Source organism: Cryptomeria japonica, chromosome 8 (assembly GCF_030272615.1).
Source record: "Cryptomeria japonica chromosome 8, Sugi_1.0, whole genome shotgun sequence".
In the NCBI taxonomy this organism is placed as follows: Eukaryota; Viridiplantae; Streptophyta; class Pinopsida; order Cupressales; family Cupressaceae; genus Cryptomeria; species Cryptomeria japonica.
The window spans coordinates 283,941,336-284,229,693 of NC_081412.1; positions in this window are offsets into that span (position 1 = coordinate 283,941,336).

A 288,358-nucleotide genomic window follows, 5' to 3' on the forward strand; every position below is an offset into this window, starting at 1 on the left:
CGGTGGGACTGTTTGAACTGTTTTAGTTCAAAACATTTCCACACAATTCTGATTTTTGGTGTGAAAATTAATATTTTAGCCTTTGGAGGAAAGATCCATACATCTATTGGTTTGAAGAAGATCAAGTGCAGGTATGTTTCAAAGACAATATTTATATTTTAATTTCTAGCTCTTTTAATGAGTAGAAATATCAAATTTTCATGGACAATATCTATACCACCACCATATTATGAGAATAATGTACACGAGGCTCCTTATTATCCATGTCCAAGCAACCAAATTGTTGGTTTCAATCCATATAGCCCTGCTACAACAAGTGACAAACATGCTTATGATCCTACCACCCACCCACACCTGCTCAACCTTCTTGTCAATAAATATATGCTCAAATCCAATCCCAAGAAGGCCATCAAGCTTCCAATCAGCCTTGATATGCCCAAAATCAACCTCAAATCATTGATAGTATGATATTTGAATTAAAGAATATGATATTTGGTTATACTGAGTAACTCAAAAACAATAAATCAAAGTTGCAAGGACATCTACCTTGTTATGACTATGAATATCAACAAGAATATGATTTGCAATAGGAGCAAGTATAGTATCAAGCTCATTTTTAGGATTAGCAATATGAAATGTAAAAAAGACAATTTGGGGAAAATCTTGAACAACAAATCCTACAAAAGAGGTAGAGATGATAAAACTTGCAAAATAGGAGGTTCCAAGGTTGAGATATCAAGTTTAAGACAAGGTGAGTCTCCTAGATCTCCTAAATTTAAAATTACAAGTTTTAGGAGTCTTCCCTCATTTCAAGAACCTATAAAAGAAGAACCTTAGATGTTTGCATTTCAAAGTTTTAGAAGCTCTCTTTAGTACAAGAACCTATTCTTGAACAAGTACATCCTTATAAAATACCCATACAAGAGGCCCAACCAACTCCTTACATTTAAAATCAACCTCTAAAAGTGGATGTTCATCAATATGATTTCCCAAGTTTTAAAACATATCTACCTTTTCATGATTATCAAACTACACAAAATCATACTATCATTCTTGAACAACCTTCATCTCTCAATGCAGCCAACCCATCCATAGAGGAACCCGATTTGATATTTTGATTTCTCAAGACAATTGGGTTGTAGAACAATAAGAGGATGTGTTTGAGGAGACAAAAATAGATCTTTTACCTACTATTATGTTTGTACAAGATGTAGAAAGTAAAAAATCATATTTGTTAACAAAAATGTTTGAGTATGATCAAGCCTAACAACAAATTGTAGAGGTAGAAAAGGTTGATGAAATTCATATTTCAATTGATTTATTTGAAAATGACACAGCCATGGTCCAAAGGGCCCTCAAAGAGAACAATTTGGATCATGCAACAAGAGTAACAAAATGGAAGAAAAAACATGGGATGTAGAAAATGCAATATCAGACATTTACAATATCATAGATTTATTATAAACTAGCAGACAACATGCGGGCAAACATGCAGGCTTACAGAGCTTATTACATAATACACTCCAGAATACAATCCATCTGGACCTCTAAAAGGTGTTCTAATTACAAATCATGAATTATTATCATCATATCCATTCTCTCTCTCCAAAAGGATCAAATACAACAATATATATAGCATCCATAACACATCTAGGTCAGCCACAAAAGATTACATTCTCCAAGACAGGAAAATAAAATGTGTAAAATAGGTCAGACCCAAAAGCATGAAGATATCCTTTGCCAAAGACAAAAATGAAGTGTAGACCACAAAGGAAGGTCAGGAAAGGGCCTAGGAACATCATGTGTAGTGCCAATTAGATCCGCAAGCCAAGGAAATGCTCCATAAGAGAAGAAATCTCCAACTAGCCGATAAGATCAAAACTACTTTGGGAATGAAGAAATAGATAATTTGGAAGTGACAACTTTCTAGTAAAAGATCCAAATGAGCTGCAAATCTAGAATAAAGAATGAGAAAAAGTTTGGAAGCGACAAGTCTGGTCCACAACAAAAAATGAACAACTTTCAGAGAATGTTAAAAGAAACATAGAAGTTGCAACACAAAACAAAACAAAAACAAATATTTTTATTAATGCAATATTTCTCATCAACCGAGGATGCTCCTGCATCAGACACCCCAGGTAGAAAAAGATGTTCCATGAGAGGAATCTCATGATCATTGAAAAGGATTCAAGATATAGACCCCATGCTCAATTATGATCCAAATGTCTTCTTTGTCTGCAAATTTCTTTCTCCTTACCCCTTCTGATAACTCTTCTAGATTATCCAGCTTCTTCTTCTCTTCTCCTCTCTTTCCTTGCTTCATACCTACACACTGTCTCTTACCACCACTCCCCTTCCTTTACAAATCTGATTTAGTTCTTCCAAAGGATTTCATCTTATCTTCCACCATAAATCTAACTTTACTGTTATCCAATACCGCCTTTCTATCAGACCCATCCACTATTAGAATCAAAGATCATTAAGAGGAGGGGGGGGGGGGGGGGTGAATCAATGATCTACCGAAAGATGAAACCAAAAACTTATTTTTTATCCACTGGTTAACAAAGCATAACAAAAAATACAATAAACATGAAACAAAGAATGCACAAATCCACACTGGAATTTTTATGTGGAAACCCAAAAAGGGAAAAACCACAGTGGGGCTTCAACCCACAATATTCATATACTATGCCCAGGAGTACATAAGTATTACATAGATGGGGAATGTACTTGCATTTAGGCTCACTTCCTAGAGCTCACTAGTCAAATAGAGTTGTCTGGAGGGATACAACCCTCAGGGAAGTCTAACTGACTTACAATTTTATTACAGTGAAATGAACTCTTAAACAACATCTGACTATGCAAAAATGAGTTCCAATTAAGCTCATAATCATTGACTATCTCTACTCTGTTGAATACTTTGTGTCTATCTTAGTTAGCTAGCAGTTGGTCTAAAAGAAAAATGCACATGTGAAACTACATTTAGTCGCACCAAAATGGATCACCACCTATCTATCATCATGAAAATCAATCGCCAAATCGATCTTATATATCTGGTCATAACACAAAAGCAATCTCCTTCGTGTTGACTTCAAGAGATGTAATATGTAGGTCAAAGTCATCTTGAATCTTGAACAAAACATAGAACCAGATGATAAGATTATAATCACACACTTCCCAAAGGTCTTCCCTATCACTGAGATCACAAAAACAATCACTAAAAATACCACAATCATCGAAAAACATTCTAGATCAGCATGTTACCAAAATACCCTATTTTACTAATTAACTAGCTACCGGTTCACACCAACTTCTTGTTAGGTCCCAGAGACAACTGAGAGGGGGGGGGGTGAATTAGTTGTCTAATAAATTCAAACCAAAAACAACTTAACCAACTTAATGCTTAATATCAGTAAACTAGTCTAATATACCGATAGACAGTTTTAATAGTTAATTGCAATACCGGTAAGGATTAATGTATGAAACAAAAGGATAAAGTTGTCCACAATACATAACACCAATATTTGTACGTGGAAACCCTATAAGGGGAAAAAACATGGTGGGAAACCTTACCCACAATCAGATGATACTACTGCAGATAGTAAGTGTACATAAATGGGGTTTGCAGATGCAGAAAGGCCAAGCGCCTAAAGCTCACTGCTCAATCACAAATGGGAGTCACAGTAACTACAATTGGATGGTTAAATCCAATAAGAATGTACTGCTCAAAATAGAATCTTCATATACTGGATTCATTACCGATGTAATTCTTATATGCTTTCACAAAAACCTAGCTTCACCTTCAAATGATGTCTGTGTATATAGCTTTGCTTAATCTCGCATATACCTTCTTACAATTCCTTTTCACATTCCGTATCCGATCTTACAAATAAGATCTTACATTTATACCATAAACTAAGACCAAATTTAGTAGGTCGACTCTACAAGATATTACAATAAAAACATTTTACAAACAATACAATATCCGATGCAATAACCGATTCAACGTGTTGGCTTAATGCATTTACAACAATAATTAATCATCTCCATAGCATGCCGTGTTGACCTGGAAAAGAAAAACCTTCCGATGTAACCTAGACCTATTTGTTGGTAACAACAAATATGCCAATAACCAATTCTACAAGACAAGATGCCCAAATGATGTCTTTGACATTACCAAGTGTTTTCCATGCCATTCCAAGTGCCGGTGATCATTATATCTTGCCGGTGTACCATATACCAGTGACTATGCAAAAGTCACTTGCTTGCTAGTGAATGTTTGCTAGATCTCCAAAGTGCTAGAGTTTAAGTAGGTGTTGACATCAATGACAAAACCATACCAAAATACCAACAATCTCCCCCTTTGGCATTGATGGCAACACAAGATGGAAAAACCATCAAAGTGCTAAAATAGAAATGCCAAATACCAAAGTACCAACAATTACCAGAGTATAAGTAAACTCTCCCAAAGTGACAATCTCTCCCCCTGAGAATCATATTTTTCTTACCAATATCTCCCTAAAAGATAATGTGTTTTTCCATAGATATCACTCCCCCTTTGACATCAAATGCCAAAGTTACAACAAAACCAAGTTCATATACAAAATACCAACCAATTCAATATACCAACTACTCCCCTTGAGAAGTAGCTTCCTCATCAAAACCAAAAATAAAAGATTTCTTTGTTAATTCTGATAGTTGATGATAATCATCAACTGTCTAAGTCTCTACTGGTGGGTTATGACTCCAAGCTAATCTCGAAGATATTCAAAAGTCTCCTTTGGCAAAGGTTTAGAGAAAATATCTGCAATCTCCTCTTTAGTACTCACATAAACCAGTTTTATCTCCTTTGCTTCAACATGTTCCCTTAGGAAATTCAGTTTGATAGAAACATGCTTGGTTTTAGAATGTAATACCGGATTCTTAGACATATCAATTGCTGCAGTGTTATCACAATAGATAGTAATAGGTTCCTTGCATTTTACCTTTATGTCTTCCATAATTTGCTTAAGCATAAATACCTGTATACAGTTAGTTGTTGTTGCAACATATTCTGATTCTGTTGTTGATAGAGATGTACAACTTTGTTTCTTACTCAACCAAGAAATCAATCTGTTTCCAAGAAAAAATGCTCTGCCGGTGGTACTTTTTCTATCATCCAAATCTCCTACCCAATTTGCATTTGTATATGCATATAATTCAAAGTTTTCATCTCTAGGATACCATAATCCAAGATCTGAAGTGCCTTGTAAGTACCAGAAAATCCTTTTTATTGATGATTCATGATTTTCTCTAGGATTACTTTGAAATCCTAAAACAATACATACTGCATTCATAATATCAGGTCTAGTTTGTGTTAAATACAGTAAACCTCCTATAATAGATTTGTACCTAGTTGGATTAATAGGTGTAGATTCATCCCTTAGAGATAATTTGTCATTTGTAGTCATAGGTGTGCTTACTGGTTTAGAGTTCTCCATCCCAAATTTCTTTAGTAAATCTTTTAAGTACTTGGATTGACTCAAAAATATACCTTTATCAATCTGTGAAATCTGCAATCCTAAAAAGAATTTTATTTCTCAAATCATAGACATTTCAAATTCTTGCTGCATCTCAATAGAAAAGTCTTTACATAATCCATCTTCTCCTCCAAAGATTATATCATCAACAAAAAATTCTATAACCAAGATGTCATCATTAGTCACTTTATAATATAAATTACTATCTGCATTACCTTTAGAAAAACCAATCTTCAAAAGATACTTATCCAATCTTGCATACCAAGCTCTTGGAGCTTGCTTCAATCCATACAAAGTTTTTCTTAACCTGTAAACCATATCTTTGTTATCTGTCAAACAAAATCCATTAGGTTGTTCAATGTAAACTTCTTCTTCAAGATATCCATTCAAAAATATACATTTAATATCCATTTGATATACTTTGTAGTTCTTATGTGCTGCAAAAGCCAAAAATAATCTAACTGCTTCAGTTCTAGCTATTGGTGCAAAGGTTTCATTGTAATCAATTCCTTCTTTCTGAGAGTATCCCTTATTCACTAGTCTTGCTTTATTTTTGATAACCTTACCATCTTCATTAAGTTTGTTTATGAATACCCATTTGGTTCCAATTACATTTTTATCTTTAGGCCGGGGAACTAATGTCCAAGTGTTGTTTTTCTCAATTTGTTCCAATTCTTCTTCCATAGCTTTAATCCAATATTTATCTTCACATTCCTCATTAACAAATGATGGTTCAATTTGAGAAATAAGACATACCTCTTCATTTTCCAATCTTCCTCTTGTCATAACTCCTTTATACTTGTTTCTAATTATCTGATCTTCAGAATGATTCAGTCTTACAGGTTTCATTTTCTACCATTGCTTTGAACAGTTTGAACTTTCCAAGTGCTTCTGATTTTTCTCTGAGAAAAGTAACCCAACACATTCTAGAATAGTCATCAATGATTAGCATGAAATACCAATCACCTTGTAAGCTTTTAGTTCTAGCTGGACCACACAAGTCAGTATGAATTAAATCAAGAACATTATTGGATTTTTCTAGTATACTTTTGAAAGTAGCTCTAACTTGTTTTCCAAATTGACATTCCTTACATATTGTATTGTGAGGTTTGACAATTTTAGTTAAATCTCTAACCACTTTAATAGTACTAATTTTCACCATGCAATCAAAGTTTACATGACAGAGTCTCTTATGCCATAGCCAACTTTCATCAATGTGTGCAATTAAGCGTGCCTTTTCATTGTTATTCAAGTGAAAGATATTACCTCTAGTTTGATTGCCGGTTGCAGTTTCTAAACCGGTTCTATTCATGATTTTCCATTTTCCATTTTTGAATTGTAACTGAACTCCTTTCTCAACTAATTGACCAACTCTCAAAATATTATGCTTTAAGCCTTCAACATAGTAAACATTGTCAATATTATGCTTACCATTAAGAGATATTGTACCCTTACCTTTGATCAAACAAGCTTTATCATCTCCAAATCTTACTAAGCCTCCATTGTATTCCTAAAAATTTAGGAATTTACTCTTATCACTAGTCATATCATTTGAGCATCCTGAATCAATGATCCACTCATCCTTTACTTCAACTTTAGCTACCAAGGCCTATTCTACCGGTTGAGCAGTAGGTTCCGATTGATCTTCTATTATAGCAACAAAAACCCATCCATTGTATGTCGGATCCTCACTAGAATCATCAGTCACACCTTTATCAGCAATGTGACAAGATTTGTCTTTATTCTTCTTGTAAAGCGGAAAATCGCGGTCGAACCCTAGTTGGTCTCCCCTCTTCTAACTCTGAGGAGAGAGAAGGGAGGTTCGCTAGGATTCGATGGGTTTTCACTTAGGGGGAAGACTTTACATTCAAAAGAGGGGTTGAAACTCATAAGATTCAATCCCACACAATGTAAGATTGGATGCTAAATGAATTTCAAGGGTTTGGAAAGCAAAGCTACCCTCTTTTGTAAAGAATGTTGATTAAGGAAATTAAGCTAAGGATGCATAGAAAGTCATAAAGATTCGCTTATAAACTGAGTTTAGGTTATAGGATGAAGCTGCGGACCTGGAATTAGCAGTAGAATGTCGATACGGCATTGTCCTGCAAATTTGAGAAAAAGTTGTCGGGACGATGGTGCCCGGCGCCATGGTCCTCCGAAAAATCCGTGAAACGAAGGGGGATCTGTTCGTCTCAACACAAGGATTCCAGATCTTCAATCTCAGCCGCGTACCTACAACCTACACACAGAAAAGCGAAGACGATTGGGGGGTTAGGGATTAGGGGTTTGCCTTTAGGTCAAACCCCGGTTTTGGAATTAACCAAGAAATGAGCAAGTGCTGTAAATGTAAATGACTGTAATGTAAAACAAGTACTAATACCTTGTTCTAAGGATGTTTGTATCCTTATGTGCAAAGGTTTAGATGTTGTATGTTGTAGTATGTAGCATGTAATAAGTGATCTCCTCTTCAATGGTTGAATCCTTGACTTGAATGCAACACTTAGCCTTGAATGGAGACTTGGAATGATCAATTGCTTGAATGCTTGAATGCTTGAGTATAGTTTCCACGCTTTTTCCGTCATGTATGTCTTCTATTCTCCTATATCCCAAATGAGAGAGAAAAATATAGTTTATATACTTGTCAATTAGGGCTGATAGACTGATTTTCCCGACCTTAGGCCGACCAGGGAAGTATATTTCCAAATTGCAATAAAAAAGACCCGATATCACTTAGGAAACCGGGCCCAAAATAGGACCCAGGGACCAGGGCGCTGGGCGCTTTGGTCCCACCTCCGGGACAGCGGGGTGCAAGGAGGTTTAGGCCAATGGTGCTTGAAAAATGCAGTTTTCAGTGTCGTGAGCAAGTTTTGGGGTCTCCATTCAGGTTGCGTGTTGCGTCGCCATCGTGAAGACCGAAATGCAGTCAAAATTGCAAGTGTCACAATTTTAGGACGCTACATTTAGCCCCCACTTTAGCGGGAGTATGTATGCACATACTTCCGGTAAAGTACAAGGAAACAACGTTGAAAGACTTTCACCACGTCAAGGAGGCAAGATACAATAAGCCCCCAGTGGACTAAGGATCTTACGACTTCGATTGACAAAGTAAAAGGGAAGATCATGAGGAAGAACCATGACTGTCAGTAGTAAGGTTCCCTCACTATGAGTCATGCAATAGAAATACCAAAAATCTTCAAGACAAAGCTAAGTTTGCCAAGAAATTTTCAAGTATCTTTGAAAGGATAGACAGGGTGTATTCCCCCCTACGTTAAAGCGATCGCACACGCCTCAATGGGGGTGATTGTTTTAACGTAGTGATACACATAAGAAATGAGAAAGGAAAAGGAGCACGTTATCGCAAAGATTTAGCCCCCAAGTGTGAGATAAACCCAAGGATAATAGACACAAAACACAAAGCACGAGGTGACTTCGCTTTCCTCGGGGTCAGTATGCTGTATGATAAGTCATGTATATATATCATATGTATGTATGCATGATTGTTCTTCATTCCCCAATCAAGGAAGGTCACCTAGAAGAAGGGAACACATGTGTCTTTTGAGTCAACATTAGAGAGATCAAGAGATCTCAATGCTTTGCATCATCCTCAAGTAGACAACACTAAGGACGACAAATAGAAGAATGAGAATAACATATAGAAAAAGTAACAAAAGGGAGGGGGAGAGAATCTACCATGCTAATGTAACTAGTCTAGCACGTCATCTACCCCCCGATCTTGCTGATCAATGTTTCGGGAAGGCAAGGAACACGCTAGAGGAGGAACATTCAACACAACAGATGGAGCTATCACAAGATCCAAACAAGGGCTATGTTCATGTTCCAAGCCACATTGTTCTTGTCTAGGAGCTAGGATAAGTGCTTTAGAAAATTCATTAGATAAATGGTTATCAACATCAACAAGTTCATATTCGCTATCAGAAGCAAGAGGAGTAACATTTTCATCATGCATAACATTTTCATCTATATCATCATCAAGATTTATAAAAATAGGATCTTTAACTCGCACAGGATCAAGACCATCATGCATCTTATGTTTAGGAAATTTAGGCTCAATATCCGGCTGAGGAGAAAATGGAATAATGCTTGTTGAAGGTGTTTTTGGAGATTGTAAAGTTTGAGAAGCAGCTGCTTGAGCCCTAAGATGACGCTTTCGTCGGCGTTCCCGTGCGGAACGATTACGTCTAGTCTTAGTAGGAAGTGTAGAAGATAGAGGAGGAGGAATGTTCTCATCCTTATCACTTGGATGTTTAGGTTGTGGTCTCTTAGGCTGGATAATAGGAGAAGAAGAAGGTCTCTTCTCTCTATAGAAGGCAGGAGGAGGAACTGCTCCATATAAAGGAGGAGTTTTTGGTTTAGGAAGAAGACCAAGTCCATCATGACGAGGAGGTATAGGTCTATTTTTAGAAGATTTATTAGGTATAGACATAGTCACATCCATGGGGACGGGTTGGGAATCTTCTTGGGGAAAGACATTAGTTTTATCTTTCAAAGGAAGAACTTCCTTCTCAAGAATGATAGGAATATCAAGTTTAGGTGTTCTAGGTTCACTTAGAGATAGGATCATATCTATTTTCCACTTTTGATAAGATTTAAAAAGATGATCACTTCGCGGAGGAAGAGATTGGAATTGTTTGGGCCAAAAGTAATCAATAGGAACACTAGAGGTTCTTTCGGCTAGTTTAAAGAGACTATGATTGACAGTAACAACTTCACCATTATGGGGAAATTTTAAACACTTATGAATAGGAGAAGCAATAGCTTTCATGGAAGATAGCCAAGGATAGCCAAGCTTCACACGAAATTGTTCGGAAGAAGGAATAATAGCAAAGTTCACATCAAGAGATTTATTATGGACCTCAATAGGCAATGTAATAGAACCAATTGCAGGAGAAGAAAATGCATCAAATAGTTTCACAATCACATCTGTTTTGTCATAGATCACTTGATTCAATTGCAAAGTAAAAAGAAACTCTTCAGTAATAACATTCACCATGCACGAAGGATCAATAAGCACTCCACGACAAGGTGTATTTTTGACTTTTGCAACTACGTTTAAAGGACCATCAGGTGCTCTAATGGTTTCACTAGAATCAAATGTGATAGAAGGTTTTTTAGGGTTTTCTTGCTGCTCTACAAAGTTAATCACATTCGGAGTCATAGACACAAGACCATCAGATGAGAAAGAGGAATCATTAGCCTCAATCGCATTAGAGGTATGAGAGGTATGAGAAGGTAATGGATCAGTAAAAATCTAAAGATTTTGGTTAGGAGGAGCTACAAATGTGTTGCCTTTATCATTCACTCCAGAAACAGAAATAGTATTATTATCAATCAAATCTTGAATTTTACCCTTTAAAGAAAAACATTTTTCAGTATCATGCCCAGGCTGACGATGAAAGTGACAAAAAGATTTGTGATCAAAATAAGGTGAAGTAATCTTTGCAGGATCAATTTGTCTTATAGGAGGAAGAGTAAGCACATTTTGTTCCAATAACTTATTCATAATATCATGCAATGATTCATTCAAAGGAGTATACTTTCTTTCTTTCCTGAAAAATTTAGAAATAGGAGGCACACCTGATGCTGCATTCACATTGTTGTTGATGATGTTTTCATTGAATTTGATGGAATCTCTGTTCGGTCTAAACTTCCCAAATGGTTGTTGACTGCTATCACCCTTATCACTCGGAGCCATAGGATGTGATTGTTCCATTTGACTCACAGTCAGTTGATAATTGTGAAGAGTGGCACACAACTGTTGGAAAGAAGTAAACTCAGAAAACAGAAGTTTGTCTCGAATATCTTTTTGCAAATTAGAAATAAAGATTCTTTGAATATCATTATCAGGCACTGGAAAAGAAATTTGAGCATACAAATGCTTATATCTACCAATGAAATCAGTCACTTTTTCTTTAACACCTTGTTTACAATGCATTAAATCAATCAAAGTAACTTTAGGACTTATATTGTTTTGAAATTGTTGAATGAAAGAATTTGCAAGTTGTTCGAAAGAAGTAATAGAATAAGAAGGCAACGAGCAATACCATTGTAGGGCTTTGTCTCTTAATGTTCTAGTGAATAGTTTTGCAAGCAACCTTTGGTCATAAGCAAAATCAGTACAAATTGTTTGAAAAGTCTTAACATGTGTTAGAGGATCTCCTTTACCATTATAAAGTTCCAAATGCGGGATTTCAACATGTTTAGGAGCGATAGCTCGAACAATGTCAAGAGAAAGTGGGCTCGCAACATCAAATGTGGGCACACTAAACTTAGATTGATTCATAGAGGCAATTTGTTGCTGTAAAGAAGAGACAGTTTGTGCAAGATTGTTAATGGTCGCTTCGGTCGAAGAGTTCATATTGGATGTGTTAGATTGAGATGGAGGTGTTATGTTATTGAAAGAAGGTAGAGAGTAAGGTGGTGGGACCCTATGATAATTAGTTATAGGAGATGATTGGACAGGAGGAACACTACAAGGAGGAATGGAATGATTAAATGAATTGCCCCCTTGCGTCATGTTCATTTGTGGAGATGTAATAGGAACACTCATTGAAGGGACGAATGAAGAAATCGGATTGAATGAAGGAAGAGGGTTAATTGAAGAAGAGGGATTGCCCCCATGACTGGTGATCACAGGGGGAATATCTTGTGTAGAAGTAGCCATGATGTTTGATGTAAAGGTAGGTATACTAGCAATAGGAGTTGTCAAAGGAATAGAATGATTGACTTGTGTAGGAGGTTGTGTATAACCCAAATTTTCAGCACAACTCTTCATAGGCATCACATTCGAATCCACAATGTGTGCAATACCATGCAAAATATCAATTCCATTCTTATCACTTTGAAGCATATGTTTTAGACCCTCAATTAAAGGAAGAGCTTGACTATCAGGGTATTCTTGAGACATCCATTGTCGAAAATCGTCAAATTGGTTATCCAATTTCGAAAGTTGTTCTTCAGAAACCTCATGGAGAGCTTCTTCATCATTAGGAGGATTAGAGGAATTATCCATGTCCTCGTTAAAAAGGCTATTCAAATTAGGTTCCATCTCCTCAGTAGTTAAACCTTGGAAAGACTTAATTCTACGGCTTCGTCTAACGGGAATAATGTAAGTAGGGCTTACTGTTGTAAAACTCATGCACTAGAGAGAGAGAGAAGATTTTGATTTTAGAGGTAGCAATTTTTAGTAAAACCAGCCAATCTTCCAGATTTAAGCTGTTAAATGCAATCACAACAGTCTCCCGAAATTTCGGAAAAAATGTTCGGGACCGTGGCGCTCGGAGTGCAACACGGTCCTTGCAACTTTTTTTGAAATTTGCAGGGATGAAAGGTATGATGATTTTAGAGCTAATCTGAAAAAATTGAGGGATTTTACGATCTGTAGATAGGCCAAATTAAAGTTGCAATCTCAAAATTGAACCCTATCAAGATTGTCGAAAAATGCAAAATTTGAATTTTGAAAAAGAGAGGGAAACTGAAATTTTGAATTTTATGATTTTAGAGGGAATGTCAAAAGCAGTGCAAGTTTTGAAATTTAAAAATTGACTCAATTTCATGCTAAATTCAATTTTGAAAGCAGAAATCAAAGTTGTTGTAATTAGGCACTTAATTTCAAAAGTCACAAAATGCAAGAATTTGAATAAAGCACTGAAATTTTGAATGAATGCAAACACAATTTCAGATTTAGGACAGTAAGAACACAATTTTGACACAAAATTTCAATTTCAACAATTTTTGAATGATTAGGAGCCTTAAACCAAGCAATCACAAGACCAACTTTGACCGTAATTTTGAAAGTGTTATGATTGACAAAATTAGCCAAAATTCTGGATTTTAGTAGGAAAATACAGCAAGATCTCGCTCCCGAAATTTTGAAAAAAATGTCGGGGACGATGGCGCTCGGAGTGCAACACGGTCCTCGCAACTTTTTTCCAAATTTTCAGGGATGAAAGATATTGTGATTTTATTGCAGAATCCAAAGTTACAGCTGATTTGGAGATGTTTTGATCAGTCAAATTGTCAAACAAAGGTTGAATTAAGAGGGTTTCAAAAATTAGGGTTTTGACATTTAACCACTTAATTTTCAAAATTAAAGTACAGATATGAATTGATAATTTATAAAAAAAGCAAGCATTAATAATTAAACATTTCGCAAGTTCAATGTTCAAAAAAAGAAAATTTAGGGTTTTTATGCAATCACCTCTAAAATTTTGCAAAAGATCAAACATGGAAATGTAATCAAGGAATCAATTTTCAGATCTAATCATGAATAATCAGAAAGGATGTTCACGTCGGGTTCACCAAAATGTAAAGCGGAAAATCGCGGTCGAACCCTAGTTGGTCTCCCCTCTTCTAACTCCGAGGAGAGAGAAGGGAGGTTCGCTAGGATTCGATGGGTTTTCACTTAGGGGGAAGACTTTACATTCAAAAGAGGGGTTGAAACTCATAAGATTCAATCCCACACAATGTAAGATTGGATGCTAAATGAATTTCAAGGGTTTGGAAAGCAAAGCTACCCTCTTTTGTAAAGAATGTTGATTAAGGAAATTAAGCTAAGGATGCATAGAAAGTCATAAAGATTCGCTTATAAACTGAGTTTAGGTTATAGGATGAAGCTGCGGACCTCGAATTAGTAGTAGAATGTCGATACGGCGCTGTCTTGCAAATTTGAGAAAGAGTTGTCGAGATGATGGCACCCGGCGCCATGGTCCTCCGAAAAATCCGCGAAACGAAGGGGGATCTGTTCGTCTCGGCACAAGGATTCCAGATCTTCAATCTCAGCCGTGTACCTGCAACCTACACACAGAAAAGTGAAGACGATTGGGGGGTTAGGGATTAGGGGTTTGCCTTTAGGTCAAACCCTAGTTTTGGAATTAACCAAGAAATGAGCAAGTGCTATAAATGTAAATGACTGTAATGTAAAACAAGTACTAATACCTTGTTCTAAGGATGTTTGTATCCTTATGTGCAAAGGTTTAGATGTTGTATGTTGTAGTATGTAGCATTTAATAAGTGATCTCCTCTTAAATGGTTGAATCCTTGACTTGAATGCAACACTTAGCCTTGAATGGAGACTTGGAATGATCAATTGCTTGAATGCTTGAATGCTTGAGTATAGTTTCCACGCTTTTTCCGTCATGTATGTCTTCTATTCTCCTATATCCCAAATGAGAGAGAAAAATGTAGTTTATATACTTGTCAATTAGGGCTGATAGACTGATTTTCTCGACCTTAGGCCGACCAGGGAAGTATATTTCCAAATTGCAATCAAAAAGACCCGATATCACTTAGGAAACCGGGCCCAAAATAGGACCCAGGGACCAGGGCGCTGGGCGCTCTGGTCCCACTTCCGGGACAGCGGGGTGCAAGGAGCTTCAGGCCAATGGTGCTTGAAAAATGCAGTTTTCAGTGTCGTGAGCAAGTTTTGGGGTCTCCATTCAGGTTGCATGTTGCGTCGCCATCGTGAAGACCGAAATGCAGTCGAAATTGCAAGTGTCGCAATTTTAGGATGCTACACTTCTTAAATATGTATCTCTGATATTTAGGGTTAGGCTTGTATGGTCTTCTAGCTTCTTCTCTTAGTCAAGCATGTCTATCATGGAATCTTGAAGCCATATGACCAATCTTATTGCAGTTAAAACATTTAAAGGGTGCTTTACCTTCATACTTACTTCCAACTGGACCTTTAGGCATTTTTCTTGCAAATAGTACTTCAAGTTCTTCAGGTTCTTCATTTTCTTGCCTACTTTCTTCAAGTTCTCTTGCATAAAAGGCTTTCCAATCAGATTTTTCAAATGATGATGCAGATGATGTTGATGCTTTAAAAGCTAAATCTGTCTTTATAGTAGCAACATGACCAAATTCTTCAATTTCAAAAGCTGAAAGTTTTCCAATCAATGTATCCGTAGTTACTAATGTATTAGGCATTGTTCGAAACTCATTTATAGCAGTGACTTTCATTTTATATGCTGGTGGAAATGCCCTTAAAACTTTTGAAACAATTTCATCGTCACTTAATGTACCTCCACAACATTTAATACCCAAAACAATTTCATTTACTCTTTCCATAGAAGCAGAAATCTTTTCATCTTCTTCCATTTTCAGATGTTCATACCTGAACCCAGAAGCTTTCAAGTTTTGCAATCTTAACTGTGGAATCTCCTTCATTCAGTGTTTCCAAATGATCCCAAATAGCTTTAGCAATAGACCTATCTAATAATCCCATGATTTGTTGATCTAATAATGCGCTCAAAAGTGCTTCTATTACTTTGCAATCATTTTCTTCATCTTTAGTCAAGTTAGGTGGATTGAGCTGACTCTGAGTTGGAGCAGTATAGCCATTCTTTGTAACATCCCAAATGTTCTTTCCAATGCAATTTAGATGTGTCTGCATTCTGATCTTCCATATGCCATAGTTGGTTCCATCAAGTTTAGGACTATACTTCCTGAAATAGTTAGTAGACACTAGATCTCCTCAAGTTTTTAAACTTCTGCAAAAAGAGGACTAGGCTCTGATACCAATTGTTCGATCCCGGAGACAATTGAGAGGGGGGGGTGAATCAGTTGTCTAATAAATTCAAACAAAAAACAACTTAACCAACTTAATGCTTAATATTAGTAACCAGTCTAATATACCGGTAGATAGTTTTAACAGTTAATTGCAATACCAGCAAGGATTAATGCATGAAACAAAAGGATAAAGTCATCCACAACAAATAACACCAATATTTGTACGTGGAAAACCTGTAATGGGAAAAACCACGGTGGGAAACCTTACCCACAATCAGATGATACTATTGCAGATAGTAAGTGTACATAAATGGGGTTTGTGTAGGTCCCGGGAACAACTGAGAGGGGGGGGTGAATCAATTGTCTAATAAATTCAAACCAAAATCTTATTAACCAACTTAATGCTTAATACCGGTAAGATAGTTAAATGTGCCGGTAAACAGTGTTAATAGGAAATGTTGTACCGGTAAGAATTAATGCATGAAACATAAGCACAAAGTCAACCACAACACATGACACAAATATTTGTACGTGGAAACCCTATAAGGGGAAAAACCATGATGGGAAACCTTACCCACAATCAGATGATACTACTGCAGATAGTAAGTGTACAAAGAGGGGTCTGCACATGCAGAAAGGCCAATAGCCTAGAGCTCACTACTCAAACACAAATGGGAGTCACACTAACTATAGTTGGATGGTTAAATCCAATGAGAATGTACTGCACAAAATAGCATCTTCATATGCTGGATTCAGTACTGGTGTAATGCTGATATGCTTTTCCAAAAACCTAACTTCACTTTCAAATGATGTCTTCATGTATATCTCTGCTTGATCTCGCATATACCCTTAAATCTTTTTTGCATTCCACACTTGATCTTACAAATAAGATCTTACATTTATACCATACCCTAAGACCAATTTTAGTAGGTCGGCTCTACAAGATATTACAATAAAACATTTTACAAATAATACAATATCTGATGCAATAATCAATTGAACATGTCGGCTTAATGCATTTACAACAATAATAAATCATCTCCATAGCGTGCCATGCTGATCTGGAAAAGATAAACCTGCCGGTGTGACCCTAGATAACCTGGACCTATTTGCCGGTAAAAGCAAATATGCAAATAAGAATATACCAATGATATTACTTCAAGGAAAAGTGTCCACATGATGTCTTCGACATTACCAAGTGTCTTCCATGTCATTGCATGTACCGGTGAACATTATATCTGCCGGTTAACCATATACCGGTGATTGTTGAACAATTTACTGATTGCCGATGAATGTTGTTGGATCTCCAAAGTAGGTGTGTTAGCAGGTGTTGACATCAATGACAAAACCATACCAAAATACCAACAATCTCCCCCTTTGTCATTGATGGCAAGAAAAGATGGAAAAACCATCAATGTGCCAAAATAGAAATGCCAAGTATAAAAACCAATTCTCCCCCTGGGAGTAATATGTGTTTATACAAAGATTTATTTACAATACCAATCTCTCCTAAAAAAGATAATGCATTTTTCCATATATTTTTCCTTAATGTTTTTCCATATATCTTTCCCCCTTTGACATTAAATGAAAAAGTCACAACAAGGTCAAGTTCATACAAAATACCAACCAATTCAATATACCAACTACTCCCCCCGAGAAGTAGCTTCCTCATCAAATACCGGAATAAAAGTTTTGTCCATTTAATTCTGTTGGTTGATGACAATCATCAACTGTCTAAGTCTCTACCAGTGGAGGTAAGACTCTGAGCTGATCTCTGAGATACTCAAAAGTTTCCTTAGGCAAAGGTTTTGTAAAAATATTTGCAAGCTATTCTTTAGTATTCACATAAACCAGTTTTATTTCCTTTTCTTCAACTTTTTCCCTTAGAAAATTCAGTTTGATAGAAACATGTTTTGTTTTAGAATGTAATACTGGATTCTTAGATATATCAATTGCTGCAGTGTTATCACAATATATAGTAATAGGTCCCTTGCATTTTACCTTTATGTCTTTCAACATTTGCTTAAGCCGAAGTACCTGTGTATAGTTTGTTGCTGCTGCAACATATTCTGATTCTGCTGTTGATAAAGATGTACAACTCTGTTTCTTACTTAACCAAGAAACTAATCTCTTTCCAAGAAAGAATGCTCCTCCAGTGGTGCTCTTTCTATCATCCACATCTCCTGCCCGATTTGCATCTGTGTATGCATATAGATCAAAATTTTCATCTTTAGGATACCATAATCCAAGATTTACTGTGCCTTGTAAGTATCGAAAAATCCTTTTTATTGCTAATTCATGATTTTCCTTGGGATTACTCTAAAATCTAGAAACTATATGTACTGCATTCATAATATCAGGTCTGGTTTGTGTCAAGTACAGTAAACCTCCTATCATAGATTTGTATCTAGTTGGATTAACAGGTGTAGATTCATCCCTTTGAGATAATTTGTCATTTGTAGTCATAGGTGTGCTTACCGGTTTAGAGTTCTCCATCCCAAATTTCTTGAGTAGTTCTTTCAAGTACTTAGATTGACTCAAAAATATTCTTTTATCAGTCTATAAAATCTGCAATCCTAAAAAGAATTTTATTTCTCCAATCATAGACATTTCAAATTCATGCTGCATTTTAAGAGAAAATTCTTTGCATAATCCATCTTCTCCTCCAAAGATTATATCATCAACAAATACTTCCATAATCAAAATGTCATCATTAGTTACTTTGTAATATAAATTTCTATCTGCATTTCCTTTAGTAAAACCAATTTTTAAGAGATACTTATCCAATCTTGCATACCAGGCTCTTGGAGCTTGTTTTAGTCCATACAGAGCTTTTCTTAATCTGCAAACCATATCATTGTTATCTATCAAAGAAAATCCATCAGGTTGTTCAATATAAACTTTTTCTTCAAGATCTCCATTCAAAAATGCACATTTAATATCCATTTGATAAACTTTGTAATCCTTGTCAGCTGCAAAGGCTAAGAATGATCTAACTACTTCAATTATAGCTACCGGTGCAAAGGTTTCATTGTAATCAACTCCTTCTTTCTGAGAATATCCCTTACACACTAGTCTTGCTTTATTCCTGACAACCTTACCATCTTCATTGAGTTTGTTTCTAAATACCCATCTGGTTCCAATTACATTTTTTATTTCAGGCTGGGGAACTAATGTCCAAGTATTATTTTTCTCAATTTGTCCTAATTCTTCTTCCATAGCTTTAATCCAAAATTTATCTTCACATGCCTCATTGATAGATAATGGTTCAATTTGAGAAATGAGACATACCTCTTCTTTTGCCAATCTTCCTCTTATCATGACTCCTTTAAATTTGCTTCCAATTATCTGATCTTCAGAATGATTCAGTCTTACATACTGGGGTGTCTTAGTCTGTTGTTGTTCTTCAATTACTATGGTATCCTCTGATGATACCAGAGTAACTGGGTCATCATTCTATACCGGTGGATTTACTGTTGGTTCATTTGTCATTATTTTTGTTACTGGTTCAGAGTCTATATACCTTGAAGTTCCTCTGAATTGTTCATCAATCTTTACATTTGTACTCTCAACAATTTTCTGTAATCTTTTATTAAAACATCTATAATCTTTACTCTCAGATGAATAACCAAGAAATATTCCTTTATCACTTCTAGGATCAAACTTGCCAATATACTCATCTCTTCTAATATAACATTTACTTCCAAAAATTTTGAAATACTTAAGAGTAGGAGTATTACCAAACCATAGTTCATGAGGGGTCTTACCGGTTTCACCTTTGATGTGAACTTTGTTGAATGTATAGACAGCAGTGCTTACTGCCTCTCTCTAGTACACATGTGGTAGATTTGCTTCTAATAACACACTTCTTGCTGCATCCAAAATAGTTATGTTTTTCCTTTCAACAACTCCATTCTTTTGTGGTGTCCAAGGTGCTGATAACTGTCTTTTAATTCCATTCACTTCACAGAATGTATTAAAATCTCTAGATGTTAATTCTCCTCCTTGATCTGATCTTAAACATTTAATTTTCTTACCGGTTTCATTTTCAACCATTGCTTTGAATAGTTTGAACTTCCCAAGTGCTTCTGACTTTTCTCTGAGAAAAGTAACCTAACACATTCTCGAATAATCATCAATAATTAGCATGAAATATCTATCACCTTGTAAGCTTTTAGTTCTAGCCAGACCACATAAATCAGTGTGAATTAAATCAAGAGCATTATTGGATTTTTTTGGAATACTTTTGAAACTAGCTCTAACCTGTTTTCCAAATTGACATTCCTTGCAAATTGTATTCTGAAGTTTCACAATTTTAGGTAGATCTCTAACTGCCTTAGAAGTACTGACTTTTACTATGCAATCAAAATTTATATGACATAGTCTTTTATGCCATAGCCAACTTTCATCTATATGAGCAATTAAGCATGCCTTTTCACTGTTATTCAAATGAAAGATATTACCTCTAGTCTGATTATCGGTTGCAATTTCCAAACCAGTTCTATTCATGATTTTGCATTTTCCATTTTTAAATTGTAACTGAAAACCTTTCTCAACTAATTGACCAACACTTAAAAGATTATGTTTTAATCCTTCAACATAGTAAACATTGTCAGTGTTATGTTTACCATCAAGAGATATTGAACCCTTACCTTTGATTGAACAGGCTTTGTCATCTCCGAATTTTACTAAACCTCCATTGTATTCTTGAAAGTTCAAGAATTTGCCTTTGTCTCCAGTCATGTGATGTGAGCATCCTGAGTCAATAATCCATTCATCCTTTGATTCAACTTTAGCTGCTAGGGCTTGTTCTACTGGTGGAGCAATAGGTACCAGTTGATCTTCTATTATAGCAACAAAGACACATCTGTTGTCTACTGGATCCTCATCAGAATCATCAGTCACACCTTCATCAACAATGTAACAAGATTTATCTTTGTTTTTCTTAAATCTGTATCTCTGATATTCAGGATTAGGTTTGTATGTCCTTCTAGCTTCTTCTCTTAGTCTAGCATGTCTATCAGGGCATCTTGAAGCCATATGACCAATCTTATTGCAATTGAAACATTTAAAGGGTGCTTTACCTTCATACTTACTTCCAATTGGACCTTTTGGCATTTTTCTTGCAAATAGTGCTTCAAGTTCTTCAAGCTCTTCATTCTCCTTCCTGGTTTCTTCAAGTTCTCTTGCATAAAAGGCTCTCCAGTCTGATTTGTCAAAAGATGGAGTAGATGATGTTGATGCTTTGAAGGCCAAATCAATTTTTATAGCAACATGACCAAATTCTTCTATTTCAAAAGTTGAAAGTTTTCCAATCAATGTATCCCTAGTTACTGATGTATTAGGCATTGTTCTCAGCTCATTAATAGCAGTAACCTTCATTTTATATGTCAGTGGCAAACCTCTTAAGATTTTTGAAACAATCTCATCTTCACTCAAGGTTCCTCCACAACATTTGATACCTAAAACAATTTCATTTACTCTTTCCATAAAGGTAGAAATTCTTTCATCTTCTTCCATTTTTAGATGTTCACACCTGACTTGGAAGCTTTCAAGTTTTGCAATTTTGACTATGGGATCCCCCTTCATTCAGTGTTTCCAAATGATCCCAAATAGCTTTTGCAGTAGATCTATCTAATAATCCCATGATTTGTTGATCTGATAATGCGCTGAAAAGTGCTTCTCTTGCTTTGCAATCATTTTCTTCATCTTTACCTAAAGTAATAGGAGCCAGCTGACCAACTACAACAGCAGTATAACCATTCTTAGTAACTTCCCAGATGTCTTTACCAATGCAATTCAGATGTGTCTCCATTCAGATTTTCCATATTCCATAGTTGGTTCCATCAAGATTAGGACTATCCTTTCTGAAATAATTAGTAGACATTGGATCTCCTCAAGTTGTTAAACTTCTGCAAAAAAAGAGGACTAGGCTCTGATACCAATTGTAAGTCCCGGGGACAATTGAGAGGGGGGGGGTGAATCAGCTGTCTAATAAATTCAAACCAAAATCTTATTAACCAACTTAATTCTTAATACCAGTAAGACAGTTAAATGTGCCGGTAAACAATGTTAATAGGAAATGTTGTGCCGGTAAGAACTAATGCATGAAACATAAGCACAAAGTCAACCACAACACATGACACAAATATTTGTACATTGAAACCCTATAAGGGGAAAAACCACAGTGGGAAACCTTACCCACAATTAGATGATACTACTGCAGATAGTAAGTGTACAAAGAGGGGTCTACACATACAGAAAGGCCAACAACCTAGAGCTCACTGCTCAAACACAAATGGGAGTCACACTGACTACAGTTGGATGGTTAAATCCAATGAGAATGTACTGCACAAAATAGCATCTTCATATGCTGGATTCAGTACCGGTGTAATGCTAATATGATTTTCCAAAAAACTAACTTCACTTTCAAATGATGTCTTCGTGTATATCTCTACTTGATCTCGCATATACCCTTCGTTAAATATTTTTCGCATTCCACACTTGATCTTACAAATAAGATCTTACATTTATACCATACCCTAAGACCAATTTTAGTAGGTCATCTCTACAAGATATTACAATAAAACATTTTACAAATAATACAATATCCGATGCAATAACCAATTAACATGTCGGCTTAATGCATTTACAACAATAATAAATCATCTCCATAGCGTGCCATGCTGATCTGGAAAAGATAAACCTGCCGGTGTAACCCTAGATAACTTGGACCTATTTGCCGATAAAAGCAAATATGTAAATAAGAATATACCAATGATATTACTTCAAGGAAAAGTGTAAACATGATGTCTTTGACATTACCAAGTGTCTTCCATGTCATTGCATGTACCGGTGAACATTATATCCTGCCGGTTAACCATATACTGGTGATTGTTGAACAGTTTACTAATTGTCGGTGAATGTTGCTGGATCTCCAAAGTAGGTGTGTTAGCAGGTGTTGACATCAATGACAAAACCATACCAAAATACCAACAATTTGAACATACAGAAAGGCCAAGCACCTAGAGATCACTGCTCAATCACAAATGGGAGTCACACTAACTACAATTGGATGGTTAAATCCAATAAGAATGTACTACTCAAAATAGCATCTTCATATACTAGATTCAGTACCAGTGTAGTTCTGATATGCTGTCACAAAAACCTAGCTTTACCTTCAAATGATATCTATGTGTATAGCTCTGCTTAATCTCGTATATATCTTCTTACAATTCCTTTTCACATTTCATATCCGATCTTACAAATAAGATCTTATATTTATACCATAACCTAAGACCAATTTTAGTAGGTTGGCTCTACAAGATATTACAATAAAAACATTTTACAAACAATACAATATCCGATCCAATAACCAATTCAACGTGTCGGCTTAATGTATTTACAACAATAGTTAAACATCTCCATAGTGTGTCGTGCTGATTTGGAAAAGATAAAATTGCTCGTGTAACCTGGACCTATTTGCCAGTAACAACAAATATGCAAATATGAATATACCAATAACTAGTTCTGCAGGACAAGATGTCCAAATAATGTCTTTGACATTTCCAAGTGTTTTCCATGCCATTCCAAGTGTTGATGATCATTATATCCTATCAGTGTACCATATACCGGTGACTGTGCAAAAGTCACTTGCTTGCCGGTGAATGTTTGTTGGATCTCCAAAGTGCTAGAGTTTTAGTACGTGTTGACATGAATGACAAAACCATACCAAAATACCAACAATATCCCCCTTTGGCATTGATGGCAATAGAAGATGGAAAAACCATCAAAGTGCCAAAATAGAAATGCCAAATACCAAAGTACCAACAATTACCAGAGTATAAGTAAACTCTCCCAAAGTGACAATCTCTCCCCCTGAGAGTAACATATTTTTCATACCAATCTCTCCCAAAAAGATAATGTGTTTTTCCATAGATATCACTCCCCCTTTGACATCAAATGCCAAATTTACAACAAAACCAAGTTCATATACAAAATACCAACCAATTCAATATACCAACTACTGCCCCTGAGAATTAGCTTCCTCATCAAAGCCAGAAATAAAAGATTTCTCTATTAATTCTATTGATTGATGATAATCATCAACTATGTAAGTCTCTACCTGTGGGGGTATGAATCCAAGTTGATCTTGGAGATATTCAAAAGTCTCATTTGGCAAAGGTTTAGTGAAAATATCTACAACCTGCTCTTTAGTATTCACATAAACCAGATTTATCTCCTTTGCTTCAACATGTTCTCTTAGGAAATTCAGTTTGATAGAAACATGTTTGGTTTTAAAATGTAATACCAGATTCTTAGATATATCAATTGTTGCAGTGTTATCACAATAGATAGTAATAGGTTCCTTGCATTTTACCTTTATGTCTTTCAACATTTGCTTAAGCCATAATACCTGTGTATAGTTAGTTGCTGCTGCAACATATTCTGATTCTGCTGTTGATAGAGATGTACAACTTTGTTTCTTACTCAACCAAGAAATCAATCTGTTTCTAAGAATAAATGTTCCGTCGGTGGTACTTTTTCTATCATCCAAATCTCCTACCCAATTTGCATCTGTATATGCATATAATTCAAAATTTGCGTCTCTAGGATACCATAATCCAAGATCTGAAGTGCCTTGTATGTACCGGAAAATCCTTTTTACTATTGATTCATGATTTTCTCTAGGATTACTCTGAAATCTTGAAACAATACATACTGCATTCATAATATCAGGTCTGGTTTGTGTTAAATACAGTAAACCTCCTATCATAGATTTGTACCTAGTCAGATTAACAGGTGTAGATTCATTCCTTGGAGATAATTTGTCATTTGTAGTCATAGGTGTGCTTGCCGGTTTAGATTTCTCCATCCCAAATATCTTTAGTAACTCTTTTAAGTACTTGGATTGACTCAAGAATATACCTTTATCAATCTGTGAAATCTGCAATCCTAAAAAGAATTTTATTTCTCAAATCATAGACATTTGAAATTCTTGCTGTATCTCAATAGAAAAGTCTTTACATAACCCATCTTCTCCTCCAAAGATTATATCATCAACAAAAACTTCTATAACCAAGATGTCATCATTAGTCACTTTATAATATAAATTACTGCCTGCATTACCTTTTGAAAAACTAATCTTCAAAAGATACTTATGCAATCTTTCATACCAAGCTCTTGGAGGTTGCTTCAATCCATATAAAGCTTTTCTTAACCTACAAACCATGTCTTTGTTATGTTGGCATGTGCACACTCCAATGAGACATTTTAGGTGATTGAAGGTTTTGTCATTGATGGCAACCTTACAATCCTATGGCACCGGCAAGGTATTACATTGGCAAGATATTTCACCGGCATCAACAGATCACACACTACACTGGCACAGAGAAAGGAAGCATATTGACACAGAGGCTAACAAAATTTTTGATATATTATATTTTGTTTATTATTGTAAAAACTTTGTAAGCTGACTTGGTAAGTTGTAAAATGACTCTTATGTATAAGAGAGATCATTGTAGACATTTTGTAAGTGAAAAAGAAGAAGATATTAGGCAAACCTATTATGCGAAATATAGGGTAAAGGTTTTATGTAAAGAACATAGCAGAAACTGGTACTGAATCAGGCATTATAGATGCTATTGTAAATAAGTACAAGATATTGGATTTGTATAATCCACATTGTAAGTCAGTGAGACTTCCCATTGAGCAGTGAGCTTTAGGTAGTTGGCCTTCCTGCATGTGTAGGCCCCTCTTGTAAGTAATATTCTCTTATTGGCCAGTAAGTGGATATTGTGGGTCACAAATCCCACTGAGATTTTTCCCACACTAGGTTTCCTTGTTAAATCCTTGTGTCATGGTGTGCTTTCCATGTGGATGCTTTTAATTCTGTTTATTACATTATTTCTTGCATACCGTTATACTGTTATAATATGTTTTACATGTTTTAAGTTAAGAAATTCAATTCACTGGTTAGATACTGATTCACCCCCCCCCCTCTCAGTATCTATGGGAATCCTAACAATTGGTATCAGAGCCCGGTCCTCTAATTTCAAAAGCCTAATAGCTTGAGGAAGATCTTGACATTGGTAAAGATTGAAAATTTGATGAAGCAATTTGAAGTAGCTCTCTCAGACTATGATACAAAGAAATTGAAAAATATCAAACTAGAAGATGATCTAAAAGTAGCTCAGGATATCATTCAAGCACTTCAAGAGAATCTTACTATTGCAAGAAATAAGAGAAGAGAACTTTGTGAAAATATGCAAAATAAGAATGATGAAAAGGAATCGCTTAATAATATGATTAAGCAAGCTGAAACTGGAGAACATGATAACAAAGAATGAGATGCAAGATATGACTATGAGATTTTGTAAAGAATTGAAGATAGGAAGAAGAATGAAGAAGAATTGACCAGAAGACTAAGTGATGCAGCAAATGAGAACACAAGACTTAGCTATGAAAATTATTTATTGAAGACAGATCTGATGCACACTCAGAATGATTCCAATGAACTGATGAGGCAGAAAGAAGTCTTAGAAAGAGAACTAGAAACTGCAAATCAACATAAAGAAAAATTCAAAAAAAGCTCAGAGGAACTTGGTAACTTGCTGAAGAATAAAAAACCTAAAGGTGACACTTCTGGAATTGGCTTTGAAGTTGGTGAAAGCTCCGGTACTGAAAGCACATAGGATCACAACAAACCGATAAGGCAACCTAATGCTTATAAATTCAATGGAAAAATTTTTAACTGTAATAAGTATGGTCATAGAGCAAATGAATGTAGATCTAGAAATTATCAGAATATCAGTACACCCACCAATCAATGTTCAAAATGCAACAAAGTTGGTCACAACTCTGAAAATTGTAGAATGAATGTGAGATGTTATGTTTGTGGAAGATTTGGACATTTATCTAATCAATGATGAACACAAACCAACATAGGTTATGGGAAAGCTATATAGAAGAATAATGTGACTTGTTATGCATGTAACAAGATTGGGCATATTGCAAAATTTTGTAGAAGTAAAGGATCACCGACAGACAACAAAAGTTCTAGCTTGAAAGGTAAAGAAAAGGTTGAAGAGGTTAAGCAAGAATTCTCAAAACAATGGATTAGAAAAGATGATCTAAATGTTGGGAATACTCCTCCACTGGTAGAACCAATCAATGCTTCACTGGCAGGACAGAGTGATGCTTCACTGGCAGGATAGAGTAGTGCTCCACCGGCAAGAAGTTCTTTATCAAATTGAAGAAAGTTTCCTTGAGGGTTTGGCAATCTAATGACACATGTGCTATTATTCCCTCGGTTAGAGATGAGAAGTTGGAAATTAATTCATTACTGATAGACAATGTTAAGTGAATACTTAACATGCATGCATTAAATATGGTAGATGGAAAATAAATACTATAAATTTGTGGTTTTGGCTCCAGTTCATTTCACTATGATTTCAAACATTCGTAGAGCGCGAAATTTGCAGAGCTAAGGAATTCCAAGAAAAGAGGCGAAGCACTTCAAGCAATCAATCCATCCAAGATAGAAAAAGGTATTTATCATCATGGCATCCACCTCTGCACTTGAATATATAGCAAACCCTACTATAGTCGAGGTTATAAAATGCCCTAGGCCCATATTTCAACTAGTTCCTGAAGTAGCAAAGAAAGATGACAATATAGGTGCTTTCTCTAAAATACCAAAAGGAGTTGTTTATGTTGAAGATCCCAGAATTTACATTCACTATAACATAGAGGAATTGGTAGATGAAGAGATCAAAACAATGTATAAATCTGTCATATGTGATAATTCTGAAAATGTGAAACCGGAACATAAAATTATTGAAACCCTAGGATTTACTGAAATCCTCTGCATTCTTGAATTTCCGAAGGATGTGATTAGGATAGTCTTAAGCAGGGTACATGGTGAATTTTTCTAGTTAGAAGCAATTCACAAAATCACCAAGGAAGCTATGAAAGCTGTCACAGGGTTACCATCCACCGGTAAAAGACCAAACAAGACTAAAAAGGTCTCAAATGACCTAGTAACTAAACTAACTAGTGCAACATCTGACAGAAGGTCCTTGAGGGTAAATAATGTAACAGATATAAATGTGAAATTTGTTAGCATGATTTTAGGGTATAAAGCTACTCATGCAAATTGACTCAACTCAGTTTCAAGTTTATGCATTAAGAGTGCTTATGACATGATTAGAGACAATGTGAAAATTGACATATGTGAATGGCTAAAAGATGAGTTAATTGACAACATAGGCAAGATAAAGAAAGATAAGAAAGAAACTTTTAGATTTGGTAATCTACTTGTATGCTTGATGCTACACATAACCAAATAGGTTTCTAGTATAGGCTATAAAGTACTTGGATTTGATATACCGGTAGGAAAATAGTTGACTGAACTACTCAACAACATGGGCGAAGACAAGAAAAAGAATATCCATGAGTACTTTCAAATACTTAAGGCCAAAATGAAGAAGAGAATCAGATTATCACAGAAGATTATTGACAAGTACAAGGATGATATATGTTTTGTAATAAAAAAGGATGAGATCTGGATGAAAGCAATCATCCCAAGAACAATCTGGGTAACAGAGATGGGCTATGAGACAGATGATCATATAATTGAGACTTATGCTAAAGCACTTCTAGAAGCACCAAACAAACCAAAGGAAGAAGTATTTGGTAGTGCTGAGACCATAGAAAAACAAATACAATCTAAGAAGAGAGTGAAAAAGGTTAAGGCAGTTGTGAGAAGAGGTTCTAGATAGGCAAAGGCTATTAAAGAAGATGTATTAAAGCAAACCGGTATCACTGAGGATGAGTTAGGAACTGTTGACTCTAAATTTTGCTTTGGGACGAACAACCTTATGGGAAATTCAGTGTTGGGGGACCGACTCATGCAAAGAAACACTGAATGACCGCCGGGGTTGAGAAGCTGGCTCTTCCTTGAGTTTTGAGGAAAGAGAGAGGAAACAAATACTTTTTAAGAAAATGAGATGCTAAATACTTAGGCGATGCACCATATCATTAATAGGAAATGAACCAACAGAAATCACAGAACATTTGCAATTTCTGTAAGCATTTGAGCCAAAGACATAATTAGAACTACAACCAAATTTGCCTGAAAACATAAGGGACACATTCATCACGCATTCACTAGATAACAAGTATAGAAAAACATAGTTTAATCAATGAAATCTTAGACAAAATATTCCCAAAGTTTTTCAGGATTTTCAACAACCATAGCATAGAAAACATTATCAACAGTAAGCCAAGAAAGACATCACAAAGGCCACAGGCACAATCTGAATCATCTTCTTATAACAAATCCCAAATAGTTTTTTAAGGCTGAAAATGAAAGAAAACCCCTACTTAGCAAATTTGACAATTCTTCTCCTTCTCTAAAAATCTCTCCCTCGACGACAGAGAAAATACCCCCTTAAATATGCTACTACTTCTAAAAATAGCTCTCCTTAAAATCCAAAACTAACACAACCTCCTTGGAATAGAAAAACATGGCGTGTCACAACAAAGGCCGCACCCAGCAAAACAAACCCTGCAACTCAAACTTTTCCTTTAATCCAACTGAATTGATTCTATCAGAAGAGAAAGGACTACGAAAAAGGGGACTGTTGCGAGGAACCGCTTGCAAACTATGTAAATGAGTGGGCCCGAGCATTGCCATTTGTCACCCCCACGCTGCTTCAAAAATGAGACACCAAAGAAGAACCAAGGGAGCAACATTGGGCCACCAAGTGTCATGCACGTTCATCCCTGCTGGCTAAAGAAAAAACAAAGATCACAACCAGGCCCGCCAAGAACTTACATCGGGAAAATAAAAGGTGAACATTTCCTGGTGACTATCAGGGGCGTTTCTACCTACAGAATAAAAGAACCCAAAATTACTGGTTCGAAGACCAAACCTCAACCCATAATGGGGTGAAAAAGATTAAAAAATTGCTTCAGGTGCAACCATTCATCTTCTGAGAGCGTAACTTGCGCTTCCAACTCTTGGAAATATTGCTCCAGGCAAATTACTTCATCCAGAGGTAGAGGTACAAGTTCATCTTGGACCTAGTTGAGGAGAGCAGAGAGCTAGGATAAAGGATGCAAAAGACCTTCCACTTCATTCACTAAAATAGGGCTTCCCAACCGTTGCAGAAAAACTATGTCCTGCTGTAAAATCTCGTTCTGCTGCAATACTTGCTCAATCTGTAGCACAGAACCATCCGCAGGGAAAGGAGAAGGTAAGCTCGGAGAAACAAATTTCTCAACACGCCGCTTAATGTCTGGCACTGAAAAATTGCAAAGGCGCCAGAGTAGCTGGCACTTGCATAATTATCCTATGGCGATTTATGAAGACATCAGTCCTTTTGATCAATTGCCAGCGATCTACAATCACTTTCTCACTAAGCTCCTCTTCTAGAGCGAAATAAAACAACTGAATAAAATTTTGGGCTATTGAGAATTTTGGACTGATGATAAGCATAGAATTATTTATAAGGTATCTAGTCTCAGCACAGAGGGATTGCTCATCACTGAGAAATCTTAACACCAGCTGCAAAGATGAGCAGAACTGCTTTACCTTTTCTCAATGAGAAACATACAGCTCCGTCAGCATGGTGGAGAAGTCTGAGGCAATCAGTTGAGGGGGTGGGATGCTCATCAATCGAGATATCTCATTATCTTTCCCAACTGTTTCCTGTTGGAGCTGCTGGGCTTTGTTTTGCTCAATAACCACCTGATTTTCCAAAGCTAAGATTTTTGCTTCTCCGGTCTTGATGGTCTGTTGCAACTACAATGTATGATTTTGCTCCTGCTGCATAAGAGTTTCCAATTCTGAAACACGCTTACCGAATTGCTCGAGACTTTCTTCTTTTGCTTTTAGTTCAGCTTCAAAGGTCATCCTCTCATCCGTCCGTGATATCTAGACTTCACTCAGTTGATGGGCATAACCTTCTTTGAGAAGGATTTCTTCATGCAATTGCATCTGAACCTGGGCGACATCCCTAGAAATGACATTCAGTCATTGTATCTCAGAATCTTTATCTTGTGCTTCCTTCATGGCTGCATTTCTTGTCACTTCTTGGCCCTTTAGCTGGGAACCAACACTGTTGAGGGCCGACTACAAATTTCCTTTTTCTATGTTTGCTTGAGCTAGTAGGCTTTGTAGGCGATTGATCTCTGATACTCGAGCCTTATCTTCCTTCCTTTACTGGGAAAGAGAATCACAGAGACTAGTGTTTTCTGCTTGGAGCTTTTCTAAATGATGGCTCTTCTTAATAAAGTCCGTGGACACTACTTTAGAAGTTTCTTCTATCATTCCAACCTTGTCAGATGTTGTGGCACTTTGGAGACTAACACCTATTGCTTGTAACTCATAATCATCGGGCCTCATCTGAGATTCTGGCTTATCAACCTTGGGGACTAGATTTTCAAAGTAAAGACAATCTCTTTGCTCATTGAAATGGGTCTGCAGGTGAGGACGAGTGCGACGAGCACCTTCCTTCTCCTTCCTCTTATTTGTCTTATTCAAACTAATGGTTTGATCATAAACAACCTACTGCTAGAAACTATCTGGGTGATCGATAGCTTGACCTGTGAAAACTGCACCAGGAGGGACAGTGAAAGGGAAATGCGAAAAAGGGGCAGTGAAAGAGGATTAGACCGGATGAGTCACCACGAGCGGGGAAAATAATAGGACAAAAGAGGAACTCACTAATGGGAAGGAACTGGAGGATGCTGCAGCCATACTCTGGGGGGAAAACTCTTCAAAATCTAGTCTGCGCGACATAGGGACCACTTCTGATATGGGTGACTGAAAGGTTGTAGGTATGGGGGTTCCAGTCGGGAAAGGAGCGAAAGTTTGTGCAAGCACATCTTGAATTGTGATGTCTGCAAGGGCCAACATAAGAGTAGTAGGGACTGAGGTTTTCATGATAAACATGAGAGTAGCTGCAAGAACATCCAGAGAATGGGAAGAAGGGAAAAAAGGACGTACCTAATCGGCCAAAGGCTGCAGCGACTGAAGATCTGTTGATGCTGCCATTGATGTATTGGGTGCAATCTCTTCTGACCCTCTGATATATGGCTTCTTCTTTGGGGGGCCTTTGAAGGACTGCTTCTCAGATTGCCTTTTACTAGACTGCAAATGAGATCTGCGAGTTGCACTATCTAAAGAAGGAGAGATTTCTGGCTTTGGCACCTGCCCTTCGATACTTATAATCCCAACTTCTTGCTGAGCAGCCATCTTAGGGGATGAGTCCCCTTATGAGGAACTGTCACCTATCTCATTGTCAGATTTATTTACTTTACTCTATTCTTGCTCAAAATGCTCATCTAGGTGTGCGTTTCCAAGGCTAGTTCTAAGCTGATTCACTTCCTGACAATAGACCCAAAAAAATTTATTTTTCTTTTTGGGTCAGGATAAAGCTTTCATGGTTTCTAACGATGCCCAAGGAATTGGCTTCATGGGGTTGACTCTTTGCACTAGAGAATTAAATTTTAACCACAAGGGGTGATCCAAAATAGGAAAATCATCGGGACCCACATATTTGTTTGGGTCATTAACCCGGGGGTTTCTAAGTTCCACCCATGAGTCCCGAGGCTCATGCTTCATAGTGTTTTTCTTTTTGCTCAAACAACCATTAGGGTCGTAACTCCACAAGTCATCAATTACTATGAAACCCAACTGCACCAGCTTTGAAGTCAGGGCTTCTTTAGCCACCTTTCTTCTGACTAGGGTAATTGGGCCAATGGCCTTGTTATCTTTTGTGATGGAAGTATCATGCTTCTCAGCTCCAATCACTTGCTCGACCCTTACCAGTTGCCTTGCCATTTCCAGAGCTAGGGTTATGTCGGTCACGTGAGTAGGTAGTTGGAATGGCTCCTCAGAGAAACCATGCACGTGGATGAAAGAGAAATCTGGGCCCACAAACCAATCACAAGGAGGGCATTCATTCTGCATCCATTTCATTTGGACTTGTGAGAAATGGGTGAGAGGCTCATTGGGAATCACTCCAAAATCCTTGAGTACAAGAGCCAAGAACAAGTCAAAAAACTGATAGGAGTCATAAGAGGCCAGCAGAAAAGGCATCCAACAAGATACCGGCAATACACTTCCCATCTCATCGAAAGTGGACAAACACATGAACTATGTGAAAAAAGCTTCATTCTGATGCAGAAGCAGGTGTACCAATACTGAAGAGAACCTGAAACATTGCAGCTGTTGGAATTCGGATAACTTCTTGACCATGGCCTTGGCGTTAGTCATGGAGAAGTTGAAGTGAAAAGGTTCCATTTGCTTCCTGCATTTGAAAAGAAATCCCATCATGGAAGCTGTGATATTCCGGTCACTATCATGACCCCACAACCAAGCCAGGGTAGATGAAATATCTCTGAGGTCCTCTTGTTTTAGATCGCTATATGACAAAGGGAACTTTGGAGGCCCTGCTGATAAACTCTAGTTGAGTGTATTCTGGCAGAAAGTTAATGTGTCCCTCTTGGTGCTCCATAATTGCTCCATGGATCTCTCCAAGAAAACCTCAGTATTCTCCAAGATTGGGGAGCAGAGCAATTCCCTAATGGCCTCTAGAGATACGATCATCTTCAAGTGCGAGCCGCTGACAAAAAATGAGGTAGGATCAAAAGCCTCTGCATAGGCAGCTATGAATTTAGGACAGTAGGGAACTATGGGGACCAAAGATTGGGGAGCACCACTCTTCCAAAAATGCACCATGATGGAATGAGGGTCATTTCTGTGGTGCAACATCCTCGAATAGGCGGCCTCTCTAAGATTTTTGGGCTGCTTTCAGATCTCAGGTTCGTAGATGTTTTCTAAGGAATCCAGCACAACCGATGGGTTCCGGGTTGCCATTTTCTTTTTAGCCTTTGTCTTAGGATAATCTTTCTTTTGGTGGGATGGCATGAGAAGAGTAAGATAGTTCCTCAAAAATATCGACCCAAAAACCCCTAGGAGAGGCCTTCACGGACGAAGCCTCTGAATCCATCAAGATAGACAATCGACCTTTCTTGGACTGCTATCAGACTAGAGATTGAGAATGGAAACCTACGCGTTGTCTTCTAGCCTAACTCCTTGGCAACAAAATAAATAGATTGATGACCGGGAGAAGCTTTGAGCTTTTAAATGCATGACATGCCTTGTTTTTCATGAAAGCTAAGGCTTGGCTGACATGCGCACCAACTAAAATGCTACTGCGATCAACTTCCATGAATAAGGGGAGGCGTCATTCCCACTTTCCCAAAAACTACTTGATTGTGATGGTGTTCCTTGGGAGAAGTACCTTGGGCCAAATCTTTCTTTAATCGAGGAAATCAGCTAAGAATATTGGCCATGTGAGCTGAAACGGGCTGGCGGAGCTAGCTCATTTAAGGGGGGGGCATACCTGAAAGTATGTATGGCTCTTTGTTTCCATCCATTCCTTTTTTGAAGTGACTGATTAGACACTGATATCTTGGAAATAATCTCATTCGCATGACGTGAATTAATAGAGGTGTGACAGAGACATTAAAATAAGACAAGGGTGAGCTTAAGTTGTCTATTACTTACCTGCCAAGATTTTTGCTATAAATATGTCTTTTCAGACATTTTTATCATAATGCGAGCTATAACGATGGAGTTTCTGAAGAAATGGATACTCTAGTTTGGCTCGTCAGCAGAAGGGCACAAGTCGCTTTCGTAGGGAATATATCAGACTACAGACTATAAGGGATGATGAGAAGGAAAAATCCATTAATAATTGCTACCATCAAATGGATACTTGGGAAAGATTTCATTGGCAATCCAGACCGATACCGGGTGAATACAAATATATGCTCATGCTTCATGGCTTCTCTGCTGGACTGTGGCCAATCTGGGCTACTAACAACACAGCTGACACAAGCCCTCTTTCCTTTAGACTATCTAGGGGGCCTTGAAGATGTAGTTTCGTATCATGTGCCTTTCCTCAGACTCCCTATGGCATTTGACTTAGAGTGCTTCATCTTTCAGAATGAAGAAGTGAGGTGGCATCCACTTATTAATGGTTTGAAAACCATGTCATTGTCCTTCCATAGGTACCGCGCTAAACTACCTGCTGAGTTTCTTCTGCGAGTGCATATGATGGTCCCTATTCCAGAAGGCATGAAATGGTATACTAGTTTTAGGGACTATATCTTCCCAAGAGTTGTATTGCCTGATCAGTCTCCTGACCTGGTGGTCATATTCATGCACAGGGAGCCTAAGAGTTCTTCTGGTTCAGAATGGCTAGGAGAAGAAGGGGACTCCGATACTGAAGAGGAGGATACTAAGAGTAGCCTCTGAGTCTTTGGCAAAGCGAGACTTGTGCTGCAACTGATAGATGTAAACAAGATAAAGGCCAAGGGCCCACACATTTTGTAATAGTACAAGAAAGACTTAATATAATGATTTTGTTTTTTCTTTATCTAGTCTCTCTTTCCTTTTCAGTTGTTGAGCTGAAAATAATTAAAATAAATACACACCACACATATGCACATAATATACACTATTTACATGGAAAAAAGGGAAGGACCCTTAATAATAAGGCTTAAGATGAAAACCATTAACCGAGATGGAGAGGGAGTCTCCATTCATGTCCTCTAACTCAAAGGTGTTGAAACCTTTACATCCTATGATGCGAAAAGGGCCCTTCCATAGACAATCGAACTTGGTGTGTTTACTTGGCTTTGCCGCTCTCTCATTGTACTTTAGAACAAGGTCTTCGAGGGTGAATATAACATCAGAGCTTTTTTTACTATTGAACCATCTTTTTATGACCTTTTGCCTATCCTGGAGAGCTGTGAAGGCAACCTCCCTCACTTCCTCTAACTCCATAATCTCTGCCAGCCTTACAACCATTGGGCCATTTTCGGCAATGTCCATAGATTTTAGCAACTGTAACGAAGGGATTTCTAGTGACAAAGGAAAAAATGCGTCCTTCCCATATACCAGCTTGTATGGGGAGCTCTTGAGAATTTGCTTAGGTGTTATGCGGTCGGCCCATAATGCACTCCTCAGGTGATGGTGCCACTCCCTCTTATATTCTGTGCCTATCCTCTTGATAAGTTGGATCAGGTTTTTGTTAGTAGATTCCACTAGACCATTCCCTTGGGGGTCATAGTTAGAGGAAGTTTTGAGATAAATACCTCTGCTAAGAGAGAACTGCATGATCCGCGAGCTAGTGAATGCACAAGCGTTATCAAATATAACAGTTTTTGGGGGCCATACTGGCAAGTCAGTTCTTCCAAGAAAGATAGCACCTCATTTTTAGATGAATTTCATAGGGGAACGGCTTCAGACCATCTGGTGAAATAGTCTGTGGTGGTCAGGATCCATTTATGTCTGGTTGAGCTTGGAGGATTGATCATTCCAACAAAATTGAGTCCCCATTGAGCAAAAGGTTCTTCAACTGACATAGGCTTGAGCGGCATGGCCGCTTTCTTACCCCTCCCTGTGTAATATTGACATTCTTTGCATCCTCTTACTAGAGCGTGTACATCTTTAAACATGGATGGCCAAAAGTATCTAGTTTGAGTAATTTTGATCACAGTTGTTGGGATGGAGAAATGACCTCCCGAGGGGTCATAGTGAAATTCTTGTAGAATTTTATCAGCTTGGCCTTGATCTACACATCGGAGTAGGACTTCATCAAAATTCCTTTTGAAAAGAATTTCATTTATGAGGTGAAAATAGCTATTTTGGAGTCGGTAGAATCTCCTCTTGGCCGGAGGGAGATTTTCAGGAAAGATCCCTGTCTTCATGAAATTTTTCCTTTTGTCAATCCAATTTCCACTGGGGGTGTCGAGCATAATGGTTATATTTGAAGGTCATTTATAATGTATTTGAATCCATTTGGAATGATTTGTAAGACTTGGAAGCCTAAAAATGTAAGCAAGTCCTGATTATGTCAAATTGGTATCAAAGCTAGAAGAGCTTGAGTGTGTGGGTAGAGCGTCGAAGGAGGCAATCCACACCAGGACCTAGCCCATGAGATTGTTTATTTGATTCTTGTGTTTAAAGTTTCTTGGTTGTAGGTTTGGTGTAGGTTCACTTAACTACAAGTGGGTGGATAGGAAGGTCTACCAGAGGGGGCCATAGGAGATGGTCCAAAGGGCCTGAGAAGGAGGTCCAGTGTGTCGCCAAGAGTCTTGGGGAGAGAGGCAAGAGAGGACTCCCAGGTGAGGGACAGAAGTTGTTGGCTGTTTGTAGCAACTTGGAGGAGTGGAATTAAAATGAGAGATGCACCATTGGAAGCATCTAGTATAAACTCCATTGATAGGAGTCTTGATTGAAGCAGAATGTAGCAGAGGCATCATGTTACTCATTTCCAAGAGACTTGAAAATCTTTCAAGGCCGATAGTATGGTGCAAGAGCACCCATGGCATAAGGAAAATATATGGTAAAATTTATCATTTGAAATATAATTTATATTTGAAGGTCATTTATAATGTATTTTAATCCATTTGGAATGATTTGTAAGACTTGGAAGCCTAAAAATGTAAGCAAGTCTTGATTATGTCCTAGTTGTCCATATAGGCCCTTATAGGTCAAGATGGTCAAATTTGTATAAAAGGCCATGAGAAGGATATCAAGTATGTAAAAGGTATTAAATATATTATTTGGACATGTTTATGAGGTTTTTTACAATTTCAAGAGTCATTAGGAAAAAGTGTCAAAGTTGCAAGAAAATTGCAAAAGTGCAACATTTGCAAAAATGTAAAAGTGCAAAAATTGCACATAAAGTTGTAAAATGGAAGATGAAGGATCATAAAGGTAGTTGGATGGTTTATAACTATCAAAGAGTCTATAAATATGTTTTATTGGTGGAACCAAATCATTATTGGAACAATAGAGAAGAAAGGAGAACATTTTGGATACATTTTGGTGCATTCTACTATTGTTATTTTGGTTGGCTTTCCAGTTTTTGTGTTGGTTCCAGGCCTTGTACAACCATGTATGGCCTGGAAACCTTTGTATATGTATAATTTATAGTTATATATGTTAATTACCTTTCTTTTCCTTTTTGTTTGGAGTTATTATGTTTAGAAATGAAGAAGATATGGAAGTTTTGGTGAAAGTTGTTAATTGCAGATTTGATACTTCCTGAGAACAGTCACATTGCAGCATATGGTATGAACTCATATGATATTATTAAGACCTATAAATAGAATTATTGGAAATATATTTTAATCATCTTTCTTTTCCCTTTTTTTTGAGGCATTTTGGTTTTTATTTGTGGAAGTTATGAAGATTTTGGTGAAAACTGGTTTTAAACTGTCTTAAATGGAGTTGCTAGAAAGGGTTTGTACTTATCTTGTGAATTCACCATTGGAAAAATTAATGACTTGAATATTATGAAATTAGAATCAAAGGGATTTCATTTGAGTATGGTATTGTTTTATTTTGGTTAAGTATTTGTTGTGAAATATGATTCCCTAGCAGGCAGCAAGCATACATTTTCCAGATTTATGACAGTCAAAATTGGTCTCGGTGCAAAGATGATAACTTTTTATTGCACAGTTGGATCATTCTCAATTTTGGATATGGTTTTATAAACCTAGTTTTCTACAGCCTCACTGAAGCAATCTTCCAAATATGCTCAGGTTTTAAATTTATTAATAACTGAGTACGGGTATATCAAACTGTCATTAACCGAGACAACATAATGCATTGTTTTGGTCTTGATTAATGTTCAAAGGGTTGTAAAATGATATGATGGATTTGATATTGTATTGGTTGGTTTATATTAATATTGTTTTGGACTATAGAATAATGATTATGATTAGATTATGCTTCTAATACAAGTGAAGATGTTGTGTTGATATTGAAACTCCATGTTGATTTGGGGTTCTTGAAGGGTTTTTCATGATGCTCCGCATCACATAAACATAACCATCTCTTCTGGGATAGTTTCAAAAACATGGGATTCACCATCCTACACTATATACTCACATAAACCTCTCTCATGGACCAGATTTGTGGGCCTGATGTCAACATTATATTCTAGGATCTTAGTGATCCAATTCGCTCTTTTTTTTGTGATGTCGCCTTCCATAATTTATTCTCTTACTGCGGGGTGAGCTACATACACTGTGGTCTTGTTGTAGGCAATGAAATGCCAGAATTTTTTTAGTCCTTTTACGGCAGCTAAGGCTTGTTTTTCCACAAAGTTATAGTGGAGCTCATAAGCTTTGAGAGTCTTTGAATGGAAGGCGATAGGGTGTTCCCCTCCTTTTTGGGTGTCTTTTTTAGTTAAGATGATGGCAATAATATGCTGATCGGAATAAAAATACATTATGAAATATTTTGACATGTCCAAATTAGATAACACTGGGGCTGAATAGATGGCATGCTTTATTTGTTCGAAGGCATTTTTGGCTTCAATGATCCATTTGAAATGTACATCCTTCTTAATCATGAGGGTGATAGGTCTTATTATTCCAGCGAAGTCAGAAATGAAACGACTGACAAAATTAACTTTTCCCAAAAATGACTACACTCCCTTTTTGTTGACCGGAAGGGGGAACTCTTTGATAGCCTTGACCTGATCAAGATCGATAGAGTTTCTTTCTTTAGAAACTATATGTCCTAGTAGCTTCCCTTGGGGAACCCCGAAAATACACTTTTTTGGGTTCAAGGAGATCCCAAATTCCAGTTATTTTTGCAGGACTAACTCAAGATGATCGAAATGATCCTCCTGGTGTTTAGAAAACATGGTTAGGTCATCTAAATATATTAAGATAATCTTATTTATTAGCTCTTTGAAAGCCAAATCCATGGCCCTTTGGAAAGTGGCCCCAGCATTTGACAAGCTGAAGGGCATCTTTTGATATGCAAATGTCCCTCATTTGGTGGTAAAAGTGGTCTTATGTTGATCCTCTATTTTGACACTTACTTGATTGTATCCTGAGAAACCATCGAGAATAGAAAACATTTTTGATCTAGCTACAATGCTTAATAATTGCTCCATTGACGGTAGGGGATAATGATCCTTGAGTGATGCGCGATTCAGGTCTTGAAAATCCACACAGAGCCGAATATCCCGATTCTTTTTCCTCACTAGGACCAGATTGGATACCCATGTACTGTGTTTTATAGGATAAATAATCCTTGGCTCGATCAGTTTCTTCAACTCCTGAGCCATGAGGGATTCGATCTTAGGATTAATAGGCCTCTATTTTTGTCGTACTGGCTTAGCTTCAATTGTGAGTTCAATGGTGTGCTGAATGACACTGGGATCGTAACCTTTTAGATCATCATAAGACCAAGCCATGACACCTTCATATTCATCACAATATCGAGCCACCTTCACTTTGTCTTCAGCGGAAACACCTTTGCCCACTTTGAGGATTCTTCCGCATCCTACTGACATTTTAGTGTAATCTCCTTTATTCGCTATGAGCTTCCGCTTATCCTTTTTAACATCCTCATGATCAAACAAATTCTCCAAGGTGATCAAACCATTGGGGAGCTTGTTGGATTTTAGCTAGATAATCTGGTCTCCGTAAGCTTCTTTAATCCTAGGTTGTAGGTGATCAACAAATTCTCTCGAGCTTTGAATAAACAGAGCAATCTGCTCATCGCTTTCAAATACCTGCCAATATGTATTATTATCAGGAATAGCCAGACAGACCACCATATTGACTGCTGAATTGCCGGCCAAGAGGTCTACAGCTGGATCAAAATGAGCTGCTATGGTTGCCATGTGATCAGCTTTGGTATTTAGTGTCCAGGGAATGCTAGTGATATTGAAAGCATCAAAACTTTCTATTAAATCCCAGACTCTAGAGCAGTAGGATCTCATACAGACATGCTTGGTGCTGGATATCCCTCGGACTTGATGTACTACTAATTTAGAATCACTAAAAACTTTAAGCTTCTTGATGCCCATTTTTTCCACCATGTTCAGGCCTTGAATTAGCCCTTCATACTCTGCTTCATTATTCGAACATGCGAACTGTAATCGGAAAGACCTTCAGATCAGATCGCCCACCAGAGGTGTGAGACAAATTCTGACCCCGGAGCCCATTTTGTATTTGGTGCTGTCAAAGTCTAGGGTCCATAGTGTCAAAGACATCTCATCTTTGGAGAAAGGATCTTTGGTGAGTTTTGGGATTGGCTGATCTTCTTCAAAAATGCAATAAGTTCCTAGGCCGGTGGCATGGTAATTAGAGAAGGGATCAGAGTTTATGAACTCATTTAGGAAGGCTTCTTGTTCAGGTGGGATTTCTCTGGTCACTTCTTCGTCTTCTAATAGTTCTACCACCTTTTGCTCATCATGGGTTATAGAGGTGTGAGTAGGCCCAAAATTGATCAAAGCTTGGTCAGCTATATGCTCAGCATGAAGAGGTTCTGAAAGGATCTTCATCTTAGCACCGTGTCGGGTACAAATAGTTAGGTGGGACCAATCCAGGGACATATACCCTCCTATTTTAGTGGTGAAGTCTCGGGACAAATAGAGTCCAAAGACGAGAGGGATGTCGATGACCACTACTTCTTGGGATACTTTATACTTGGACATGTAAATAAGGTCAAAGGGAGGCTTTTGAGGAGACCTATCATCTAGACTTTGTTCCCATCAATCTGCATTACCCCTTTACTTAAAGGGTCATACTGAATGTTTAATACTTCAGCAATCTACTTAGGCATGACTGTGGTGCTAGCACCGGAGTCTATCATAGAGTTATGCAAAAGTTTGTTTCCAACTATCAGGGTAAGATAAAAATGATTTGGCTTAGGTTTACCTTCTCTTTGTGCAGTGGAGGGTGAGCCTTCATTTGTCAAAGTGGCAGGGGAGCATGCCTTGTTAACTACTAAGTGACAATCCATTCCATTCGTCTGAGAGGGTGGCGGAGCTACCGTGATTGTATCCTTTTAACCCTATGACAATGCCTCCCTTAGCTAGCTTTTCTACTCTGGTATACTCAGGAGGTCCCAGTGAGAGACATGGGCTAGAGCTTTCTTCAGCTGATCTACTACATCCAACACTGGAGGAGTGGAAGCTCTAGGCTCCTTCAGTTTGTAAGGGATGAATTCCTTCTTGGGATAGGTAGAAACAATGACTAGCGGTTCTGGAGGTTTGTTTATTGGTATTGACCTTATATTACTGGCATCCTCCCCAGTCAAACGCCTTTTAGAGCAGAGATTGTAGTCTAAATGTACCATAGGGGTCCCATTTTTTGAAGTTCTTTCCTCTATAGTTAGTACTGTATCATCATCCTCCATCCATGTAAAAAGTATGTGATCAGGGGTGATTTCCACTTCTTGTTGTTGTTAGTGTAGGTTTTTTTATTTTCCTTATGTTAGGGGGTATTTATTTTTCCTACACATATATTATTAAGCTTGCTTAGGTTATTAGGTGTGGTTAATATGAGGACACGTGGCGGAATACATTAGCTACATGTGTAACTCTCCACCTCACATGGGTAGTTGAGTTACACACCCTCTTTTGGCTTGTTGTGCCACCTCTCATAACCACTATTTTGTCATTTCCTAAGTGGGTTATGGGGTAGTTCGGTTTCTCACCCTCTTTTGGCTTTATGTGCCACCTCTTATAACTCCTTTTTTGTTTTCATGTAAGGAGGTTATGCCACATGTTTTGGCATTTACCAAGTAGGTAAAAACCTCCCACCTTTTATGGGGTAGAAGGTAAAACCTCCCACTTTTTATGGAGGTGGGAGTTAATGCACCTCTTGGTTGTATATGCTATTATTTTTCTATATAATAAGCAATATACTCTCACCTTCACAAGGGAAGTGATAGCTCGGTGAGAGTCTTCTCTAAATTCTCTTCTTTATCTCTATTTTTCTCTCATATCAGATTTATCTTCATTCAGCTATTTTGATCTTCGATCATCCATTGCTTGGAGTTGCATGTGATCTATGACCGACATCAGATCCTGGCTCAATTCTTGCTTCTCACAGAATTTAACAGTTGTAATGACATTCCTTGCATCTGAGCAACAAAAGCCGCATTATCCATGCCCGGGGATTTATATGTGGATTCATCTGGTATTATACTTGAGTTCCTTTGTTCTATGACCTTTTGTTGCAGATTACCCCTTGGGCAATTCCTCGGGGTGTGAGCATTGTTGCATGGAAAACACCAAGAATTGGCATCATCCACCAAATTATTCTGACCCACAGTCAATTCTCTACTGCCGTTCAGGTGGATGGCTTGTAATGGATTAGGGATAGGGACTATTTGGCCATTCAGTGGGGTATTTTTCTCAGCCTGATAATTAGGATGTTGATAGGGGGGTCTGTTTCCTTAGAAATTTTGCTAAAAAGGAGGTTTGGTAGGAGAGACCTAGGCCCTTTTTAGGTTGACAATTTCATTAGAGAAAGATCTTAAGAGATTTTTTATATCATTGACCTCAGTAGCCAGAGAGGCAGAATGGATGGTATTTTGAGGAGTGGGGAACAAATACATAGACTGTGGAGCAGAAGTGCTTAGGGCGGCTTCCTCCATTACTTGGGTAGGCATTTTGGGGAATACTGGCATTGTAGGGTGAGGTGCGAGCTTTCCAGCATCGATAAGGTTATTCTCAGCTTGAACCACTAAGTTAAAAGCTTGCGGAAGAGTGTTACCCCCCAAGGATTGGATCATTACTGATATATCAGAATTGAAAGCTTTCAGATAAAACACGAAGGCCATATCTATCGGGGGGCAAGTGGACAACGGTATCCTTTGCCAGGTTCACTGGAATCTCAGGTTGAAATCAGTTAAGGCCTCCATGGGAGCTCTTTTGATCGTAATGAGTTGGTGCATGAGGGATGATCTATCAGCTTTGTCTGAGAATCTCTGAAAGAAGTGATCTCCCAACTGATTCCAGTCCCCTATAGTACTAGGGCCTAGAGATCTAGACCAGTCCAGAGCTTTTCCTTTGAAATAAGCTACGAGTAACCGCAAAGCCACGTTCTGCTCAATGATGTCGTGTATGGTACAAATGGTAGCTACATCCTGCAAATGTTCTCCAGGGGTTTTGTGACATTCTCCTATGAATTTGGGAACAGCTTTCAGCGTGGTTGCCGGAATAGCTCCCCAAACTACGGGTGGAACTAGAGGGATGAGAAGGCTACCATTGTCCCAGGTCACAAAATTTTGGGGGGGAATTTGGGCCATTGCAGGGTATATGATGGTGGGGGAACCCTGTGGAAGTGAAACGGAGGTGGAATGGACAGTCACCAATGGAGGGAAAAGAAATTGAGAATTTAGGGCCGTTTGACTCCTGGTGATGGGCCTATGACTCATAAATTAGCTGGGATATGTTTTTTTTTTTTGTTTTTAAAAGTTCGGGTCCCACCGGGCGTGCCAGAAAAAGAACTGTTGACTCTAAATTTTTCTTTGGGACGAACAGCCTTATGGGAAATTCAATGTTGGGGGACCGACTCATGCAAAGAAACATTGAGTGACCTCTGGGGTTGAGAAGCCGGCTCTTCCTTGAGTTTTGAGGAAAGGGAGAGGAAACAAATACTTTTTAAGAAAATGAAATGCTAAATACTTAGGCGATGCACCATATCATCAATAGGAAATGAACCAACAGAAATCAAAGAACATTTACAACTTATGTAAGCATCTGAGCCAAAGACATAATCAGAACTACAACCAAATTTGCCTGAAAAACATAAGGGACACATTCATCATGCATTCACTAGATAACAAGTATAGAAAAACATAGTTTAATTAGTGAAATCTTAGATAAAATATTCCCAAAGTTTGTCAGGATTTTCAACAACCATAGCATAGAAAACATTATCAACAGTAAGCCAAGAAAGACATCACAAAGGCCACAGACACAATCTGAATCATCTTTTTATGGCAAATCCCAAATATTTTTTGAAGGCTGAAAATGAAAGAAAACCCCTACTTAGCAATTTTGACAATTCTTCTCCTTCTCTAAAAATATCTCCCTCGACAACAGAGAAAATCCCCCCCAAATATGCCACTGCTTCTAAAAACAGCTCTCTTGAAAATCCAAAACTAGCACAACCTCCCTAGAATAGAAAAACACGACGTGTCATAATAGAGGCCGCACCCAGCAAAACAAACCCTGCAACTCAAACTTTTCCTTTAACGGCCTGGAGGTTACCCAGAACTGAATTGATTCTATCAGAAGAGAAAGGACTGCGGAAAAGGGGACCGCTGCAAGGAACCACTTGCAAACTGCGTAAACGAGTGGGCCCGAGCATTGCCATTTGTCACCCCCATGCTGCTTCAAAAATGAGACACCAAAGAAGAACTGAGGGAGCAATGTCGAGCCAACAAGTGTCATGCACATTCATCCCTGTTGGCTAAAGAAAAAACAAAGATCACAACCAGGCCCGCCAAGAACTTACATCGGGAAAATAAAAGGTGAACAAGAACTCTACAGCCTGAGACTCACCTATCACCGGTAGGCACTTCTTCAGAGAGTGACATGCCTGTAGCTTTCAAAAGAGTTGTAAGGAAAAGAGATCCTTCACCGAAAACCACACCCTCACCTAGGAGAACTAGACAGAAACAACAAGCAGTAAGATGTCCGGTTAAAAAGACTACACCAAAGAAGAAACGAACACCCAAGAAGAAGAAGAGAACAAAACAAAACTTGGCCCCTCTTGACATATTGCTAAATGAAATTATAGAGGAAGGGAAACTCAAAAACATAGGAAAGGTCTATGACACTTTGATAGCAGATGAAAAAAAACAAGTGGAAAATAGTGTTATTTTGCACATGGACATGTATAAGAAATTTTTAATGGAAGTTGTAGATGAAGTACCAAATGAACTGTTCAAAAGACTGGAAGCAAGAAGATAAGTTGTTATAGAGCTTGATAAAAAAATCAAAATTGAAAAGTTACTAGCTATTTATCCAGTAAACTCACCTAAGGAGATAGATTACTTAATTGCTAAAGCCAACCGGTCAGTATTCTCTACTCCACACTGGCATATTGCTTTAATGGTTGGAAGAGTTAATGAGATAACTGAAGAAACAAAAAATGTATGGGACATATTTCTTGTTGAGAAAGAAAATTAGGAAGAATACAGGAACCCCAAACCAATAATGGTATATCAGAAAGAGAGAGACAAAGGAAAAGGAAAGGTTGGTGGACCTTCAAGTATCAAAGTAAAAGACAACTTACCCCCACCTCCTTTGGTTACATCATCGGTAACAACAACTATAGAAGATCAACCGAGAGTTGAAAGTATGGATGTAGATGATGTCAATCCTAATCTTGAAGTCTTATACACAGTAGATGTTGATACACAAAAGATCAACATTATGGTAGATAAAGATACAACTAGTAAGACAGACATGGCTAGTGAGCCACCAGTAATTGAGAAAACTGATAAAAAATAAGAGAAACCGATAGATGATAACACAGTATAACAGATAGAGAAACAAGAAGAGCAAAAGGCTCCGGAATAGGAACAAGTACAGGAACAGAGTCATGAGGAAACAGTACAACCAGTAACAGGAGAAGTACACAAACCATTGCTTAAGGAAATGCAAACACAAACAGACCTACCAGAGGTCACAACAAGCTTGGTTACTTCCTCCACCAGTGGAATTCAGAATGTTGGTTTCTCCTCAGCAGGCCACAAATCAACAAATGTAACTGAAGTACTCTTAGATTCAATCAAAAGAATAACAGATTGTAGTTCACAGGCTTATAAAGCTATAGATGACACAATCCCAATTTTGAAGGTAAGTGCTCCTAACTATAACATAGATAATAAAGATTCTTTAGGACAACTTGATACTTTGTGTAAATACATCACTGAGAACATAGTGACTATTGATAAAATAAAGGAAGAGACATTGAAGGACAAGGTAGAAATTGAAAAGCATAAATTCTTTGAAGATCAGATAAAGAAGTGTACTAGGGAATTTAAAACACTTCTATCGGAACTGTGTAACTTGTTAAAGGAATATAAAACTCTGTACAAAGACACCTACAAGACAAACTTTTTGATAGTATACATAGATAAGAAAATAAGCAAGGTACAGGATGAAATCAATAAACTTTTTGATAATTTTGTTAACTCACCTGATACATTATCACTTTTTAAGCAAAGGATAACAAATTTTGAGGAAGAGTTACTTAAGTTAGAAAGAGAAAAGGACAAAATAGTGGATAAGGCAAAGAATTTGAGATTAAAATTGAGTCCAAGATTGGACTATCTAGCGTCATTGCAGGAGGAAATATCTGAGGCACTGATACAAGGGGATAGAAAACACTGACAGAGCATATGCAGCACCTCATCGGTACAGTTAAAAGAACAGAGATATCAATAAGAGACAATAAGAAGTTTATGGAGAGTATAAACTTGATTTTGGCGGATCTATTTCAAATTGTAACTACCCAGTTACAAGGTTGAGACTACAACTCTATTGACACCTTGACAACCTTTGTCATTGATGCCAAAGGGCAAGTAGTAGTATGAGAAAATAACTAGCAAAATACTTATTTACTCAGGGGGAGTTCTTATATTTTTGGTAACATATTTTTGGAAATATTTTTGGATTAAAGTTTTGGATACACTTTTGAATTTTCTCATGAGTGTTGCCATCAATGCCAAAGGGGGAGATTGTTGGCATATGCACACTCCAATGAGACATTGTAGGTGATTGAAGGTTTTGTCATTGATGGAAACCTTACAATCCTATGGCACTGGAAAGGCATTACACCGGCATCAACAGATCACACTCTACACCAGCATTTAGACCACCGGCACCGACATAGAGAAAGGAAGCATACCGGCACAAAGGCCCACAAGATTTTTGATATATTATCTTTTGTTTTTTATTGTAAAAACTTTGTAAGCCGACTTGGCAAGTTGTAAAATGACTCTTATATATAAGAGAGATCATTGTTGACATTTTGTAAGCAAAAAAGAAGAGATATTAGGCAGACCTATTATGCGAAATATAGGGTAAAGGTTTTATGTAAAGAACAGAGCAGAAACCGGTACTGGATCAGGCATTATAGATGCTATTGTAAAGCAGTACAAGATATTAGATTTGTATAATCCACATTGTAAGTTAGTGAGACTTCCCATTGAACAGTGAGGTCTAGGCAGTTGGCCTTCCTGCATGTGCAGGCCCCTCTTGTAAGTAATATTCTCTTATTGGCGAGTAAGTGGATATTGTGGGTCACAAATCCCACCGAGGTTTTTTCCGCACCGGGTTTCCTCATTAAATCCTTGTGTCATGGTGTGCTTTTCATGTGGATGCTTTTAATTCTATTTATTACATTATTTCTTGCATGCCGGTATACTGTTATAATATGTTTTACATGTTTTAAGTTAAGAAATTCAATTCACCAATTAGATACTGATTCACCCCCCCTTTCAGTATCTGTGGGAATCCTAACATATTATCTGTCAAAGAAAATCCATCAGGTTGTTCAATGTAAACTTCTTCTTCAAGATCTCCATTCAAAAATACACATTTAATAGCCATTTGATATACTTTGTAGTTCTTATGTGCTGCAAAAGCCAAAAATAATCTAACTACCTCAATTCTAGCTACCGGTGAAAAGGTTTCATTGTAATCAATTCCTTCTTTCTGAGAGTATCCCTTACACACTAGTCTTTCTTTATTTCTAAAAACCTTACCATCTTCATTAAGTTTTTTTCTGAAAACCCATTTGGTTCTGTATATGGTGAAAATGGATACAACAATATCGAAAGACTAAATGAATTCAACCACAAAACCCTAGCCTAACAACAACAAAGGTCCACCATAACATATGAAGATTACCTAAGACAATGCAAATCAAATGAAATCACAAATATTATACCATCACATATCCAATAGGGTTTGGAACTCCATTCTTCCTATCTCCATTGATCTTGTTTGATGTATTTGCTCTCAGATTTTATGTGCACAAGAGCTCAACAAAGAACGAAATGTGGTTGCAAGTAGGAGCGCATATGCCAAGTAGTCAATTGATCAAGTAGTTAGAATGATTTATTATGGTTTGATAATGAAGGAAGCATCTCCTTATATAGAAGACACTATATGAAATGGAGGGATAAGATTGAGAGGTGTAAAAGGAGGTCAACTATGATTAGAGGGTAGGTAAAAGAAATAATAAAATGATGAAAGGGCTAGGTAGTGTATGAATTAAGAGATGAATGACATGTGTCATGGGTAGAAAAGGTTAATGAATTAATTAAATAAATAAAGATTTATTTAATTAATAGAAGAAGTGGGATAATTAAATAAATAAGATATTTATTTAATTTAGAAAAAGGAAAATTTAAATAAATAAATGTATTTATTTAAATGAGAAATAAGGCTAGAAGAGGATAAATGAATTAATTAAATAAATAAAGATTTATTTAATTAATAGATGAATTAGGCTAAAGTAATTAAATAAATAAGGATATTTATTTAATTAGATTGGACAATTTTAGGTGTCTACATTTTGCCCCTCTTTGAGACAATGCGGCTTGTCGCGTTGTTTCAAAGAAGATAATATGAACTGATATAGAGTTGCCCCAAGATGGGAATGATATACCCCCTCAAGAGATTGGATGAAAATGTGTGAAAAGACCACAGACAATCTCTCAATAAGAAAGAAAGGCTAGAATGGACTAACCAGATAAAGTGACAAAGTCATGGGATAACGAAGACTGACACAGGAGACTAGGGCTAGGGTAGTCTATAAGATAGACCACGAGGGGAAAACATCCTCATTGTCATCCACACATCCAAGAGATTAGAGTGCAGAGAGAGATAGAGTAGCAGCAGTTAGCAGCGATGGCAATGGCTCACAGATTTGATCATGTTCACCGATTTCAGAGGCCAGCAGAGGCAGGAGAGCTAGTAAGTACCACAAAACCTCCTTGTACTTTGATGCATTTATTATTGTCATTAATGCATGCTAGGTAATGTAATAAATGTGTGTTTATGTCAGGAAAATGCATTTGTGTCCAAAAATGTGAATTTGTGTCTTCTAGGTCAAATCGGCAGTTCTGTGATGAACATATGCTGTCGATTGGATAGGTTGCTGAGAGGATACACTCAAGCAGGTCCTCTAGGGAAAACTAGGATAGCAAATAGGGCTAGGATTGACAATTCTATGATAGAACATACGCTGCCAATTAGGAAACTACTCAAGAGGATTCACTCAAGCATAGGCCCTAGGATAAGATAGATCAAGGCACTTTGTGATGAACAATGAGTACCAAGATATAGTACTTTGTGATGAACAAGGAGTACTAAAATATGAGTAGCACTTTGTGATGAACAGTGAGTGCAAATGTGAGCAGCACTTTGTGATGAATAGGGAGTACCACTAGGATAGAAGCAACACTTTGTGATCAACAGTGAGTGTCACTAGGACTGAGATGATTGATTTGTGTGACTACAGGAGTATTTGCCTATGCTGGAGTCACAGGAGAGATTCCCATCGACTCAGAGGTTGCGACCTGAGTTGACAGCCGAGGACCGAGCTATGATTGAGGCTATGGGATTGAGACATATTCTGTATGTGCCTGGGTTTTGAGTGAACATGGGTTTGCTGACTGCACTGGCGAAGAGGTGGCACTTTGAGACTTGCACTTTTCATTTGCCGATGGGGGAGATGACAGTCACCCTGGAGGATGTATACAGGGTTCTATGGATACCAATTGATGGGGAGCTGATTCCATACGATCAAGATGAAGACAAGGATGCCCTTAGACGAGTGTTCTAGGATCAGAGACTGGAGATGAGGGTGGGACACGTAGCATGGGATACCATGACATGGATAGGATTAGCACTACCTATAGTGTTGGTAGGAGTTATCAGTGGGTTCCTCTGTCCGGATAGGGTGACACGAGGGGTGGCTATAGAGGACATAGGGGCCAGGAGAGATGATCTTGGGGCAGGTCCTTCTAGGGCTCAGACTCCATTGAGGCTAGCTAGCTCTGAGGGAGGGAGTTCATCATAGCCATAGAGGGCTCCCTATGTACCAGTATTGTACCATTTTTGTATGATGATGTAGACACCTGCGGGTGATTGTAGCCATATGATTTTGACATCATTGTATCATGACACTTATGATTATATATATGAGATGATTCATCTTTGTGGCAGCTATATGCATGCATACCTATGTGATGTATGTTTCTATGTGATGCTTATGATATGGATGCAAATATGTATATGATGCAATGCAATATATTTTTTTGTTCTTTTATGTTTTATATGTGTATGTATGATGCAAATGTGAATGTATGTAATGCAGATGAATATGATAATGCAAATATAAATTGTGCTAACAGGTGTTGTGTGCAGGATGTGATGCAATTGTGATATCTATATGTATGTATGAAATGCTTATATGTGGTAATGCAGGTGCAACTACATGAAATGCAAATGTTTTTGGTGTGTCATTATACTCAGTCATGTGATAGCAGGCTACGCGGACTTGAGAAGGATGATGGAAGTCAATCAAGAAAGGGGGATGAAAGATAGAAGATATGAAAGTGAAAGAGCTTCTTGTGCTTTATCATCATTGAGCTTTATTATGGCAAAATAGATTATGACAATCGAGGCATATGTTCGAACCAGAAAGTCATTGTACCCATTTGCATGGAGATAAGACAGTTGCAAACAAGGAATGCCCCAGTTCACACTAGACTCTCAATGTCCTCATATCCATGGACAAGTCATAGCATTACTAAAAGACAATCCATAGACAACAAATACAAATAGGTGACGATACCCCATCCTCGCCTTTCTAGTCAAAGACATCTTGGAGATAGAATCTCTAGTCAGAGACATCCTAGAAAAGCTAAAAGACATGTCACCAAAAGATAAAATCAAAAGAAAACCAAGACTCGACACCAACATCCACTGTAGTCCTCAAATTTAGTGTCTCTTGACACTTGTATAAGTCTTATGTGATTGTGGTCACAATGTTTACTTTCACAGAAAGGATAGAAAGCACTAAACCATATGTTGTCTGAGTCTGTTGAAAGATTTGATTTGTTGAAGCCCATTGTTGCTGCTGTGTCTCATTTGAAACTGATACTTTATTGTGGAGAAGATGAAACTTTATTGTGGATCTGTGATGCAAATGTTGCTTTATTACGGATTGTGCATGGATAGACTGAAGAAAAGTTGGAAGACACTATACTCCTCGAAACATTTGATGTTCTTAGTTCCACACCCATTACTAGACGTAGGATTTTCCTTAGCCACAGATAGGAGTTGATTTATTATGGATGGAAAGGGAGGTGAAAAGGGAGGTTTATTATGAATGGCTACCCAATCTTGGGTAGATCAATAACAAGCCATGATGGGAATGGGTAAGTTTATTATGAACGAATAGGTTGTGAGTGTGTGCAAAGTGAAAAGATGAAAGTGAATCCTGAAGGAGGGAGGAGCAATGTCTCTACGCATGGCGCTGGTGACCCATTTTTCACCATGGTACTTGCCCAGGGTGCCACCAAAGTGGTTTTCACCATTGGACGAAATTATTTCTCTTTACTTTTTTCGATTTTTCAATTTTTTTTATTTTTTTTTGTGTCACAAGGTGCCTGTTTGTCAGGTTTTTATCAAGTAACGATTTTTTTGTTTTATAATTTTTTTTGTATTTTTGAAATTTTTGAATTTTTTTGTATTTTTTGAATTAGGATACTCTAAAGAGCTATGTGTAAAACCTGCGAAGGTGCATGCTATTGATAGGATCCTCTAAAGGTTCACCTTCTGTAGTTGAGAGCTGATATGCCCCAGATCCATATACTGCTGTAATGATGTAAGGACCAAGCCAATTTGGTTCGAACCCCTTCTTCTCTCTGTCTTGCTGATTTTTAGGATTTTCTTTGAGAACTAAGTCACTCACCTCAAATGTATGAGGCTTAACCTTGTGATTGTAACTGCATTGTTCCTTGATTGAATGATGTGTAGCTTGAGTGACTATCTTCCTTGATGAAGGAACTGAGATAGAATTACTAGTGTGTGGACTACATAGGCCCATATGCATGTCACCTAAAGAAGTTTGGGCATCCCTGATAACAAAGTCCCTTGAGGAAGCTCCATAAAAGGTCCACAATGTATCACCAGAAGGGAAAGGATGTGTGGAATACGTAGCTGAGTGATGAAGGCTTATGATTGTGAAAAGAAGTGAAAGTAGGATAGCATGATGGAAACTTAGGATCAACAAGTATGATTTTTGGCTTGAAATTTTAGAACTTTTGCCCCCAGTTATTTTGATATTAGGGGAGATCATCTCTTGTTCTTTTTCTTTCATAGGATTTTTATCCTTGACCTTGATTTTTGCAGAGTCCAATAGATTTTGATTTTGATTTGGACTAAAGGAATTTTCCTTATTTTTTACTTTTAGATTTTTCTTTTCAAAGCTTAATTTTTTATCCCCAATGAGTAAGGGATTTTGTAATTCTTGTTGATCCAAGTCTGGAAGTGGAGTGGAAATGGAATGAGTGGAGGATTTGGTAAGGCTATGTGAGTTCTCAAGAGGGCTGGCGATATGCTCAATAGATTCTTTGTTGAAACCACTCTTAGGACTATTGATATCAAGAGATGCTTACACCACTGGAGGAGATTTGCATTCAGACTCAGTAGCCACAACACTAGGTGGTTCACACCCAATTCCTTGGTATTGCAGATTGTTTATAGATTGTTCCTGTAGATTGGATACCATAGGAGATAATGGGAGTTGATCAACATGAAAGATATACTCACCACATCCCAGGTTTTTAACCTTGAATTTTTCTTTGAGCTCATCTTGTTTGGATGTAGAAGCTTTTAAGGATTCTAGATCAACATATGCTGAAGATGGAACAACTTCTTGATTGACTTGGATTGTTATTTCTCATCTATGGCACAAATTGTTGCAATATATGAATGGATTTGGATCACCTTTTATGGTCACTTCAACTCCATTGTGTGGAAACTTGATACATTGATGATATGTAGAAGGGACTGCGCTCATCTCATGAATCCATGGATGTCCTAGAAATATGTTGTATGTAAGATCTAGGTCTAGGACTTGACAAACCACATCTTTTGTAACTGGTCCAACTCTAAGAGGTAAGGTGACTGTGCCCTTGAATGAATGTTCTTCATCATCATATGTTTTGATAGTAATTTTGTTTGTAGAATTCACAGCTTTGTCAAAATATCCCAATTGTTTAATAGTGCTCAATGTACAAATGTTTAGACCTGTTCCTCCATCTATCAGGACTCGTTTGATTCTATGTTTGTGTATGAAGGCTTCAATGTGTAATGGTGCATTATGTGGCTGACTTACGGAGGCGTCATTGGCTTCTGTGAATGTAAGGGATTGTGGAATGGAAAGGTATCCCACCATGGCTTCAAACTGGTCCACGTTCAGATCAGTAGGAACAACAGTTTCTCTCAAGATTTTGTCAAGAATGGATCTATGTGTGGGGGATATGCGTAGGAGCTCAAGAATGGAGATGAGCGTGGGTGTCTTCCCTAACTTTTATACAAGGTCATACTCAGGCTTGGTTGATGAGGAAGCGGTGTTTTTAGCTGGAGCACCTTGCAAAGTGAATTTACCTTGGTGGGTTGTAACATGACATTCAAAGGTAGGTTCGGAAGAAGATCCAATGCCTTTCAGAATGATCTTGGGTCTCTGGGTAGAATTCTCAAGGGTTTTGTCCTTGATGATAATGGTAGAGACATAATTGTCCATCGAGATGTGATTGATGGTTGAATCATAGTTATAGGATGCTCTTGTATAGTTGGTTTGGTCATCTGTGGCTTTAGCTTTTCCTTTGTCATGTTTTGGGAATGGTTCCTTAAACATCTCATGTTCTTGATTGGATGAGTGCCCTTCAATCTCAATGTCACCCCTATCAATGACATATGTATGATGTTCTTCAGTCGATGACAATTTCCTGTCTTATGACCCTTGCTCTTATGAAATTCACAATATTCATCATCATTCCACCAATTTGGTTTAACCTTTGGTTCATATGGAGGAAAATTTGGAACTGTGATTACTTTGTTTGCCACTAGCTTTTTGAAAACTGACTCAAGTGGATCTCCCAATGGAGTGTACTTCCTTCATGATTTAGAAGTTGTTTGAGTATTCACCTGATTTGATCTAGAAAAAATGAATTTGGGTTGCACTGTATTGGCATCAAGAACACCATCATTGATTGTGTTCTTGTTTTTATTCCAAAATCTTGGCTTGTCTTTTCCTTTAAAGTCATCTTTGTTTTCCTTGAATATCTTAATGACTCCTTGTTCAATTAGGACCTTCTCTGTTGCTAAGCCTTTTTCAATGACGTCCTTGAAGGTGGATAAACAAGCTTTCCTTAAGTCATAACCAATCTCTTTGTTAACATTTTGGGTGAACATTTCTACCATTTGTTTTTGTGGAATTTCACAAGAGCATTTGTTGGCTAGATTCCTCCATCTTTCTAAAAATGATGCAAAAGACTCTCCCTCTTTTTGCTTGGTGTTGCACAAAGTAGTGACTGATATGTCTATCTCTATATTGTAGGAGAAATGTTGAATAAATGCCTCTGCTAAGTCACCCCATGACTTAATTCCAGGTGGAAGTCGGGAGAACCATTCCATAGCTTGATCACCTAGGCTCTGTGGGAATAATCTCATCAAATATGTCTCTTCTGCTGCTATCTCAATGCAAGCTGTGAAAAACTATCTTATGTGTGCCTTAGGATCCCCTTTTCCTCTATACTTATCAAATTTAGGCATCACAAAGTGTGTAGGAAAAGGAGGCATTGGAATTCTCTTGTCAAATGGATAAGGACATATGTCTCTCATTGTGTATGTTGGCTTCGATGTATTTATGTCCTCCATTTTCTTTTGTAAGTCCCTGATTTGTTGCTCCAAATTTCTCTTAGGTGGAGATCGACTTCTTAGACCATACCCCATGCTTGAGGCACCAATTGGAGGAGAAGCATGTTGCATATATGGATGATATTGATCATACACATGTTCATATGGAGGAGGTCTATAGTGATGCTGCATATATGGACCACTTGGTATAGATTCATGTTGAGGAACGAAATATCTATTTTGTCCATGTATACCATACTCTATAGGCATGTCATGTTCTAATGTGTTGCCCCCAAATTTGACATGGGGTTTCCTTGTGTCCAAATTTTGAGCATGCCTTTGAATATCCAATTGCTTTGGTGGTTGATCCTTAGCATTGATATGTGATTGAGCATATTCCTCTGCATAAGACTTCCATAATGGTCTGCGAAGGTTAGTATCATATGCTTGACCATGTGTATGTGGGACCTCTGGTTTTTGAAACAAAGATGATGGTGATTCAGGCACAAGATGTGGTCTTCTATTGCCTCCACTATTAGGCCTCCTTTGATCCATGTTGGAGTGAGGTTATTGCAAAGGTCGATTTTCCATTATTTGAGACATGTCAAAATCATGAGGTATCTTGGCTCCACTTTGTGCCATCATTTGTAAGAAGTATTGTCTATCCCTCCTCATTATTTCCTCAACCAATCGATTGAAACGGGGATCCATAATGGATTCTTCCACATCTACTGAATGTACTGAAAAGTTATCCATATCATCATTGTGTGTATCATTGTTGTTTGTAGTGTCCATGTGCTCAACATTTGGAACGTTTCTATAAGAATCCATGTCATGTAATGTAGTATGATCAGAATTGAAAAAGATATCATTGTCATACTCATAGGAGCTCATGTTTGCAGACTCTTGAGCCTCTTTAGTTTCTCTCCTAGATTTTTGGGAACGGGTTTCAACCATGAACTAGGTATTGACCAAGATGTGTGAGACTAGATGAAAATGGAAAGAGTATGGAAAACCAAGAGTTTGGATGGAATGTAAATGAATCTGAGGTGTACTTGCAATGTCCAAAGTGTAAGACCAAGTATGTATGTAGTAGAGTAGGTGTGACTTCCAAAGAGAGGATAGTTTCTCTTGATGAGGTAAGTTGACCTTGACTCTAAGTAAAACCAAATGAGACCCAAAGGTGATAGACCTTGATGAGGGACCACTTAGCAAAGTGTTGTTGTATGTAGTGTGTTGATAAAGTATGATGAGGACAAGCAAGTGACCTTTTGACTCAAGTTTAGACAAATGTGAATGTAATGTAAGATGTGAAGCAATGATGGACTTTGTGAGACCCAAAGACAGGTTGAATGCTAGATGAAAACCAGGAGAAACAACCTAGGAAGCTCAAGAATTCTGAAACTGATTGCTCTTGTTTGCTGGACTGTAAAATTTTTCCAATTTGTAAAGTTGTTGGTTGTGACCAAATCCGAATGTTTGACTATTTTTCGTGACAAGAGGACATAGTGTTAATGAAGACTCAATGTTTGCAAGTATCTAGACTCAAAATGACTCCAAGAAAAGTGTGTTGTTTGATGTAAAAAATGTTTTGCATACACTTGAAGACACAAAAGACACAATGTTTTTCTATTTGGTCTTGAATGTTTTGAATGTTTAAAATAAGTCAAGCACAATTCTTATGGCTGGCCAAGACAATAGTTGTTGATCCCACATGAGATTTTACCCTCGAGGCTACGCTATTCAGAGTGGATACTTAGATGCTTGACCTCACTGGCTCCACCCTTGACACTCACTTCTTAGGTCAGCCAAGCATCAATCCCCACAAAAACTCCCTGTGGCAAACTTTGTATCTCTACTAAGAACCGTATGTGTGTGGGCTGCTACCAGAGGTGCGACCTCCTGCCTCAACAACTAGAAGGATTTTGGCTTCTAAAACAAAAAGGTTCTAGTAAGGGCATCTGCTCATGTGGCCATACATGCGGCACTTTTAGCTCTGTAAATATAGAAGGCTCCCAGTCGGTAGGAGTTATGCCCTACAACTGATCAAATAAATTTGATCAAACGGGTTTATGGGGAGACATAGTGTCGGTATGAACTAATCAGCACATGTTATCCATAGTTTTCACCATGAATATAGTTGTTTATAGTGGTTCGGAAGAGGTGGGTTTTCCTCACTACCACTTGGGTCATTCTCTTCTCACTAGTAGTCCTAATGATCACATGGGAAGACAGGCCCTCTAAAGATTAAACAAAAAGAGCCTATTGCTCAAGACACAAAAGACAATGATTCAATTTTAGTGCACCAAATGAAGTGTTTGCTAGTCTATGAAAATAAGGCACACAATAAAAATCCAAAAACCCTTGCCAAGGACCTGCAACAAAGATTTATTAGTAGTTTGGATTGTTTGAAATAATCACCCCTTCCTGCAAGCACACAAGTTAGGTAAATTTTAGATCCAAAAGACTTTGTGAAATAGGGGCCTTCAACAATGCATTTTGTTGACCAATTCAAAGATCTGATTCATCATAAAAAAGACCACCTATAAAATTTCAAGAGATTTCTAGAAATGTAAGAAAATCCAAAAAATTTGCTAATTTGCTCCAAAAATTAATTTTTTATGAAAAATCATAAAAAATTCATATAAAATGCAAAATCGATCCAAAAAATCTGAAATTTTATTGGAGAGTCCTGATGGTCTTCCAAAATTGCATAAAAAAATTTCTACAACAAATCCAAGAAGTTTGTGAGATATGAGTAAAATAATGCAAAACCCTAATTTTCAAAGATCTAATTTTTGAGGAATTATTTTGCATCAAATTTAAAATTACAAAGAACATATCCTATGTATAATTCTGAAAGATTTCCAAAAATGTAAGAAAATCTAAAAAATTCGCTATGGCTCTCAAAATTATTTTTTTATGAAAAATCACAACAAATTCATATAAATTGACAAAATGATCCAAAAAATCTGAAATTTTTACTCAATCCTTCTAATACTTTTCCTGACCTGTGCAAAAAATTTGATGCCAAAATTTGGAGCCGTTTGTGAGATCCGATCAAAATAAGGAAAATCCCTAATTTTTAAAGATCCAATTTTTAGGGAAATATTTTGCATCAAAATTAAAATCACAAACAATAGATCCTATGTATAATTCTGAGTGATTTCCAAAAATGTAAGAAAATCCAAAAACTTCTCTCATTTTCTCTCAAAATTAATTTTTTATGAAAATCATAAAAAATTCATAGAAAATGAAAATTTGCTCCAAAAATTCTGAATTTTGTATTGAGAGCTCCTGATACTTTCTTCAACCTGCACAAAAGATTTGGTGCAAAATTTCCTAGCCATTTGTGAGATATGATCGAATCTCTCCAAGATCTTGATTTTGTGTCCAAAACCCTAGCTGCAGAAGATTATTCTCCAAATTGTTTTACAAAACAACAATATAGGGTTAGAAAAATCTGCAAAAAAACACAGATCTAACAAAAATACATGTCCCACGGGGCATGCCAAAATGTATATGGTGAAAATGGATACAACAATATCGAAAGACTAAATGAATTCAACCACAAAACCCTAGCCTAACAACAACAAAGGTCCACCATAACATATGAAGATTACCTAAGACAATGCAAATCAAATGAAATCACAAATATTATACCATCACATGTCCAATAGGGTTTGGATCTCCATTCTTCCTATCTCCATTGATCTTGTTTGATGTATTTGCTCTCAGATTTTATGTGCATGAGAGCTCAACAAAGAACGGAATGTGGTTGCAAGTAGGATCGCATATGCCAAGTAGTCAATTGATCAAGTAGTTAGAATGATTGATTAGGGTTTGATAATGAAGGAAGCATCTCCTTATATAGAAGACACTATATGAAATGGAGGGATAAGATTGAGAGGTGTAAAAGGAGGTCGGCTATGATTAGAGGGTAGGTAAAAGAAATAATAAAATAATGAAAGGGGTAGGTAGTGTATGAATTAAGAGATGAATAACATGTGCCATGGGTAGAAAAGGTTAATGAATTAATTAAATAAATAAAGATTTATTTAATTAATAGAAGAAGTGGGATAATTAAATAAATAAAATATTTATTTAATTTAGAAAAAGGAAAATTTAAATAAATAAATGTATTTATTTAAATGAGAAATAAGGCTAGAAGAGGATAAATGAATTAATTAAATAAATAAAGATTTATTTAATTAATAGATGAATTAGGCTAAAGTAATTAAATAAATAAAGATATTTATTTAATTAGATTGGACAATTTTAGGTGTCTACAGGTTCCAATTACATTTTTATCTTTAGGCTAGGGAACTAATGTCCAAGTGTTGTTTTTCTAAATTTGTTCCAATTCTTCTTCCATAGCTTTGATCCAATATTTATCTTCACATGCCTCATTAACAGATGATGGTTCAATTTGAGAAATAAGACATATCTCTTCATTTTCCAATCTTCCTCTTATCATAACTCATTTATACTTGTTTCCAATTATCTGATCTTTAGAATAATTCAGTCTTACAGGTATCATTTTCTACCATTGTTTTGAATAGTTTGAACTTTCCAAGTGCTTCTGATTTTTCTTTGAGAAAAGTAACCCAACACATTCTAGAATGATCATCAATGATTAGCATGAAATACCTATCACCTTGTAATCTTTTAGTTCTAGCTGGACCACACAAGTCAGTATGAATTAAATCAAGAGCATTATTGGATTTTTCTAGTATACTTTTGAAAGTAGCTCTAACTTGTTTTCCAAATTGATATTCTTTACATACTGTATTGCGAGGTTTGACAATTTTAGGTAAATCTCTAACCACTTTAATAATACTGATTTTCACCGTGCAATCAAAGTTTACATGACAAAGTCTCTTATGCCATAGCCAACTTCTATCAATGTGTGCAATTAAGCATGTCTTTTCACTGTTATTCAAATGAAAGATATTACCTCTAGTTTGATTGCTGGTTGCAATTTCTAAACCAGTTCTATTCACGATTTTGCATTTTCCATTTTTTAATTGTAACTGAAATCCCTTCTCAACTAATTGACCAACACTCAAAAGATTATGCTTTAAGCCTTCAACATAGTAAACATTGTCAGTATTATGCATGCCATCAAGAGATATTGTACCCTTACCTTTGATCAAACAAGCTTTATCATCTCCAAATCTTACTAAGCCTCCACTGTATTCCTAAAAATTTAGGAATTTACTCTTATCACCAGTCATATCATGTGAGCATCCTGAATCAATGATCCACTCATCTGTTACTTCAACTTTAGCTGCCAAGGCCTATTCTACCAATTGAGTAGTAGGTGCCGATTGATCTTCTATTATAGCAACAAAAACCCATCTATTATCTATCGGATCCTCATCAGAATCATCAGTCACACCTTTATCAACAATGTAACAAGATTTGTCTTTATTCTTCTTAAAACTGTATCTCTTATATTTAGGGTTAGGCTTGTATGTTCTTCTAGCTTCTTCTCTTAGTCTAGCATGTCTATCAGGGCATCTTGAAGCCATATGACCAATTTTATTGTAGTTAAAACATTTAAAGGGTGCTTTACCGTCATACTTACTTCCAACTGGACCTTTAGGCATTTTTCTTGTAAATAGTGCTTCAAGTTCTTCATGTTCTTCAAGTTCTTCATTTTCTTTCTTGCTTTCTTCAAGTTCTCTTGCATAAAAGGATTTCCAATCAGATTTTTCAAATGATGATGCAGATGATGTTGATGCTTTAAAAGCTAAATCTATCTTTATAGTAGCAACATGACCAAATTCTTCAATTTCAAAAGCTGAAAGTTTTCCAATCAATGTATTCGTAGTTACTGATGTATTAGGCATTGTTCTTAACTCATTTATAGTAGTGACTTTCATTTTATATGCCAGTGGCAATCCCCTTAAAACTTTTGAAACAATTTCATCTTCACTTAAAGTACCTCCACAACATTTAATACCGAAAACAATTTCATTTACTCTTTCCATAAAAATAGAAATCCTTTCATCTTCTTCCATTTTCAGATGTTCATACCTGACCCAGAAGCTTTCAAGTTTTGCAATCTTAACTATGGAATCTCCTTCATTCAGTGTTTCCAAATGATCCCAAATAGCTTTAGCAGTAGACCTATCTAATAACCCCATGATTTGCTAATCTGATAATGTGCTCAAAAGTGCTTCTCTTGCTTTGCAATCATTTTCTTCATCTTTAGTCAAGTTAGGTGGATTGGGTTGACTCTGAGTTGGAGCAGTATAGCCATTCTTTGTAACATCTAAAATGTCCTTTCCAATGCAATTTAGATGTGTCTCCATTTTGATCTTCCATATTCCATAGTTGGTTCCATCAAGTTTAGCACTATCCTTCCTGAAATAGTTAGTAGACATTGGATCTCCTCAAGTTGATAAACTTCTGCAAAAAGAGGACTAGGCTCTGATACCAATTGCTAGGTCCCGGAGACAACTGAGAGGGGGGGGGGATGAATTATTTGTCTAATAAATTCATACCAAAAACAACTTAACCAACTTAATGCTTAATACTGGTAAACCAGTCTAATATACCGGTAGACAGTTTTAATAGTTAATTGCAATACCGGTAAGGATTAATGTATGAAACAAAAGGATAAAGTCATCCACAACACATAACACCAATATTTGTATGTGGAAACCCTATAAGGGGAAAAACCACGGTGGGAAACCTTACCCACAATCAGATGATACTACTACAGATAGTAAGTGCACATAAATGGGGTCTGCACATGCAGAAAGGGCAAGCGCGTAGAGCTCACTGCTCAATCACAAATGGGAGTCACCCTAACTACAATTGGATGGTTAAATCCAATAAGAATGTACTGCTCAAAATAACAGCTTCATATGCTAGATTCAGTACCGGTGTAGTTCTGATATGCTTTCACAAAAACCTAGCTTCACCTTCAAATGATGTCTGCATGTATAGCTCTGTTTAGTCTCGCATATACCTTCTTACAATTCATTTTCACATTCTATATCCGATCTTACAAATAAGATCTTACATTTATACCATAACCTAAAACCAATTTTTGTAGGTCGCCTCTACAAGATATTACAATAAAAACATTTTACAAACAAAACAGTATCCGATGCAATAACAGATTTAGCGTGTCGGCTTAATGCATTTACAACAATAATTAATCATCTCCATAGTGTGTCGTGCTGACCTGGAAAAGATAAACCTTTCGGTGTAACTTGGACCTATTTGCCGGTAACAACAAATATGCAAATATGAATATACCAATAACCAATTCTTTAAGACAAGATGTCCAAACGATGTCTTTGACATTACCAAGTGTTTTCCATGCCATTCCAAGTGTCAGTGATCATTATATCCTGTCGGTGTACCATATACCAGTGACTGTGCAAAAGTCACTTGCTTGCCGGTGAATGTGTTAGGTTCCGGAGACAACTGAGACGGGGGGTGAATCAGTTGTCTAATAAATTCAAACCCAAAACTAATTAACCAACTTAATGCTTAATACCGATGAACTAATTATGTATGCCAGTAGATAGTGTTAATAGTAAATTGCTATATCGGTAAGGATTAATGTATGAAACATAAACATAAAGTCATCCACAACACATGACACCAATATTTGTATGTGGAAACCCTATAAGGGGAAAAACCACGGTGGGAAACCTTACTGTAGACACCTAAAAATGGTCAATGCTTGCGGAATCGTACTTTAACATTTGCGCATTGCCTTATTTTAGGGTTTTTGCGTCGCATTAACATTTCTCCTATGTCACACACTTGGTCTTTATCATTTGCGAGCATCGAGTCCTTCTTCTGCATTCTTCAATTATCTCACTTTCAAATTTGGTCTTGTCGATAACAATCTTCAGTCATGATTTTGGTCAAACTTATCCTATCGCATCTATGTGTGTATTCATTTGTCATCATTTTGGACATCGTCAATCCTAATTAGGGTTTTGTCCTCTTATCAAAATGTCATCATGCGATCGATAATTGTCATCGATTCTTGTCTTTTGATCAATTTGTCATCAATCTTGTCATCTTGTGATCTATTTTGTCATCGATCCTTTTCTTCTTGTCAATTTTATCATTTTACGATCGATTTGTCATCGATCGTCGTCTTTCTCAATTTGGATCAATTAGTCATTGTCCCTCATCAATTGGCACATTTATCAATCACATCATTTATCAGCATTGGTCTTTTATCAAGTCAGAATCATGATCAAATCGAATTGATATCAATTATCCTTTGTCAAGACCTAATTGTCATCCTTGCATTTCTAATTCATCTTTTAGGGTTTCATGATTTTATTCATTTAACCCTGTTTGTCATTTCTCCCTCTAGGATTAATAAATTATTTATTTATCCTAGGTCTTCGTGTCACAATTAAATGTTTAATTTAATTGGCTAACTAATTATTCCTCTTTTTGTGAATTAATTAATAAATGACAAATTATTAATTGATTTACCTAATTTCTCATTTTTCTAATTTCCTAATTTCTAAATTCATCTAATTTTCTAATTCCTCCTATTTCTCCTAATTGCATGGGAATGACATTTCAATTTGTCATAATTTGTCATAATTGACAATCAATCAATTTTGACATAGAAAGTTGTCATAATTTTGTCATGAATTATCAATCAATCAATTTTGCATAGCAAGTGCAAGTTTGTCATAGTTTGTCATAATTGTCATTTTTTATTTGAAATTGCCATTCGAATCTCTTCATGCTAATTTGATCTTTTCTCCAATTTATCTATAAATTGGATGAATTTCTTCAATCCTGGATCTAATGACTTTGTCGAACTAATCACTTTTTCAAATCACATTATCGATTAATCACTTTTTCGAATCACTTTGTCGAATCAATCACGCTTTGAGTATTCTTGCGCTACTATCTTGTCTACTTGCTTTCATATCATGTGGATGCACTTGTAGGTGAGATCCACAACAAAGCTATTTGAAGGAGAAAGAAGGGCAATGGAGCCACATGAAGGAGACATTCAAATCTGCATTTGGTTTGCTTAATTTTCAAATCTTGAATGTTTTGTTTTCAAGTCTTTATTGAGTGTGTTTAGGATTGATCATTGCATTTGAGCTTTCGTGATTGAGCTAGATTACTAATACTACTTGCTTTGATGATTTCTGATTTCCTAGCTACATTAATTGGTGAACTCGACATGAACTAACCCCCTAATCATGCTTTTGAGTGCTTTTGAGTTGATGTGCAGGTTAAAAACCCAAGAAACAGGGTAATGCAGGGTTTTTTGGGAACTTTTGTGCCTGTGTCAAGCATTCTGCGCCTATGTCAAGGAAAATTTGTGCTTGTGTCAAGCATTCTGTGCCTATGTGAGACATTCTGTGCCTGTGTAGGGCCAAAAACAGAGGTAAAAGGCAGTGTTTTTTTACTTGAAAATTGTTCTATTTTGCATGTTGTTTCTGCTTTTTTTGGTTTTTGGTACTGATTCTCTATGCAACACCTTGGCATACGCATGGAAAAGACAACGAATGAAACTAATAACACATTTTATACAGGTTCGATAGTCAAAGACTAAACATATCAAACTTTTGACTTGGGTTTTGCAGGTTGCCTTGGACTACAACTAAACTTTGTGTTTGTAATTAATATTTAGGCACCTAGTATGATTTCTAAATAGGATGGAATGGATGTATTTTTGCTTTGATTGTTGAGTGTGACATTGGAGTAGGAGAGTATGCTCTCATCATTCTTAGGGTGATCAGAAATCCAGATCTTCGATACCATGCTCATGTTTTTGATTGTGTGTCACCTTTAGAGGGCCTGCCTTCCTGACCATTTGCTTTTGCAAGCAAGTGATAATCATGAGAAGGGAACGACCCAAAGTGAGTATGGCTAGAATACCTTGGCATTCTAACTCACTATAAACAAATACCTGATGAGCAAAAGCTTTGAAGGAAGGGTTACGTGGGAATTGCAGTTACTTGGGAAGTGATGACCCTTGAACTCTTTCTCATATCAACATCTAAGTAGGACCTCATGGTCTAAATCGTGCTTGCGTGACTACATTTGTTTGGTATCTTGGTGGGCTTAATGTCTCAATCACACTTGCATGACACCAAGGAGTAACGCTTAATATAAATCCTTACTAAACACCTTGTATTTAGAGGCCAAAAATCCTTCTAGTTGCTTGAGAAGGACAAGTTCAGATACTTGGAAGAGATAGTAATTTCACCATGGGGAGATTTCCATGGGGACTGATGCTTGGCTGCCCTGAGAAGTGAGTGCCATGGAGGGGAGCCCGTGGGGTCAAGCATCTATGTATTCTCCTTGAATCCCATAATGAGTCTGCCTCTCAAGTACCTAATGTCCTTACCTACCATAAGAAATGTGTGAAGGAGCATGATTGTCTTGATTCTAAGTTGAAATATCTTGTCTTCTTTGCTTGTCAAAAGTTGAATTGTATCTCATTTCAAAAATAAGACAAATTGATTCAAAACAAGGTTAAACACAACAACATTTCATCCAACAAAGTTCAAAACACCTTCAAACATGGTTGTCAAACATTGTTCAAAATCTTGTCTCAACATTCATGTCACTTAGATTTAGGTTCATCCTAGGTTTGCATTTTGCAAATTCATTGTCAATTACCAAGGTTAAGTTTCACCTAGGTCATACTCCATTGCATATCAATAAGGGTCATCCATTTGCATGTGTCATCTTGCATTAGAGCAATACCATTTCATAATTCAACCTTAGGTTTTGCCTTAGGTTGGCATTGTCATACATTTGCATTTGCATCCTTGTCCTCATAACATTAGGTCACATTTGCATACCCTAGGTCTCTTCATTAAGCTTAGGTCATTATCATACCATATTAGGGTCATTTGCATAGTAATTGTCCCTTTGCATATAGTGCCAAAACTAGGTTTTGTCATACTTGAGTAATGCAAATCTTTGATACAACCCTAAGTCATTGTTAAGAAGTCTAGACCTTATCAAACTTTTGTCTTTTTGTCATCATTGTCATTTGGTCAAACCTAGCTTAGTATCCAAGCATATTAGCGGAGACATTGTCATTTTGTCCTTTGAGGTCTAGACATCCTTTCAATTTCCTAAGGGTCTCATTCTTAGAATTGCATTCATGAGTTTGTCAAAATCTTGAAAAACAACCAAAAACATAGGTTTCATTCTTGCCATAGATTGCATTTTCATCTATTTAGTTTGCATTTAGTTGCATATCATACATCATCCTTTAAAAATTCTATTTGCATAGTGACATGTCTATTGAAACAAGGTTCCAAGCACCAATGATGCAACAAAGTTTGACGTATCAACCGACAATACAATCAAATTTTAATCCAAGGCAATCATAATTCTATCCAACCCAACAACAAAGCAATGTTGATCAAACTTTTTATGATGAAACAATTCTCCAAATACACAAACCAGAGTAGAAACTAGCTCAAGAAAATGAGATTTTGGAACAAAGAGTGAAAAACATTGAGCAGAATAGATCACAAATGTCCAAAATGTTTCAAAAATTTCCAGGTCGAAATCCAAAGATTGAGCCAATTGATGTAAGATCTCTTCTTGAACGATCAGACATATCGGCTCTCCTCTCCCAAATAGAGATGATGAAACAATTTCAAGAAAGGAGACAACATCAATTTCAACATTATGTGCCTCCACAACAAGAACAAGAAGGTGTTTACTATCAATCAAATTTTCAACCATCACAACCAATTGTTCAACAGTTCGAACATTTCCAATAGACACAACCAATGGTTCAACCAATTGTTCAACATATACAACCAACACAATCAATGGTCTAATTTCAACAATATGTCCAACCAACTATACAATGTCAACAAATAGTTCAACCAATGGGGGAATATCAACAAGTTCAATCAACATATCAATGTCAACAACCACAACCAAACATTCAAAAACAAAGGTTGCAGAACACACCAAGCCAAGTTTTGAACATGTCAAACCAATTTGATCAACATCTAGTTCAAAATCAAAACATGACATTAAACCAAGACCAAATTCTTGCCAAACAAGTTCAAATTCCAGATACAACCATGTCAAAACCTCGAAAGAAAGGTGGCTTTATTGCAAGGCTCTTAAGGAACCTACCAAGTGAGTTCTTTGAAGAAGATAAAGATAATACACTTATGTCTAGCAATGCCTCATCCCCCCACAAACAAATTGACTCTCCAGTGGCATCTATCCCTACACCTTTAAAAGTTTCACAGGAACCATCCATATTGTCCTCATCAAACAATACACCCAAGGATGAAATTACCCAAGGGCTATCCACAATTGATTGCCATGATAATCAAATTCATGATGCACTTCCTTGTCATGTTTTAGAAATACAAGACCCAATGCCACCATGCACTTTATTGCCATTACCTATTTTAGAGGACTCCATTCAAAGTCCTTCTTCCTCATGTTCAAGCATTGATTCCTTGCCAGAATCCATCACAAATGTTCAAAGTGCATCTCCTTCATGCCAAAACATTGATTCCTTTTCAGAATCCCCCATGCATATCCAAAGTCCAACCTCATGTCAAGAGGATAATTTAGAGCATGAAGAAATGTGTCTTAAAATAGATCAAGATCAAGATCTTGAAACCTTATCATCCCATCCAATTGTTGACTAGGACCCCATGTTCCCAGACACTCATGATGATTCCCCTATTCTTGTCTATCCTATCCAAAGTCCTATAGACACTCCATTTCCTAAGCAAGATCAAGATATCCCAGTCCATCCAATCCCAAACAATCCCCTTCCATTTCATGAAAAAAATGTCCTTTCAAATCCCATTGACATTCCAGATATCCCTTCCATCCTTTTCGATGATCCCATTAAAAGTCTAGAGCAAAGCAACTTTAAAGAGGATTCCAATGATCTTCCTCCTTGTCAAGATCAAATTATGCCTTTAAATCCTCCACGAGATCCTTTTTTTCCTCCATCTCCTTGTCTTAATGCTCCATATACACTCCAAGATCACATTTCTTTTGATGATCCCATTATTTCTCCCATTCCATCTCTTGAAGAGCCTATCGTTGAACCATGTCCACTACACAATCCTAGTCCCCCTCATGATCCTAATTCCCCTCATGATTCTAACATGTCAGTGCAAGATGTTCATGAGCCCTCGACATGCATAATGGGTTCTTCCACTTTGGTGCAATCCAATCCACTTCAAGATCTCATTATTTCTCTCATATCATATCCACCTCATAATGGACTCGCATCTTCTTTCCAAAGAAAAGAGTATCCTACAAGTCAAGATATTCATAAAGGCAAAGGAGTAGACCTTCATAAGAAAGAACCCCTCCATATCAAAGAAGATCTTAAGGCTCATGTCTACACAACTCACTCTCAAGATGTTGGTATCCCTCCATCAAAATCAAAACATACACCTTCCCCATCATACCTTCCATCCATCTTAGGTCCTTATATTCCTTCGTCCTCTATGCAAGGTTAGCAAAGGCACACATCCTTGAGTAAATTTCATCCATCCAAAAGAAGTCCATTTCATTCATTTCCATCCATGCATTCCTTTCCCCCTCCAAGCAATTTGGATGCTAAGTATAAAATTCATAAGTCTAGCAATCCACATGTATTCAAGGATCAACATGTCCAATATAATTGACATGTCAAAACAAAGAACAAATTGATCTATAAAGAAAAAGAAATATCCAAAAGGCCACAAAGGCCTACTAAGCAAAATAAAGCAAAGTCAAAATATATATGGGTTCCTAAATCCCTTGTGCAAGCAATGCACTCCAAGGAACCACAAAAGCATGAAAAATCAAAAACTATGTGGATCCCCAAGCGGCTCCTTGAAGCACAAAAGCCTAAAGAAACATCCAACTTGGCATCCAAAGTTGCTATTCCTCCATCCAACCCTCTCAAATTTGTTCCTCCACCACCTTCTTCATCCGTTTTGGGCCCTTATGTCCCAAAATCCATAGCCTTTCCTTCCTCAAAATCTCAATATCCAAAATACATCTTTCCTCCATCAGTCCATCACCCCTCAAGGTGTGTGCCAATGTCGACCTTGCCAACATTTCTGTCCACTAAAGCACAATTCTTCCAATACCCTATCTTTTATCCAATGCATATTTTCCATCCTTCGATCCCTTTGATCCAATCCTTTGCATAAATCCTTGCCTTAGTTTCATCTTATTTTCCATGTCCTTATCCTACCAACGTCTTTGAGCATACTTTTAAAGGTCATGGTCCATTTTTTTTCAAGGCTACTATCCAAACAAAAAGATGCTTGAGTCCTTCTTCCATCCCCTATCATGTGTCCATCTTCTATTGAAAAAGTCAAAATCCAAAAAAAAGTAAAAAAAAGTGAAAAAAAAAAACGACAAGAAAAAAAAAAGTAAAGCAAAAAAATAATTCGTCCACTGGTGAAAACCTAGAAAACAGGCACCTTGGGCAAGTACCATGATGAAAACCTGGCAAACAGGCGTCATGCATAATTTATGAACTTCTTGTAGACCACACTTGGGGGCAGGTTTTATCCTATCATATCCTTTTGTCCTTCATTGTTCCATTATCCTATCGAACCCATGTCATACTCCTTCATATCCTATTGCCCTTCATTATCCTATCATACCATGTCATACTCCTTCATGTCCTATTACCCTTCCTTGTCCTATCATCCCTCATGTCCATTTCCTCTTTCCACCTTTGATCTTGACAAGGCTGAGGATCATCATGAGCATCATGCATCTTGTTTGCAGCTTTTAGTCCATCATAGCTTTTGGTCTTTATTCATTTGCTTATTATAACCTTTCATCCATATTCCCTATCTTATTGCAACTTTCTGCCACTATCCCTTAGCCAATCCCAACCTTTAGTCCATGTCCCTTATCCATTCTTGGTCTTGCTTATCCTATCCATATCTTATCACTATCCATACACTCTTTTTCATTCCTTGATCTTGATCTGACATAAGGATGCAAAATTTAAACATGGTTTCAAACACCTCTTGACATGTCCCTCATGCCATGTCACTACTTTACATTGTCATATCCAGTCTCTTGTCCCATCACGCAATAGCCCTTGGAAATTGCATCTGTATTGTCTCCATGATAAAAGGCCTTTGTCTTCCCTCTATCCACCATCATTTCAGAAAGCCTATTTATTCACCTGTCATATTCCTTGCCTTGCTAGACACTAGGGGCAAAATCATAAAAAATTGAAAAATGTCCTGAAATAAATCCAAAAAAATTGAAAACTGTCCTAAAATAATTCAAAAAAAATGAAAAATGTCCTAAAATAATTTTAAAAAATTGAAAAATGTCCTGAAAAAATCCCTAAAAATCAAATAATGTCCTGAAAAAATCTCTAAAAATCAAATACTATCCTGAAAAAATCCCTAAAAAGTCAAATAAAGTCCTGAAAAAAATGAACACAAAAAAAATTGTAAAAACTCAAAAAATATTTTACAATAAATAACCCCTCATAGACAGATCACTTAGCATCCCTCCAATGACACACAATCATACACTGTGCTTTAATGAAATCACGCTTAAACAGATGAACTTTTCAATCAAACCAGACATTCAAACTGATCAAAATTGTCATATCACTCAACATCAATATCATTTGTCCTTGTCACTATTATAATGGGTCTTATACAGGGTGTGGTATACTCCAAACCAGACTGTGTCCTGTCTTAGACGGGGTACCACATTCCCTGGAACCAGACAGCATGATCATTCTTGTTTTCCACTTTTGATAATGATGATCAGAATGTTTGTTTGACTTGTTTGAATTTGCGTGTCTTATCTTTTTATTGATTTATTTTTGGCTTTGACCATGTTCCTATGTTTCTCAATGATGTCATTAAGTGATTTAGAGTGGTCGGGATGGCTCATGGTCCTTTATTATTTTTTGTCTTCTATTTGTGGAGTGTTTCATAACATTCTGGGGCAAGTTTGTCTTAGGATTTTTGAACTATTCCTTGTCTGTGAACATGTCTGTCTTACGCAAAGGGATTGCATTATCGCTATGGCCTTCATTGCCATGTTGTGCTGCATCCATTTTTCCATATCAAATAAAGGTTCTCACCTACTTATGTGCATATGTGAAAGCAAGTTTTCCTTCATCTCTAACTGTCCTCTGTCTAATTTCTTCTTACTAACATTTCTTCCGTCAGTCTTGGCAGTCCGTTCGAACCTATCATGTTCTATCATTCTTATCGATCAATTGGCCTCTTTTTTGGATGTTTCTGGCCAATTCCTTGATGGGGCATGCATATGTCATTGTTGTCTGGGGCATTTTCATTATTGTTCTTTGAAACAATGCTTAAAATCACATTGTCTCAAAGAGGGGCAAAATGTAGACACCTAAAAATGGTCAACGCTTGCGGAATCGTACTTTAACATTTGTGCATTGCCTTATTTTAGGGTTTTTGCATCACATTAACATTTCTCCTATGTCATGCACTTGGTCTTTATCATTTGCGAGCATCGAGTCCTTCTTCTGCATTCTTCAGTTGTCTCGCTTTCGAATTTGATCTTGTCGATAACCATCTTTAGTCATGATTTTGGTCAAACTTATCCTATCGCATCTATGTGCGTATTCATTTGTCATCATTTTGGACATCGTCAATCCTAATTAGGGTTTTGTCCTCTTATCAAAATGTCATCATGCGATCGATAATTGTCATCGATTCTTGTCTTTTGATCAATTTGTCATCAATCTTGTCGTCTTGTGATCTATTTTGTCATCGATCCTTGTCTTCTTGTCAATTTTGTCATTTTGCGATCGATTTGTCATCGATCGTCGTCTTTCTCAATTTGGATCAATTAGTCATTGTCCCTCATCAATTGGCACATTTATCAATCACATCATTTATCAGCATTGGTCTTTTATCAAGTCAGAATCATGATCAAATCGAATCGATATCAATTATCCTTTGTCAAGACCTAATTGTCATCCTTGCATTTCTAATTCATCTTTTAGGGTTTCACGATTTTATTCATTTAACCCTGTTTGTCATTTCTCCCTCTAGGATTAATAAATTATTTATTTATCCTAGGTCTTCGTGTCACAATTAAATGTTTAATTTAATTGGCTAACTAATTATTCCTCTTTTTGTGAATTAATTAATAAATGACAAATTATTAATTGATTTACCTAATTTCTCATTTTTCTAATTTCCTGATTTCTAAATTCATCTAATTTTCTAATTCCTCCTATTTCTCCTAATTGCATGGGAATGACATTTCAATTTGTCATAATTTGTCATAATTGACAATCAATCAATTTTGACATAGAAAGTTGTCATAATTTTGTCATGAATTATCAATCAATCAATTTTGCATAGCAAGTGCAAATTTGTCATAATTTGTCATAATTGTCATTTTTTATTTGAAATTGCCATTCGAATCTCTTCATGATAATTTTATCGTTTCTCCAATTTATCTATAAATTGGATGAATTTCTTCAATCCCGAATCTAATGACTTTGTCGAACTAATCACTTTTTGAAATCACATTATCGATTAATCAGTTTTTCGAATCACTTTGTCAAATCAATCACGCTTCGAGTATTCTTGCGCTACTATCTTGTCTACTTGCTTTCATCTCATGTGTATGCACTTGTAGGTGAGATCCACAACAAAGCTATTTGAAGGAGAAAGAAGGACAATGGAGCCACATGAAGGAGACATTCAAATCTGCATTTGGTTTGCTTAATTTTCAAATCTTGAATGTTTTGTTTTCATGTGTTTATTGAGTGTGTTTAGGATTGATCATTGCATTTGAGCTTTCGTGATTGAGATAGATTACTAATACTACTTGCTTTGATGATTTTCGATTTCCTAGCTACACTTACCTACAATCAGATGATACTACTGTAGATAGTAAGTGTACATAAATGGGGTCTGCACATGCAGAAAGGCCAACAGCCTAGAGCTTACTACTCAATCACAAAAATGGGAGTCACACTGACTACAGTTGGATGGTTAAATCCAATAAGAATGTACAGCACAAAATAACATCTTCATATGTTGGATTCAGTACTGGTGTAATGTTGATATGCTTCTATAAAAACCTAACTTCACCTTCAAATGATGTCTTTGTGTATATCCCTGCTTGATCTCGCATATACCTTCACTCAATTCTTTTTCGCATTCCACACTTGATCTTACAAATAAGATCTTACATTTATACCATACCCTAAGACCAATTTTAGTAGGTCGGATCTACAAGATATTACAATAAAAACATTTTACAAACAATATAATATCCGATGTAGTAACCAATTAAAAATGTTGGCTAAATGCATTTACAACAATAGTAAATCATCTCCATTGCCTTCCATGTTGATCTGGAAAAGATAAACCTGCTGGTGTAACCCTAGATAACTTGGACCTATTTGCCGGTAAAAGAAAATATGCAAATATGAATATACCAATGATTAATTCTTCAAAACAAATTATCCACACAATGTCTTCAACATTACCAAGTGTCTTCCATATCATTCCAGGTACCGGTGAACAATATATCCTGCCGGTGAACCATATACCAATAACTGCTGCACAGTTTACTTGCTTGTCGATGAATGTTGCTGGATCTTCAAAGTAGGTGTTGACATCAATAAAAAAACCATACCAAAATACCAACAGAATGTTTGTTGGATCTCCAAAGTGCTAGAGTTTTAGTAGGTGTTGACATCAGTGACAAAACCATACCAAAATACCAACAATCTCCCCCTTTGCCATTGATGGCAACACAAGATGGAAAAACCATCAAAGTGTCAAAACAGAAATGCCAAATACCAAAGTATCAACAATTACCAAAGTATAAGTAAACTCTCCCAAAGTGACAATATCTCCCCTTGAGAGTAACATATTTTTCATACCAATCTCTCCCCAAAAGATAATGTGTTTTTCCATAGATATCACTCCCCCTTTGACATCAAATGCCAAAGTTACAACAAAACCAAGTTCATATAAAAAATACCAACCAATTCAATATACCAACTACTCCCCCTGAGAAGTAGCTTCATCATCAAAGCCGGAAATAAAAGTTTTCTCTATTAATTCTGTTAGTTGATGATAATCATCAACTGTCTAAGTCTCTATCGATGGGGGTATGACTCCAAGCTGGTCTCAGAGATATTAAAAAGTCTCCTTTGGCAAAGGTTTAGTGAAAATATCTGCAATCTACTCTTTAGCATTCACATAAACCAGTTTTATCTCCTTTGCTTCAACATGTTCCCTTAGGAAATTTAGTTTGATAGAAACATGTTTGGTTTTAGAATGTAATACCGGATTCTTAGATATATCAATTGTTGCAGTGTTATCACAATAGATAGTAATAGGTTTCTTGCATTATACCTTTATGTCTTTCAACATTTGCTTAAGCCATAATACCTGTGTATAGTTAGTTGCTGCTACAACATATTTTGATTCTGCTATTGATAGAGATGTACAACTTTGTTTCTTACAAGAAATCAATCTGTTTCCAAGAAAAAATGCTCCGCCGGTGGTACTTTTTCTATCATCCAAATCTCCTGCCCAATTTGCATATGTATATGCATATAATTCAAAGTTTGCATCTCTAGGATACCATAATCCAAGATCTGAAGTGCCTTGTATGTACCAGAACATCCTTTTTACTATTGATTCATGATTTTCTCTAGGATTACTTTGAAATCTTGAAACAATACATACTGCATTCATAATATCAAGTCTGGTTTGTGTTAAATACAGTAAACCTCCTATCATAGATTTGTACCTAGTCAGATTAAAAGGTGTAGATTCATCCCTTGGAGATAATTTGTCATTTGTAGTCATAGGTGTACATGCCGGTTTAGAGTTCTCCATCCCAAATTTCTTTAGTAAATCTTTTAAGTACTTGGATTGACTCAAGAATATACCTTTATCAATCTGTGAAATCTGCAATCCTAAAAAGAATTTTATTTCTCAAATCATAGACATTTCAAATTCTTGCTGCATCTTAATAGAAAAGTCTTTACATAATCTATCTTCTCCTACAAATATTATATCATCAACAAAAACTTCTATAACCAAGATGTCATCATTAGTCACTTTATAATATAAATTATTGTCTGCATTACCTTTAGAAAAACCAATCTTCAAAAGATACTTATCCAATCTTCCATACCAAGCTATTGGAGATTTCTTCAATCCATATAAAGATTTTCTTAACCTGCAAACCATATCTTTGTTATCTGTCAAAGAAAATCCATCAGGTTGTTCAATGTAAACTTCTTCTTCAAGATCTCCATTCAAAAATACACATTTAATATCCATTTGATATACTTTGTAGTTCTTATGTGCTGCAAAAGCCAAAAATAATCTAACTGCCTCAATTCTAGCTACCAGTGCAAAGGTTTCATTGTAATCAATTCCTTCTTTCTGAGAGTATCCCATACTCACTAGTCTTGCTTTATTTCTGATAACCTTACCATTTTCATTATGTTTATTTCTGAATACCCATTTGGTTCCAATTACATTTTTATCTTTAGGTCGGGGAACTAATGTCCAAGTGTTGTTTTTCTCAATTTGTTCCAATTCTTCTTTAATCAAATATTTATCTTCACATGCCTCATTAATAGATGATGGTTCAATTTAATAAATAAGACATACCTCTTCATTTTCCAATCTTCCTCTTGTCATAACTCCTTTATACTTGTTTCGAATTATCTGATCTTCAGAATGATTCAGTCTTACAGGTTTCATTTTCTACCATTGCTTTGAACAGTTTGAACTTTCCAAGTGCTTCTAGTTTTTCTCTGAGAAAAGTAACCCAACACATTCTAGAATAGTCATCAATGATTAGCATGAAATACCTATCACCTTGTAATCTTTTAGTTCCAGCTAGACTACACAAGTCAGTATTTATTAAATCAAGAGCATTATTGAATTTTTCCGGTATACTTTTGAAAGTAGCTCTAACTTGTTTACCAAATTGACATTCCTTACATACTGTATTTGTGAGGTTTGACAATTTTAGGTAAATCTCTAACCGCTTTAATAGTACTGATTTTTACCATGCAATCAAAGTTTACATGATAAAGTCTCTTATGCCATAGCCAGCTTTCATCAATGTGTGCAATTAAGCATGTCTTTTCACTGTTATTCAAATGAAAGATATTACCTCTAGTTTGATTGCCGCTTGCAATTTCTAAACTAGTTCTATTCATGATTTTGCATTTTCCATTTTTAATTGTAACTGAAATCCTTTCTCAACTAATTGACCAACACTCAAAAGATTATGCTTTAAGCCTTCAACATAGTAAACATTGTCAGTATTAGGCTTACCATCAAGAGATATTGTACCCTTACCTTTGATCAAACAAGCTTTATCATCTCCAAATATTACTAAGCCTCCATTGTATTCCTGAAAATTTAGGAATTTACTCTTATCACCAGTCATATCATGTGAGCATCCTGAATCAATGATCCACTCATCCTTTAATTCAACTTTAGCTGCCAAGGCCTGTTCTACCAATTGAGCAGTAGGTGCCAGTTGATCTTCTGTTATAGCAACAAAAACCCATCCATTATCTATCGGATCCTCATCAGAATCATCAGTCACACCTTTATTAGCAATGTAACAAGATTTGTCTTTATTCTTCTTAAATCTGTATCTCTGATATTCAGGGTTAGACTTGTATGTTGTTCTAGCTTCTTCTCTTAGTCTAGCATATCTATCAGGGCATCTTGAAGCCATATGACCAATCTTATTGTAGTTAAAACATTTAAAGGGTGCTTTACCTTCATACTTACTTCCAACTGGACCTTTAGGCATTTTTCTTGCAAATAGTGCTTCAAGTTCTTCAAGTTCTTCATTTTCTTTCCTACTTTCTTCAAGTTCTCTTGCATAAAAGGCTTTCCAATCAGATTTGTCAAATGATGATGCAGATGATGTTGATGCTTTAAAAGCTAAATCTATCTTTATAGTAGCAACAAGACCAAATTATTCAATTTCAAAAGTTGAAAGTTTTCCAATCAATGTATCCCTAGTTACTGATGTATTAGGCATTGTTCTTAACTTATTTATAGCAGTGTTTTTCATTTTATATGCCGGAGGCAATCCCCTTAAAACTTTTGAAACAATTTCATCTTCACTTAAAGTACCTCCACAACATTTAATACCCAAAAAAATTTCATTTACTCTTTCCATAAAAGCATAAATCCTTTCATCTTCTTCCATTTTTAGATGTTCATACCTGACCCAGAAGCTTTCAAGTTTTGCAATCTTAACTATTGAATCTCCTTCATTCAGTGTTTCCAAATGATCCCAAATAGCTTTAGCAGTAGACCTATTTGATAATCCCATGATTTGATGATCTAATAATGTGCTCAAAAGTGCTTCTCTTGCTTTGCAATCATTTTCTTCATCTTTAGTCAAGTTAGGTGGACTGGGTTGACTCTGAGTTGGAGTAGTATAGCTATTCTTTGTAACATCCCAAATGTCCTTTCCAATGCAATTTAGATGTTTCTCCATTCTGATATTCCATATGCCATAGTTGGTTCCATCAAGTTTAGGACTACCCTTCTTGAAATAGTTAGTAGACAATGGATCTCCTCAAGTTTTTAAAATTCTGCAAAAAGAGGACTAGGCTCTGATACTAATTGTTAGGTCTCAGAGAAACAACTTAACCAACTTAATGCTTAATACCGGTAAACCAATCTAATATACCGATAGATAGTTTTAACAGTTAATTGCAACACCGGTAAAGATTAATGCATGAAACAAAAGGATAAAGTCATCCACAACACATAACACCAATATTTGTATGTGGAAACCCTGTAAGGGGAAAAACCACGGTGGGAAACCTTACCCACAATCAGATGATACTACTACAGATAGTAAGTGTACATAAATGGGGTCTGCACATGCAGAAAGGCCAAGTGCCTAGAGCTCACTGCTCAATCACAAATGGGAGTCACACTTACTACAATTGGATGGTTAAATCCAATAAGAATGTACTGCTCAAAATAACATCTTCATATGCTAGATTCAGTACCGGTGTAGTTCTAATATGCTTTTGCAAAAACCTAGCTTCACCTTCAAATGATGTTTGTGTGTATAGCTCTTCTTAATCTCACTTATACCTTCTTACAATTCCTTTTCACATTACATATCCAATCTTACAAATAAGTTCTTACATTTATACCATAACCTAAAACCAATTTTATTAGGTCGGCTCTACAAGATATTACAATAAAAACATTTTACAAACAATACAATATCTGATTTAATAGTTGATTCAATGTGTTGGCTTAATGCATTTACAACAATAATTAATCATCTCCATAGTGTGTCGTGCTGACCTGGAAAAGATAATCCTACCAATGTAACCTAGACCTATTTGCCGATAACAACAAGTATGAAAATATGAATATACCAATAACCAATTCTCCAAGACAAGATGTCCAAACAATGTCTTCGACATTACCAAGTGTTTTCCATTGCATTCCAAGTACTGGTGATCATTATATGTTGTTGGTGTACCTTATACCGGTGACTGTGCAAAAGTCACTTGCTTGCCGGTGAATGTTTGCTGGATCTCCAAAGTGCTAGAGTTTTAGTAGGTGTTGACATCAATGACAAAACCATACCAAAATACCAACACTTCTAGGTAAAATGAATCAAAATTGTTGAATCAAACCACCATGAAGAGTTTGTTGGAAATTTGGAGGAATTGATTATGTGTTGCATTGATGTTTTGTCATTGATGGTAACACTAGATTTTTTGGTTGTTTACCAATTTCTGGTTGGTTCCAGTAGAGTGGTTGGATTATGATATTGATCCGGTATGGTCCAGTATGCTTTGGTTTATGGAATTAATTTGGATATATCATTCATGCTATTCATATGTGTATCATGATTAGTTGGTTTGGGATTTGATTACTCAGATACTATCATTTGTTCTAGTAAGCCTTTTGGTCATCGATAAGGGTTTTACCGACAGATCTTTTTTTAATATCTTTTGATGCACCCGATAAGTGGTGTTGGTGCAACTTCTAGATGGCTTTTGGGATACTGTTGGTTATTTTGTTTATGTTCCTATTGATCGGTGGTGTTGGATTTGGTTTATGGTGACCTATTTTGGGTCTGGTGCTATCAAGGTTATGGATCGGTTTGTGTAATGTGTTGGTGGATGCTCTCGATGGGTTGTCGGTTAGATTTATTGATTGGATTATATTGTTTTGGTCTTTGGCTGACTTGTTTGATCATTGAATTGTGGGTTTATATTATGAATTTATTGTATTATCTTTTAGGTGGCTGACCTAATTGTTTAGGTCTCGGGTAGGTATAAATATTATGTAAGATCTCTTTGTAGATCATGGGATTATGGTTATGGGATGGTTATGCAATTACTTGTGTGAATAATTTTGTAATCATATGCAGGAGTTTTGGTAGATCATAGGTGATCGAATTGGTTTGGCAAGAGAGGTTTAAGACCTCTGGTCTGAGCTTAACTGAAATGTACTCAGGCATAGGAGATGCTATCTTTGCAGTTCACTCTTCTTTCTAGATTGTAGTCAGTGAGGCTCCTTTTGTGATGAGCAGTGCAGTCTAGGCTATTGGTCTTCCTACATGTGCATGCCCCTTATTTTGTAATTACATACTTACTACAGAAGTATTATTTGACTATTTTCCCTTGATTTTTCCATGTACAAATCTTAGTGTCATGTGTTCTGGATGAATGGTAATTGTTCTCTGATTTATGATTATGCTTAATTGCTATATCAGTTATTCTGGTATTTGGTTTATGTATTTTGGTATTGAGTTTATGTGTTCTAGTAATAAGAATTTGAATGCTTAAAGTTCTATAATCTGTTGACAACTGATTCACACCCCCTCTCAGTTGTCCTCTAGTTATCTGAGTTGTCTAATAGAGTTGCTATCAATGACAACCCTAAACAAATAATCAACCACTAGGAGTCACCTGAAATCACTGGATGAGTGTAATTGCCAACAATCTCCCCCTTTGGCATTGATGGAAACACTTGTGAAACATGGATAAGTGTTGAAACCTATACATCAGAGGAAAGAATATAATAATTGTAAGGCTCCCCCTTAGATCAACAATCCAAGAATCTACACTACACCCGACTATACATTCTATACACAATTAGTCTATACATTTTTCATCTCCTCTCTCCCCCTTTGACAACAATGCCAAAGATGGGGTGCTGCCCAAAACTAATATACAAATGAATACTTAAAAAATATTTGAATAGGTTAGCATAGGTAGTCTTAAAAAATCCCAGGTGGGTATCCCGCCCACTCTTTAGGTTATCCAAAATTATAATAAATGCATTGAATAGAGTGACATGAATTTCTAACTCTCTTAAGTTTGATGGTATAGGTTGGGCCATTTCCTCCATACAATTTGCCTTATTGCTTAGCATGGTATCCTTCCGAACAACAATTAGGCTCTAGAGTTCACCCACTTTCCTCAAAACTTTCTCCTTATTAGCTTGAAAATTGTAGATATGATCATTCAAAGTTATAATCTGTCCTTTAGTGCTCTTGGTTAGTGATACATTAGGATCAAAAGATTGTGTGATACTTGCGAGCTTTTCATAGTAGTCATTTATTTGTTTGTCAATATCATAGGTGAATTTAGACAAAATGAGACAAGATTTGTATAGTTTACTAGTGGTGTAGGAGCACCCCTTAAAGATGATAATTCTGACTCAGAGGAGGGAGGATAAGGCATCAAACATGTCTTTAGGATGTTTTGTATATGTTTCAATCATGCATGTGTGTTTGTAATAAAGAACCCCATCTTGTGAGCCAAACTCCTATTTTGGAATTTCTATAAGCCAATTAGGACTTTTGGACAATAGGGGATCAAATGTGTGTAGGACATAGTTATCCTAGTGGTTTTAATGATTCTAGGATGTTTTAGGAGGGGCTAGACTTGATCCAAGGTATTAGGAGGCGATGTCAAAAGCTGTCATGAGCATCTTTTTATGCACTTTTTGCATTTTTGTTTATTTGAACTCCTCCAATGGCTCTAACCTCTTGTTTTTGGTTGAGAGCAGTTGTGGAATGGTTTATACACCTTGTGGATGCAATTCCCAAGGAGAGACAGTATGGAGGAAAGTTTTGGTGACAACAAACTAATAAAATTTTAAGTTTTTCCTATAATTCTAGAGTTTCGGTATGAGGTATGGTACTATACAGATTGGGATCAATCCCAATAATGTGAATTGGTTGTAGAGGAGAATTATCTTTGTTTTGGCTCTGGTTTTAAGTTATAGTTGTGTGATTTTCTCCTGATATCCAAATTTTACTGTAGGTGCCCGAAAAACCAGGGTTTACCTTGGGTTTTTCCTCCTCCATGGCCATAACTTGTAATTTATCAATATAAGACCCATGGGATTTAGTGAAAGGAAAGTATGGTCAATGTATTCTAGGATTCCAAAAGTGTTTTGTAGGAGGAGAAAAGGAGAGGTGTGTTTAAAGCGACCCTAGGTAGACATCTCTATGTGGCTACCTAGACCTTGAACAACAAAGTTACCCTTGTATGCAAATGGTGATGGTTCCAGGTGTGTAACCCTAGAATCCATTATGGTTTATGGCTCCTCACATACCCTTGGGGTTTTAATTTCCCATTTTACTCATCTGGATATGGGTACTTCACAAATGGAGGCCTAATTAGCCCTTTAGGACAGTCAACATCCTACCGGTTTAGACCTTTGTTTATCAGACCCTAACCCTTCCTTTTGGGACTTGTGTAACTTCAAAAAAGGGTACTTGAATCCATAATTTGTTTGCCAGGGTGTTTGGGAAAGTTTGAACTTAAGGTCTCTTTATCCGCTAAAATGGGCTACAAGCAAATAGGCCTAATTGTAAAGGTACTAGGGAGAATAGGGTTGAACCCTCAAAACCAGTGGTGGATCTTGTTCAAGTGAGTCATGTTTGACCCAAAACAAGTGTGATAATGGTCCATAACCCTTGGAGGTCTCAAAGTGTATGTTGGAGCCATTTAACCAAGTTGAGTAGGTATGAGTTTTGAAGATGGTGAGAGGATTGAACTAATGTTGTAGAGCCTTGTCTTGATACGATCCCATTATTGTTTGAGGGGTCAGTGTCATACATTTAGAGGTGTTTGATAGGTTACAAGGAGGGCTCTACATCAAGTGGTATCAGAGCTAGTAACGACTTTGGTAAGGAGATAGAGAATTGAGAGATGTTAGAGGGACAAGAAGAAGAAGTACCTAGAGGACAAATCACCAACATGGAATTAGAAAATATTGTGAGAGAGCAAGCCACTGCTTGCAAGGAAATGCAAAGGGAGATAGAGAGGTTGAGAGGAAGAGTAGATGGGAAGGAAGATGGAGGCACTGGTAGTGGTGAGAAGGGGATGAGGATGAGATCTCTATGCTGGAGGAAGAGGCAATTCCTCCTAACCAGAAGCACTTCCTTAATGCCCTCAAATCCATGGAGAGGAGAACTATGGAGCAGAAGATTGATTTGCCAACTTTGACTGGAAAGATGGAACCAGATGTTGTGGTAGATTAGATAGACTCCCCGTCTAGTTTCTTTGAATGTGAAGACATTCTAGGACACCAGAAGGTGAATATTGCTAAGTCCAAGTTGAAGGGAGCAGCCCTAACTTGGTGGAACATTGTCCAAGAGGAAAGAGTGAAGGAAAACAAGCCCAAGGCTGATTCTTGGAAGAGGATGGTTGCCTTAATCAAAGAGGCCTATGTACCCAAAGACTATAAAATTAAACTCCATAAGAGGAGACAAAATCTCAAGCAGAAGGATATGGATGTGAACTCTTACACTGAGGAGTTCCAAAGGCTATGTATGAAGTCTAAAACAAAAGAGGAAGAAAGTGAGAAAGTTTTTCGGTACCTGAATGGATTAAGGTACAACATTCAAGAAGAATTAAACCTTCTAAGCTCGGATACCATTGGTAGATGCCATCAACTTTCCATCAAGGTGGAAGAGAAGATCAAAAGGATACAAGAGCAGAACAATAAAGGAAGAGGAAGACAATAGAGGGGTGGAAGAAATTTTTTTAGAAGTAAGGGAAATGGTTTTCAAAACCAAGGTGAAACCAGTCAAGATGGCACTAAAGAAGAGAGTAGTTCCAATAATAATGGAGGATACAATCAGATAGGTAGCTTTAGAGGAATAAGACCACCATTTAGAGGGAGATCTTAAGGTAGAGGTCCAATCAGATGTTATAACTATAATCAAGAAGGACACATGGTGAATAGATGCCCTAATAAACCTACTAGTTACATGGGAGAAAGGAGAATTAACTTGATTTTAGAGGTTGACTGCCAAAGTGTGGCAAGTGCAAATACATACCAAAGTGTCAATACCCCTGATAGCTATGGCTACCTTGAAAGAGGTGAAGATTTGATGATCAGAAGAGCAGTAACTACTATGAAGATGTCTGCTAAAGAACCCCCACAGACAAAGTCTCTATTCAAGACCACTTGCAAAGTGGGTGGAAAAGTATGCAAGGTCCTAATAGATTCTGGTTCAACTAAGAACTGTGTGTCTCTAGAGATGGTGGAGAAACTAAATTTGAGGAGATTGCCTCATCCTTTCCCCTACAAGGTCTCATGGCTCACACAAGGACAACAAGTTGTTGTGGAAGAGCAGGCTTGGGTAGAGTCCCAGATTGGAACCTATAGAGATAGGTTGATATTTGACATTGTAAAGATGGATTCTTGCCATCTCCTATTTGGGAGACCATGGTAGTTTGATTTGAAGGCACAACATGATGGTAATAGGAACACATATTCCATCACCAAAGATGGTAAGGTGATTGAGTTGTTACCTTTGATAGAGAATGAGGAGGAGACCAAACAAAAGGAGGCCAAGGTGTTGGTGTTAGGAGGGAAGCAGTTCATGAAGAACATGGAAGGTGAAGGCATGGTTTGTTATGCCGTTATCCCTAGTCCAACAATAACAAAGGTGGAGAGGTCTGAAGACAAGAAAGAGGACAGATTGAGGTTGATTGACCCTCCAGTGCAGTAGCTACTCAACAAATACAAGGGTGTCATCTCTGATGGCATGCCAAGGTCACTACCTCCCATGAGGGACATAAACCATTGTATATACCTTATACCTAGATCTACCTTTCCTAATAAAGAAGAATACAAGCTCACACCGGATCATAATATTGAGATGGAAAAAAAGGTTGAAGAATATTTAGAATCCAGATTGATTGGCAAAAGTTTGAGCCCATGTGCAGTCCCTGTAGTTTTGGCACCCAAAAAGGAAGGCACTTAGAGGCTTTGCAATGACTCAAGAGCTATCAACAAGATTACTATTAGTTATAGGTTTCCAATGCCTAGGATTGAAGATTTATTAGATTGTTTGGGGGTAACTAGGTATTTTACAAAGGTTGACTTAAAGAGTGACTATCATCAGATTAGGATTAGGTTGGAAGATGAGTGGAAGATTGCATTTAAAACAAATGAGGGGTTGTATGAGTGGAAGTTCATGCCCTTTGGCTTATCCAATGCACCTAGTACCTTTATGAGGTTAATGAATGAAGTCTTGAGGGATTTCATAGGGAAATTTGTTATAGTCTATCTAGATGACATTCTAGTTTTCAGTCAAACCAAAGGAGAGCATCTAAAACATGTAGACCTAGTCCTAAGAAGATTTTATGAAATAAATTAATGATCAACTTGGAAAAGTGTTTCTTTATGCAGGAAGAGATCATTTACTTGGGGTTTGTAATCTCATATGGTGAGTTGAAAATGGATCAAGAAAATGTGAGTGCCATATTGTCTTGGCCTACACCTAGAACAATGACTGATGTTTGAAGTTTTCATGGCTTAGCTACCTTCTATAGGAATTTTATAAGAGGCTTTAGCAATATTTGTGCTCCTATGCTTGATACCATAAAGGGAGGACAAAAGTGCAAGTTTAGTTGGATAGAAGAAGTAGATAACTCCTTTGAAACTTTTTGAAGAGAAAAGTTGCAAAGCTACCGGTCCTTGCCCTTCCTAATTTCAACAAGATCTTCCAAGTGGAGTGTGATGCTAGTCACATGGCTATTGGGGAAGTGCTTAGTCAGGAGGGAAGACCTATTGCTTTATTTAGTGAGAAGTTGAATGAGGAAAAGAGAAGATATTCATCATATTACCTAGAGATGTATGCTCTAGTACAATCCTTGAAAAAGTGGAGACACTACTTGCTACCAAAAGAATTCATAGTCTTCACAGACAATTAGGACCTTAGCTTTATAAATAGTCAAGAAAATTTGAATCACCGGTACATGAAGTGGGTAGAGACTCTACAAGATTTCACTTTCATTCTTAAGCACAAGAAAGGGGTCAAGAATAAGGTGGTAGATGCTTTGAGTAGAAGAGTCCTAACTGCAAATCAGATTCAGTTGGAGAGTGTTGGAATAGACTCCTTGAAAGCCATGTATGAGGGTGATGAATACTTTGGAGAGGCCTATAAGGTATGTGCTTCATTTGATGAATGGTTTCATGTTGAGTACTCTGAATTTTTGAGTCAAAATGGATTGTTGTTTAAGGGTGCACAACTATGAATACCTAAATGCTCTATGAGACTGAATATAATTAAGGAGAAACATTGTGGAGCAATGGCAGGCCATTTTGGTCTTGACAAGGCACTAGATTTGGTGAAGGGACACTAGTTTTGGCCCAAACTATAGACAGATGTTAGGAGATTTGTTGAGACATGTGTGATATTCCAAAAGGCAAAGGGAAAGTCCACAAATGCAGGCCTATACCAGCCTTTACCCATCCCTTCAAGACCATGGGAAAACATAAGTATGGATTTTGTTTTAGGATTTCCGAGGACAAGGAAAGGATATGATAGTGTCTTTGTAGTAGTGGATAGGTTTAGTAAAATGGAATATTTATTGCCATGCAAAACCACTTGTGATGCTTCTTATATTGTAGACCTATTCTTCAAAGAGGTTATCTGGATACATGGTTTGCCTTTGACTATAGTCTCTGATAGGGATGTGAAATTTATTGGTCACTTTTGGAGGACCCTTTGGAAGAAGCTTGGTACCAATTTATCCTTCTCCTCAGCCTACCATCCCCAAACGGATGGCCAAACTGAAGTTGTAAATAGGTCACTAGGAAATCTGCTAAGGTGTTTGACTAGACATCATGGAGAGAGATGGGATAGTATATTGTCTCAAGCAAAATTCTCCTATAATGATATAGTGAAAAGGAGTACCGATAAGTCACCTTTCTAGATTGTATATGGCATCCACCCAAGGGGTGTGATGGAGTTGAGAGAGCTACCTCAAGGAGAAGCCATTAGTACAAATGGGGAAACCTTTGCTACGGCCATAAAGGAAATCCATGACCAAGTTAAAACTCATCTTAAACAATCTGCAAAAAGATATAAAGCTCATGCTGACAAAAAGAAGAGAGATGTTTAGTTTTATGTGGGAGACTTGGTGTTGGTTCACTTGAAGAAGGAAAGACTTCCAAAAGGCAGATATACAAAGCTTATGCAAAGAAAGATTGGACCCTACCAAATCTTGAAGAAATGTGGCCCAAATGCCTATAAAATTCAACTCCCACTGATCTTGTTTTGTCACCTATCTTTAATGTATGTGACTTAAATCTTTATAAATGTAGTGTTGATGCAGGAGAAGACACAATTCAGGTTATTGTAGATGATGACATTCCCAAACATGCACCACCAAAGTTGCATAAGGTTCTAGATGCCAAGGTTGCAAAGCGAACAAGGAGAAAATTCTACATGGAGTATATGGTGGCTTGGAAAGGACAACCTAATTCTGAAGCAATCTAGATGACAAAACAATAGATCAAAGACCATGGTGGAGACCTGCAGACTCTCATCTCAAGTGGACTTGAGATTTCTTCTTCTAGGGAGTATGGTGTAGGAGCACCCCTTCAAGATGATAAGTCAGACTCAGAGGAGGGAGGATAAGGTATCAAACATGTCTTTAGGATGTTTTGTATATGTTTCAATCATGCATTGTGTGTTTTTAATAAAGAACCCCATCTTGTGAGCCAAACTCCTATTTTGGCATTTCTATAAGCCAATTAGGACTTTTGGACTATAGGGGATCAAATGTGTGTAGGACATATTTATCCTAGTGGTTTTAATGCTTCTAGGATGTTTTAGGAGGGGTTATACTTGACCCAAGGCATTAGGAGGTGAAAGATGACATTTTGACAACTTTTGCAAAATTTTGGCTTTGGTTTGAAGTTCTAGTTGTGTTATTTTCTCCTGATATTCAAATTTTACTATAGGTGCCCGGAAAACTAGGGTTTACCTTGAGTTTTTCCACCTTTGTGGCCATAACTTGCAATTTATCAATCTAAGACCCATGGGATTTGGTGAAAGGAAAGTATGATCAATTTATTCTAAGATTCCAAAAGTGTTTTGCAAGAGGAGCAAGGGAGAGGTGTGTTTTAAGTGACCCTAGGTAGACATCTGTATGTGGCTACCTAGACCTTGAATAACAAAATTACCCTTGTATGCAAATGGTGATGGTTCTAGGAATGTAACCCTATAATCCATTATGGTTTATGGTTCCCCACATACCCTTGGGGTTTTAATTTCCTGGTTTACTCATCTGGATATGGGTGCTTCATAAATGGAGGCCTAATTAGCCCTTTAGGACAGTTAACATCCTACCGGTTCAGACCTTTGTTTATCAGACCCTGACCCTTCCTTTTGGGGAATTGTGTAACTTCCAAAAAGGGTACTTGAATCCATAATTTGTTTTCCAGGGTGTTTGGGAAAGTTTTAACTTAAGGTCCCTTTACCCGCTAAAAAGGGCTACAAGCAAACAGGCCTAATTGTGAAGGTACTAGGGGGTATAGGGTTGAACTCTCAAAACCATTGGTGGATCTGATTCAAGTGAGTCATTTTTGACCCAAAACAAGTGTGCTAATGGTCCATAACCCTTGGAGGTCTCAAAGTGTATGTTGGAGTCATTTAACCAAGTTGAGTAGGTATGAGTTTTGAAGATGGTGAGAGGATTGAACTAATGTTGTAGAGCCTTGTCTTGATAGGACCCCATTAATGTTTTAGGTGTCAGTGTCATACATTTAGAGGTGTTTGGCAGGTTACAAGGAGGACTCTGCATCAACTAGCTTCTGACAATGTGTCAGAAATGGTTTGCAATCTCTTATTCAATGTCACCCTGTCATCTTCAATCATTTTCAAGAATGTCTGTTTTCTCACTTGCTTAATTCTATCCAAAACTTTCTGTGTTGTTGTTTTCTCAAAATAGTTAAAATTGATATTTACATTGTTAATCAATTGAATCAATTTAACAAAGGGGCTGTTATTTGAATCTAACTGTATATTTGTAGCCACCTTCTGCAAAACATCAATGGAAATCAAAATTAACTTTTTATCTTCAATATAGATTTCACTAGGTCTTGGCTAGCTTGATCTTGGACTACAATAGCAAGCATAATATTATCTATAGGAGATAACTTGCCAAGATCAACTGACCCATCAAGATTGATCTGGGGTGCAATCCTTATTACCAGAGGAGTGGTAATTGCTAGATTGGCTATGCCTTTGCCTCTGTCCACCTTAGCTATCTCAGCTTCTCTTGGTTCAACATCCTTTTGTTAAATCTCAGGGGCTATAGTATTGTCAGTCATCAAAGGATTATCATTGGTCTCAACATCAACTATAGTGTTATTTTGGTCTTATTCTTGATCCTCAGACTGAGTTTCAACCTTCTGACTTCTGGAATCACCTTGCTTGTCTCCCAACTGAGATGATTTAAAGGCATCTTTATACAGAGGGTCATTCTGAATGATCTTCTTCCAAATTTCCTTTGTCTATTTTCTCACCTCCTCAACATTACCAATCATTAACTTATTTATTCTATTTTTACTTCTAAAATCCTTTTTATTGGCTTCTTCGATCAATCTGTTAAATTCATCATGAGTTATACATGTACATCTATTTACAAGTTCTATCTCCTTCATCTCTCTATCCATTTTACTTGCATTCATCCTTCTAGCATCTATAATACTATACAAGTCCTTTGAAATGGACTTCTCTAACTCAATCAATGTCTTACTAAAATTGTGTAAACACAATCTACCGCTTCCTCTACTTTTGTTTGATCACCATCATCAAAATTGTCAAAATTTGCTTGAATATTCTTTAAATTTTCATCCACTAATATATCATCTATCAATTGATCTACTAGAAGTGGAGGAATTATTGTATACTTACCCTATATATTTTGACATTCAAGGTCCTTGTCCAACTAACTTTTGACCTGTCTCCTTCTTTGGGGTCTTTTGAGGGAGAAGGATCTGACTTGGCTGTTTTGTTGGGCTGAGCTCCACCGGATCGAGGCTTTCTTACCATCTTGAAAAGTTCTCCCTTTTTCTTCTCTTCCTACCTCTTCCTTAGATTTCACTTATGAGGCCATCATAGATACAACAAATTAAGTTCTTTTGGGTTTTACTTTGTTTTAGCACACCTTTTTCAGATGGAGTAGGCTTTGCAGGTTGTGCCACCGGAGAAGGAACAAACTTATTTGCCTCCTTCTGAGAATATTTCTCTCTAGCCTTCTTCACCTCCTCCTTGGTGAAGCCCATTTGAGAATCTACTTCTTCTTCCATCTTTGTTAGCTTTCTCTTCTGGATAGGAGTAGTGAACTGTTGGTGCAAACTAAGGTCATTTTCTTTAAATGTTTGAAATCTCCATTCCTTGGCATCCACCGGTTGACTTAGAATATGTTGTGCATAAGCTTCAAGTGTAATAGAGTCAACTTCATACCCCATGGGCATTATCTAGACAATCTAATGCTCCACTTCTTCCATTAGGCATTGATTCTTATCCACTATGAAGCAAACAGTTTGCTCATCTTTCTTAACCACCTCCTTAGGAATCATTTCCTTGTTCTTCATTGAGGCTTAGAAAGATTTGAAGTAACCCCAAAGGGAAGATATCCTCATAGTAGCATCACCAATTTCCCACAATCCTTCCTTGATCTACATGGCCACCAGTCTATCATAGGCCAATTGGACCTTGCCATTTATATTGGGTATCTCTTGCAAGAAGTATAGTGCCAGGAAAATAAGGAGTGTACCATATTTAAAAGTATGTTTTTTTTCCTACTTTATCTTCTTTAGATTGCTCAATAATTCATTTAGAAGTTTTATGCACAGTTCATACCTCTTGTCTTCTTTAAGCATCTGATATGTAGAGTACATGGTGGTACCAGAGATAGAGTTGCACTGGTTAGACTGGTAGACCTTGTATCCGACCACCATAGAAGCAACCTTCACATCATTCTCTAAAATATGATTTATAGTCATGGCTCTGCTGTCAAACTTTGATCTAGTAGTATATATGACAACTTCATTTGAAACCTTTCTTAGGCTGGGTACCTCATCGGTTTCAGCAAACTAGTTACAATGGATTGCTTGCTTGGTAATTTTGTGGGATCTATCAAGCCATATGAATTTGTCATGCACATATCTCAAGATGTAGTGGATCGACTCTTCTTCATCAAACAACAAGAAATGTATGAACTGAGAGAAACCCTTATCATGTAGCTCCTTATATTTGGGTTGAATATTTCCCAAATCGTTGGCCAAATGCTTGTTGTAAAGGTTCAACATATCAGCATTCCTGAGTTCCTCAAGGTCACAATGAATGTAAGCCATCATGTCCTCATTATGCAACACATTGTAGGGCATAGATGAGAATGCACCTACTAGATCATCCTTGACCGATTTGAATGGATATTTCTTGAAGATTGGGCGAGCCCTATCCTTGATCTCAACCACCAAAGGAGTCACAATACCAGAAACTAAAGCCATTTCAAATCCTAGGGTTTGCGAAAAACTAGAAATCTTAATAGATAGATACCTTGCTTCACAACCAGGTGCTAGAATTCACTTAGAAGTTATTGAAATCACTATTAAGGTTTCCAAGTTTATTTCTCTCGCTTGATCACATTGTGATGAATGAAGTCCTAAAATTCACTTTTATCCTTCGAAAACCTAATTTTTCACTGTAATAAATGCAACAACCGATTAATATAATATTCATGAAATTTCATACTGGAGCACAAGATCCTTTAGAAACTTTCAGATATCATCTACAACCTTCCAAAATCAATTGCAGACCACCAAAGAGGGGGTTCTTAGAATCTACAAGAAAAACTCCCCCTAAGGCATAAAGCCCTAGTTACTAGTTGAAGATCCTGCACCAGATTTGGGTGCAAACCCATTTTGAGCTCTAGATTCATTCTTTCTCACCTACATCTTCTCATGCTTCTCCTTTATCTCTTCTACCTTTGCTTTTCCCTTCTCATCTGATTTGGTCTAGTCTATCAAAGAATTGTTCTTGCTTCTGCAATACTTTGTAATGTGATCAGTCTTGTTGCATTCTTGGCAAACAACATTACTCTTCATAGGTCTAAAGTTCATCTGATTTTGTCTTGATATGCATTGTTTTGAAATATTTCCAAACATTCCACAAGCAAAGCATCTTTTTTTCTGAAAGTTATTCATTACTACTCTACACACATTTGATCTGTTTCTAAAATTATTGCATATGAAATACTGAGCGGTAAAGGTAGAAACATTATTCACATTGTTCATCATATTGTTATTAGTCATCATTCCAGTATTCATCCTACTTCTACACCAACTTTCCATATGACCAAATTTATTTCAATTAAAACATCTACCATTAAATTTATGAGCATTCGGTTGTCTTACCAGAGGATTTTTGCTTTTCTTCTGATCAGTTTTAGCATTGCCTTGTTCGAATCTGGAGGATTTGCCTTTCTCAAATCCTAGACCACACATATCCTTTCCATGTCTCTAACTTTCCAGCATCTCATCAATTCTTTCTTAAGTATCTCTTAATTTTTCATTGTATTCATTGGTAGTAGTAAGTTCATCCCTCAAGGAAACAACCCGTCTCTCAAGCTCTTGACCATTATTCCTTGATTGAGTCAACTCAAGCTTCAACTGATCATTCTCATAGGTAATATTGAAGCATTCATCAACTATTTCCTTCAATGATTGTGCTAGATTCTCTTCACTCTTCTTTCAGTCCTCAATTTCCTTAGTGTGTCTCATCACAATGGATTGCATCTCATTCTTCAAAGAAGCATTCTCTTTCTGAAGCTCATTAACCTCATTAGTTTTGTCCTGGTATTCCATGATCTAATCTTCTTTCTCCTTCAACTTGTCTATTAATTCCTTCATCTTTTCTGTATAGATACTTGCTTCATCCTTTAGATCACTAATGAATTCATCAGCAACATTCAGGTTCTTCTTCAAGGTACAAACCTCATGTCTATCTGCATCAATATCCTCAAGTGCCACATTGAGTTATCTCTAAAAACTGGAATCCATTGAATCAATCTCTCAGATCTTCCTTAAGCGGTTAAGCTTCCTTAGAGGAACTAGGCTCTCATACCAATTGTTATAATCAAATATCATTGAGGAGGGGGTGAATCAATGATCTACCAAAAGCTGAAACCACAAACTTATTCTTTATCCATTGATTAATAAATCATAACAGAAAAAAACATAAACATGAAACAAAAAATGCACAAATCCACAACACCAATTTTTTTATGTGGAATCTAGGAAAGGGAAAAACCATGGTGGGGTTGAAAACCACAATATTCATATATTATGGCATTGAGTACATAAATATTACATATATGGGGAATGTACTTGCATTCAAGCCCACTGCTTAAAGTTCACTGCTCAAATAAAGTTTCCCGGAGGGCTACAACCCTCATGGAAGTCTCACTAACTTACAATTTGATTATAATGAGAAAGTACAATGAAATGAACTCTTAAATAACATCTGACTATGCAAAAAGGAGTTCTGGTTAAGCTCGGAATCACTAACTATCTCCGCTCTATTGAATACTCTATTTCTGTCTCAGTTAGCTACCAATTGGTTTGAAAGAAAAATGCACATGTGAAACTATGTTCAATCACATCAAAACATATCACCACCTATCTATGATCACGAAAATCAATCGCCAAATTGGTCTTATATATCCGGTCATAATAAAAAAGCAATCTCCTTCATGTCGACTTCAAGAGATGTAACATGTAGCTCAAAGTCAACTTAAATCTCCAACAAAACATAGAACTAGACCAAAAGATTATAATAACATTATTTCCAAAGGTCTTCCCTATCACTGAGATCACAAAAACAATCATTGAAAACACCACAATCATTGAAAAACATTTTAGAACAAGACGTTATTGAAATACCCTATTTTACTAGTTAACTGGCTACCAATTAACACCAACTTCTGGATAAGATGAATCACAACTGCCAGATCAAAACACCGTGAAGAGTTTCTATCAATGACAACCCTAAACATATAATAAACCACTGGAAGTCACCTGAAATCACTAGATGAGTGTCAGCTATTATCATCCACAAGGTCCTTCTTCAAATCCATGCCATCCTCAACATCCTAATTCTCCACACAACAATCCTTCACGAGACTCAAGTTATTCAATTCCTTCTCCTTCTCCTTCAAAGAAGCCAAAGTAAACTTCTCCCCATCCTTCTCAATAGTGATCAGGTTCCTTCTACAATCATAGATAGCTCCTCTATCAAACTACCAAGGTCTACCTAGCAAAACATGACAATTAGTCATAGACACAACATCACACAAGAATTCATCTTTGTAAGGTCCAATTTTGAAACTCACCCAACACTTCTCTCTCACCTCTTCTACATGATCACCTTTCAACCTATTCACCTTATAAGGATAAGGATGCTCAAGCCTCTTCAATCCAAGCTTCTTTACCATATCCTCAGATACCAAATTATCAGTACTTGCACTATCCATAATAAGCTTACAACACTTACCTCCTGATTTGCATACAATCTAGAAAATATTCTTCCTTTATGTAGGTTTGGTCTTGTCTTTGCTTTACAAGACTCTCCTAAACATAAGGGATTCTCCTTGCTCTGATTCTACCATACTCATATATGTAACTCCAGTTTCCTGGTCCTCACATGCTAAGAAATTCTTTTCCATTCCTTTGTTACCATTTCCTTGAGAACACTCATAAGATCTATGTCCAGTTTCTCCACACTTGAAGCATTTACCCAATAACTCCCTACTTCTACTTCCATTTTCTTTTCTTTGTATCTTCTGATCCACTTATTTACTTCATTTAGATTTTGATTCTTCTTCAATAATCTTCTTATTCATACTGCCACTCATCTACCCTCTACTCATTGTATATCTCTCTCTTCCCCTAGGGTTATTCTACTATCTTCTCTACACTTTATCTTCTACCTTTAGAGCATATTGCTAAGCCTCCTCAATTGTACAAATCTTCAACATGCTCATCTCATCTTGAATGTTAAATCAAAGTTGATTTATGTATCTAGCCACCTTCTTCCTATCCATCTCTTGATGTTTAGATCTGATCATCACTTTGTAGAATTCCTCAGTATACTCTTTCACACTCGTGTCCTTCTACTTCAAGTTCTACAATGTCTTGAACAATTCCAACTCATAGTCTCCTGAAATGAATTTATCCTTCAATATTTCCACCATCTACCTCCATCGGGTGATTTTCATCTCACCATTCTCCACTCTATCTCTCTGCAACTCTTTCCATGATAAAGCAACATGCTCTTTCAACTTTGTTTATCCTAACCGGACCCTCTATGTGTCTTTAATATCTTCAAACTTGAAGTAGACCTCCAACTCTCTGAACCAATCTATCAATTCTTTTGGATTCAATGTACCTAATTTTTTTTTATTAGGGTAAAATAGGTTTTGAAGGGACCCCAAAGCCCTTTAAAAACAAGGAGCTGCCATCGAGAAATAGACTAGATAACCTTGCAACTAACCATAGGTTTTAGAAAGGACCTAACACCTTATGGAATTATGGGCATCTAAATCCCAAAATATAGGCTGCAAAAGACATAAACAGATAAACACAACAACCACAATACATCAAACACTAGCCAAACATCAAGAATAAAACATTACAAACCAGGCTGGCAGAAACAAACAGTCTAAATCAACAAACAATAGACCTCAGAAAACACAGAATGAGGGTTTATTAGGAACCCTCAGCCAAACATAAGGGTTTTCCCAAGCTCCCATAACCTATAATAACATCTCAAGGATACTCAAACCCAAACCTTAACCTAACCAAAAACAACAACTGACCATACTGGACCATTGAAAACTTCTAGCATCTAGTCTATCCCTGGTAAGAACAAAAGACATAGGGTTTTTCCAGGCTTCCTCAACCATGATAGTGGGCTTTACAAGGCTCCCAAAACCTAAGGGTTTTAGAAGGATCCCACAAGATAATTTGGGTTTTGAACTAGCTCCCCAAACCAGCAACATATTGGGTTTTAAAAGGGCTCCCAAAACCCACAAGTTGAAACCATCAGAGAGAAACTAGCTGAAAATCAGCTCCCCATCAACAACGAACTTTTACACCTCCATAGGAAAAGGACCCACCTCCGTAGGGTTTTAAGAGAAACAAAAAACCAACTAAGCCTTCTAAGCATTATTCAACCCCACAAGAACCGATGGTATATGATCTAAACCACATCCCAAAACTAGAAAACTAGGTTTTAAAAAGGCTCCCAAAACCTTCAAACGAAACCAAGGCCCACAAAATCTAGACACCAGACAAACAAACACTACCATATTATCCACATTCATAGGATAAAAGTGGTAAGGAAAAATCAGTCTCGTGATGGTAACAGAACAATAATTGGCCTCTGAAAATAGGGTAACAAGCACCCTAAAAAAATTCCATCAAGCGACGACCAACCATACACTCCTTCCCTCCATAGAAATACCATTCACCTCAATAGAATAGGAAAGGAGGGAAAGAAGAGGGCAATAAAGTCATTCCAAGACCAAAAAAAATTGCATGCTCTCAAAAATAAACATAGAAGAAATTATAGATAGAGAAATGAGAGCTAGAGTAGCATCAGGAACCCACAAAAAAATGATGGAACTAGAGGTGCATAGGGTCCATAGAGAAAACAAGGGGCATACGCCCATTTTAGCCAACAAAGATCGATAAGAAACAAGCCCAAGAAAGCAAAATTCCATAAAATAATAGGGCTAACATAGGGAACAAGGCCTCTAGAAAACCCCTTAGAGCATGAAAGAGCCATACAAACCTTCCTCATAGAAAGAAGAGTCTACCAAAACCAACAAATCAGGAGAAAAATCTTCAAAATCTCTGCAAATCGTATTGCCAAAAACACCTCGATCAAAATGCCATAACTGATGGAAAATCTTGCCATCACAAAGGGGTACCAAGAAATGACATCATCTAGAATGACAACCTCCCCTAAATGTTCCTCTCCCTACAAAACCCTCCTCCATAGAACAATATAGAACAACCCTTCTTGAGAAGAACAACACATAGCATAGAATCAGACCAAATTGAGAGGAACACCGATAACTAAGAATGAAACAAAGAGGAAGAAGCCTTGTACAAGAAGAAAGTGGGTAGATTGAACCCCTCCACCAAAGAAAGCCTACACCAAGCCTGCAACACCATCAATGTCCCCATCTTCTCCATATTCCTCCCCAACATCCTCACCTCCTGTCTAAACCCTAGCAGACATCTTCCCACTCCTGCTTGCCATCCAAAATCCCCCTATATTTTTTCTTGTTATTTGGTTAGTTTTCTAATGTACCTTAAAAGATAGAGACCTCAACTTTATGAATTTTATTTACTTGTGCCACCACTCTAAGAAATCTATGTTCTCCTTTATTTGCTAGTCCTTCAACCTCTTTGACCTCTAGCTCCTCCCTCACCTCTTCATACTTATCCTCTGATTTTGGATTCCTCTACAAACTAGCCAGTGTATTTCAGATCTCAATCCTCATCTCATTTCTAAAATCCTCCATCATCTGCTCTACCCTTCTAGGGTTCATCCTTCTTGGTAGCATCACCTCCTTTGATCTGGTGCAACTCCCTCAACTTAACAATCTGACTACAAAGTTCCAATTTCCTCTCCGTTGGTGATCTATTGAACATACTTACAGCTTGCCTCAATTCAATGCTCTGTTCACCCAAAGGAATGCCTCAAGGTTTGTAACTACCTCTGATACCATCTAACACAACCATGGTCTAAAGAGCCTAGAAAGAGAACAATCCAGATTATGTAGCAAGAGTAACACAACAAAGCAACAACATGCAATGTATAAAATGCAAGATCAGACATCCACAATATCATAGATTCATTATAAACTAGCTGGCAACATGTAGGCAAGCATGTAGGTTTACATGCCTTACTAAATAATACACTCTAGAATACAATCCATCCTAACCTCCAAGAGGTGTTCTATTTACAGATCATGAATTATTATTAAATCCCTTCGACATTTCCCAAAGGATCAAATACAACAATATATATAGCATCTAGAACACATCCAGGTCAGCCACAAAAGATTACATTCTCCAAGACAGGAAAATGAAACGTGTAAAATAGGTCAAAGCCAAAAGAGTGAAGATCTCCTCTGCCAAAGACAAAAATGAAGTGCGAACCACAAAGGAAGGTCGACCAAGGGCCTAGGAACATCATGTGTGGTGCCAAATAGTTTTGTAGGCCAAGAAAATACTTCATAAGAGAAGAAATCTCCAACTAGCCATTAAACTCAAAACTGCTCTGAGAACCAAGAAATAGATAATCCAGAAGCAACAAATTGCCAGAAAAAGATCCAAACAAACTACAAATCTATAATACAGAATGAGAACAACTCTGGAAGCCACAAGTCTGATCTGCAATGAAAAATTAACAACTTCCAAAGAATGTTGAAAGAAACACAAAAGCTCCAGCATAGAATGAAACTAAAACAAATATTTTTTACTAATGCAAGATTTCTCATCGACCAGGGATGCTCTTGCATCAGAAAAAATTCCCTTATTTGTTAATAATGAAGTTGAATGCATGACTGTAATAACATCAATATCTAGTTATGAGCAATAGGAAGATGTTAATCATCTGGATAAAGTGCAGATCCAAGAAGAAACAAATGATGACAATCAGGTTTTGGAAAGTCAAAAAAGATGATTTGCAATAAAATGGTGATAAAAATGAACAAGAGAAAATATGAGAGTTGATTGGTAAAGGTAAATTTTTTTGTATCTCTGATATTCAAAAGAGAAACTATGAAGCTAAGGTACATATCAAGAGGATACCCAATCAAGTATCTCTCCAGGATGGAGGAAAACAATGAAATTCCTTTCATGGTTATGCCCAAGAATGTAGTTTCTTGTGATGGACAATAGATCCCACTTACTCATGCATTTTAAATCAATAGTTTTGTATGATCAAATTCAAAGGGAATGTGAGTTTGGTTATGTTCTTTAGGAAACATTGCGACAACTGGTTGATTATCTTTTGGTACTTCACTTTTTTTTGGTGATTCAGAATCGTGTAAAAATTGCAAGTTACAAAGAAAAGTAAGGCATTTCAACCAATCAGTGAAAGGATTTGCTTGACGCTCTCAAGATTGATTGGTTAGAGTAGTATAGGCTAATATTTCTTTCCTCATGTAATGTCAAAAATTTTATCCCATATGATTCCATGTCATATAAGCATCTTTTCTCCAAGTTGATGAGGATAATTCATCAGTATATTTGTCCTTTTGTCCACATGGATCACTTTGTTAGCCCATAACTTGGCTTCTAGTGACCATGTTGACCAATTGCGCATGGGACTCTAGCACACAACAAAGACAACCATGTCCTGTTCTTGTGTCCCATGAATCTATCAGTACATAGGTGGTTTGTTGAGAATTATGCCTACACTAGAAGAGTTTGTAATGCCTCTATCTATGTCCACCAATGTTAGGATTCATTTGGGAGGATATATCTCCCACATTTCTAGTCTTTCTTGGGGACTTTTGGATCATTCAAAGATATTTTGAGCTCTTGACATCCATTCTCTTAATCATATAAAAATTTTCTAGCATCCTGAATACCACCATTATTGCTGCCTCTTAAAGAACTCACAGTGTCATCTTCACAAGTGTTGGAGGGAGTTTACGTACTCTTCTTGATCTATTTGTATATCCATAATCTATCATTCCAATTTACCTATTATCTTAACTATGCCTCTTTATCTTTATCATTTAATCTTTGATTGTTGCTATTATCTAGGTTTTCTATGGAGGTGAAAACATCAAAATGGAGGTTTGATTAAGGCAGACCTCTAAACACAACCCACAACATTTTATTTATGGCTTCTGTCCAGGTTTATAGTTGTGGGAAGGCAATCATCTTGTGAAAGGCTTCAATGGTGGATTGGTTGTAAGCTTCCTATTAACTAAATTCATGTAAACCATAGTGACAAAAAAAATCCAATCTGAGAGAAAATTAACTATCTAAACCTTTCTATAAACCTCCTAATAGATCCCTAGAACCATAAACCCTAAGTCATTTTTGCCTCTTATCCTTCTTAGGGTCTAAATTTCTATTTTTGTGTTGATTGGCCCAGGTCACTTACATCTACTAGCCAAAGAGGCCTTAGTCCATGGTGGGACCGGTTTCTCCTTTCCCCTTTTACTGGTAGGTAGGCTTCATGGCTTTCACCATTTTGTGGAGTAGGGGACTTATTATTTTGTTCCCCTCATGAAATAGTGAAAAGGCTAAGCATTTCGCTAGTTCACAAGGACCAAACTCATTGGTGGGTCCCTATCGACGAAATAGAAATAGGAGGGCCAAGGGCAGATAATGCTAGGTTTGAAGACTTCATGGTTTCATGATGATAGAATGGAGAAGTGGGGCCCTCCCCACGATGAAATGAAGTGGATGCAATAACCTAAAGGGTTATCACCATTTTGCGGTGGTTAAAGCCAATAAAACATTTCAACCTATGAAATTGAAATAACGACCACAGTGAAGGAAAATGATATCGCTATTTCATAGTGATGGTTTTATAAAGGGATTTCAAAATTGTGAAATGGTGATAGCTTTCACTATTTTGTGAAGAAAATAGGCACTAAATTTTCAACCCCCATGAACCAGTGATAGACAAGTGGACTTGACCTGTTATGTGGCACATTTGTTGCTATGGATTTTCACTTAAAGGGTCCAACCAACAACGATGTTTTGAACTCTATTTGAGCCCTTTGGAGGGCTATATGGTGCATTCTCATATGTCCATCCTCGCATGGCTTGAAGGTTAAAATGACCAGAATTATAGCTTGCAAGAGCTGTTGGGATTTGAATGCTTTGTTAAGAGAGGTTGTTGACTAGGTAGTAGAGATCATCTTTTTTGGATCAGACGACACACCAAATCCAATCAAATCTCAACTCAAGCATTGAATTTTCTACCATTACTCCATACTTGATGTGCAAACTGATTTCAGATGCGATTTAGCAGTATTGAATGCAGAGTGGAGACTTTTGTGCCCTCCAAGTGCATTGAACACAAACAATTCTCCTTTCTATAGGGATATTTTTTTTCTTCCTAGATGTGGAGGATATTTTTAGACTATAATCTATGCTATCAGATCAATCTTTTGATTTGATCCTCCCTATGATATTTTGTAACCTAACCCTAGGTAGGGTAAGGGTTTCTTAACTATTATCTATCTTAGTTATGCCTAAACTATAAATAATTTTGTAACCCTTTTCAGAGATCCTCTCATCTTTTCTCCAACATAAATTCATGTTTGTTTTCTTTCGCATCTGTAAAATTTGTCCCGCCTTGCATTAATAAATTCTATTTGTTTTGCCTTCATTCAATTTTGAATAGTTGTGTAATGTGTTACCTTCTTGTTTAAAATGCATTGTCATTTATTTCTTGAGGATTTAGAAACTGTGTTGATCCCTCTTTGGATGCAACCTATGGACTATTTTCAGCCCCTCTTGCCATCTTACAAGAATTTCAACCTGATAGGGAGACTCTCACAAAGAAGTGCAGTTTGACTCATACACTTGGAATAGGTCTCCTTGTGGGCTTCCTTGTTTTTACTATTCCCTTCTCTCCTTGTTTGAACTAACACCAACATCGAAACTTCTTTGGAGAACTCTCTACTAGTGTGTTTTCTCTAGTTACTCAATCAAGGTTAGGACTCACAGGAATAAGTCCAACCACCAACATGTCTAATTCTTTATCCTTCACTTGCAAGGGACTAGGAGGAGTCTGAGATGGTTTGAAAACTCCTAACAAGTGGTTTTGAAGTTTGTTTCCCTTCATTCCTCTATCACTTTCATAGATTCCTATTTTCAAGGCCTAGTAGCCCTATGAGCCCCTTTAGCCCTCCCTTCATGGTTTTTTCTCTTTTGTGTTAAAAATTTCCAAATGACCCCCTAGAAGCTTTTGTGATCTTGATACCCATTTGGACACTCTTCAGGATTTAGGGGATGAGGTGGTCTAATTTGTCTGTACAAGTACGACTCCCAAAATGGCTCTTTTGAAGGGTTTAAGGCTTAGAAGCTTTCTCCAATGGAGTTTACTAATCTCTACACCCTGTTAGATCTCCACACTCACACCAAAGAACTATATGAAATCCAAATTCAATTCCAATTACTTGACACTATTGGATTAGATCACCCCTACAAGAAAAATTGAATATAGTAGTCATGCTCCTAGCCGGACTATGGCAGACCTCGCCTAGGGCATGATGGTAAAATGATCCCAAGAAAGTTCTAGGACACAAAATGAAATATTTACACTATTTACAGACTCCATTACTTAAATCCCTAAGGGTATAGAGAAACCACAAAGGAAATTCAATTTGGAGTCATTGTTTTGGGCTTTAACCCCTTACTTAGGCCGAGAGTAGTGAAAACAAGAAATATTTCCAATGCACCAACTAAACTTGAACAATGAGTTAATACAAACATTTCTTAAGCACTACAAGAATGAGTTCTATCCCTCCATGAATATACAATATAGAAATCAATGCATTTAGTACGGACTACTATAAGCAATTTGACAAGTTATATGGAAAATAGGAAAATGCTAGAAGTTGCTTATTGAGGAAATTGATCTTTGGATCTTCCAACTCTCTTAAAATGTTTTTAAAAGCCTTATATATGCCTACTGACTCAAAATGAACCACCCATTAGACCTCTAACCACCGATTTGAGTATTTTCCAAAAATTGCTCGCATTGTTGCAAAATATTGTCAAGCAAACATGACAACTTTTGCTCCACAATGCTTTTTTACAACTTTTGCATATCTTCACAGTCTTGACCCTCTAGGATAGTTTCCTAACATCAAACAAACATTTCCAAAATCCTTATGAGTCCTTACAAGGAGTTTTGCACAATTTTTTTATATGATGTCGTTTTAGGCTTTCAAAGACACATAGGCCAAAACTGATTGAAAAAGTTAAAACTAAAGACAATCAAACTACAAACAACCTAAAAACATACTTTTTTGCTTTTCAATAGTCCTTTATTCAATTATTGACCCAATAAGGATCATTTAGTCCAAAATTTTGAAAATTCATCAAGAAATCTAGGCGCTCCTACACCATACTCCCCCACTGAGAAAGAAGTCAAGTGACTCCTTTAGGCAACACAGATAGGTCTATGCCAACCTTTTGAAAGTCTACTTCAGGTACCCCAAGTTTCCTATTTACCACCTTTATTTGGCCATCTGTTTGGGGATGGTATGCTGAGCTAAAATACAAGTTAGTACCTAATCTCTGCTATAAAGTTTTCCAAAAATGACCAATGAATTTGGTATCTCTATCTGACACTATATTGATTGGAAAACCATGAATCCTAATGAATTCCTTGAAAAATAAATGAGTAATTTGGCTAGAAGGATAAGTCACCTTACATCGAATAAAATGGTCCATTTTACTAAATATATCTACTACAACATAGATACTATCAAATCCAGTTTTAGTCTTGGGTAAACCAACAACAAAATCCATACTTACACACTCCCATGACCGGTTTGGGATAGATAATGGCTGATAGAGTCTAGTATTAGAAGAGGTTCCCTTTTCCTTTTGACAAATAACACATTGTTCAACATACTTTCTGATATCCCTTTGCATCTTTGGCCAATAGTAGAATCTTTGAACAAGTTCCAAAGTTTTATTCAACCCAAAATGACCACTTAAGCAACCATTGTGCTTCTCTTGCATCAAGTTCTCTCTCTTGGACCCTCTTGGCACACAAAGTTGTCTTCCTTTAAATAAAAGACCATCTTGCAAAGTAAAATCTACATATTCACTATGAAAATGATTCTTAAACTCTTGGCAAACCTTGTAGATGTTAGCAAAATCTTCATCATCGTGGTATAGTCCTTTGAAATGATCAACCCCAATGCTCTTGAGCTGCACTTCTTGAAATGTTAACAACCTTCTACTTAATACATCAACAACCTTATTATATTGAACTTTCTTATGTTTAATGGTAAAAGTATAAGATTGCAAAAACTCTACCCATTCGATATGCCTATGATTCAACTTTTCTTGGGAGTTGAGGAAACTAAGAGCTTGGTTATCAATATAAACCACAAATTCTGTAGGCAATAAGCAATGCCTCCATTTTATAAGTGATTGAACAAGTACATATAACTCCAAATCATAGGAATAATACCTTTTCTTGGCTTCATTGAGATTTTCACTAAAAAATGCAACTGGTCTAATGTCTTGACTTAGGTCTGCTCCAACCGCAATGTTGCTTGCATCACATTCTATGGTGAAGAGTTTGTCAAAGATTGGGAGAACAAGGATAGGTTGAGTATCCACCTTGGTCTTCAAGAGTTCAAATCCATTTTGTGCCTCTTTTGTGCATTGAATCTTAGTCTTTACACCTCCTTTGATTGTATCAAGCATAGGTGCACATATCTCACTGAACCCTCTGATGAACTTCCTGTAAAACTGTGCTAAACCATGAAAACTCCTCACTTCACTTGTTTTTGATTAAGTAAAAATAGGTTTTAAGGGACCCAAAACTCAATTACATTCAAAAGATATTCAAGAAGGAAACAAAACAAGACAGCTGCAAAAGACCAGCAAAAAAACCAACAGCGGAGAAAAGGACAACAAGAGGCCAGCAAGAAATTGACCCCAAGCCCAACATTACAAGGTAATTAAAAACTCTTCATAGTTTCCTCAGCATTCTGTACCAAGAGAATCATTGCCTTGGCCACTTCCCTCAGGTCATTGTTTTCCTATCCAATCTAACTCTCTTTCATTTTGGTGTCCTTCTCAATAGTGGTCTGCCTAGTTCTACGCCTAGGGTTCTGGTGGGTAGGGCTGGAAGTTGGAGCATCTTCTATAATTACCAAGTTCTTATCCTGATTTTTCTTTTCCAAATGATCCACCAACGCATTCATATTCTGGAAAGAAACTTTAAGGACCTAGAGGCTATGGTTCATAAGGCTTTTCAAAGCCTTCTCATTACAGGCAATCCAGGTGTTGACGTTGTCTTTGTCCTCCACTACCTACTCTTTCATAGTTCTAATAACATCCTCCAAATGTTTCAGGTCCCCTTTAATCAGATTTTTCTCCAACTAGTCCTCCATCTCCATTTCCTCCTCCACTTCACTATTTTCTGTATCCTCATTCTATTTCCCAGAGTCAGACATCTTAATCAACTTATTAATCTTATCTTCCAGCTCCCTTTGCTTACCTTGCATACTGGTGATGTTTTCAACATCCCATTTCTGGAAATTGAAGAATTCAAGAGTGCAGTTGCGGGTGGTGTCCAAGATGGTGTCTGCAGAGTCCTTTCCCTATTCGGTCTCCTCAGTGTTAGGGTTGTCATACTCCTTAGGATTCAGAGCCTCATTCTCGCTTTCTGAACCCTTAGGGTTAGAGTGAGGGTTTTCAAAATTACCCCCTTCCTCCCCTTCACCATAGTTCTTGTCCTTATTTAGCTCCATTTCAGTATCAGTGTCCTTATCCTTTTCCTCATCTTCATCATAATGCACCTCCTTTTCTTCATGCTCTATTTCAATTTTCCTTTTTTTATGGGTAGGGGTGCTAGGCTGATCCCCATTCGAGTCAGAGTCTTTGCAACTCTCAGATATATGAGCATTAATGATCAAAGGATCATCCTTGCTTGCCCTAGCCTTATCCTTAATATGTTCATATATTAGTAGAATGAGCCCCTGGTGGGCTAAAGGGTAAGAATTAGGCTTTTTAGCATGGTCTGCAAGGCTCTTGTTTAGAGAGGATGCTAAATAGAAGGATAGGGATATTTTAGCGCCATGACGGAAATGGTTCAGGATAGTGAAATGATAGTTATAAATTTTTGTAAATTTGCCATCCACAGTCAAATATTCCATTAAAGCCCTAAGAAATTTTTGCCAGAAAGGCTTTACCTGCTAGGGAGTGTAGTAGGAGATATTGTCCTTCTTCACAAGTTTGCCCTTCTCATCCTCTGACTTCAAGAAATTTTTGAAAGCTTCAGCTGCATACTTCTGATCCTTGTAGAATTTAGTCTCCTCCGTCTTGAGCCTCGTGACCTCTGCAATCAAGTTTTCATTGATTTGCCAAATCTCCCCAAACAGGGTGGCTTTGTTGTTGCTCCAACTTTTAGCAAAATCGTAAGACACAGAATTTCTGCTTCCATGAAGCTTTTCCATATAGTCAGTGAAGCCATGTCTATGGAGCCTTCTCCAGACCTTTCTTTCACTCTTCCAATTCTCACATCCTAGAGGCTCGTTCCTGTTTAGGTTACTACCCATTCTGAGCTCCAAGTAAAGATACCCACTACTGCAGTTCTCAATACGCAGATAAAACTCTAAAAACTTGTTATTTTTGGACTTCCCGTGTAAAGACTCTTTCATAGTTTTGAAATTGCTGCTTATGGCTACACAAACCCAGCTATTATTACTATAATCTTTTGCACACATATGATCTTGGATATGATGCCAAAAAACACTCATAATCTGACAATTAATCCACCCCCAAAATCTATCTTTGGAACTCGTTCCCCAGAAATTAATCATGAGATTAACTTGACCGATTGATGCGATCAAAGTATAATTGCTCTTTAACCTCCCGTTTGATGTGAGTTTCTCCAATGTATTTGACATCCTTCTCCAAATTGACCCCTTCATTGGCTAGGATATCCGCAACCTTATTGCCCTCTCTAAAGGTATGAGTTATACTAATGCTAACATAGTTATTTAGAATATCTTTAACATTTTTAATTAAATTGGTAATATTCCAGGAAACAAAACTTGTACCTTTGAGGGCTTGTATGATGGTTGAAGAGTCCCCTTTGAGCCAAATTGTTTTGAATTTGAATTCTTAAGCTAGCTGGAGGCTCTTTAGCATTGCCAGCGCTTCAGCCACATGGTTATTTTGGACCCCAAAAGGAGAAGCAAAAGTAGCAATGTAAATTCCTTGAGCATTTCTAATAACTCCTCCTCCACCAGCCTTTCCAGGGTTCCCTTTAACAACCCCATCAAAATTAACCTTTATCCAGTCATATTCAGGAAACCGCCATACAATGTTATCTCTCTTATTCTTATTTTTTGATCTGTAGACCTTATGCATTAGGTTCCATTTGGTAAGGATGTCTCTTTCCATATCATTCATATTAGTAATAGACCATTACTGATTATTCTTGTGAGGAATGTTGATGTTCTCCTTTATAACCCTACATATTTTTTCAAAGACCATCTGAGTATTACACTTAGCTTCCCTAAATATCCTATTATTCCTTTCTTTCCAAATGCCCCAACAGATCATGGGGAGGGTCAAAGACCAAAGGTTCTTGATGATTTGGCATTTGGTTGGAAAATTCCATTGCCAGATAATATCCTTGATGCTCTTGTTCATGTCCCAATAAACTTTCCATTTTTCCCACATTTTACACGAAATATCCCAGGTAAAGGAGTAGTGAAAAAAGAGATGATCAACTGATTCCCCCTCCTTCTGGCATAGCTCACATCTATTAGGGAATTTGAAACCTCTTCAGATTAAATTTTCAAGAGTAAGGGTGCTATTATGAGAAGCAAGCCAAAAGAAAATGTTGACTTTAGGGATCAGAATGTTGTTCCAAACTTTGCTCCAAATGGGATTGCTAGTTTGAGAAAAAGTGTTTTTATAGGCGAAGGCAACCGTAAATTCACCTTTAGGATCACTTTTCTAGAGGAAAACATCATCATAGCCTTTGTTAGGGGAAAAGGATAGCAACACCTTCTGGAGAGAGGAAAATCCAGAATGGATGTCATCAAGCCTAACCCACTTGTCCTCCTTCCAGTAGTCACATACCATAAGCCAAACCTCCTTTTACACTCAATAATTTGACTGTTGTTTTGATCATAAAGGGCTTCATTCTTCATCTAGGGGTCTTCCCAAAAACTTATTCTGTCACCTTTTCCAAGGACCCATCCAACCCCAGCATTTGCCACTTTTATGGATTTGGTAATGCTATTCCAGATGAAGGATCTAGCAGGGATATCTTTAGAGTTAAGGATCCCTTGGATAGTCTGATTCTGAATGTATTTGTCAAACCAAATTTGATTCCAATCTTTCTTAGTATCATAGGCTCTCCATAATTGTTTAGCAAGAAGAGATTTGTTAAAGGTTTTTAGAGCTTTAATCCCCAACCCTCCTTTGTCCTTTGGTCTACACACTTTATCCTAGGCAACCAAGGGTATTCTCTTTTTTTCTTCCACTCCTGACCATAAAAATCTCTTCTAGATTCTTTCCATAGCTTCAGCAAATTTATCTGGGATACCAAACAGGCTAAGTGCATAAACAGGGAGATTTTGAAGAGTAGCTTGAAGGAGCTACAATTTCCTAGCCTGAGATAACATTGAGTCTTTCCATCCAGCAATTCTTTTATTAATTTTATCAATAAGCATATTCCAAAAGGAATTTGGGGGAGCTAACCCTAAGGGAAGGCCTAGATAGGTGGAAGGGAGCATTTCCACTTTGCACCCAATAATTTTAGCAATTTCCTATTGTCTTGTGACCGGAGTATTGAGGAAGTACATAGCCGATTTGTCCTAGTTGACTTGTTGACCAGTAGCCAAGGCATAGGAGTTAAGAGTTGTTTTGAAGGCATCAGCCTCCTTGACCAAAGAATATCCCATGAGGATAGTGTCATCAACAAACTGTTGATGAGTGCAAAAAACATTAGCGGAGGAAGGTTGAAGACCTTTGATAGTTTTTCTTTGTTTCAACTTATGAATCAATCTGCTCATACTTTCAGCCAATATGGTAAAAAGGTTAGGAGCTATGGGGTCTCCTTGTCTGAGCCCTCTTGAAGTTTTAAAATTTTTTGTAGGAGATCCATTAATCAGGATAGAGAACATAGGAGTAGTGATCAATTCTCTGATTATTTTGATTACCTTATCATCAAAACCAAAAGCCCCCATGATTTTGAAGAGAACATCCCGCTCAACTCTATCATAAGCCTTGGCCAAATCCAACTTTATCAAGAAACTTTCTTTTTTAGCAGCATTGAGGGAATGAATGTTCTCATGAACAAGAATAATTGAGTCCAGGATCTGCCTACTAGGAACAAAACCTTTCTGCTCCTCAGAGATGATGAAGGGAAGCACCACCAAAATTCTAGTGGTCATAACTTTGGATATGATTTTGTAGAAAGAGTTGCATAGGCTAATTGGCCTAAAGTTTCCCATAGAGTCCGCCCCACCAACTTTGGGGATTAAGACTATAAAAGTGGAATTAAGTTCCTTAAGGATTCTTCTAGATCCAAAGAATTCTTTGACCGCATTAATCGTGTCTTCCCCCACAATATGCCAGAAATCTTGGAAGAAAAACATAGGGAAACCATCAAGACCTGGAGCTTTATCCCCTTGAAATGAAAAGACAACTTTTTTGATTTCTCCAGCAGACAGGATAGCAGTAAGGGCCTTATTCTGAATAGGGTTAATGACCTTAGGAATAATATTAACCAAATTGAGTTGATGGGTCTGATCAATGTCCTTGTTACTAGAAAGGAGCTGCTTGAAGAATCTGACAGCTTCATCCCTGATTTCATCCTTATTAAGCAGAGTGTTGTTTTCAACAATCAGTCTTGTGATTCTATTCGCTGCTTTGTGTTTTAGAGAAGTCATGTGGAAAAATTTAGTGTTTTTGTCCCCTGCCTTCAACTATATAGCCCTAGATGTCTGCCTCCAATAGATTTCTTCCCTAGAAATAATGTTGTGGATTTTGACTAGAACATCATCTTCCATGGCCTTGGAATACTTTTTGTATCCTTCTTTCTGGATTGAGTTTTGTATCTGGTCTGGTTCCTCCTTTAATTTTTTCTTTGAATCAAATATATCACCAAAGACCTTCTTGTTCCAAGTCTTAATGTTGGTTTTGATGTTTTTAAGTTTTTTGGCAACTTTATACATGGCAGTTCCATTAACATCAAGATTCCACCAGTTAGCAATAGATTTTTCAAGATTAGGGTGGGAGGTCCACATCTTTTCAAACCGAAAAGGGAATCTCTGATTATTCTTAAAATTCTTAGCAACAAAGGAAATGGGATAATGATCTAACCCAATTCTATTAATAACAGAAAGGGAGCATCTATGAGAAAGAATCCAATCATTAGAAAGAAGGGATCTATCAAGTCTTACCTGGATGAGATCTTCACCATCCCTTCGGTTAGACCAAGTGTAGGAAGCCCCATTGAGATCCATATCGATGAGAGCATTGTCATTAATAAAGTCCATCAGGTCAGATCTGTTGTCTGGTTGAGCTTGACTACCTCTAAATTTTTCAATGTCTTGTAGAGGAGTATTGAAATCTCCCATCACAACCCAGCTGTTCAGAGGGAGGGAATTTCTTTTATGCTGAATTTTATTCCAGAATTTGCTTCTAGCGGATTTGGAGTTAGGGGCATAGATATTAGTGATAACAAATTCCTTACCATCAAAGATGCTTTTAGCTTTTAGGGATAAAATATTGCCATAAACATCAATCATATCTCCAGAGGTTGTACTTTTATTCCAGAATATAGCAACCCCTCCAGAGGCTCCATTCGAGCTACGACCACAAGCCCCTCCATTTTTGAAAAACTTTAATTTCTCCACTTTCTCTTTACTCATTTTGGTTTCCCGAACTAGGATAATATCCAGATTTTGATCTCGAATGAGGTTCCTTAATATATCCTGTTTATTGAGACCATTTAGGCCTCTGATGTTCCAAGATATTACCTTCATTTGGAAGCCTAAGGGTAGGATTCCTTGATAGTTCATTGCCTTCCATCAGCTATATTTTTCTTACTCTCCTAGTCCCTATGCCATTTCATAGTTTTGTGTCCCGGTGGGGATCTTGAAGCCCCAAAATTAGCCTTGGATCTGGTTCTGATTTTTACTCTATTAAGGCCTCCTACCTTCTTGGTTTTAATTTTCTTTCCATTTCCTGTTGTGTTTTCTTCTTATTGTTCTGCTCTAGACTCATCTTGCATGTTTCTCCATAGGTCTTCTCTTTTCTGGGATGAAGTGGTCATATTGACTTCTATATTCTGGAATAAGGCATTTAAGTTTTCTTGCGATGACCCAAACTTGTTACTCCTTCCTAGTTTTATTTCATGTTCTTGAAACTCATCCTCTAAACAGTGTTCATTGTTTTTTGATATAGGTTCATGAAAATCCTCAGGATGAGAATCAGTGATATTCTCAATCTCACCATCTTCAAGTGTCTCTTCACTGATTTCATTCTCCTTCGCCTGTGACTATAGAGCCTCAAAGGTATTGCCTATTTTGATCTCAAACTCCCTGGTTTCATTCTTTTTATTCCCCTTCAAGGGGAGGTTCTTAGGAGGGTCAATGCTATCTACTTCTAGGTGTTCTAGTATATTCACCAAGTTTCCTCTTTTTTCTTCTAACTTGTTGCAGTCTTTGTTATTATTTTTTTCTTTCCATACTGGTTTGTGAATATTTTTTTTCTTTCATCATAGGTTTTTAGGGTGGATGGGGCAAGCCTTAGCCTAGTGACCTGCTTTTTTGCAAGAGAAGCAAACAAATGGGAGAGATTCGAATTCAATGGATTGTTCCCATAACCCAAGTTTGGAGTTTATGTCAATAGTACTTGGGAGGTCCATATTATGTGATATGTTGATGCAGATGTGTGCATACACCAATCTCTTGTGAGTTGCTATCATTGGGTCTATCGCAACAAGCTCCCCAAAGGAGTTAGCGATTCCTGAGAAAACATCCTCTACCCAGTATTCCAACAGTAGCTCAGGCAACCTAACCCACACCAGAGTAGATTCAAAGAAAGAATCATTGAGTTGCATGTTAGGGGACCATTTTCTAACAAAAAGAGAGGATTTGCCAAACATCTAGGGGCCACCACTTAAAGCAACTTCCATATCTTCCCCGCATGAGAAAGAGAAAACAAAAAAGCCTCTAGGCAGGGCAAAGACATCAACCTGTCCTTTTATTCTCCATTTTCTCTTAACAAAGGACCTAACATCCTCAATATTAGGTCGAGGTCCAACAAATTTCCCCACCAAAGAAAAAGACATTAAAGAGATGCTATGATCAATAACTAAATAAGGAATCTCAATCGCAAGTTTACCTGTTCTATTATCTGATATATCCTTCATAAAGGGGAAAGACAATTTACCAGTCGGTTTACCAGATGCTTGTCTTGCAAAGAGACTATTCCAGGGTTTAGGTATTCGCCCCTCCTTGATATTTTCTAAGTCAATCTTCACCACCTCGAGGTTTGAATCTTGAGAATATTTTAAGTTTTCAGGATCGGGAGGAGGGTCCAGTATTCGTGGGTCCCCATACTGCATTCCATCCTCATTATCAGATGCTTGTCCTTGAGCTGCAATGGAATTAGAACTAGAGGATCCAACATCGTTGTTCCCTCCATTTCTCGATTTCAAATTTTCCACTGCAAACGTTGTTCCCTCCATTTCTCCCCGGTTACTTTACTTATTTCCGCACTTCACTTGTTGTTTTAGGTGTAGGCCAATTGATTATTGCTTCCATCTTTGAGGTATCCATCTTCAAATCACCACTTGAGATTACAAACCCAAGATATACCAACTCTTGTTTCATGAACTCACATTTCTCCAAATTGATAGTTAGTTGTTCATCACATTATTTTTTCAATACAATCTATATATGCCTAAGATGTTCTTCTTTAAACTTACTAAAAATCAAGATGTCATCTAGATAAACAACAAAAATTTACCAATGTAATATTTGAGCTCTTTATTCATGAGTCTCATGAATGTGCTAGGGGCATTTGTGAGTCCAAATGGCATAACAAGCCATTCATAAACACCTTTTGTGGTTTTGAATCTTGTCTTCCAATCATCTCCCTCCTTGATTCTAATTTGGTGGTAGCCACTCTTGAGGTATATCATGGTAAAATACTTAGCACCCCATAAACAATCCATCAAATCTTCAATTCTTGGAATAGGAAACCTATACCTGATTGTAATCCGGTTGATGGCTCTTGAGTTAGTACAAAGCCTCCAAGTACCTCCCTTCTTTGGTACCAAAATGGTGGGAACTGCACATGGGCTGATGCTCTTTCTTATCAGACCATTATCCAAAAGTTCTTGGATTTTCTTAGCCACTTCTTTATTCTGCTCCGGTGTCATTTTGTAGGCTGATTTATTAGGCAATGAGGCTCCAGGTATAAAATCAATCTGATGACATGGTTCATTGAGGAGGCAAAGTAGCAGGTGTTCCATCACTTATGATCTCCTTAAACTGATTGAGTATGTGTTTCACTTCATCAATAATACAAACCTTCTTGTCCTTCTTTTCCTCTTTTGGTTTCACAATAATTGCAAACCCCACCCCTTCTCCTTCTTTGAGAGTGTTCATGAACTCCTTCTCACCAACTAATAACACATTTGATCCCTTATATATGCTCTCTTCTTCATCTCCTATAGATTGAATTTTGTAGGTAACTCCATCTTTTTGAAAGGTGTAGGAATTGTTTTCTCCATGCTTTATTGCTTTTCTATCAAATTGTCAAGGCCTACCTAGGAGTAGGTGGCGTGCATCCATTGGAAAGATATCACACAAAATATTGTCTTTGTATCCTCCTATGGTGAACTAAACCCAATTTTTCTCATTCAACAAGACATGTTGCCCCTTGTTGAGACAAGTAACCCTATAAGGATCACTATGTGGCATTATTTGTAGTTTGGGTTTGCTTACAACTTCTTTTGACACTATGTTATCAGTGGATCCTGAATCCACCACCACTATACACACCTTACCCATGATCTTTAACTTTATCCTAAACAAGGATCTTATTTGAATAGGTTCCTCCTTTATTGGTTCTTTGATCAAAACTCTTCTTATCATGAGGTTCTATCCAACCTTGGAATCTAAGCTCACCTCTAGTGTCTTCACATTTGCTGCATCTTATTGAATATAACTCACTCTCCTTTCACCTCCTTGGGATGGATATTTCTTAGGGCATCTATAGGTGAGGTGTCCAAGTCGATGACAATTGTATCACTTCATTGTGGAGAAATAGGACTCTCTTCCTGATCCACTAGACCTTCCTCTATTAGAGTTGCTAGATCCCCTTCCTCTATAGCTGCTCTTGCTATTGGAATCCCCACTTTTCTCTACCAACTTGGATACCCCTTGGGATATTTGGTCTACACCTCTTCCACCATAGCTGCCTCTATGACCTGCCTCTATTACTTTTCTCTTGTTTCTTTTTACTCTTCTCTTCCACCTTGAGTGCCAATTGATAGCACTTGTCGATAGTACTAGGACACAACAAGCTTAACTCTTCTTTGATATTCCACTGCAAACCGTTCAAGTACCTGGAAACCTTGATACTTTCATCTTCTATTGTAATACCCTAAAATTGGTCATCTCAACCATGGGCCCCTAATCTCGACAACATCACCAAGGTCCTAACCAAAGGCAATTAAATCAATCTTGAGCACATTATTAATTCTTTAATTATCAAAAATCACATGGCAAATCAACTACTCAACATTAATTAAATATTTATTTAATTAAATTAAATCATTTCCAAGAATATCATTTTGATCAATTATCCCATTTTAATTTATTAAATATCCTTGCATATTTAATTAATTAATAAATTTGCCATTCAATCATGCAAAAAGGATTAATTTATTACAAAAGATGAATTAATTTATTACAGAGTTGAATTGAAAATAAAACAAAAAAAAGAATTGAATTAATAGAGAAATCAAACTTGAGATATTATTTCTTTTTCTAAATTTAGAACTTGAAATCAGAAAAGCAATTTAATTGAATTATGGAATTATTCTCTAAAATTGGAACTCAAAGCTTTTCAGAAAAAGAAGTTCAGTTGCATTGAAAAGACCTTTTTCTTGAATGAATCAAAAATGTGCATGGAATTATCTATTTTTATCAGATGTGCATGGAATTAATTTATTATTATTTTCCAATGCAACTTGGACTTCTGATTTGAATGCATTTCAATCAAACTATAATTGGAATCTATCTCAAGGTTAACTCAACCTAATTTCTCAATTATTTTCAATTAATCCTAAATTGAGCTTTTTGTGATTCTCTATAAATTTAGTCTTCAACTATCATTCCAATTCACCCCAGAGATTTTTGAGAACACGCTTGGAGATTATTATCACGCTAATTTCACTCTGGAGTCATTGAAATCATTGTGCTTTTTTAGATTACTTGCATCCATTTTACATTCATTATTGCTTACATCCATTATTGCTTGAATTATTCATCCATCTTGCATCCATATAGCTTAATATCATATAGATTAAATCCTTCATCTTGGTGTAGTCTAGTCACTGGTATTGCTTATAAAAATCTGAGAGCAATCTTATACTCGCATCCTTTAGAAGGCAATTAGTCACTTTGCTATAGTTTATTTCTTATTGATTATTGATTACTAACCATGCATATAATGACTTGATTCAAGTGTTGTGCTTGCAGCTACAGGTTCACTTTTTCACACACACATCTCTGGCACCCACTTTGGGGCATGAAGGCTACATTTTTTTCAGCCTCCAAGACTGACTGCTTTATTTTTTTGTTATTTTCCAAGTTTCAAATATTTTGGTTCTTCGTTTGTACATCTCGTATGAAAATTCTTATAGGTTGAAATGACAAATTGCAGGTGTTGTACGAATTACAAACACATTATCGTACGAGTAGACCCTCTGTCAAACAAGAAGATCCTTTGTCGTATGATTAGAAATCATCTGTCAACATCATCAGCAATCTAATCTCGTACTATACTGCATCCTGTCTCATACGAGTCAAGTATCTGTCATACGATTCTGTATTTTCTAGTAAAGGAGGCAAATTTCATATTTTTTCTCTTCTGATTGGTTATTCTGACGACTGATCATGACTATTTATCTGTCTATCTCATATTTTTTCATAGCCTAACTAGTTTTTGCAGAACGCTTGTCGAAGAATATGCTTGTCGCACAAAGACAATATGACTACTAATTTGTTATCTTTGCAGGTTGCCTGAAGGAGAATCAACTAAACATCGTGTATTCTTTAAATTCATTTTTAGGAACCTAACTTGCTATCTGGTTAAAGAACAAATCTATCTTTTGTGCTTTTAGAAGATTCTGAGAGGTAGGAGAGTATGCTCTTGTCTTTTTCTAGACAATCAGAAATCCAGACCCTTGAAGCTTTTTCTTTGTTTGAGATTTGTACATCTTTAGCAAGCCTGCCCTCCCGAGGGGTTGAAAAACTCTTAAAGCCATTACAGCCGGTGTGAGGGGAATGACCTAAGTGGGAATGGCTAGATGCCAAGTACTCCAACCCACTATAAAATAAACGTGATTTGATGAAAATCAAGTCAACGGCAGTGCTCGAGAATAGCTCTCCTTCATACCTTTGAGTATATTAAACCTTGGTTTTCAAGGTTGGGAGACCTCTTAATTGAGTTTATACCTTGACGTGCTGAATGGATCCCTGACTAAATCCAATTTAAAATTAGAAGCTACCTGGTTCATCTTCGAAAGGGGGATAATCTTTGTGCAAGAGAGATAGTAACTCTCCCAAGATACTTGTTATTTCGTGCCCCCATCAGCGTTTGGAGTCGACTAATATGGTGTTGAGAATCCATTGCATGAGACTCAGTGGTCGTATTCTGATTAGCTATTGGGTGTGTACCTGAGTCTACAAGAAAAGGTTTTCTTTCCTCCCCAAATTCCTTAGGGTTTGCATGTTGTGATTGGAGTCACTATACATACTACTTGTTTTCTGTGTTCTCATCCCTGAAACAAAAACTGAAATACCAAAAATCAGTGAAGACCAGAAACAACTCAATGAGTCAAAACTTTGTCCATGTCAGAAACTAGTCCATCCTAAGTTGAAACTCTGTCTATATCAGAAACTAGTCCATCCTAAGTTGAAACTCTGTCTGTGTCAGAAAATAGTCCATCCTAAGTCAAAAATTTGTCCGTGTCAGAAACTAGTTCATCCTCAGTCGAAACTCTGTCCGTGTCAAAAAATAGTTTATTCTAGTAAAAAATCAGTCCATCTCACAATTAGTCATACTCAGCAATCGAAAAAACTCAAAATTTCTAGGCTCTATCCTGTGAACAGTCATACGAGTTTGATAATTCATCATCCTATATCACATCCTATGTCGTATGAGTCTTCTGGTTTGTTGTCCTAGACCCAATTCTATGACGTACAAGTCATTTCATTCTATCATCTGGCTCTGTATCCTATTTCATATGAAATAGAACTATTCTCAGTCTTTTGTCATCCTGCACATGCCCATTTGTCGTACGGTACAAGGTACCAACTCGTATGAAACTGAACTATTATTGTCCTGTAGTTGCTAAATTATCATTTGGTCTAGAAAATCCCATCGTATGAGTCTCTAGTTTTGTTAGAACAGAAAAATCAAACTTGCCTAAAAATAGCTTACAACAAACATAATACTGGTTATCATTTTCCTGAGCATAAACAGGTCAAGATAGTGTACCTCTACCATTTGCGTTGCATGATTTGGTTGATCACCTCTCAGCTAGTTCAATCAACTACCTATCAAATTTTAGTCACTTAGATAACGTCTTATACAGGATAGATCATTCCTGAAACCAGACTGCATCTTACACTACACTTAGAATCAACTTGGATAATGTCTTAGATAGGATAGATCATTCCTAAAATCAGACAAACTCTCAGTTGTTTCTCCCAAACAATACTCTAAACAGAACAACTAGCTCTGAAATTGATCTTGACCTCTGCATCACAAAACAATTCTAGGTCACACTAATCCATAAAAAAATGCCTATTCAAACCAGGAGTTCTTGTAAGAAACAAGCCAAAGGCAAAGAACAAACCTTCACTTATCAAGATAATCCATTCTACGTGAAGGATCCCCTCACTGACATACCATCGTCATTAGGTGGACCAATTTTTGATGAACCAAAATCTCCCACTATACATGAGACAAAATACAATGAGGGAAACAAAAACGACCGTAATATTCCTGAAAATCATAATGATTCCTCATCATCAAGTGAGATTGACGAAGCTGTTGAACCTCCAGAAAAAGAAATCCTTGACTGTCAGAAAGACAAAGACTTTAGAAAAATGATGAAAACTATCATGACCTAAGAAAAGGAAGACTATTTCTTAGAACTAGCAAATCAAGGTGCCAAACTTCCTATTGGATATGATGTTCAGACACTTGTTATTAAAAGGGAAGACTCACCTATAATCATGGTACACAAACAGTTACTAGCCTTGCAGACAGAGCTCACAGAGTTGAAGAGTAAGGACAAGTCCCCAAAACAATATTCTCTGGAAACAATATGTCCCTTCCCATTTGACAAGAATTTACACATGCCTCCATTCCCTTCATGAGTGGAAATCCCAAAATTTGACAAATATGATGGTACCTCAGATCCTCAAGATCATGTTAGGGAATTTAGTGCTACTTGTATGGAATTCATGCACAATCAAACCTACCTCATGCATCTCTTCCCAAAGAGTTTAGTGGGTCAAGCAATGGAATGGTTCTCAAGTCTACCCAAAGGAATAAAAACATTTGAAGAACTAATCCAACTATTTTTACAACAATACTTATACAACATTTGACATCCTATGACTATGATCGATCTTTGTAATACTCAATAGAAAATGGGGGAACCTCTTCTTACTTTTCTCCAACGCCGGAGAAGGATGTTCTCTAGGTACCCATGACCTATTCCAAACTCTAAGAAAATGGATATATTTGTCAATAACTTGGTCCCCAAACTGAAATATAGCTTACAAATGTAAGTACACCCATCATTTAACAAAATGGTAGATAATGCCATAAGAATGGAAGATGTGCTCATAAAGAAGGGAGATATTACACCTTGGAAAGAAACACAAACAAGAGCTAGCTCTAAAGAGAAGAACAAGTATTGGAAATTTGCCAAAGACAACAACAAGAATGTTGTTAATGATGGAGTAGTGGACACTATCAAAACCAACTCAAAATCCACAATATTCAACCTGGCTAGTGGTACACAAGCACTTCAAGCCACTGAGATTGCAGCAAAGAATCCACCAAAGAAAACAAAGGAATGGTTCAAAGACAAGCCTTGGCTTTCCAAACCTAAGCATGATTTTACTCCTCTTGAAGAACCATATGAGTTTTCTTTCAAACCTTTGTTGGTAAACAAATTGATAACACTACCAGATAACTCTAGACCATATGATCTGGATGTCAAACCAAGATGGTGGAGAGAAAATGAATACTATGACTTCCATCGTAATAAGGGTCATAACATAAACAATTGCATGAAGCTAAAACATGAGATTCAGGATCTCATAGACGCTGGTAAAGTTGTTGTTGGGAATCATCCAACCAATGCTGATCATAAAGCATTTAAAGACCCTTTGCCTGCTTATGAACAAGGTGATTCCTCAAAGACCAAAGGAGGTGCCAAGGTAAATTATGGTTATGCTAGCTAGGACAACGTTATCAACATGATTGAACCTTCACACTTAGAATATTGCAATGTGATTATAGTTCAAGATAAACCAAATAAATCACAATATGCAAAAGCTCTAACCAGTTTCCAAAAGAAAGTTACCCTCCAAGGAGCTAGTTCTTCCAAATCGTCTCAAGAAACATCAAGTCCAATAGCCTTGCCAAATAAACAAAAGGAATCAACCTGGGACAAATTTCAAAGATTAACCTCATCATCATCCTCTAGATACAGTGTGGTTGAATAGTTGAAAAGGACAAATGCTCAAATTTCAATTTTTGAATTGCTACAACTCTCATCTTCTCACAAGGAAATCCTAGACAAAGCATTGCTCACTACCACCATTCCAAAAGATTTAGACATTGATCGGTTTAAGTCTATGGTGGGTCATCTGACTTCACCTCACTATTTGACCTTCTCTGAGGAAGATGACAATTCATTAAATCATCCACATAACTAGCAATTGCATATTGAAGCCTTGATCCACAAACACAGAGTTAAACGTGTTTTGATAGATGGAGGCGCGGGGTTGAGTATCTGTACTTATCATCTGCTTACACAACTAGGATTCTCTGAAAATGTCATTGATCTAGGCAAGAAAATAACAATTAAAGCCTATGATGAAGAAGAGAGGACCTCCAAAGGATTGGTATCATTACCAATCAGAGTGGGACCGGTAGAGAGAGATGTCCTTTTCCAGGTTCTCGATATTCCATTGTCATACAATATATTACTAGGCAGGCCATGGATTCATGAAATGAAGACGGTACCTTCAACATATCACCAATGCTTAAAGTTTCCTTATAATGGAGCTGAAGTCAATATTACTACTAATACAAATGCCATCTGTAATGCATTGACAAAAGGTGCAGATACTTTTGTGCCTCATAATAGGGCAGCCTCTCCAAATGAAGATCCAGAAACATTGATGAAAGACTTAGAAAAGAGATTGAAGATTACAAATACCGGCATGGATGGCTACAAGATAGAATAGGTACTATCATTATTTTCTCTCCCTCCATCGCCAAAATAGTTGGGCAAGCCATCAAAGGCTATGAGAACACAAACTTCAGCTCTGAATACTATATATGATGGTCTCTTCATACAGTCTTCTACCTCCTTGGCCAATGAAATAGAAGAGGATGTTGTGCTTAACTGGCTCTTTAAGGAAGATAGTCCAAATGAGGAGGTACGACATTGTGAGATTTCCTCAAACCAATATGGTTGTGGTTACAGAATGATTTAGCGCATGGGGTACTCAGGTACTGGTCCTTTGGCCAAGCAAAAAGAACATATTACTGAACCAATTCAGCTAAGAACCATATCCACACATGATAAGGCTGGACTGGGATACAATCCTAAAAATACATCAGAACAAAAACATGTTTCTAAGTCTAAAGGCTTGAAAAAGATATCACCTTTAACATTACATGAAGCAAAGACTAAACAAACAAAAGGAGAGTGTAAAAAAGAGAAAGAGGAATTAGCGGTCAAGAAAGAATAAATAGTCAGTGCTCAAGCTTTGACGGTATCAGCTACAATAATACAAGAAGTTGAGGTTCCTGAGGATATAAGAGATGATGTTGTGAGAATCAGAGAATTGTTTGCACCATTAAAAGTTCCAGTCACATATACTGGTAGGCAACAGGTAGAGGATTCAAAGACTGATTTAAATGAGTATGAATGGGGTCCTGACCATCTTTCAGACACATCTGCTACAGAAACTTCAGAAGAATCTAGTGGTGTCATTGATGATACTCAAGAGCTGATGCGCATAAAACTAGAGAGGGAAATACAAGAAATTAGACAAAAGAGGCAAGCAAATTATGAACAAGCATTGAAAGAAGGAACAATACCAGAAAGCTTCTCATCTATGTGTCTTTATCCTAAAATAGAACAAATCAGTTATAGCACTACACAAGAAGAGTTAGAAGCTACAAAACAAGATCCAGTTAGCAGTCCAGAAGAAGCTGAATGGAGTAAACAAAAAAAAATCACAGAAACAATGAGATCATGTCAATAGGTGTGTCAGATACAAATGACAAATGAACTACAATATGAAGAAATTTGTAGCATTAAAGATGTTAGTATTAATACCATACATATGCTTACTAAATCACCTAAAAGAGACTTGGAAACTTCATCCGATAACTCTGATGATTCTAGGGACTCTGTTAATAGTGTTGTTCATGATGATACCCACTCATCCTCAAATTTTGAATCATCTGATACAAACAATGAAAAGTTGCCTACTAGTCTTATTGTTGTTAAACCATGACATGATGTCCAGTCCGGCATAGTAAACGATGTTACAAGTATGTCTATTGGATTAGATCGATTAAATATGAATGTGAACTTTAATAATCATGATCTAACTCTTCCTAGTCTCGAGACACTTACACAAGGTATCATTCTGGAACTTGACTTTTTGATCCGCAGTTGTGATAACAATACTGTGAATGCTCTTGAACCTACCCAAAGTTTGTCCTTAATACATCCCGAATTGATTGACTGTACTTTACAGAATCAACCCATGGATATACCTACTTTTGCCAATGACTATATATTATCCTATTATCTCAATGCAGTCGAACCTATGAAATCTTCCACCAATGAATGGAGTGAAAATATGACGGAAGAGGATATCAAGTATCTTAGTCGCAAAAACTAGAAAAATAAAAATAAAAGATTTGATGGCGAAAACCATATTGTGGTGATGTCAGAATCTAAAAAAGAGAAAACAAAGGATGTACCTAAAGGTGAAAACCTCTCTGAGGTGCCTGAAGGTGAGATACTTGGTATACTGCCTAGTTATTTTCAGGAGGAGTCTTCCATATTGATCGAGCCAACTCAGCTAGTGAATATAGGGAATCAAGAGACACCACAAATTATTCACGTAGCTCAATCACTATCAGCAGAGGAATTGAAGGATTTCACTCAGCTATTCTTAGAGAAGAAAATAAATTTTGTATGGACGTACTCTAATATGCCAGGCTTGGATCCTGATCTCATTATGCACCATCTCTCAATCACACTAGGAGTAAGACCAGTTAAACAAAAACTCCATAAGATGCACCCGCATGTCGCACTATTGGTCAAAGTTGAACTAGAGAAACTACTTAAAGCTGGATTTATTAGAGCAATAGATTATGCTGAATAGATTTCCAACATAGTACCTATGTTGAAGGCAAATAAATCTATCAGAGTTTGTACAGATTTTAGAGATCTCAATAAAGCATGTCCAAAAGATGATTTTCCATTGCCAAATATTCATATGATAGTCGACATGACAGTTGGGTATGAGATGTACTCACTAATGGATGGATTCTCTAGCTAAAATCGGATTAAAATTGCTCCTGGAGATCAAGAAAAGACAGCTTTCAACTGTGCATGGGGAACCTTTTGCTAGAACGTTATGCCATTTAGGTTAAAGAACGCAGGAGCGACCTATCAGAGAGCAGTTACAACTATCTTTCATGACATGATGCATAAGAATATGGAAGATTATGTTGATGACACCTTAGTGAAGACTATGAAAAGATCAACGCATATTAAAGAGTTAGGTCCCATACTTGACAAAATGGAAAAGTTCAAGCTCCTATTAAATCCAAAGAAGTGTGCATTCAAAGTGACATCTGGTAAACTACTTGGCTACATCATTTCAAAGAAGGGCATCAACGTTGATCCTAAAAAGGTCCAAGCTATAATGGAAATGGCACCTCCAAAGAACATTAGTCAAATGAGAAGTCTATAGGGATGTCTCCAATCCATTAGAAGATTCATTTCTCAACTAGCAGACAAGGCTCAACCTTTTACAAAAGTATTGAGAAAAGGAATAATATACAACTAGGATCAGCAGTGTGAACAACATCTTCAGCAGATAAAAGAGTACCTGTCTAATCCACCGATATTGATGCCACCTATTCAGGGTGAGCCACTAATCTTATATATATTAGCAACCGATTCATCACTGGGGGCACTTCTAGCACAATAGGATGACAACAAAAAGGAAAGAGCTATTTATTACATCAGTAGGACATTGGTGTCTTATGGAATGAGCTACAGTATAATAGAAAAATCATGCTTGGCATTAGTCTTTGCATCACAAAAACTGAGGCACTATATGTTCACACATTTAGTCAAGTTGGTGGCCAAAATTGATCCACTCAAGTATCTTCTTAATAAAGCAACACTCACCAGACAATTGGTAAAGTGGGTAATGATCCTTACAGAGTTTGACATTGAATACATGGAATGCAAAGTCATAAAAGGACAGGTAATTGCTGATCAACTTGCTGAAGCTCCACTTGAGGATACTCAACCACTACACATTGAGTTCCCAGATGAATCAATAATGCATCTTACTCAACAACCTTGGAAGATGTTCTTTGATGGTTCCTTTACTCAAAATGGTTCAGGTGCTGGCATACTATTCATTACTCGTCAGAAGTAATCAATTCCAAAGTCTTATAAGATTCTATTCCCTTACACAAACAACATTGCAGAATATGAAGCTTTGGTGAATGGAATAAAACTAGCCATTGAATGGAAGGTTGTTGAATTACATATTTATGGAGATTCTCAGCTGGTCATCAATCATATCAATGATACATATCAAACTCGAGATGAGAAATTGATGCCTTACAAGAGGATGGTAGATGATTTCAAGAAGTATTTTGCTTTTGTATCATTCCAACAAATTCCAAGATCAGCGAATAGAGTAGCAGATGCTATGGCTACCTTGGCATCTATACCTGAGCTACAGGAGTCCAATTTTCACTTTGATCTCCCGGTGGAAAAGTTATATTACCCTGCTTATGATTCTCCTGAGATCCAAATAGTCTATTCTATTATTGGACATGACTCATCCCGATAGAACCACATCTATTCCTATCTATGTGATAATATTATCCTTGAAAACCTTACTCATAATGAGAAAAGAAACCTAACTCGAAACACTTCACGGTATGTTATCATAGCTAACGATTTATTTAGATGAGGTTTGGACGATACTTTGCTTAGATGTCTAGAAACTGAAGAATCTAAACATGCATTATCGAAAGTCCATGAAGGTATTTGTGGATCTCATTCAAATGGTTTTACTTTAGCTCGGAAACTATTACGGGCTGGCTACTACTGGCTGGATATGGAAAAAGATGCCATAAAATTTGCTAAGACTTGTGAGAAATGTTAGCTTCATGGGAATCTCATACATGCCCTAGCAAGGGACCTCATACCATTTATAACACACTGGCCTTTTCAACAATGGGCCTTTGATCTCATTGGTCAGATATATCTGGCTTCATCCAATGGACATAAATTCATCATAACTGCCACTGAGTATTTCACCAAGTGGGTAGAGGCAGTTCCGCTCACCAAGGCAACTGGTAAACAAGTCGCCTTATTCATCCTAAACTATATAATTTGCAGGTATGAGATACCTTCATCCATCGTGACTGATAATGGAGGACAATTCAAAAATAAAGATCTAGACGAGCTTTATGAGAAATTCAAAATAAAGCAACACTAGTCATCAGTATATTACCCTCAAGGTAATGGACAAGCTGAGGCGTCTAACAAAAACCTACTGACTATCTTGCACAGAATAGTGAACAAGTCTAGGAAGGATTGGCATCTGCAACTCAATCCTGCACTATGGGCTTACAGAACTAGTATCAGAACACCTACTGGGGCTACACCTTTTTCTTTGGTGTACAGGTCTGAAGTAGTATTACCTATTGAAGTAGAAATACCATCTCTAAGAGTTTTGTTGCAAGGTCTTGTTACTGATGAAGATCGTAGAATATCTAGATTGCAAGAACTCAAATTGCTGGATGAGCGTCAGCAAGTGGTGTCTGATCATCTTAGAGTGTATCAGAAGAAAATGTCCAGAGGGTATAACAAGAAAGTTTGACAAAGATAATTTCAAGTTGGTGACCTAGTTCTGAGAGAAAATCCAAAAAATCAACAGTTTCGTGACAACAAAGGGAAGTTTGAACCCAACTGGCTAGGTCCCTACATTGTTACTGTAGTATTTGGCTCTGGTGCCTATCAACTCTCAAACTCAGAAGGAGAACAACTCTGTGAACCGATTAACACCATCCACTTGAAGTAATTCTTCACTTAGGACTTTCTGCTCTAGCAAACTTGTACAGTTGGAAAAAGTCCTGAAAAAAATCCTAAAAATCGGAAAAAGTCCTGAAGAAATCCATAATAAATAAATAAATAAATAAAAAAAAAAAAAGAAAAAAAAAAAAAATTGCCCTGGTGAAAACCTGGCAAATAGGCACCTTGGTAAAAAAAAATTTGAATCTCTGCCAAGTAGGTGAAAACCTAGCAAACAGGCACCTCTTGTACTTAAGCGCTCCATCTATCAACACAACGTTGGCATTTCCCGCTTTCAAGTATCTTTTACTTTCGCTTGTACATATTTTTAGTCACTTTTGTGACATCCTGGTTCGTTGGAACCCTCATGACTTGAAACTGATCAACATCTTAGTCTTAGGTTACTCGACAAAGCACATTACATATCCTAAGCAGTGTCAACCAAGTCATTATTCCCTTAGTGAAACCTGGTCATCCACTCCAAGTCAGTTACCTATCTCCTGACTGCTATAGAGTTTTTATCACTAAGTTCACAAGCAAAACAACATCACGGAAAACAATTACTAAACAGTTTTGGCTATGAATGAAAATTTTCTTTGTATGTTGTCTTTTATATTGATTTTTGATTATTGTCCCTCTGAGTGAAGTCTATTGTGACTAAGAGGAGCAAGGATTGGGGGGCGTAATATTTTCTTTATTTTTTGCTTGTAGGAATGATCCCGATGATCTGGAAACATATAAATTAGCTGGGTGTCTGTAATAAGAGCCTTCACATTAAGGTGAAATCGCCTCACATACCTCGACTCCGCTTATTTGTATGCTACCGGGAGGTCCATGTCATTTCTTTGTCTGTTTTGAGGGAATTTCTTTATGATGCAATTCGGGTCCTTGCGAAATCTATCCAAGGATATGAACAAAAAAAGGGTCATTGCGGACAAGATAATTAATATTGCACATTGAAAAAGGAAGGAACTCTAACCTGCCTGTTGTGTTCGTTATGCTCAGTGATGAATCTTAAGTATTTTAAATCCAGTGACTAGGTTTAGGTTGCATTTTGCACATCATTTTGCATTTCATTTTGCATTTTTGTGAATCTAGAGTGATTTTGGTGTGATAATAATGATCTCTTCATTTGCTGAATGAGAGTTGAGAGCATCATCATTTCTTACGCTAAGTGGTCTTTTTTTATCATTATTTCTTCAATTGAGTACTTGTGTTTTGAGATGTTTAGCTGCATACATAACATTTCATATATATTCATTCATTCATTTTATTATTAAATCATTTGCATTCATAGAAAAAAAAAAAAAAATTGCACTACTCATTTTCATTCATTTATTTTCATATGAAAAGAAACAAAAACATAGACATTCATTATCATTTGCAATACATACATTCATGCTAAAATAAATACATACATGTAGAATAAAGCATATAGAAACATCTCATAATCGAATTGACACAAGTATAATGAAGTCAAATTGGATCTCGTATATATATATATATATCATCTCAAGTCTAAGAGTACAAAATGATGTCCAATGACATGTACAAACTCCCATCGGAGCAAGAATCGTATCGGCTAAAAAAAATAGGTGTGTCTACAAAAAAATATCCTAGCTACAAAAAGAATCATCTAGCTGGTAGCCTCTCCCTCATCGCCTGGTGGAGGAGGAGGAGCCTAATGCCCGAGATCTTGGCGCGGTGCTCGTGCTCCCTCCGATCTAGCCATATACTGTGAATAGGGTTGTACTTGCTGTGCAATAGGAACTGAGACACTATATGCCGCCACATAATATGCAGCCCTACTACTCTGGAGTAGCACCTCCTATTGAAGAGACTCTATCTCTGCTCTCGACTCAGCTCTCAATGCTATGATCTGGTGATCACACTCTACCCTAACCTTGACTAGCTATCAGTCTCGCTCTGCTAGCTGAGTCTAAGCCACTGTCAATTGTGACTGCAACTCTACAAGGCATGCTCTCATCGATTGACCCGTGTTAGCCCCCTTCTCTCTTGTAGGCTCTCTACCACCATCTCCACCTGTGGCTCCACCCTACTCATCCCGTGACTACTAGACCTGCCTCGGAGTTGTTCGCTCCTCCTCGTTGCCACCCAACCTCACGCCTACTCTCCCAAGGGATCCACCCTCACCCCTCTTCTATCCAACATCATCTTGCACTCCGTTGCTGCTAGCACCAGGATCACCACCAGTTAGTCATGGAGCATTTGATCTCGGGCCCTGTCCCTGCCTATGGCCTTGTCTCTATGCCTGTCCCTGTGCCAATGTGGAGGCATCATCCTCCACATTCTCAATATGAGAAGCATGCTCTCTAGGATCCATAAACTGAGAGAATGGATGCTACTGAAAGTAATCCCTGTACTGGGGCAATACCCCCACATCTACTATATCCTCTAGGTAATCCCACCTCAGTCAGTGTAAACCTGTCAGCTCCTGCATCGCTAAAGCATAGGATAGCCTAGGTGAGCATCCCTATCTCTCCTCATTAGCATTTCAAGCATACATCGTATGCTCTTGAGAGATCCCCTACAGCCGGCCATACTGCCTCATCACTCTTGAAATGATGAATCGCTCCACAATAGTTTGAGATCTCCCAATCAGTGGGCGTGTAACAAAAAGATCTCTCCATATTGCCCACCAGTCATCCCATGACTCCAACCCCCTATATGGTCTCCATATAATAGCTATCAGATCATCCAACTGTTGTTGCCAGAAGTCTGTCTTGCCCAGATGGGGCTACGTAATATATCTAGCATACTTGTAGATAATAGGCTGCCCAGGCTCTTTGCTATCATCGACTATCGACCGACAAATGGGAAGGTGCTCCCAAGCCCACACCTATAAAATGTAAACCCCTGCAGCCATGCTCTGCCCATCTCTGTAGACAATCTCATGCATCTCCCGATACATGTGGGCCAATAAACAAGAGCCCTAGCTAAATCTCTGAGGGGTCTCTATCAACCTCTCCAGCATATGGCCCCATCTGCTCTGAAAACCCTATTGCCCTCTATCTAGCATCAAGAAGCAACCAATGAAACCTGCTAGGATACATGCCAGTGGATACTCCTCACTATACCTGCCCATCAATATATCCCAACTCATAGAACGAGTCAAGATATCAGGATCCTTGAATACGTTCCTAAGAGCCTGTAGTCTAGGTAACAATGCAGTATCATAATCCACCATATCCCCAGCAAAAGGGATTCGAAGGATCCTGTACACATCCTCGGGAGTGATAGTCAACTCCCTAGCTGGCAAATGAAAGGTATTATGCTCTGAATGAAATCTCTCTACCAATTTTTTCAGCATCCTATGGTTCACACGGATATCAGGTAACCTCATCAGGTGAGTAAAGCCACACATATCAATATGAGCCTGCTCGACCTTAGACAAATCATGAACCAAAGCCATAGTGGGAGGATATACACATCTGAAGAGCACAGGAGGTAAGCACACCTACACAAAAACCCAAAAATGATCATCAAAAAACATTCCACATGAGCCTACAAGAGAAGTTAAACATCACACAAATCCAAATAAGTCAAATGCAAAAGCAAAATTTCATGTTTACACTTTAAAAAATGGTCACTATTTTTTGAACAATAAAACACAGTTAAACAGAATCTCGTACGAGTTAGGAATGGCTTTTGTACGAGAAAACAGCCTCAAATGACACTTTATTGGATTTTGCATGATAAAATGGTCTCCTAACTGATCTGTCATACGACACAAGGGTTACTCCTGTACGAAAAATCTAATGGTCTTAAACGATGAAAGATAATTTGCCAACTTCTCGTACGAGACAGGATCCTGTCTCACATGATAAACCGTGACACCCGACCCAAAACTCGTGAAAATCGTACAAAATAAATAAAAAAATTCAAAATTGGAAACATAAAGAGGCTAAAGATCGATCAATTACCACTGGCTCATAGTTTTGGGGTCGATTGTGACGTCTCTGGCACTCAAATCAATGCTGACGAGTAGGGACCACCATTTTTCTTTGCAGAAGGCTTTTTGAATTTTCAAACTTGGAGGGTTAAAATGAATTGAAAATGACACTTTCGTCCTATATGTAGCCTAAAACCTAATTTTTCAACTTGCTCCGATGGTCACAAAAATTGTACCCTTAGCTAATATGCCTACTCTGATTCCATTTTTGGGATCAAAATCAAAATTCGAGATCGTTTTGCTAGTCAATTTCAAAATTTTGACCACTTAGCGCTTTTTTCATCAAATGCTCATTCTTTCTTCAAATTGCGCTTGATTTCAAACACTGAAATCTTAATTCAATTTCATTCTACGCTCAACATTACAATCAACTCTTGCGCTCAATTTCTTATCAATCATCGCCGAAATTTTCAAAAAATCCTCTTGATCAATTTGTGCTCAAATAAGTTATTTTTTGTCACACAATTGCCTATAATCAATCGCTCACTATCTTTCGATTTCACTCCCAAGGGGGCATACTCACGACCTTATGACTTCACATCTCACAAGTCAAGAAATTTTTTCAAATCTTCATCAAAAGTCGAGCAAAATCTTTTCAATTAAAGAAAATCAATCCTTATTGCTAAGGGGCATCTCAACTTCATCGCTTCACATCAAGTTGAGATCTCTCAATCATCTGAATCAATCAATCATTAAGGGGCATATCAGTTTCATCACTTCAAATCAAGCCGATATTTGTCTTTCATCTGAATTAATCTCTTAATGTTAATCAGTTTCATCGCTCCAAATCAAAAAATTCTCCTCACCAAATAGTCTTTCATTGAAGTGTTGTGCTTGTAAGAATCTCAATCTAATTGAAGTCACTAATGATTCTCCTCACCAAATTCCTTAGGGTTTGCATGTTGTGATTGGAGTCACTATACATACTACTAACTGATTTAATCACACTAACCAAAGGCAATTAAATCAATCTTGAGCACATTATTTAAGTCATTATAGCTTTGTTGCTTCAAATAATGACTTAATACCCTAAAATTGGTCATCTCATACATTATATGCATGAGGTTGGGTGGCGAAGAGGAGGAGCAAGTAGCTCCAAGGCAGGTCCGACAGCGGTGGGATGAGCAGGGTGGAGCCACAGGTGGAGATGGTGGTGGAGAGCCTACGAGAGAGAAGGGGGCTAACACGGGTTGGTCGATGAGAGCACGCCTTGCAGAGCTATAGTCACAGTTGATAGTGGTTCAGACTCAGCTGGCGGAGTGAGACCAACAACTAGTCGAGGTTAGGGCAAAGCGTGATCGCCAAATCACAGCATTGAGAGCCGAGTCGAGAGCAGAGATAGAGTCTCTTCGATAGGAGGTGCTACTCCAGAGTAGTAGGGCTGCATATTATGTGGCGGCATATAGTGTCGCAGTTCTTGTTGCACAGCATGTGCAACCCTATTCACAGTATATAGCTAGATCGGAGGGAGCACGAGCACCGCGCCAGGATCTTAGGCATCAGGCTCTTCCTCCTCCACCAGGCGATGAGGGAGAGGGCGCCAGCTAGATGATTCTTTTTGTAGCTAGGATATTTTTTTGTAGACACACCTATTTTTTGTAGCCGATATGATTCTTGCTCTGATGGGAGTTTGCACATGTCATTGGACATCATTTTGTACTCTTAGACTTGAAATGATATATATATATATATATATATATATATATATATATATATATTGAAAGGAAATTCGCAACCAACTTTATGACAATTTCCACATAACCCAAATTCAGATTTTAACCAAATCAACACATAAGATCCACATGCAAAGAATAGACAACATACTCACAAAATGTGACACAAGATATACCCTGGGAAAACCCTCATGAGGGAAAAACCCAGCCTCCAAAAGCATCATCCACCATGTATTATCAGCAATGCGTCCATTACAATACAACTATGGAAAGCCTTCAAGACCCAGCCATAACCAAGCACTCCATGTGATCAAGCATGAATCCACACATCCCATGCCATGCTTCCTCCTTCACAAATGCTAACCTGGCTTCATATCCCAAACAACTACCCTTGTGGTGCTTTTATAGAAACAAGCAACCACAAAACCACTAAGTGGTATTACATCAAAACCATGTGCCCAAAACCATGTGACAATAAAATAATATTTTCCTTACCAACCTTTTAATGTTTTCCTTAACTACCCATGACCCACATTTAATATTGGGTACTTTATCACAATTACATTCCCCAATATAAAATAACAATACCAATGTGTCAATACAACTCATCAAGTGGTTACAAGAATATCCAAAAGGATCTCTACATGTTGCACATCCATCTAGGTGCTCCTAGGTGCAACAATACAATGATATTACAATTTAATTCTTTGTCCACCTCACACAATAATAAAATAATGCAATAATAAACCATTATTATGCAAGGTGTACAACACCATTTCCCAACATTCTCCCACTTGTTGTATACATTGCATAAGGGCCAAGAAGTAATCTGCCACATGAACAAGAGATTGATCTCTCCACGCACATATACCATCATGGAATCCAAGTGCTCCATGTGCTCAACCAAGATACCTGCAACAAGAACAAAGTGACCACCATCTCATACATGAATGCTCCCACCCTCCATCATGCCACTACCACTGGACATGAAAAAGGCCATCCAAAGAGAAAGCCACACAACCTGTCGCAACAAATGATAAGTCCTACACCAACTGATATCTGAACACAAACACTAATCCAAAGGTATCCAATGCAAGAGTAGCTCTTTTACATAGCTGAAACAACACCCATATCAAGTGCTAACACATCAACTATACATGCCTCCTAGGCATACAATAAAGTGAATAACATTTCATCAACATATGCAACCTGTAACATGCAACCACAAATCCCAAGTGCAATACCTGCCACGTATGTACACCAAAGAACTCCCACTGCATAGGTAATGTCAATATCAGAAATGAATCCACTAAAAACACATCATAGAAGTGTAACCATGTAGTATCAAGAACATCCACATCAAAACTGCAAGTACCACTCTCACACCATGTCTCCAACATTCTCCCATGTTCTCCACACCAACAAAAGAAAGAGATAAAGGAACCACCATGTCATCTCCCACATGACATATCATGAATACAAACCAATAAGCATATAGCTCCAAACAACCTCCAACCCATGTAATGTGAATACAAACATCCAGGAAGATAATCGAAACAAAGAGAGAATCACTGCAAACCAAAACTTGTAGTATGTCCTTCTACAAACACCTCTAAATAAGTCAAGTATGATCTCCTCCATAGAACCCCAAATGAGAAGCATAACAACACCCAAAGCACCATTCAATCCCTTGGATCAAACAAACATATATATCATGTAAAAAACATGGATGTAAGCCTCCCATAACCAAGAAGATCAAACTAAATATCCATTCCCAAACCATAGGAATATGCCCAATAAACCATCTCCAAACTAATATCAATGACTGCCACCAGCATAATAAAAACTCAAATGTACAAGGAGATAACCAATGCCATACATCTCTCAAATGAATCCTCCAAAACTAACCATTAATCCATAGCTCAAGATCCATATCTATGAAAGATAGCATAAACATAATGCACCTGAAAGGAACAATGAACTATACCTCTCAAGTAGTAAACTGCCAAGTAGACCAAGAGTGGGGAATGAGAATGCTCACCAAGTCATCATGACTCATACTAGGAACACTATCCTCTCAAGTCCATAAACCAGGTGAATGCTCCTTGGACTTCCTGTTGAAACCATAAACCATTCCAACATATGTCTCTAATCAAAAAAGACTACTAGCATCACCAACATCCTCCAAGTATCCATGAGTACCTATATCCAATCAATCCATGCCAAACTCCAAATGCAACATAGCATTACCATGAAGTAATCAAGCAAATGATCATGTACCCAATACAAAGAGAACTATCAAGATCAATGTCAAAGCTCCAACTGCAGAATCAGGAACATAACATGACAACATGATCTAATCCATCTCAACCAAAGAGATAACATGCTCCATATGAACATATCAAAATAACCATATCATGCCAAAAAACTCTAATCTAGAATCAAGAATGCACCATGACATAATATCAACCATCCAATCAAGAAAGGACAACATGTCAAATGAAAGCATAAAACCACATCTCAACCAAGGACTCCTTGAGCCCTCAAGATGCAAACATCCTCAAATATCATGAAGATCACCATCTCCTACTAGTGAACCAGCAAATGTGAAAGACCCTTCTACAGCAACAGGATCTAAGGCATCCTCCAAACATCTGCACACTAAGAAGATCATCCACCATCCAATGGTGAATACACATCACTGCCTCAAGCTCCCACTAAACTATAGTATCAAGCTCTTCAAAGCATCGTGATAACCATCTCCTAAATGAAGATCATCCAGGTCTACACACATACAACTGAAAAGTCAATAACATCAAGTAAACCATGAACTCCATCTCAAGAAGATACAAAACCACCAACAAACAATCAGGATCAAATCCTACACCACCACATCACCACTGTCAAAAGCTCCCACTAAAAGTGTAATCAAGCTATCCATGACAATATGATTAAACCATCCTCTAACCATGAGAATCAACCAAGAACAACTAACAATCAAAGAACTCAAAGTGCACATCATGAGCTTCCCTAAAAGCCAAATAAACCATGATCCTCAAACAAGAAGATAAACTGCCATATCAATCAGGAATCCAAATCAAAAGATCATCAATTAAAGCACCTGCAAATTCAACCATGTCATGCCAATGTCCCTAAACACAAGGAACAACCATGGCATCATGATCATCTTCATGAAAACAAGCATCTAACTCTTAATGTGTCCAACCTGTCAGCATCACATAGTCAACCATGTAGGTCCCCCATCATGACTGTACCTGGTAACAACATCTCTCCTCCTCAACATGACAACAAATCAACAAACCAATGACTAAAACAAGCCACCAAATCTGAATATGCATAAACAATGAAGGATCTATGGGCATAAACAACCCATATCCAAGTCATAGGTGAAATCCTGTAAGTAAAGACAGCTCACAAAACTGCACAACTTGTAGACCAATCAATGCAACATACATACTCAAACCAAAACTGATATCCATGTCACCATAAGAGTAATCAAGATACAACATCGAGTATACAATGACATCAAATCCAAATCTCCATTATGTAGCATGCCATAAACTCATCATGTCACCATAGTCAAAAGAACCCATAATCAACTCAAGTCAAAATATCAGCATATAAATCATTCCAAATCTGCCCCAAACCTGAGTCAAACTGTAGTGCTCTCCAAGAGCTTTCCATCAACTATTCGAAGTCCAAAATATGACTTCGTATGCTCAAGTTATGACCTCTCAAAGCCATAAAGGTACCTGTCACTTCTTGCTGACATTTCACTGCCCAAACAGCAAAATCAAGAAAAACTAATGATAAAAACATGAAGTTCATTCAACCACCTTTCCAATGACTGTAAGAAGTCCAAAAACTGACATCATATGCCCGAGTTATGCTCAGTTGAAGAAAAACAGCCAATTCAGCTATAAATGCAAGTCTGGACTCCAAAAAATATTCACCAATATGCCATAATAATTTTTCACAAATTTTCTCCCATTATGCCAAAAAATCCAATTAAAAATTCCCCCGGGTCGGCCCTTGGCCAAACCCCTTCGAAAAATAAATACATGGCATAATAAAATTTCATGACATATACAATAAAAATCACATGGCAAATATAGTTTTAAAAACTTTATTAAAATTCGAATAAAAAATCCGAATTTAAAAATATTGGGCGGATTTTTTATTTTTTTTAAATTAAAAATTTGTTGTGGGTGGGCCGGTACCACTGCCGGCACCGACAGTGTACCGTTGTACCGGCAATGTACAGTGGTCGGTACCACTGCCGGCACCGACAGCGGTCCGACAGTGGTACCGTCACTGGTACCACTGCCAGTGCGGCAGACAGTGGGAGGGGGAGTCTGCGGACCCCCCACCACTTAAACAATAAATTTTTTTTTTTCTTTTCCATTCAAAATTTCAAATTGCCTTTTTCATTTTTGATTTTTTTTTTTAATTTTGATTTTTCAAAAAACACAATTCGAAATAAAAATATTTTTGCAGGAAATTTGACGGAATATGCAGGCGGTACGGCCGTACGGCCGTACCGTCTAAAAAATTTTCGAACCTGGGCCAACTTCACCGAAATAGGGCAAATTATATATCAAAATTCGTCTCTCAGCCAACCTGAATCCATCCATGAGGTCCATTTTGTGCCACGGGGTCTTCTATGAAATCTCACCCCCAAAACCCTCATTCGAAGGATTTTTCAATGATGCCCTGGATTGACCAAAAATCTTCCAACCCTGAATCTGCAAACAACCCATCACAACAACAAATCCAAACAACATAGATCTGCAATAACAACCTGCAAAATCATACATCTTGTTTTGTCTTTTCATTCCTTCATGCATTCATGGATTCCACATAGGGTTATAAACACCATTAAAACCATATAGCTCTGATACCACTTGAAAGGAAATTTGCAGCCAACTTTATGACAATTTCCACATAACCCAAATTCAGATTTTAACCAAATCAACACATAAGATCCACATGCAAAGAATAGACAACATACTCACAAAATGTGACACAAGATATACCCTGGGAAAACCCTCATGAGGGAAAAACTCAGCCTCCAAAAGCATCATCCACCATGTATTATCAGCAATGCGTCCATTACAATACAACTATGGAAAGCCTTCAAGACCCAGCCATAACCAAGCACTCCATGTGATCAAGCATGAATCCACACATCCCATGCCATGCTTCCTCCTTCACAAATGCTAACCTGGCTTCATATCCCAAACAACTACCCTTGTGGTGCTTTTATAGAAACAAGCAACCATAAAACCACTAAGTGGTATTACATCAAAACCATGTGCCCAAAACCATGTGACAATAAAATAATATTTTCCTTACCAACCTTTTAATGTTTTCCTTAACTACCCATGACCCACATTTAATATTGGGTACTTTATCACAATTACATTCCCCAATATAAAATAACAATACCAATGTGTCAATACAACTCATCAAGTGGTTACAAGAATATCCAAAAGGATCTCTACATGTTGCACGTCCATCTAGGTGCTCCTAGGTGCAACAATACAATGATATTACAATTTAATTCTTTGTCCACCTCACACAATAATAAAATAATGCAATAATAAACCATTATTATGCAAGGTGTACAACACCATTTCCCAACATATATATACAAGATCCGATTTGACTTCATTATACTTGTGTCAATTTGATTATGAGATGTTTCTATATGCTTTATTCTACATGTATGTATTTCTTTCAGCATGAAGGTATGTATTGCAAATGATAATGAATGTCTATGTTTTTGTTTCTTTTCATATGCAAATAAATGAATGAAAATGAGTAGTGCAATTTTTATTTATTTTTCTATGAATGCAAATGATTTAATAATAAAATGAATGAATGAATCTATATGAAATGTTATGTATGCAGCTAAACATCTCAAAACACAAGTACTCGATCGAAGAAATAATGATAAAAAAAGACCACTTAGCGTAAGAAATGATGACGCTCTCAGCTCTCATTCAGCAAATGAAGAGATCATTATTATTACACCAAAATCACTCTAGATTCACAAAAATGCAGAATGAAATGCAAAATGATGTGCAAAATGCAACCTAAACCTAGTCACTGGATTTAAAATACTTAAGATTCATCACTGAGCATAACGAACACAACAAGTAGGTTAGAGTTCCTTCCTTTTTCAATGTGCAATATTAATTATCTTGTCCGCAATGACCCTTTTTTTGTTCATATCCTTGGATAGATTTCGCAGGGATTCGAATTGCATCATAAAGAAATTCCCTCAAAATAGACAAATAAATGACATGGACCTCCCTGTAGCATAAAAATAAGTGGAGTCGAGGTATGTGAGGCGATTTCACCTTAATGTGAAGGCTCTTATCATAGACACCCATCTAATTTATATGTTTCTAGATCATCGAGATCATTCCTACAAGCAGAAAACAAAGAAAATATTACGCCCCCCAATCCTTGCTCCTCTTAGTCACAATAGACTTCCTCAAGTTACTCAGAGGGACAATAATTGAAAATCAATATAAAAGATAGCATACAAAGAAAATTTTCGTTCATAGCCGAAACTGTTTAGTAATTGTTTTCCGTTATGTTGTTTTGCTTGTGAACTCAGTGATAAAAACTTTGTAGTAGTCAGAAGACAGGTAACTAACTTGGAGTGGATGACTAGGTTTCACTAACGGAATAATGACTTGGTTGACACTGCTTAGGATATGTAATGTTCTCTGTCGAGTAACCTAAGACTAGGATGTTAATCATTTTCAAGTCATGAGGGTTCCAATGAACCAGGATGTCACAAAAGTGACTAAAAATATGTACAAGCGAAAGCAAAAGATACTTGAAAGCGGGAAATGCCAACGTTGCATTGATAGATGGAGCGCTTGAGTACAAGAGGCACCTGTTTGCCAGGTTTTCACCTCCTTGGTAGAGATTCAAATTTTTTTTTTACCAAGGTGCCTGTTTGCTAGGTTTTCACCAGTGCAATTTTTTATTTTTTTTTATTTTTTGGATTTCTTTAGGACTTTTTCTGATTTTTAGGATTTTTTTTAGGACTTTTTCCAACTGTACAAGTTTGCTGGAGTAGAGAGTGCTAAGCGAAGAATTTCTTCAAGTGGATGGTGTTAATCAGTTCACAAAGCTGTTCTCCTTCTGAGTTTGAGAGTTGGTAGGCACCAGAGCCGAATACTGCAGTAACAATGTAGGGACCCAGCCAGTTGGGTTCAAACTTCCCTTTGTTGTCGCAAAACTGTTGATTTTTTGGATTTTCTCTCAGAACTAGGTCACCAACTTGAAATTCTCTTTGTCGAACTTTCTTGTTATACCCTCTGGACATTCTCTTCTGATGCACTCTGAGATGATCAAATGCCACTTGTCAATGCTCATCCAGCAATTCGAGTTCTTGCAATCTAGATATTATACGATCTTCATTAGTAGCAAGACCTTGCAATGAAACTCTTAGAGATGGTATTTCTACTTCAATAGGTAATACTGCTTCAGACCCATACACCAAAGAAAAAGGTGTAGCCCCAGTAGGTGTTCTGATACTGGTTCTGTAAGCCCATAGTGCAGGATTGAGCTACAGATGCCAATCCTTCCCAGACTTGTTCATTGTTCTGTGCAAGATAGTCAGTAGGTTTTTGTTAGACGCCTCAGCTTGTCCATTACCTTGAGGGTAATATACTGATGACCAGTGTTACTTTATTTTGAATTTCTCACAAAGCTCGTCCAGATCTTTATTTTTGAATTTTCCTCCATTATCAGTCATGATGGATGAAGGTATCCCATACATGCAAATTATATAGTTTAGGATGAATGGTGAGGGGAACTGCCTCTACCCACTTGGTGAAATACTCAGTGGGAGTTATGATGAATTTATGTCCGTTGGATGAAGCTAGATATATCTGACCAATGAGATCAAAGGCCCATTGTTGAAAAGGCCAGTGTTTTATAAATTTTATGAGGTCCCTTGCCGGGGCATGTATGAGATTCCCATGAAGCTGACATTTCTCACAAGTCTTAGCAAATTTTATGGCATCTTTTTCCATATTTGGCCAGTAGTAGCCAGCCCATAATAGTTTTTGAGCTAAAGTAAAACCATTTGAATGAAATTCACAAATACCTTCATGGACTTCCGATAATGCATGTTTAGATTCTTCAGTTTCTAGACATCTAAGCAAAGTACCATCCAAACCTCGTCTAAATAAATCATTAGCTATGATAACATACTGCGAAGCATTTCAAGTTAGGTTTCTTTTCTCGTTACGAGTAAGGTTTTTAGGGATAATTTGATCACATAGATAGGAATAGATGTGGCTATATCGGGATGAGTCATGTCCAATAATAGAATAGACTATTTGGGTCTCAGGAGAATCATAAGCAGGGTAATATAACTCTTCCACCAGGAAATCAAAGCAAAAATTGGACTCCTGCAGCTCAGGTATGGATTGCAAGGTAGCCATAGCATTTGCTACTCTATTCGTTGATCTAGGAATTTGTTGGAATGATACAAAAGAAAAATTCTTCTTGAAATCATCTACCATCCTCTTATAAGGCATCAATTTCTCATCTTGAGTCTGATATGTATCGTTGATTTGATTGATGACCAGCTGAGAATCTCCATAAATATGTAATTCAACAACCTTCCATTCAATGGCTAGTTTTATTCCATTCACCAAAGCTTCATATTCTGCAATGTTGTTTGTGCAAGGGAATAGAATCTTATAAGACTTTGGAATTGAGTACTTTTGAGGAGTAATGAATAGTATGCCAACACCTAAACCATTTTGAGTAAAGGAACCATCAAAGAACATCTTCTAGGGTTGTTGAGTAAGATGCATTATTGATTCATCTGGGAAATCAATGTGTAGTGGTTGAGTATCCTCAAATGGAGCTTCAGCAAGTTGATCAGCAATTACCTATCCTTTTATGGCTTTGCATTCCACATATTCAATGTCAAACTCTGTAAGGATCATTACCCACTTTACCAATCATCCGATGAGTGTTTCTTTATTAAGAAGATAATTGAGTGGATCAATTTTGGCCACCAACTTGACTGAATGTGCGAGCATATAGTGCCTCAGTTTCTGTGATGCAAAGACTAATGCCAAGCATGTTTTTTCTATTATACTATAGCTCATTTCATAAGACACCAATGTCTAGCTGATGTAATAAATAGCTCTTTCCTTTTTGTTGTCATCCTATTGCGCCAGAAGTGCCCCCAGTGATGAATCAGTTGCTAATATATATAAGATTAGTGGCTCACCTTAAATAGGTGGCATCAATATCAGTGGATTAGACAGGTACTCTTTTATCTGCTAAAGATGTTATTCACATTGTTGATCCTAGTTGTATATTATTCCTTTTCTCAATACTTTTGTAAAAGGTTGAGCCTTGTCTGCTAGTTGAGAAATGAATCCTCTAATGGATTGGAGACGTCCCTGTAGACTTCTCATTTGACTGATATTCTTTGGAGGTGGCATTTCCATTATAGCTTGGACCTTTTCAGGATCAACCTCAATGCCCTTCTTTGAAATGATGTAGCCAAGTAATTTACCGAATGTCACTCTGAATACACACTTATTTGGATTTAATCAGAGCTTGAACTTTTCCATTCTGTCAAGTATGGGACCTAACTCTTGAATATGCGTTGATCTTTTCATAGTCTTCACTAAGGTGTCATCAACATAATCTTCCATATTCTTATGCATCATGTCATGAAAGATAGTTGTAACTGCTCTCTGATAGGTCGCTCTTGCGTTCTTTAACCCAAATGGCATAACGTTCCAGCAAAAGTTCCCCATGCACAGGTGAAAGTTGTCTTTTCTTGATCTCGAGGAGCATATTTAATCTAATTGTAGCCAGAGAATCCATCCATTAGTGAGTACATCTCATACCCATCTGTCATCTCGACTATCATATCAATATTTTGCAATGGAATGTCATCTTTTGGACATGCTTTATTGAGATCTCTAAAATTTGTACAAACTTTGATAGATTTATCTGCCTTCAACACAAGTACTATGTTGGAAATCCATTTATCATAATCTATTACTCTAATAAATCCAGCTTTAAGTAGTTTCTCTAGTTTAGCTTTGACCAATAGTGCAACATGCGGGTGCATCTTACAGAGTTTTTGTTTAACTGGTTTTACTCCTGGTGTGATTGAGAGATGGTGCATAATGAGATCAGGATCCAAGCTTGGCATATCAGAGTACATCCATGCAAAATTTACTTTCTTCTCTAAGAATAGCTAAGTGAAATCCTTCAATTCCTCTGCCGATAGTGATTGCGCTACGTGAATAATTTGTGGTGTCTCTTGATTCCCTATATTCATTGGCTGAGTTGGCTCGATCAATGTGGAAGACCGCTCCTCAAAATGACTGGGTAGTATAATAAGTATCTCACCTTTAGGCACCTCAGAGAGGTTTTCACCTTTAGGTACGTCCTTTGTTTTCTCTTTTTTAGATTCTGACATCGCCACAATATGGTTTTCGCCATCAGATCTTTTATTTTTATTTTTCTTGTTTTTGTGACTAAGATACTTGATATCCTCTTCAGTCATATTTTCACTCCATTCACTGGTGAAAGAGTTCATAGGTTCGACTGCATTGAGATAATAGGATAATGTATAGTCATTGGCAAAAGTAGGTATATCCATGGGTTGATTCTATAAATTACAGTCAATCAATTCGGGATGTATTAAGGACAAATTTTGGGTAGGTTCAAGAGCGTTCACGGTATTGTTATCACAACTGCGGATCAAAAAGTGATGTTCTAGAATGATACCTTGCATAAGTGTCTCGAGACCAGGAAGAGTTAGATCATGATTATTGAAGTTCACGTTAATATTTAATCAATCTAATCCAATAGACATACTTGTAACGTCGTTTACTATGCCGGACTGGACGTCATGTCATGATTTAACAGCAATAAGACTAGTAGGCAACTTTTCATTGTTTGTATCAGATGATTCAGAATTTGTGGATGAGTGGGTATCATCATGAACAGGACTGTTATCAGAGTCCCCAGAATCATCAGAGTTATCATATGAAGTTTCCAAGTCTCTTTCAGGTGATTTAGTAAGCATATGTATGATATCAATACTAACATCTTTAATGGTACAAATTCCTTCATATTGTAGTTCATTTGTCATTTGTATCTGACACACCTGTTGACATGATCTCATTGTTTCTATGATTTTTTTTCATCTACTCCATTCAGCTTCTTCTGGACTGATAACTAGTTCTTGTTTTGCAGCTTCTAACTCTCCCCGTGTAGTGCTATAACTGATTTGTTCTATTTTAGGATAAGGACACATCGATGAGAAGATTTCTGGTATTGTTCCTTCTTTCAATGCTTGTTCATAATTTTCTTGCCTCTTTTGTCTAATTTCTTGTATTTCCCTTTCTAGTTTTATGCGCATCAACTCTTGAGTATCATCAATGACACCACTAGATTCTTCTGAAGTTTCTGTAGTGGATGTGTCTAAAAGATGGTCAGGACCCCATTCATACTTGTTTGAATCAGTCTTTGAATCCTCTACCTATTGCCTGACAGTATATGTGACTGGAACTTTTAATGGTGCAAACAATTCTCTGATTCTCACAACTTCATCTCTTATATCCTCAAGAACCTCAATTTCTTGTATTATTGTAGGTGATACCGTCAAAGCTTGAGCACTGAGTATTTCTTCTTTCTTGATCGTTGATTCCTCTTTCTCTTTTCTACACTCTCCTTCTGTTTGTTTAGTGTTTGCTTCATGTAATGTTAAAGGCGGTATCTTTTTCAATCCTTGAGACTTAGAAACATGTTTTTGTTCTAATGTCTTTTTAGGATTGTATCCCAGTCAAGCCTTATCATGTGTGGATTTAGTTCGTAGCTGAATTGGTTCAGTAATACCTTCTTTTTGTTTGCCCAAAGGACTAGTACCTAAGTACCCCATGTGCTGAATCATTTTGTAACCATGACCATATTGGTTTGAGGAAATCTCACAATGTCATACCTCCTCATTTGGACTATCTTCCTTAAAGAGCCAGTTAAGCACAACATCCTCTTCTATTTCATTGACCAAGGAGGTAGAAGACTGTATGAAGAGACCATCATATATAGTATTTAGAGTTGAAGTTTGTGTTTTCATAGCCTCTGATGGCTTGCCCAACTATTTTGGTGATGGAGGGAGAGAAACTAATGATAGTACTGGTTCTATCTTGTAGCCATCCATGTCGGTATCTGTATTCTTCAATCTCTTTTCTAAGTCTTTCATCAATGTTTCTGGATCTTCATTTGGAGAGGCTGTGCTATTATGAGGCACAAAAGTATCTACAACTTTTGTCAATGCATTATAGATGGTATTTGTATCAGCATTAATATTGACTTCAGCTCCATTATAAGGAAACTTTAAGCATTGGTGATATGTTGAAGGTACCGCCTTCATTTCATGAATCCATGGCCTGCCCAGTAATATATTATATGACAATGGAATATCGAGAACCCAGAAAAGGAAATCTCTCTCTACCGATCCCACTCTGATTGGTAATGATACCAAACCTTTGGAGGTCCTCTCTTCTTCATCATAGGCTTTAATTGTTATTTTCTTGCCTATATCAATGACATTTTCAGAGAATCCTAGTTGTGTAAGAAGATGATAAGTACAGATATTCAACCCTGTGCCTCCATCTATCAAAACATGTTTAACTCTGTGTTTGTGGATCATGGCTTCAATATGCAATGGTTGGTTATGTGGATGATTTAATGAATTGTTATCTTCCTCAGAGAAGGTCAAATAGTGAGGTGAAGTTATATGACCCACCATAGAATGAAACTGATCAATGTCTAAATCTTTTGAAATGGTGGTAGTGAGAAAAGCTTTGTCTAGGATTTCCTTGTGAGCAGATGAAAGCTGTAGCAATTCAAAAATTGAAATTTGAGCATTTGTCCTTTTCAACTGTTCAACCACACTGTATCCAAAGGATGATCATGAGGTTAATCTTTTAAATTTGTCCAAGGTTGATTCCTTTTGTTTGTTTGGCAAGGTTGTTGGACTTGATGTTTCTTGAGCTGGTTTGGAAGAACTAGCTCCTTGGAGGGTAACTTTCTTTTGGGATCTAGTCAGAACTTTTTCATATCATGATTCATTTGGTTTATCTTGAACTATAATCACATTGCAATATTCTGAGTGTGAAGGTTCAATCATGTTGATAACGTTGTCCTGGCTAGCATAAGCATAATTTACTTTGGCACCTCCTTTGGTCTTTGAGGAATCACCTTGTTCATAAGCAGGCAAAGGGTCTTTAAATTCTTTATGATCAGCATTGGTTGGATGATTCCCAACAACAACTTTACCAACGTCTATGAGATCCTGAATCTCATGTTTTAGCTTCATGCAATTGTTTATGTTATGACCCTTATTCTGATGGAAGTCACAGTATTCATTTTCTCTCCACCATCTTGGTTTGACATCCGGATCATATGGTCTAGAGTTATCTGGTAGTGTTATCAAGTTGTTTGCCAATAGAGTTTTGAAAGCAGACTCATATGATTCTTCAAGAGGAGTAATATCACGCTTAGGTTTGGAAAGCCAAGTCTTGTCTTTGAACCATTCCTTTGTTTTCTTTGGCGGATTCTCTGCTGCAATCTCAGTGGCTTTAAGTGCTTGTGTACCACTAGCGAGGTTGAATATTGTGGATTTTGAGTTGGTTTTGACAGTTTCCACTACTCCATCATTAACAACATTCTTGTTGTTGTCTTTGGCAAAGTTTCAATACTTGTTCTTCTCTTTAAAGCTAGATCATGTTTGTGTTTCTTTCCAAGGTGTAATATCTCCCTTCTTTATGAGCACATCTTCCATTCGAATGGTATTATCTACCATTTTGTTAAATGATGTGTGTACTTGCATTTGTATGCTATATTTCAGTTTGGGGACCAAGTTATTGACAAATATATCCATTTTCTCAAAGTCTGGAATAGGTCGTGGGTACCTAGAGAACATCCTTTTCTAGCATTGGAGAAAAGTAAGAAGAGGTTCCCCCATTTTCTATTGAATATTACAAAGATCGATCATAGTCATAGGATGCCAAATGTTGTATGAGTATTGTTGTAAAAATAGTTGGATTAGTTCCTCGAATGTTTTTATTACTTTGGGTAGACTTGAGAAACATTCCATTGCTTGACCCCCTAAACTCCTTGGGAAGAGATGCATGAGGTAGGTTTGATCGTGCATGAATTCCATACAAGCAGCACTAAATTCCCTAACATGGTCTTGAGGATCTGAGGTACCGTCATATTTGTCAAATTTTGGGATTTCCACTCGTGAAGGGAATGGAGGCATGTGTAAATTCTTGTCAAATGGGAAGGGACATATTGTTTCCAGAGAATATTGTTTCGGGGACTTGTCCTTATTCTTCGGCTCTGTGAGCTTTGTCCACAAGGCTAGTAACTATTTGTGTACCATGATTATAGGTGAGTCTTCCCTTTCAGTAACAAGTATCTGAACATCATATCCAATAGGAAGTTTGGCATCTTGATTTACTAGTTCTAAGAAATAGTCTTCCTTTTCTCAGGTCATGATAGTTTTCATCATTTTTCTAAAGTCTTTGTCTTTCTAATAGTCAAGGTTTTCTTTTTCTGGAGGTTCAATAGCTTCATCAATCTCACTTGATGATGAGGAATCATTATGATTTTCTGGAATATTACAGTCATTTTTGTTTCCATCATTGTATTCTATCTCATGTATAGTGGGAGATTTTGGTTCATGAAAAATTGGTCCGCCTGATGACGACAGTATGTCAGTGACGGGATCCTTCACGTAGAATGGATTATCTTGATAAGTTAAGGTTTGTTCTTTGCCTTTGGCTTGTTTCTTATGAGAACTCCTAGTTTGAATAGGCATTTTTTTATGGATTAGTGTGACCTAGAGTTGTTTTGTGATGCAGAGGTCAAGATCAATTTCAGAGCTAGTTGTTCTATTTAGAGTATTGTTTGGGAGAAACAACTGAGAGTTTGTCTGATTTCAGGAATGATCTATCCTGTCTAAGATGTTATCCAAGTTGATTCTAAGTATAGTGTAAGATGCAGTATGGTTTCAGGAATGATCTATCCTATATAAGATGTTATCTAAGTGACTAAAATTTGATAGGTAGTTGATTGAACTAGCTGAGAGGTGATCGACCAAACCGTGCAATGCAAATGGCAGAGGTACATTGTCTTGATCTTTTTATGCTCAAGAAAATGATAATCAATATTATGTTTGTTGTAAGTTGTTTTTAAGCAAGTTTGATTATTCTATTCTGACAAAACCAGAGACTCCTACGATAGAATTTTCTAGACCGGACGACAATTTAGCAACTATAGGACGACAATAGTTCTATTTCGTATGAGTTGCTGCCTCGTACCGTATGACAAATGGGCATGTGCATGATGAAAAAAGACTGAGAATAGTTCTGTTTCGTATGAAACAGGATACAGAGCCAGATGACAGAATGAAATGACTCATACAACAGAGAATTGGGTCTAGGACGACAAACCAGAAGACTCGTACAATACATGATGTGATATAGGACAATGAATTATCAGACTCATACAACTGTTCATAGGACAGAGCCTAGAAATTTTGAGTTTTTTCAATTGCTGAGTATGACCAATTCTGAGATGGACTGATTTTTTACTAGAATAAACTATTTTCTGACATGGACAGAGTTTCGACTGAGGATGAACTAGTTTCTGACACAGACAAAGTTTCAACTTAGGATGAACTAGTTTCTGACATGGACAGAGTTTCGACTTAGGATGGACTAGTTTCTGACATGGATAGAGTTTCAACTTAGGATGGACTAGTTTCTGGCATGGATAGAGTTTTGAATCACTGAGTTGTTTCTGGTCTTCACTAATTTTTGGTATTTTAGTTTTTGTTTCAGGGATGAAAACACAGAAAACAAGTAGTATGTATAGTGACTCCAATCACAGCATGCAAACCCTAAGGAATTTGGTGAGGAAAGAAAACCTTTGCTTGTAGACTCAGGTACACACCCAATAGCTAATCAGAATATGGTCACTGAGTCTCATGCAATGGATTCTCAATGCCGTATTAGCCAACTCCAAACGCTAATGGGGGCACGAAATGACAAGTATCTTGGGAGAGTTATTATCTCTCTTGCACAAAGATTATCCCCCTTTCAAAGATGAACCAGGTAGCTTATAATTTTAAATTGGATTTAGTCAGGGATCCGTTCGGCACGTCGAGGTATAAACTCAACTAAGAGGTCTCCCAGCCTTGAAAACCAAGATTTAATATACCCAAAGGTACGAAGGAGAGCTATTCCCGAGCACTGCCGTTGACTTGATTTTCATCAAATCACATTTATTTTATAGTGGGTTGGAGTACTTGGCGTCTAGTCGTTCCCACTTAGGTCATTGCCCTCACACCGGCCATAACAGCTTTAAGATTTTTTCAACCCCTCAGGAGGGTAGGCCTACTAAATATGTACAAATCTCGAACAAAGAAAAAGCTTTAAGGGTCTGGATTTCTGATTGTCTAGAAAAAGACAAGAGCATACTCTCCTACCTCTCAGAATCTTCTAAAAGCACAAAAGATAGATTTGTTCTTTAACCAGATAGCAAGTTAGGTTCCTAAAAATGAATTTAAAGAATACACGATGTTTAGTCGATTCTCCTTCAGGCAACCTACAAAGACAACGAATCAGTAGTCATATTGTCTTTGTGCAACAAGCATATTCTTCGACAAGCGTTCTGCAAAAACTAGTTAGGCTGTGAAAAACTCTGAGATAGATAGATAAACAGTCAGGGTTAGTCGTCAGAATAACCAATCAGAAGTGAAAAAAATATGAAATTTGCCTCCTTTACCAGAAAATACAGAATCGTATGATAGATACTTGACTCATATGAGACAGGATGCAGTATAGTACAAGACTAGATTGCTGATGATATTGGCTCATACAATAGATGATTTCTGATCGTACGACGGAGGATCTGCTCATACGACAAAGGGTCTAATCATATGATAATGTGTTTGTAATTTGTGTGACACCTGCAGTTTGTCATTTTAGCCTATAAGAATTGTCGTACGAGATGTACAGATGAAGAACCGAAAAATCTGAAACCTAGAAAATAACAAAAAAATTAAGCAGTCTGTCTTGGAGGCCAAAAAAAATGTAGCCTTCGGGCCCCACGGTGGGCGCTAGAGATGTGTGTGTGAAAAAGTGAACTTGTAGCTACAAGCACAACACTTGAATTAAGTCATTATATGCATGGTTAATAATCAATAATCAATAAGAAATAAACCATAACAAAGGGACTATTGCCTTCTAAAAGATGCGAGTATAAGATTGCTCTCAGATTTTTATAAGCAATACCAATGACTAGACTACACCAAGACGAAGGATTTAATCTACATGATATTAAGCTATATGGATGCAAGATGGATGAATAATTCAAGCAATAATAACCAATTCAAGCAACAATGGATGTAAGCAATAATGAATGTAAAATGGATGCAAGTAATCTAAAAAAGCACAATGATTTCAATGACTCCAGAGCGAAATTAGCATGATAATAATCTCCAAGCGTGTTCTCAAAAATCTCTGGGATGAATTGGAATGAGAGTTGAAGACTAAATTTATAGAGAATCACAAAAAGCTCAATTTAGGATTAATTGAAAATAATTGATAAATCAGGTTGAGTTAACCTTGAGATAGATTCCAATTATAGTTTGATTGAAATGCATTCAAATCAGAAGTCCAAGTTGCATTGGAAAATAATAATAAATTAATTCCATGCACATCTGATAAAAATAGATAATTCCATGCACATATTTGATTCATTCAAGAAAAAGGTCTTTTCAATGCAACTGAACTTCTTTTTCTGAAAAGCGTTGAGTTCTAATTTTAGAGAATAATTGCATAATTCAATTAAATTGCTTTTCTGATTTCAAGTTCTAAATTTAGAAAAAGAAATAATATCTCAAGTTTGATTTCTCTCTTAATTCAATTCTTTTTTTGGTTTTATTTTCAATTCAACTCTTTGTAATAAATTAATTCATCTTTTGTAATAAATTAATCCTTTTCGCATGATTGAATGGCAAATTTATTAATTAATTAAATATGCAAGGATATTTAATAAATTAAAATGGGATAATTGATCAAAATGATATTCTTGGAAATGATTTAATTTAATTAAATAAATATTTAATTAATGTTGAGTAGTTGATTTGCCATGTGATTTTTTATAATTAAAGAATTAATAATGTGCTCAAGATTGATTTAATTGTCTTTGGTTAGGACCTTGGTGATGTTGTTAGATGACCAGTTATTATCCAAGGTCGATTCCTTTTGTTTGTTTGGCAAGGCTATTGGATTTGATTTTTCTTGAGCTGGTTTGGAAGAACTAGCTCCTTGGAGGGTAACTTTCTTTTGGGATCTGGTTAGAGCTTTTGCATATCGTGATTCATTTGGTTTATCTTGAACTATAATCACATTGCAATATTTTGAGTGTGAAGGTTCAGTCATGTTGATAACGTTGTCCTAGCTGGCATAAGCATAATTTACCTTGGCACCTCCTTTGGTCTTTGAGGAATCACCTTGTTCATAAGCAGGCAAAGGGTCTTTAAATGCTTTATGATCAGCATTGGTTGGATTATTCCCAACAACAACTTTACCAGCATCTATGAGATCCTGAATCTCATGTTTTAGATTCATGCAATGGTTTATAAGCTAAATGAAAGACAAAGTGACTTCAATCTAATTAAGTCATTTGGGTCTGCTATGCAATTTTTTACACGCTTGGCAATTAATTGTTTATTAGCTTAATATCTTATAAGCTAATACAGAGTTGAGAATCCATTGCATGAGACTTAGCGGCCATATTTTGATCAGCTATTGGGTGTGCACCTGAGTCTACAAGCAAAGGTTTTCTTTCCTCACCAAATTCCTTAGGTTTGAATTTCAATTAATCAGACCTGAATGACTTAATTAGGTCGGTATCACTTTAACCCAAATCTAAATCTCAATTAATTAGACCTCATTTAGCTTTGTCGCTTTGAATCAAGCTAAACACCTTGCTTTTTTATCTAGTTCGTGATGAATCAAGTTCAGAACTAGCATCTCCAAGCGTGTTCTCAAAAATCTCTTGAAGTGATTCTGATGAGCCACATACCCAACACATCTTCCAAAGCTAGTTCCAAATGAAACATGTAGATAAATAATAAAACTCATCAATTAGTCTAAGATCTCCAACAAATCAACTTTTGATGAAGATTTGTCTTTTATCTGAATTAATCTCTTAATGTTAATCAGTTTCATCACTCCAAATCAAGCTGATTATTTGTTTAAACTCAATCAAAAGTTTAAAGAGTTTCTTTGATCATACTAAATCTAAGTAGGTATTCAGTATTCATTTCTTGATCAAGCTGAACGATTCATTCTTCGCTCATCATGTCTTGATCAATCAAGTTCAAGATCGGTTCTAATCATCACTCACTACATCTAAGATTAATCAAGTTCTAGATCAGTAAGATCTGCTTCTTGATCAATCAAGTTCAAGTTTGGTATCTTTGTTTTCTATCGTTCCTCAGTTCAATCAAGTTTGGGATCGATATCACTTTAATCAGACCTCATTTAGCTTTGTCGCTTCGAATCAAGCTAAACACCTTGCTTTTTTATCTAGTTCATGATCAATCAAGTTCAAAACTGACATCTCCTAGACATCACACATCCTTTGAATCAAAGCGCTGCTCGCACATTAATTCAAAGAGGGGAAAATGTAATACCCTAAAATTGGTCATCTAAACCATGGGCCCCTAATCTCGACAACATCACCAAGGTCCTAACCAAAGGCAATTAAATCAATCTTGAGCACATTATTAATTCTTTAATTATCAAAAATCACATGGCAAATCAACTACTCAACATTAATTAAATATTTATTTAATTAAATTAAATCATTTCCAAGAATATCATTTTGATCAATTATCCCATTTTAATTTATTAAATATCCTTGCATATTTAATTAATTAATAAATTTGTCATTCAATCATGCGAAAAGGATTAATTTATTACAAAAGATGAATTAATTTATTACAAAGAGTTGAATTGAAAATAAAACAAAAAAAAGAATTGAATTAAGAGAGAAATCAAACTTGAGATATTATTTCTTTTTCTAAATTTAGAACTTGAAATCAGAAAAGCAATTTAATTGAATTATGGAATTATTCTCTAAAATTAGAACTCAACGCTTTTCAGAAAAAGAAGTTCAGTTGCATTGAAAAGACCTTTTTCTTGAATGAATCAAATATGTGCATGGAATTATCTATTTTTATTAGATGTGCATGGAATTAATTTATTATTATTTTCCAATGCAACTTGGACTTCTGATTTGAATGCATTTCAATCAAACTATAATTGGAATCTATCTCAAGGTTAACTCAACCTGATTTATCAATTATTTTCAATTAATCCTAAATTGAGCGTTTTGTGATTCTCTATAAATTCAGTCTTCAACTCTTATTCCAATTCACCCCAGAGATTTTTGAGAACACGCTTGGAAATTATTATCATGCTAATTTCGCTCTAGAGTCATTGAAATCATTGTGCTTTTTTAGATTACTTGCATCCATTTTACATTCATTATTGCTTACATCCATTGTTGCTTGAATTTGTTATTATTGCTTGAATTATTCATCCATCTTGCATCCATATAGCTTAATATCATATAGATTAAATCCTTCATCTTGGTGTAGTCTAGTCACTTGTATTGCTTATAAAAATATGAGAGCAATCTTATACTTGCATCTTTTAGAAGGAAATTAGTCCCTTTGCTATGGTTTATTTCTTATTGATTATTGATTACTAACCATGCATATAATTACTTAATTCAAGTGTTGTGCTTGCAGCTACAGGTTCACATTTTCACACACACATCTACCACCTTGGATCTCAAACAAAACTTCTAAAATTATTTAGTGCAGCTACTCACATCTAGTTCTTTGTCTCAAATTTTGTCTCCTCTTATGTAGTTGGATCTCATAGTATTCATGGATATATGCTTCTCTCACTTTTTCTAACATTCCTTTCCATGTGGTAATTGGGTTCTTACCCTCCTTTTGTCTCTCCTCTTGGATGAACTTCCACCAAGTCAAGGATGCTCCTCTCAATCTAGATTTGTCTACCTTCACCTTTTGGGCTTCACTAACTCCATCACATTCAAAGTGAATTTCTAACCCTTCAATCCACTCCATAACCACTTCTGGTTCCATTTTTCAGCTATTAAGTGGCACTCCTTCTAGAGACTTACCCCCTAAGGATTTGATGGCTCTGAGGAAAGATTATTCTGGCAAAATAGGATCTGGTTTAGGTATACCATCCTCTTCTACCACTTCTTTACCCTTTTCTTCATTGACTTTGATAGTCACCTTCTCGGTTATGTCTTCTACTTCACCTAGTTATTTCTCTAATCGTTCCAACTTTTCCTCAAGGATCCTATTCTCTTCCTCTTGATCTTCTACCCTTTTGGCTAATCTTGCATTGGTCACCATTCTGAAACTATTTTCTCCCACTGACTCAGTCTCTGACATAAACTAGTTCCTTCCCAAGTCTTAACTTGCTCTGATACCACTTTGATAGGGAGACTCTCACAAAGAAGTGCAATTTAAATCATACACTTGGAATAGGTCTCATTGTGGGATTCCTTGTTTGTCATTTTCCCTTCTCTCCTTGTTTGAACTGACACCAACCCCCAAACTTCTTTGGAGAACTCTCTACCAGTGTGTTTGCTCTGGTTACTCAATCAAGGTTAGGACTCATAGGAGTAAGTCCAACCACCAACATGTCTAATTATTTATCCTTCACTTGTAGGGGAGTAGGAGTCTGAGATGGTTTGACAACTCCTACCATGTGTTTTTGAATTTTTTTTCCCTTCATTCCTCTATTGCTTTCATAGATTCCTATTTTAAAGGCCTAGTAGCCCTATGAGCCCCTTTTAGCCCTCCCTTCACGATTTTTTCTCTTTTGTGTTAAAAAATTGCAAATGACCACTTAGAAGATTTTGTGATCTGGATACACATTTGGAAACTCTTCAGGATTTAGGGGATGAGGTGGTTTTATTTGTCCGTACAAGTACGACTCGCAAAATGGCTCTTTTGAAGGGTTTTAGGCTTAGAAGCTTTCTCCAATGGGGTTTACTGATCTTCACACCCTATCAGATCTCCACACTCACACTAAAGCACTATATGACATCCAAATTCAATGCCAATTACTTGGAACTATTGGATTAGATCACCCCTACAAGAAAAATTGACAATAATAGTCATGCTCCTAGCCGGACTATGGCAGAGGTCACCCAGATTATGATGGTAAAATGATCCCAAGCAACTTACAAGAAACAAAATGACATATTTACACTATTTAAAAACTCCATTACTTGAATCCCTAAGGGAATAGAGAAACCACAAAGTAAATTCAAGTTGGAGTCATTCTTTTGGGCTTTAACCCCTTACTTAGGCCGAGAGGAGTGAAAATAAGAAAGATTTCCAATGCACAAACTAAACCTGCACAATGAGTGAATACAAATATTTATTAATAAATACAAGAATGAGTACTAGCCCTCCATGAAAGTACAATACAGAAATCAATGCATTTAGTATGGACTGCTATAAGCAATTTGACAAGTTTTATGGAAAACAGGAAAATGCTAGAAATTGCTTATCCAGGAATTTGATCTTTGGATCTTTAAACTCTCTTAAAATGTTTTGGAAAGACTTATATATGCCTACTCACTCAAAACCAACCACCCATCAGATCTCTAACGATCGATTTGAGCATTTTCCAAAAATTGCTCACATTGTTGCAAAATGTTGTCAAGCAAACATGACAACTTTTGCTCCACAATGCATTTTTGCAACTTTTGCATATCTTCACACTCTTGACCACCTAGGATAGTTTCCTAACATCAAACAAACATTTCCAAAATCTTTATGAGGCCTTACAAGGCTTTTTGTACAATTTTTCTATATGATGCCGTTTTAGGCTTTCAAAGGCAAATAGGCCAAAATTGACTGAAAAAGTTAAAACTAAAGACAATCAAACTACAAACAACCTCAAAACATACTTTTGGACTTTTCAATAGTCCTTTATTCAATCATTGACCCAATAAGGATCATTCACTCAAAAATTTTAAAAATTCATCAATAATTCTAGGTGCTCCTGCACCACAACCTTCACTCATCCTTAGGAAACTAATTAGGATAGGATTTTGTGCATGCCTTGAGTGGTTTTATTGGTGTTTTGTGTAGTTATAGGCATGGAAGATCACATTTTCTTTCTAGGTGCAAACCTTTTCCCTTTCAAGCATTCCTTCTCCCCTTTTTTCCCCTCAAATCAATAGATTAGGATTTATACATGTTGGGTTAGTCCAACACTTGCATTAGATTGGAAAGGAATCCAACCTTCTTTGGAGATTCAACCTCAACAATGAAAGGTCCCACACTTGGAGGTTGCTTCAATGTGTCATAGGGTTGATGAGCTTGAGATTTCATCAAGGGTGCATACTTTTGTAACAATAATTTTTGGCATGCCCGATGAGACACATATTTCAACACATATGCTCGAGATTCAATGTTTCTCTTAGAAATCCACCCTTTAGAGGAAATCAATTAAATCACTTGGTGACTCTGAGGAACAAATTCAGACTCTTGGTGATGAATAGTTGTAGCTTTTATGCCAAGAAGACAAACCAGATCATCTTCAAGAGGTAATTTCTAATTTATCCAATTTCCATATTTAAATTATAGGAGAAGAGAGGGTAGGAATTCCTTGTCACCTATTAGGAGAATTTAAGCAAAATAATCCAAACCCCTAAGATCTCATTCTACCCCTCCTATTACAAGGTTATTACAGCCTAAAGGACCCACCATACATATTAATAGGCCACTATTTTTTATGGCAATCCCTAGAGCACATACATTTGTTACTTTTAATGGTGGTAGTCCTTTGGTATTAGCCCAAAAGAATGATATCATAGTAGCAACCCTATAAGATATACCATTCTTTACTAGAGAAACCTCTGTCACCTCGGAAAAACACATCCAAGATGTTGCAAGCATATGTGTTGTGTTTGATGTGACAAAGAAAAATGTTGCAATGAGGTTCCTTGCTTTATCATTTAATGGCAAAGCCCTATAATAGTATAGGATTTTAGCCTCTGTCTCTATTCATAACTAGGATGAATTAGAAGAAAAGTTTTGCAAACAGTTTGAAGATAAGAGTGACCATTTGTCATTGGTTGAACAACTAACAAACATCAAGAGAGTACCCCATGAGTTCATGGGAGAATTTAATTATAGATCCCAAAACATGTAGGATAGAATCCCAACATTGGTTAAGCCCTCTTCAAACCATGCTTTCTTGTATTTTCTTAGTTGTTGCAATCATTCAGTCAATGGGAGGAGAAAATTGCTTAATACAACATGGGAAGTTATCTCCTAGACCTCCAATGCCCTTGTTCCTAGAGGCTCCTACACAACCTACTATTGAACCTATACCGACAATCTCAACAAGTCAAGTTCTCACATTTGCACCAATTCCTCAATCTTTAGAGATTCACGAACTTAGATCCAAAATCAAGACCATGATGTAGGGGTTTAGTAATGAATTGGTTATAATAAAAAGACAACAGTCTTAGGCCAGCAAGCCTTATCAACCACAAAATCATAACTATTAGTAGAGGTCAAACTTTGAAGGACAAAACCAATGGAGTAATGCTAGGCCCTTGAATAGTTTAAATCCATTAACTACAAGTACTTCAAGGCTATTGGTTCTAATGCAAAACAATCTTACCCATGATAAAGAATGGTGTAATCAGTTCAATCAGCCTCATAATTAGGTTGCTTGTCAAAATGGTGAGTTTTCGCAGGCATTAGTAGCTCAAAATTAATCAATGACTTCAGGGAAACAACATTTTAATGACCATCCAAATAAATCACAGACAAATTCTTCTTTCATGAATTGGTAAGAGGCTAACTTTTGTAGCATTAATTAGATTAATAGTGACTATGTCCACCAATACTAGATCTAAGAAAAGGGCCATAGATTCTAATATAACTAACACAACAACCCAGGCTTCCCAAGATTCCATGCAATATCCAACTCTAATGACATTTGATAGGCTGGATGCTCCAAATAAAGATCCAAAAATTGACTCAAAAGGTCAAAAAAGGGGAGAAACCTAAGGCTCCTACAATTTCAAAAGAAGATATTGCTACTACAAAGGTTTCCAATAAGGTTGTGGTTCCATTTAGCATAGTGGAGGAAATGAAAAAGGCTATCCATAAAGTCTTTATGTGGGTTACTCTTTCTATTCCATCTCAGAGAGACTTACTCCAAGAAGCCTTGAAGGATATTAATGTTGCAAAGGTGACTACAATAGGTTGTAGCTATTCAACTCCTACAAGTTTAGTACAACCTTTAGAGGTAGATAATTAAAAAAAAATTAGTAAGCCTCCTCCCTTCTATCTTTCTCTAATTATAGGGAATAATCTTGTTCATAATTATATGATAGATAGTGGGGCTAGTAGTTCAATTATACCTAAGGGAGTAGTTGACTGCCTAGGCATCAAGTATGAGCCTATATCAAGAGGGATTGTGTAAGTTGATGGCACCTCAGTTTAGCCTGTGGGGGTTATTAAGGACCTAAATTTAACCTTGCATGCTTGCTTGGGTTGCAGTGTATTGCAAGATATCTCAGTCATTTACCTCTCAGCCTACTTTTCTATTTGCTTATCTAGGGAGTTCACTATTAAGATAGGTGGCTACATATCCTCTTATTGGTCTCGTATATTATTCAAAACAAGATATATTACAAAGGTGACCATCAAAGCAAAGCCTATTGCCAAAGGTCACATTGAGCTCTATACCCCAAGCCCTACCAATATGAATCACATCCTCCATGAGGAGAAAGAAGATGTTCCAATCAGAGAGCCTATGACTTAATTGGAAGAAGTTCTTGGTTGCCTACGTGATGGGTGAGCAAATGTATTTCAGTTTGATCTCATTGACGAGGTCAATGGTACTGGCCTTAGTACATATTGCATTCATGAGAAAAATGCCCCTATTCCCAATCTTTCAAAGGAAAGCAATTACATGTAGGGATTATGGTATATGTTCTCTGATGGATTAAGGAACAAGAATGGTGCAGGGGCTAGTGTATTACTTATTTATCCTAAAGGGGAGAAATATCGTTGGTATTATGTGAACCGGTATGAGGACATGATGACATTGTATATTGTCTTTGATGTCAATATGCTAAAGAGGAGAGAACCAGTATATGTGAGAACCGGTTTAACACTGTGAACTGACATTTGTGCCAAAGTGAAGCGGTGTGTTTGTTTAAGGTGAACCGACATGTGGTTATGGGAACCGACACATGGAATCTTTGTATGACTACTGTTGGTATTCTCAACTTCAGGGTTTCCGATTGAAGTGCTTCAAGCCTGTGTGGCTCAACCAGTGACTTTGTGTGATGAGTTAGCATTGTAAAAAAGATCAAATCATGTTGCCATGTCAACCTTGTGCACGTGAAGGATCCTGCATGAAGGAGATTGATCCTATCTACCTTGGGAATGTGCAAAGTCTGTAAATGGTGATAACATGTGTGATGGGTTATCAGCCACCATGAAATCGGTTGAAAATGAATGATGAAGAACGTCTTGAGATTGGTTCAAGACTATTGCATTTAATGCAATATGCTCAACGATCAGGATTGAACCATTTGAATTGCTTAACCTAACAGGTTTAGGGTTTAGGGTTTATGCTACTGACCTATCTGTTTCCTATAAGGTCGATGTTGTGTTTCTTTCTGAGGTTGTTGGCAAAAGTTGCGTGTGTGTATCTAAGTGAAGGGATACATGATTCTTGTCAGACCAGAAGAGGGAAGTAATACCTACAGAGTGTAAGGGTAGAAGGTGAAGAGGAGCTAAAGCAGATCTGCATTGGCATTGAGTGTTGTTACTAGATCATTGTAATACCTGTTGATCTCTAACCACTTCAATAGTTGGGAAATCCCTTAACAGGGTAGCTTTAACCAGTTTGCTGTAAATTCTTTAACAGGGTGACTCAAAACCATTGAGTTCTTGAAATCCTCTAACAAGGTAACCTTTAACAGGGTTTAACCCTTAACCGAGTATTCTAGCCATCCCTTAACCAGGTGATCCCTAACAGGATCGGTTCCTAACAGAACCTATTGTATCAGTCTTTAACCGGACAAGGCTCCTAACAGAGCGGACTTCTAAAGAGTTCAAAAATAGCTTGTGGGTATTCATCCCCACCGTGGTTTTTCCCAGTTGGGTTTCCACATGAAAAATCTGTGTGTCATGTGTGATGTTATTCATGTGATGGTTTGAGTAATTTGTGTCTAAAGGTAAATCATGTTGATCTAGTTGTTTATATATCTTTTGATGATAGATTACCTGTTCATGCACTAGGGTGAAATGGAAATGAAATATTAAATTGTATGAGAAGATAAGTGTCAACCAGTTTATGCTTGTCTCAGTCATTCTGGGCTTTGTCGATTGTACTATGTTTAAGACCGGAGTTACTATTTGTCTGCCTATGCACAGTGTCTACTAACAAACTAGTTTTAGGCTTGTGTTTTTGTCTGTACTGATTCACCCCCCCCTCTTAGTACCGGTTTGGTACTATCCATTCATCATTGATTTATCAATTGGTATCAGAGAATCCTCCAGGTCCTCTATGTTATAAGCTTAACCGCTTGAGGTAAAGATCCCAGTCTAATGATGAAGAATGAAGTTCCAAAGTTCAACAGAGAAAATTTCAGTATATGGAAAGACAGAATGAAGATATACATTAGAAGCATGGGTGCTCAACACTGGAGCTATGTTGAGAATGCCTATGTTGCCCCTACCGGTACTCTCACTGATGACCAAAAGAGAGAGATGCAGGAGAATGGGCAAGTCATGGAAGCCCTAATTAGTAGTTTATCTGACATTAAGTTTATTGATGTCTAAGATAAGGTAAATCCCAAAGAGGTATGGGATACTCTTTAAAATATCTATGGCGGTGATGAGCATGTAAAACAAGCTAAGGAAGAAATCCTTAGAGGGAAGTTTGAAGACATACGGATGGTTGAAGGTGAGACCATTCAACAGTATGGAATAAGAATCAAAACTGTTGTCAGAGATATCAAGAGTGTAGGTGGTAAAATGGAAGATTCCACTGTGGTAAGCAAAGTCCTGAGATCCTTATTACCAGTCTATGCAATAAGGGTTGCTGCTATTCAGGAGTTGAGATCAATAGACAAGTCTAAGGTATCCCTAGACTCCATCATTGCAGACTTGACAACCTATGAGCTAAATAGTTCTGATGGCAGTGCTCAAAACACTGAATCAGCTTTTAAAGCTTCTCTTGTACCATCCAAAAAAGGAAAAGAAGCTAGCACTAGTGGTGAACTAGGACAGAGTAGAGAAATGGATGATGAGGAGATTCTGATGGCATTTGAAGCTCTTCTTGCCAGGAAACTTCCTAAAGGAACCGGTAAATATAGAGGTAAGCTCCCTTTGAAATGCTTTTCTTGTAACCAAATAGGACATATTGATGTAAACTGTCCTAATGGTGACAACAAGGACAAACCAGAAAGGTTCAAAAAATTCAAAGGAGGAAACCGAAGAAACTATTTTGTGGCAGTTGATGAAGGTGTCATAGATGAGGAATCAGAAGATGAAGAAAATGAAGATATTGTGTTTGTTGTTGTCAAGGAAGATTTGTCAGACAAGAAGGCTCTTGTCTCCCACTTTGATAATTCCAATGAGTGGATCATTGACAGTGGTTGTTCTCACCATATGACTAGTGACCAGAGAAAAATTCTATCCTTGGAAGAGTATGATGGTGGTGTGGTTCGCTTTGGTAATGATGCACCATGTATGGTCAAAGGTAGAGGGTCCATCTCTCTAAATGGAAAGAGTAGTGCTAACAATGTGTATTGGGTTGATGGTCTAAGACACAACCTTCTGAGTGTTGCCTAGCTGAATGACAGTGGTCTCACTCTAGAATTCAAGAATGGAGTGTGCAAAACCAAAGGAAAGAATGGTGAATTGGTGGCCACTAGTATGCAGACCAAAGGTAACCTATTTCAGCTGAATGCAAATATAAGTACATGTCTTATGGCTAAATTTGATGATAGCTGGATATGGCATAGGAGACTCTGCCATGTAAACTTTGATAACATTGTGAAGGCCAGTAAGATCAAGGTAGTTAGAGGGTTGCTGGTGCTGAGCAAACCAAAAAATACCTTGTGCAGAGAGTGTCAACTGGGGAAAATGTCTTCCTCAACCTTTAAGGGTAAACCTTTCACTTCTAACAATTTGCTTGATCTTGTGCATACTGATTTGTGTGGTCCTATTAAAACTAGGAGTGTGCAGAGTGATCGGTACTTCATGATTCTCACTGATGACTGCTCAAGAATGATGTGGGTCACATTCTTGAAAGATGAGTCTGAAGCTTTTGTAAAGTTCAAAGCTTTTAGAGCATTAGTGGAGAAGGAAAGTGGTAAAAGGATCAAGTGCCTGAGAACTAATCAAGGAGGGGAATTCACTTCCGGTGAATTCAACAAGTATTATGAAGAACGTGGCATCAAGAGGCAACTGTCTACCCCCTGGACTCCATAGCAGAATGGCCTAGCAAAGAGGAATAACTGGATTGTGGTTGAAGCAGCTAGAACTATGTTGATTCAAGGAAAGGTAGCTCACACCTTTTGGAGAGAAGCGGTGAGCACTACAGTCTACACAATGAACCAGGTACTCATCAAGAAAGGTAAGGATAAAACTCCTTATGAGTATTGGACCAGTAAGACACCTGTGGTTAGCGACTTTAGAGTGTTTGGTAGCAAATGTTACATCAAGAGGAGTGAACACCAGTGAAAATTTGATGCGAAATGTGATGAGGGAATATTCCTAGGGTATTCCACCAAGAGAAAAGATCTCAAGTGTTTCAATAACAAGACTCAAAGAATTATGGAAAGCATAAATGTAAGAGTTGATGAAACCTCTGAGAAAACTGAGGAGACTGGCAGTGAGCAAGCAGTAATTGAACCAGTTACAACCTTCTGGGAACCGGTTGCTAGTCAACCAAGTACCAGTAACAATGTTTCTACACTGGTAAATGTAAATGCTGATACTGGTGGAAATGAGGATGAAGAAGAAAAGCAAGAGGAATCTATTAAGACCATTCCTCGGTATGTCAAGCTGAATCATGATCCTAAATAGATCATAGGAGATAAGGATGCAAGAATTCTTACAAGAAGAAAGGTCAGAGAAAACTCATGTATGATCTTTGAATTTGAGCCTAAATCATTCAAAGAGGCACATAAAGACCGGAGCATAAAAATGTCATTGACACCAAATGGGTTTTCATAAATAAGTTGAATGAGGATGGCACAGTGATTAGAAACAAAGCCAGACTGGTGTGCAAGGGATATACCCAAGAAGAAGGAGAAGACTATGGAGAAACCTTTGCTCCTATAGCCAGATTGGAAGGAGTGCATATGCTTCTTGCATATGCAGCTTTTAAAGGATTCAAAGTATATCAAATGGATGTAAAATCTACATTCCTAAATGGTGTACTTGAAGAGGAAGTGTATATAGAGCAACCAGATGGGTTTTCCCTATCTGAAGATAGTGACATGGTATGTAGGCTACATAAAGCCTTATATGGTCTAAAGCAGGCACCTAGAGCATGGTATGAATGCCTGCACTCCCATCTTGTGAAGATTGGATTTGAGAGAACAAGCAAAGATAGCAATATCTACTTGAAGTCTGAAGGAGATTAGATCCTGATCTCTGAGGTATTTGTTGATGACATTATCTTTGGTGGAGATGACAAGATGATTCATGAGTTTACAGATGAGATGAAGAAAGAGTTTGAGATGTCACTCATAGGGGAGATTAAGTTCTTCATTGGATTGCAGATTCAAAAGATGAAAGATGGAATCTTTATCACTCAGTCCAAGTATGTCAAAGAGGTGTTGAAGATCTTTGGCATGGAAGATAGAAAACCAGTTGATACACCGATGGTGACCGGTTGTAAACTATCCAAAGAGGATGACTCGGCATTGGTTGATGAGAAGGAATATCGATCAATGATTGGTAAGTTGCACTATGTAGTGCATAGCAGATCAGATATTGCACATGCAGTTGGCATTACTGCAAGGTTCTAGAAAAGTCCAAGAGAATCCCACTTGGTTGCAGTCAAGTGGATTTTTAAGTATGTGAAGGAAACTATTGATTATGGATTGTGGTATCCATATAGAAAGGATTTCAACTTGAAAGTATTCACAGATGTTGATTGGGCAAGTAATGTGGATGACTGGAAGAGCACAAATGGTGGTGCATTCTTTCTTGATGGTAGACTGGTCTCATGGATGAGTAAGAAGCAGAGTTGTATCTGTTGGCATATGCACAATCCAATGAGACATTGTAGGTGATTGAAGGTTTTGTCATTGATGGCAACCTTACTGTTGGGAGTATTTAAAAGCTGAGTCAAGTTTATAGGCCTATTTCAAAATTTTGCTCTGCATGTCAGAAAAGCACCTAAATAAGTCAGTTTGAATGCCTAGTTAGCAAGGGGGTAAAGTGAAGCCAGTTGATTTTCAGAGGGTAAGGCTCGGGATTCATGTCCCACACCTTTCATTTGGCCTATTTAGTGATGTGCAACTTTCAGAATTCAATTTGGATAAGTTTATGAGGTACCCATTTTGAGGGGTGAGCTGGAAGTGCATTTTAGGCACAAAATGCAGATTTTATGGAGTAGCCTTCTTTGAGCGATTACATCTTTTTCCCTGTTGATCGTCATGGATAAATTCAAAATGGATTCAATTGTATGCATAAAAGTGAGTTACCCTGCAAAATTTCAAGTCTTGACGAATCCGTTTGCTCCGTTTTCATAGCCAAATCCATTTGTAGTTTGTGAGATTTGCACAAGTGTAAAAATGTCCCGGTGAATGTCATGTCAGAATGTTTGTTCCGGGCTAATGTTGGTATAAATGGTGAGCTACATTTCAAATTTAAAGCTTTTATCAATCCGTTTGATCGGTTTTCAAAAGGACTCATTTTGCCATCAAATTCAGTTATCCACACTTCCAGTGTTAGATCAGTTAATGTAGCCGTTTTGGTGAGCGCGCCATTTGCATCCTGTCAGTCTGGTGATCAAACTGAGAATTCAAAGATTTAATATGTACTTTGAGGTACCTATGTTCCGAATTTGAGAGCCTACGGAGGTCGTCTGATATTTTTGAGAAAGGCATCATGTGTTGCCAGAACATTGACTTCATCAGGTCCGCAGTGTCGACAAAGCCAGTTGGCCGTTTTCGGAAATTAATATCTCTTCACTCAGGACTCATATTGAGAAACCGTTTGGTAGATGTCATCCTTGTATATCAAAGTACACGCCTGTCAGATGGCGAGTTCCAGAAAGGTGTTTTGACAGGTTTGAAAATTACGTCTTCGCGATTAAATGCGAAAATTGTGGCGTAATTGCCTGAAGGATGTAAAATGCAATTTTATGATCCGAAAACGATGTCGATCGTTTCCAGAGGTGTGTTTGAGGTTCCTAAGGTATTCCAGAGGTCAGTTGTTTAAAAGCGAAATTTTTTTTAGTCGGACCCACTTTGGGGCCCGACTTGGCTCATCCCTGTGCCTTATTATTTTATTGGCGACTTGGCTTTATGAGAATTTCTAGAGTAATGTTGATGTCCATTGTTGGAGTCGAATACTTATGTGTTTCCCACCAGAGGATAATGTAAAATCAATGCCATATTTTCCTTCCCTGCTGGAACTTGGTAGTTGGGAGATGAGTTTTATGAAATATGCAAACCAAATGAAAACCCCAACATCTTCCCTCTTTGCTGAATGTGTATTGTTTGGATGGCAAAAAAAAAAAAGAGTCTATGGCTAGTGTCTTTCATTATTCTCCATCTATAATGGCCTTTACAACTCCATTGCCAAATGGTTATGACCGATTGCAGCCAAATACAAGGAGTGGTGAGAAAAGAGAAGTTTGAAAAGCCTTTGGCATGAAATGAAAACAACCAAGTGCATTGAAACTCCCTTTGATGGCAGCTACAACAGCAATAAACTTTCAGACAAATGCATTTGGCAAGTGTAAAATTAAATCTCCTTTTGCAGCGTTGAAGATGGAGTTTGGAGGGCTCAGAAACTTCAAACAAAATGAAATTGGCAGTTCATGTGGTGTTGAACAAACAAGTTTAAAAGGAAACCATTCAAACAAATGCCAATAAAGTCCTCCCTATGTGATCATTAGAAGGCAATGTGCTTTTTTTTTAAAGAAAAGTTCAAATGCAGATTTGCCAGCAGCTGGAGTCTTTTAAAACAAATGCAATGTGCAGCAAACAAGTTTCCAAAACTCTAGATTGACATGGAATTGGCAAATGGAAATGCCAATGAAACCTCTAGCATCCTCCCTTGCAGTGTGGCATGGTTGGAAAGACCATCGAACCTCATGCAAATGTCCAAAAACGCCATTAAAGTCTCAAAAATCTTCAAAATACACAGTCCCAGGCTTAATGTTTTAATCCCACATTGGCTGGGAAGTGGTATTTTTTGGTATTTATAACCAAAAACGCACAGTAGTAATATGTCAAAGCCATAAAGGCTTTTGACACAAGGTGCCTATGGGTGCCCAAGGTGGGCCCATTCGGGAGCACGCTTCCTGAGGCGACGGAGGAGGTGAGTTGACGAAGACCAAGTGGACCCCATGCAGGCACGCTTCTCGAGGCAAACAGACAAAATTTTGCAGACGAAGGCCGGGTTAACGAGCGAGCAAGTTCGAGAGAGATCAACGGTGCGCGCTATTTCGCGAAGGGAAGATGCACGTCGTTTAAACCCCGCAAAATAGCGAAAGTGAACGAGAGCCATCCACGTGTCATGATAGGTGGCAGTCCAACAGGCAGGTCCTAGTGAGGTGGCACACAGTTGGCGCACGGGTGGCAATCCAGTGGCGATGACGTGGCAGCCAAGTGGCAGTGACGAAGCAGATGACGTGGCGGTGATGAGGTGTCATCCCAGGTGGCGTCCGGTCAACCCCATCGACCAATCAGAGGCCACCACGTGGCAAAGTGTCAGAGCACAAATGGAGGCAAAAATCAAAATTAAAATGGATAAATGATATAGTTTAAACTATGGAGAAATTCGAAAAATTTAAATGATGGGTCCATGTTGAGGATTAATTCGCCCAGGGCTCAATTGTTTGCCAAAGTATAAAGTGTTATATGTTTTCGGAAAGCTCTCGGAGTGAGGAATCCGATTATGAGGTTAATTTTGACAAATGTGGGATATTTTAGAAGTAGTTTCCATGGGAACAAAATTCAGTTAGAGAGGAGACACTTGGCAATTCAGTTGCAGATTTGATTTTCTTCTCTCCTTCTTTTTATTCCGAATTCTTCTCAGTGCTAGGGGTTCCAGAAATTTGGAGAATGACTCCATTTTTTCATGGCTTCCAATTCTGAGTATTCTTCCAAATTGTACAGAGAAGGGTTATCCTTTCAGTAATGGAGTTCGATTCTTTGCTATAGGTGTTCTTAGCTGCAGGTTCTTGTGTATGTAAGACATGCACAAATTCACACAGAAGCTGTCTCTGGATTTGTATTTTCATTATATTTAGATCAGATCCTCAAGGAGGATGAGATTTGTTATCTCAAGGAGGTAATTGTGATTGTTTGCAGGGATTCTTCAAGGAAGAATTTAAATTCTCTAATAAATCATGAATAATGGAATATAGTGTCTGGATTTGATATTTTCTGTGAGTGAGCTGAGTAATGCATTTATGCAAGGTATTAAATGCATGAATATTTAATCATGAAGATGGATTTGCAGTATAAGGTTTCATTTATAGTTTGATGTGTGACTCTGTTGCCCTTGGATAAGGCACTGACCTTACAAGTTTGGGGATGTCTTTCAAAACAACATTTTAAAAGATAAATCTATTTTCCCTTCATGTTTAGGGGTGTTTGTGTTCCATTCTTTCCAAGCTCTGTTTCATCCTATTGTTTGTATAGATCTAGCCAATGTGTAATGTTTCCTAATATGTTGAGCTTGTGAAATGATCTATCTGCTTAATGTTGATGCAGTTATGTGTCTATAATTGTTGTATTTAGTGCATCAAAAGGGTGTCCCCCCCTAGGTCTAGTAGAACCTGAAGTGCAGGAGGATCAATTAGGGTCCTATGTTATGTTGTCCAAGCCCTGATGTGTTTTGTAGACTGAAATTGGCCATTTCATAGAAAGATTTGCAGGTGCTCTTGGGTTATCACTTTTGGTGAACAACAAAAATGGCGACTCTGCTGGGGATGTAACGGTATTTTATAATTGCATTATTCAGTAAGGTTGAGAAAAGTTCTAGTAACCTTGTTGATTGCAGTTAAACCCATGAGTCTAGCTAAAATTCATTTGGGGAAGAGTCTTAGAAGTGTACAAATCTGAAAGTCATTTTCAGATTTGGAAGTGTTTACCCTGAAAATTTTTGTTGCTAAGAAATTCAAAAATATTGTGTGACTCTGCTGTGTGGTGAGACCTAGAAATCTGAAAGTGTTTAGAGTGAAGATCAGTGGTTAAGTTTTATTCCTCTTCAGGGAGGTGGCGACTCTGTAAGAACAAACCTGAGATTTGGAGGAGTTCTTCAAATTTCCAGTCAGAAGTGCAGTGAAGAGCAGCAACAAATTTACTCCAGGTATTCCTCAAAGTATTAATGAGACAATTCATGTTCCTTATAAGGTGAATCAGTCACCATAGAAAGGAAAAGAAATTTGCAGTATGCATACTTCATGTTTTTGAAACAAAATTCAGTTATATGATCAAAGAAGTATGTAGTTCTGAAATTAGTGACTACAAGGTTTTTGAAAAGATTTTTTTAAAAAAATAGTAAGGTGCATGGTCATGATAATGGTTCAGTGATTGTTATAAAACCTGATGGATCCTGATGTAGTTCCTAGATCCGTGATTCCTTTGTCAAATTTGAAAGAGATCAATATAGAAATTGAAAAATGTCTTCAAATGATCCAAGAGAGATTTATCTGGTTGTTAAAAGGGAAAGTAGGGCTAAGAAGTAAAGGAGAATCATCATATGTCTTCTATGAAAGATTTTTAGCTGCATTGAATGAGCTTTCAACTGATAATAGACCCCCTAAGTCTATTTTAATTGAGATATTCTTAGAGCTTTATGAGCCTAACTCAGTTAATTGGTTTACTGCCTTCAGAGAAGAATGTGTTGCATCTATTAAAAAATGGATAGATATGATTGAAAGTAACCAATCTGAAAATATACACAAGATTAAAAATAATGAAGGAGATGAGCCCCTGAGTGGATGTACCTCCTATGATGTTGAATGTGATTATTCTCATCATGAAAGTTCAGATGTGTATTCAGAGCGAGAAGAAATTTGTGAGAACAATGATTGTTCAACTAATTATGAACCCACTGAGGTTTCAGATGCTAATGATGTAGATCACCTTGTTGTTGATTTCAATCCACAAGATGTTTGCAACCCCAGTTATGAAACTATGTTGCAACATGTAGCAACACATTATGAGCAGCGTGATAAAGGATATGATGCAGATGCAAGTTGTTGTGATGATGAAACAAATGTGCCTAGAGATGTGAGCACTACAGATCCAATACCCTTATCAGATTGGGACAATGTTTACAACTCAGAGGATGAAGCCAAGGAAAATGAAAATGAAGGAGGTTCACTATGCAGTGAGCAAATTTCAGAACTCTTAGCTGCTGATTTTCAAAGATGTGGATTCAAAAATGTGCCCAATCTTTCATACCCACTTAGTATATGTTTTGATTCTGATGATGTTTTTGAGGGTGTAAAAAATGATACATATGATGTTGATTCTTTTCGTATGTTTGATAGACAAAATGATAATGCATATATGGTTGATAAGTATGATAATGAAGGTTCATATTTTAATATGAATTCTGGCTTTGATATGCATTATGAGGATCTACCTTTTAGAAGACATGACAGATCTGGGGTGTTTTTCTCAGATTTGCAAGGAGGAAGTGAACCATTGGCAAGTAAAAATCATGTACTTTCATGTGTGCAAAATGCTGATAGTTTTTGTGATCAGCAAGTGGAAGTGCAGTCATGTTATGAGGAATTTTTCCTCTCTAGTTTGCAAGCCATCATTGTGGAAGAGTGTTTATCATTTGAGAAAACTAGCAATAGAGATGTGCCTGATGTTTTCAACTTTCAGAATAAGTTAGGCCACTTTTCATTTCAGCTGGGAAAGAGTGGTAAAGAGTATGGCACTCTTATGTCACCTGGTGATCAGCACGTTCAACATTCGTTTGGTTTCCAAAGATTGATTGATTATGAACATGCTGTTGATTATGTTTTATGTGATCAGCTATTAGAAATGGAAGTGTTTTTGGTCAGGCAGATTGGAATGATGATCTCAATTTACCTCCAGTTTGTGGAAATGAAAATCATGTGTTTGACAGAGGTAGGAAGTGATTTCAGTTTTGATGGCCCGGGGCCATTTATAAGTTGTATATTTTGTACAGTTGCTTTGCTTTAGTTGTGTGGTTTTCAATAAAGTGCCCTACTGTTTGGGTAGAATAAGGAAGCCCTGAGATGAGAAGAGAAGAATTGAGAGAAGAATGACCCGTCTTTTGGGTGGTCTGCTTAACCCAAGATATCTGGATTCTTGTGTTGATCTTGCCATCAACCATCCCCAGTCAGAGCCACTCTTGGGAGTATTTAAAAGTTGAGTCAAGTTTATAGGCCTATTTCAAAATTTTGCTCTGCATGTCAGAAAAGCACCTAAATAAGTCAGTTTGAATGCCTAGTTAGCAAGGGGGTAAAGTGAAGCCAGTTGATTTTCAGAGGGTAAGGCTCAGGATTCATGTCCCACACCTTTCATTTGGCCTATTGAGTGATGTGAAACTTTCAGAATTCAATTTGGATAAGTTTATGAGGTACCCATTTTGAGGGGTGAGCTGGAAGTGCATTTTAGGCACAAAATGCAGATTTTATGGAGTAGCCTTCTTTGAGTGATTACATCTTTTGCCCTATTGATCATCATGGAGAAATTCAAAATGGATTCAATTGCATGCATAAAAGTGAGTTACCCTGCAAAATTTCAAGTCTTGACAAATCCGTTTGCTCCATTTTCATAGCCAAATCCATTTGTAGTTTGTGAGGTTTGCACAAGTGTAAAAATGTCCCGGTGAATGTCATGTCAGAATGTTTGTTCCGCGCTAATGTTGGTATAAATGGTGAGCTACATTTCAAATTTCAAGCTTTTATCAATCCGTTTGATCGGTTTTCAAAAGGACTCATTTTGCCATCAAATTCAGTTATCCGCACTTCGTGTTAGATCAGTTAATGTAGCCGTTTTGGTGAGCGCGCCATTTGTATCCTGTCAGTCTGGTGATCAAAATGAGAATTCAAAGTTTTAATATGTACTTTAAGGTACCTATGTTCCAAATTTGAGAGCCTACGGAGGTCGTCTGATATTTTTGAGAAAGGCATCATGTGTTGCCAGAACATTGACTTCATCAGGTCTGCAGTGTCGACAAAGCCAGTTGGCCATTTTTGGAAATTAATATCTCTTCACTCGGGACTCATCTTGAGAAACCGTTTGGTAGATGTCATCCTTGTATATCAAAGTACACGCCTGTTAGATGGCGAGCTCCAGAAAGGTGTTTTGACAGGTTTGAAAATTACGTCTTCGCGATTAAATGCGAAAATTGTGGCGTAATTGCCTGAAGGATGTAAAATGCAATTTTATGATCCGAAAACGATGTCGATCGTTTCCAGAGGTGTGTTTGAGGTTCCTAAGGTATTCTAGAGGTCAGTTGTTTAAAAGCGAAATTTTTTTTAGTCGGACCCACTTTGGGGCCCGACCTGGCTCATGCCTGTGCCTTATTATTTTATTGGCGACTTGGCTTTATGAGAATTTCTAGAGTAATGTTGATGTCCATTGTTGGAGTCGAATACTTATGTGTTTCCCACCAGAGGATAATGTAAAATCAATGCCATATTTTCCTTCCCTGCTGGAACTTGGTGGTTGGGAGATGAGTTTTATGAAATATGCAAACCAAATGAAAACCCCAGCATCTTCCCTCTTTGCTGAATGTGTATTGTTTGGATGGCAAAAAAAAAAAGAGTCTATGGCTGGTGTCTTTCATTATTCTCCATCTATAATGGCCTTTACAACTCCATTGCCAAATGGTTATGACCGATTGCAGCCAAATACAAGGAGTGGTGAGAAAAGAGAAGTTTGAAAAGCCTTTGGCATGAAATGAAAACAACCAAGTGCATTGAAACTCCCTTTGATGGCAGCTACAACAGCAATAAACTTTCAGACAAATGCATTTGGTAGGTGTAAAATTAAATCTCCTTTTGCAGCGTTGAAGATGGAGTTTGGAGGGCTCGGAAACTTCAAACAAAATGAAATTGGCAGTTCATGTGGTGTTGAACAAACAAGTTTAAAAGGAAACCATTCAAACAAATGCCAATAAAGTCCTCCCTATGTGATCATTAGAAGGCAATGTGCTTTTTTTTTAAAGCAAAGTTCAAATGCAGATTTGCCAACAACTGGAGTCTTTTAAAACAAATGCAATGTGCAGCAAACAAGTTTCCAAAACTCCAGATTGACATGGAATTGGCAAATGGAAATGCCAATGAAACCTCTAGCATCCTCCCTTGCAGCGTGGCGTGGTTGGAAAGACCATCAAACCTCATGCAAATGTCCAAAAACACCATTAAAGTCTCAGAAATCTTCAAAATACACAGTCCCAGGCTTAATGTTTTAATCCCACATTCGCTGGGAAGTGGTATTTTCTGGTATTTATAACCAAAAACGCACAGTAGTAATATGTCAAAGCCATAAAGGCTTTTGACACAAGGTGCCTATGGGTGCCCAAGGTGGGCCCATGCGCGAGTACGCTTCCCGAGGCGACGGAGGAGGTGAGTCGACAAAGACCAAGTGGACCCCACGCAGGCATGCTTCTCGAGGCAAACAGGCAAAATTTTGCAGACAAAGGTCGAGTTAACGAGCGAGCAAGTTCGAGAGAGATCAACAGTGCGCGCTATTTTGCGAAGGGAAGATGCACGTCGTTTAAACCCCGCAAAATAGTCAAAGTGAACGAGAGCCGTCCACGTGTCGTGATAGGTGGCAGTCCAACAGGCGGGTCCCGGTGAGGTGGCACACAGTTGGTGCACGGGTGGCAGTCCAGTGGCGATGACGTGGCGGCCAAGTGGCAGTGAGGAAGCAGATGACGTGGCGGTGATGAGGTGTCATCCTAGGTGGCATCCGGTCAACCCCATTGACCAATCAGAGGCCGCCACGTGGCAAAGTGTTAGAGCACAAATGGAGGCAAAAATCAAAATTAAAATGGATAAATGATATAGTTTAAATTATGGAGAAATTCGAAAAATTTAAATGATGGGTCCATGTTGAGGATTAATTCGCCTAGGGCTCAATTTTTTGCCAAAGTATAAAGTGTTATATGTTTTCGAAAAGCTCTCGGAGTGAGGAATCCGATTATGAGGTTAATTTTGACAAATGTGGGATATTTTAGAAGAAGTTTCCATGGGAACAAAATTCAGTTAGAGAGGAGACACTTGGCAATTCAGTTGCAAATTTGATTTTCTTCTCTCCTTCTTTTTATTCCGATTTCTTCTCAGTGGTAGGGGTTCCAGAAATTTGGAGAATGGCTCCATTTTTTCATGGCTTCCAATTCTGAGTATTCTTCCAAATTGTACAGAGAAGGGTTATCCTTTCAGTAATGGAGTTCGATTCTTTGCTATAGGTGTTCTTAGCTGCAGGTTCTTGTGTATGTAAGACATGCACAAATTCACACAGAAGTTGTCTCTAGATTTGTATTTTCATTATATTCAGATCAGATCCTCAAGGAGGATGAGATTTGTTATCTCAAGGAGGTAATTGTGATTGTTTGCAGGGATTCTTCAAGGAAGAATTTAAATTCTGTAATAAATCATGAATAATGGAATATAGTGTTTGGATTTGATATTTTCTGTGAGTGAGCTGAGTAATGCATTTATGCAAGGTATTAAATGCATGAATATTTAATCATGAAGATGGATTTGTAGTATAAGGTTTCATTCATAGTTTGATGTGTGACTCTATTGCCCTTGGATAAGGCACTGATCTTACAAGTTTGAGGATGTCTTTCAGAACAAAATTTTAAAAGATAAATCTATTTTCCCTTCATGTTTAGGGGTGTTTGTGTTCCATTCTTTCCAAGCTCTGTTTCATCCTATTGTTTGTATAGATCTAGCCAATCTGTAATGTTTCCTAATATGTTGAGCTTGTGAAATGATCTATCTGCTTAATGTTGATGCAGTTATGTGTCTGTAATTGTTGTATTTAGTGCATCAAAAGGGTGTCCCCCCCTAGGTCTAGTAGAACCTGAAGTGCAGGAGGATCAATTAGGGTCCTATGTTATGTTGTCCAAGCCCTGATGTGTTTTGTAGACTGAAATTGGCCATTTCATAGAAAGATTTGCAGGTGCTCTTGGGTTATCACTTTTGGTGAACAACACTTACAATCCAATCGCACCGGAAAGGCATTACACCAGCACTAGCAAGATCAGACTCTACACCGACACTCAGACCACTGACACTGACAGAGAAAGGAAGCATACCAGCACAGAGGCCAACAAGATTTTTGTTATATTATATTTTGTTTATTATTGTAAAATCTTTGTAAGCTGACTTGGCATCATTGTAAAACGACTCTTATATAAGAGAGATCATTATAGAACATTTGTAAGTAAGTAAGAAGAATATATTTAGGCAAAATAAGGTAGACCTATTATGTGAATTATAGGTTAAGGGTTTATGTAAGAAACAGAGCAGAAACCGCTACTGGATCTGGCATTATAGATGCTATTTTGAAGCAGTACAAGATACTGGATTTGTATAATCCTTCATTGTAAGTCAGTGAGACTTCCCATTGAGGAGTGAGCTCTAGGCAGTTGGCCTTCCTGCATGTGTAGGCCCCTCTTGTAGCAGTAATATTCTCTTATTGGCCAGTAAGTGAATATTGTGGATCACAAATCCCACTGAGGTTTTTCCCACACCGGGTTTCCTTGTTAAATCCTTATGTTATGGTGTGTTTTTCATGTGGTTGCTTTTAATTTTGTTTATTGCATTATTTCTTGCATACCGCTACACTATTATAATATGTTCTACATGTTTTAAGTTAAGAAATTCAATTCACCGGTTAGATACTGATTCACGCCCCCCTCTCAATATCTGTGTGAATCCTAACAATTGGTATCAGAGCTTGGTCCTCTATTTTCGAAAACCTAACAACTTGAGGAAGATCTTGACACCGGTAGAGATGGAAAATATGATGAAGCAACTAGAAGCAGCTCTTTTAGACTATGATGCAAAAAAACTGAAAAATATCAAACTAGAAGATGATCTAAAGGCAGCCCGGGATATCATTCAGGCACTTCAAGAAAATCTTACTATTTCAAGAAACAAGAGAAGAGAACTTTGTGAAAAGATGCAAAATGAGAATGATGAAGAAGAAACTCTTAATGATATGATAAACAAGCTGAAACAAGAGAACATGACAACAAAGAATGAGATGCAGGATATGACTATGAGATTTTGTAAAGAAATTGAAGATAGAAAGAAGAATGAAGAAGATTTGACCAGAAGACTAAGTGATGCTGCAAATGAAAACACAAGACTCAGTTATGAAAATGATTTGTTGAAGACAAATCTGATGCACACTCAGAATGACTCAAATGAACTGATGAGGCAGAAAGAAGTCTTAGAAAGACAACTAGATACTGCAAATCAACATAAAGAGAAATTCAAGAAAAGCTTAGAGGAACTTGGTAACTTGTTGAAGAATCAAAAACCTAAAGGTGACACTTCTGGAATTGGCTTTGAAGTTGGTGAAAGCTCGGGTATTGCAAATACACAGGATCATAACAAACCGGTAAGACAACCTAATGCTTATAAATTCAATGAAAAATGCTTTAACTATAATAAGTATGGTCATAGAGCAAATGAATGTAGATCTAGAAATTATTAGAATATCAACACACCCACCGATCAATGTTCAAAATCCAACAAAATTGGTCACAACTCTGAAAATTACAGAATGAATGTGAGATGTTATGTTTGTGGAAGATTTGGACACCTATCTAATCAATGTAGAACACATACTAGCATAGGTTATGGGAAAGCTATTCAGAAGAATAATGTGACTTGTTATGCATGTAACAAGATTGGGCATATTGCTAAATTCTGTAGAAGTAAAGGATCACTGGCAAACAAAAAAGTTCTAGTTTGAAAGGTAAAGAAAAAGTTGAAGAGGTTAAGCAAGAATTCTCAAAACAATGGATTATAAAGTCCGACCAAAATATTGTTGGGAATACTCCTCCACTGGTAGAACCAATCAACACTTCACTAGTAGGACAGAGTGATGCTTCACTAGCAGAATAGAGTAATACTCCACTGGCAGGAAGCTCTTCATCAAATTGAAGAAAATTTTCTTGAGGGTTTGGCAATCAATGTGACATATGCTATAATTCCCTCGGTTAATGGTGAGAAGTTGGAAATTACTTCTATACCGACAGACAATGTTAAGTGACTACTTAACAAGCATACATTAAATGTGGTAGATGGCAAACAAACATTATAAATTTGTGGTTTTGGTTCCATTTCACTTCATCGAGATTTCAAACATTCGAAGAGCACGAAATTTGCAGAGCTAAGGGATTTTGAGCAAAGAGGCAAAGCACTTCAGGAATCAATCCATCCAAAGGAAGAAAAAGGTATTTATCATGGCATCCTCCTCTACACCTGAATTCATAGAAAACCCTATAGTAGTCGAGGTTATAAAATGCCCTAGTCTCATATTTTAGCTAGTTCCCGAGGTAGGTAAGAAAGATGACAATGTAGGTGCTTTTTCCCAAATTCCAAAAGGAGTTGTTTTCATAGAAGATCCCCGAATATACATTCATTGCGACATAGAGGAATTAGGAGAAGAAGAAATTAAAAGCATGTATAAGACTGTTATATGTGACAATTCCAGTAATGTAAAACCTGAATATAAAATTATTGAAACCCTAGGATTCACTGAAATCCTCTGCATTCCTAAATTTCCCAAGGAGGTCATTAGGATAGTTTTAAGTAGGGTACATGGTTCATTCTTTTGGCTTGATTCAGTTCACAAAATTATAAAGGAAGATGTGAAAGTAGTAACAGGGTTACCTTCCACCAGTAATAGACCAGACAAGACTAAGAAGGTCTCCAATGACCTAGTAATGAACTTAACTGGTGCAACATCAGACAGAAGGTCTCTGAGGGTTAATGATGTGACCGATATAAATGTGAGATTTGTTAGCATGATTTTAGGGTACAAAGCAACTCATGCAAATAGACTTACCTTAATTTCCAGTTTATGCATTAAGAGTGCTTATGACATGGTTAAAGACAATGTAAAAATTGATGTATGTGAATCGTTAAAAGATGAGTTGATTGATAACTTAGGAAAAATCAAGAAGGATAAGGAAGGAAATTTTAGATTTGCAAATCTACTTGTATGCTTGATGCTACACATAACCAAACAGGTTCCCAGTATAGGCAGTAAGAACCTTGGATTTGAAATATTGGTAGGAAAATAGTTAACAAACCTATTCAATAACATGGGTGAAAACAAAGAAAAGAATATTCATGACTATTTTCAAGCACTAAAGGTTAGGCTGAACAAAAGAATCATATTATCATAGAAGATTGTCAACAAATACAAGGATGATATATGTTTTGTAATAAAAAAGGATGGGATATGGATGGAAGCAATCATCCCAAGAACAATTTGGGTAACAAAGATGGGTTATGAGACTGATGATCATATAATTGAGACTTATGCTAAAGCACTTCTGGAAGCACCAAATGAACCAAAGGAAGAAGTATTTGGTAGTGTTGAGACCATAGAAAAACAAATTCAATCTAAGAAGAGAGTGAAAAAGGTTGAAGCAGTTGTGAGAAGAGGTTCTAGACAGGCTAAGGCTATTAAAGAAGATGTACTAAAACAAACCTATATCACTAAGGATGAGTTAGGAACTCTATAGCCTGAGACTCACCTATCACTAGTAGCTACTTCTTCAGAGAGTGACATGCCTGCAACTTTCAAAAGAGTTGTAAGGAAAAGGGATCCTTCACCGGCATCCACACCCTCGCCTAGAAGGACTAGACAAAAACAACAGGCAGTGAGGTCTCCAGTTAGAAAGACAAAACCAAAGAAAAAGTTGACACCAAAGAAGAAGAAGACTAAACAAAACATGGCCCCTCTTGACAAATTTCTATATGAAATCATAGAGGAAGGGAAACTCAAGAACATAGGAAAAGTCTATGATACACTGTCAGCAGATGAAAAAGAACAAATTGAAAACAGTGTCATTTTACACATGGACATCTATAAGAAGTTCTTAATGGAAGTGATAGATGATCTACCAAATGACTTGTTCAAAAGACTGGAAGCAAGAAGACAAGTTGTTGTAGAGCTTGATAAGAAAATCAAAATTGAAAAGTTACTTGTTGTTTACCCAGTAAACTCACCTAAGGAGATAGATAACTTAATTGCAGAAGCCAATTGGTCAGTATTCTCTACTACACATGGGCATATTGCATTAATGGTTGGAAGAGTGAATGAAGTAATAGAGCAAATAGAAAATGCATGGGACATATTCCTTGTTGGGAAAGAAAAACAAGAAGAGTATAGGAACCCCAAACCATTAAAGGTATACCAGAAGGAGAAGGACAAAGGAAAAGGAAAGGTTGGTGGACCTCCAAGCATCAAAGTAAAAGATAACTTACTCCCACCACCTCAAATTACATCACCGGTAACAACTACTGAAGATCAACTGGCAGATGAGAGTATGGACATAGAGGATACAAATCCTAACCCTGAGGTACTATACATAGTTGATGTTGATACACAAAAGGTCAACATTGTGATAGACAAAGATACAACCGGCAAGACAGATATGGCTAGTGAGCCACCGACAAGTGACAACATTGACAATACTAAAAGAAAAGTTGAAGTTGATAATACAGAGCAAGAGGTAGAGACTCAAACTGAGACTAAAACAAAGCAACAAATAGAGAGACAAGTAGAGCAACAGGCTCTGGAACAGGAACAAGTTCACATGGAAATAGTGGCACCAGCAATAGGAGAAGATCAAAAACAATCGCTTAAAGAAATGGAAACACAGACTGACCTACCAGTGGTCACTGCAAGCTTGGTTACTTCCTCCACCGGTAGAATTCAGAATGTTGGTTCCTCCTCAATAGGTTACAAATCAACAAATGTAACTGAAGTACTTTTGGACTCCATCAAAAGGATAACAGATTGTAGTTCATAGGCTTATAAAGCTATAGATGACACAATTCCAATTTTGAAGACAATAGCTCCTAACTGTAACATAGACAATAAGGATTCTTTAAGCCAACTTAACACTTTGTGTAAAGACATCACTGAGAACACAATGATTGTTGAGAAAATAAAGGAAGAAGAATTGAAGGATAAGTTAGAAATTGAAAAGCAAAAATTCTTTGAATATCAGATAAAGAAGTGTACTACAAAATTTGACACACTTCTACCAGAACTATGTAACTTATTGAAGGAATTTAAAACTCTATACAAAGATACTTGCAAGACAAACTTTTTGACAGTAGACATAGATAAGAAAATGAGCAAGGTACAAGAAGAAATCAATAAACTTGTTGACAATTTTGTTAACTCACCTAATACATTATCAGTTTTTGAACAAAGGATAACAAGTTTTGAGGAAGAATTACTTAAGTTAGAAAGAGAAAAGGAGAGAATAGTAAATAAGGCAAAGAACTTGAGACTAAGATTGAGTCCAAGATTGGACTATCTAGCATCATTACGGAAGGAAATATCTGAGGCACTAGTACAGGGACAGAGAACACCGACAGAGCATATGCAACACCTCACCGGTATAGTTCAAAGAACAGAGACAACAATAAAGGATAGCAAGAAGTTTATAGAAAGTATAAACTTGATTTTGGCAGATCTTTTTCAAATTGTAACCACCCAGTTACAAGGTTGAGTGAGACTACAACTCTACTAACATCTTGACAACCTTTGTCATTGATGCCAAAGGGGGAGTAGTAGTATGAGAAAATAACTGGCAAAAGACTTATCTGCTCAGGGGGAGTTCTTATATTTTTGGTAAAATATTTTTGAAAACATTTTTGGATTACAAGTTTTCGATACACTTTTGAATTTTCTCATGAGTGTTGCCATCAATGCCAAAGGGGGAGATTGTTGGCATATGCACACTCCAATGAGACATTGTAGGTCATTGAAGGTTTTGTCATTGATGGCAACCTTACAATCCTATGGCACCGAGAAGGCATTACACTGGCACTAGAAAGATCAGACTCTACACCGGCACTCAAACCACCGGCACCGGTAGAGAAAGGAAGCATACCGACACAAAAGGCCGACATGATTTTCGTTATATTAGATTTTGTTTATTATTGTAAAATCTTTGTAAGCCGACTTGGCATCATTGTAAAATGACTCTTATATAAGAGAGATCATTATAGAACATTTGTAAGTAAGTAAGAAGAATATATTTAGGCGAAATAAAGTAGACCTATTATGCAGAATATAGGTCAAGGGTTTATGTAAGAAGTAGAGCAGAAACTGGTACTGGATCTGGCATTATAGATGCTAGTTTGAAGCAATACAAGATACTGGATTTGTATAATCCTTCATTGTAAGTCAGTGAGACTTCCCATTGAGCAGTGAGCTCTAGGAAGTTGGCCTTCCTACATGTATAGGCCCCTCTTGTAGCAGTAATATTCTCTTATTGGCTAGTAAGTGAATATTGTGGGTCACAAATCCCACTGATGTTTTTCCCACACCGGGTTTCCTCATTAAATCCTTGTGTTATGGTGTGTTTTTCATGTGGTTGCTTTTAATTCTGTTTATTGCATTATTTCTTGCATACCGGTACACTATTATAATATGTTCTACATGTTTTAAGTTAAGAAATTCAATTCACTGGTTAGATACTGATTCAACCCCCCTCTTAGTATCTGTGGGAATCCTAACAATCTCTCTCAGTCTATAGCGGAAGCAGAGTATGTTGCAGCTTTCATGAACTGTACTTAGACAATTTGGATGAAGCATGTATTAAATGGCTTCAAAGTTCTTGTATCTAAACTGGTAAGTATATTTTGTGACAATACTAGTGAAATTAACATCTCCAAGAATCTGTTTTTACATTCTAGAACCAAGCACTTTGAGCTTAAGTATCATTTCTTGAGGGAAAGGTTCAAAACAAAGAGATTGCACTGGAACATGTTTCCAGTAAGGAGCAGTTAGTAGACATATTCACCAAGCCTCTCCCAAAGGCTACATTTATGTACTTAAGAGGTGAATTAGGGGTGTTGCCCCTTCAGGAGGTGAACTAAAGGTATATGCTCCACATCGGTCAGGTATTGCATACTCAAATTTTTTTTGGATTGATGTGTTGAAGGATGCTACTCCTCAGGGGGAGCAACATAATGGAACAGGGAAGCTTGTGCCTCCACTTTGTAATTGTTTTCAAAGGGGGAGAAGAAGAGAAGCGGAGAAGATATCTACAAAAATTGGGGGAGAAGATGTGAAGCAGAGAGATATCTTTGTATATTGCCATCAATGCCAAAGGGGGAGATTGTTGGCATTATGTGAACTGGTATGATGACATGATGATATTGTATATTGTCATTGATGTCAATATGTTGAAGAGGAGAGAACTGGTATATGTGAGAACTGGTTTAACACTATGAACCGACATTTGTGCCAAAGTGAAGCAGTGTGTTTGTTTAAGGTGAACTGACATGTGGTTATGGGAATCGGCACATGGAATCTTAGTATGACTACCGATTGGTAGTCTCAACTTTAGGGTTTTTGGTTGAAGTGCTTCAAGCCTATGTGGCTCAAACGGTGACTTTGTGTGATGAGTTAGCATTGTAATGAAGAACAGATCGTGTTCCCATGTCAACCTTGTGCGCGTGAAGGATCTTTCATGAAGGAGATTGTTCCTATCTACCTCAAGAATGTGCGAAGTCTATAAACAATGATAACTCATGATGGGTTATCAGCCACCATGAAATCAGTGGAAAATGAATGATGGAGAACATCTTGAGATTGATTCAAGACTATTGCATTTGATGCAATGTGCTCAACAGTCAAGATTGAACCATTTGAATTGCTTAACCTGACAGGTTTAGGGTTTAGGGTTTATGCTACCGACCCATCTATTTCCTATAAGGTCAATGTTGTGTTTCTTTCTGAGGTTGTTGGCAAAAGTTGCATGTGTGTATCCAAGTGAAGGGATACATTATTCTTGCCAGAGCAGAAGAGAGAAGTAATACCTATAGAGTGTAAGTGCAGAAGGTGAAGAGGAGCTAAAGCAGATCTGCATTGGCATTGAGTGATATTACCAGATCATTGTAATACCTATTGATCTCTAACCACTTCAACAATTGTGAAATCCCTTAACAGGGTAGCTTTAACTGGCTTGTTGTAAATCTTTTAATAGGGTGACTCAAAACCATTGAGTTCTTGAAATCCTCTAACAAGGTAACCTTTAACAGGGTTTAACCCTTAACCAGGTGATCCCTAACAGGATTGGTTCCTAGCAGAACCTATTGTATCATTCTTTAACCGGACAAGGCTCCTAACAGAGCAAACTTCTAAAGAGTTCAAAAACAGCTTGTGGGTATTCATCCCCACTGTGGTTTTTCCCAGTTGGGTTTCCACGTGAAAAATCTATGTGTCATGTGTGATGTTATTCATGTGATTGTTTGAGTAATTTGTGTCTGAAGGTAAATCATGTTGATCTAACTATTTATATATCTTTTGATGATAGATTACCTATTCATGCACTAGGGTGAAATGGAAATGAAATATTAGATTGTATGAGAAGATAAGTGTCAATCGGTTTATGCTTGTCTCAGTCATTTTGGGCTTTTCTGGTTGTACTGTGTTTAAGACCAGAGTTACTGTCTATCTGCCTATGCATAATGTCTGCTGACAAACTAGTTTTAGGCTTGTGTTTTTGTCTATACTGATTCACCCCCCCTCTCAGTACCAGTTTGGTACTATCTATTCATCATTGAGTTATCAAATATTACTTTTCTTTTAGACTTCATTTTAGTTGCACTAACAATGTAGCTAAGTATAAAGCTTTGATTTTGTGTCTCTAAATGACAAAAGGAAGAGGGACTAAGTCCTTAAAGGTGCATGATGACAGTGAGCTAGTTGTGAATCAGATTAGAGCTCAGAGTATCACAAAGAACAACCTTCTCAAATCCTACAAACATAGAGCAAGGGACATAATGGAAGTATTTCAGGCCTACAATATTTCTAGTGTCCCTAGAAATCAAAATAAACATGCTGACAAATTACCAGTAGTAGGTTCTCAACATGACATTCCATCTCATGTTACAATAGAGAAATAACATCAAATTAGACTTGTGGTAAGACGTGCAGTTCCTGATAACCAAGTGAATTGGTAGGTATTTGATTCTAATCACCAAATTGATATTTTTTATAAAATAAGGTAGAATTATCCCACAAGAACCAAGGCCTGCTGCAAGACCAATATGGAGATAAAATTATGCAACTCAATTAAAAAAAGCTACCCAAGGGATTGATCACCTTGGAAGAGATCTTCAATACTGATCACAAGGAAGGGAGACTGGAAATCAATATCCATGGCAAAAGGAAAAGCTCTTAATCTGGGAAAGGTATGTTCCCCAATAGATAAAGGTATTTTTGTCAACCTTTGTCAAGAATACAATGATTTTTTTTCTTATCTCAACATACCATAGAGCTTGATCCTAATTCTAAGACCATCAGGAAAAATAAAAGACCTATTAACCCCAAGGTTGAACCTTTGATGATGAAAGAGCTATCCAAGCTTATAGAATCTAGCATTATCTTTCCAATTAAACATTCTTCTTGGGTAGCCAATATTATTTCAGTTAGGAAGAAGAATGAGGAAATTAGATTGTGTGTATACTTTAGGGACCTCAATAGATCCTCCGTCAAATATCATTTCCCATATCCTTCCATGGAACAAATTTTAGCCAAATTTAGTGGCTCTAAAATTTTCTCATTCTTGGATGGATACTCAAGCTATAACCAAAAGCTAGTCCTAGAATTAGACCAATTTAAACTACATTCACTTCTAAATAGGGCACTTATGCCTATTGTAAGATGCCTTTTGGACTAATGCATGTAGGTGACACTTTTCAAAGAACCATTGATATGACCTTTAAAGGAGTATTAGTAGAATTTGTACTTGTATATCTTGATGATATTACTGTATACTCCAAACACGCAGCAAACCATTTTGCTCATCTTGAGCAAGTATTCAGAAAATGCAGAGAGTATGGTGTGTCCTTAAACCCCAATAAGTGTGTATTTTCTACTGATCAGAGAAAGCTTCTAAGACATATCATATCCAAGGGGTTTAGCCATTGATCCAGAGAGGGTTGAAGCTATTATGTCCCTTCCACTCCCAAGCCATAAGAAATGCTTACAAAGCTTTCCTGGAAGAATTAACTTTGTAAGAAGGTTCATCCCCAACTTGGCTGGCATGGTTAAACATCTTACTGCCATGCTAAAGAAGGACATGATATTCAAATGGACTTAGGAGGGTAAGGAAGGCTTTGATTAGATCAAACAATCTATTGATTAGGCTCCTGCCCTAGTCAATCCTAACTATAAGAAAGACTCCATCCTCTAAACTTTGGTAGGAGAAGAAAGTATATTTGCTACTATAACACAACCAAATGATGATGGGCTCGAGCAGCCCATAGATTTTATAGTGAAGGCTTGAAAGACTATGAACTCAACTATAATTATGTTGAGAAATAGGTCATCATAGTTGTTAGAGCACTGGAAAAATACAACATATGCTCTTTAATGACCGAATTCAGTTCTAGTTCCTAATGCCAACGTTAAATATCTTCTCCTAAATAAGGACATAAGTGAGAAGAGAGATGGGTGTATTAACAAGATCATGGAATATGACCTTAACATCAGGATCACCAAGATAGTAAGAGGTAGAGGACTACATGAGCAGTTTATTTCAACATTTGGGAAAAGACCTAGAGGTCTCGCTCTTGCTTCAAGAATAAGAACAACTTGATAGTCAAGGAGATACACAAACTAGTTGGTTTGAGGATATGATTGCCTTCCTAAGGGATGGTAGTTATCCTCTTTACTTTGATAGAACCAAGAGAAGGAATCTCTGACTTCAATCCATCCCCTATGCTTTAGTGAATGACATTTTATTCAAAAGGGACCTAAATAGTGTTTTGTTGAGGTGTATCACAGGTAATCAGACTAGCAGGCTATTAGAGGAATTTCATAATGGCCCCTCAAGTAGCCATTTGCTTGCAAGAACTAAAGCCATGAAGATTATTAGGTCATGCTATTATTGACCATATTTATTTAATGATTCCCACAAGTGGGTCAAACAATGCAAAGAACGTGCACTCTTTGTAGGAAAGAAAAGGTCAACCACTCTTCCTCTTCATCCCATTTCAGCTGATCAACCTTTTGCACAATGGGGCCTTGATTTTATTGGCCCAATCAACCCTGTATCATGTTCAAGACATAAGTCAATTTTGGCTGCCACTGACTATTTTAGTAGGTGGATAGAGGCAGTTTCTCTAAAGGATGCAATCGAAAGTTCAGTGGTTCAATTCCTAGATGGGATTGTAACTAGATTTGGAGCCCCTTCCACAATAAAATTAAATAATGCTAAATATTTTATTGGAGATTAGATTAGTTTATGGGTCATTCAACATGATGTGCATTTAAAGACATCATCAAACTATTACCCTCAAGGAAATGTCCTAGCTGAGTCTTCCAACAAAAATCTCATCAGGATCATCAAGCATACTCTTGATGATAATCAGAGGTCTTGGAACCTAAAATTGGGAACAACCCTATGGGCTGATGGAATTAATCCAAAAGGAGCATTAGGTAACTCACCCTTCATGTTGATATATGGAAGGGAAGCAAGGCTTCCCTAATCTCTTGAGTTATCTTCTCTTGATTTAGCACAGTAGTTGGGGCTCCTAGAAAATGATGCCATGTCAATTAGATATATAGAGCTCATAGAGCTAGAAGAAGTCAAAGTAAGGGCCATGCAAACCCTAAGTGTCCATTAGGGATAAGTGAAGAGAGATTTTGACAAGAAGGCTACTTTTAAAACTTTCAAGGTTGGTGACCTTGTCCTGAAGTGGGATGCCGATAGAAAAAAACCACAAAGACACTCCAATTTTGATGTAATATGGAGTAGTCATTATGTGATTATAGGATACAAGGAGGTAAATTATTTCAATTTGTCAAAACTAAATGTTGAAGACCTCCCTATTGGAGTAAATGGTATCCACCTTAAGGCTAGTGCTTAAGGTGATTTTCTAGTTTTTTGTAGATATTTTCCAATTTTCTCAAGAAGTGCACATGCATAGGTTGTTCTTTCCAGAAAGGAAATTTTTTGGTGTGTTCCAAGTTGTAGGGGCAAAATTTTTACTATTTTTCCACATATTGACTATATTCCCAATGAATCTACTTAAGGCCTCTAGTCTTATTTGCCAAGGAGGCTTGTCACCCCTCTAAGTCGCCAAAAATGTTGACTAAATTCATGTCAACCTTAGTCACAAAAAATTCCTATCTGAGAGAAAATTAACTAGCTAAACCCTAGTATAAACCTCCTAATAGAGCCCAAAAACCCTAAACCCTAAGGAATTTTTGCCTTCCATCCTTCTAAGGCTCTAAATTTCTAGCTTTCTATTGACCAACCTAGGTGATGAAATCACTTGCATCTACTGGCCAAAGGGGCCTTAGTTCATGGCGAGACCGATTTCCCCTTTCTCATTTTATCGACAAACAAGATTTATGGATTTTGCCATTTCATGGAGTTGGGGAATTATTATTTTGTTCCCCCCATGAAATGGCGAAAAGGCTAAGCATTTAGCTATTTTGCGAGGACCAAACTCACTAGTGGTCCACCCTTGACGAAATAGCAATAGGAAGGCCAAGGGAAGATAATGATAGGTTTAAAGAATTCACGGTTTTGAAAAGACAAAATAGAAAGGTGTTATCCATGAAATTTAATTTTTTCCACCATGTCACATGTCTTTTCATGCCTTGAGGTTTTTATTTAGGATCTCCCTTCATTAGCTTTAATAATTTGAGTCCTAGGTTGCGACTTTTATGCATTCTCAAAACTTAGTCGCTAGTCCCTTGCTTTGTTTTAACCTTGTCGTGAGGTTCTAAGGTTTTGAAAGTTCCCAACCACTTGACATGGTTGCAGAAACTCACAAAAGGTGGATATCTCTCTGTGAGGGCTCATAGGAGGTCGGGTTTCTAGTTGATTTCAGAAACAATTTAAAAGTTGTGAATCCATTTGATTCCCATGTTGGCCATTTGGTGGAATTGATTATGTGTTGCATTGATGTTTTGTCATTGATGCCAACACTAGTTATTTGGATGCTTTACTGACCCCCTTCTAGTCCTGGTAGGTGAAGTGGTTTCTGGTTAACTTGAATCTAGTATGATCTGGTAGGCTCTGGTATAGTCTGGTGATGGAATTGGTTTCTGGTTTCGGCGAGGGTTTCACTAGTAGAGCTTTTGATGGAGATCTTTGATGAATTGCATAAGTGGTGTTGGTACAACTTCTAATGGAGTTTCATGATGTTGTTGGTGATCATGTTCGATACTTGGCATTTGGAGATCATAGTTGAAGCGTGTGGACCTATACTTGGTCTTGGTTGATCTAGGTTATGTATTGACGTTAATGTAATGTGTGGATAGGACCTATTGATGTATTTCTAGAATGTCTTATGTTTTGATATTATTTTTTTGGTCTAAGAACAACATGGTTTGTAATTATGTATTCTTTTTATTATCTCGTGGCTGACCTGACTATTTATGGTTGAAGGTTTGTATATAAATGTAAGATCTTATTGTAGATCATCATGGTTAAGGTAAGAGGTCATGGTAAAGGAATGTAATATGTGAATAATGTAATATCATTCAGGTAGAGGAGTTGGTCGATCATTACAGATCGAATTGGGTTTATGCAAGAGGATTTAGTCCTTTGGTATTGAGCTTAACCAGAATTATAGTCTGGCATAGGAGATGCTATCTTTTGCAGTTCAACACTTCTCTAGATTGTAGCCTAGATTTATATGTAGTCAGTGAGGCCCCTTTTGTGATGAGTAGTGCACTCTAGGTTGTTGGCCTTCCTACAAGTGTAGGCCCCATCATTGTAATTCACATACTTACTGCAGAAGTATTATCTGACTGTGGGTAGGCTTCTAGCCGTGGTTTTTCTCTTTACCAGGTTTTCCATGTACAAACATTGGTTTTGTGTGGATGGCTTTTATTCTATGATTTTATTTATTCTTAATTGATTAAATTCTATTTCGATATTATTGTTTTGGGTTATGGTATTAAAGTTTAAATTACGAATGCTTCTAGTAATCTATGACAACTGATTCACCCCCCCTCCCCTTTCAATTGTCTTCTGGTTATCTGAACTATCTAATAATTGGTATCAAAGCTTTTGTCCTCTCTGCAAAAATCTTAACTACTTGAGGAAGATCCTATGGTGACTAATAGTCCAAGTTCATCCAATTCTTCTGGAGCTATCTTTCGAAGGGATATTCTGAAGCTTGATGGAAAAAATTATACAATATGAAAGATTCAGATGGAGACTCATCTAAGATGTCTTGGCAAGTAGATTTGGAAGATCACACAAAATGGTGTCACACCCTATAATCCAAGATCTATAAATCCTCCTCTGGTTAACCTAGACAAGAAGCTTGAGAATGATTGTAGAGAAAGAGAAGCCCTCTTGTGTGTACTTTTTTATCAAAAAACAATGGGATTAACCAACAAATCATCTAGAAAGGCTATATGGTATAAGTTGGAGACTCTTAATGAAGGTGACCCTACAATGAAGATTGCTAAACTTGATGTTTACTAGGTGAGATTTGAAAACCCAAAGATGGAAGAATATGAAAGGATTACAACATTCATGGAAAGGGTAAATGAGATTGTTATGGGAATTCATTGTTGTGGTGGAACTCTAAGTGAAGATGAAATTGTTTCTAAAGTCCCGAGAGCCCTACCACTGACTTACAAAATGAAGGCTACTACTATTAATGAATTAAGAACAATTTCTAATACATCTGTCAATAGAGATACCTTGGTTGGGAAGCTATCTACTTTTGAGCTTAAGGAATTTGGACCTTTTGGAGCTGTGAAGACTAAACTGACTTTTCATGCATCTACATCTACAAGTGGTAAGAAAGACACATCTATAATCGATAAGGAAGACTAGAAAACTTTATATGCAAAAGAATTAGAAGATATGAAGAGAGAAGATGATGAGTTTGAGCAACTTGAAGCACTATTTGCTAGAGAGTACTGAAATGACCGACAGGAAGTAAGTATGAAAGAAAAGAACATTTTAAATGTGTTGCATGTAATAAGATTGCTCATTTTGCATCTAGATGTCCTGAAAGGAATTCAAGATTTGAAGAAAGAGTTAAAAGATCATTTAAGCCTAGCCCTAGATACCAGAACAAATATAAATATAAGAAAAACAAAGACAAATCATGTTACTTAGCAGATGAGGAAGGGATTACCGATTCAAATGATGAACCAACAAAAGACTCTGCTAGTGGATCCATCAATGGAAAGGAATGGGTGTTCTTGGCTATCAAGGAAGATGATCCGACACTGGAAGAGAACGTACCTAAGGAGAAGGCACTTGCTGCTAAAATTGAAGACAGGGATGAATGGGTAATTGACAATGGTTGTTCACATCATATGACTGGAGATAAAGGGAAGTTTCTGTCTTTGCAAGAATTTGATGGTGGACAAGTTAGATTTGGAGATGACAAGGCATGTATGATCAAAGGAAAAGGAACTATATCACTAGATGGTAAGAACAATATCAAAAACATTTATTATGTTGAAGGTTTGAAGCATAATCTTTTGAGTGTAATACAATTGGTAGATAAGGGATTTCAACTACAATTCAAGGATGGAAAATGAAAAATCATTAACAGATATGGGTTGGAGATTGCAACCGGTACACAGACAAAAGGTAATATATTTCATTTTAACTCCAGTGAGAAGATATGTTTGATTATACAGATTAATGAGAGTTGGCTATGGCATAAAAAGATGTGTCATGTGAATTTTGATTGCATTGTGAAGATTAGTTCAACTAAAGCACTTAGAGATATAGCTAAGATTATAAAGCCCTATAATCCGGTATGTAAAGAATGTCGAATGGGTAAATAGGTCAGAGCCTCTTTTAAGAGTATACAAGATAAATCAAATGATGTTCTTGATCTTATTCACATTGATTTTTGTGGCCCTACTAGAGTTAAAAGTTTTCATGGTGATAGATATTTCATGCTAATCATCGATGATTATTCTAGAATGATGTGGGTTACTTTTTTGAGAGAAAAATTTGAACCATTTGAAAAGTTTAAAATCTTTAAGGCTAAAGTAAAAATTGAGACATGATTGAAGATTAAATATTTGAGATCAAATCATGGTGGAGAATTCACATCCGGTGAGTTTAATAACTTTTGTGACAAGCATGGTATAAGAAGACAATTTTCTGCTCCTCAGACACCTCAACAGAATGGAGTTGTGGAAAGGAAGAACATAACTATCTTGTATGATGCTAGAAAAATGATGATGGAAGATAATCTATCTCATATCTATTGGAGAGAAGTAGTGAGTCTTGTGGTTTATACATTCAACAAAGTACATATCAAAGGAGAAACCAGTAAGACACCTTATGAATTATGGTTTGGCAATAAACACCTACAGTTAAGTATTTCAAAATTTTTGGTAGTAAATGTTATGTCGGGAGAGATGATACTATTGAAAAATTTGATCCTAGATGTGATGAAGGCATATTTCTGGGTTATTCTAATGAAAGAAAAGCATATAGATATTATAACAAGAGATTGCAAAGAATTGTGGAGAGTGCTAATGTCAAAGTAGATGAGCTGAACACAAGTCAAATCAGAGTTTATGAGAAGGAACTGACAGTGGAAATGATTATATCTAAATCGGTAGTACCTTTACCAAAACAGAGAGTTGAACTATTTACTCCAAAAACATTAGAGAATTCTACAGTAACTAAAGAATAGGGAAGAGGAATAGAGAGTCAGAAGACTCCTAGGTATGTGAGATTGAATCATTCTAAAGATCAAATCATTGGGGACAAAAACAATGGACTGATGACAAGAAGAAGACTAGAAACTAATGAGGTATGCTTAATTTCACAAGTTGAACCGGTATCAGTAATTGAGGCATGTAAAAATGAACATTGGTTGAAAGCCATGGAAGAAGAATTAGATCAGATTAACAAAAATAACACATGGACTTTGGTTCCCTGACCTAAAAATAAAAATGTCATTGGAACTAAATGGGTTTTTAGGAATAAATTGAATGAGGATGGTCAACTTATAAGGAATAAAGCTAGATTGGTTTGTAAAGGATACTCTCAGATGGAAGGAATTGATTATGGAGAGACTTTTGCACTTGTAGCTAGGATTGAAGCTGTAAGATTATTTCTTGCCTATGTTGCTTACAAAAACTACAAGGTTTATCGGATGGATGTTAAATGTGCATTTTTGAATGGGGATCTTGATGAGAAAGTTTGAATTGAGAAACCTAATGGTTTTTCACTATCAGATGATATAGATATGGTTTGCAGGTTAAGGAAAGTTTTATATGGACTAAAACAAGCACCTAGAGCTTGGTATGCAAGGTTGGATAACTATCTTTTGAAGATTGGTTTTACTAAGGCCAGTGTTGAGAGTAATTTATATTATAAAATCACTGGTGATGATATACTGATTATTGAAGTATTTATTGATGACATTATTTTTGGAGGTGAAGATAATTTATGCATAGAATTTTCTAAGAATATGGAGAAATACTTTGAGATGTCTATGATTGGTGAGATGAAATTTTTCTTAGGTTTTCAAATTAGTCAGACTAACAAAGGCATTTTTATCTATAAAACTAAATATGCTAAGAAATTGTTGAATAAATTTGGTATGGGTGATTCTAAAATGGTAAGTACTCCTATGGTTAGTGTTGGCAATTGATACTCATCGGATTCATTTTGTTGTTATTGATGGCAACAACAATATTAGATGGAAATCATATACTGACATTAGGAGGCATTCACCAAAAGACACTGACATTGAGTATCCAAGGTTACAACCAGCACCAGCACCAATATCCAACACTTCAGGGAAGCCCACATCAAGGAAGTTTTATTTGAAAAATAATTTTGTAATTGTTGTATAAGGCCAATATTGTATATCTTTTGTATTATAAGCCAACATAAGGCATATTGTTTGTAAAGGGTATATAGGTTAGTTTGTTAGGTCATTATGATGTGTGGATGAGATTATGGATTATAAAAAAATAGGATTATGGATATAGAATTGTAATGTGAAGATCATTTGTATGCGAATTTTGTATCATGCAATGATCTGTAGATGTTTTGTAAGACATTCTTGGAGGGAAGGAGATACCGATAGAAGTGTTTAGGGTTTATGAACCAGTATAGAGAAGAGCTATAACTAGAACTCTTTTTGGCATAGGAGATGCATTTTGCGAGTTCATTATCATTGTTTTACTTCAGCAAAAGCTTGTAGTTAGTGAGACTCTTTAGTGATGAGCAATGTGCCTTCCTACATGTGCAGGCCCCCTCTCTATGTAATATCTTTCATATGGCTAGTGAATTGATATTATGGGTCACAAATAGCACTATGGTTTTTCCTTTTTGAGGTTTTCCACATATAAATTTTGCGTGTTATGGTGTCCATTCATGTGGATGGTTTATTTTCTTCAAGTTATATGTTTATTCATCTACCGGTTTATATGTGTATTTTATAAAAGCATAAAATCTTATCTTACTAGCAGAACATTGATTCACGCCCCCCCCTCAGTTTTCTTGGATCCCAACAATTGGCATTAGAGCCTGGTACCTTGGAAGAAGTTCAATAGCTTGAGGAAGATCCTGAAATCGGAATCTTTAGGCATGGATATGGAAAAGCAAATTGAGATGGCTCTTGAGGGTTATGATGCTGAAAGGATGAAGAACTTGAAACTGCAAGATGAACTGAATTTTGTAAATGAATTCATTCTTATCCTACAAGAAAGGTTATCATCAGCTTAAGCTAGGAGGAAGGAACTTTTGCAAAAATAGGATGATGATAATGCACTCAAGGAACATTGTCAAAAACTGAGTTAAGCAAACATGCTCATGCAAAATGAAATGCAAGACCTAACTATGAGCATGTCAAAGGATATTGAGGATAGAAAGAAGAAAGAAGAAAATATTGCTACGTCTCTGAAGAATGTGACAAATTGACTCATGAGAATGATATGTTGAAAACTAGTTTGGTGCAATCCTAGAATAATGAACAAGAAGTTGAAAGTCAAGTAATAACTCTGAGAAATGATCTAACTACTGCAAGTGAGTACAAATAAAACTTTAGGATCAGTGTTGCAGAATTGGATGACTTGTTGAAAATACAAAGACAAAGTGATGATTCTAGAGGACTTGGATTTGTACAAGGTGAAAGCTCTGGTACTACAAATAAAGATTAGACAACCAGTATGCAGAACTCATCAGAATAGAGGAAACCAGTAAGGAAATATAATGCTTATAAATTAAATGGTAGATGCTTTGTTTGTAATAAATTTGGGCATATGGCTAAACGATGTAGAAATAGAGAAAATCAAAATTACAATTATGTTCCTGGTCAATGCACAAATTGCAAGAAATATGGTCATAAGTCAGAAGACTGCAGAATGAATGTTAAATGTCATGCATGTGGAAAGTTTGGACATTTGGCTAATGATTGTATGTCAAGGAATGACACCAGATATGTCAAAGAAATTTAAAAGAACAATGTTACATGTTATGCATGCAACAAAATAGGTCATATTTCTAAGTACTTTAGAAGCAAGACTCAACTGGTTAGCAATGATAAAGTAAATGAGAAAGGAAAGAAAAAGGTAGATGAAATACAACAAGATCACACCAAGAGATGGGTTAGAAAATTTGAAGGACCAAGTGAAGATGCAACAATACTGGTAACTCCACTGGTAGAACAGAGCATTCCTCCACCGACAAGAAATTCCACCAATAACTGAGGCATAAGCCTTAGGGGTTGGCAAACTCATTGAAAATATTATAAATTCCCTAGAGAAGATTTGAATAGATCTAGAAGAGATCTGGAGATTTGTGTTCATCATTGATGAAGGTTCACCCAGCATAAGACTGTGAAACTGACATCTGGTAGGGTAGATCATGAAGCATTTATGACAGTAAAGGATTAGGGTTTATTCACTGATAAAAGGGGAAAGTGGATTCATTTTCACTCACCCAACATTCAAGCATCCAGAGTGAAGCAAAGACAAATCTTAGGTGATTAAGAGAGAGCAAAGGCATTTTGTAAGGATTTTCAATAATTATCTGAGAAGCACTCAATCTTCCAACCGACGATCATTTTTAGGTATTTCTCCAAAATGACATCCAGATCTTTAGCTCCTACTTTCATTGCAAATCCCACCATTGTTGAAGTCAAGGATAGGCTAAGACCCATTTTCAAGGTGGCTCCCCTGATAGCTAAGAAGGAAGACTCTACAAAAGTATTCTCTAGGGTTCCCGATGACGTGATGTATATTGAAGATGTAAGGGCATACATTCATTGCACCTTGTAGGTTCTAGGCATAAAGGAAATCAAAGGAATATATCAATCTATGATACTGGGTAGGTCAGGAATCATCAAGTTGGAATACAAAGCCATTGAGGATCTACGGCTAACTGATATCTTATACATACTGGAATTCAAAGATGAGGTCATTAGATACATTCTGAGCAGGGTTCACAATGAGTTCATCTGGCTAGATTGACCCTACATGATCACCAAGGAGGCTATTCAAGCAGTCACCGACTTACCCAAAGTTGGATAAGAACCTAACAAGAAGATCTCTAATGCTAAGGTTTAGAAGCTCACCAACACAACCCATGATGGAAGATCAATGAGGATCAGCACAATTAAGGACACATATGTGAAGTTTGCAAGCATGATAATTAGTTATAAGGTAACTCAATCTAGCCAATTGAATTTTGTTGCTAGTTCTTGCATCTATGATGCACATCAGATGCTGAGGAATGATGGTAAATATGAATTCTGTGAATGGTTGAGAAGTGAATTGATGTTGAATCTTGGAAAGATCAAGGGTGTTAAGAAAGGAACCTTTATATTTGTAAATCTCATTGTTTGTTTAATGCTTTACTTCATAAATGAGCTACCTAGTCTAGGGAAGAAGTGTTGGGCTCATGACTATACCGGTAGGTATGCAAATCAAGGAAGCAATCATTGGTCTTTGTACCATAAAAGATGAAAAACTTTGGGGTTATTTCAAAACATTTCAAGACAATATGAGGTAGAGGGAGAGAATATCAAAGCATATTGTGGAGAAGTACTCCACTGATATTTGTTTCATGGTGAAGACCAATGAAACCCTCATGTAAGTAGTAGAACCAAGGACCCTATGGGTCACTGATCTTGGATATGAGGTGGATGATAACATTATGGATCTTTATGCAAAGATGCTGCTAGATGCTCCATTGGATGACAAAACCAAACATTTTGGCACTACAGAAGAAAAGGCTCTTGAAATAAAAAATGGCTTCAACATGAAGAGAAGAAAGAAGAAAATAGATAAGATGTCTGCATTTGTACAAAATGTCATTCATAGGATAGGTACTGAAATTGTTGGCATTTTTTATGTTTATGTTGTGATTGTCATTGATGGACACACACTTGCATTGAGATCCCCTTTATATGTATGAGTTAGAGCACAACCGGTATTTGTTCCAACCAGTAAGTTGTATTATAGTCTTTAGACTATTGGTGTTTTGCAGAATGTGTTTCTCAGTCTAAAGCGGCATGTTGACCCCAAGCAGTTTGTGGATCCCAAGCAGTATGAGGGATTAAAGCGGCATAACACATTTTTACCAGTCTTCATTTTGTCAAACCGGCATTTTGCTTGAACTGGTATTTTGTATGAACCGGTAATACTCTGTGATGAGTTACCAATTGGCATTTCGTGATGAGTTACCATCCACCGATTGTTTGACGGTGCTGACACTTTAACGGTGCTTTTTGTGTCATGTTACCAAGTATGTCCAGGTTCATTGAACCTAGGAAACTGTAATGTAATCCTATTGGACCGACATGAAACCAGATTCCTTTATAAGGACATCATTTCTAGGGTCTTAGGTTGTTGATGTGGTTGTAGCAAAAGTTTATGTTGTTTCTAGGGTTTAAGGTGGTTGAGGAGTTGGAGAGAATATGAATGTGTAGAAGACTAAAGTAATGCTGGAATGCATTAGCTATGAGCTATACTAAATCTAACCAAGCAATCTATGCTATCTACTAGATCATATACTTGTTGATTACTCACCTCTTTGACAAGTTTGAAGCCCTTAACCGGGTAGGCTCAGAGTAGCCTTTGTAAAATCCTCTAACAAGGTGGTTCACCTTTGTGAATCTAAAATCCTCTAGCAAGGTAGTCCTTGATCGGACTTATCTCCTAATAGAGATTGAGATTCCTAACAGGATCTGTTCTAGTGAAGAACATTGTAAGACCTTAACCGGTCTGACCTTAACTGGTTTGGTTCCTATTTTGCAAATAGTGACTTGTGAGTTTCATCTCACCATGGTTTTTCCCATTTGGATTTCCACATCAAATATCTTGTGTTATGGTGGTATTTCTTTTATGGGTGAATGTCTTATTTGCATTTTGGTTTGCATGTGTGTTAACCAGTTTGTTTGTTAAATTGTTATATCGGTTTATCTCTAGACTATTTAAGTGTTTGAAAGCAGTGTTTTTTGGTATACTAATTCACCTCCCACTCTTATTATTCATCAATTGGTATCAGAGTCAACCTTTCTATAAGTTTAACCACTTGGAAAGAGATATAGGGGAATACTCTATAAGGGAACTTACTCACTGGCTCACTCAGTCTGAGCAAGCCTATGATGAAATTATGGCAAAATATAAGGTCTCTCAGGCAAAAAGGAGAGAACATGTTGAAAAGCTGATGGAGCTATCTAAAAATAGTTCTTTAGATGAAGCAGACATGGAAGCCCTAATTGCATAATTAAATAAGTTGAATGAATCAAACTCCAACCTAAGAAAGGAGTTGGAAGGATTGACTATCTGGATGTGTCAAGAGCTTGAGAATTGAAGGAAAGTTGAAGATCTAGTGAAGGACAAATATCTTGAGATCTCCAAGCTGAAATAAGAGATTAGTGCCCTAACTGCTCAACTCCATGCAAGAAAAGTGGAAAAGGAAGACATGCAAGGAGAACTAAACATTGCCATCTCTGAGAATGAAAACCTGATGGAAACAAATGCTGTTATTTCCAAAGAACTCTCTGAGTCAAAGGAAATACTTGCTAAGTTCAACAAGAGTACTGTCAAGCTAGAGCAAAAGCTTGAATCTGCCAAACCAGAAAAGAATACCAATGGACTTGGTTATTCTGGTCATGAGGAAGGTGAGAACTCTGGTACAAATGTTGGAACATCAAAGAAACAATCGACATCAAAGGATAAAGGTAAGAAAAAGTTTAAACTTGTTTTCTTTAACTGTCTTTGTAGCTAGGAAATCGGAAATCATCAAAGCAAATCCATATTAGTCATAGCTCAATCACAAAAGCACAAATGCAATGATCAATCCTAATTACATCCAATAGAGACATGAAAGCAAAACATTCAAGATTAAAAAAATTAAGCAAACCAAATGTAGACTTGAATGTCTCCTTCATGCGGCTCCATTGTCCTTCTCTCTTCTTCAAATAGCTTTGTTGTGCATCTCACCTACTAGTGCATGATCATGATGTGAAAGAAAGTAGACAAGATGATTGCTCAAGAATACTCGAAGCGTGATTGATTTGGGAATTGATTTGAAAAGTGATTCGTTTGATAATGTGATTATTAGATCAGGATTGAAGAAATTCATCCAATTTATAGACAAATTGGAGAAAAGATCAAATTAGCATGAAGAGATTCAAATGGAAATTGCAAATCAATTATGTCAATTATGACAAATTTATGACAAATTTGCACTTTCTATGCAAAATTGATTGATTGATAATTTATGACAAGATTATGACAAATTTCTATGTCAAAATTGATTGATTGTCAATTATGACAAATTATGACAAATTGAAATGTCATTCCCATGAAATTAGGAGAAAAATAGGAGGAAATTGAATTAGAAATTAGGAAAATGAGAAAATGAGAAAATTAGGAAATTAGTGAATTAATTAATAATTTTTCATTTATTAATTAATTCACAAAGAGGGAATTTAGAAATTGATGAAAAATTAGGAAATTAGTGAATTAGGAGAAATTAGGTAAATCAATTAATAATTTGTCATTTATTAATTAATTCACAAAAAGAAGAATAATTAGCTAGCCAATTAAATAAAACATTTAATTGTGACATGAAGACCTAGGATAAATAAATTATTTAACCTAGAGGGAGAAATGACAAACAAGGTTAAATGAATAAATCATGAAACCCTAGAAGATGAATTAGAAATGCAAGGATGACAATTAGGTCTTGACAAAGGATAATTGACGTCGATTTGATTTGATCATGATTCTGACTAACAAAGGACCAATGCGGATAAATGATGTGATTGATAAATGCGCCAATTGACGAGGAACAATGACTAATTGATCCAAATTGACATGATTAAGAAGGAAAACGATTGATGACTAATCGATCACAAAATGACAAAATTGACAAGAAGACAAGGATCGATGACAAAATAGATTGCAAAATGACAAGATTGAAAATGACCACGATTGATGACAAATCGATCGCATGATGACAAGATTGATAAGAGGACAAAACCCTAATTAGGATTGATGATGTCCAAAATGATGACAAATGAATACGCACATAGATGCGACAGGATAAGATTGACCGAAATCATGACAACTATTGTTATCGACAAGACCAAATTCGAAAGCAAGAAAAATGAGGAATGCAAAAGAAGGACTCGATGCTCGCAAATGATAAAGACCAAGTATGCAACATAGAAGAAATGTTAATGTGACGCAAAAACTCTAAAATAAGGCAATGCACAAATGTTAAAGTATGACTCCGCAAGCGTTGACCATTTTTAGGTGTCTACATTTTACCCCTCTTTGAGACAATGCAATTTTAAGTGTTGTTTCAAAGAACAATAATGAAAATGCCCCAGACACTGACAATGACATATGCATGCCCCCTTGAGGAATTGGCCAGAAACATGCAGAAAAGAGGCCAATTGATCGATAAGAATGACAGAAGATGATAGGATCAAATGGACTGCCAAGACTGATGGAAGAAATGTTAGTAAGAAGAAAATAGACAAAGGATAGTTAGAGACGAAGAAAAACTTGCTTTCACTAATGCACTTTGTAGGTGAGAACCTTTATTTTAATGTAGCAAAATGGATGCGTAGCATCATGGCATTGAAGGCCAGAGCTGAAATGCAACCCTGTTTGCAAAAGACAGACACATCGCAGACAAACAACAATCATAACAAAAAAGAAAAGGGACCATGAACCATCCCGGTCACTCTAAATCACTCAGTGACATCATCGAGCAACATAGGAACATGACCAAAGCCAAAGATAAATCAGTAAAAAGATAAGATGCACAAATTCCAATAAATCAAACAAACATCTTGATCTTCATTGTCAAAAGTTGAAAGTGGTGATAGGACAATCATGTTGTCTGGTTTCAAGACATGCGGTACCCCGTCTAAGACAGGACATAGTCTAGTTTCGAGTATACCACACCCTGTATAAGACCCATGATAGTAGTGACAAGGACAAATAAATTTGCAGTTGATTGATATGACAAGTGCGATTAGTTTGAATGTCTGGTTTGATTGAAAGAGTTCATCTGTTAATGCGTGATTTCATTAAACCACAATGTGTGATTGCATGTCATTGGAGGAATGCTCAGCGATCTGTCTATGCACAAAGGGATCATTTATTGAAAAATGCTTGTTTTTGGATTTTAATGTTTTGAAAAAAAAATTTGTTCATTTTTTTTTTTTTTTTTCAGGACTTTATTTGACTTTTTAGGGATTTTTTTAGGACATTTTTTGATTTTTAGAGTTTTTTTCAGGACATTATTTGATGTTTAGGGATTTTTTTCAAGACATTTTTCAATTTTTTTTGGATTATTTCAGGACATTTTTCAATTTTTTTTTTGAATTATTTCAGGACATTTTTCAATTTTTTATGAATTATTTCAAGACATTTTTCAATTTTTATGATTTATTCAGGGCATTTTTCAATCTTTTTGAATTTTTTTCATGATTTTGCCCCCAGTGTCTAGAAAGGAAAGGAATATGATAGGTGAATAAATAGGCTTTCTGGAATGTTGGTGGATAGAGGGAAGACAAAGGCCTTTTATTATGGAGACAATACAGATGCAATTTTCAAGGGCTATGACATGATGGGACAAGAGACTGGATATGACAATGTAAAGCAGTGACATGGCATGAGGGACATGTCAAGAGGTTTTTGAAACTATTTTTTGTATTTCACGTCCTTATGTCAGATCAAGATCAAGGGACAGAAAAAGTGTATGGATAGTGATAAGATATGGATAGGATAAGCAAGACCAAGAATGGATAAGGGACATGGACTGAAGGTTGGGATAGGCTAAGGGATAGTGGCAGAAAGTTGCAATAAGCTAGGGAATATGGATGAAAGGTTGTAATAAGCAAATGGATAAAGACCAAAAGCTATGATGGACTAAAAGCTACAAACAAGATGCATGATGCTCATGAAGATCCTCAGCCTTGTCAAGATCAAAGGTGGAAAGGGAAACTAGACATGAGGGACAATAGGATATGAAGGCTAATGATAGGGGTTCGATAGGATAATGGAACAATGAAGGACAAAAGGATATGATAGGATAAAATATGTCCCCAAGTGTGGTGTGCAAGAAGTTCATAAATTACACATGATGCCTGTTTGCCAGGTTTTCATCACGGTACTTGCCCAAGGCACCTGTTTGCCAGGTTTTCACCAGTGGATGAATCATTTTTGCTTTACTTTTTTTTTTTTTTTCCTTTTTTTTTCACTTTTTTTTTATTTTGACATTTTCAATAGAAGATGGACACATTATAGGGGATGGAAGAAGGACTCAAGCATCTTTTTGTTTGGATAGTAGCCTTGAAAAAAAATGGACCATGACCTATAAAAGTATGCTCAAAGATGTTGGTAGGATAAGGACATGGAAAATGAGATGAAACTAAGGCAAGGATTTATGCAAAGGATGGGATCAAAGGGATCGAAGGATGGAAAATATGCATTGGATAATGGATAGGGTATTGGAAGAACTATGCTTGAGTGGATAGAAATGTTGGCAAGATTGACATTGGCACACACCTTGAGGGGTGATGGACTGATGGAGGAAAAATGGATCTCAGATTGTGAGATTTGGATGGAGGAATAGCTTGGGAGTTTGGGACATAAGGGCCCAAAATGGATGAAGAAGGTGATGGAGGAATAGACTTGGAAAGTTTGGATGGAGGAATAGCAACTTTGGATGCCAAGTTGGATGTTTCTTTAGGCTTTTGTGCTTCAAGGAGCCGCTTAGGGATCCACATGGTTTTTGATTTTTCATGCTTTTGTGGTTCCTTGGAGTGCATTGCTTGCACAAGGGATTTAGGAACCCATATATATTTTGAGTTTCCTTTATTTTTCTCAGTGGGCCTTTGTGGCCTTTTGGATATATTTTTTTCTTTATAGATCATATTGTTCTTTGTTTTGACATGTCGATTATATTGGACATGTTGATCCTTGAATACATGTGGATTGCTAGACTTATGACATTTACACTTGGCATCCAAATTGCTTGGAGGGGGAAAGGAATGCATGGATGGATATGAATGAAATGGAGTTCTTTTGGATGGATGAAATTTACTCAAGGATGTATGCCTTTGCTGACCTTGCATAGAGGATGAAGGAATATAAGGACCTAAGATGGATGGAAAGTATGATGGGGAAGGTGTATGCTTGGATTTTGAAGGAATGTTGGATTTAGCAGGGGTACCCACATCTTGAGGAATTTCACTGAGGCCATGACCCTTAATATTTTCTTTAACATGAAGGGATTCTTGCTTATGAAGATCTACTCCTTTGCCTTTATTAATATCTTGACTTGTAGGATACTCTTTTCTTTGGGAAGAAGACGCGAGTCCATTATGAGGTGGATATGATATGAGAGAAATAATGAAATTTTGAAGTGGATCAGATTGCACCAAAGTGGAAGAACCCATTATTCATTTCAAGGGTTCATGAACATCTTGCACTGACACGTTAGAATCATGAGTGGGATTAGGATCGTGAGGGGGACTAGGATTGTGTTGTGGACATGGTTCAATGATAGGCTCTTCAAGAGATGGAATGGGAGGAATAATGGGATCATCACAAGAAATACGATCTTGGAGTGTATATGGAGCATTAAGACAAGGAGATGGAGGAACAAAAGGATCTTGTGGAGGATTTAAAGAAATAATTTGATCTTGACAAGGAGGAAGATCATTGGAATCCTCTTTAAAGTTGCTTTGCTCTTGACTTTTAATGGGATCATCGTAAAGGATGGAAAAGATAGCTTGATCTTTCTTAGGAAGTGGAATGCCAATGGGATTTGAAAGGACATTTTTTTCATGAAATGGAAGGGGATCGTTTGGGATTGGATGGACTGGGATATCTTGATCTTGCTCAGGAAATGGAGCGTCAATAGGACTTTGGATAGGATGGACAAGAATAGGGGAATCATCATGAGTTTCTGGGAAGATGAGAACCTAGTCAACAATTGGATGGGATGATAAGGTTTCAGGATCTTGATCTTGATCTGTTTTAACACGCATTTCTTTATGCTCTAAATTATCCTCTTGACATGGGGTTAGACTTTGGATATGCATGGGGGGGTTTCGGCAAGGGATCAATGGTTTGGCATGAAGGAAATGCACTTTGAACATTTGTGATGGATTCTGGCAAGGAATCAATGCTTGAACATGAGGAAGAGGGACTTCGAATGGGGTCCTCTAAAATAGGTAATGGCAATAAAGTGCATGGTGGCATTGGGTCTTGTATTTCTAAAACATGACAAGGATGTGCATCATGAATTGGATTATCATGGCAATCAATTATGGATAGCCCTTGGGTAATTTCATCCTTGGGTGTATTGTTTGATGAGGACAATATGGAAGGTTCTTGTGAAACTTCTAGAGGTGTAGGGATAGATGCCACTAGAGAGTCAATTTGCATGTGAGGGGATGAGGCATTGCTAGACATAAGTGTATTATTTTGATCTTCCTCAAAGAACTCACTTGGTAATTTCCTTAAGATCATTGCAATAAAGCCACCTTTGTTTTGAGGTTTTGACATAGTTGTATCTAGAATTTGAACTTGTTTGGCAAGGAGTTGGTTCTGATCTAATGTCATGTTTTGATATTGGATGTGGTTCAATTGTTCTAACATGTTTGAAACTTGGGTTGTGTGTGCTACAACCTTTGTTTTTGAATGTTTGGTTGTGGTTGTTGACATTGATATTCCACCATTGATTGAACCATTTGTGGACATTGTATAGTTGGTTGGACATATTGTTGAAATTGGACCATTGGTTGTATTGGTTGTATATGTTGAACAATTGGTTGAACCATTGGTTGTATTGGTTGAAAATCTGATTGATAGTAAACACCTTCTTGTTCTTGTTGTGGAGGCACATAATGTTGAAATTGATGTTGTCTCTTTTCTTGAAATTGTTTCATCATCTCTATTTGTGAGAGGAGAGCTGGTATTTCTGATCATTCAAGAAGAGATCTTACATCAGTTGGCTCAATCTTTGGATTTCGACCTGGAAATTTTTGAAACATTTTGGACATTTGTGATCTATTCTTCTCAATGTTTTTCACTCTTTGTTCCAAAATCTCCTTTTCTTGAGCTAGTTTCTCCTCTAATTTTTGTATTTGGACATTTGTTTCATCATAAGAAGTTTGATTGATATTGCCTTGTTGTTGGGTTGGATATAATTGTGATTGCCTTGGATTAAAATTCGATTGCATTGTCGGTTGATACGTCAAACTTTGTTGCATCATTGGTGCTTGGAACCTTGTTTCAATAGACATGTCAATATGCAATGCAACTAATGGGATTGACAAATGCAACCTAAAAGGACGACAATGCAACTTAATGTTTTTGGACTTTTTGAATTTTTGGAATGACAACTAGATGCAACTAAATGCAATGAAAATGCAATCTATGGCAAGAATGCAACCTATGTTTTTGTTCTTTTTCAAGATTTTGACAAACTCATGAATGCAATTCTAAAAATGAGACCCTTAGGAAATTGAAATGATGTCTAGACCTCAAAGGACAAAAGGACCAAGTGACAAAAGGACAAAATGACAATGTCTCCCCTATATGCTTGGATACTAAGCTAGGTTTGACCAAATGACAATAATGACAAAAGGAGAAAAGGTTTGATAAGGTCTAGACCTCCTAACAATGACTTAGGGTTTATCAAAGATTTGGATTACTCAAGTATAACAAAACCTAGTTTTGACACTATATGCAAAGGGACAATTACTATGAAAATAACCCTAATATGATATGATAATGAGCTAAGCTTAATGAAGGGACCTAGGGTATGCAAATGCAAATGTATGACAATGTCAACCTAAGGTTGAATTATGAAATGGTATTACTCTAATGCAAGAGGACACATGCAAATGGATGACCCTTATTGATATGCAAAGGAGTATGACCTAGTTGAAACCTAACCTTGGTACTTGACAATGACTTTGCAAAATGCAAATCTAAGATGCACCTAAATCTAAGTGACATGAATGTTGAGACAAGATTTTGAAAAATATTTGACAACCATGTTTGAAGGTGTTTTGAACTTTGTTGGATGAAATACTCTTGTGTTTAGCCTTGTTTTGAATCAATTTGTGTTGAGATGCAATTCAACTTTTGACAAACAAAGAAGACAAGATATTTCAACTTAGACTCAAGACAATCATGCTCATTAACACATTTCTTATGGTAGGCAAGGACATTAGGTACTTGAGAGGTAGACTTATTATCAGATTCAAGGAGAATACATAGATGCTTGACCCCACGGGCTCCCCTCCATGACACTCACATCTCAAGGAAGCCAAGCATCAGTCCCCATGGAAATCTCCCCATGGCGAACTTAGTATCTCTTCCAAGTATCCGAACTTGTCCTTCTTGAGCAACTAGAAGGATTTTTGGCCTCTAAAGACAAGGTGTTTAGTAAGGATTTCTGTTAAGCATTACTCCTTGATGTCACGCAAGCATGATTGAGACATTAAGCCCATCAAGATACCAAAAAAATGTAGTCGTGCAAGCACAATTTAGACTGTGAGGTCCTACTTAGATGTTGATATGAGAAAGAGTTCAAGGGTCATCACTTCCCAAGTAACTACAATTCCCACGTAACCCTTCCTTCAAAGCTTTCACCCATCAGGTATTTGTTTATAGTGAGTTAGAATGCCAAGGTATTCTAGCTGTACTCACTTTGGGTCGTTCCCTTCTCACGATTATCACTTGCTTGCAAAAGCAAATGGTCGGGAAGGCAAGCCCTCTAAAGGTGACACACAATCAAAAACATGAGCATGGTATTGAAGATCTAGATTTCTAATCACCCTAAGAAGGATGCGAGCATACTCTCCTACTCCAATGTCAAACTCAACAATCAAAGAAAACATATATTGATTCCATCCTATTTAGAAATCATACTAGGTGCCTAAATACTAATTTCAAACACAAAGTTTAGTTGTATTCCAGGGCAACCTGCAAAACCCAAGTCAGAAGTTTGATATGTTTAGTCTTTGACTATCGAACCTACACAAAAACATGTTAGTAGTTTCATTTTTTATCTTTGCCATGCGTATGCCAAGGTTCTGCACAGAGAATCAATACCAACAAAACCAAAAAAAGCAGAAACAGAATGCAAAAGAAAATAATTTGCTAGTGAAAAACACTGTCTTTTACCTCTGTTTCTAGTCCTACACAGGCGCAGAATGTCTGACACAGGCATAGAATGCTTGACATAGGTGCAGAATGTCCTTGACATAGGCATAGAATGCTTGACACAGGCGCAGAATGCTTGACACAGGCGCAGAAGTTCCCAAAAAACCCTGCACTACCCTGTTTCTTGGGTTTTTGACCTGCAAATCAACTCAAAAGCACTCAAAAGCATGGTTAGGGGGTTAGTTCACATCGGGTTCACCAATTAATGTAGCTAGGAAATCAGAAATCATCAAAGCAAATCCGTATTAGTCATAGCTCAATCACAAAAGCACAAATGCAATGATCAATCCTAATTACATCCAATAGAGACATGAAAGCAAAACATTCAAGATTAAAAAAATTAAGCAAACCAAATGTAGACTTGAATGTCTCCTTCATGTGGCTCCATTGTCCTTCTTTCTTCTTCAAATAGCTTTGTTGTGGATCTCACCTACTAGTGCATGATCATGATATGAAAGCAAGTAGACAAGATGATTTCTCAAGAATACTCGAAGCGTGATTGATTTGGGAATTGATTTGAAAAGTGATTCGTTCGATAATGTGATTATTAGATCAGGATTGAAGAAATTCATCCAATTTATAGACAAATTGGAGAAAAGATCAAATTAGCATGAAGAGATTCAAATGGAAATTGCAAATCAATTATGTCAATTATGACAAATTTATGACAAATTTGCACTTTCTATGCAAAATTGATTGATTGATAATTTATGACAAGATTATGACAAATTTCTATGTCAAAATTGATTGATTGTCAATTATGACAAATTATGACAAATTGAAATGTCATTCCCATGAAATTAGGAGAAAAATAGGAGGAAATTGAATTAGAAATTAGGAAAATTAGAAAATGAGAAAATTAGGAAATTAGTGAATTAATTAATTATTTTTCATTTATTAATTAATTCACAAAGAGGGAATTTAGAAATTGATGAAAAATTAGGAAATTAGTGAATTAGGAGAAATTAGGTAAATCAATTAATAATTTGTCATTTATTAATTAATTCACAAAAAGAAGAATAATTAGCTAGCCAATTAAATAAAACATTTAATTGTGACATGAAGACCTAGGATAAATAAATTATTTAACCTAGAGGGAGAAATGACAAACAAGGTTAAATGAATAAATCATGAAACCCTAGAAGATGAATTAGAAATGCAAGGATGACAATTAGGTCTTGACAAAGGATAATTGACGTCGATTTGATTTGATCATGATTCTGACTGACAAAGGACCAATGCTGATAAATGATGTGATTGATAAATGCACCAATTGATGAGGAACAAAGACTAATTGATCCAAATTGACATGATTAAGAAGGACAACGATCGATGACTAATCGATCGCAAAATGACAAAATTGACAAGAAGACAAGGATCGATGACAAAATAGATTGCAAAATGACAAGATTGAAATGACCACGATCGATGACAAATCAATCACATGATGACAAGACTGATAAGAGGACAAAACCCTAATTAGGATTGACGATGTCCAAAATGATGACAAATGAATATGCACATAGATGCGACAGGATAAGATTGACCGAAATCATGACAACTATTGTTATCAACAAGACCAAATTTGAAAGCGAGAAAAACGAGGAATGTAGAAGAAGGACTCAATGCTCGCAAATGATAAAGACCAAGCACGCAACATAGAAGAAATGTTAATGCGACGCAAAAACTCTAAAATAAGGCAATGCACAAATGTTAATGTACGACTCCACAAGCATTCACCATTTTTAGGTGTCTACAGTCTTAAGGAAGGACATACTGCAAATGTGTGTAGGAGTAAGGCTTACAACAATTTTCCTTATTTCCTAAATGATAAGCCTAGATCCTATAGATTCAATGGTAACTGTTATGCATGCAACAAGTATGGCATAGAGCATCTGAATGCAGGTCAATTATGAACAACACTAGAAGATATCCTCAGAGGACCCAAGGGGTTGGTCCTGAACCTTTTGTGAACCGGAATCACCACCAGTTTAATGCCTTCAATCATCAGCAAAGAAGCGGTGGCTATCAAGCGGCGGCTGGATGGAGAGAAAACTGCATGGTCTGTCATGGTCATGGTCACACTACTGCAACATGTAGAAGGAAGAATGGGAACATGAACAATGAACCTTGGAGAGCACTTGGATTGGTATGCTATCATTGCAACAAACCGAGTCACATTGCCAAATTCTGTAGATCAAGAAAGAACATATTTGATGATATACTGGTCACTCTAGAAGGAAACATTGATGTTGACACTGTTCAAGCGGACATGAACAAAACCTGGAAGAAGAAACCAACAATGTTACAAGAGGAATTGGTTTCTGCACCTAGTGTGGAAATCATGGAACCGGCAAACTAAGCTTCAGAAAAGCTTAGGGGGAGCAAATGGCAAAATGTTTCAAACCCCCGGTTTACACCGGTAAAATACCTTAACTAGTATGTGATACCTATCAGCTGGCGGAAAACTAGAAATGGTAAAAGGAAAATTAGGGTTTACGCCCTAATGGAGGAGCATTAATGGCAGTAGGTGAGAAATATACTTAAATGCATTTTCCAAATCATTTCTCACTATCAATTTTCAAGTGAAGAAAAGTTTTTCAAAGAGCAGAGTGAAGAAAAGGTGATTTGTGTTGAGATTTTGAGAAATTGAGAAACCGTGAAGGAGATTCAAATTCAAATTGCAAGCAGCCAAGTGAAGAATGCAAAGCGGTGATTCTACAACCAACGAAGTGTGAAGTGAAGGAGAATTTGAAAACCCTAAATTCACATGTTTCAAAAGGTATTTCTTGAGTTTTTAATTTTCTATCATGGATTCCGCATCTCATACCAGTTCTAGTGTGTCTATTGAGTCTGCAAGTTTTATTCAATGCAAGTCTAAGTATAATGCCCTATCACAAGTTCCCGCTGGTGTTATAGTAGAAGAAAGGATTTCTGATTACATAGATTGCAAGATTGAAGACCTAGGGTCTCTAGCTATCCACTCCCAGCTAGGTTTGTTCTCTGGACAAGATAAAAAGATCAAACTGAAGTATAGTATCTTGGAGAAGAAGAATCTCCACAATGTTGTTTATTTCCTGGAGGATTTCACAGATGATCACATTACGATCACTCTGAGCAGAGTTCATGGTGATAAGATGTACCTAGAAAGAATGCATGATATAACACCATAAGCAATTCATGTCATCACTGGTTTTTGCAATACAAGGGAAGTGCCAACCCTAAGGATGGTAAGCAAAACTGAAATGTCCAAGCTCACTGGTTCAGTGAGCGACTCATGAGGTATGACCATCAATTCTATCAAGAATGATCTGGTGAAGTATGCATGTATGGTGATTGGATACCAGACATTCTCAGCTAGTAGAATTAACTCTGTATCTGCTACAGCGGTAAATGTCGCTTATCGGATGATCAAGGAGGATGCATCATTTGACTTATGCACCAGTATGCAAAGGCAACTCCTATTGAATCTGAAATCTATCAAACAGGATAATGCTTTGAGGTTCAAGTTTAGACAACTATTGGTTGGGTTGTTCTTTTACTTTCAAGGATACTTCCCAGGAGTGGGAGACATTCAGTGGTCTGCGGACCAACCGGTTACCAAACAGATAAAGGAAAGTTTGCAAGCAGTGGGAACCGATTACCTTGAAGTTCTGAACAAGTATTTTGATGAGTTCAGATGGAAAATGAGCCAAAGAGTGAGAATATCAGGTGATATTGTCAAGAAATATGAAGATATTTGTTTCACCATCAAAGTGGATCAATTCATAATGGAGGTTGTTGAGCCCAAACAGGAGGAAGTGGAGCCTATGGGCTATGAGGTAATGAATGATATGTTGGAAGGATATGCCTCTACCCTTATTGTCTCTTCACTTGATCCAAAGACAAAGAGAAACGACACCTACCTAGATAGGGTAACACTGGTTGAGGAACCACCAGTGAAGAAAGGAAAAGAACCTTCAGTGAAGAAGGCAAAATCAGTGCCTTCAGCATCAGCACTGGCTACTACAGCTAGTCCTGCAGTGATCAAGCAGTCATTGGCTAAGAAGAAACCTGAAGCGGCACTTGCTAAATTGTTCAAGAGAAAGAGGAAGACAAGGAATACCTCTCTAGACTTAGAAGAAACTATGTCTGAGGAAAAACCAAAGAAGACATGTCTAGCAAAGAAAAAGACAAAGAATGAACTGGCATCATCGACACTGGTAAATATTGACATCTCCTACTACAAACCTTTGACACATTGTCAAAGAACTATCAAAAACATTAGGAGAAAAGTATTGAATGATTTAATTGATTGTTTTGATGACTTTAATGATGATGAAAAGGAAGCAGTGGAAAAAGAAATAATTTTGTATTTATGTGTTAATGACCGATCACCTTCAGAAATTAGATCTAAGACACCAGATTCTTTGTATAAATCCTTAGACAATAAATGGTGCATTTCCATAGAGCAGGAACAAGAAATGAGAGAAAAAGTTTTTGCTGAACATTTTCTGGATGTATCAAATTTGGAACTGTTCGAGGTGATGAATAAATACAAAGGCCTCTTCTTCATGAGAAGAAGAAGACTCTTGTTACTTGAAGGGAAGGGTAAAGAAGTACTCAAGAACACACACACCCTTGCTCTAGAAGCTCTAAAAATGCATCAATTAGCTGAAGCCAACCAAAAGGCTGAGAAAGAACTGGTAATAACAAAACCAAATGAAGCATTTGATGATGAAGGAAACCTGATTGTTGAGTCGATTGACACCATTGATGTCGATGCTATGGACGTAGGTGATGTTACTCAAGAAACACCATCTAAGGCAACGGGACAGAAGCAATAGGCTAAATAGGTTGATAAGCAAGCCGAGGACAGACATAAAGCAGCAAAGGAATAGGCATAGCAGAGGAAAAAGGATGAAGATGAGGAGAAGTAGAAAGAGGAGGAAAAGAGAAAAGAGGAAGAGGAGAAAATAAAAGAAGATGAAAAGAAAAAGAAGAAAGAAGATGAAAGGAAAAAGAAAGAAGAGGAAGATAAGGAATAGGAGAAGAAGAAGGAAGCAAAGAGGAAGAAGAAGGAAGAGGAAGATAAGGAAGAAGAGAAGAGGAGAGAAGCAAAGAAAAAGAAGAAGGAAGAGGAAGAAAAAGAAGAGGAGAAGCAGAAGGAAGCCAGAAAGGAAGAAGGTAGAGGAAGATAGAGCAGAGAAGAAGAGGATAGAAGTTGAGGAGAAAAAGGTTGAGGAAGACAAAGCAGAGGAGAAGAGGAGAGAAGTGGAGAAGAAAAAGGAAAAGGAGGATAAGAAAGAGGAGAAGAGGAGAGAAGTGGTGAAGAAAAAAGTAGAAGAGTATAAGGAAAGAGAAGCAACAAAGAGAACCCAGATAGAGACTCTGAAGGCAACTGGTAGTCAAACCAAACCGGTTGACCTCACCAATCCTATCGACCTCCAGTCTGCAAGTGAAATGGAGCTGATGCAGAGCATCAAAATTGCCCAAGAATGGCTTGAAAACATATGAAGGAAGAAGGAGAAGGATGTAATTCAAGTGGCTATGGACACTCTTACTAGTTTGATACCTGGTACTAACCTTCCCACCACTAAATCATCACTGGCTTAACTTAAGCTCCTATGCACAGTAGTGGATGATTAGGTGCAGAGCCTAGAAGAGGTAGCAAAGGCAAATGCCAAGAAAGATTATCAAAAAGATCTTAATACCGCTCTAGTAAAGAAGTTGCATGAGCTCCGGTTTGAACTGCAAAAAGAACAAAAGGATATAAGGGACGTTTTGGAAGAGGGGAATCTGCTACTTAGCAAGATCTACCAACCCCATCTGTTCTATGATGATGTGATAGCTCAGAAGCAAAAGATTCAAATAGACTTGTAGTTCTACATGAGCACATTCAAGCCGCCTTATGATTCCTTTACAACTTATGGGCAAACCGTTCACCGGTTTCACATCCAGTCAGCAAAAATGGAGTAAGAGATCAACACCTGGTCTAGAGATTTGCAGGAGCTACAACTGGTTCTACTCCCACGATTGCAAATTCTTCAAAAGTGCTATCTAAACTTGGATGCCTTAATGGTGACACAGGAGATGAGCACAATCAATGCCATGGAAGAACAGGTCTCCCAGATGCAGATAGAGAAAGAAGTAGCCACCTCCCTACTTGAGTCCTGGTCTTTATCGACGAAACAATTATTGCAGGACTTTAAATATATTTTTGACAAGTATTATTCCTTATTGTCATAAACTTTTATTATTTTAATATCAAATGAAAACAGGGTTGTTCAGCTGTACTTTGCCATTGTTGGCAAAGGGGGAGAAGAATTCTATTTGGAGAAGTATAGGGGAGAAGTATCTGGTAATCAAAATTTTGATATATGCTCTGAATATCTCACTGTTTATGCTCTATATACAAAATTGTTATACATTGTATTGTCAAAGGGATAGTGTATATGCTTAGGGGGAGCAATTTTGCTAATGGCATGATTTTGTTGTAAAACACTTAGATGTCAAAATTTTATTTTCCTAAGTGTTGCCATCAATTCCAAAGGGGGAGATTGTTGGCATTTTTTATGTTTATGTTGTGATTGTCATTCATGGACACACACTTGCATTGAGATCCCCTTTATACGTATGAGTTAGAGCACAATTGGTATTTGTTCCAGGCAGTATGTTGTATTATAGTCTTTAGACTATTGGTGTTTTGCAAAATGTGTTTCCTGGTCTGAAGTGGCATGTTGACCACAAGCGGTTTGTGGATCCCAAGCGGTATGAGGGATTAAAGTAGCATAACACATTTTTACCAATCTTCATTTTGTCAAACCGACATTTTGCTTGAACCGGTATTTTGTATGAACTGGTAATACTCTGTGATGAGTTACCATCTACCAATTGTTTGACAGTGCCGACACTTTAACAATGCTTTTTGTGTCGTGTTACCAAGTATGTCCAGATTCATTGAACTTAGAAAATTGTAATGTAATCCTTTTGGACCGACATGAAACCAGATTCCTTTATAAGGACATCATGTCTAGGGTTTTAGGTTGTTGATGTGGTTGTAGTGAAAGTTTATGTTGTTGCTAGGGTTTAAGGTGGTTGAGGAGTTGGAGAGAATATGAATGTGTAGAAGATTGAAGTAATGCTGGAATGCATTAGCTACGAGCTATACTGGATCTATCCAAGCAATCTGTGCTATCTGCTAGATCATATACTTGTTGATTACTCACCTCTTTGACAAGTCTGAAGCCCTTAACCGGGTAGGCTCAAAGTAGCCTTTGTAAAATCCTCTAACAAGGTGGATCACCTCTATGAATCTAAAATCCTCTAGCAAGGTAGTCCTTGATCAGACTTATCTCCTAATAGAGATTGAGATTCCTAACAGGATCATTTCTGGTGAAGAACATTGTAAGACCTTAACTGATCTAGTTCCTATTCTGTAGATAGTGACTTGTGAGTTTCATCTCACCGTGGTTTTTCCCATTTGGGTTTCCACGTTAAATATCTTGTGTTATGGTGGTATTACTTTTATGGGTGAATGTCTTATTTGCATTTTGGTTTGCATGTGTGTTAACTAGTTTGTCTGTTAAACTGTTATACCGATTTATCTCTAGACTATTTAACTATTTGAAAGTAGTGTTTTTCGATATACTAATTCACCCCCCCTCTTAGTATTCATCAAAAATGGGTCCTGGATCCAAACCAGCAGGAGAACCAGCAACAAAACCGATAGTGGCTAGTGCTCTAGAGGTGAAGAAACCTAAAACTTACATTTCTACTATAACTTTTGATTCTAATCCAGAGGACAATGAACCTCTAGCATTCAAAAGGGTACAAAGAAAGAAAGTATATCAGCCATCGATAAAGGAGAAAAAGGTGGAGCCAAGGAGGAAACCTATAAGAAAGGCAACAAAATGTACTGCACCCCCACCTCTGGCAAGGAAGCCTACACTCAAAAGAGAAAACTAGTTACATCCACTCTAGGAACCCCCAACAAAAATAAGAAGAGTGATGATGCTACTGAGTCTGGTAAGGCTAAAATGACCTGTGTTGAATTATTGATGAAATAATAAAGAATGGAATTTTGAAAAATGTATCTATTTACTATGAGAGTTTAGAGGAAAATGAGCAGAATGAGATTGAAGAGGCAATTTTGTTGCACATAGATATTTATAAGAAATTCTTAGTAGAAATTTTGAAATAAATTCCTCTATCACTGTACAATAAACTAGATTCTAGAAGACTTGACACAATCAAGAGGGATAGAGAGATTAAGGAATTAGAACTATTGAATTTGTGTGGTGCAATAAATAATGAAGAAATGAAGAGGTGTATAGATGTTGCTAATAGGAAAATTTTTAGTAGCAAAACTTGACAAATAAGTGTAATGATGGGTAGGGTTAATGAGGTTATAAATGAGACAAGTGAGGGTTGGTCCAAATTCTTCCAAAAGAATCCAGAATTTCTTACCTCTCATGAAGAATTTGTTAAGGCAACAACTTCCACCATTCCAGATAAATCAAAAGGGAAAGGTATTTTGGGAAGTTCTGCACCAATTTTGGATATATCGGCAGAAAATATGGGTGTACAAATACCACCGACAGCTAAGGAGAGTGTATAGTTTATACCGGCATAAACTATTCTTGAGCAAGGAAATGTACAAGATATTGGGAATATTGTGGATAATACTCCATCGACAGTAATTGATACTGCACCAAGTGGCAAAGCCACCTGTGGAAAGGAGGTCAAGGTAAAGGAGTCTATACCCATAGTAGATATTGATTCCTTGACAAATATTTTGGCAATTGACACTTCTCAAGTTGAGAAGAAAATAATAACTGAGATGAGTCCCACTGAATTAATGATGGTAGCTACTCAAAAGCTACTAAAGGAGGGATCTGTGGATAAGGGAATAATAGAACAATCAGTTACAGTTTTGCATAGATTAATACCTGATTGTATGATTGAGAATGAAGAAAGACCTTCTGGCAAGCTTAAGACACTAACTAAGCATATATCTAACAATTTTCAATCACTGCAGCAAATTTCAGACCGACAGGAACTAGAGAGATTTATTGTGTCTAAAAGAGCCACTTTTGACCAAATCATTGAAACAAAGAAGAAGAAAATGGAAGATAAACTCATTCTTACTGAGAATTACTTGAAACAGTTTACAAATATCTACAGGATCTATTGTAACATAGAATTTCTTACAACAAATGTAGATAGTAGATTAAAGGAATTACATGATAAGGTAGATAACATTGCAAATTATTTTTATGGATTGACCTCTCTAACAACATATGTTGATGGTCAAATTTTGTCTTTGGAGAATCAATTTTTTTCTTTTGAAAAGGAGAGAGAAAAGATCTTTTAGAGAGCAAGGAGTCTTAGAGGATTGGTGAGTCCAAGATTGGATTCACTGGGTGTACATAAGAGAGTGTATGGATATGATTGCTAAACCCACACCGACGGAAGTCTTAGAGAAGGAAACACTTGCACACTTACTGAGTGGACTGGTATCCATATCTAAAACCTTCAAAACTGACTGGGATACATACTTACAGTTGCTCAACAAGGCTTACCCAAAATTTTTAAAATTAGTCAAGCTTTGGTAGATTATTAGTATTTATTCATTCTTTTGTTCTGAACAAAATTATTTCAATTCTTTCACTGGTCTTTGGCATTTATGCCAAAGGGGGAGTGTATATATGTGAAAAATATTTGACAAAAAATAATGGGAAGGATATTAGAAGGAGTGTATTTCTCAGCGAAAGCATATGTCAATTTTTAGTTGAACCGATAGGGAATCCATTTTTTACATGAGTGTTGTCATCAATGCCAAAGGGGGGGATTGTTGGCAATTGACACTCATCGGATTCATTTTTTTGTCATTGGTGGCAACAAGATTTGATGGAAGTCATATACCATCATTAGGAGGCATTCACTGATAGACACCAGCATTGAGTATCCAAGGTTACAACTGGCACCAATACCAACGTCCAACACTTCAGGAAAACCGACATCAAGGAAGTTTTATTTGAAAAATCTTTCTGTAATTGTTGTATAAGGACAACATTGTATATCTTTTGTATTGTAAGCCGACATAAGGCATATTTTTTGTAAAGGGCATATAGGTCAGTTTGTTAGGTCATTATGATGTGTGGATGAGATTATGGATTATAACATAATAGGATTATGGATATAGAATTGTAATGCGAAGATCATTTGTATACAAATGTTGTATCATGCAATGAATTGTAGATTTTTTGTAAGGAATTCTTGGAGGGAAGGAGATACTGGTAGAAGTGTTCAGGGTTTATGAACCAGTACAGAGCAGAGCTATAACTAGAACTCTTTTTGGCATAGGAGATGCATTTTGTGCATTCATTATCATTTTTTTTACTTTAGAAGAAGCTTGTAGTCAGTGAGACTCTTTACTGATGAGATATGTGCTCTAGGTAGTGTGCCTCCCTGCATGTGCAGGCCCCCTCTCTATGTAATATCTTTCATATGGTGAGTGAATTGATATCATGGGTCACAAATCCCACTGTGGTTTTTCCTCTTTGAGGTTTTCCATGTATAAATTCTGTGTTTTATGGTTTTCATTCATGTGGATGGTTTATTTGCTTCAAGTTATATGTTTATTCATTTACCGGTTTATATGTGTATGTTATAAAAGCATACAATATTATCTTACCAGTAGAACACTGATTCACCCCCCTCTCAGTGTTCTTGGATCCCAATAGTTACAAGTGAGAAATTGACAAGAAAAGATGTTTCTGCACTGGTAAATCCTACAAGATACAAATCTATGATTGGAGGTCTGTTTTATTTGACTCAGACTAGGCCTGATATTATGAATGGTGTTTGTATTGTTTCAAGATTTCAGAGTGATCCTAGAGAAAATAATGAGATGGCGGTGAAAACGATTTTTAGATTTTTGCAAGGTACATCAGAATATGGCTTGTGGTACCCTAAGGATGATAACTTTACTTTATGTGCATATACAGATGTTGATTGGGCTGGAGATGTTGATGACAGGAAAAACACTTCTGATGGAGCTTTGTTTCTTAGAAAGAAGTTGGTTTCATGGATCAACAAGAAACAATCATGTACTTCTTTATCTACTGCTAAAGCTGAGTATGTTGTTGCTGCTACTAACTATACATAAGTTTTATAGATGAAACAAATGTTTAAGGATATAAAGGTGGATTGGGATGCACCGATAGCTATTCATTGTGATAACTCTGCTGCTATTGATATATCAAAAAATCCAGTATTTCATTCTAAGACAAAGCACATATCTATCAAGTATAACTTTTTGAAGGAGAAGGTGGAAGCAAATGAAGTTAGACTAGTTTATGTGAACACTAGAGAGTATATTGCAGATATTTTCACTAAACCTTTATCCAAGGAATCATTTAAGTACCTAAGAGATAGATTGGGAGTTTCTACCCCTCCAGTAGATACTTGATTGATGTGGTTTGGCATCAATCCGACATGCATTATCAGAGATAATATTCATTCTGACATTGATGTGGGATGTTACTGCTCAGAGGGAGTAGTTAGTTTGAGATTCAGAGGCTTATGTTTTTTCTTTGATATTTTTGTCAAATTTCTCGCATTGATGTCAAAGGGGGAGAGATATTGATGTGAAAAAGTTAAAGAATGAGAAAGAAAAAGTCAAAGGGGGAGAGATATGAAAAAGAGAGTTATTCAGAGCTATATGTGTGTGATTGTTGGCTATCTTCCATAGGGGGAGACTTGTTTGGCATTTCTTAGTACTTAGATGTTTTTCACATCTAGTGTTGTAATCAATGCTAAAGGGGGAGAGTGTTGGTCATTTGGTGGAATTGGTTATGTTCTATATTGATGTTTTGTCATTGATGCCAACACTAGTTGTTTGGATGCTTTACCAGCACCCTTATGGTCCTGGTAGGTGAAGTGGTTTCTAGTTAACTTGGATCCAGTATGATCCGACAGGCTTCGATATAGTCTGGTGATGGAATTAGTTTGTTCATGATACTTATACTCATATTTTGTCAATTGGTTTTGGTTTGGTGATTGGATGCCATCCTGCTTGCTTAGAACATTGGTTTTTGGCTTTGGCGAGGGTTTCACTGACAGAGATTTTGATGGATATCTTTGATGAATCGTGTAAGTGGTGTTGGTGCAACCTTTGATGGAGTTTTAGGATGATGTTGGTGATCATGTTTGAGACTTGGCATTTGGAGATCATTTCTAAAGCGTGTGGACCTATACTTGGTCTCGGTTGATCTAGGTTATGGACCAACTTTAATGTAACGTGTGGATAGGACCTATTTATATATTTTTGGGATGTCTTATGTTTTGATATTACTTGTTTAGTCTAAGGCCGACATGGTTTGTAATTATGTAATTGGTTTATTATCTGGTGGCTAGTCTGATTGTTTATGATTGAGGGTTTTTATATATAAATGTAAGATCTTATTGTAGATCATCAGGGTTAATGTAAGAGGTCATGGTCAAGGAATTTAATGTGTGAATAATGTAATATCATTTAGGAAGAGGAGTTGGTCAATCATTAGAGATGGAATTGGGTTTATGTAAGAGGATTTAGTCCTCCAGTATTGAGCTTAATCGGAACTATACTCTGGCATAGGAGATGGTATCCTTTGCAGTTCAACACTTCTTCAGATTGTAGTCTTAATTTATATGTAGTCAGTGAGGATCCTTTTGTGATGAGCAATGCGCTCTAGGATATGGGCCTTCCTATAAGTGCAGGCCCCATCATTTTAATTCACATACTTATTGCAAAAGTATTATCTGACTGTGGGTAGGCTTCCCACCATGGTTTTTCCCTTTACTGGGTTTTCCACATACAAATATTGGTTTTGTGTGAGTGGATTTTATTCTGTGATTATTGTTTATGATTAATTGATTAACTGCTATTCTGGTATTAAAATTTAAATTACTAATGCTTCCAGTAATCTATGACAACTGATTCACCACCCACTCTTAGTTGTCTTCTGGTTATCTAAACTATCTAACATCCTTGACATGCTTTGTTTTATCATCGGATTCGGTGATTCATGAAGCCTTCAAGGGGAAGCCACATACCTAGCTTAGAAGATGGTGTGGTTCTCAAGAACATGACCTAAAGGTTGATACAATAGGTCTGTTGAGGTGGCGACATGAGTATTGATAAGGGTGAGTCATAATTAATCATCGACATAAAATGATTAAGTTTATCTACTCAATAAAGGAAATCACCTCTACCATTACCAACTTCAACCCCTCATGCTACAATGCAACACATACTCTCCAAGGAGAAAATGAAAGGATATTTGTAAAGTACCATCATTAATGATAGGTTAAGTAGTTAAGGACACATAAAGATGGCAACATGCATTTTAACACTTGATACTATCACCCTTGCAGATAAAATTTAATACACCACCTTTGAAACTGGTTGAAGAAATGTATGTTATCATGAGATCCCTCTATTAGAATGGGCTTGCCCCATGATGGAGAGATGCAATTTGAGAATCCAAACTTAAATTGGCTAGAAAGTGAACAAGGAAATATCAATCAAGGATTACGATCTTTTGCATGGAAATAGCGAGCCGATTTTGGCGAATATTGGAAGATCATCACTCTGCTAAATAAAATCGTAGAGAAAGATGAAAATCACAAGCGATGTGTACAAGAAGAGCTTGCTACAGAAAGTGTTTTTGATAATTAGTTTTCAAACAACACACATGATAGTACTCAAAGGTAAAGGTCCTATGATCTAGCTCGATGTTGAAAACTTGCAGGATGATATTCTCTTGAACTTGAGTGACCTTACTCGAGCACTCATAAGGGATGAAGATGAATTTACAATGCTCCTCTGGGTATTAATTGAAGAGGAGACAATAGCTAAGAGGTTCAACAACCAGATTGTAGGTTAGAACCTAGTGCTCAATGAAGAAGAAGGAGCATGCAATTAATAGTTCAAGAGTTTAGTGTTAATAGGGTTTATCTGATAATTTTTGTTTTCTTTAAAATCATGTTTAAAGTTGTCATTTTCAAGATCACTACTTTAAAGAACCATTTATTGAAAACGGAAAGGGACTTTAGTTATAAATAAGAAGAAGATAGATTAGAAGAGGGGAAGGAAGAAAAAGAAAAGTACAGTAATATTTTGGATGATTAGCTATGTTTTGTAGTGTGGATGGACTTTGAACCATATTTTGAATATCTTTTAAATGAATTAATACATATATCAAAACTTTGAGTTTGATATATTCTTTCATGCTTGAAGTAAGCTTTGAATTACTACAATTTAACTGGGTTCTCATCTATTTGACATGATTAAAATGGGTGATGTAGAGACTTTGAATTCTACATGCTCAGTATTTAGTTTATTTACATTGCATTTCTTCTTTTTTTGTGCAATTAATTATACTATGGGAAAACTGTGTTGCTCATATTCTCAGTTGTTAGACTAGTCCTAAGTTCCACTCTCCTAGCAATGTGGGAGAGAAGTGTCCCTTTCCTTCTTTCTATTTAAAAGCATACCCCTAAAAATTAGAATTATATCATATGAAGGAGTTGTTCCTCTAAAATTCAAAGGAAGATCATCTGTTTAACAAAGATCTCTCCAACTGTTAGTTTCTTGTTTGTCTTTCATGCTAGGAATATTGAGCTTTTCTTCTAATTATTTTTAGGAAGACAAATCTATTAACTAACAAATTTTTGGTGACTCTGTTGGGGACTTGACCTATGAGCTCTTGTTTTATGATGTCCTCTTGAGAAGGAAGGCTGATGACTCTATTTGTCTAGGATCTTAGATGAATATTTCTAGACCAGGTATGACTCAGCAACTAATTTATATTTGAAGAAATGAATACTGAAACTGACCAAACACTTTCATACCCTTGGAATGCTTTGAAAGGAAGTATTGGTGAAGCTGAGGATTACAAAATTTCCCTACTACTAAGGAACACATATAAGAAATATTGTCAATTGAGAAATTTTGAAGAAGAAGCTTATCATGCTATGACCAAAAGATTAAAAGAATCAGCCTCATACAATTCCTCAGCCCTTGGAGAACAAGATTTTAAGACAACATCGATGGAATCTTGGGGTCACAATCAATAGAAAAGAGGTGATGTCCATCAAACCAGAAGTAAAAATCTTGAATCTTTTTCCACATGCATATCAACTGAGCCAAAGGAGTTATCATTCGGTTCCCCCAAAGAAAAACCACCATCAAATAGATGCAAGAAAGTTTTCATCCCAAATTGGTTCTTGAAAGGCTCTAACGATGATTTTTAATGTGACATTATAGACAAAAAAGGTAATGTCACAGAAGTCGGAATAGAGGTATTTATTAATGGCCCCTATGATTTTGAAAAAGGTATAACAAAGAAAAATTCAGGCAGGTGAAAATGATTTGTCAGATCTATTGATATAGGTATACCATCCCTTCCATCTACATGTATCCCCAATGATAAATTTATTTGTGTAGAAGAAGAAGTTCTTTCTAGGGATAATCCTATGTTGCTAGAGAGTAAAGCCCAGAGGTCACAATATGCAACAAGCACAAATTCAGTCTTAATTAGCTTCGTGTATGCAAGAAGAACATTCCATTTCTGATTATTCTCTAGTATGTTTAACTGAAGTTACAAGAAATATATAGTGTCTAAAGAGAATGCCATAGTGATATCTATAATCGATAGGCAATCAGTAGAAACGAGGATCAAAATTGATTGGGGCTCTTTCAATCCACTATATTGGCCAATAGGGTTTTGTGAAGATTCAAGAATTAGGGATGACCCTCTTTTTTAATTATGTGACTCCCAACCGATTGATGTGTATTTTTCTCTTCATGGCCAACATGAACCAGAAGAGCATATTCTTGAGAACAACTCCAACATCATGGATGATAAATCTGATTTTTCATGCTACTGTATACAAATGGAAAGTTGTTATGTTCATTATGTTGGATATCATATACTTAACTCAAAGGTCTTTGTTGATGATTGTTTATTTATGAATGAAGTTGCTGATCATTTATTAGCTAGAGAAGATGCAAATATTGGGTTAGTGCTAGGTGAATTGCTTGACAAAGAAAATAATAAGGTGAGAAATGACTTTGTGGTTAGCCATACTAGTTGCAATGATTATATCTCAGATTCGGGTAAAATAGGATCTCATTTGAATCAATGCAAATAATTTGTGTTCTTTTAAGTGAATGGTTCTCTGTTATCTCAACTAGATTGTGAAGGTATGATTGGTCATGTCTGAGAGGTGTATCATGAAGAATGGTTGTTTGGGCATGAATACATATGCAGGAATTTTTGCATCCCATTAATCTAAAATTTAGCATTCAAGCTATCACATCGAAGAAGTCACTTTTCATCGTATCATATGGATTTGATCCATTGTTCCACATGGATGCCTACTTTTCCCAACCTATTGATGGATTTATTTGAGAAACATTAAGCGATCCTGAGGCAGGGCCTTATGGCCATGTACATAGTTAGAAGATTTTGGTTTGTGTTTAGTTTTAGTTTCCTATTTATTTTGGGTGTATTCATTATTGCTTTGTGCCCAATTGCCCCTCCACCCATCTGCATAACATCACCCTTCCCTACTGCTATTCATTATGACTTTGTAGCTCAATGGATAAGGCATTGGTCTTACTCAAGATTATGGGGTTCTCTACATCCTTCTAGTCCTTGTACCCATTTAGAGCCCATGTTATCCATGAAATTAAATTTTACCACCATGTCACATGTCTTTTCATGTCTTGAGGTTTTTCTTTATGGTCTCCCTTCATTCACTTTAATAATTGGAGTCTTGGGTTGCGACTTTTATGAATTTTCAAAACTTTGTCACTAGTCCCTTGCTCTTTTTTAACCTTGTCACGAGGTTATATGGTTTTAAAAGTTCCTAGCCACTAGACATGGTTGTGGAAACTCACAAAAGGTTGATAGCTCTCCACAAGGGCTCATATGATGTCGAGTTTCTAGTTCATTTATGAACCAATTCGAAAGTTGTCAATTTGTTCAATTCCTTGACACACTTTGTTTGTCATTGGATTTAGTGATTCATGAAGTCTTCAAGGGGAAGCCACATACCTAAATTAGAAGTTGACATGTTTCTCAAGAACATGACCTAAAGGTTCATATAACAGGCCTCCTGAGGTGGCAACATGAGCATTGATAGGGGGTGAGTAATAATTAATCACCAGTGGTTATTGATTAAGTTTATATACTCGGTAAAGGTAGTCTCTTGTACCATTACCAACTTCAACCCATCATACTGCCATGCGAAACACACTCTCCAAGAAGAAAATCAAAGAAGATTTGCAATGTACCATCATTAATGACATGTTAAGTAGTTAAGGACACATAAAGGTGGTAACATGCATTATAACACTTGATACTATCACCCTTGCATATAAAATTTAATACACCACCTTTGAAACTAGTCGAAGAAATGTATGTTATCATGAGCTCTCTCTTTTAGAATAGCTTTTCCCCATGATGGAGAGGCGCCATTTGAGAATCCAGACTTAAATTAACCAAAAAGTGAACAAGGAAATATCATCCAAGGATTACAGTCTTTTGCATGAAAATAGAGAGCCGATTTTGGAGAATATAGAAAGATTGTCACTCTATTAGAGAAAATCACAGAGAATGCTGAAAATCATGAATGATGTCTACAAGAAGAGCTCACTGCAGAAAGCATTTTTGATAATTAGTTTTTAAACAACACATAGGATGGTACTCAAAGATAAAGGTCCTATGGTCTAGCTCGATGTTGAATACCTGCAAGATGATGTTCTCTTGGACCTAAGTGACCTTTCCTGAACACTCATAAGGGATGAAGATGAATTTACAATGGTCTTTTGGGTGCTGATTGAAGAGGAGACGATAGTTGAGAGGATTGACAACCAGATTACAGGTCAGAACCCAATGCCCGATGAAGAAGGAGCATGGAATTAATAGATCAAGAGTTTAGTGTTAATAGGGTTTATTCGATAATTTTTGTTTTCTTTAGAATCATGTTTAAAGCATTCATTTTCAAGACCGTTACTTTAGAGAACCATTTCTTGAAAATGGAAAGGGCCTTTAGTTATAAATAAGAAGAAGATAGGCTAGAAGAGGGGCAAGGAAGAAAAGAAAATGTACTGTAATATTTTGGATGCTCAGATATGTTTTTGCAATGTGGATGTACTTTGAACCATATTTTGAATATATTTTGAATGAATTAATACATATATAAAAACTTTGAGTTTGCTATATTATTTCATGCTAGAAGTAAGCTTTGAATTTCTATAGTTTCACTTAGTTCTCATCCGTTTGACATGGTTAAAATGGGTGGTGTAGAGACTTTGAATATTTCATGCTTAGTATTTAGTTTATTTACATTGCATTTCTTCTTTTTGTTGTGCAATTAATTGCATAGTGCACAGTGCGCACATTGTGTGCTGTTCATATTCTCGATTGTTAGAGTCATCCTAAGTTCTAATCTCCTGACAATGTGGGAGGGTGTTGTCCCTTTCCTTCTTTCTGGTTAAAAGCATGCCCCTAAAAATTAGAATTAGATCATATGACGGAGCTATATCTCTAAAATTTAGAGGAAGATCATCTATTTAACATAAATCTCTCCGATAATTAGTTTCTTGTTTTTATTTCATGCTACGCATATTGAGACTTTCTTCTAATTATTTTTAGGAAGACAAATCTGTTAACTAACAGAAGGCAGGGCCCTCCCCAGAAAACCACAAAGAGGATGTGGTAACCTAAAGCATTATCACCATTTCATGGTAGTTAAAGCCAATGAAACATTTTAACTCGTGAAATGGTGATAATGGCCATGGTGAAGGAAAATGATATCATTGTTTCATAGTGATGGTTTTATAAGGGGATTTCAAAGCCACAAAATAGTGATAGCTTTCACCATTTTGTGAAGAACATAGGCAATGAATTTTCAACCCTCACAAAGCAGTGACATACAAGTGGACCCGACCTGCTATGTGGGTCTGCTGACATGGATTTTCATTTAAAGGGGTAGATCAATGACCATGTTTGAAACTCTTTTTGAGCCCTTTGGAAGGCTATGTGGTGTATTATCACATGTCCATCCTCACGTGACTTGGAGGATTGAATGGCCAAAATTCAATCTTGCACGAGTTGTTGGGATTTGAATGCTCTATTAAGAGTAGTTGTCGACTGGGTAGTTGAAATCATATTTTTCGGCTTAAGAAGTGCATCAAATCCAATCAAATCTCAACTCAACCATCATAATTTCCATCATTACTCTAGACCTTATGTACAAGATTGATTTCAGATGCCATCTAGGGGTATTCAATGCGGATTGGAGAATTTTGTGCCCTCCAAGTGCATTGAACGTAGAGATTTCTCCATTCTATATGGATATTTTGTTTCTTCCTAGATGTGGAGGGTATTTTCATATTGTAATTCACACTATCAGATCAATCTTTTTATTTGATCCTCCCTCTAATATTTTGCAACCTAACCCTAGGTAGGGTTAGGGTTTCTTAATTGTAATCTATCTTAGTTATGCCTGAACTATAAAGGCAATTTTGTATCCCTTTTTAGGGATCTTCTCCTCTTTTCTCCCATAAAAATTCATGTTTGTTTTCTTTTGCATCTATAAAATTTGTCTTTCCTTGCATTGATAAAATTTACTTATTTTGCCTTCATTCAGTTTTGACAAGTTGTGTAATGTGTTACCATCTTGTTTAAAATGCATTCTCATTTGTTTCTTTAGGTTTTAGTGACTATGTTAATCCCTCTTTGGATGTCACTTGTGGACTATTTTCAGCCCCTCTTGTCATCTTACAATAATTCCAACCTTCACTCATTCCTAGGAAACTAATTAGGAAAGAATTATGTGCATGTCTTGAGTGGTTTTATTTGTGTTTTGTGTAGTTATAAGCAAGGAAGATCAAATTTTCAATATAGGTTCAAACCTTTTCCATTTCAAGCATTCCTTCTCCCCCTTTTCCTTCTCAAATAAATAGATTAGGATTTATACATGTTGGGTTAGTCCAACACTTGCATCCAATCGGAAAGGAAATCGACCTTCTCCAAAGTTTCAGCTTCAGTAATGCAAGGTTCCACACTTGTAGGTTATTTCAATACGTCACAATGTTTAGTATTTTGGTTGGTATTTATTTTTAGGTTAACATTTTATGTTGCAGATCTAAGGCAAGTTTTATGGATGTCTAGACTACCCAATTCCATAGTTTTGGTCTTCGATGATGATTTTTGTGCAAGATAGAAGCTTCTGAGTACTGGTTTTTGGTTTGATAGTGCAGAATGACCAACTTGTATGGATAATCCTTATGCAGATTAAGTGGAATAATTTTGGTGATTGATTTTATGGTCCAAGTGTTTTGTCTAACTATTTTGGTAACATGTAATCAATTATTTTGGTCCACATTAGTATTTGTGGTCATATTTTGTCGATAGTTTGTACATGTTTCAATAAAGTGTTATGTTTTCTTGAGCTAACAAGTAGTTGATCTTATCTCTTGTTGCAGATATATATGATCGATGTTATTGATCATTTTTGTAAGGAAAAAGGTTTTTCTGATCAATTATGTGTAGTTTCACATGCGTAGGATAGAGATTTCAGCTCCAGATCATAGTAGTGTAGTAAAACATGGTAGGATAAGATAAAGTGTGCAAAGTGTGCATAATGTGCTTAACCATAACTATAATCAAGCATTTGTAGATGCTATTCTTCAGTTCAAACACTCTTGTGACCTTTTGTAATTTATTTGTAGGCAATGAGCCTCTCTTTTGGGTAGTAAGCCTCTCTCTTGAGTAGAGAGTTGTAGGCAGTGAGCCTGAATGCATGTGCATTCCCCATTGTAATAATTCTAATAGAGTATACCTATTTTGTGGGTTCATCCCCACCTTGTTTTTTCCCTTAACCTAGTTTCCACATAAAAAATATTTGTGTTATGGTGTTGTGGTTGTTTCTTCTATGTTCTTGCATCTTTCTTTTGATTAAATGTATTAAGTGGTTGAAAGAACAAAATAATAATAAAGTTTTCTAAACATTGATTTAGTCCTCCCTCTTAGTGTTCCTTAATTCCAACAATTAGTGTCAGAGTGTGGTTCCTTCGAAGAAGTTTTATATCTTGAGGAAGATCTGGGAAGGCAATTCAATGGATTTTGGTGGTCTTCAACAACAACTCCTAGTTGCACTAGATGATCTTGATCAGTCCAAAGCTGAAGTATGAGAATTGCAAGAGAATCTCAAGGATGTTGAGAATTTCATTCAGTCATTGAAAGGGAAACTAAACAAGTCCATGGAAAAGAGAAAGGACTCTGTCAACAACTAAAGAAGAAAGAAAGAAAAATCATGGATGATGGTCACCTGAGTCAAGCCTTGAAGGAGAAGAACGAAGAATGTGAGAAACTTGAAAAAGAAAATGCAATCCTAAAACATGAGATGGAATCTATAGTGATGAGGTTGACCAAGGAAATTGAAGGAAGAAATAAGAGTAAAGAGAATCTTAATCAATCCTTGAAAGAAAGATCTGATGAATGTCACAAACTTGATTGTAAAATTGGCTAGTTGAAGCTTGACTTGCAAGAATCCAAACACAATGAGAAAGAACTTGAAAAGCTAATTGTCATTATTAGGAATGAACTTGTGTCTACAAATGAGTATAAGGAGAAGTTCCAAATTATCTCAGCTAAACTTGAAGTGTTACTTGAAAGCCAGAAGAAGGTAGATAACAAGCAAGGTCTTGGACTTGAGAGAGGTGAAAGCTCTAGATCTGGTTTAAGCAATCCTAAATCAGAAAATCAGAAGATCAAACCTAAAAGATCTCTGGCAAGACAAATTGATGCTCAAATGTATCCATATTTCAATGGTAATTACTTTATTTTCAATAAATCTGGTCATAAATCTATTCAATGCAAAAGTAGAATGAATCTAAATGGTCCATCTTTCTCTGGTTAGTGTTTCAATTGCAATAAATATGGACATAAATCAAGTGAATGCAAAAGTATGATAAATAACTCTTTCAATAGAGGCAATTTTAGGTGTTTTGCATGTAATAGGTTTGGTCACATTGCTAATTAGTGCAGAACAAGAGGAAATCAAGTGAATTATAGGTTTGGATAGGGAAATGTTGTGTGCTACATTTGCAACAAATCCGATCACATTTCAAGATTTTGTAGAAGCAATAATGTGGAAAGGAAGGGTATGGCAAACAAAAACAAAAATGTAGAAAGTGTTGGCATTTTTGATGATTATGTTGTGATTGTCATTGATGGACACACACTTGCATTGAGATCACTTTTGTATGTATAATTTAAAGCTCAACCAGTATTTGTTCCCAACCGGTATGATACATTATAGTCCTTAGACTATTGGTGTTTTGCAGAAAGTGTTTACCGATCAAAAGTGGTATGTTGACCCCAAGCGGTTCGAGGATCTCAAGTGGTACGAAGGATCAAAGCGGCAGAACACATATTTCCTAGTCTTCATTTTGTCAAACCGGCAACTGGTATTTTTCTTAAACTGGTATTTTGTATGAGTCGGTAATACTCTATGATGAGTTACCAACCAACATTTTGTGATGAGTTACCATCCACCGATTGTTTGATGGTGCCGACACTTCAATGGTGCTTTTTGTGTCGTGTTACAGAATATGTCTAGATGCATTGAACCTAGGAAATTGTATTGTAATCCTATTGGACCGACATGAAATCAGATTCCTTTATAAGGACATCATGTCTAGGGTTTTAGGTTGTTGCCAAGGTTCAAGGTGGTTGATGAGTTAGAGAGAGTGTGAATGTGTAGAAGACTGAAGTAATGTTGGAATGCATTAGGAATGAGCTATCAAGGATCTAACCAAGCAATCTATGCTATTAGCTAGATCACTCACTTGTTGATTACTCACATCTTTGAAAGTCTGAAGCCCTTAACTAGGTAGGCCCAAAAGACTTTTGTAAATCCTCTAACAAGGTGGGTCACATCTATGGATCTAAAATCCTCTAGCAAGGTAGTCTTTAATCTGACTTATCTCCTTGCAGAGATTGAGATTCCTAAAAAGATCTATTCTGGTAAAGAACATTGTATGACCTTAACCAGCCTAACCTTAACCGTCTGGTTCCTATTCTACAGATAGTTACTTGTGAGTTCCATCTCACCATGGTTTTTCCCATTTGGATTTCCATGTCAAAATCTCTTGTGTTATGGTGTTTGTGCCTCTATGGGTGAATGCATTATTAGCTATTTCATTTGCATATGTGCTAACTGGTTTGTCTGCTAAACTATTTTACCGGTTTTCTAGTAGTCTAGTAAAGTGTTTAAGTACAGTGATTTTTGGTATACTAATTCACCCCCCCCCCCTTAGTATTCATCAAAAAGATTATAAAGGAAAAGGGAAAGTATATGTAGATGAGATCAGAAAGAAAATGACAAAGACATTGGTGAAGAAGGGTGATATTAATTCAAGAAATGGGTCCATACATGAATCTAGTACTGGAAATTCTTCCAGGAATTAATTTAAGGCCTCTGGCCTAGGGGTAGTTTTTCAAGAAAATCCTATTCCCCTTGCTAGTAGTTGGTGCCTGAATTTGGTAGGTTGATAGAAGTTATCTTGGGGCATTGTAGATTATTTGGAAGGATTTCTAGAAGAAATTGAGTGATATTGAAGATCCTTAGAGGATTTTTTGTAAAGAAGCCTAAGAAGATAAGGTATCTGGAAGGTTTAGGGTAAGCACATTTATTACATTATAAGGTTAGATGTGCAAATTATCAAAGGTAACTTTACCTTCTCATTTGTCACTTTGCATACTAAGAGAAAGGAGTGAGCTTTGCAAGCATATTTCTAAGAGATTAAGGTGTGAAGACGATTTCATGTGAAACCCTAATCCAGTGAATAAGGTATTTAACTGTGAAGCTTTTCAAATTAAATTTTTTGAAAATGTCTACTCTAATGGTTGTGGATATCATTGAAAGACCTCACCCTAGGTTTAAGAAACATCCTTTCAAATTTGTTAAGGGAGATCCCCTAGGTACTTTTTCATCTATTTCGTATGGAGTTCTTCATGTCTAAGATGCTAGGGCTTACATTCATGCAAATCTCAAGGAGCCAAGGAGCTCACAACTGTTGAATCTATACTCCAATAAGATATTATGAGACAATTCAAGGTTTAAGCTAGAATTCAAGGTGTTGGAGGAGAAGAACTTCATCTAGGTTGTCAAGTTCTTGTTGTTTGAGGAAATCAAATAGGTCTAGTATGTGTTGAGCTGAATTCATGTGGTTGAGTAAGACATTCATGATCACCAAGGACACAATCAAGATTGTAACTAGTTTGAGATCATCTAGAGGTTTACCCATGTTTAAATCCATAAAGAAATAGCTATTTACCGATGCAACCAGATCAAATTTTGAAAAGAAGGCAATGGCAATTGATGAAATTATTGAACTGGATTTGAATTTTTCCTCTATGGTGATTGGATATAAGATCTACCACTCTAGTTGGGAGAATTTTGTCTCTAGTACTGCAATCTATGCAAATTATTATATGATTAAGGAGAATACAAAGTATGATCTATGTAAGCTACTATGGAGCCAACTAATGCAGAAGTTGGCCAAGATAAAGAAGGATAAGAAGAACACCTTCAATTATGACACTTTGATCTTGTGCTTGTTCATTTACTTCATGAATGAGGTTCTGGGAGATGGAAATGTTCAATGGATAATTGACAAGCTAGTTGATACTTAGATAAGAGAATATTTATATAACATCAGTGACAACAAGGCTCAAAGAACTTCTCTTTGGGGACACTTCAAAAACTTCCAGGGTATAATACAGGCTAGGGAAAGGATTCCTAAATCCATTGTTGAGAAGTATAAGGAATCCATCTACTTTATGGTAGACATAGATCAATGCTTAATAGAGGTTGTGTAATCAAGAACAGTTTGGATCATGCCTATGGGGTATGAAGTTGATGCACATATACTAGAGTGTATGCTCAACATCTATTGAGTAAGAAAATTGATACTTTAGAGGAAATATTTGGTACCTTTGCAGAGAAAGACTTGCAATTGCATTCTCAATTCAAGAGACTGAAAATAGTAAGGAAGGTAAGAAAAAACATAAAGGAATATGCAGAGAGAATTGGTATTTTAGTAGAAGTGGTCAGGGAAGCTAGGAAGAAAACAAAGCAAGCTGTAGAGGAGAAACCAGTCAAAGTTGAAACAACTAGTCTGAAAGTCTTCTCCACTAAATCAAGACAAACCAGAATCTCTGCACCTTCCTTTAGTTTTCCTAAGCTAGCTAGCACTGAGAAATCACAAGATAGATCATTCGATAAACAAGGAAAGAGAAAGAAAGCTAAGAGCACAAGGGTGTATGTAATTGTTGAGGATGATGAAGAGACATAGTTAGATGAAGATATGAAGGAGATCAAGACCAAGGGCACAAAATCATCAAGAGTCTCTAAGGACAAGCCCTCCAAAGAAGTAATAGTAAGTAATAAAATGAAGTTAAATTCAGACAAACTTGGTATTTTAGTCAATAATGCTAAAAAAAGCTATAACTGTACAAGGTAATTTGAAGCCACTTTTTGAATTTTATGATAAGTTTGATGATGCCAGTAAGAGGATACTTGAAGAATCCACTATTAAATATTTGAATATATTCAATAGGGCTCTTGTTGAAATAATGTCTGAGATACCTAAAAGTCTATATGACCTTTTAGAAATGAGAAGAGTTAATGCTAAGGATGAGGATGAAAGAGTAAGAGAACATGTGTTGATTAGTCTATGCCCTGAGATATCTATAGAGGAAATGAATCAAATAGATATAGAAACTAAAAATGAATTTAGGAGAATAACTAGAATAAATGAGCTAATGATTGGAAAAATTGAGGAAGTTGCTACAGAAATAAAGAAAATAATGAAGTCAGTTTTGGATAAGAATAAATTTCATGTTGTCACTGGAAAAAGCCCATGATAGTGATGATTTATTTATTCTGGATGTACAAGAATTGCACTCAAAAGTTGAATAGGTTTAAGTAAATGTTTCTACTATTCCAGAAGGAAGAGTTGACGAAAAGTTGAATAAAGGCAATGAAGACTTAGTGAAATTAGATAAAGTTGAGGATACTCAAAAATACTTTGAATAAATCAAATGTAGAGACAACAAAGGCATATATGAATACTGAGACCATATAAACTATCATTAAAGCAAGAAACAGTGTAGTGGCAGTGAAGGATTTTTTAGAGGAAGACAAACAAGAATTGGATGATCCATATTTGACTCAAGGGCCTTTCAATTTGGCCACTCTTTCTCCAATTCAGAAGTTCAAGTTAGCATCATTTTCTAAGGCCAATGAAAGAGAAGAGATTTTGAAATCTCATATAGAAGACAATGAATTGCTTGGTCTTGCATCCGGTGTCTTGGAGAAGATAATGCCTACATTTGTCAAAGACACATCTTATTCTCCCCCCAAATAGTTGAAGAACCTCATAAAATTTGTAAGTACTCATTTTGAGTCATTTGAAAAAACAGTAAAAGTTAAGGTCTAGAATGAGTTTAATGATAAAAGATTTTATGAATTAAAGAAAATGATTGAGAATCATAGGAGGTTGCTAGATAGTTGTGTGAAAAGAATTCAGAATGCCCTATCTAAAGCTGGTCCAGTATTTGTTTATCTTATTCTAAATTGGTTGAAGATATTGAGAAAAAGATAAAGGATATTGAGAAATAATTGGCACATGTTACTTGATCATTTGATCCCTTGATTGTATCTGTGGACAGTCAAGAAAATTAGATTGTGGCTTTGCTTGAAAAAATCAAGAGTTTCGGGAAAGAAAAAGACATAATTGTTGTTACAGTGTGTGAGTTGTTGGCAATTTGGAGGAATTAGTTTTGTGTTGTATTGATGTTTGTCATTGATGTCAATACTAGTTGTTTTGTTGTCTACTAGCTTCTAGTAGAGTGGTTGGTCTTTAATGTTGATCTGGAGATTTATCTCCATTTTTGGTTTGGCTATTGGAATTGGTTTGGATTAGTTATTCATGTGTTCCTGATGTGTATCACATTCAATTGGTTTGGGATTTTATGATCCGGATGCTATCATATGTTCTAGTAAGCCTTTTGGTTATCGATAAGGGTTTTATTGACAATGCTTTGTTGAAGATCTTTTGATGAATCTAATAAGTGGTGTTGGTGCAGCTTCTAGAGGGTTATTAGGATGTTGATGGTTATCATGTTTGTGTTCTAGTTGACCATGGTGTTTCATTTGGCTTATGGTGACCTATTTTGGGTCTGGTGGTTATTCTATTAGGTTATGGACCGGTTGATGTAATGTGTTGGTTGATGCTCCCGATGCATCATCGGTTGGATTTATTGTTTAGTTTATGTTGTTTCAGTCTTAGGCCAACTTGGTTTATTATTATTTTATAGGATTATGTAATGGATTTATTGTATTATCTTTTAGGTGGCCGACCTAATTGTTTAGGTCCCAGGTTGGTATAAATATGATCTAAGATCTCTTTGTAGATCTTGGTATGGTATGGGATTAAGGTTATGGGATTATCTGTGTGCGAATAAATTTATAATCATATGTAGAGGTTTTGGTCCATCATAGGTGACCGAATTGGGTTTGTGTAAGAGGTTTAAGACCTCTAGTATTGAGCTTCACCAAAACTGTACTCAGGCATAGGAGATTTTATTTTTGGAGTTCATTCATCTTTCTAGATTGAAGTCTGGATTTATTTTATAGTTAGTGAGGCTCCTTTTATGATGAGCAATGTGCTCTACACTATTGGCCTTTGTGCATGTGCAAGTCCCTCTTATTGTAATCACATACTTGTTGCAGAAGTATTATCTGACTATGGGTAGGCTTCCCACCATGGTTTTTCCCTTTACCAGGTTTTCCACATACAAATCATGGTGTTATGTGTTATGGATGGTTGGTAACTATTCTGTGATTTATGTTTGTACTTAATTGTTATATCTGCTATTCCGACATTCAGTTTATGCATTTTGGTAAAAGGTTTTGTGTTCTTAAAGTTTTATAATCTATTGACAAAGAATTCACCCTCCCTCTCAGTTGTCCACCGATTATCCTAACAATTTGTTTCAGAGCTTCATCCTCTTTGTAGAAGCTTAACTGCTTGAAGAAGATCCTATGGAAACTAATACTTCAACTACACCTATTTTATAGAGAGAAACCCCTAAGTTTGATTCAACAAATTACATGGTATGGAAGATTCAGATGGAGACTCATTTTAGATGTATTGGGAAAGAGATTTGGGAGATCATGGAGAAAGGCTATACACCTCATAATCTGGCATCTGGCAATCCTCCTCTGGAAACCTCTGATAAGGACATTGAGAATTATTGTAGAGCTAGAGAAGCACTCTTAAGTGCACTTTTTGATCAGAAAATTATGGGATTAATTGACCAATCATTTGTGAAGGCTATATGGGATAAGTTGGAGGCATCAAAAGAAGGTGACCTTACTATTAAAATTGCTAAACTTGATGGTTATTGGGTGAGGTATGAGAATCTGAAGATGGAAGAAGATGAAAGGATTACTGTTTTTATGGAAAGAGTTAATGGAATTATTATGAGAATTTAGTGATGTTGTGGATCTCTGAGCGAAGATGAGATTGTTTCTAAAGTATGGAGAGATTTTCCATCGGCTTACTAGATGAAGGCTACTACAATTCATGAGTTGAGAATAATGGCTAACACTTCTGTTAACATGGATACTTTGGTTGGAAAATTATTTTCTTTTGAGCTTGAAGAATTTGGTCCTCAAGTAGCTGCAAAGACTAAATCTGCTTACAACACATTTGCATCATCAAACAACAAGAGTGATTGGAAAGCTTTATATGAGAAGTAACTAGAGGAAATTAAGAAAGAAGATGATGAGTTTGAGAAACTTGAATCCCTATTTTCTAGAAGAGTACCTAAAGGTCTAGTAGGAAGTAAGTATGAAGGAAACTCACCTTTTAAATGTTTTGCATGTAATAAGATAGGTCATTTTGCATCTAGATGTCCTAAGAGGAGTTCAAGATTTGAGGAGAAATCTAGAAGATCTTTTAGGCCTAATCATGATTATCAGAACAAGCATAAGTACAAGACAAACAAATACAAATCATGTTACTATGCAAATGAGGAAGGTGTGACTGATTCTGATGATGAACCAAGACAAGATTCAACTAGTGGATTTGGTAGTGAAAAGGAATGGGCATTTTTTGACTATCAAGGAAGATGCTCTGACACCTGTTATTCAAAATGAGGAAAAGGCCCTTGCTGCTAAAATTGAAGACACAGATGAATGGGTGATAGATAGTGGATGTTCACATCATATGAATAGAGATAAAAGGAAGTTTTTATCTCTGCAAGAATTTGATGGTGATCTGGTTAGATTTGGAGATGACAAAGCATGTATGATCAGAGGAAGAGGAACTATATCATTGGATCGTAAGAATAACACTGATAATATGTGTTATGTTGAAGGTTTAAGGAATAATCTTTTGAGTGTAAGGGATTTCAATTACAGTTCAAGGATGGAAAATGAAAAATCATTAACAAATCTGGTTTGGAAATTATGACCGGTACACAGACTAAAGGTAACATCTTTCATTTAAACTCTAGTGAGAAGACATGTTTGATTACACAAGTTGATGAGAGTTGGCTATGGCATAAGATGTTATGTCATGTTAATTTTGATTGCATTGTAAATATCAGTTCAACTAAGGTTGTTAGAGATATACCTAAGATTGTGAAGCCCTATAATCTGGTATGTAAGGAATGCCAAATGGGAAAACAAGTCAAAACTTCTTTTAAGAGTATACAAGATAAATCTAATGATGTTCTTGATCTTATTCATACTGATTTGTGTGGTCCTACTAGAATAAAGAGATTTCAGGGTGATACATATTTCATGCTAATCATTGATGATTATTCTAGAATGATGTGGGTTACTTTTCTAAAGGAGAAATCTGAATCTTTTGAAAAATTTAGGATCTTTAAAGCTAAAGTTGAGACAAAGATAGGATTGAAGATTACATGCTTAAGGTCAGATCAGGGTGGTGAATTCACATACTGTGAATTTCACAATTATTGTGATAAGTATGGGATATGGAGACAATTGTCTGCACCCCGGACACCTTAGTAGAATGGTGTTGTGGAAAGAAAGAACATAACTATCTTTGATGCAGCCAAAACTATGATGTTGGAAGCTAATCTACCTCATATATATTGTAGAGAAGTTGTGAGCACAATGGTATAAACATTCAAAAAAGTTCATATCAAAGGAGACATTGGTAAGACACCTTATGAGGTATGGTTTGGTCATACACCTACAGTTAAGTATTTCAGAATCTTTGGTAGTAAATGTTATATCAAAAGAGGTGATTCCATTAGAAAGTTTGATCCTAGATGTGATGAAGGGATATTTATTGGTTATTCTAATGAAATCAAAGCATATAGATGTTATAACAAAAGATGGCAAATAATTATGGAGAGTTCTAATGTCAAGGTGGATGAGCTGGACAAAGGTCAAATTAGAACTTATGCGATAGAACAAAAAGTGGAGGTGATCATAACTGAACTGGTAGCACCTATACTAGAACAAAATGTTGTACCAGTTACCCTGACAGTATCAGAAAATTCCAAAGTAACTGAAGATCAAAGTAGAGGAACATAAAGTCAGAAGACTCCTATGTATGTAAGGTTAAATAATTCATAAGATCATATCATTGGAGACAAGAACAAAGGAGTAATGACAAGAAGAAGGTTGGCAACTAATGAGCTATGTTTAATTTCTCAAGTTGAACCAGCATCAGTTATTGAAGCTTGTAAAGATGAATGTTGGATGAGATGTATGGAAGAGGAATTAGATCAGATTGAAAATAATAACACATAGACTTTAGTTCCCCGACCTAAAAATAAGAATGTTATTGGAACTAGGTGGGTTTTTAGGAATAAATTGAATGAGTATGGACAAGTTGTGAGGAATAAGGCTAGATTGGTATGCAAAGGATATTCTCAGAAGGAAGGAATTTATTATGATGAGACTTTTGCTCCTCTAGCTAGGATTGAAGCTGTGAGATTATTTCTTTCTTATGTTACCCATAAGAAATACAAGGTTTATTAGATGGATGTTAAGTGTGTATTTCTAAATGGAGATCTTGAAGAGGAGAATTACATTGAGAAACCTGATGGATTTTCACTTTCAGATGACAAAAACATGGTTTGCAGGTTAAGGAAAGCTTTATATGGATTGAAACAAGCCCCTAGAGCTTGATATGCTAGATTGGACAAATATCTTTTGAAGCTTGGTTTCACTAAAGGTAATGCTGACAGTAACTTATCTTATGAGATTACTGATGATGACATATTGATTGTTGAAGTCTTTGTTGATATCATTTTTGGAGGTGAGGATAAGTTATGTATGGAATTCTCTGAAAATATGAAGAATGAATTTGAGATGTCTATGATTGGGGAGATGAAATTTTTCTTATCTTTGTAGATTACTCAAAATGATAAAGATATTTTCATTTGTCAAACTAAGTATGGTAGAGAGTTGTTGAATAAATTTGGTATGGAAAATTCTAAGTCGGTTGGTACCCCTATGGTTACAAGTGAGAAATTGACAAAGAATAATGCATCAACTCTGATAAATCCTACAAGGTATAAATCTATGATTGGAGGTTTGTTATCTATGACTCAAACTAGACTAGATATAATGAATGTAGTTTGTATTGTATCAAGATATCATAATGATCCTAGAGAGAATTGCGAGAGTGCGGTGAAAAGGATTTTTCAGGTATTTGCAAGGAACAACTAAGTATGGTTTATGGTATCCTAAAAATGATGAATTTACACTATGTGCATATACAGATGCTGACTGGACTGGAGATGTTGATGATTATGAGAGAACATTCGGTGGAGCTTTCTTCTTGGAAAGAAACTTGTTTCATGGATCAACAAGAAATAGGCATGTACCTCTTTATCTACTATTGAAGCTGAGTATGTTTCTGCTACTACTAACTGTACACAAGTTCTATGGATGAAGAAAATGTTGAAGGATATGAGGGTAGATTGCAATGAACCGATAGTTATTCACTGTGATAACTCTGATGCTATTGACATATCAAAGAATCTAGTATTTCATTCTAAGACTAAGCACATTTCAATCAAGTATAATTTTCTGAAGGAGAACGTGGAAGCAAATGAAGTCAGACTTATTTATGTGAACACTGAAGAATAGATTGCAGATATCTTCACTAAACCTTTGCCTAAGGAATCATTTGAGTACTTCAAACATATTGGGAGTTTCTGCCCCTTCGGTAGAGACTTGAGTGATGCTAACTAGCATCAGTCTGATATGCATTTATCAGTTCAATTATTCATTTCCAGATTGATGTGGTGGTGCTACTACTCAGGGGGAGTAGTCAGCGGTGTGGTTCAGAGGTTTTATGATTTTTCTTTGATGTTTATGTCAGATTTATGGCATTGATGTCAAAGGGGGAGATATATATATATATGTGTGTGTGTGTGTGTGTGTGTGTGTGTGTGTGTGTGTGTGTGAAAAAAAAAGTTTAATAGGGATATCATTCATAGGGGGAGTTTAGTTTGCTAGTTCAGAACTTCATTGTTAAATCATCTTGGAGAGTTTCTTGGATGTCTTCCATTGGGGGAGACTTGTTTGGAACTTCTTGGCACTTGGATGTTTTTCACACCTAGTGGTTCCATCAATGCCAAAGGGGGAGATTGCTAGCAATTTGGAGGAATTGATTAGGTGTTGCATTGATGTTTGTCATTGATGTCAACACTAGTTGTTTTGTTGTCTACTGACTTCCAGGAGAGTGGTTGGTCTTTGATGTTGATCTGGAGATTTTTCTCCAATTTTGGTCTTGCTATTGGAATTGGTTATTCATGTGTTCCTGATGTATATCAGATTTAGTTGGCTTGGGGTTTGATGATCCAGATGCTATCATATGTTCTAGTTAGCCTTTTGGTTACCGATAAGGGTTTTACCAACAACACTGTGTTAAAGATCTTTTAATGAATCCGATAAGTGGTGTTGGTGTGGATTCTAGAAGGTTATCGGGATGCTGATGGTTATCATGTTCATGTTCCAGTTGATCATGGTGTTTCATTTGGCTTATGGCGACCTATTTTGGGTTCGATGGTTATTCTGTTAGGTTATGGATCAGATTATGAAATGTGCTGGTTGATGCTCCTGATGCATCATTAGTTGGATTTATTATTTGGTTTATGTTGTTTCAGTCTTTGGTCGACTTGGTTTATCATTGGTTTGTGGGATTATGTAACGAATTTATTATATTAATTTTTAGGTGGTTGACCTAATTGTTGAGGTCCCAAGTTGGTATAAATATGATGTAAGATCTCTTTGTAGATTGTGGTATGGTATGGGATTAAGGTTATGAGATTATCTGTGTGTGACTAAAGTTGTATTCATATGCAAAGGTTTTGGTTGATCATAGGTAATCTAATTAGGTTTAAGACCTTCGGTATTGAGCTTAATCATAACTGTACTCACACATAGGAGATACTATTCTTGCAGTTCATTCATCTTTCTAGATTGTACGCTGAATTTATTTTGTAGTCAGTGAGGCTCCTTTTGTGATGAGCAGTGTGCTCTAGGTTGTTGGCCTTCCTCCATGTGTAGGAACCTCTTATTGTAATCACATACTTGCTACAGAAGTATTATCTGACTATGGGTAGGCTTCCCACTGTGGTTTTTCCCTTTACTAGGCTTTCCGCATACAAATCATGGTGTTATGTGTTATGGATGGTTGGTAATTGTTCTGTGATTTATGTTTCTGCTTAATTATTATATCTTCTATTCTGGTATTTAGTTTATGCATTCTGGTAAAAGATTTTGTGTTTTGAAAGTTTTATAATATGTTGACAACCGATTCACCCCCTTCTCAGTTGTCCACCGGTTATCCTAACATGATATTCAGGGTCTGAATGCTCCAAAGTTAAAAACAATGTTTAGTTCTTCAAGTGAAGCTCAATATGCCATGGTCACCAATGATCCCATACATCTTTAGATGATAGAAATATAGGAATTTCTCTTTTATGGACAAATCTCAATTTTGGGGGGCCTAAATAAAGGCTGGGACCATGATATGGTACTATTAAAGAACATTTATGTTGATGTACATATGCGGCCTCTTTATAAGATTTTTGTATGAATTTTGGTATGAAAATCCTTGTCTTTGTATTGATGTCAAAGGGGGAGTGTAGGGAAGTGAAAAATGTAATATTCATCTCAGGAAAGTTTTGAGTTTCTGAGTTTTGAAATGTGTGTACATATGTGGTACCGATTCTGACACTTAGTCATTTTTCACTAAGTGTTGCCATCAATGCCAAAGAGGAAGATTGTTGGCAAGAGACACTACACACGTTATCAGGTGTTGTCATTAATGGCAAACCAAGTTAGTGTACCCATCCACATTGCATTATTTGATCATACTGGAATTCAGATTGGAGATTTGTTCAAGTATGACAAGCTAAGAATAGAGCATCTGCAAATGTTAAGTATTTTTGTTGGTACTTATTTTTAGGTTAATTTTTTGTGTTGTAGATCTGAGGCAAGGTGGATGGATGTCTAGACTACCCTATTCCATATTTTTGGTCTTTGGTGATGATTGATGTGCAAGATGGAAGCTTCTAAGTACAAGTTTGTCATTTGATAGTGTAGAACGACTGACTTGCATGGGTAATCCTTATGCGGATTAAGTGGAATGATTTTTGTGATTTCTTTTATGGACCACATGTTTTGTCCATTTGTTTTGGTAATATGTAATCAATTATTCTGGTTCGCATTAGTATTTGTGTTCAAATTTTTCTAAAAGTTTGTACACGTTTCAATAAAGTGTTAAGTTTTCTTGAGCCAACAAGCAGTTGATCTAATCTCTTGTTGCAGTTATATATGATCGATGTTCCTAGTTATTTTGGTAAGGAAAAAGGTGTTTATGATCAATTATGCATAGTTTCACATGTGCAAGATAGAGATTTGAGATAAATATCATAGCAGTGCAGTGAAATAGGGCAACATAAGATAAAGTGTAAGTTATTGTTATTGTTCACCTTTTATTTTCCTGATGTAAGTTCTTGGTGGGCCCGGTTGTGATCTTTGTTTTTTCTTTAGTCAGTAGGGATGAACGTGCGTGACACTTGGTGGCCCAACATTGCTCCCTCGGTTCTTCTTTGGTGTCTCATTTTTAAAGCAGTGTGAGGGTGACAAATGGCAATGCTTGGGCGCACTCGTTTGCGCAGTTTGCAAGCGGTTCCTTGCAGTAGTCCCCTTTTTCGTAGTCCTTTCTCTTCTGACAGAATCAATTCAGTTCTGGGTAACCTCCAAGCCATTAAAGGAAAAGTTTGAGTTGCAGGGTTTGTTTTGCTCGGTGCGTCCTCTGTTGTGACACGCCGTGTTTTTCTATTCCAGGGAGGTTGTGCCAGTTTTGGATTTTTAGGAGAGCTGTTTTTAGAAGCAGTGGCGTATTTAAGGGGGGATTTTCTCTATCGTTGGGAGAGAGATTTTTAGAGAAGGAGAAGAATTGTCAAATTTGCTAAGTAGGGGTTTTCTTTCATTTTCAGCCTTAAAAAACTATTTGGGATTTGCTATAAGAAGATGATTCAGATTGTGCCTACAGCATTTGTGATGTCTTTCTTGGCTTACTATTGATAGTATTTTCTATGCTATGGTTATTGAAAATCCTAACAAACTTTGGGAATATTTTGTCTAAGATTTCACTGATTAAACTATTTTTTTCTATACTTGTTATCTAGTGAATGCGTGATGAATGTGTCCCTTATGTTTTCAGGCAAATTTGGTTGTAGTTCTGATTATGTCTTTGGCTCAGATGCTTACAAAAGTTGCAAATGTTCTTTGATTTATGTTGGTTCATTTCCTATTGATGATATGGCACATCGCCTAAGTATTTAGCATTTCATTTTCTTAAAAAGTATTTGTTTCCTCTCCCTTTCCTCAAAACTCAAGGAAGAGTCGGCTTCTCAACCCTAGAGGTCATTCAGTGTTTCTTTGCATGAGTCGGTCCCCCAACACTGAATTTCCCATAAGGATGTTTGTCCCAAAGCAAAATTTAGAGTCAACAATTCTTTTTCTGGCACGCCCGGTGGCACCCGAACTTTAAAAAAAAAAAAAAACATATCCCAGCTAGTTTATGAGTCATAGGCCCATCACCAGGAGTCAAATGGCCCTAAATCCTCATCTTCTTTTCCCTCCATTGGTGACCATCCATTCCACCTCCATTTCACTTCCACAGGGTTCCCCCACCATCATATACCCTGCAATGGCTCAAATTCCCCCCCGAAATTTTGTGACCTGGGACAATGGTAGCCCTCTCATCCCTCCAGTTCCACCCATAGTTTGGGGAGCTATTCCGGTAGCCGCACTGAAAGTTGTTCCCAAATTCATGGGAGAATGTCAAAAACCCCTAGAGAACATTTGCAGGACGTAGCTACCATTTGTACCGTACATGACATCACTGAGTGGAACGTGGCTTTGCGGTTGCTCATAGCTTCTTTCAAAGGAAAAGCTCTGGATTGGTTTAGATCTCTAGGACCTAGTACTATAGGGGACTGGGATCAGTTGGGAGATCGCTTCTTTCAGAGATTCTCAGACAAAGCTGACAGATCATCCCTCATGCACCAACTCATTATGATCAAAAGAGCTCCCACAGAGGCCTTAACTAATTTCAACCTAAGATTCCAGTGAACCTGGCAAAGGATACCATTGTCCGCCCGCCCCCTGGCAGATATGGCCTTCGTATTTTATTTGAAAGCTTTCAATTATGATATATTAGTAATGATCCAATCCTTAGGGGGTAACACTCTTCCACAAGCTTTCGACTTAGTGGTTCAAGCTGAGAACAACCTTATCGACGTTGGAAAGCTCGCACCTCACCCTACAATGTTAGTATTCCCTGAAATGCCTACCCAAGTAATGGAGGAAGCCGCCCCAAGAACTTTTGCTCCATAGTCTATGTATTCATTCCCTACTCCTCAAAATACTATCCATTCTACCTCTCTAGCTACCGAGGTCAATGATATGAAAAATCTCTTAAGATCTTTCTCTAATGAAATTGTCAACCTAAAAAGGGCCCAGGTCTCTCCTACCAAACCTCCTTTTTAGCAAAATTTTCAAGGAAACAGACCCCCTATCAACATCCTAATTATTGGGCTGAGAAAAATACCCCACCGAATGGCCAAATAGTCCTCATCCCTAATCCATTACAGGCCATCCACCTGAACGACGGTAGAGAATTGACTGTGGGTCAAAATAATTTGGTGGACGATGCCAATTCTTGGTGTTTTCCATGCAACAATGCTCACACCTTGAGGAATTGCCCAAGGGGTAATCTCCAACAAAAAGTCATGGAACAAAGGAACTCAAGTATAATACTAGATGAATCCGCATATACATCCTTGGGCATGGATAATGCGGCTTTTGTTGCTTAGATGCAAGGAATGTCATTACAACAAGAAGCGGAAATCGCCCCTGATCACGCACTTTTTTCATGGATGGAGGATGATGATATAGTACTAACTATAGAGGAAAGAACTTCAAAAAATGGGACCCCTATGGTGCATTTAGACTACAATCTTTTCTCTAAAAGGCATTTGACCAGGGAGGATGCCATTAATATAAGGTCAATACCAGTAAACAAACCTCCGGAACCGCTAGTCATCGTTTCCGCCTATCCCAGGAAGGAATTCATCTGTTACAAACCGAAGGAGCCTAGAGCTTCCACGCCTCCAGCATTGGATGTAGTAGATCAATTGAAGAAAGCTCTAGCCCATGTCTCTCTCTAGGACCTCCTGAGTATACTAGAGTAGAAAAGCCAGCTAAGGGAGGCATTGTCCCAGGATCAAAAGGATACAATCATGGTAGCTCTGCCACCCTCTCAGACAAATGGAATGGATCGTGACTCAGCAGTTAACAAGACATGCTCCCCTGCCGCTTTGACAAATGAAGGCTCACCCTCCACTGCACAAGGAGAAGGTAAACCTAAGCCAAATTTTTTTTATCTTACCCTGATTGTTGGAAACAAACTTTTACATAACTCCATGATAGACTCCAGTGCTAGCACCATAGTCATGCCTAAGCAGATTGCTAAAGTATTAAACATTTAGTATGACCCTTTAAGTAAAGGGGTAATGTAGCTCAATGGGAACAAAGTCCAGACAATAGGTCTCATCAAAAGCCTCCCTTTGACCTTATTTGCATGTCCAAGTATAACAATATCCCAAGAAGTAGTGGTCATTGACATCCCTCCCATCTTTGGACTCTATTTGTCCTGAGACTTCACTGCTAGAATAGGAGGGTATATGTCCCTAGCTTGGTCCCACGTGATTCTCCGTACCCGACACAGCGCAAAGATGAAGATTCTTTCAGAACCTCTTCATGTTGAGCATATAGCTAACCAAGCCTTGATCAATTTCAAGCCTACTCACACCTCTATAACCCATGATGAGCGAAAGGTGGTAGAACTGTTAGAAGACGAAGAAGTGACTAGAGAAATACCACCCGAACAAGAAGCCTTCCTAAATGAGTTCATAAACTCTGATCCCTTCTCTAATTACCATGCCACCGGCCTAGGAACTTATTGTATTTTTGAAGAAGATCAGCCAATCCCAAAACTCACCAAAGATCCTTTCTCCAAAGATGAGATGTCTTTGACACTATGGACCCTACACTTTGACAGCGCCAAATGCAAAATGGGCTCCGGGGCCAGAAATTGTCTTACCCCTCCGGTGGGTGATCTGATCCGAAGGTCTTTCCGATTACAGTTCGAATGTTCGAATAATGAAGTAGAGTATGAAGGGCTAATTCAAGGCCTGAACATGGTGGAAAAAATGGGCATCAAGAAGCTTAAAGTTTTCGGTGATTCCGAATTAGTAGTACATCAAGTTCGAGGGATATCTAGCACTAAGCATTTCTGTATGAGATCCTACCACTCCAAAGTCTGGGATTTTATAGAAAGTTTTGATGCTTTCAATATCACTAGCATTCCCTGGACACTAAATACCGAAGCTGATCACATGGAAACCATAGGGGCTCATTTTGATCCAGCTGTAGACCTCTTGGCCAAAAATTCAGCAGTCAATATGGTGGTCCATCCGGCTATTCCTAATAATAATACATATTGGTAGGTATTTGAAAGCGATGAGTAGATTGCTCTGTTTATTCAAAGCCTGGGAGAATTTGCTAATCACCTGCAACCTAGGATTAAAGAAGCTTACGAAGACTAGATTATCTAGTTAAAATCTAACAAGCTCCCCAATGGTCTGATCACCTTGGAGAATTTGTTTGATCATGAGTATGTTAAGAAGGATAAGCAGAAGCTCATAGTGGACAAAGGAGATTACATTGAAATGTCAGTAGGACATGGAAGAATCCTCAAAGTGGGCAAAGGTGTTTCCGCTGAAGACAGAGCAAAATTGGCTCGATACTGTTATGAATATGAAGGCGTCATGGCTTGGTCTTATGATGATCTAAAAGGTTACGATCCCAGTGTCATTCAACACACCATCAAACTCACAAATGAAGCTAAGCCAGTCCAACAAAAATAGAGGCTTGTTAATCCTAAGATCAAATCCCTCATGGCTTAAGAGTTGAAGAAACTGATCGAGTCAAGGATTATTTATCCTATAAAACACAGTACATGGGTATCCAATCTGGTCCCAGTGAGGAAAAAGAATGGGGACATTCGGCTCTGTGTGGATTTCGGGACCTGAATCACACATCGCTCAAGGATCATTATCCCCTACCATCAATGGAGCAATTATTAAGCATTGTAGCTAGATCAGAAATGTTTTCTATGCTCGATGGTTTTTTAGGATACAATCAGGTAAGTGTCAAAACAGAGGATCAACATAAAACCACTTTTACCACCAAATGGGGGACGTTTGCATATCAAAAGATGCCCTTCGGCTTGTCAAACGCTGGGGCCACTTTCCAAAGGGCTATGGATCTGGCTTTCAAAGAGCTAATAAATAAGATTATCTTAATATATTTAGATGACCTAACCGTGTTTTCTAAACACCAGGAGGATCATTTCGATCATCTCGAGTTAGTCCTGCAAAAATGTCTAGAATTTGGGATCTCCTTGAACCCAAAAAAGTGTATTTTTGGGGTTCCCCAAGGGAAGCTGCTAGGACATATAGTTTCTAAAGAAGGCATCTCTATCAATCCTAACCAGGTCAAGGCTATCAAAGAGATCCCCCTTCCGGTCAACAAAAAGGGAGTGCAGTCATTTTTGGGAAAAGTTAATTTTGTCAGTTGTTTCATTTCTGACTTTGCTAGAATAATAAGACCTATCACCTTCAAGCTTAAGAAGGATGTACATTTCAAATGGACCACTAAAGCCAAAAATGCCTTCGACCAAATAAAGCATGCCATTTGTTCAACCCCAGTGTTATCTAATCTGGACATGTCGAAAGATTTTGTAATGTATGTCTATTCCAGTCAGCATAGTATTGCCATGGTCTTAACTCAAAAAGACACCCAAAAAGGAGGGGAACACCCTATCACCTTTCATTCAAAGACTCTCAAACATTATGAGTTGTGCTATAACTTTGTGGAAAAACAAGCCTTAGCTACCGTAAAAGGACTGAAAAACTTTTGGCATTTTATTGCCTACAACAAGACCACAGTGTATGTAGCTCACCCCGCAGTAAGAGAATACATTATGGAAGGTGACATCATAGAAAAAAGAGCAAATTGGATCACTAAGATCCTAGAATATGATGTTGACATCAGGCCCACAAAGCTGGTCCGTAGGAGAGGTTTATGTGAGTATATAGTGCAGGATGGTGAATCCCATGTTTTTGAAACCATCCCAGAAGAGACAGTTATGTTTATGCCTGACACCCCCAGCGAAAATTGGATTGACAAAAGGAAAAATTTCATGAAGATAGGGATCTTTCCCAAAAATCTCCCTCTGGCCAAGAGGAGATTCTACCAACTCTAAAACAGTAGTTTTCGCCTCATAAATGAAATTCTTTTCAAAAGGAATTTCGACGGAGTCCTACTCCGATGTGTAGATCAAGGCCAAGTTGATAAAATTCTACAAGAATTTCACTACAGCCCCTCGGGAGGTCATTTCTCCACCCCAACAACTACAATCAAAATTACTCAAGCTAGATACTTTTGGCCATCCATGTTCAAAGATGTACACACTCCAGTAAGAGGATGTAAAGAATGCCAATATTACATAGGGAGGGGTAAGAAAGCGGTCATGCCGCTCAGGCCTATGTCAGTTGAAGAATCTTGATTTTGTTGGAATGATCAATCCCCCAAGCTCAGCTGGACATAAATGGATCCTGACTGCCGTAGACTATTTCACCAGATGGTCTGAAGTCGTTCCCCTGCAAAATTCATCTGAAAATGATGTGCTATCTCTCCTAGAAGAACTGAGTTGTCAGTACGGTCCCCCAAAAACCGTTTTATCTAATAATGCTTGCGCATTCACTGGCTCGCAGATCATGTAGTTTTCTCTTAGCAGAGGTATTTATCTCAAAACCTCCTCTAACTATTACCCACAAGGGAACAATCTGGCAGAATCTACTAACAAGAACCTGATCTGACTTATCAAGAGGATAGGTGCGGAATATAAGAGGGAGTGGCACCATCACCTGAGGTGTGCATAATGGGCCGACTGCATAACACCCAAGCAGATTCTTAAGAGCTCCTCGTACAAGTTGGTATAGGAGAAGGATGCATTTTTTCCTCTATCACTGGAAATCCCAATGTTACAGTTGCTAAAATCTATGGACATCGCCAAAAATGGCCCGATGGCTATAAGGCTAGCAAAGATTATGGAGTTAGAGGAAGCGAGGGAGGCCACCTTCATAGCTCTCCAAGATAGGCAAAAGGTCGTAAAAGGATGGTTTGATAGTAAAAAAATCTCTAATGTTATATTCTCCCTCGAAGACCTTGTTCTAAAGTACAATGAGAGAGTGGCAAAGCCAGGTCAACACACCAAGTTTGACTGCCTATGGGAGGGCCCTTTCCGCATCATAGGATGTAAAGGTTTCAACACCTTTGAGTTAGAGGACATGAATGGAGATTCCCTCTCCATCTCGGTTAACGTTTTTCATCTTAAGCCTTATTATTAAGGGTCTTTCCCCTTTTTCCATGTAAATAGTGTATATTATGTGCATATGTGTGGTGTGTATTTATTTTAATTATTTTCAGCTCAGCAACTGAAAAGGAAAGAGAGACTAGATAAAGAAAAAGCAAAATCATTTTAATAAGTCTTTCTCGTACTATTACAAAATGTGTGGGCCCTCGGCCTCTATCTTGTTTACATCTATCAGTTCTAGCACAAGTCTCACTTTGCCAAGGACTCAGAGACTACTCTCAGTATCCTCCTCTTCAGTATCGGAGTCCCCTTCTTCTCCTAGCCATTCCAAACCAGAAGAACTCTCAGGCTCCCCGTGCATGAATATGACCACCAGGTTAGGAGGCTGATCAGGCAATAGGACTCTTGGGAAGATATAGTCCTTGAAACTAGTATACCATTCAGTGCCTTCCAAAATAGGGACCATCATATGCACTCGCAGAAAAAACTCGACAGCTAGTTCGGTGCGGTACCTATGGGAGGACAGTGACATGGTTTTCAAGCCATTAATAAGTGGACGCCACCTCACTTCTTCATTTTGAAAGATGAAGCGCTCTAAGTCAGATGCCACAGGGAGTCCAACGAAAGGCACATGATATGCAACTACATCTTCAAGGCCCCCCAGATAGTCTAAAGGAAAGAGAGCTTGCATCAGCTGCATTGTCAGTAGCCCAGATTGGCCGCAGTCCAGCAGAGAAGCCATGAAGCGTGAGCAGATATCTGTATTCACCCGATATCGGTCTGGATTGCCAATGAAATCTTCCCCAAGTACCCATTTGATGGTAGCAATTATTAATGGATTTTTCCTTCTCATCATCCCTTGTAGTCTCTGGTCTGATATATTCCTTAGGAAAGCAACTTGCACCCTTCTGCTGACGAGCCGAACTGGAGTATCCATTTCTTCAGAAACTCCACCGTTATAGCTCGCATTGTGATAAAAAATGTCTGAAAAGACATATTTATAGCAAAAATCTTGGCAAGTAAGCAATCGGCAACTTGAGCTCACCCTTGCCCTATTTTAATGTCTCTGCCACACCTCTATTAATTCGCGTCATGCGAATGGGATTATTTCCAAGATATCGGCGTCTAGTCAGTCACTTCGAAAAATGAATGAATGGAAACAAAGAGCTATACGTACTTTCAGGTATGCCCCCCCTTAAATGAGCCAGCTCAGCCAACCCATTTCAACTCACGTGACCATTATCCTTAGCTAATTTCCTTGATTAGAGAAATATTTGGCCCAAGGTACTTCTCCCGAGGAACACCATCACAATCAAGTAGTTTTTGGGAAAGTGGGAATGATGGCTCCCCTCATTCATGGAAGTTGATCACAGTAGCATTTTAGTTGGCACGTGTGTCAGCCAAGCCTTAGCTTTCACAAAAAATAAGGCATGTCATGCATTTAAAAGCTCAAAGTTTCTCCCGGTCATCAATCTATTTATTTTTTTGCCAAGGAGTTAGGCCAGAAGATGAGGTGCAGCTTTCCATTCTCAATCTCCAGTCTGATAGCAGTCTAGGAAAGGTCGATTGTCTATCTTGATGGATTCAGAGGCTTCGTCCATGAAGGCCTCTCCTAGAGGTTTCTGGGTTGATATTTTTCAGGAACTATCTTACTCTTCTCATGCCATCCCACTAAAGAAATATTATCCTAAGACAAAAGCCAAAAAGAAAGCGGCAACCCGAAACCCGTCGATTGTGCTGGATTCCTTAGAAAACATCTACGAGCTTGAGATCTGAAAGCAACCCAAAAATCTCAGAGAGGCCGCCTATTCGAGGATGTTGCACCACAGAAATGAACCTCATTCCATCGCGGTGCATTTCTGGAAGAGTGGTGCTCTCCAGTCTTTGGTCCCCATAGTTCCCTAGTGTCCTGAACTCATAGCTACCTGTGCAAAGGCTTTTGATCCTACCTCATTTTCTATTAGCGGCTCGCACTTGAAGCTGATCATATCTCCAGAGGCCATTAGGGAAATGCTCTGCTCCCCAATCTTGGAGAATACTGAGGTTTTTTTGGAGAGATCCATGGAGGAATTCTGGAGCACCAGGAGGGACGCATTAACTTTCTGCCAGAATGCCCTCAACCGGAGTTTATCAACAAGGCCTCCAAAGTTCCCTTTGCCATACAATGATCTGAAATAAGAAGACCTTAGAGAATATCATAGCTTCCATGATGGGCTTTCTTTTCAAATGCAGGAAGCAAAGGGAACCTTTTCACTTCGACTTCTCCGTGACTATCACCAAGGCCATGGTCAAGCAATTATCCAAATTCCAAGAGCTGTGACATTTTAGGTTCTCTTTAATATTGGTGCACCTACTTCTGCATCAGAATGAAGCCTTTTTCGCACAGTTCATGCATTTGTCCACTTTCGATGAGATGGGAAGTGTATTGCCGGTATCTTGTTGGACACCTCTGCTGCTGGCCTCTTAGGACTCCTATCAGTTTTCTCACTTGTTTTTGGCTCCTGTACTCAAGGATTTTAGAGTGATTCCCAATGAGCCTCTCACCCATTTCTCATAAGTCCAAATAAACTGGATGCAGAATGAACGCCCTCCTTGCGACTTGTTCGTGGGCCCAGATTTCTCTTTCATCCATGTGCATGGTTTCTCTGAGGAGCCATTCTGGCTACCTACTCACGTGACCGATAGAACCCTAGCTCTGGAAATGGAAAGGCAACTGGTAAGGGTCGAGTAAGCGATTGGAGCTGGGAAGCATGATACTTCCATCACAGAAGATAACAAGGCCATTGGCCCAATTACCCTAGTCAGAAGAAAGGTGGCTGAAGAAACCCTGACTTCAAAGCTGGTGCAGCTGGGTTTCATAGTAATTGATGATCTGTGGAGTTACGACCTTGATGGCTATTTGAGCAAAAGGAAAAACATTGTGAAGCATGAGCCTCGGGACTCATGGGCATAACGTACCAACCCCTGGGTTGATGACCTGAACAAATATGTGGGTCTCGATGATTTTCCTATTTTGGATCACCCCTCGTGGTTAAAATTTAATTCTCCAATGCAAAGAGTCAACCCTGCGAAGCCAATTCCTTGGGCATTGTTAGAAAGCATGAAAGCTTTATCCTAGCCCAAAAAGAAAAGGAAAAATTTTTGTGTCTATCGTCAGGAAGTGAATCAGCTTAGAACTAGCCTTGGAAACACACACCTGGATGAGCATTTCGAGCAAGAATGGAGTAAAGTAAATAAATATGACGATGAGACAGGTGATAGTTCCTCATGAGGGGACTCATCCCCCGAGATGGTTGCTTAGGAAGAAGTTGGGATTATAAGTACCGAAGGGTAGGAGCCAGAGCTAGAAATATCTCCTTCTTTAGACAACGCAACTCGTAGACCTCGTTCGTAGTCTAGTAAGAGGCGATCTGAGAAGAAGTCCTCCAAAGGCCCCCTAAAGAAGAAGCCATATCTCAGTGGGTCAGAAGAGATTGTACCCAATACATCAGTGTAAAGCGGAAAAATCGAACCCTAGTCGTTCTCCCCTCCCCAACTCCAAGGAGAGAGAAGGGAGAGTCACTAGGGTTGATGGTTTTCACTTAGGAAGGACTTTACATTCAAAAGAGGGGTTGAAACCCACAAGATCCAATCCCACGCAATGCAAGATTGGATTCTAAATGAGTTTCAAGGGGTAAGACATCAAGGATACCCTCTTTTGTAAAGAAATGTAGATAGAAAGATTGAACTAGGAATGCATGTAAAGTAGGAAAGATTCACTTATAAACAGAGATAGGGATATGGGATGAAGCTGCGAACCTAGAATTAGCAGTAAAATGTCGAGATGGTGCTGTTCTACAAATTTGAGTGAAAGTTGACAGGACGATGGCGCCCGACGTGCACACGGTCCTCCGAAAAATCCGCGAAACGAAGGGGGATCTGTTCGTCTCTTCACAAGGATTCCAGATCTTCAATTACAGCGGCGTACCTGCAACATGCAAAGGTGTAATGTATTAATGCTTGAATGCTTGAATGTTTGAATATCGTTTCCGCCTTTTGTACACATATGTCTTTCCTCCTTTTTGAGAGGGGAAATGTAGTTCATATACTTGTCAATTAGGGTTAAAAGACTGATTTTCCCGACCTTAGGCCGACCAGGAAACATTATTTTCCAATTTGCAAACTTAAAGACCCGAGGCCCCTAAAGAGACCGGGCCCAAAATAGGGCCAGGGACCAGGGCGCTGGGCGCCATGGTCCTGGGGGACCAGGGCGCTGGGCGCCCTAGTCCTGAAGGACCAGGGCACTGGGCGCCATGGTCCCACCTCCCGGGACAGCAGGGTGCAAGGAGGATGGTGTGAGGCCCTACCCCGACCCATCCTATCTCTTCAGTTATTTTCATTTTGGAACTATTTTGGATGCTAGTTTTGACACACTATGGATATAGAACTTTACATGGTCCCGCGATTTTGGTAACATTGATATATATGGATGCTTCATTTCTATGCCTTGTGGATTATAGAATATTATATGATTCTAGATTAGGGTAATATTGTGATGATGCAGGTTATTATCTAAATTTTAGGATTTGTTATAATGTTAGAAAAATGTTCGCATATCTTGTAGATGGATCAAATTTTGAGGATTATGATGAAATTGCTTTGATTTGTGACAAATCATATTTTATAATGTCAAGTCTTTGCAGAATGAATGTATTGTATTCTGATTTTGTGTTATATATTATATGAGGCTATTTGGGAAGTACTAATGTTTACATTTAGATGTGCAAGAAAATATCCATGTGACCATGGAAATATTATGGAGAATCAAGCCTAGGCCAATGTGCGTTAGTAAAACCAGGGGTTGTCTATTTGGAGAGACAACACCCCATATGTACTGTATTTTATTCATAAATGTAAAATGTTGCATGAGTGTAATTTGTATTTATTGGATTGTTTAAATTGTTTAAGGGACAATTGCCATGTGTATATTGTGATGTGGAATTATTTTGTAGTGTCACTTGACACCTATGTAGTATGTTGTGTTGGCAATTTGTCATGTCACCTTTTTGAGAGTTTTATTTTTTGTTAATTGTTATATCTCCTAAATATCCTTGAAGGAACCAAGAAATCTAGGTTAGTGAGCCACAAGGAAGGTCAACTCAGAGTTGACCCGTAGGTTAACTTCAGGTGGACTTTCTGAAGGTCAAATCAACTCCTAGAGTCAATTTTAGAGCTTTTCTATTAGGCCTCATGGGGTACCTATGGGTGAAGGCCAAAATTGGCCATGTGTCTTTCCCTTAGGACTTGTTTAACCACCCAAAAAAGTGGTTTTCCCAAGATGGATGAATTCCATCTATAGGAGTGCCATCCTTGGTAGGATAACCTTCTTGGAGATAGTAATCCCTCTTCCCCATTTCATTTCCCTTCTCTAGACACCTAGGTTAGGGAGTGTGTAAGACCTAGGGAAGACCAACCCAATGGGGGATCTCTCACTCTATCCAAGAGGTTGGAAGGAGTGAGAGAGGCCTTCTTAGGCTAAGAATGGAAGCTTAGTGAGCTAATCACCCACTCTCCATCCTTGGAGATTTTTGGAAAAACTTGGGAGAAAAAAAAACAAACCAGTTTTAGGAATAGAGGAATTTGGGGGCCAAAGAATTGAAGAAAGTTGTGTGGATTGGGCAGCTCATCTCCAACTAAATTTAGCATACCTATTGGCAAGATAAGGTTGGTTTTTATCTCCTCTTGTTTATGTTGTTTATGTTAGTTATGTTGTTTTGTTGAAGGAAAGAAATGCTTGTAAAGAAAGTGTTTATTTAAATTGTTGTTGAAGAAAATAATGTGTAGTTTCATTCTATGTTTGTTTTTTGTTTGTATTCTTATTTTTTGGGAGTGTCCAAGATCTCTTACTCTTGGGAGAGTAGGATGATCTTGGGGTGGAAGAAGCATGACAGCCTTGGGTGAGAGGCTCTCCTTAAGGAGAGTGGTCTCAAGGGTGTCCTTTGTGACCCTTGCTGCATAGCCTTGTGTATGCATTTGGGGGTCATAAGGGGAGAGAATATGGCTTTGAGCCTTTGGGGGGCATAAGGTGTGTGGGATGAATTTGTTGTGTATTTTGTGTTGCCATGAGGTGGCTTGAGTTATATTTTGGCTGCAGTCTCCCCAATGGTACTTGGTCCACTTCCACCCATAGATTGATCATCACAAAGTGTGGTGAAAGTGTAGCTTGGGATGGGAAGGTGTATGTTTGTGTGTTTTCCCTATTGTTGTGTTGTATTGCTTGGTTGTAACCTTGTCTAGGTCTTGATTCTCCTAGCTCGGGGGTGGCTTCTGGTAAGCCTAGGCTGGGAGGTGAGCATCCCATGGTCACAGTCCAAAATTTTACATGCAGGTGGCTTTGAAAAAAAACTAGGAGTTTGTAGATTGTTGTGTTGCAGACTTTTATTCAGATTTTTGATTTCTATTTAAAAGCAGAAAAGCAAAAAGAAAATGTAATTTTTATGATTTGTAGCAAAAAAAAAATGTATATGTAAATAGAGGACTTTAGATTGTTTTTCTGTTATCCTCTGTACAAAGATTAGGAATGAAAAGACTGATTAGTCTATTTACCCATTTTATATATGGGTCATTGTAAATTAAAAATCTGGAAGGCAATGTAATTTTTATTTATATTTTGATGTCCATTGTATTGCTGTAGACTACATCTAAATCTAGTCTGTTCACTTGTTTATTTACTGCAATATTAAAGAAAAGAAAAAGAAAAATGCATTAGGTTGCATCATTTACTTGCATAGTTTCAATTCTGTTATTTTATGACTGTTTAAAAAAAAGAGAACTAGTATTGTTTTTATTTCTTCATTATTTACTTGCATAGTTTAGATTACTGTTATTTTATGACTGTTAAAAAAAAGAGAACTAGTATTGTTTTATTTCTGTAGAAAGTAGGATGTATGACTGTTAAATAAGGAGAAGAAAAAAAAAATATAGACCTATTCTTAATGTTGTTAGAGGCCTAAGAACAGAATGTTTAATAGTTAAAATCTCAAAACAGTATAAGGGTTTTTAGCCCTATTGTATCAACATTTAACCATATATATATACCTATAGGTATATAAGTATATATATTGAAAATATATACCTATATATATATAAATGTATATATATAAGTTTCCTGTATGTGCATACCCCTGTAACAACGAAATAAAAGATATATTCTGAATCTTGTGCATCCCTATTACAAAACATATAAAAATATTGCAGAATAAACTTCTTCATCCAATATATATATATATATATATATATATATATATATATATATATATATATATATATATATATATTTTTGCATTTGAAAAACATATTCTGTGGATGCCTGTAGAAGAAAATATCTGCATATTCATAGAGGATATTGTGCACCGTATATATATATATATATATATATATATATATATATATATATATATATATTTGATTTTTAAAAAAAAAACACATCATTTAACAATTTCCAACCACGAAATAATAAAATGATTTTAAAAAAAAAAAAAAGGGGGAAAAATGCAGGCCATTGTGTGTAACACAGTGGACGACCACGACCGAGCCACTGTGCTACACACAGTGGGCGGTGCCGAAGGGCACCGCACCGTGTGTAACACAGTGGAGCGGTCGTGGCCGCCATTGTGCTACGCACAGTGAACGGCGCCCGCCACTGTGTGTATACACAGTGGGCGGCGGCTATGCCGTCCGCCACTGTGTGTACACACAGTGGGCGGCGCTGCCGCCACTGTGTGTATGCACAGCGGCGCCCGGAACCCCTCCCCACTTCCTCTACCTCATCACACTTGGAAACCCTCCGCCGTACCTGCAATCTCCCTCGCTCAAAAGAAAACGAACAATAAAATATAGGGGTTTAATAAATCCTAACCCATTTCGGGTTAGGGTATAAAATGATAAAAAAATAAAACAAGTGTAATATATAAAAATGCAACCCTAACCCAATTTCAAGTTAGGGTTAGCATTTTAAGAATTATATATATATATATATATACATATATATATATATATATATATATATATATATATATATATATATATATATATATATGGGAAATTTAAATTGAAATTTTAAACTTTGATTTTAATATTTATATTTGGGGTCATTTTAATAATGGAATTATTATATGTCCATTTATTTTTTTTAGGGATTTAAAATTTTAATATAGTAAAAATTAAAGGGATTTAAAAATGAAGGGGTTATTATAGTGGGATACACCATACATTAAATCGATTAATTTATTTAATTAATCAATAGATTTCCCTCAATATATTTGGACATTAGGAAAATTTAAAAGGAGAAATTGTAGAATCAATTTTATGGACCATAAGCCTTTGTGATCAGTTTGGGCCGAATTTTAAATTAATCGTCAAATTAAGAGGTTAGGAAAAATTAGAATTGGCCTTAGCTTATTGTCGGTTTTTGTGGGCATATGACATTGTAGTAATTCGAACCCTCATCGGTTGGATTCAAATAATAAATTTTGCCTGAGCTTCAATTAATCATTAGCAATATCATTATATGACCTGGAATGATTTAATACATTAAGATAACCAATTATCCCTTGATTTAATTAGCGATAACTTGTCTTAGGTAATTGAGCTAGCTAACTAATCCACGATGCTAATTAATCTCCACCAAACAAGTCGCTCGCTCGAGTTGGTTAATTTACCCAACCTTAGAAGTAAGTTTATTTACATCCTAGATAAGGCAAAAAAAATTTAATAAAGTTATTACGTTATTAGGATATATTGTGAGTTCTTGACGTCAAAAAAAAAATTTGGTTGTTCCGTTTTTTTTGTGCCCTAAAGTTTGGGCATGACATTTTTGGCATCAGAGCAAGGTTTCCGACACTAGGAACCTTTCTCCATTACGTTTCGCTTTAACTATCCAAATTAATCAAATATTTTCTTACAAAGAAAATAAAAATAAAAATATATGAAAATTAAATTATTTAATTAATTGTTTATTTATTTTATTTTTGTTTCCTCATTAGGATGCCTCCGACTACGCGACAAGCTCGCAAGCGCGGAAGGGGTCCTGGGCGTACACGTATGGCACGCGAGGATGTTGCTAGGGAGGAACCGGTTCCAGAAGGGAACCCGAAAGCACCTCCCGAACCACCGGTTGACCCTAACCGAGACATCTTGCTAGCTCTTCAGAACTTGATTGGGATAGTGCAGGACAGGCTTCCAGCAATGGACCGTCATGCAGACAATCAAAAATCAGGGAGTCATAGGTCAGTAGAGAGGGAACGGAGTAGGATTCCACCTCCTAATTCCATAGAGGGCGAGGCAGAGCATGAGCTAGAGTCCGTTCACCTACCCGAACCCCCTCCAGTAGCAGCACCTGTGTACTTTGAGAGAGAACGTCAGGAACCAGGAGACCTGATTAGAGAGGTTTTACGCCTCCAGCCACCATCCTTTGGAGGAACTACTGATGGAGTAGAGGCTGAGGCATGGCTTTTGAGCCTAGATTGGTGCTTCGCATTGCGATCTTATGAAAGCAATATGAAGGCATGCGTTGTAGTCCACCTTCTGAGATCGACAGCCTCTACATGGTGGAAGCAAGAGGAATTCAAGTGTGGACTCATGGCAGATACCATCACATGGGAAATCTTCACAGAGAGGTTCAGAGAGAGGTACTTGTCAGAACACTTCAGGCAGCGTAGGATCGATGAGTTCCATGACCTCCAGCAGAAAGGTCTCTCAGTGACCCAGTACGAGAGTAAGTTTATTGAGCTCCTACTTTATGTAGATTACCTGAAGGACGAGAAGTTGCTTCTCAACCAATTTGTTAGGGGACTCAATGCTGGGATAGCAGGACCAGTGAGGACGGCCGCTCCAAGGAGCCTTCGGGTTGCCGTGGAGAAGGCCCTTATAGCCGAGGAGATTCAGATCAGGCCACAGGACACAAGGGATCGGTTCCAGAATCGAAACCCATCTCCCCAGCCTTTTGGGTTTCAGAAACCCCATTGGAAGGGCAACCACAAGAATGTTTCAGGGTCCCATAAACCCCCTCCTCCGTAGCAGTCACAACAAAGTCAGAGACAGAGGCCACCTTAGGGACAGCAGGGCTCCAGGCCCAAGCAGTGGCAGTCATAGGGTCCCAGGCATGACCAGAGAGCATAGGGTACATACACACCCTCGGCACAGGCTCAGCAGTCCTCCAGGGGTGGGTACAGTGGTTCTAGCCAGACAGGTGGGCATCCTTTTTCTAGGCCTCAGGGTGCACAGTTTCAGGCATGCGGTGCTTGCTTCACATGTGGAGCCATGGGGCACATGGCGAGAGAGTGTCCACAGGGACAAATGACAGGGAATCAGAGGATGGCAACATCAGAGCCTACAGTTGGGGACATGGGCAAGTCCCATAGAGTCTTCGTAGTGGTTGACAACCGCCAGGCAGAGCACCAGGCCACAGTCATCGAGGCTGCAGGTAAGGTCAGAGGTAGTAGTATTTCTATATTATTTGACTCAAGAGTGACTGACTCCTTTATATCTCCATTGGTTGTGGAGCATTGCGGGCTAGTGGCAGTAAGGCAAAGTGTCAGCTGGGAAGTGGAGTTAGCTTCAGGGGCTAGAGTGTCAGTGGATTCAGAGGTTAGGGGATGTCCGCTCCAGATTGGTAATACCACCACCTTAGTAGACCTTAGAGTTACACCACTCGGATCTTATGGCATCGTACTTGGCATGGATTGGCTTTATGCCCATAGAGCCAAGATCGATTGTCACTTGAAAAAGGTCAAGTGTGAGGATGATCATGGTGCTCCCATAGTAATCACTGGGATTCAAAGACCCGTGTCTCTTCGCATGATATCTGCTATGCAGCTTAAGTGGAGCATGCGGAAGGGATGTCAGTTGTTTGCCATCATGATCAGTGACAGAGAGGAAGAAAATGAAAGGGAGCCTTCCATAAATAATCATCCCATCCTTGAGGCATTTGCAGATGTGTTTCCTGATGAGCTACCTGGTATGCCGCCTAGCAGGGAGATTGACTTTCACATAGATTTGGTACCAGGAGCCGAGCCAGTTTCGAGAGCACCTTATAGGATGACCACTCATGAGCTTAATGAGCTCAAGATGCAGCTAGAGGAACTCTTAGAGAAGGGTCACATCCATCCTAGCATCTCCCCTTGGGGCGCACCAGTCATCTTCGTGAAGAAGAAAGACGGATCCCTTCGGTTGTGCATGGATTACAGGCAACTGAATAAAGTAACCATCAAGAACCGCTATCCCTTGCTGAGGATCGATGACTTGTTTGATCAGCTTCAGGGTGCCAAGGTGTTTTCCAAAATAGACCTGAAGTCAGGATACCATCAGTTGAGGATTGTGGAAAGTGATATCCACAAGACCACATTTCGCACCAGATATGGCCACTATGAGTTCACTGTGGTCCCATTCGATCTTACAAATGCTCCAGCTGTATTCATGAGTCTCATGAATGGGGTATTCCGCACCTTCCTCGACCGATTTGTGATAGTGTTCCTCGATGACATATTGATCTATTCCCAAAATGAGCAGGAGCATGAGAAGCATTTGAGGTAGGTTTTGTAGTGTTTGAGGGACAACCAGTTGTTCGACAGTTTGTCAAAGTGTGCTTTCTTTAGATCAGAGGTCAAGTACCTAGGGCATGTTATATCCGGTGATGGGATCTCAGTTGACCCATCAAAGATTAGAGCCATCATGGATTGGCCGGCGCCTACCAGTGTGACAGAGGTCAGAAGCTTCATGGGTTTAGCAGGATACTACAGACACTTTGTTGAGGGATTTTCCAGAGTTGCACACCCTATCGCATCCCTCCAGCAAAAAGGGAAGAAATTCGAGTGGACAGAGAAGTGTGAGAGGGATTTTCAGGATCTAAAAAGGGCACTTACTAGTGCACCTATTCTTATTGTGCCAGACCCCACGGCCGACTTCATGGTATGCACAGATGCTTCCTTAGATGGATTGGGAGAAGTTCTTATGCAGGAGGGTAGGGTTATAGCATACGAGTCTAGGAAGCTTAAGACTCACAAGCTTAACTACCCTATGCATGACCTAGAGCTTCTAGTAGTTGTACATGCACTTGTGAGGTGGAGACACTTCCTTTTAGGTCATCACTTCGAGCTTCATTCGGACCATCAGAGTTTGCAATACATCTTCACCCAGCCTAACCTTAATGCACATCAGAGGAGATGGATGGAGTTCCTTTGTGAGTATGATTTTGATGTTCATTACATCAAAGGAAAGGAGAATGTGGTCGCAGATGCCCTAAGTAGGAGACAACATGAGGTTTACACCATATCCATGAGCATGGATTTGAGAGACCGTATTTTGCGGCGATTGCCAGAGGATGATTGGTATCTAGAGGTTTGTCAGAGGATCCGTAATCAGGAGACCCTGGAAGGGAAGTTTGTGGACTACTCTTTGGAGTTCGATGGTTTATTACGCCATAGAGGGCACATTTATGTACCCTCTCCTGGGGGTTTGCGAGATTTCATTATCATGGAGGCTCATAGAGCTCCTTATGCAGTGCATCCCGAGGTTAAGAAGATGCATGCTGACTTGAGACAGTTATATCATTGGCCAGGAATGTGGCAGCTTATCGCCGAGTTAGTAGCCCAATGCCTTGAGTGTTAGAGAGTCAAGGTGGAGCACCGCCATCCAGGTGGGTTACTCCAGTCCCATGCTATACCAGAGTGGAAGTGGGATACTATATCCATGGACTTCATCATTTCTCTTCCTATGTCATCTCATCGCCATGATGCTATCTTGGTGACAGTTGACAAATTGACCAAAGTAGCCCACTTCTCACCAGTCTGGACTACCTTCACAGCTCCAGTAGTGGCACAGGTGTTCTTATGAGACATTGTTAGGCTTCATGGTGTCCCACGCAAGATTATTTCTGATAGGGATTCTCTCTTTACATCTTCCTTTTGGAAGGCATTACAGGCAGCATTGGGCACCAAGCTCAACTTCAGCACAGCCTATCATCCAGAGACAGATGGACAGATAGAGCAGGTTAACCAGGTGTTAGAGGATATGCTCCGCATGTATGTCATGGATCATCAGACCCGATGGGAGGAGTACCTACATTTAGTAGAATTTGCCTATAATAATGGGCATCACACTTCTTTGGGGATGCCACCTTTTCAGGCTTTGTACGGCAGACCATGCAGGACACCTTTGAGTTGGGACCGTATTGAGGATAGAGTGGCCATAGGCCCTGAGATGGTCCGTGATATGGAGCAGTAGGTAATCCTGATTAGACAGTGCCTTAGAGAGGCACAGGATAGGCAGAAGAAATATGCAGATGCAAAGAGGATAGACCGGAGTTACATGGTTGGGGACAGAGTTTTCCTGAGAGTGCGACCACATAAGAGTCCGATCCATTATGGAAAGGGTTCTAAGCTTGCACCTCACTTTGTCAGACCTTTTAAGATCCTTGAGAGAATAGGACCAGTTGCTTATCGCCTAGCTTTGCCACCTAGCCTGTCATGCATCCACGATGTATTTCATGTGTCAGTTTTGAGAAAATATATCTATGATGAGTCTCATATTTTAGATTGGGATGCCTTGCAGGTGGAGTTGGATGGGCAGCTAGCCTTGGAGCCCATTCGCATTTTGGCTCGCTGGACGTTGGCCATTCGAGGTTGAGAGCTAGACCAGGTTAGGGTCCAGTGGGATTGCTATGATGAGGTCACAGCTTCATGGGAGGATGCAACACGTATGAGATCACAGTACCCTCATCTTTTAGATGAACTCCAGGAGGACGTTCATTCCTAGAGGGGGAGGGTGTGAGGCCCTACCCCGACCCATCCTATCTCTTCAGTTATTTTCATTTTGGAACTATTTTGGATGCTAGTTTTGACACGCTATGGATATAGAACTTTACATGGTCCCGTGATTTTGGTAACATTGATATATATGGATGCTTCATTTCTATGCCTTGTGGATTATAGAATATTATATGATTCTAGATTAGGGTAATATTGTGATGATGCAGGTTATTATCTGAATTTTAGGATTTGTTATAATGTTAGAAAAATGTTTGCATATCTTGTAGATGGATCAAATTTTGAGGATTATGATGAAATTGCTTTGATTTGTGACAAATCGTATTTTATAATGTCAAGTCTTTGCAGAATGAATGTATTGTATTCTGATTTTGTGTTATATATTATATGAGGCTACTTGGGAAGTACTAATGTTCACATTTAGATGTGCAGGAAAATATCCATGTGACCATGGAAATATTATGGAGAATCAAGCCTAGGCCAATGTGCATTAGTAAAACCGGGGGTTGTCTATTTGGAGAGACAACACCCCGTATGTACTGTATTTTATTCATAAATGTAAAATGTTGCATGAGTGTAATTTGTATTTATTGGATTGTTTAAATTGTTTAAGGGACAATTGCCATGTGTATATTGTGATGTGGAATTATTTTGTAGTGTCACTTGACACCTATGTAGTATTTTGTGTTGGCAATTTGTCATGTCACCTTTTTGAGAGTTTTATTTTTTGTTAATTGTTATATCTCCTAAATATCCTTGAAGGAACCAAGAAATCTAGGTTAGTGAGCCACAAGGAAGGTCAACTCAGAGTTGACCCGTAGGTTAACTTCAGGTGGACTTTCTGAAGGTCAAATCAACTCCTAGAGTCAATTTTAGAGCTTTTCTATTAGGCCTCATGGGGTACCTATGGGTGAAGGCCAAAATTGGCCATGTGTCTTTCCCTTAGGACTTGTTTAACCACCCAAAATAGTGGTTTTCCCAAGATGGATGAATTCCATCTATAGGAGTGCCATCCTTGGTAGGATAACCTTCTTGGAGATAGTAATCCCTCTTCCCCATTTCATTTCCCTTCTCTAGACACCTAGGTTAGGGAGTGTGTAAGACCTAGGGAAGACCAACCCAATGGGGGATCTCTCACTCTATCCAAGAGGTTGGAAGGAGTGAGAGAGGCCTTCTTAGGCTAAGAATGGAAGCTTAGTGAGCTAATCACCCACTCTCCATCCTTGGAGATTTTTGGAAAAACTTGGGAGAAAAAAAAAAAAACCAGTTTTAGGAATAGAGGAATTTGGGAGCCAAAGAATTGTAGAAAGTTGTGTGGATTGGGCAGCTCATCTCCAACTAAATTTAGCATACCTATTGGCAGGATAAGGTTGGTTTTTATCTCCTCTTGTTTATGTTGTTTATGTTAGTTATGTTGTTTTGTTGAAGGAAAGAAATGCTTGTAAAGAAAGTGTTTATTTAAATTGTTGTTGAAGAAAATAATGTGTAGTTTCATTCTATGTTTGTTTTTTGTTTGTATTCTTGTTTTTTGGGAGTGTCCAAGATCTCTTACTCTTGGGAGAGTAGGATGATCTTGGGGTGGAAGAAGCATGACAGCCTTGGGTGAGAGGCTCTCCTTAAGGAGAGTGGTCTCAAGGGTGTCCTTTATGACCCTTGCTGCATAGCCTTGTGTATGCATTTGGGGGTCATAAGGGGAGAGAATATGGCTTTGAGCCTTTGGGGGGCATAAGGTGTGTGGGATGAATCTGTTGTGTATTTTGTGTTGCCATGAGGTGGCTTGAGTTATATTTTGGCTGCAGTCTCCCCAATGGTACTTGGTCCACTTTCACCCATAGATTGATCATCACAAAGTGTGGTGAAAGTGTAGCTTGGGATGGGAAGGTGTATGTTTGTGTGTTTGCCCTATTGTTGTGTTGTATTGCTTGGTTGTAACCCCGTCTAGGTCTTGATTCTCCTAGCTCAGGGGTGGCTTCTGGTAAGCCTAGGTTGGGAGGTGAGCATCCCATGGTTACAGTCCAAAATTTTACATGCAGGTGGCTTGGAAAAAAAACTAGGAGTTTGCAGATTGTTGTGTTGCAGACTTTTATTCAGATTTCTGATTTCTATTTAAAAGCAGAAAAGCAAAAAGAAAATGTAATTTTTATGATTTGTAGCAAAAAAAAAATGTATATGTAAATAGAGGACTTTAGATTGTTTTTCTATTATCCTCTGTACAAAGATTAGGAATGAAAAGACTGATTAGTCTATTTACCCATTTTATATATGGGTCATTGTAAATTAAAAATCTGGAAGGCAATGTAATTTTTATTTATATTTTGATGTCCATTGTATTGCTGTAGACTACATCTAAATCTAGTCTGTTCACTTGTTTATTTACTGCAATATTAAAGAAAAGAAAAAGAAAAATGCATTAGGTTGCATCATTTACTTGCATAGTTTCAATTCTGTTATTTTATGACTGTTTAAAAAAAAGAGAACTAGTATTGTTTTTATTTCTTCATTATTTACTTGCATAGTTTAGATTATTGTTATTTTATGACTGTTAAAAAAAAGAGAACTAGTATTGTTTTATTTTTGTAGAAAGTAGGATGTATGACTGTTAAATAAGGAGAAGAAAAAAAAAATATAGACCTATTCTTAATGCTGTTAGAGGCCTAAGAACAGAATGTTTAATAGTTAAAATCTCAAAACAATATAGGGGTTTTTAGCCCTATTGTATCAACATTTAACCATATATATATACCTATAGGTATATAAGTATATATATTGAAAATATATACCTATATATATATAAATGTATATATATAAGTTTCCTATATGTGCATACTCCTGTAACAATGAAATAAAAGATATATTCTAAATCTTGTGCATCCCTGTTACAAAACATATAAAAATATTGCAGAATAAACTTCTTCATCCTATATATATATATATATATATATATATATTTCTGCATTTGAAAAACATATTCTGTGGATGCCTGTAGAAGAAAATATTTGCATATTCATAGAGGATATTGTGCACCGTATATATATATATACATATTTGATTTTTTTTTTAAAAACACATCATTTAACAATTTCCAACCATGAAATAATAAAATGATTTAAAAAAAAAAAAAAAGGGGGAAAAATGCGGGCCACTGTGTGTAACACAGTGGGCGACCACGGCCGAGCCACTGTGCTACACATAGTGGGTGGTGCCGAAGGGCACCGCACTATGTGTAACACAGTGGAGCGGTCGCGGCCACCACTGTGCTACGCACAGTGAATGGCGCCCGCCACTATGTGTATACACAGTGAGCAACGACTATGTCGTCCGCCACTGTGTGTACACACAGTGGGCGGTGCTGCCACCACTGTGTGTATGCATAGCGGCGCCCGGAACCCCTCCCCACTTCCTCCGCCTCATCACACTTGGAAACCCTCCGCCGTACTTGCAATCTCCCTCGCTCAAAAGAAAACGAACAATAAAATATAGGGGTTTAATAAACCCTAACCCATTTCGGGTTAGGGTATAAAATGATAAAAAAATAAAACAAGTGTAATATATAAAAATGCAACCCTAACCCAATTTCGGGTTAGGGTTAGCATTTTAAGAATTATATATATATATATATATATATATATATATATATATATATATATATATATATATATATATATATATATATATATATATATATATATATATACATATTTATATATATATATATATGGGAAATTTAAATTGAAATTTTAAACTTTGATTTTAATATTTATATTTGGGGTCATTTTAATAATGGAATTATTATATGTCCATTTATTTTTTTTAGGGATTTAAAATTTTAATATAGTAAAAATTAAAGGGATTTAAAAATGAAGGGGTTATTATAGTGGGATACACCATACATTAAATCGATTAATTTATTTAATTAATCAATAGATTTCCCTCAATATATTTGGACATTAGGAAAATTTAAAAGGAGAAATTGTAGAATCAATTTTATGGACCATAAGCCTTTGTGATCAGTTTGGGCCGAATTTTAAATTAATCGTCAAATTAAGAGGTTAGGGAAAATTAGAATTGGCCTTAGCTTATTGTCGGTTTTTGTGGGCATATGACATTGTAGTAATTCGAACCCTCATCGGTTGGATTCAAATAATAAATTTTGCCTGAGCTTCAATTAATCATTAGCAATATCATTATATGACCTGGAATGATTTAATACATTAAGATAACCAATTATCCCTTGATTTAATTAGCGATAACTTGTCTTAGGTAATTGAGCTAGCTAACTAATCCACGATGCTAATTAATCTCCACCAAACAAGTCGCTCGCTCGAGTTGGTTAATTTACCCAACCTTAGAAGTAAGTTTATTTACATCCTAGATAAGGCAAAAAAAATTTAATAAAGTTATTATGTTATTAGGATATATTGTGAGTTCTTGACGTCAAAAAAAAAAATTTGTTGTTCCATTTTTTTTGTGCCCTAAAGTTTGGGCACGACAGATCAGGCCAGGGTGCTGAGAAATTCAGCTTTTTGATGTCATGGATAAGTTTCGGGGTCTCCATTCAGGTTCAGTGTTGCGCCGCCATCGTGAAGACCCAAATGCGGTCGAAATTGCAAGTGTCGCAATTTTAGGATGCTACATTTAGCCCCCACTTTAGCGGGAGTATAAGCGTACGCCAATACTTCCGGTAAAGTACAAGGAAACAACATTGAAAAAATTTCACCACGTCAAGGAGGCAAGATACACCAAGCCTCCAGTGAACTAAGGATCTTACAACTTCGATTGACAAAGTAAAAGGGAAGATCACAAGGGAGAACCATGACTGTCAATAGTAAGGTTCCCTCACTATGAGTCATGCAAGAAAGATATCAAAAATTTTCAAGGCAAAGCTAAATTTGTCAAGAAATTTTCAAGTATCTTGAAAAGATATGAACGGGATGTATGCCCCCCTACGTTAAAGCGACCGCACACGCCTCACCGGGGGTGATTGCTTTAAGGTAGTGATACATATAAGAAATGAGAAAGGAGCACATTATCGCAAGGATTTAGCCCCCAAGTGTGAGATAAGCCCAAGGATAATAGACACAAAACACAAAGCACGAGGTGCCTTCGCTTTCCTTGGGGTCAGTATGCTGTATGATAATTCATGTATATCATATGTATATATGCATAATTGTTCTTCATTCCCCAATCAAGGAAGGTCACCTAGAAGAAGGGAACACATGTGTCTTTTGAGTCAACATGAGAGAGAGACCAAAAGAGATCTCAATGTTTTGCATCGTCCTCAAGTAGACAACACTAAGGACAACAAATAGAAGAATTAGAATAACACATAGAAGAAGTGACAAAAGAGAGGAGGAGAGAGTCTTCTATGCTAATGAAACTAGTCTAGCACGTCATCTACCCCCCGATCTTGCTGATCAATGTTTCGGGAAGGTAGGGAACACGCTAGAGGAGGAACATCCAACACAGCAGATGGAGCTATCACAAGATCCAAACAAGGGCTATGTTCATATCCCAAGCCACGGTGTTCTTGTCTAGGAGCTAGGATAAGTGCTTTAGAAAATTTGTTAGATAGATGGTTGCCAACATCAACATATTCATATTCACTATCAGAATGAACAGGAGTAACATTTTCATCATGAATAACATTTTCATCTATATCATCATCAAGATTTATAAAAATAGGATCTTTAACTCGCACAGGATCAAGACCATCATGCATCTTATGTTTAGGAGATTTTGGCTCATTTTCCGGCTGAGGAGAAAATGGAATAATATTAGTTGAAGGTGTTTTTGGGGATTGCAAGGTTTGAGAAGCAGCTGCCTGAGCTCTAAGATGACACTTTCATCGGTGTTCACGTGCAGAACGATTTCGTCTAGTCTTAGTAGGAAGTTGCGAAGATTGAGGAGGAGGAATGTTCTCATCCTTATCACTTGGGTGTTTAGGTTGTGGTCTCTTAGGTTGAATAATAGGAGAAGAGGAAGGTCTCTTCTCTCCATAAGAGGAAGGAGGAGGAACTGCTCCATATAAGGGAGGAATATTCAGTTTAGGAAGGAGACCAAGTCCATCATGACGAGGAGGGATAGGTCTACTTTTAGGAAGTTTATTAGATATAGGCATAGTCACATCCATAGGGATGGGTTGGGAATCTTCTTGAGGAAAGACATTAGTTTTATCTTTCAAAGGAAGAACTTCCTTCTCAAGAATGATAGGAATATCAAGTTTGGGTGTTCTAGGTTCACTTAGAGATAGGATCATATCTTTTTTCCACTTTTGATAAGATTTGAAAAGATGATCACTTCGCGGAGGAAGAGATTGGAATTGTTTAGGCCAAAAGTAATCAATAGGAATGCTAGAAGTTCTTTCAACTGGTTTAAAGAGACTATGATTGATAGTAACAACTTCACCATTATGGGGAAATTTCAAGCACTTGTGAATAGGAGAAGCAATAGCTTTCATGGAAGATAGCCAAGGATAGCCTAGCTTCACACGAAATTGTTCGGACGATGGAATAATAGCAAAGTCCACATCAAGGGATTTGTTATGGACCTCAATAGGTAATGTAATAGAACCAATTGCAGGAGAAGAAAATGCATCAAATAGTTTCACAACCACATTTGTTTTGTCATAGATCACTTGATTCAATTGCAAAGTAAAAAGGAATTCTTCAGTAATGACATTAATCATGCAAGAAGGATCAATAAGCACTCCACGGCAAGGTGTATTCTTGACTTTTGCAACTATATATAAAGGACCATCAGGTGCCCTGATAGTTTCACTAGAATCAAAGGTGATGGAAGGTTCTTTAGGGATTTTCTGCTGCTCTACAAAGTTAATCACATTCGGAGTCATGGACACAAGATCATCAGGTGAGACAGAGGAATCATTAGTATCAATCGCATTAGAGGTATGAGAAGGCAATGGATCAGTAAAAATCTTAAGATTTTGGTTAGGAGGAGCTACAGATGTATTACCTTTATCATTCACACCAGAAAAAAAGATAGTATTATTATCAATCAAATCTTGAATTCTACCCTTTAAAGCAAAACATTTTTCAATATCATGCCCAGGATGACGATGAAATTGACAAAAATATTTGTTATCAAAATAGGGTGAATTAATCTTTGCAGGATCTATTTGCCTTATAGGAGGGAGAGTAAGCACATTTTGTTCCAATAACTTATTCATAATACTATGCAATGATTCATTCAAAGGAATAAACTTTCATTCTTTCTTGAAAAACTTAGAAATAGGAGGCACACCTGATGCCGTATTCACATTGTTGTTGCTGATGTTTTCATTGAATTTAATGGACTCTCTGTTCGGTTTAAACTTCCCAAATGGTTGTTGACTACTATCACCCTTATCACTCGGAGTCATAGGATTTGCTTGTTCCATTTGGCTCACAGTCAGTTGATAATTGTGAAGAGTTGCGCACAACTGTTGGAAAGAAGTAAACTCAGAAAATAGGAGTTTTTCCCTAATATCTTTTTGTAAATTAGAAATAAAGATTCTTTGAATATCATTGTCAGGCACTGGAAAAGAAATTTGAGCATACAAATGCTTATATCTACCAATGAAATCAGTCACTTTTTCTTTAACACCTTGTTTGCAATGCATTAAATCAATCAAAGTAACTTTAGGAATTATATTGTTTTGAAATTGTTGAATAAAAGCATTTGCAAGTTGTTCGAAAGAAGTAATAGAATAAGAAGGCAACGAGCAATACCATTGTAAGGCTTTATCTCTTAATGTTCTAGTAAACAGTTTTGCAAGCAACCTTTGGTCATAAGCAAAACCAGTACATATTGTTTGAAAGGTCTTAACATGTGTTAAAGGATCTCCCTTACCATTATAAAGCTCCAAATGCAGAATTTCAACATGTTTAGGGGGAATAGCTCGAACAATGTCAAGAGAAAGTGGGCTCACAACATCAAATGTGGGCACACTAAACTTAGATTGATTCATAGAGGCAATTTGTTGCTGTAAAGAAGAGACAGTTTGTGCAAGATTGTTAATGGTCGCTTCAGTCGAAGAGTTCATATTAGACGTGTTAGATTGTGATGGAGGTGTTATATTATTGAAAGAAGGTAGAGAGTAAGGTGGTGGGACACTATGATAGTTAGTCATAGGAGATGATTGGACTGGAGGAACACTACAAGGAGGAATGGAAAACGAATTGCCCCCTTGCGTCATGTTCATTTGTGGAGATATAATAGGGACACTCATTGAAGGAATGAATGAAGAAGTCGGATTGAATGAAAGAAGAGGGTTGATTGAAGAAGAGGGATTGCCCCCATGACTGGTGATCATAGGAGGAATTTCTTGTGTTGAAGTAGTCATTATGTTTGATGTAAAAGTAGGTATACTAGCAATAGGAGTTGTCAAAGGAATAGAATGATTAACTTGAGTAGGAGGTTGTGTATAACCTGAAGTTTCGGTACAACTCTTCATAGGCATCACATTCGAATCCACAATGTGTGCAATACCATGCAAAATATCAATTCCATTCTTATCACTTTGAACCATACATTTTAGACCCTCAATTAATGAAAGGGCTTCGCTATCGGGGTATTCTTGAGACATCCATTGTTGAAAATCATCAAATTGGTTATCCAATTTTGAAAGTTGTTCTACAGAAACCTCATGGAGAGCTTCTTCATCATTAAGAGGATTAGAGGAATTACCCATGTCCTCGTTAAAAAGGCCATTCAAATTAGGTTCCATCTCCTCAGTAATTAAACCTTGGAAAGACTTAATTCTAAGGCTTCGTCTAACGGGAATAGTGGAAGTAGGGCTTATTGTTGTAAAACTCATGCACTAAAGAGAGAGAGAAGATTTTTAATTTTATAGGTAGCAAATTTCAATAAAATCAGCCAATCTCCTAGATTTAAGCTGTTAAATACAATCAGGACAATCTCCCGAAATTTCGGAAAAAATGTCCGGGACCGTGGCGCTCGGGGTGCACACAGTCCTCGCAACTTTTTTCAAAATTTTCAGGGATGAAAGTTATGATGATTTTAAAGCTAATTTGAAAAAATTGAGTGATTTTACGATCTGTAGATAGGCCAAATTAAAGTTGCAATCTCAAAATTGAACCCTACCAAGATTGTCGAAAAATGCAAAATTTGAATTTTGAAAAAGAGAGGGAAACTGAAATTTTGAATTTTATGATTTTAGAGGGAATACTAAAAGCAATGCAAGTTTTGAAATTTAAAAATTGACTCGATTTCATGCAAAATTCGAATTTGAAAGTGGAAATCAGAGTTGTTGCAATTAAACACTTAATTTCAAAAGTCACAAACTGCAAAAATTTGAATAAAGCACTGAAATTTCGAATGAATGCCAACACACTTTTCAGATTTAAGACTGTAAGAAACACAATTTTGATATGAATTTCAATTTCAATGATTTTTGAATGATTAGAGGCCTTAATCCAAGCAATCACTAAACCAACTTTGACTTTAATTTTGAAAGTGTTAGAATTGATAAAATCAGCCAAAATTTTGGATTTTAGCAGAAAAATACAGTAAGATCTAGCTCCCGAAATTTCAGAAAAAATGTCGGGGACGATGGCGCTTGGGGTGCACACGGTCCTCGCAAATTTTTTCCAAATTTTCAGGGAAGAAAGATATTGTGATTTTGTTGCGGAATCCAAAGTTACAGCTGATTTGGAGGTGTTTTGATTAGTGAAATTATCAGTCAAAGGTTGAATCAAGAAGGTCTTAAAAATTAGGGTTTTGACATTTAACCACTTAATTTTCAGAATTAAAGCACAAATATGAATTGACAATTTGCAATAGAAGGGTAGATCTGAAACAAGTATTAACAATTAAACATTTCACAAGTTTAATTACTAAAAAGAAAATTTTAGGGTTTTTATGCAATTAGCCTCTAAAATTTGCAAAAGATCAAACATGGAAATGTAATTAAGGAAGCAAAATTTTTAGATCTAACCATGAATAATTAGAATGAGGATGTTCACGTCAGATTCACCAAAATGTAAAGTGGAAAAATCGAACCCTAGTCGTTCTCCCCTCCCCAACTCCAAGGAGAGAGAAGGGAGAGTCACTAGGGTTGATGGTTTTCACTTAGGAAGGACTTTACATTCAAAAGAGGGGTTGAAACCCACAAGATCCAATCCCACGCAATGCAAGATTGGATTCTAAATGAGTTTCAAGGGGTAAGACATCAAGGATACCCTCTTTTTCTAAAGAAATGTAGATAGAAAGATTGAACTAGGAATGCATGTAAAGTAGGAAAGATTCTCTTATAAACAGAGATAGGGATATGGGATGAAGCTGCGGACCTGGAATTAGCAGTAAAATGTCAAGACGGTGGTGTTCTGCAAATTTGAGTAAAAGTTGACGGGACGATGGCGCCCGACGTGCACACGGTCCTCCGAAAAATCCGCAAAACAAAGGGGGATCTGTTCGTCTCTGCACAAGGATTCCAGATCTTCAATTAGAGCCGCGTACCTGCAACATGCGAAGGTGTAATGTATGTAGTATGCTGTATGTGATCTCCTCTTCAATGGTTGAATCCTTGTCTTGAATGCAACACTTAGCCTTGAATGGAGACTTAGAATACTCAATTGCTTGAAGGAATGCTTGAATGCTTGAATGCTTGAATGTTTGAATATCATTTCCGCCTTTTGTACACATATGTCTTTCCTCCTTTTTGAGAGGGGAAATGTAGTTTATATACTTGTCAATTAGGGTTAAAAGATTGATTTTCCCGACCTTAGGCTGACCAGGAAACATTATTTTCCAATTTGCAAACTTAAAGACCCGAGGCCCCAAAAGAGACCGGGCCCAAAATAGGGCCAGGGACCAGGGCGCTGGGCGCCATGGTCCTGGGGGACCAAGGCGCTAGGCACCCTAGTCCTGAAGGACTAGGGCACTAGGCGCCATGGTCCCACCTTCCGGGACAGCAGGGTGCAAGGAGGATCAGGCCAGGGTGCTAAGAAATGTAGTTTTTGATGTCATGGACAAGTTTCAGGGTCTCTATTCAGGTTCAGTGTTGCGCTGCCATCGTGAAGACCCAAATGCGGTCGAAATTGCAAGTGTCGCAATTTTAGGATGCTATAATCAATAATAGCATCAATAGATCTTCAGTCACTGTAGCCTTTGGCTGATCAGGTACGTCCTTTTTTCCCTTCTTCTCATTCTTCGAATGTTCTTGTAGCTACTCTCACGCCTATCATGCAAACCTCAGTCCCTACTGCTCTTACGTTGGCCCCTATGGGCATGACAATTAATCCCCAAGATGTGCTCACACAAACTTCTGCTCCTCTCCCGATCAGAACCCCCATACCTACAACCTTTCAGTCACCCACATCAGAAGCAGTCCTTGTGTCGCGCAGGCTAGGTTTCGAAGAGTTTTCCCCCTAGAGTATGGTTGCGGCGTCTGCCAGTTCCTTCCCATTAGTGAGTTCCCCTTTTGTCCCATTATTTTCCTCGTTGGCAGTGACTCATCTGGTCCAATCCTCTTTCATTACCCCTTTTTTGCATTTCCCTTTCACTGTCCCTCTTGGTGCAGTTTTCATAGGTCAAGCCATCGATCATCTGGATAGTTTCCAGTAGCAGGTTATTTATGATCAAATCGTTGGTTTGAATAAGGCAAATAAGAGGAAGGAAAAGGAAGGTGCTCATTGTGCTCGTCCTCACTTGTAGACCCATTTCAGCGAGCAAAGAGATTGCCTTTACTTTGCAAATCTAGTCCCCAAGGTTGACAAGCCAGAATCTCAGATGAGGCTTGATGATTATGAGTTACAAGCAATGGGTATTAGTCTCCAAAGCACCATGGCATGTGACAAGGTTGGAGTGATGGAAGAAACTTCTAAAGCAGTGTCCATATACTTTATTAAGAAGAGCCATCATTTAGAAAAGCTCCAAGTGGAAAATGCTAGTCTCCATGATTCTCTTTCCCAGCAAAGGAAGAAAGATAAGGCTCAGGTATTAGAGATCAATCGCCTGCAAAGCCTGCTAGCTCAAGAAAACACAAAAAAAGGAAAGTTGTAGTCGGCCCTCAATAGTTTTGGTTCCCAGCTAAAGGGTCAAGAAGTGACAAGAAATGCAGCCCTGAAGGAAGCACAAGATAAAGATTCTGAGATACAATGACTGAAGGTCGCTTCCAGGGATGTTGCTCAGGTTCAGATGCAATTGCATGAAGAAATCCTTCTCAAAGAAGGTTATGCCTGTCAACTGAGTGAAGCCTAGATATCACAGATAGATGAGAGGATGACCTTCGAAGCCGAACTGAAAGCAAAAGAAGCAAGTCTCAAGCAATCCGGTAAGCATTTTTCAGAATTGGAAACTCTTCTGCAGCAGGAGCAGAATCATACATTGCAGTTGCAACAGACCGTCAGGACTGGAGAAGCAAAAATCTTAGCTTTGGAAAATCAGGTGGCTATTGAGCAAAACAAAATCCAACAACTCCAGCAGGAAATAGTTGGGAAAGATAATGAGATATCTCGATTGATGAGCATACCACCCCCTCAGCCGATTGCCCCAGACTTCTCGACCATGCTGACGAAGCTGTATGTTTCTCATTGGGAAAAGGTAAAGTAGTTCTGCCCATCTTTGCAGCCGGTGTTAAGATTTCTCAATGATGCACAATCCCTCTGTGTTGAGGTTGGACACCTTATAAATAATTCTATGCATATCATTGGTCTGAGATTCCCAATAGCCCAGACTCTTATTCAGTTGCTTTATTCTGCTCTAGAGGAGGAGCTTAGGGAGAAAGGGATTGTATATCACCGACAATTGATCAAAAGGACCAATGTCTTCATAAATCACCATAGGATAATTATGCAAGTGTCAGTTGCTCTGGTGCCTTTGCAATTTTTAGTGTCAGACATTAAGCGGTGTGTTGAAAAATTTGTTTCTTTGGGCTTACCTTCTCCTTTCCCTATGGATGGTTTTGTGCTATGGATTGAGCAAGTATTGTAGCAGATCAAGACTTTATAGCAAGACAGAGTTTTTCTGCAATGGTTGGGAAGCCCTATTTCAGTGAATGAAGTGGAAGGTCTTTTACATCCTCTAGCCTAGCTCTCTGCTCTCCTGAACCAGGTCCAAAATGAACCTGTACCTCTGCCCCTGGATGAAGTAATTTGCTTGGAGCAATATTTCCAAGAGTTGGAAGCGCAAGTTACGCTCTCAGAAGATGAATGGTTGCCCCTGAAGCAGGTTTTTGATCTTTTTCACCCCATTGTGAGTTGAGGTTTGGTCTTCGAACCAATAATTTTGGGTTCATCTATTCTGCAGGCAAAAATGCCCCTAATAGTTGCCAGGAAATGTTCAGCTTTTATTTTCCTGATGTAAATTCTTGGCGGGTCTGGTTGTGATCTTTGTTTTTTCTTTAGCCATCAGGGATAAATGTGCATGACACTTGGTGGCCTGATGTTGTTCCCTTGGTTCTTCTTTGGTGTCTCATTTTTGAAGCAGCATGGGGGTGACAAATGGCAATGCTCAAGCCCACTCGTTTGTGCCGTTTGCAAGCAGTTCCTCGTAGCGGTCCCCTTTTCTGTAGTCCTTTCTCTTCTGATAGAATCAATTCAGTTCTGGGTAACCTCTAGGCCATTAAAGGAAAAGTTTGAGTTGGAGGGTTTGTTTTGCTGGGTGCAGCCTCTGTTGTGACACATCGTGTTTTTCTATTCCAAGGAGGTTGTGCCAGTTTTGGACTTTCAGGAGAGCTATTTTTAGAAGCAGTGGCGTATTTAAGGGGGGATTTTCTTTGTCATCAGGAGAGAGATTTTTAGAGCAAGAGAAGAATTGTCAAATTTGCTAAGTAGGGGTTTTCTTTCATTTTCAGCCTTAAAAAACTATTTGGGATTTGCTATAAGAAGATGATTCAGATTATGCCTGCAACCTTTGTGATGTCTTTCTTGGCTTACTGTTGATAGTATTTTTTGTGCTATGGTTGTTGAAAATCCTGACAAACTTTGGGAATATTTTGTCTAAGATTTCACTGATTAAACTATGTTTTTCTATACTTGTTATCTAGTGAATGTGTGATGAATGTGTCCCTTATATTTTCAGGCAAATTTGGTTGTAGTTCTGATTATGTCTTTGGCTCAGATGCTTACAGAAGTTGTAAATGTTCTTTGATTTTTTTTGGTTCATTTCCTATTGATGATATGGTGCATCGCCTAAGTATTTAGCATTTCATTTTCTTAAAAAGTATTTGTTTCCTCCCATTTTCCTCAAAACTCAAGGAAGAGCTAACTTCTCAACCCCGGAGGTCATTCAGTATTTCTTTGCACGAGTTGGTCCCCCAACACTGAATTTCCCATAAGGTTGTTCATCCCAAAGAAAAATTTAGAGTCAATAGTTACTATTTAGCTCAAACATTCTACCGATATTTTGTAATTGATTTGTAGGTAGTGAGCCCCTCTTGTGGGCATTTGGCCTCTCTCTTGAATAGTGAGCTCTAGGCAATGTGCCCGAATTCATGTGCATTCCCCATTGTAATATTTCTAACATAGTATACCTATTTTGACTATTCATCCCCACCATGGTTTTTTCCTTAACATAGTTTATGTACAAATCTTTGTGTTGTCATGTTGTGGTTGTTTGTTCTACATTCTTGCATCTTTCTTTTGGTTAAATGTTTTAAGTGGTTGAAAGAACAAAATAATAATAAAGTTTGCAGAACACTGATTCACCCCACTCTCAGTGTTCCTTAATTCCAACAGATTTTTCATACCCATCACTTTTGTATAGTTTCTATGTTCTTTTTGTACAACATGAAAGCTTGGCACACTAGTGTTCTAGTCCTGTGTGCTCATCCCAAGGATAGAGACCCAACATAGTCATTCAGGAGTCTAATATGTAGTCTATTAGCTTAGCTTTTCATTTTCATCATTTGGCTCACCTTTAACACTAGGATAAGTGAGGTAGAGCGAATGTAGGTTTATCCTTTGAGGTTCATCACCTTGAGGGTGACAAATCCTATCCTCTACATTTTTTGTGAACATAATGTGAACTAGTTGCATTATCATTTTTATAGGGTCTTCGTTGCATTTTTATTTAAGTTTTTAAAAGTAAAAAGTGAAAATAAAAAGACAAACATAATCACATTCCAACTTTGAAATAAGCCTCAAAACATCTTTCTTTGCCATATAGTGTTGTAGGCTTGCATCATCCTCATAGTGTGATCAAAGTGTTGTGGCACTTGTCCATGAGCTTTATGGCTCAAACTATCACAAGAGTTGTTGTGAGAAGGACTGTTAGGAGGATCGTTCCTATGAATAGTTATAGTCTTCCTAGGCCAAGTCCGATGTTTAATGATCCACTTCCTGATCCAATTGCTTTCCTATCTTCTCACCCTTTTAAGACCATTTTAAGAGTGGGTTCCTCTCCACCTAATTCACAATCAAATTCTTAGAGAAACACATCAAGGAATTATCCTCCACCTTCCCCTCCTATTTTTGATCATTATTTTTCCATTAGTATTAATTTTGAACAAATTAACATGCTAGAGAAAAACCTAAGAGACTTGAGGGTTTCCTAAATTGGGATAATATCCTCCACTAGGGTGGAAATCTTGTAAGCACTCTGAGAGACATGTTGGTCTGAGATATAAGAGGCCTGGAGATGTTGAGGGTATTATCTAAGATTTTCAAGAATCACATGCCTTTGGTTGGTACCTCTCCCCAGGATAGGATCTTTGACACTTGTGGATATTAGCTTGGTGTTGACATACCTAGTTTGATGATAAATATGGTTGATCCCAAACCCACCATCCCCAACATCAGTCCTTCTACCACTCCCCTAGGTTATATTGGTATGGTTGTTAGTTCCACTACCACTTCCACTATAGGGCACACTGCCTCTATTAGTGTTGGTCCAGGTGCTTGTGCTATCCCTAGTGGTATACTAGTCCTCATGTTAGTATTGTTGGAGGTGGCACATACATGGTTCTCCTCCTCCGCTATTACCTGCTAATCCTATCCTGAACATTATACTTAAAAACATAGGGGAATTGCAATTACATCTCACAAATCTAGCATCAACTTCTAGCCATTCGTTGATGCCTACCTATTATCATAAGAGCTCAATTGACATCACCATCCTTAATACCATAATTCCCTAGGGGGTTGAGTCACTAAAGTTTGGTTAGTTAAATGGTGAAGGAGATCCTAATGTTCATATCGATTCATTTATGACCATGTGTAGTGACTACCACAGTGGAGATTTTGTCTTTCTTAAACTATTCGAATCTCTTAAGGAAACCACATCATAATGGTATAGTTCATTACTTGATCACTCTATCTAGACATTCAATAATCTTATGGATCTCTTCCTTGGATAATTCCAAGCTAACATTGTTAGTAGGGTCACCATGGTTGACCTTGTTCATTGTAAGCAAAGTCTGAATGAGAAGCTTACATACTTATCTTGTGATACTAGTCTATCTCCACTAGGATCCCCTTTGTCCTCCTAGATAGTGATTTGTAAAAGATGTTCATCAAAAATCTATAGCCGACATTGAGGAAAAACTTATCTCTCAATCAGTATCAAAACTTTGCCAATATGTATTCTATGCTCACTAAATACCAACATACACTAAATCAAGTTAGAGAGTCCTCTTTGAACTCAAATACTGGTACTTTCACAAGCATGTCCTCAGAAGGATCTCAAAAGAATAAAGTGTTAGCTAATGTCGTAGCTACTCCTTTGATAGTTGCTACACATGAACCACCACACAATAGGGTATTCACTAAAATTGAATGACTTATCTAAGAATAATGAAAAGATTATTAAAAGACAATCTCATCACCCTTCTTGAGATTAGACCTCTACCAGATAATAGACCATACCCTCATTGGTATGATGGTTCAAAGTTTTGCAAATATCACCATGTACCTAGTGACAACATTGAGATATGCTATTATGTTAGACACATAGTCCAAGACAAAATTGACAATGGAGCTATAAAGGTTGGTGACAAAAACCATAAATCTAGTAAGTATATGGATAAAACAAATAGTGAGTTAGAGATATACACAGATCTGTTCCCTCCGCATTCATCTAATTTTATCTTTGCATCAGATTTAGTGTTGGATGATGGTCCTTATGTTAATATGGTTACTATTACTCTGATCTCACCTCCTAGTTAGAAGGTGAACATATTTGATATATCATTCACCCTTCTGGATGCCCCATATTATGGAGAGCCTACTCCTCTGTACATCCATGAGAAGCTCAATGGTCAAATTGTTACAGGTGTGATGGTTGAACCTTCGTGTAGAGTTGATGTCATCATAGAGGAAATATTGTTTGTCAATAGATGACATAGGACAAGTTATGATGAGTGTTGTGCAAATTTAAGAACACATAATGGTTTGTCTCTTTCTCCTTTGGGCAGTATCACCTCTATGGTCCTAGTTGAATCCAAGGTTGTTTCATCTACGTTTGTGATCATTCCTAAATTGGACCTATTTTGAGTCAAGATAAGTATTCCATTGTTGATTTCTATGGATACAGTTCCTTTAATGTTTCATAAGTACTTGAAGTTTCCTCATAAGGGTTCAGTGCATGTCATCCAAGATACCAGATATCGACCCCGGGTAGCCTGTGGGGATTTTTCATAGGATTATTTTTGGCCTACTTTGGTGGGGCCCATGTTTCCCATGGTGACTTGATGTACCATTTATATTATTAGTATAGGATGGGGGAGTCAACCCCTAAATTGGTTGAGTGTGGCTATTTGTTGTCCCTTCATCATCGGGAGCTAAGGCTAAGCCCATTCCTCTGAATATAATTCCTCATCCACCCAGGACTGGGTAGCCTCTAGTGGTGCCTTTTGTTCCTTTGTCTACACCTAGTGCAAATAAGGGAAAGGCACTTGCACTATCAAAGTCTGTGGTCAACCTTCCCTTTGAGCTATAGATCATGACTGATATCCCTTAGCCTTCTTGATATGAGAAGGGGAAGTGTTCCTCTCATGATCATTCATCACCACTTTCTCCTACTTCATAGCCCATGTCGATACCCTATATTCCTCTAGCCACTCCTCAAGTGAAGCTAGGTAGGGCACCCGTTGCTATGAATGTCGTGCCTATCTCAGATGCACCTCTTGTTCCATTGGTTGGGCCTTCTCCTATCCTCAACAAGGTTTTAGAGGCATTTCTTATGGAGAATAATGCTTCTGATTCCTCTCATGTTTCAGCTCCTGGTCCTAATATTCATTGCAATCAATGTACACATGAGCGTAAGCGCTATCAACAAGCCATGGCTCGAGAGTGTGATGATGCTTTTTAGTCTCATGGTCCACCTTTGACACCTGTTCTTGTCGCGTCAGCTCCTATCTCTTCAAATGTTCTAGCTTCTACATCATCTTTGGTCTTGCTTCTAATTGTTTCGAGGCCTATCAATGAACCTTCCCCTAAAGGGGTACTGGTCTTCATTGCTCCTTCCTTGGAGCTGCCCCTGATCACCTCGCTACTAGATGTCCCTCTATTGCACATGTAGGTGGTGCCTAACACATCTTCATTTGACACTCCTATTTTGCAATTGCTTATTCATTAGAGATTTCTTGGGATCCTTCAACCTACTATGATTGAAAAGTGGTTTGTGCCTCTCACACAACTTAAATACAATTCTAAGTAGGGCCCTATCCCAAAGTTTCATTAGAAAAAAATGTCTTAGGTATGCTCCTCTCCTATACCTCTATCTACTTTAGTGCCTATTTTTATGCCTATTTTTCTTTGGCTTGTTGAGAAGGCCCCATTTTCTCCTAAATTCATCACTGCCCCTCTCATAGAGGCCGACAATCTAGGTCCCCTTTCATCCCCTCACACCAAGTCACCCACTTCCTCTACAAAGGAATGCTTGTTTGATTCTCTCAAGGATATATTGATGCTATCTATGATCTTCACGCAGTAATTGACCCTTTCCTCTTTTGGGCTTGTGGATGTGGATGTTGTAATGCCCCGCCAGGAAACCCCGAAGGGATTAAGCCATAACACAAGAATAGAGTGCAATTTTTTTTTTTTTTTAAAGTTACAACACATAAGATGCAACAAGATATCAAAGATTCAGATTACATAGCGGAAGACATCAACTACACCTAAAGAGTTTCCCAACGAGATTACTTAAATTTCACAATTCACTTAACTCACACAATTAATCCAAAAGATGAATATCTTAATAACGAGATAATTCATAATCAGGATAATTCCTTTCAAAAGAGGGAAATATAAATCACAAGCGAAGATTCATCATTAAGATCCATTCACAATATTCATTCAATCTTTTCATTGAAAATACAAGCCATACATCTAACATTTGAATATACTAGAATTTCATCATAACATATGAGATCTTTTCAAGCATATTTAGTTTTCTAACCACAACGGAATAGATTCCATAACTCTAAAATACATTCTTTCGTACTCCATTTTATGGCATTTTAAAAGATGATTACACACGAGCATCTACGATAAATCACATCTAAACCACTTATGCATTCGATCAACATGGCATTCAAGAAAGAACTGAATATAATCATTTAAAGATAATTCCAATTATCCACTTATCCATTCTAACATAAGTTAATCATACATGATAAAGCTGAATAAAGGAAACATAAGAGAATACATCACATAACACCATAATGATCTCGGAGTTCACCCCTAAAGGGCTACATCTCCGGGTCTGCGCAACTGCAAGACCCCTCTGATAATTAATAAAGTTAAGAATACAAGAGGTGACACCATTACAATCCAGCCATCAAGGCGAAATATAAACAATATACAAATGACCACATCGGTCCATTAATACATAAACGATCCTTGAAAAGAACAGGATCCAGTTGAACATAATCAAAGCGAAAACAAAGGTCCAGAAGAGCATCCATAAAACTGAGCCATCACCACCCAAGGTCTAACATGAAACCGAGACTCACAAGGGCAGAGACAAAAGGATGACCCACAAAGGTACTCCTAACAGGACAAAATGACAACACACTAGCGAACGTAGGGACAAGTGTCATCACACAACCTGGTATGGTTACCATGGCAAGTCTTCATAGGTCTCGGCCCCATACACTGGGTCACCCTAGCAACCTAATCCGAGCTTCCGGCCCATCCAAGCCTCATGTGAACCCACACATCCTCTCATGAAGACAAGGATGGTAGTTTGCCATTTCAGGCCTTCTCACAACATGTCGAATCTAGGATAGCACTCGTCCCATGTGTGAGGCACATTATCTTATTTAGAGATTACATTCTAATCTACTTAGGTTATCACTTATTAGACTCACTTTCGACGGGTTACCCAGCAGCCACTTTGGGCGCGGCCCCCAATTGAAAGCCACTTTCCCATACGACACTAGACTAAACTCAAACGAACTCAAAACCAAGGAATACACATGGTCAGACGAACGGAGTTCAAGAAGAGAGAAACAATCATCTGGTCAAACATGACTCAAGATAATCACTTACTGACGGTACTCTAATCTAGAGACCCAACCAACAACGGTCAACCACAATCATCATTCGACTCACACACACAAGGAGGATAAGATCAAAACGACACTACCACAATACAACAGTCAACTCAGAATCGAGGACTGAAATAGGAACCCCAAGTCAATCCATACGACAGGGTCCTACTAAACAAAGCAAAACATGCCATTTCAAAATTAAAAGCGAATACAGCAATAAAACTCGCAAAGGCAATAATCAGAAAAAAAAAAAGACAATATTTCCTCCAATTGATTTAATCATTACAAGTCGATCAAGTCCTCTACATGATCTAAAAACAGATTACAGTTATCTACCTCATCAAGGGATAAGTTGTTCTTGGTTTTCTAACTCCTAAGGTTCAAAGCATCGAATAGGTATATAAAGCCGTAATGAGTTTTTAACCATTTCATATTAATAAAATTCAGACAACCATTAATCAACTAAAATAAGATATTTAATCTCCAACAAAACATCATAGACATACTGGTTCAAAATCAATCTCTACAGATTCCTAATTTTCAATCCCAGATGCATTATACGGATCACTGAAATATAAATGTAGAAAGAGAATCTAAATGGAGATAATCATTTCCAAGCATATCGTTTCAATTTCTAACGATAAATATTTCACTTACTTTTCAATTGCAAAAATTTACAGTTGTTGAACTTAATTAGAAAGGGTACAAAAGTCGTGAAATGAAATTGGATAATTACTAACTTATAAATTCCATTATAGAATTAATTAATATCCAAATTTACATTTAGCAAGATATTGCCTCTTAATCATAATTAAGAGAAATTTAAACTTAGCATTAAAATTAACTTTCATTAACATGATATTAAATCATATGCATTTTTTTGAGTGATAAAAAAATACATAAAAAAAAAACTATTTTAAAAAAAAAACTTTGCTTTAAACCAAAAAAATGCATTTTTAAAATTTAGAGGCTAGGGCGGGCCGTGCCCTAACCCTAGCCGTAGAGGAAGCACGCGGCGGCGCTCACAGTGGTGTTCACAGGCCCGCGGCGCCCTGCGGCCACCGCCGTGAGCCGCAGGCAACGCTCACGTGCGAGCCACCGAGGGATGGTGAAGGTGGAGAAGGGGAGGAACGCGCAGGGGAGAGGGGAGGGGGAGTGGGTGGAGCTCCGCTCCCCGCCTCCAAACCCCAAACCCGCGGCTTAAACAATAAAAAAAATACGCCCAGTCCGAAATACTATATTTTCTTAATTTTTTTTTTTGAAACACATTTCAATATTGAAATCAATGTTTTCATTTTCCTTAAAAAAAAACACAGTTCGAACTATAAAACAAAACGCCCACCACCAGGTTTGATAATGAATTCCGATTCAATACAAATTTGGTTTACACAAACTGAGATCGATATTGCATTTTCTTAATGGGTTTCTCATTCTTTTCAAACTCCCAAGGGTTTCAAACGCCCAAAACGAAAAGAGGAAAAACAACATCTCAAATACACTTCCAGCCAGCTAAATAATTTACTAAATCAGTTCATAAGCATGGAAGACAATGGAGAATCTAAAACCAGGTAAAACCCCCAATTCCATTTCAAACAAAAAACTAAAATTGAGAGAGTTGGATCCTACCTTAACACGCAATCCTGGCATAGCTGAAGGAGAGCCCACCTCCCAGATCCAGCAAAACTGCCTCCTCTCCAAAAACCCCCAAATTTCCTTCCAAAATTCTCTCCAACCAAAGATTTTCCAAATTTGTCCATCCTCTCCCATTTTCCCCAAATTTGGGTTATATGGAAGAGTTGACCCAAAAATTCCATTTTTGGAATAAAAATTCTTTATTAACAAATAATACTCAAAATTTAATTCTTTTCTAGCTAGCAACAAATTAACTTGCTATTCAAATCAAAAATCGATTTCCTCATTTAACTGAATTTTAATCTTTCAAATTTTAGAATCCAACAGAAAGCAATTACGTCTATTGCGATTAAATACCAAACTATCTTTTTCAACAGCATAATTAAGATGCATTAAATATTCAAAAGCAGTCATTTAAATCGAATTTACTCCCAATTCAAACAAGCAATTTATTAACAACGAAAATCGCATAACGAGACCCGATTACTTTAGCCCATTAATCTTCAATGCACAAACGCATATTTAATCAAGATAATTACTAAGGACTAATTAATCAATTAACCAAACACACCAAGCACGCAAAACGAGAAGGTCAACCAAACAGATGACTCACAAACCCAAACAAAAAGGGATTACCGACGACGACTGGCGATGCTCACTAGAGCATGACAAAGGTCGACTAGGGTCTTACGACCACCTAATCCAACTCTAAGGATTAACAGAGGTACATTCAAACCTGCACATCCAGGTGAAGACGAACCTCGCACTCATGCGACTTCGTACCTGAAATCTCCTGCAACCAAAGATCATACATGCATACATATATAAAATTTAATGAAAGCGCTAGCTCGATGTTAATATCACGAAATAGGAACACTAAACAACTTGCATTCAACTAGTGTGAAAATCACATCAACAGCTATGCGTTAAATCAAACATCTGACTTTAACATAATATTACGATAAACTGATCAAGATTAAACCAAGGTTAGAGATTGATTAGGGCAGGGGTACTACAGATGTTGCCACAACCTCATCCTTTGCCCTTGCTATTGGTGAGGCACCTGGTGCTTCCCTTGCGATTGTTTCACTTTGGTCTCACCCTCCTTTCTCATATGATCAGGATTGGGAGGAAGATGAATTGATTCTTGAAGGCTTCTAGGCTATTATATTTCTTTATCTTGCAGCATATCTTGTGTGCATGATTGTGTTTCCCCATGCTTTCTTTACAAGTTCTTCCCTCCCAGAGGACCAAGGTTACTCTTCCAGTACTTGGTAACAATAAGTTGACTCTATTTCTCTATTGTTCTCTCCTAGAGGACTTGAGTTACTATGTAGGTGCTTGAATACAAGGAATTTTCCATCATATAACTTCTTCTATCTTTTATCTACTTCTTTTATTTGTCATATTTTATTTTTCAACATTTGTGGATGAAGCAAAGCATTAGGGACATTTAGGCCTTCTTCCATATTGACCAAAATTTTTATTTTCTCTATCTTCATGTGCTCTTCTTCAAATTTGTGAACTTTGGCCTTATTATGAAACACCCATCTATAGTTCTATTCCATATTTAATCTCTTTGCTATGGGTTCTGACACCAAATAATTGGACCCCCTCATAGTTTTGCATCTTTGTTGATGTTGTGGGTCTTATGTGTCATCTGTCAAAGATGACATCCCATGGAAACATCTTAGTATTTTGAAAAATCATAAAATTTCTTCACCTTAGAATGGCATACCTTTCATGCGCACCATTCTAACAAGGGGCTATCATATTTGCATAATTTGAATTTAGATTTTGTATATGTTTATTGTAGCATTTTTGTTTGCCTTGGTTTGGGCCAAACCACTTGATCTATTTTATTTATCTTGTCACCTTTTGTGGGGGCCAATCCACTTCTTATCAAATCAATCTATGATCACCCAATCACATGACTATCTAACATTTTTCTATTCATGCTAGCAAAGTCTAGCCCAATTGCATGACTATCTAGCACTTTTCTATTCATGTCAATGAAGTCGCAGTCTATCGTATGACTATCTAGCATAACAAAACTTGCTACCCATATAGGAAAAATCTTACAAATTGTATGGCTATCTAGCATAACAAACTTTTCTATCCATAACAACACTATCTCTTTTATCATGACAATTGTTATTCTTTATCTTTTGTAATAGGGGTTTTCCTACATAAGAAGGGTTTGTTTCTATTATATTATTTTTATCTATCTTATCTATTTAATGTTAGAATACTTTTTTGTCTTACATGTTGGATTGCAACTAACATTTTTGTCATGAAATAACTTAGCAAAATCCAACTCCGTCTCAAGTTTATCTATGTGGGAGAACTTCAGTTGATTAGTGAATGTTTATCCCTCTTTGCAAATCTTGATATCATCTCTCTACTTTAGTTTTACATTTCTTGACAAAGATATGCTCACTAAAGGGGACAAAATGTAATATCGTAAACTGCATCCCATGCAATTTAGCATCACATAAGCATCTTCACTCCAAGTTGATGGGGATCATGCATCATTATATTCATCCCTTTGTCCATTTGGATAACTTTGTCATCCCATAACTTATATTCTACTAACCATGTTGACCAATTGAGCATGGGACTCTGGCGTGTCACAGAGATGTTTGTGCGCCGTGCTTGCATCCCATGAATCTGTCAACCCATAGGTGGTCCCTTGAGTATTACACCTGCATTTTTAATACCTCTATCTATAGCCACTGATATTATGATTGATTTGGGAGGATAAATCTCCCACATTTCTAGTCTTTCTTGGGGGCTTTTGGATCATTCAGAGATATTTTGAGCTCTTGAAATCCATTCTCTTAATCATATATATGTTTTTCAACATCTTGAAGACCACAATTATTGCAGCCTCTTGAAGAACTCATGGTGTCTTCTTCACATGTGTTGGAGGGATTTTACTTAATCTTGATCTATTTACACATATATAATCTCTGATTCCAATTTACATATTATCTTAATCATGCCTCTTTATCTTTATCATTTTATCTTTCATTGTTTCTATTATTTGGGTTATCTATAGAGGTAAAACCACTAAAACAAGGGTCTAACTAAGGCTGACCTCTAAACACAACCCCCAAAATTTTTATTCTTGTTTGTGTGCAAGATTATAGTCATGGGAAGGAAAACATCTTGCAGGAGGCTTCAATTATGGGCCGGTTGTAAGCTTCCCTCATCTTCTCTCACTTTATTTTAATACCTCATATTCTATACTGTTGATTTAGCTTGTTATTGTATCACTCATGTAGTAGTTCTAACATACCTATCACTTTTGAATGACTTTTGTGTTCTGTCTATATAGGATGAAAAAATGCCACGCTAGTGTCCCGGTCCCATGTCTCATCTCGAGGATAGAGAGTCAACAAAGTCATTCAAGAGACTCATTTGTAGTCTTTTAGCTTAGCTTTTCATTTTCATCCATTGGCTCACCTTTAGTGCCAATATAAGTGAGGTAGAGAAAAGGTAGGTTTATCCCTTGAGTTTCATCACCTTGAGGGTGATAAATCCCATCCTCTACACCTCCAAGTGCTTTAGAAAAAAAAGTTTTAGTTGAGTAGTTGTAGTTTCATAAGCATTTATGCACATTTCTAGCCTTATTAGAAGGTTGTGTGCTGATGTTCAATGTTTCTAACAGCTGAATATGAGTTTTATCTGAGTTTGTTTAAAGTCTAATTTTTGCAAATGCTAGCTGGTCTAATGTGCTTAGTAGACAAACACCCCCGAGAGGTCGCCAAAATGTTACCTATTTTTAGCCACAGGGGCTTCACTTAGCGAGCTTGATTATAGCACGTGTGTTCATGAATAAAGAGTCCCCCTATTTTCAAAAATTATTGCCCTAAACTCTTTTTTTGTGACTCCCTCCCAATACACATCCCAAATTAAAACCCCCCATTTTTTCACCAAATATTGTATTTTTAAATAGTTGGAATTAACCCCCCTATTTTCACTGATAGGCATAATATTGCACCCTCATTTCTGGGATATTAAACCTCCCAATATGAATGCACATGATATAATATTGCCTATCCAGTAAAGCCCCCATGGTTTAGCCTTTGGGTAAAAATAGTTCCCCATATAGGTCCTTGGTAATATTAGTCAACATTTTAAAAGGGGTTCTAGAGTGAAACAAGGTCAAAATTTAAATCAAATTCCTTTAGTTCAAATGTATGTAAAGTCTTAATCATTTGATTTCCTCCTCATTTTGAATAAAGGATTTAGGTCTCAAAAATCATGTAATCACACGTTAACAAATTCAAAGTTGAGTCCATTTATTGACTTGGAGGGAATCAGAGGTTTAAAGCTACAACTTTCACGTGTATTTAGGGTTTTTCTTCAACTTCACATTGAGTTCTCCTTTTGATTTCATGGTTTCATCATGGAAATGGACTTTGATACAAAAAAGACTTCATGCAAACCCTTTTTGAGCCTTTATTCCATCTTTAACTTTTGATTTTTATATGGAGACTCACCAAAGAGTAAGGATTTGAGCATATAGAGCTTTTATTTATCAGTTTAAGAGGGAGTTCAAATAGATACAGGTTCAAAAATGATTGGAGGAGTCTTAGAGATAGGTTGTGTTGTTCTCCTAGATGTGAGAGCCCAATATATGCAAGGTCAGTGTAAAAAACCCTTATATCATGTGAAGCTTTCTTAAGCATTAGAATGGGATGGATATAGATAAGGAAATCTTGCACGAATTTAAGGAGTGCATTCATATGTTTATTCTGAAGTTTTTCTTTTTGTTGAGGGCTTATACCTAGATTTATATGAGAAAGCTATCTCTTGTCTAGTTTTGTAATATCCTTTCTCTGCATGAAGATTTTCTATCAAGAATATAGAGATGAAAGCCATCCAAGAAGAAAATAGATCTAGGCTATCATGATCAACTAGATATAACAATAAACAATGTTTGGATTAGAGTATAGAGATGTGACAAAGAATGGACAAATACAGTAGCTCCATCTATGAGAAAATCCTAAGGTGCCCTAAGATAGTGAAATAGTAAAGAAAATAATATATCAAAGAAGCCACAATGATTGACATTAATACAACCTCATCAAGAAAAGAATAGTCCCTATCAAGAGTTACAATCATGAGCTAGAAAGAAAGAAGTTGGGTCATGCATGAATGAAAAAGCCATTATGAATGAGAAAGAGGCTATGTTGTATATCATCACAGTAAAAGATAGTGGGCCACTTAAAGGTCATCATAAATGATGAAAGGAAATAGTCTTTATCGTGGGAACATAGATACATAGTCATCAAGTCAAGAGATATGATTTTCTTTAAAGACTTGACACACATGACAAAGACCAAATAATGGATGTAACACTATCTAAATTGTGACAATCATAGCAACACATGGTAGAGCCAAAGTATAGTCCATTCACCCTAAAGAATGGCCATAGGAAA